At 49.2% G+C, this 286,121-nt stretch overlaps 2 protein-coding genes across 4 annotated transcripts; one reads left to right on the top strand and one right to left on the bottom strand.

Moving 5' to 3' along the window:
- Positions 1-55,900: 55,900 nt before the first annotated feature.
- On the top strand, positions 55,901-234,134 carry Tbl1x (transducin beta like 1 X-linked). 3 transcript variants are annotated; one of them, XM_026414574.2, is made up of 17 exons: positions 55,901-55,974; positions 127,846-127,919; positions 181,729-181,817; positions 188,974-189,081; positions 204,861-205,006; positions 207,155-207,449; positions 210,618-210,750; positions 211,132-211,273; positions 211,507-211,570; positions 211,672-211,769; positions 214,943-215,003; positions 217,486-217,607; positions 219,936-220,010; positions 220,329-220,456; positions 221,939-222,104; positions 223,999-224,100; positions 230,907-234,134. In XM_026414574.2, exons 4-17 carry the CDS (start codon positions 189,024-189,026, stop codon positions 230,931-230,933), a joined length of 1,617 nt encoding a protein of 538 aa, XP_026270359.2. In that variant the 5' UTR covers positions 55,901-55,974; positions 127,846-127,919; positions 181,729-181,817; positions 188,974-189,023; the 3' UTR covers positions 230,934-234,134. The 3 variants fall into 3 exon arrangements, with proteins under 3 accessions (XP_026270359.2, XP_026270360.2, XP_026270361.2); XM_026414575.2 differs by lacking the exons at positions 55,901-55,974; positions 127,846-127,919 and adding an exon at positions 135,058-135,112; XM_026414576.2 differs by lacking the exons at positions 55,901-55,974; positions 127,846-127,919 and adding an exon at positions 135,429-135,448.
- A 2,645-nt stretch (positions 234,135-236,779) lies between these two features.
- On the bottom strand, positions 236,780-275,160 carry Gpr143 (G protein-coupled receptor 143). Its single transcript, XM_077793670.1, is given in 10 exon segments — positions 236,780-236,874; positions 251,832-252,060; positions 253,455-253,572; positions 254,768-254,876; positions 256,781-256,890; positions 259,823-259,915; positions 269,528-269,622; positions 270,445-270,554; positions 274,852-275,112; positions 275,115-275,160. Coding segments are annotated over 10 exon segments (1,266 nt in total).
- Positions 275,161-286,121: the final 10,961 nt, after the last annotated feature.

Genomic DNA, 286,121 nt, shown 5'->3' with positions numbered 1-286,121 from the left:
TCTGCCACTGAGCTACATCCCCAGACCTTTTTACTTTTATCTGGGGACAGGGTCTCACTAAGTGGCCCAGGCTGGCCTTGAACTTGTGTTCCTCCTGCCCAGCCTCCCAAGTAGCTGGGACTGACCGTGACATGCCCACCTAAAGGTGGTATTCGTGGAAAGCCAGTAATCTCATGGTGGAACAAGATACTTTCTAAAGTCTTCCATCTCAGAATCAAGAATCTGGAAGCGAGGCTATAATTGTCATTGTCCCTAAGTGAAGGAAGGAAGGAAGAGACGGAGGAAAGGAGGGAAAGAAGGAGGAGGGTGCTGCTTAGGTAGCGAATCTGGAGTCTTGATTGACAATCAAGCCGTGTGTGCTTTGTCCTCACATGAACAGTAGGCACTTGGCCATAGATTCCTGTACCCTGTATAAATCCGGTCCCCAGGTTTCCCCTTGAAGCATGGATCACTACCTAATCAAAATCCTCACGAGGCACTGAAAAGTTTTGCCAAAATCTTACCTTTTTTCTGTAACATCAACACGGGGGAGAGAGAGATCCCCCCCAGAGGTTGGGATGGGGGTGGAGGAAGAAACCTAACTGCGAACTCCTTCTTGTCCTACAGAAACAAGCCTGCTTTCTATTTTCACACGCAGAAGCGAATTGACAAAGATGGCAGTTGTCACCGATGTCCTGGCTCCGTTAACCTGTGTGTGCTGGCCGAGTAGCAGGGGGTGCTCCAGGCGGGCGCTGATTTCAATAAAAACAATGAAGCCTGTTGGTTTTGTCTGCTGGGCGTTAATGATTCCCTGTTGACAGGGCTGAGCCCTGGGAACTCCTTGAGTTTCAAAGCAAGGTTATTAAATAGAAGTGACTGTCAAGTCTTGCAATTTAGGTAGCTGCCACACAGACCAAAGATGAAAGCAAGAAAAGAGGAAGGAAATGAAGACTGATCACCTGCAACCCTTTGATTCAGGATTGGAAAAATTACCTTTGAGACCCCAAATATTTACCTGTCCCCACCATGAAAGTTCATAGAGAAACAACAGGCCAGCAAACCCAAGGGGGTCCCGACACTTCCTCCTAAGCCTGAGAAGGGGCTTCAAAACAGCCTCCAGGTCTCCAGCCCAGGAGGAAGTTGAGAAAGCAAAATTACAAAGGGCTCTTTAGATCTGAAGGTCTGCAAATCTCCCCGACACCTTCTCAGGCCATTTGGAGATCTGTAGTTGGTTTTGATCATCCCACCAAGGAAAAGACAGCATTTGTTCTAAACTCAAAAGCATTTGAAATCCTGTCCATGAGCCAGAGCCGGCCTCAATCCAAATGATGTTTACCATTGTTTGTTTGTTCATTTCTGACCCTCCACCCCCTCCCCAAGGTTTAACTGTGCTTTCAATACCTAAAAGAGTGCCTTCTCTCTGGTAAACGTGCATCTGAAGAAAAACAATCCCAGTAGGAAAAACGCAAATGAAAGACGCCAAGGGATACATAACAAGGATTGTCCTTTGGTAGACAGGAACCGACACACTCCCATAATTTCCCCTTGCACAACTACTAATGGGACAAATTCATATCTGGTTTGTCGTTGTGGCCTTGAAACTGGCTGATTGCTGAGCCCTGAAAAGATACCAATCCCCAATGTGATTCGCTGGATGTAACAGCCCATAAATCATTGATCGTGTGGTTCGGGGCCGACCCCAGGGCCTGGACCTGGTTAGTACAGAGCTCCCTCACCTCAGCTCTCCTGATTTTCGGGGCCAGAGAGGTCTTGGTTGCTAGAGCTTGTCCTAGGTATTGAAGGATGATCCGTTAGTGACATCCCCAGCCCTGACCCCCATTTCCCTCCCAAAGGCTTTATCTTATGCCTCCTCCTGATTAGATCCAGGCCTTCTCAAGAGCACGACAGGTGGGCACTGGGTTCTCATCACATCCTCCCACATGACACACAATCCGATTTGTTTGGGTTGTTGGTGGCATTAGAGTCACCAGAGAATCCATCAGTCACGACAATGACTTCACGGAGGAAGTGTAGCATCCTACTGAATCTTTCTCGGCAATCATGTGTGATCACCAAGGCAGGTCTGATGGAACTAGAGGACTCCCGCAGTACAATCCAAAGGCTCTCCAATGCATGTCCCGAATCATTGAACAGGCTGAGCATCCCTAATTCTGAATTGGTGAATTCAACTATGATCCTTTTGAAACCTTTCGAACGCCAACATGACATTGCAAGTGAAATTCCCACCCCAACCTCATGTGACAAACTGCAGTCAAAACTCATGTGCAGCTGGGTGTGGCGCACGCCTGTAATCCTAGCCCCTCAGGAGGCTGAGACAGGAGTTCAAAGCCAGCCTCAGCAAAGGTGAAGCTCTAAGCAACTCAGCGAGATTCTGTCTCTAAATAAAATACAGAATAGGGCTGCGGATGGGGCTCAGTGGTTGGGTGCCCCTGAGTTGAGTCCTTAGTACCCCAAAATAAAAAGAACTAAAAAAAAAAATCCTAAAATGTATGCAGCGATTCAGGAGGCAGAAACAGGAGGATTGCAAGTTTGAGGCCAGCCTCAGCAACTTAGTGAGATCTTGTCTCAAAAAAAATTTTTTTAAATAAATAAATAAAGGAATAAAGAGGACTGAGGTTGTATCTTAGAAGTAAAGCACCCCTGGGTTCAAACCCCAATACCCCCCAAACAATCAAGTATATGGCACACATTCAGCATCTGCAAGAGAAAAAAGACCATCCTAGTCCCTTCAGCTGCAAGAGAGAAACTTTGTTTCATGCACAAAACTCTGATAAATATATCACAGGAATTTACCATCAGGCTACGTGTGTAAGGTGTATAGGGAACATAAATGAATTTTGTGTTTGGACTAGGGTCCCATCCCCAGGATTATGGATGTGAAAATATTCCAACAAAGAATCTAAAATCTGGAACACTTTTGGTCGTAAGCTCATCACGTAAGGGATTGTGTTAGCTTTTTGTGGCTGGGACAAATGCCCAAGAAAATGACTGAAAGGAGGGTTTACAGGTTCCAGCCCATTGACAGCTGACTCCATGGCTTTGGGCCTGAGATGGGACAGATTTTAGCAGGAGCAGGGGAACCTGCTCACCTCACGGCAGCCAGGAAACAGAGTGGAAGGAGTCCAGTGGAACAAGACACACCCTTCCAGTACCTTCTACCCCCTCCCAACAGCCCACTCAATGGATTAACCCACTGATGAGGTCAGACCCCTCATCATCCAAACACTTCCCAAAAGACCCACCTCTAACACTGCTTCATTGGGGACCACACCCATGAGCCTCTGGGGGACATTCCAACTTCAACAGGTCTGCTCCACCTTAGTACCGTTATTTGAATGTTTTCAAAGTTCTCATGCCAAAGCTTCCAGTATAGTATATTGCTTCACAAAAAGTGAATTTGGCAAATATACACAGCTAGAGAAGAAAGTAGGGAGGCAGGGCTGGGATATGGCTCAAGCGGTAGCGCGCTCGCCTGGCATGCATGTGGCCCGGGTTCGATCCTCAGCACCACATACCAACAGAGATGTTGTGTCCGCCAAAAACTAAAAAAATATATGAATAAATAAAAAATATTTAAAAAAAAAGAAAGAAAGAAAGTAGGGAGGCAGAGAACTATTCTCCATGCGAGGAAAAGATGATCCGTTCTGTGGAGAAAAATCGAAGGGAATGTAATTTTCCTGCAAAATAATCAGTCGCTTAGAGAGGATATTCAAAAAATCTTTGTGTAGACTTCTTGGTTCAGACACCCATTGGAAATGAAGACCCCTTCAGCCAGGTATCTTGTCTGGTAGTCTATCTTATGTCATTTCCACCTGAAGGAGTATCTGAAATGTAATTGATAGTAAATATTTATTGAATGAGTTCGTTTACTTTCCCAAAACATTAAATCCATCAATATTAACTAAGTGCACTGTAGTTGAGGCAGAAGGAGGCAGGGAGTCAGTCTCTTCCCTGGTGAATTGGTAGGTCTCCAGGGTCCTGAGACCATCATGGTCCTATTAGAAGTTGCAGGAAACAGGAATCTAAGTGAGCCCCCAGCACTCCTGACCCCTGCTACACATGCACCTCTCCAACTTATCCATCCAACCCTGACCTCGGAGTTTCAGGGAAGGAGGATTTTGCAGATGTAATGAAATCCCAGATGGGATGACTTTAAGAAAGGGAGCTCACTCTCTGTGTCTGAGCTAACTAGTGGGTCCTTACGGGACTCCAGGATTCTCCCTGGAAAGAGATGTGAAGCTTGACCAGAATTCCCGGTTAGTGGCTCTGAAGATGGTCATGTGACAAGGGACACAGGTGGCTTCTAGAAGCTAAAAGCATCTGAGTCCTCCCACAACCACATGAGCTGGGAAAAGGACGCGCACTCCAGATAAGAGCCGCGGCCCTGGCCCCAGCCCCAGCTGGACCGCAGCCTGGGGAGGCCCCGCCACCAGACTTCTGACCTGATTCCTGGGAGGGGTTTTGAGGCAATCTGTTTGTGGTAACTGCTGATGTAGCAATAGAAAAACCAGTTCAGAGTTCAAAACAGTGTGATTCAACAGCAGATCCCAGAGCTCATGTTCACATTAATGGAAGAAACGTTCGGATCCCATGGAACCAGGTGCTTTAGAGATGTAGCCAGCCTCCCACCCGAGAGTTACTGGTGTTAGTGTCTGATGTTTTCATAGTCTCCTCTGGACAAATGGAAGGGCCTTTGACTCTGGCCATCAGCCCCGCAATTTCACTGCATTAATAATGGTTAAGAGGCACCGTGGAGGGAAAGTGAGAGGGGGATATGACAGGGAACCACGGAGGCAGGAGAGGGGTAGAGAGGAAACAGAAGACGAGGAAGGGGAACACACCAGGCTTGGGAACACACTGCACACAGCTTGGTGTGGGAGAGACTTGCAGGAATGTGCTATTTGTATGAGACAGAAGAAAATGAGAGGAGAGAGGGAAGTTTGCACAAGATCTACTATGCTGGACTGCAGATAAAACCCACTTGGAGCATTTTCCTGCTGTGACACAGACTTAAGTGATTGGAATTATTTTCAGGGTACCAGGATGTTTGGTTTGGTTTGGTTTGGTAGCGGGGAGTAAATACAAGGGCGCTGAACCACTGAGCCACATCCCCAGCCCTGTTTAGTACTTTATTAAAGACAGGGTCTCACTGAGTGCTGAGAGCCTTGCTAAGTTGCTGAGGCTGGCTTTGAACTCACGATCCTCCTGCCTCAGCCTCCTGAGCCACTGGATGACAGGCGTGCACCACCATGCTCGGTCGGTCTGGTTTTTTTCTAATGTGGCTTTCTAGGAACAAGTCACTTCAGGTGGCCACAAAGGATCCACGTACATGGGACCCACTGGTGTTCTCAGACTCCATGGGGGGAGTGGACACGAGTAAGCTGCTGCTCTCCTTGTCTTCTCTGGGCTCCTCCCTGCTCCCCTCTGGAGGCTCAGGTCTGGGGAAAATTCTCTCTGGATCCATAAACAGAAGTCTACGTGCCAAACGAGGGCCCCTCCTGCAGAATGTTAAATGAGGGCCCCTCTTGCAGAAACCTGTCCTGTGCCCATCTCATCTGGTAGCCTAAGGGTTAGAACAGGGCTCCCCCTCTTTGCAGGTCACTCAGATGAAACTGACTCCCCATTGTAAGAGATTCAGAGGGGGACCAGGTGGGAGCTGATGAGAGCTCTGCCTTGTAAGTGGATTAATCTTTTCCTGTGATTAATGCATTAGTGGATGCGTGGGTTAATGGGTTAATGGCTCTGCTATGAAGCCAGTCTCCGATGGGGGTCTCGCTAAGTTGCCAAGGCTGGCCTCCAACTTGCAAGTCTCCTGCCTCAGCCTCCAGAGTGACTGACCAGGATCTGAGGCAGCACCACCACTCCAGCCCAAATAAACCTTTTGTTCTTTACAATTTATCTAGACTCTGGTATTGTGTGTTAGCAACAGAAAACAGAGTGGAACAGACCTTGCAGGAGAGGCAGATATAGTCAGGCTTTTGTGTAAAGATTTGAGCAGAAAGGAGCCAGGTTCTCCCCTGGCTGGAATTCTGCTCCCTGGGGAACATTTTTGAGGGTCACCCCTAGGGGAGGAGGGATGCTGGTAGCATCCAGTGGATTGAGGACAAGGACTGCTAGCCCTCCCACAGACACACAGGCCCTCCACTACCAAAGAATTATGCAGCCCAGAAAGGCGTGAGCACTAAGGTTGAGAACCTGTGACTGACAGCCATGGCTGGCCAAGGGCTGAGGACCAAAGGCTCAGAGAGCAAGCCACGGGAAGCCAGCACATCAGCTTCTGTGGGCAGGTGGCTGTGTTCTGGGCAAAGGACTTTTTGTTGTTGTTGTTGTTGTTGTTTTGTTTTGTTTTTTTCCTCTATGAAAAGAGAAAGGGAAGAAGAAGAAAAGACACACACTTTGTTTCTCAGATTTAAAAGATTACTGAAATACAAACCACACGAGATTGATCTTATTTCACTGTCCGCAGAGTAAACTGTAAGTGAAAATAGTAGCCACAGAAAGCTGCAGGATCAGTTTGGATCCCCTGGTACTGTGGCCCCGCGGTGAGATGAGTCTTGGTAACTCTCCTGGTTCTGTGGCCTCCACGCACTGCGCGGGCCCCTGAGCACCTAAGTGGTTGGTTTGCGCTTAAGGGAGGGAAAGGTGTGTGGAGAAGGGCGCTCCTTTGCTCATTACTGCCTTACGCCAGCCACAGAAACCAAGAGTTTTGCAAAAGAGGAATTTCATTCTCCAAGCAGCCAAACATGGAGAACGGACAGCGAGGCTCAGATTCCCAAGAAGAGTTTGGAGATAGGTAAGGGCTGAGGCATGGGGAAAGGGGAACAGAGGGAAGGCAGTATGCAGGGGAAGGGGATTGGGGGTTAGGCCATGCGCAGGGGAAGGGGATTGGGGGTTAGGCAGTGCGCAGGGGAAGGGGATTGGAGGGTAGGCCGTGAGCAGGGGAAGGGGATTGGAGGGTAGGCCGTGCGCAGGGGAAGGGGATTGGGGGTTAGGCCGTGCGCAGGGGAAGGGGATTGGGGGTTAGGCAATGCGCAGGGGAAGGGGATTGGAGGGTAGGCCGTGCGCAGGGGAAGGGGATTGGAGGGTAGGCAGTGCGCAGGGGAAGGGGATTGGAGGGTAGGCAGTGCGCAGGGGAAGGGGATTGGGGGTTAGGCCGTGCGCAGGGGAAGGGGATTGGGGGTTAGGCAATGCGCAGGGGAAGGGGATTGGAGGGTAGGCCGTGCGCAGGGGAAGGGGATTGGAGGGTAGGCAGTGCGCAGGGGAAGGGGATTGGGGGTTAGGCAGTGCGCAGGGGAAGGGGATTGGAGGGTAGGCCGTGAGCAGGGGAAGGGGATTGGAGGGTAGGCAGTGCGCAGGGGAAGGGGATTGGAGGGTAGGCAGTGTGCAGGGGAAGGGGATTGGAGGGTTAGGCAGTGCGCAGGGGAAGGGGATTGGAGGGTAGGCAGTGCGCAGGGGAAAGGGATTGGAGGGTAGGCAGTGCGCAGGGGATGGGGATTGGGGGTTAGACAGTGCACCAGGGTCTGCGCATGTGTGATCAAATCTCGTCTCCTGTACCATTATGACGCACACATCAGACATGTTACCTGTACCCCTAAATTTGGTGTTTTTTAAAGCAATAAGCTAAGAGTGGGTGAAGCTGATTAAGTCTAAGGGTTTACACGTTTCTTCTCTGATTTCATTAGGGTGCGTGAATTTAGGTCCTGGAATTGGCACCAAAGCAGACACCCGTGGCTTTCCCTTCTGTGGGAGGGAAGAGAGATGTCATCCATGAGAGACTTGAACAACTGCTTGAAGACAGACGGACGGACGGGGGATTCTGCCATTGCAGGAGGCCCTGACCTAAACCTGTCTACTTCTCCAAGTGGCTTCAGAGTCAGAGAGACTCACCTGGAGATGATGGCTGAGGTCTCTACTGCTTTTTTTGAGAAACCGAAAATAGAAGCCACTGCTGTAATCAAGAAAAACATTCATGGTAGAAAAAAAATCCCCTTTATCAGTCTTTATATTCTGCTTGCTACCTGCACTCTTTGTGAATGCATGATTCGTAAGCTGCCTCGCAATGGGGTGGATGTGAGCATAGAGAGAGGCAGATAAAGAGTCGCTCATTTCTTCTTGTCTCTGCTTTCTGTTGTGACAGAAGCCACCAGCCTTTCAACAGAGCCCCAGAAGCATGGGGGCTCCCAAGATGCTCGTTCATTCTGTATTTGCCTGCTCCAGAGCCTGGAGCCGCAAGCCCTTCTCTGGAAGGCTTTTGCTCAGCCTCACAAAGCTCTGAGTGAAGGAACACTTCCAAAAGTCCAGAACAAGTCCCTTTACTTTTTCCTTAATGTTTGGGCAATGCCTGTAATTTCATAATAACCCTATAATAAAAGCAAACTTAGCATGACCTTTTACAGATGGTTTTGAGCACTCATATGGCCCCCTCTATTTTTTCAATTTATTGACTCAACATTTATTGAGCACCTATGGTACACCAAGATCCATGCTAGGCTCTGGGAATGGGACATAAAGATGAATCAAAGGCGTATTTGGGAAAAAACTGTCTCATTTTTTTTCCCCTAATGCCTTCCAATGAAATCAATGAACCATCTCTTCAGAGAAATGATTGACACCTACTGTAAGCAGAAGCAGTATTCACACCCAGCTAGAAGACAAAAACAGGTGAAGAAATATACCTGTTGAGAACATTAGAGGGGGAAACACAAGGCCCAACCCTGGTGGTCCTTCTGAAAGAACATTCCGTCCCTTTGTTTGCTGACGTCGGCTTCCACAGAGCGTGGAGCTCACGGTGCAGCCAGAACAGAGCCAGGGAGACAAAGTCCCCGTGACCAAGGCCAGTGGTGCTCGAGGAGCACACGCGGAGAGACAGTGACATCTTGGCAAAGGAGCTTTGCCTCTTTGAACCCAGGGCCCTGAAGGTGGGTCTCATTTCCAAAGAGGGAGAAGGAAAGGCATCTCAAGAAGAAGGAACAGCATGGACGAAGACGTAGCGTTAGGAGGAAACAGAGTCTCTTCTGAAGCAGGTGAGTCTGCTGAGGTGGCTGTACACGTTCCTGAAGCCCCACGGAGGAGGCGGGACATTGTTCTGTGTGTTTTGTATCACCTGGGAAGGCCCAGGGAGGTGGGTGACAGAAGCAGCAGCCCTGGGTTGATGGGAAGAGGAGGAGGCCCGAGATCAGACCCAGATCTGCGAGGAACAGCCACAGTCTCTGAGGAGGTGACCTGAGGCGGCAGCGAGGCCAACAAGGAGTGTCGGTGCAAGAGCTTCTGAAAAGGTGGCCTGAGCTGGCTTTGGGGGATGACTCTGTCCCTGGCGGGGCTCCCCGGCTTCAGGAAGTTTGCTCCATGAGTCACTGCCCACTGAGGGTGGGGGAAGGGCTGCAAAATAAGAGGCTTTGGACCTTAGAACTTGAGCAGGGCCGCATGCAGGGAGCATGGAGGAGCAGGGAGGACAGAGCCCACGGGAGCCATTCCCGGGGACACGTCATCGGAACGTGCAGGTGGAGGTTCCGATTGGTGGTTACCTGAAGGTCATTAACTGCAAAGAGGCAGAAGAGGTGATGGAAATATTCTACCTTTGACTGAGACCGTGGGGGCACAGGGAGTAACTTTGTCAAAATCCACCCAAGGGGCCTGGCATGATGGCACACGCCTATAATCCCAGCGGCTCGGGAGGCAGAGGCAGGAGGGTTCCAAGTTAGAGGCCAGCCTCAGTAACTCAGTGAGACTCTGTCTCTAAATAAAAAGGGCTGGGGATATGGCTCAGTGGTTAAGGACCCCTGGGTTCAATCCTTGCACCCCCCCCCAAAAAAAAAAAAAAACAGAGCTGGGCTTGCCAGGTTGGTATTTGATGATAGCTCCTCACAGGCAATGGTATTTGAGCTAAACTTTGAAGAATAGATATATTGGAAATAAATCTCAAAAAGTAAATAAATAAAAGGCAAGAATTTTCCAATGACTCATTGCACTATCAAGTTCAAACACACCTATTGCAATGCATTTTAAGGCATGAAACAAAATTTGTACAAAAGCGACAGTGTCTAGCCATGCAGAAGAATTGGGGCTTTGGAAATGGAGAGTTGTTGGGGCTTTTGGGGGTGGGGATGGTGGGAGGGTGGCATTGGGCAAGTTACGTACTGAGGACACATGCTGATACTTGTGTCATATGGCAATATCTGAATTGTCTGGTATTTCTGAGACCCAAGGGAGTCAAGAATGTGACACTCTTTGTCCATGGTGTCTGTACGTTTAAACTCATGATTTTATTATATAGTGACAGCATTTGTTCAGTATTAAAATGATTGTTCAGGTAACACCCCAAGTGGTTTCTTCATGCTTATGTGTTTGTTTTTAAAAATTTCAGATCTGAATGTCTTCAAGTTGGTTTTCTCACCTGCAAAGCCCTGGAGATCTCCTGAATTTAATTTAGGGCTTTGTAGCGTGTTCTACTAAATCCCAACATGTTAAACATTTATCACGGCAACGCACGGTCACAGCAGAGAGCATTCTAAGCATATGTGTGTGGGGTGTGTATGCACATTGGTGTGCTCATCTCTCTCTCTCTACCATGCCCTTCCGCCATATTGTTTCTGCCTTGGAGCCAGCCAACCATGGACTAAACATCTGAAACCAAGAGCCAAAATAAATCCTTCCTCCTCTGAGCTGTTCTTGTCAGGTATTTTGTTCACAGTGACAAAAAGCTGGCTACCAAAATCCCCAAGAGCTAACAAGGGACACATTTACCTCAATAAAGCAAAGACCAGATTAAAAGGAGAGATGGGACCGGAAAACCCTATTTGAAGGCAACACCAATTAATGGCATCAGGACAAATTCTAAGTGTGGGAACTATGCTTTATAGACCCAAGCAATTTGCCACCTCCCTCATTAGCTAGGGAGGGTGTCTGTGGAAGGGAGGGTTCCAGATGCAGATCACTCTGTTCCCCCGACCCCGAGACTTCTTTGTAGTGGTGTTGCAATCCTACCACTCACCTGGCTTTTAAATCTTCATTTACCTCAAGCTGCGGACAACCTTTTAAGATTCCCTGGCTAGTTCAGATCTCCCATGCCCCATTGCCCAGCGTTCAGTTGTTTCTGCTCTCTCCCGAGTCCTTGTTCTCGTTGCTGTGGAAGGGTGGTAGAGAAACCACTGGACTGGACGGGAGTATTCGAGTTCAAGCCACAGTGCTAGTATTTACTATGGGGTGACGTTTCTCGTCCTGAAGAAAGACTGTGTGTTAGTCCAGTTTTCCAACACTGTGACCAAATGCCTGAGATAATTAACCCATAAGGAGGAGAGGTTTATTTTGGGTCAGGATTATAGACAGGGCACAGGAGAAAGGGCTGGTCCTTGACTCGTGATTCCTGCGGTATCAACTAGAAGACTTAACAGCTAGTGTGAAATAAGGGCTCTGCAATCCCGTGATAGTCCATCTGATAACAGAGGCGGCTACTGGGTGATTAGTGGGCAAGTATCATATACAGCATGAATACAGACACTGGAGAAAGGAATTAGTCATGTCCCAAGCAGGATGGGGCTGGGAGGAAGCCAGAGATCTTATCCCATTACTCAGTGGTGTACGATTTAGAAGTTTGAGTTGTTCGTATCTGGAAATTTCCATTTGATATTTACTCTTTGGTTTCTTAGGTCATTCCCTGTGGGAAAAGCCTTTGCCATATTGTGAGGATGCTCAAGCAGTCCCGTCTGAGGTGGAACGCAGGTAACTGGGACTTTGGAAAGGGAAATCAAGCGGCATGTAATGTGTCTATTCCCAACACCACTTCTTCCCGGCCTTCATCAGTGTTGGGCTTGATAGGATAACTTGCTTTGAACTCCCAGTGGGCAGTATTGAATTCCTGCTCTCTCGATTTGAGAATCAAAAGTGTGCATTCCTTTGGCAAATGTGAGAAGACGTGGCACAAGCAGAAGCCTGGAATGAGTTTGCATAGATTTGCTTGCCCTTTTGCTGGCCTCCCATCAACCATTGGCGTGGGGTGGTGGTGCAGAGATCATGCTCCAGTTAGCCTGCTGATTCAAGGAAAGAGATCACTGAAGCAAACCTGAACCCCACATGCAGTTTGGAACTAAGGCCATATAAACCCAGATGAGATCTGCTGACTCTCAACTGAGCTGGTAGACACATTATGGAGATTACATTATGGGTATGTTAAGACATGGAAAATGTGTGGGGATGCTTGTTACGTAGCATTGCTGAGACACTAGCTGATGGATACAGATTGTGTGGGGATGTTTGTTATATAGCATTATTGAAACACTAGCTTATTAGTGCAGATTGTTTAAGGATGCTCGTTATCTAGCATCATTGAGGCACTAGCTGACTGGTTCAGATTCTTTAGGGATGCTTGTTACACAGCACTATTCAAGCACTAGCTGATTGATTCAGATGATAGTGATAGAACCCATTTCATTGGTTGTGAAGGTGGCATGGGATCATAGATGTAGGGTGCTTTTAAAGCACTTCTGTGCTGGAATTTGCTTACAGAGCCTTGGACCTACTTCCCAGACTAGTTCCCCTGGTCCACACTCTGTGTCCAGCCTTCCCTGTCTTTGCTGAGCTTTATCCTCCCCACCTTCCTGCTCCTGTTGGCTGATGTGACTAATTCATCTGGGCCAGTACAATAGTGAGAGATGTCACCTCACCTCCTCTCCTGCCTCCCTTCCTGGGAAGGAGGACTTGCTAGCCTCAGCAATTCAGCAAGTCCCTGAGCAACTTAGTGAGACTCTGTCTCTACATAAAATGGCTCAGTGGTTAAGTGCCCCTGGTTTCAACCCCCAGTACTGGGGGGAAAATAAGGATCATAAATAATAACAAAAGTGTCACATGGTTATAGTCCAATAGTCAAGTGGCTTGTCTCGCCTAAGAGATTCCTCTAGAATCCCGTGTCCGCTTGACGTCTTTGATTGCACACCTCTGACACCCTAATGATTTTGTATCATCGCGTCCTAGTTGTTGCTTTGGAAGCAATGGCCGGCCCCTCACCAGAAGCAGAAATCACAGTCTTTCGTCTGCACACGGTTCTAACAGGCAGCCGGAGTGTTTCAGAATGCACAGGCCAGTAGTTCTCCAAGCCTGGCCACCAGCCAGACTGCAGCCTCTCCCAGGAACTTGTGAGAAATGCCAATTCCTGGGCCCCACCCGGGGCTGATCAGACATGCCGAGGGTGGAGTCCAGGGATCTCTGAGACTCTGTGCAGGCTCCAGTCTTTGAATTGGGGCTGGGCAGGTTGTTCTTTGGGCTCTGTCAGTGGTGGCAGGCTCTGCTCATGTCAGCCCTGAGCCCAGGCAGAGCTCAATCCTGCACCCGGCCTCTCCATTTCCCAGACCTGGAGCTGACGCATCCCTTGCACACCTAGTTCCTTGAGTGGACGCACCTCACTGTCCTTCTCGTGGTCCGTGGTTCTGCTGGGCTCCCCTGGTGGAGAACTGAGACCTTCCTAGAAGTTTTGCCTTGCTCCTGAACTCGAGGAACAAAAGACCAAGGCCTTCAAAGCAGGTCCTGAGGAATCAGTCTGGAGTCTTTGCTGTAACGATAGGACTTAACTTCAGCGAGTCTCCACAGAAGATGAGCGTAGCAGGATTCCTGACTACGTTCCCAGGATCTCTAAGAGGGCGCACCAGACGCAGGGGCGACTGGACCAGGAATGGCAGAAACATGTCGCAGAACAGCTCCACCAGAGGCCAGACTGCCCACCAACCAGGAGACCAGCACAGCTGACCTTGAATGAGAGAGGAGAGGCTGCCCAGACACGGGCATGGAGAGAATCCACTTTCCAGGCAAGGGAGAGTGTTGGGGTGCGTCTCACTACCCATCCCCGCCCCAGCCCTGCTTCTAAGCCTGGGCGATTTTACCCGCAGTGGACATCTCTCTGGACGCATTGTGGCTTGTCATAAATGGCAGAGAGTGTCTCTGGTACCTATTGGCCGGAGACCAGGGATGCTGCTATACATCCTACAAGGCACAAGATTACATCCCGTAAGAAGGACCTCCTCGTCAAAACGTCAGTAGTGCGCCTCTCATCCCAGCGGCTCGGGAGGCTGAGGCAGGAGCAAGTGGAAACCAGCCTCAGCCACTTAGCGAGGTCCTGAGCAAGTTGAGTGAGACCCTGTTTCAAAATTTTAAAAAATAAAATAACAACAAAGGACCAGAGATGTGGCTCAGTGGTAAAGCACCCTGTGTTCAAAAAAAAGTCAGTCGTGCCCTGTCGTAATAAAACCTGAGATTTTTAGCTGTCCTGGGCCTCCCAGAACAAGGATCACATTCTCCGGCCTCCTTAGCAGTGACGTGTGTCCATGTGACGAAGCTCTCACTTTAGGGATATGGACGAAAATGAGGTGTGCAACCCAGAGGACAGGGTGTGCCCTCCCGTGGCCATCAAGCCAGCTTGCCAGGGGATCCACCACGGGCTGGGGGGGTCTTAAGCAGGAGACATTGACTTGCTGCGGTGACTGGTCAGGGCTTGCTGCCTGGTCCACAGACTGCAGTCTTTCTGTCGTACAGACGCGGAGCAATTCAGGGGGCTACATCCTGGTCAACGCATGGGAACCTGAAAATATCCCAAGTCGAGTGCATCTTGTGCACCGCCCTGCTGACTCCCCAGCTCAGCAACACGGCACAGAGTGTGGCTGGCTGGCTGCCCTCTTGGTGGCAGGAATGGCTGGCAGCTGAGCTCACTGCCACCACCCGGCATCATGAAAGACCACCGATTACCTCTGGTGTAGGGAAAGGTCAGAAGACAGAATACAGACAGCAGCTTCTCTGAAAGCACACCAGCTTCACACCAAACTGTCAATCGAGGAGGGCTGAGCTGCCTCGTGACAGAGAGCAGCCAGAGAAGCAAGACCCCTCCCATCTCTTCTTATAAACGTCCTAATCCCATCGTGAGGAACCACCTCATGGCCTAATCACCTCCTGAAATTTCCACCACCCAATGGCGTCTCATTGTGGGGGGGGGTCAGAGTTTCAACCTCTGAATTTGGGGACAGCACCTACATGCAATCTGCCACACCTCCCCTTTCCCCCGTCTCCTCTGGTCACTACATTAGGATGGACGTGGAAGAGCCTTTTTAGACCACAAGCTGGAAGCAAGTGGATGGAGGGTGGCCGAGTCCCCAGATCTATAGAGCCTGGCTCCCGGCTTCTTGACAAAGCACCGGATCAGGGCTGGCCCCGAGCCCCGGCTTTCCGTGCTGGCCCAGGCCTGGACCCCCGATCTACACCAGTGGTCCCTCCAAGTTGAATACGTGAACAGAAAATGAGCTTCTTCTGCCGGGTTCATGCCACGGTTATCGGGGACTTCTGCGTCTTGCTGCAGACATTAATTAAATTCAATGAGTTTGAGGGAATCCAAAGTCCCTCTCCGGGCCTAAGAAGTCCACTCAGGAGCAGGCAAAGAGAAAGAGGTAGCGCTTGGAGCCAGGGAAAGGGTGGGGTGCTCTAGAGACAGCATTTCACTCGGGTGGTAGAACTGGACCTCAGCAAATGTCAAGCCTCCCGACAGCCTCAGGTTTGCAGAGGCCTCTGCTGTGCTGTGGTGTGCTGTGGTGTGGTGTGGTTGGCCCACCTAGCATCCATGCCCTGCAAGCTTGGTCCTCAGTGTGGCCACATATAGGGGCAGAGGGGCCGTAAAGAGCTGGGGTAAGAGCGCAGTCATCTCTGCCTTCCTGTTGGGGGGGCATCCTATTTAGGAAGAATACACACACCGTTAAGTCCTGAGTCAAGGGGTGCTGGACTGGTACGGCACCCTGCCATGCAACCGGACTTGACCTCCGCTCGGATAAGAAAGGTGCAGCTCTGGGAGGGGGGTGTCACCCGATGAGGTTGAATTACACCCACCTGTTTGTTGTAATCCTACCCTTCTGCCCTTTTTTTGGATAGACTGTTCCATGGATTAGCTCCCCCTATTAATAAAACCCGGGTTCGAGGCGTGCTCCCTCTCATTCTTGCCTGCCTTGCCTCCTTGGTAGGAGCTGGGTCAGAGGGACTGTCACAGAATCCAAAGAAAAAGGTAGTTCTCTGTCTGTGTGTCATTAATTCGTGCCAGTTCTCCTGGAGGGACCCTGAGTGGTGGATCCTCGCAGCACCTTCCTGTGATCTTTCCCTCCAGTCACCCACAAGCACCTCGCTAATGTTCATGCCCTCCCCTGAGCCCACAGAGCTAAAAAAAACAAAAAACCACTTTTCCTTATGAAACGAGTCTGCCTCAGGTATTTCATTATCGCCATGAGAAATGGCCTCAGTCTCCAAAGCAGACTTTTCCCCCCTGTGCAGTACAGGAGTGCACAACTGGGGGGACACATGGCTTTTGTGACAAGAGAAAGATCACCAAGGAAGGTTGCAATCATGACGTCCACGCGCAGCTGGCTTCAGGCAGCAGGGGAGTGACTCACGGCAGCACAGAACCGCAGAGCATCCGCAGCCCAACTCACTGCCTCACCGAATAGCAATTCAGCTACCTGGATCTCGGGGCTGGAATAATTTGGATTTTAAGGCCCCGTGTTAAAGGATCGTTTGCCAGCCCAGGGAAGCCATAGCGCCTTTAAGAGCCAGGGCTCATGGGAGGTATTGAGGTCATTGACGGGTGCCCTCCAGGAGATCCCGGGGCCCGGCCCCTTGCTCTGCCTCTCTCTCTTGCTCCTGAGATGAGTGGTGTTGCTGGGTTGTGCAATCCTGCTCTTGTCCTCTGAGACCCAGGAGCAATGGGTCTGCTTGATTATGAACTGGGATCTCTAAAACGTTGAGCCAAGACAAACCTCTTCTCTTTATAAGTTGATGCCCTCCCCTGAGCTCCGGGATTCCTTATAGTAACACAAAGCTGACGAGCAGAGGGCCACTCCTAATTACCAAGTAGTAAGTTATTTAATCACAAGCACCAGGCTGGGGGCGTCGCTCCGTGGGAGGGTGCTTACCTAACACGTGCAAGGCCCTGGGTTGGATCCTTGGCATGACCATCACCATCATCGTCATCCCAAATCTGCCAACATCCAAGCCCTGATGCATTTACTGCTGGCCCTTGACAGAAGTTTGCCGACCTCTGCTCATAAAAACCTTCCACAGTCATAGGGGCCGGGGATACAGCTCAGTTGGCAGAGAGCTCCCCTCACATGCACAAGGTCTTGGGTTCAGTCCCCAGCATAAGTGTTGGCAGTGGATCCCCCATAAATAGGGCCAACCTCACGGACCAACACAGTGGCACCGCCCCTGGGTACACTGCAAAAAGCTGACTGTCACACACACTGATCTTGTATGTGACGCAAGCCACAGAACTGAAGCATTAGGGCTCCTAGCAACTGCTCGACAAGGGAGCCTGGGGAGTGGATGTGTCAGCGCACCCCTCTTGAACCACGCAGGAGAAACAGCTTTGGGGCGTGGCCTCCGTGGTCTCCCAGAGGTTGCTTGGAAATCAGCCTTCATCTCTGCCTCCATTCTCTGTCTCACTTTCCCAGTACCCTCTGGGTGTCCCCTGGGATTGGATCACACAGAAACGACTTGTGCTCCAACCCTGTCTCAGGTCTGCTTTGGGGAAAACCCAAGTCCAGATGGTTATCTTGGAGCCCAGCTCAGTCACCGAAAAAAACTGCGATCCATTAATATTTTTAAATAACGGCGATTTGTCAAGACAGAGTGATGATTTCTTTGCTGATTGCTGCAGAAGTTAATAGACATTTGTCTGCCGTGGACAAACACAGAGAAGCACGGGTTGGTAAAAAGATACCGAATGACAGATAATTAGGTCCAGTATTTTTTCTACTTGCTTCATCAGTGTAGCATGTGAATGTGAAATCAATTGTTCTCCAAAACAGAAATCTGATCCTTTAAGAAATAATATCTTTGTGGAAGAAAGCATCACAAGAGGAGGGAATTGGCACGACTCCATACATTCCTGTCTCAGCTCCTTGACGAACGGGATCAGAGTTCTCAGGCAGAAAAGATTAAATATTGATCCTCAGCTGGGGGCAGGGAGAGAACCCTCTATTTCTCCTTCCCTTTCTTTGCACCTGCATTTCTCTCCCCTACTTTGGGGCGGCTTTTCCACTCCCCCCCCCCCTGCACATTTGTGACAGAATACATGATTTTTGGAAAAGCCATCTTACAGAGAACACTCGCTGTCATTGTCACTGCAGAAAAAAAACGATGATGGCCCCCCTACAGGGAAAATCTATCTTTCTACGAGCGCAAATGAAATCTGAATGTCAGGATTATTAGCTGTTAGCATTAAAATTTCATGCACGGGCTCAGAGATGGGATGACTCTGTTGCTGCTACCTCTCCGTCTCGGGTGGATTTTTTTTAGGTTTAAGTGAAGGCCATGCTTCCGACCTCTTCGAATGCCTCCTGCAACGCTAACTCCTGGCTCCAACTTCCACGAGGAGACGGCTGTGTGGTTGCAGAAATAGATCCAGCTTGTTTTTCTGCTGATCACAAGCACTGAGAAGGACAAAGCCTCCCCTTGTATTGTCAGGAGAGTTTCCAATCACACATCCTAGCAGAAGCCAAATAGAAAATGGTAGAGTTGAGATCTGTAACCTTCCCCAAAGGCCCACGTGTTGAAGGTTTGGACCCCAGCCCCTGGTGGGGAGCCTTTAAGAGGTGGAGCCTAGTGGAAGGAAGTGAGGTCATAGGGGGCCCCGCCCTGGAGAGGACCCTGGGACCCTAGCCCCTCCTATTCCCGACCTTATATGGTGCCACAGCAATAATGTGCTAGTGGAACATTCAGTCTGCCATCCAAGGAAGAAAGTTAACTGACGATACGTGCCAGAGCCCAACCCAGACCAGAAGAATCATCTGGCTGAGCCCAGCCCAATCTGCTGACCTACTGAACCATAAGCTCAATATATGGAGGTGGCTTTGAGCCATACAGTTCTGGAACCATCCATCAAGACAGCAAAAGGAAACTGATCCAAATACTTTAAAAGAGAGTCTAATTTTCTCTAATGAGTATCCAGAAGTGGCGATCTGAAATTGATTACCCAAGAACCTCAAAAGAAGCATCATTTTTATAATTTAAAAAAAAGTTAATCCTGTCTTGCAATCACACAGTGTGTGCTCTTTGTAATTGGCTCTTCACTAAGGAGTATGCTTTGGAAATCCACCTTTGTATGCTGTTCTAAGGAGGAATAGGTAATTCCTGTTTATCTCCCTTCAATGGCCAGGCCTCTGCTTACGGAACCTGCACCAGGCTCTTGCGGCCATGTATTTTAATTCTTAATAAGTCATTAGTAAGAGTGAGCATAGGATTCCTGTGGCCTAAACGTCCTCCCATACGGCCAGATGGTTCTCCAGTGTGGTGAGCAGCCTTCTGAACTCACACCAGAGCAGTGTAGTAGCATTGTACTGTGGTTTTTCAAATGCCTTCTTTAAGATCTCCTTCACCTGCGAGGGTTGAACGACACCCATTAGTGATGATTTTTGATAAGCAACTCCCATGATGGAGGTGGCCACTTCGACATTTTGGAAAAGCGTAAGGCAAGAGATAGGAATCTACTTACTACAAGAACCCATCTAATATTTAAACAGACTTCTGTGCCCACACAGCGCACCTTGTCTTATTGCAGCATGGCACTATTTCTTTCAATAAATAAACATTTACAAATAAACATTTCTAAACAATGAAGTCACAGATATGGGAATGCAGGAAACACCAGAAGGTAGGAAGCTAACGTCTAGCTGGGTGAATTGTGTGCTCAGCCTCTTAATCATCTCCAACTGTCTTCAGTTGGTGTGGGGCGATGCTCGCCCCGCCCCACGATTTAATTCATTCAAACATCTATGGTGCCCTACTTTGTGCTGAGAATCAGGCATGAGGTGGCCAACAAATCAGATATGGTTCCTGCCTTTGTGGACGTCACCATCGAGTGGGTGAAAGCAGAAAAGCAGTTCCATCAGTTCCATGTTGAAACTCCACAGGACCTGGCAACTCCACTCCAGGGGATCTACCTTAATGGAATGAACACAGGTCTTCAAACCAATGCATGTACACAATCGGCTCCCAGCAGCCTTATTTATAACGGCCCGGAAATGGAAATGACCCGTGTCTAGCAAAAGGTGAAATGGATGAACAACATGGTGTATTATAATGGAACGTTCTTCTGGCATAAAAAGGAAGACAGTATTGATACCTGTTACAATGTGGTTGAACTTCAAAACTACTGTGCTGTGGGCTGGGGTTGTGGCTCAGTGGTAGAGCCCTCAACTGGCATGTCCTCAGGATGGCATAAAAATAAATAAATAAAATATCTGTACTGTGTCCACCTACCACTAAAAAAATGTTTGTAAAAAAAAAAAAATACTATACCTCTAGGCACAGTGGCACACGCCTGGGATCCCAGTGACGCAGGACACTGAGGCAGGAGGATTGCAAGTTCAAAGCAAGCCTCTGCAACTTAGTGAGGTTCTAAAAAATTTAGGCAGATCCTACATCAAAATAAAAAAATAAGCCGGGCCTGGTGGCACACACCTATAATCCCAGCGGCTCCAGAGGCTGACGCAGTGGGATCGCGAGTTCAAAGCCAGCCTCAGCCAAAGTGAGGCATGAAGCAACTCAGTGAGACCCTGTCTCTAATATAAAAAAAGGGCTGGGGATGGGGCTCAGTAGTTAAGAACCCCTGGGTTCAATCCCCAATACTGGGGAGAAAAAAAAAAAAAAACCTATGCTATGTAAAAGAAGCCAGGCACAGAAACATATTGTGTGATTCTGTTTATGGGAAGTAGAGTCAAAAATTCCAGAGGCAGAAAGTAGCCTGGTGTTTGCTGTGATTGGAAGAAGTTGGGGGAACAGGCAGAGGCAGCTTAGTGGGTATGGGGTTTCCTGTGAGGGTGAAGAAAATGTTCTGAAAATCGATAATCGATGGTAACACAACATTGTGAGTGTAATAGATGTCAGCGACAATCGTTTGGTTTGGCTCTTGCAGTGCCAGGCTGTTGGGCATGCGAGGCAGGGGCTCTACACTGAGCTACCCCCTAGTCCTGACAGTCAATTTTATATTATGGGGTTTTACCATCATTTTCTGAAAAAGAGATCAATGCACCGTGGGATTCAAGTGTTAGGCAGACTACTGTCCTGGTGTGGGTGAGAGCCAACCAGACTTAGATTGTGCAGAGAAGATCACTTACTTAGGAGAAAAATGATCGACAGAAGTTCCTAGATGGAAGTTCCACCTGGGACGTAGGGGCTCAGTGACAGAATATCGATAAAGACCAGGAAGAGGGAGAGAAAAGTCCTGGGAGAAGCGGAGATTCCTGTTTGCAGCCCTAAGGTCATCAGAAGCCAAAAACATTTCAGAAGCAATTTTCCACCAATTGCCTGTCTCTTCTCCCTCTTTAAGCTCCAAGGGCCTGGCTCACTATCCTGTAGTATAGATTTCCATTTTATCCCAAAGCACTCCCGGCTTCCTCTGACCAGACAGGAGCTCAGCCTCGTGCAAAAGCAGGCATCAAACATGGCATGGGGCTCTTCCTCGGGGGCCATGCGAATGCAAACTGAGCTTCTCCAAGTTTGGGTTGCAATGTTCTGGTTCAAACTATCAACAAGGTGAAAGCTGCCGTTTATCTGCCAATCCCATCCCCGAAAGAACCGACTCATCTTGGGGAAATAATCATTCTCCTGATAACATCTAGCCAAATGTCCTACTGCTCACTAGGCACTGGGCGCCTTGATAAGTGCTTTACATTAATTAGCACAGCGGGGGGTGTAGCTCTCAGCAGCACGCGCTTGCCTAGAATGCACGGAGGCTGTGGGTTTCAGCACCCTGCGCTGCAAAAAAATTAAAAAATAAAATAGCTGAATGTCAGTGAGGTCATAGGGCCCTCCAAGAACCCGGCAGAGAAGGAAGAGAGATTGCCTTTTATCAGCACAAAAACAGAGGGGTTCCAGGCACACTGCAGCCGATAGGAGCCCCAGGTGACTGTCATTTGTCCCCTCCATTTGTCCCCCAGCTTGCATTTGTCCCCTCCTAGCTCTATTGGGTAGGGGACAGGTGAGACCCCCTGAATAGTTGCATAGGCGGAGGCCTGAGCCCAGCCAGGAATGGCTTAGCTTTTGCTTCTCGCTCTGACCTCTCAGCTCTGCCGCCCCTCCCTAGGGTGAGCATAAAAGGAGAGAAGTGGCCCTGATCCTCTGCGGCACCCACAGTGCGGACCTGGTAGCAAAGTCAATTGAAACTGAAGACTGTGGCGTCCTTTGCTGCTTAAACCAGGGATTCTCTCTGCCAACGTCAGGGATTAAGTTGGCTGTTCCTATGCGGTTTCGCTGTCCCTACAGTCTCTGTCCTTGCAGTTCAAACTGCCATCTTGTGTTGCACAAGGAGATTCAAGTGGGTGCTGATGGTTTTATTTATAAAAAAAACAGGCTGCGGGCCAGGCACAGTGGCACACGCCTATTATCCCAGCAATTTGGGAGGCTGAGGCAGGAGGATCGCAAGTTCAAGGCCAGCCTCAGTGAAAGCAAGGTGCTAAGCAACTCAGTGAGACCCTGTCTCTAAATAAAATACAAAATAGGGCTGGGGATGGGGCTCAGTGGTTGAGTGCCCTGAGTACCAATCCCTGGTACCAAAAAAAAAAAAAAAAAGGTTGTAGGCAGCTTTGGGCCCATGGCCAGGTATCTGCTGGCTTCTGTTGTAAACTGAGAATCTGGGATCACATTTTGATCTATAGGAAGCCTGATCCTCACTACCAGAAATCATCCAAGAGCAGCAGTAGACTGCACAGGAAGAAATCGTGGGAGAGAGTTGAAACCACCATCTCTGTTCTACGCCCACAGCAAGATCATGAGCATCGCCATCCGTCACCATGAACGCGATCCCATGTCCCCGGGGTGTCATCAGGTTGGAGGCCACTCAGCTCTGTTCCCTTCCACAAAGCCCAGCCCTCCCTCCAGGCCGAGAAGAGAGAAAAGGCCTCTGACCAAAGTAATGCTTTGCTCCCCAGCAGTTATACAGGCCAGGACGAGTGAATTATTTAAAACGGAAAATTAATTATTCAATGAAAGTTCTCAGAAAGCCTTTCAGGCAGTCACAGAGCAGGGGTGACCCAGGTGCGACCTTGGAATGCAGGAGAGGATGAGGCTAGCAGGGGCCCAGGTTGGGAGACTGGGCGACTTTCTAATGGGGACGGTGTGCTTCCACAGGAAGCGGGAAGGTGGAAAATGCTTGCACTCTGTGGTTGTCACACCCCTTGCACAAGCAGAGGGAGCCTGTATGCGTCGCTCTGTAATGAGGGAGGGAAACCGGAACTTTTCGACAAGGTGACTTTAGGCCCTTGCTGCCCCCACCATTGCCTGCTAAACCTTTTCCTGGTGAGAAGAATCTGGAAGGGGCCGGCCGGGGAGATGGTGGCTGGGCATGTGAATGAATTCATTCAATGGATGTCTTTAATGATCTCCTTAGGAGTCCAAATATGTTCACCCTTTTAAAAAAATTTTTGGATTTATAAATGTCATAGACCCATGGGAAGTTGCAAAGATGGTACAGAGAAGCCTCTGTCCCTCACGCCACGTCCCCTGGCAGTGGTGCCTTACACAGGGCACACCGCCACCTGCCAGCCAACCTGGGCGTAGTGCAGTTTGCTGGTCTACAGACCCATTCAGACTTCCCATGTGTCATGCACTTATGGAATGGGTGTGTCCTTGTGTCTGAGTCTATGAAATGGTTTTGGCTCCTGATTTCCAAGGCTTCTCTCTGTGGTCAGCTGGCTCTGTTACTTTTGTGGAGAGGCAGAACATCATGGCGGGAACATGGGGTGGAAGGAGATGTTTACCTCACAGTGGCCAGCAAGCACATAGGATAATAATGTCTGATTCATTCTGCTGTCTTTCCTACCCCATACCCCTCCCCTCCCTCACTCCCCTCTAATTCAAAGTACCTCTGTTCTTCCCTAGCCCCCCACCATTTATTGTGAATTAGCATCTGCCTATCAGAAAAAAAACATTTAGCCTTTTGTTCTTTGGGATTCACTTATTTCACTTGGCATGATATTCTCCAGATCCATCCATTTACCAGCAAATGCCGTCATTTCATTCTTCTTCATGGCTGAGTAATATTCCACTGTGTAGATGTACCACGTTTTCTTTATCCATTCATCTGTTGAAGGGCACCTAGGTTGGCTCCACAGTTTGGCCCTCCTAGTGTGTAAATAATGCACGTGCAGGGAGGTTCATTACAGCCGTGTTTGAGTAACCAAAAGCCAAGAAACAAAAGACAAGCCCGCCAGCCCGGCTCTGGGTGAGCTGAGCCCTACCAAGCTGCCATTCTAGAACATGAAGCAGGTTTCTGCGCACGGAGCACAAGGCAAACTTGTTCTGATGGACAGAAAACAGCTATGGGATAAAAATAAGTCGTGCCTAAAATCAGAAGTGCGAGGAGGCTCTTGATAAAGAGGAATAATCAGCAAAGGGACGGAGGAGAAGGTCCCCTTTCACAGTGACACTTCTGCAGTAAAGGTGGCCGGTTCCAAGCTCCTTCCTTGCCGGGCGAGTTTCTAGCCCATTTTCGCCTGAGTGCGATCCGTGCTTCCTGCAAGAGGGATGTTTGCTGGGTTTCATTCCGGTGGATTAAACAATTGCTTCCTCCTCCCACGGTGCCTCCTCCCACGGTACCCGCCACCCAACGTGCCACTTGTTCCAAAGAGCACTCAGGATTCCTTGTGTGTATCTGGACCCTGTGTTCCCGCTTTTCCTATCATCCGTTTCCTTGGGTGCCATCTTGTGTTGTGGTATCTCCAGGGTGAGGACGGAATTGTCCCAGGTAACTGGAGCTTGCAAATGCGGAGAGGAGGGGGAGGGAGGGAGGGAGGGAGGGAGGGAGGGAGGGGGAGAAGGAGGTGGGGAGGGAGGCGTCTTTAATTCCAGCCATGAAAATGGTGAGTCTCAAATCACTAGATTGTCAGCATTGGGCTTTTTCCCCGGGTCCCCATCTACATAGACAAGGCGGGATTTTTCTCCCCTGACCCCCACCCCCAGGGAGGAACCCATGGCAAACGCTGTCAGTTGTGAAATACAGAGATAGGTGAACGCCCTGCGAATGGGTGGCTGCAGGGGTGGAAGCATGATGCAGGCTGAGAAACAGCTGCTTTGAGAAGACGTTTCCTTGAGTTGATGAAATCCTAGGAGAGGGGACCCCAACTCTGCTCATCGGCGGACCTTGATGGATTCCTGCTGAAATTTCATCTTTAACCAATGCTACCCCACGCATTCATTCGTGTCTTCTCCTCTCCCCTCCGTCTAAGATCGCCGGTGACCTCCATGGCTGGAGGACGGCGGAAGGGCGGGAGGATGTGCGTGGAGGGGGGTGACTCCTTGGTAAAGGAGTGGCCTCCGCAGGAGCCTCCAAGCCGCTGAGAGGGCTGAGCGGGGCCACCAAGGTGCGTGGCGGCGGGGGATGCCCCATGCCCTGGCCCAGGGTGCCAGTTGGCAGGGCTGGTAGGTTGGTAAAACTTGCATCTTTATCTTGTTGGAGGAAAAGCATTTGATAAAGCCCCAAGTTCTGGGGAAATGCCATTGAATACCAGGAAGCTCACCTGGAGAGGAATCACTGTCCTATCAAGCTAAAGCACGGGTAGAATTAGATCCTTCTCTCTAGTGCCTGCCGATGCCCTCCCCAGAGGCTGGCCCTAGGACTCCTGACTCCCCTCTCCCCACCCCAGAGCCCACCTCCTGGGAGCTCAGGGGCCCCCTGCCCTAGGACGTGCTGGTTTGATCCTCAAATCCTGCAAAGCTCCTGAGATACCCCACCACCACCACCACCGTGCTCAGCAAGACTGGCTGCTGTTTCCTGGTCCTGTCTGCCTCCTTGGTTCACCACTTTGTCTCACTGAAGTACCTTCTTCCCTGAAGACGCTGTGCCTGGGAGCGACCTGTTTTTAGTCCTAACATGGTTAATGCCGGTCCCTCCGCCCTCCTGCGTGTCCTAGCTGAGTGAGCGCTCTCTGCTGCGGCCTCCTCACAATTTTAACAGTCCTCCTCCTTTCCCGTCTTATCCCCTCTGCTACCGAAAGCTCTGTCCTGGTCCCCGAGGCCAATCCAATAAGGAGGACACGGTTTGGAAAACAAGGGAAAAGAAATTTTATTGCTTTGCTAGCAGAGGACAAGCACAGGGGACTCCCGTCCCAGAGGCTGGGATTCCGCCCATCAGGGGGGACAGGGGCACTGCATCCCACCTGCCCTCTGTGTGCAGCTGTGGTTGACTCGTTGACTCGGGAGAAGGTCGTTTCTGAGACCTTTTGGTGCCCAGTCTGGATGACTTTGTTCCTGTGTGTGTGGGGGGGTGTGCCCAAGGCCAGATAGCTGTGCCCAGGATGGGGAAGAAAGGTGATCCTGTTTCCCCAAGATCAGAGAGCCGGGAGTTTAGGGAGGACAGGGAGAGGGGAGATAAGTCCTTTCCAAGATACGTCGTCGCCGTGGCACAGCCCAAGGGTTCAGTGCAAAGCACGAAGGGAGCAATCTCACACACACACACACACACACACACACACAGGGTTCTGCAAAGCATGAAGGGAGCAATGTTACACACACACACACACACACACACGGGGTTCTGCAAAGCATGAAGAGAGCAATGTTACACACACACACGGGGTTCTGCAAAGCATGAAGGGAGCAATCTCACACACACGGGGTTCTGCAAAGCATGAAGGGAGCAATCTCACACACACACACAGGGTTCTGCAAAGCATGAAGGGAGCAATGTTACACACACACACACACACGGGGTTCTGCAAAGCATGAAGGGAGCAATCTCACACACACACACACACACACACACACGGGGTTCTGCAAAGCATGAAGGGAGCAATGTTACACACACACACACACACACGGGGTTCTGCAAAGCATGAAGGGAGCAATGTTACACACACACACGGGGTTCTGCAAAGCATGAAGGGAGCAATGTTACACACACACACAGGGTTCTGCAAAGCATGAAGGGAGCAATGTTACACACACACACGGGGTTCTGCAAAGCATGAAGGGAGCAATCTCACACACACACACGGGGTTCTGCAAAGCACGAAGGGAGCAATGTTACACACACACACGGGATTCTGCAAAGCATGAAGGGAGCAATCTCACACACACACAGGGTTCTGCAAAGCATGAAGGGAGCAATCTCACACACACACACACACACGGGGTTCTGCAAAGCATGAAGGGAGCAATGTTACACACACACGGGGTTCTGCAAAGCATGAAGGGAGCAATCTCACACACACACACAGGGTTCTGCAAAGCATGAAGGGAGCAATGTTACACACACACGGGGTTCTGCAAAGCACGAAGGGAGCAATCTCACACACACACACGGGGTTCTGCAAAGCATGAAGGGAGCAATGTTACACACACACACGGGGTTCTGCAAAGCATGAAGGGAGCAATGTTACACACACACGGGGTTCTGCAAAGCATGAAGGGAGCAATGTTACACACACACCACACACACACGCGCACACACGCTGCCCAGGAACCTGCTGAGTTCTTCCCAGATAGGACCCGTGCCCCTCCTAGAACCCCTCAGCCTGGCACTGCCAAAGTCCACTGGGGTTTTATAGCAGCCACAATGTCAAAGCTAACAAGAAAGGAGAGAAATCATGGGGCCACCCCAGGCCCCATGCTCAATGGCCACGTGAGGCCCATGGCTGCTCTGGGAGAGGACCGTCAGACTCATCTCCTGTGTTCTGGGTGCCCCACGCGGTCCTCCTTAACGTCCTTATTCCATTCTCTGCGCCCTCCGGAACGTTCCAGAATCATGCCTCCCAGGCCTGCAGTACCAGGGGTTCTCTGGGACCACAGGTCCTCCTGGCCCTGCCCCTGGTTTCCTAGTGCCACGGGCATCTCAGATTCCTGTACCCGCCGTTGCACCTCGAGCTATAAGAGTGTCGTGGACAGGAAGCGTTTGAGGATGGGCAGCTGCCAACCTTCTGCTGTCAGCAGAGGGCTGGCGGTGCAGGTCAGGGGTGGAGCATCTGCCTAACATGCAAGAGGCCCTGGGTTCCGTCCCAGCACCACAAAAAAGAAAAGGGAAAGAAAGCCGGTAGAGCCAGGTGCGGTGGTGCACGCCTGTCATCCCAGCCACTCGGGAGGCTGAGGCAGGAGGATCTCTAGTTCAAGGCCAGCCTCAGCAACATGGAGGCGCGAAGCAACTCAGGGAGACCCTGTCTCTAAATAAATTGCAAAATAGGGCTGGGGACGGGGCTCAGTGGTTTAGCACCCCTAAGCCCAATCCCCAGTACCAAAAAAGGAGAAAGAAAGCAAGTGGACACCGAACTGAATTTTGCAGAGTGGATTTGAATCCAGAGCAAGGAGAATTTGGTCCCCAGAGTCCCAAGCGGTCCCTCCAGCTTCTACCCTGTAGGAGACACCTGCTCCGGTATCCCCCTGGGCCTAGATGTCCTCATTGACTGCCTCTTCCAGGACCCCGAGGGAAACCCAGCCAGAGACCCCAGGGCACGTCTACCCACCCAGTGACACCTCTGACTATGGAACTCACACTTGGCTCTATTCCATCGACACCTGTGCACGCGGGCACGTTGGAATTCCCCGTGTGCCTTCTTCAGCCCGGGGCAGCGTTCTGGGTGGACAGCAAGCTCAAGAATTCCCAGCCCCGAGTGCGTCTCTCGCTAGGAGCCAGCAAGCTCGTGATTAACCAGACCTAATGGGTTTGGACTCTAGTCATCTGCATGACGTGATGGGTGTGACGGAGGCTGGCGAGCGCGAGGCTGGGCTGAACAGAGAAAGCGCTTGCTCGTGGTTCAGATGGTGTGTCTAAGGCAGGGACCTGGGTCAGATGGTGTGTCTAAGGCAGGGACCTGGGTCAGATGGTGTGTCTAAGGCAGGGACCTGGGTAAGTCTATTTTTCTGGTGATGGCTGGTGCAATGTTAGATCCTTTTCCTCCCAACCAACTGGCGGTGGAGGCCCTGCTGGAGGACAGAGGGGATTTTTTGGAATGAATGGGCAGGACCTCCTGTGAGTGTGGTCAAGATGGCTTGCACAGGATAAAGAAAGACTCCCCATGAAGAGACAAAGACATCTGACACACATTCTCTCCTCTAGAGAGGGGCAGGAGCAGAGACGGACACTCTAGTCCAAGAATAGGAAATTGCTCATCTACATAGGCTCTCTGAGGCATCCCATGTCAGGGGAGAGGGGACCGCCATTCCCTTTACATTGTCAGGAAATGAATGAACAAAGGAACACAGCTTCTGAGGTTCAGGGTGATATTTTTAAAAGCCACCTACAAATAACTCATTCAGGATTTTTGTGTCTGTGTGTGGTACTAAGGATTGACCCAGGGTCTTGGGCACGCAAGGCAGCACTCTACCAACCGAGCTATCCCCAGCCCCAGGATAAGTGTTTTCTAAAGTCAACTAAAGAGTAACTCTGAAAAATTAATTAGCCAAAGTTTCTTGAGTTTCCTTTCACAAAATTAATCAATTTATTTTTCATGCACTGAACAGATATTAAATCACTAGGCCCGGCGCAGTGGCACACGCCTGTCATCCCTGCGGCTCAGGAGGCTGAGGCAGGAGGATCACAAGTTCAAAGCCTCAGCAATGTAGCGAGGCCCTAAGCAACTCAGTGAGACCCTGTCTCTAAATAAAATACAAAATAGGGTTGGGGAGTGTCAGTAGTCGAGTATTGCTGAGTTCAATCCCTAGTAACAAAAATACATGTGTGTGTGTGTGTGTGTGTGTGTGTGTGTGTGTGTGTATAAAATAACTAGAAAATGTGTTCTCTCCTCTTGGTTGTGCTGATATTTTCAGCACACATGCAGAAGGGTGGCAATGGATACCCCAGTGTTCTCTGAGATTCTAGCACTATAATGGATGCCTAATTTCACAGGGCGCTTTTCCTCCCAAGCTCTCTCCCCCATCCAAAAAAAAAAGTGCTACGCTGATTCTGAATTATTCTCGTGTGTTCATGAAAGCCAGCTCTCGAAGGACATCCTAAAGATGACAATTGATTAACCTAAACCAAGTTATTATCTGCTTTGAGCTATGATGAAAATATCATAGTCTCAAAGTATTTCAAACTCAAAATTTTTATGAGGATTCACAGCGACGACGGCCCCAGTAACCTGACCTGGGGCCGTTGTACATTTTTTTTCCCTGACCCGTCCTTTGGAAATGCGTCTAGACGGACAGGAGCCGTCCTGTCTGCAGCCACACCGTGCAGAGTGGATGACTTCCTGGAAGAGAGGCAAACTCTAAATTCTGGTGGCTGACGTCACCCCACCTGGACAGCTATGACGGACCACCCTTTGGCACCTGGTCCCCGGCTGAAGCTTGGAGAGAGGCAGGGGGTTGGGATGCCACTCACTCAGCCCTGGATCCCCGAGCAGCCCAGCTCCTGGGACAAGCCTGTCCATCAGGGTCGGCTGCATGGACGCACCTGCGCCCCCTGTCCTGCACCTGCGTGTTGGAGCTGCTTCTCACCGCCTTCCTTCCGTAGTGTGGTTCTCTGGTATCATTCAAACCCAGGTGGTTTCTGGGCAGCGTTTTCTCAAAATAAAAAAATCAGGGTTGGGGATGTAGCCCAGTGATAGAGTGTTCCTGGGTTCAATCCCCAATACCGGAAAACAACAGCCACAAAAACCCTGAAACTGTGCGCCCATTCAGCAACTCCAAATGCCCCTTCCTGTCCCTGGAACCCTTCTTTGACTCCTGTACGTGCCTCAGGTCAGTGGAATGAGATAGAATCTGTGCTTTTGTAACTGGCTTATTCCACGTAGCCACGATGTCCTCGTTCGTTTTGTTGCACAGAACACGACGGACTAGTTTTTGATTCTGACTAATATTCTGTGATACCAATGGGCCCCATTCTTGATCCACCCTCAGGCAGTGGGCGCTGGGCTTGCTCTCACCTCTAGCACGTGCTAAGGCCCTGGGTTCCCCTCTTGGCTACTCTGGACGGCACTGCTGTTAACAGGGGCGTGCAAACACCTCTTCAGGACCCGACTGTGAGGGCCGGGGGGTGTAGCGCAGGGGTCGAGCACCTGCCTAGCCTGTGCAGGTCTCTCCATTCCACCCCGGCACCCAAGACAGAAGAATAAGAGACACGGCTTCCATTTCAAAGTGGGGCTGCTGGATCATCACGGTTGCCCTCTGGGGCTGCAAAACCAACCAAGAGTACAAAGGACGGTTGACAAACTGTCCATGTGCCTTTAGCATATAGACGTGGGCTCCAACTTGGACCTTGAATGTCCCCCCAAGGTCAAAAGCTTGGTGCTATTGGGAGGTGGTGGAATCTTTGAGAGGTGGTCTCTTTCGGAGGTCCTTAGGTGGTTTGAGGGGTATGCCCTCAAAGGGGATTGTGGAACCCCACTCCCCTCCTCTTCCTTTATTTTATTTTTGTATTAGGGACTGAAACCAGGGGTGCTTAGCCACTGAGCCCCATCCCCAGCCCTTTTTTATATTTTATTTAAAGACAGGGTCTCACTGATTTGCTTAGGGCCTCGCTTCGGCTGAGGCTGGCTTTGAACTTGCGATCCTCTGGCCTCAGCCTCCCGAGCCGCTGGGATAACAGGCATGCGCCACTGCGCCTGGCTTCTTAGCGCTGTGGAAGAGCGCTTCATGCATTCTTGGCCAATACAGACCTGTATTGAAAACGCCTTCTCTCACGCCATGAAGTCATTTATGTCTGCTAATGGGGTCTTTTGAAGAACAGAGGTGTTGCTCTTCATAGTACAGAAGCTTTTTTGAAAAGCAACAGAATTTAACTTGGGGTGAGACAAAACTCATAGAGACAGGATAATAGGCAGCAAGACATACAATTCCCACTGCACTCAACTCCCCCAGACTTCCACGTTCCCACCTAAGAGACAAGCACTCTGTGTGTGTGTGTGTATCCTCCCAGAGATATTGAGTGTACCTAACACATGTCTTCAGTTTATCTTTTTATTATTATTATTATTTTTAGTTGTGGGTGGACATGATACCTTTATCTTCTTTATTTCTGTGGTGCTGAGGATGGAACCGAGTGCCTCACATGTGCGAGGCAAGCGCTCTACCCCTGAGCCCCAGCCCCAGCTGCAACCCCAGCCCCCCGTCCTGTTGATCTTTTCATAAAGGCTTGAAGAATGGTCTCTTAGAGCTTGCAGCTGAATGGCTGGAACTACAGGATGTTATGTTAAGTGAACTACGTCAAACCAAGAAAGACAAATCCCGCATGGTCTCTCTCAAAGGTGAGAATGTGTAAGAGTGGGTCCTGGAGGCTGGGGAGGGGCAGGGGACGTGCAGGTAGAGGGTACCCAATGACCAGTGCCTACAGCAGACGTAGGAATTAAAATTGAAATAGCACGCTGTACTCCATAAATATGTACGATTATTGTGTGTTAATAAAAAGGTGGGTTTTTTTTTTTTCAGTTGAAGAGGTGGAAATGTCAACGGCTCTGACTTGCTCATAATGGGTAAAATCTGCAGGAAGTGGGTCCAATGGAAAGAAGTTAGGTCATTCGGGGTGTGCACTAGAAGGGAATATTGGGGCCCCAGCTCCTTCTCCCCTCTCTCTCTGCTTCCTAGCTGTAGGAGGTGAGCAGCTTCCTCTGCTATGTGCTCTCCAAAGGCAACAGGGTGAAGTTACTAGGGATCGAAATCTCTGAAATCAAGAGCCAAAATAAATTTTTCCTCCTTATAATTGATTTCCTCAGGCGTTTTGTCATAGAGATGGAAAACTGACTGAAGGGCAAATTGTGTACCCCCATAAGCAGGAGATACTTCTGGAGACATCCTCCACGTCCAGCCACGCTCTTGCTGTGACCAGGGCGCAGCACTGCTGACTCCCGGAAGCATCTTATCAGTGACAAGTGGTGGGTAACGCTGACACTGTCCCCTTTTGGTGGCACAAAGTTGTCCCCTCCCAGGTCAGGCGTCTTTCCGTTCCTTGAATCTCGAGATTTCCCTTCTCTCTGACAACAACCTGGGAAAGCCATCCACACAAGGGTCATCCTTGAATGACAGATAACAGGTCCCATCCTTCCAAAGAGGATTCGCATTTGCAATCTGGCAGAATCTTGCATTTAAAAAACGAGAGACAAATTTGAAATCATACAAATGCAAAAGTGAAATACAAATTGCTACTGTGTAGCAGGAGGAGAGGGAGGTAATTTCCAGAGACAGGACCTTGCAGACCTTCTGTGCCCATCCTCCTACAGAACGCCCACTGTGCGCCCAGCACATGCTAAATCTTCGCATTAGGATTAACCCCACCGCGGCTGTGCCGTGGAACAGGTTACGGAATGCCCAGAAAGGCTCGCAGTGAACTGGGAAAGTCACAAACATATCTTGCTTCTGTCCCTAGGCAGGGCCCACTCACTACCAGGAGAGGAGACCAGGAGGAGAGGACCAAGAGCAACCACCGCGTGGACCAGACCAGAGAGGACACGGCGCCCAGCACTACTTGGAAGCTGGGCCCATCCTCCTCTCAGACCTTTGACTCTGTACTGTCAGTGTCTCACGCGCTGCCTAGCTACATCACTGTCTTAAAACCTGAGTGACTGGCCAGGCACGGTGGCACGTGCCTGTAATCCAGCAGTCTGGGAGGCTGAGGCAGGAAGACTGCACGTTGGAGGCCAGCCTCAGCAATTTAGCGAGACCTTGTCTCAGAAATGAAACATAAAAAGGGCTGGGAAGCCCAATGTCAAGGACACAGGAGAAGCGAGAGGCCGGTGGTCCAACACATGGCGAGATGTGACGGACACTCCGCAGCAGACAGTTCCCTTTTCGGGGTATAGAGGGTGCTGGCAAAGCTCTGTGTTGGCTAAGAAATGGAATCGTGTTCTCTGAAATGTTCCCTTTCGTAGAAAAGAACACTTCAGTCAGGAATCATATTCAGTGAGCCAGGAACGATGATGTGAACATAAACAGAAATAAAAATAGAACCCACCAAAGTGCCTGAAATGGACACGTCCTCTGTGGATGATGAAGAGCGCGCGCTTTGGCTTTGGCTCTGTGATCCTCAGGCAATCAATCTGATTTTGTAGGGAAAGAAAAATCTCATTATCTCCCTCTCACAGCGAGTCCAGGGAGATTTCAAAATGGCTAATTGACTCGTCTCAAATCCCACCGTCGGTAAGTACCAGTGATCTTTAAAAGGTATCCCGAGTGCTTAAAATTGAAACAAGCCAACACAGTAAGGATCGGTGAGGATGTGGAGGAACCGGAACTTCCCAAGGTGGCTGGTGGGGGTGTAAAAGGGTACACCACTTTGTTGTGCCATTTTATTGTTTGACAGAGTCTGTTTCTTAAAACTTTAAATATACACTGACAGTAGGTAGGATCCAGCGGTTTCAGTTCTAGGTATTTATTCAAGAGAAATGAAAACATAAGCCCATATAAAAACTTGTATACAAATGCACAAAGAATCTTTTTTATTTGTAATGCCCAAACACTATATAACTATAAATCACCCAATGTCCATCTATAGATTAATTAATAAACTGTGGTGCAAACTACAATGGAATATTACTCAGCAAGGAAAAGGAATGGATAATGGATACATGATTCAGCATGGAGTAAAAGAAAGTATATGAAAGATCTAGACCATATGGCTTAATTTTTATAAGCTCAAGAAAATGTGACAGGAGCAAACCAGTGAGTATTTGGGAATAAGACAATGGGATGGGATGGGTGGGAAGAATTAGAAGGGGTGTGAGGAAAGTTTTGGGGGCGGTGACTAGAGGAGTAGACAGAATAACACCCCACCTAATGCCAAGCCTCCAGCAGAGGGGCCTTTGGAGAGCAATTAAGATCCAGCCACTGGGCAGGCTGTCACGGCGGCGTAGAGGGGGGGACACAGAGCTCAGAGTCAGAGAGAGAGGGGCCAACGGAGAAGAGTCAGAGAGCCCCACCTCTGTTGGCTTTGCAGATGGAGGAAGGGGCCTAAACCAGGAATATAGGAGGCCTGTCGGAGGAGCGGGAAAGGGAAAGGGAATGGATCCTCCCCTACAGCTTCCAGAAGAGAGGGCAGCCCTTGGCTTTGACCCTCGGAGGTCCATTCCAGACGCCTGACCTCCAGAACCATAAGGGGACAGAACCGTTGTTTTCCACACTGAGTTTGTGGTCCTTTGTTACAGCAGCCACAAGGAACTCATACGCTCTACCCATGAGTACACACGCGCTGGTGATTTCCCAGTGTGCACGCACACCCAGACTTACCAGATGGTGATTGTCCACCTGTGGGGTTGATCCTATGTCAATGGACGTCTCAACAAAGCTGTTTGTCAACACGCTTTTTACAAAATACGTCTCCCTGTGGTTCCTTTTTTCATTGCGTCCCACGTACTGACTCCTGAGGTTGATCACCCACACCACATCCATCTGATTGTCAACACTGTGCTTTCATATCCATATCATTCAAGTCCATAGGCTCCACAACTTGTACCCTAAGGCTATCGTTAAGTTGGCTCAGCATGCTTCCACCTCGGATTATCGATAATCAATCGGTCTGACTTAATAGTATCAATATCCATTGGCCGTTTCTCTTTTTTGGTATTTTTTAAATAACCAAGTTTTCAAATCGCACCAGAAAGGAACTGGAGATTGTCACGAAGGTTCCAACTGGAATCGAAGATTGTCAACAACACCAAGAGTCTGAGTGTGCTCGTAAGGTACACAAGAGCTCTCCGGGTGACAGAATGAATTTCCGTGTGTGCTGGCTGCAGCTTTGAGTCAAGAGCCAAGGAGCCGGGGACATGCATTCAGGTGGCATTCAACCAGGGGCCAGGCAGGAAACAGGGGGAGTCCACAGAAGGACAAAGTGGAGACAGGTCAATGACGGAGCTGTTTACAGAGAAGTGTGTGTGGGTGACGTTAAGGGACCCCAAGAAGAAGCTGGCACCCTGGGAGCTGGCCGGGGAGCAGGGCTTTGCTGGTGGTGTCATCTATCCCTCTGGGTCGGCACCTGATGCTCCTGTAGGCAGCAGGAGCTCTTGGCTCTTGGGTCTCCTGTGTGACTTGCTCTGGCAGAAATGGATGTGCTCCGTGTCACCGTGAAGCACAAGTTTCCAGTGCTCTGGTCGGTGAGCTCTTGTCCTGGAGCAGAGCAGCTGCCAGAGAGGACCTGGCTCCAAGTGGGGAGGTGCATGCAGCCCAGTGTGGAAGTTGGGGAACCAGAGCTGGGGCACTCGGGCGGCCCGCCTCACCAGCCGCGTCACAGGGCACAGCCCGCGAGCGCCAGTCTCCACTGCGCAGTGGGGCGGGGAAGGACAGAGGTGGGGACAGACAGAGATGCAGAGATGCAGGGTGGCTACGCGAGGGCGATTTATTTTCCTGAAAGGCCAACAGCAGAAGCTGACCGAGGGGAAGGGAAGGAGGAGCCCCCAGCTGAGACAGCTTCATGCTAATGCTGGAATTTGCCTCCCGGCCATGACGGTCACAGAAGCACATTCCAGAGCCGTGAGGAAAGGGATCACATGACAGATACCCGGCAGGCACCCCACACAGTGGCCACCGGTCCCTTCCTTGATTACTCGTAGAAGCCCACCCCAGTGGGGACTTGGAAGGATCCTGTGTGACGGGGCCATCTGACAATCGTCTACCAAAGGAAGGACATTCCCAACGTGTCCCCATTTTTATCCATCTGTATAGAGTGTGTTCTGGTGGCGGGGTGGAAAGAAGAAATGTGGTTTCTCTGCACGACTTCAGTGAAGGGGGCTGGACAAAGCCATCCTGACAGTGTCCTGAGCCCACAACCAACCCGTGACACAGTTTCAAGACTGCTCTAGTCTAAGGGGACCGAGTTCATTAAGCGCAGCCCTTATCTGAACCCCAACCCTGGACTCCCAGCAGGTCCCTCTGAGATGTAGGAGGTGCACGGGCTTCTCATGCCCCACGGATCTCAGATGTCCCCAAAGGCCAACATGCTGAAGGCTTCCTCACCAGCCTGTAGTGCTACTGAGAGGGGCTGGAACCCTCAAGAAGAGGGACCTAGTGGAAGGAAGTGAGGCCACTTGGGGGCATATCTTTGGAAGGGGATATTGGGCCTCCACATGCTGCCCACGCTGCCTTGCCACAGGCCCAGACAAAGGGGCCAAGCAACCACGGAAAGAATAAACCCTTCCTTTTTCAAGTGGATTGCCTCCGGTATTTTGTTACAGTATCAGGAAGCTGACTAACACATGGAAGAATCATTGCCCTAAATCCACGTTTTATATATGGAGGCAATCAGCCCCTTGATCATGCCCAGATCTCTTTTCCTCAATTTTTGTTGTTGTTGTTTTATTTTGAAGTCTGGAAAGTCTTTTTATTCATATTGCATCTGCTCCCGTTGATGGTAATCGCAATGCATGTTTCAGTGGAATCGCAATAAGTTCAGTTTGTTGAGCAGATACTATGTGCTGAGCAAAGTGCTGGAAACAGCATTATCCTACCTCTCATTTGCCCTAGACAAGGGGCTGTGTTGGCCCACCTTTCAGAGGAAGAATTTTAAGTCGCTTGTACATGTTCCCAGAGCTGGTCCCACAGAACCAGCAAGTCAAAGCCAAATGCGTAGGGCGTGGTGCTGGACAAACATTGGCCCAGCATCTCAGGAGGCTGAGGCAGGAGGAACACTGGAGACCGGGAGCTCAAAGCCAACTGGGCAATAGGGTGAGACCCTGTGACAGGAAAAAAAAAAAAATTAGTTGTCAAGGTGTCTCTCCAAATTGGTGCTTGAAACCTCAGACCCAAAAGTCCCAGAACCAGGGAGGTCGCCTTAGGACAGTGCCAAGTTTCAGCAGCAGCAGCAGCTTACAACCCAAAGCAGCTGGACGGAGCTAACGCCGAGAGCCACGGTCAAGGTTGGGAGAGCCTCGGAGGCTTCCTGCCTGCTGCATTGTTGAACACCAGAAGGTTTGTTCTGCAAGCTTAAGAGGAATTCAACCAGACTGCGAGTCCTTTGGGGGCTTAAAACGTGGTGAGCCAAAATAAACCCTTCCCTTTTTACGTTGGTTTTCAGTTGGTCTCGTGCATTTTGTTATAGTAACAGAAACCTGACCCACACACCGAAGAGTCATTGCCCTCACTCACCGTGTTGTCCTCTGGGGCAATCACGGTTGACCTTATTAACTCGTGTTTTCAGGATTCGCCTGTAGAATAGACGAGTATTTGTCTATTTGGTCATCATCTTATTTGCAGAAGAGATGGGTGGCCAGTGGTCATGGATGGGAGGGGGCTGAAGAGCCACAGATGAACTTGGGTGGTGGACAGTAAGCTCAGGTCGAGAGGAAATGAAACACAAATGGCCACAGACGTTCATTTCCTCAGAATCCTAGAGGCTGGAGGTGCGAGGTCCAGGCTGGGCAAGGCCGGCTCCTCCCGAGGCCTCTCCCCTGGGCTGGCAGACGCCGTCTTCTCCCTGTGTCCTCCCGGGGCCGTCCCTCTGTGTGCATCTGTGTCCTCATCTCCTCCTCTACCAGGACCCCAGTCCTGCCGGGTCAGGGCCACCCTGGGGACCTCACTGCGCCTCCGTCACCTCTTTGAAGACCTGTCTCCAAGTGCTGCCCCCTTTGGAGGTACAGACACATGTCCGTTAGTTACAGTGACACATTCTGGGAAAAGTAGTGTCAACCACTCTTGTCACAGTGCAGTCACCGCGCAGGGTACGTCCATAAACTGAGCCAGCGGTGACGTCACGGGTTGATGGAATGCTACGGGACCACTGTCCAGTGTGCAGCGTGTGATCACCTAACGTCCTTGGGTGGCACGTAACCCTACCGGGGTTAGGACTTCAAGCTGTTGATCCGTGGCAGGGACGGAGTGAGTTCAGCCCTAACAGCTACCTGGGGTTGAGTGACCACTGAGCACACACTTAGTGGTTTACACAGCACACACTCAGGATTTCACCCTCTCCATGGGTTAGGAGTTTGAGCTCAGCCATCTGCGTCCCCTGCTCAGCATTTCCCGAGGCACCATTGATGGCGTCAACGGGGCTGTATTCTCACATGGAGGCTAGACTCATAGGTCCTGGCCATACTCAGGGCAGATCATGTCACACAGAGACAGGAATCAGGAAGACCCCTGTAGAGCCTTCTCTGTCCCACGTTCTTAGTCTGTTCTGTGTTACTATAACAAAATGCCTGATGCTGGGTAATGCAAAAAGAGAAGGGGTTTTGGAGGTGAGATTTGCCTCTTCTCCAGTTTCCCTGAGACGGTCCAGTGCTGAGTCAGACCTTTCACCCCTAACACCTGAGGCTGTTTTCTAAGAGCTTTCGATAAAGACTGTCATGAAACGAGATCAAGAGAAATACTGGGTCCAAGTACCATTCGCACATCTTCCCCCACCTGCCATTTGCAGCCCCAGAATTCATGGGAGGGGGGACTGTTCCCAGGGACCTGTGCTTGCTATTTCTAACCACCTTTCTGTTTAAAACACTTGATGTCTTCTGAAGTCCTATTAAAGCCATTTAGACCGTATAGCAAGATGCCCCGTTCACGTTGCCAGCTATTTTCTGCTGTCTGGAGAGCTCTTGTTTCTACCTGGGCTCTCAAGGTCAGAGGGTCTGGCCACACCGACGACTGGTTCCACTGGGGTTTTCATAAACTGTGCTAAATCCAGAGCTGCTTATCCTACGTCTCTTTGTATGGGGCTCGGTTTTTCCATTGCTCGAAGTTCCCAAACAGGCATCAACTCCAATGCACTATTTTTGGTGGAAATGAATGCATTATGCTTTCCCTGGCTGGGGTTTCCACATCACAAGATCATGTCTGGCAGGAGAGAAGAGGAACTTCCCTCTCAAGGCCTGCAGCCACTGGATTTCCCCCGTTTATCTGGAGCTGTGGGAGCGGGGCATGGGGTGGGGAGGGTGTGGAGGGAATTCAGCCAAGAGGAAATGTGCTGGAAGGTTCTGTTTATTTTTTTCTATCTTGGGGGCTGCCAGTGTGGTGGGGGTAGATTTTTTTTTGGGGGGGGAGGGATTGAGGTCTATTTACTTTACAATCACTGAGCTCACATTTTTCAGTGGTTTACATAAAAAAGACATGTTGAGAAGAGCCCAATGACTCCCTAAAACTCTAGAGGACAAGACATGGGGACCTTGGGGGCCATGTCCTCATTGGGACCAAAGGGCCTCATTGAAATCAGAACTGGAACAGGCAAAGCTCAGGACGGCCAGAGAGATCAGATGTGCCAGCCGACTTGGGTGGGAGACTGAACCGAGAGCGTGTGACAGGCAGGTTTCCCTGACTGTAGCCAAACACCTGAGGACCCAAACCACAGCCACAGGAGAGCAGGGTTCTTCTGCAAGTGCGGCCAGGTCTGTGTTTTTATTCCGTGGCTGGCTGGCTTGCTTGCTGGGAATCAAACACAGGGCCTTGAACATGCTACCACGGAGCCACACCCCCAGCCTCTGTACCTTGGTTTTGCCTCCCAGGTACCTGTCACCAGTGACCACCAACCCGAATTCCCACAGATGGTGAAGCCCACGGGTCCAGGGAGTCTTCGGTGTGTTACAAAACAAAATCTGCCTCCGGCGACTGTTTCTCCTGTTAGCTAAACGGCCCTCATTGACTGCTTCTGTGAACAGAGAAGGTGATGTTTTGCCCTAAGAAGCCCAAAGGATCAGCGTTGGAATCTCCGAGTCGGTGGCCAGGGGTCTGTCTGGAAAGCCCACGGGTCCCTTTTCAAACATTCAACTACTTTTATTTGAAACATGGAAAGTTTTCTGTTGTTGTAACTTGAAGGTCATTTCCCTGTGCCTTTTGCTTTAGCTCCGATGAAGTTCCCGTGACATCAAACCAATCACTTTAAAGTCGAGGATTCAGAAGCCTTGAGCAGATTCCCCGGGTCCAAGCATCTCCAGCGGCCCCAGGGGGAAGCCCGTCCCCATTCAAATCAGCTCCACTCCGCGGCCCTCCCTCCTGCCCCTGGAAACCACCACACTGACATCTGTCTCTGGACATCTTATGTATAAATGGAGTCAATGAACACAATGTCAACAGGAATGCAAGATGGCACCTTCCTGCCGGCGTCTTCTCTCCACCAAGCACAATGTTCCTGAGTCTCATCTCCATTGTAGCATGTGGTTAGTAATTCCTCACATTTATTGACTTATTATTTATTGGTATTGGGCATTGAACCCAGGCGTGCTTAACCACTGAGCCACATCCCCAGCCCTTTTTATATATTTTTCTTTTGAGACAGGGTCTCTCCAAGTTACTTAGGGCCTTGCTGAGCTGCTGAGGCTGGCTTTGAACTCGCTGTCCTCCTGCTGAGACGATGCAGCCGCTTGAAAAGGTCGAGCTGTGGGAAATGAAGTCCCTGCTTGGGGTGGGGAGTGCCGGAAGGAAGGGGCATAAGAAGCTGGTGCAGGGGTTTCACTGTTGGAGGTCGCTGGGGAGGAGGATCAGGCGGGTTCCAAGGATCAAGCCAGGTTCCCCAGGGAAACGACAATCTCTCGAAAATTGGAAATCCAGAAGTGAGGACGGCGTTTCCACACTGGGTGCTGGCTCCAGTTATTGGGAGGTGGCAGATACAGCCCCAAGCTCTGAAGGCAGAGTCACCCTCCTGTACTGCGAGGTACAGAGGAATCCTGGTCTTGCTGAGGCTGGTTTTGAACTCGCGATCCTCCTGCCTCAGCCTCCCGAGCCGCTGGGATGACAGGCGTGCGCCACCCCACCCGGCTCAGGTGGATTTTTAAAAAATGAGTATCTCTACATTCCACTGAATGAAATAATAAACAGGGGAATTCCAAACAAAATAGGAATGCAGAACAGCAAGATTTTAAAATGTCCACGAGGTAAAATACAAATTAAGGAAAACAGATTAATGTCTACGAGACAGGACCCTAACCCACCCCACACAGAGTCGTCCCTTCCATTTTTCACTCCCAACTTTCATCAGCGTGAACAGTCTGTCTCCTGAGACCCTCGTGTTTCTAGGAGGTAGGGCTGTGTCTTATTGTCTTGCTCCCCCACCCCTCAGATCCATGAAGTGCACTCAATAAATGTTTGAAGAGAATTCAATTTACATTACTAAAAGGGTTTTTGCTTTGAGCTTGTTTATTTTCGCTCGGGAATCTGCCGCCTGGCCAGTCCAAGAGTAACTGGACCACTGTTTGGGAAGTCAACATTGCACGAGATGAAGCAAGACCTCAAGACCATCAGGAAATCATAACTAATGCAATTTGAAAAGAGTCGGGGGCCGCTCGTGTGTTTCCTACGAGCTTCAGAGTGCAGCGTAAGGAGTTTTTACTCCATCTTTGTGTGGTGCTGGGGACGGAACCCAGCTAAACACATCCTGTCCCACTGAGTTACACCCCAGCCTCATGCTTGCTTTTTCATCCATCCACCCGATGGTGTTATGTGGCTAATGAAATATACAAACTTATGCTTGAAATGTCATTCCCATCATATTGATGTAACTTCTGAAATTGGCACATAGGTTCTGGAAAAGTTTTTTTTTTTTTCATGCCAGCTAAAGTGGTGTTGCAAAGAATCTAAAATTTTGAAGATGTGGATGTTTTTTGAGGTTGTGGCAGAAGAATCTCCTGGAGGGAAAAAAAAAAAAAAAAAAAAACTTTACCTTGTTCTCATGTTTCTCATGTATAATTTCCTTCACAAAGACATCATGTAAGGGGATATGCCTAAGTTACCACATGAATGTATTTTAGCTGAATTAATTTTACATATAACATCTAATGCAATTTTGTTGTGAAAGTAGCAAAGCATTATTATTGCTATCCTGTGTTCGTCAGCTTTCGGTTGCGTAACAAAGTACTTGATGTATTCAACTTAACAAGATGAAAGGTTTCTTTGGGCTCAGGATTTCAGATGTTTCAGCCTGTGACCAGTTGGCCTCGCTCACTGCTTTTGAGCCTGAGGTGATGCAGCTCATCATGGCGGGGAGTGCACGGTAGAGCTAGCTTCTTACTTCATGGTGCCCAGGAAGCAAAGGGGAGAATGTCCCCAGTGACTTAGCTACCTCCCTCTATGCCCCACCTCTTGAAGGTTCCCACTCGTGCCCATAGCATCATGAGCTGAGGCCAAGCCTCCCTCCTACCAGGGGACATTTATCCACATCGAAGCACCTTCCCTGTTTACAAACAGAAACTCTTGAACGCAGAGGGGCAAAGCCAGTCCCTGCATCTCATCTTCCCCATGGAATAGTACAGTCTCTGAACCTGGAGCTTCCGTGAGCCTACAGGTGCTTTATGGGGCATGCTTAAATTTAAATTAAAAAAAAAAAAGATTTCATGACAACTCAGTATAAAAGTAGCCTTTGGAACACACACAGGAAGACGCAGCATGACCTCCGGGGGCAGAGAAGTCTTGCTTTGGTTCTCCAGAGAACCAGATTCCCGGGCCCTGCCCACAAACGGGCTTGGAGGATGACTGTCTTTCTAGAACCAGTTACGTGGCTGGGGGTGAAGTTGACACTTTGGACCGAGGGTTCATCAGATCTGTCCTTCTGTCCTGGACCAACCAGAGGTGGTGTAAAGTCGGCCTCACCCTTAGGGGTTTCATGCAATGCTCTTTCCACGTTTCACCTTCTGGGTGCTTCTTAACCCCAACTTCTCAGCCAGGACCTTCGTTCCTGTTTTCCAGGGGTAGGGGTCAGATGCATGCTCAGTGGGCTCTGGGCTCCTTCACCCAGCCCTGGAGGGGGCCGAGCCCTGTCCCCTCCTGGCAGCCCCTCCCTCTGGCAGGGTCCTCACAGGACTCACCCTCCTTGATTGTCCTCCGTCCATCAAGGAGAGAGAAGGTGTAAGCGGTCACCCTGAGCAGCCCACGCCTGATCTCCTCCCTGTGCATCATTAACTGGGCTCTCCGTGTCAACCAGACCCAGCTCAGGACCATTCAGCCCACAGGAGCCGGGGCCCGCCGGGCCTCCACCCCCAGCCTCCTGGAACCTGACCTTTTACAGCAGACACCTGGCCATGGTCAGGGACAGGAGCAGCCTCTGGGACCCTCGGCCAGCTGACGTGCAGCTCTAGGTTGGCAAACATGCTGTTCAACTCACAGTGAAGCAGCGTGCGAGCGGCTTTGGAATGCCTGTCCGCCATGGCCCTGACCATCTGTTTCCAGCAAGCATGGCTCCCAGAGCAGTATCCATGTCCCTCAAGCAATGGCCAACTATGAGTTTGCTAGAAGAAACCAATGCAGCAAACTCTCCAGGTGAACGTGGTGAACGGCTTCCAAAGAGAAGTGGAGCCTTCCCCAGGTGCCATTCTGTCTCGGGGGGTAGCTTTCAACATGCAGCTGCTGCCAAGTTCTGCCACCAGAAGGAATCAGATTCTTCGGGAACCCACAGGATCCCGGAGGAGGATTTCCCCCATTTGAGCTGGCAGATGAGGACCCAGCCTGGCCCACCCATCCCCCACAGCCCAGGAGACCCAGAGCAAAACCCGGTCACACTGCCCAGACTGCTGACCACCAGAGAGGAAAGAGCAAGAGTCTGGGGTCCCATCATAACCTGTGGGTGTCCATCCCAATGACCCATGACCTCCCAGTAGCACCCTCCTGGGGACTAAACCCTTGACACGTGGACTTGGGGGTCATTCAACCAACAAACCTGAGTGCTCACGGGCTGTGTTAATGGGATCCCTGGTGGGTGGGTGGCTTCTGGCCACGGGTCCTCCCTGCACTCTGACATCCACACTCCCACCCGGTCCCTCGTCTTCTGCCTCTGTGATCCGTCTCTCAAAATCTCGTCAACTTTTTTTCTTTGGAAAGGCTCTAGTTTCTGGCCACAATTGCCAACCCATCCCAACAGCCACTCCCATGCCGGGACAGCTTTTAAAAACCTGGAATAACGACACACGGAGCCAAGCCAGAACCCAAACACTAATTTGCTTTAAAATGGGAGAGATTCAGTGACCCAAACAGAGCAGCCAGCGACATGATTTATGGCATTTGTGAATGCTCTTCATTTTTAAATGTGAGAATGTGTGTGTGTGTGTGTGTGTGTGTGTGTGTGTGTTTGAATTCCTCTTTATACTTGACTTGGTATTTTCATCCACAATATTTTGGATTAGATTCAAGGCACATTGTAAGCATGTTCAAGCCATTTAATTTAAAAATTGAAAAGAAATTCTGCTCTGAGTTCGTGTTTGTGTGTGTGTGTGTATGTATTAAATTCAAGGTGATGATCCAATCTTGATATTTCAGCTGGGCTTTCGAGCAGAGAAACAGAAGCAGAGGAAGATCTATGTGAAGAGATTTATTGCAGGGAATGAGCATGTGCTGTCTGGGTGGGAGACGAGTTAGACCAGCCTCAAATTTCTAGGGCAGACAGGAGGGAAACACAGATTGGGACTTTTTTGAATGCCAACTGTCCCCAGAAAGAACTTCTGCAGGGAAACTTCAGCCCACCCCATTTTACGGGATGACGTCACATTCTCATATCAGAGCCAAGGGATTATGGACCTTAGTTACATCTGCAAAACCTTCAAGCCATACCTACATTCGTGTTTGCAGCGCATTGAATAAGGGCAGGTGCTAACTCCTGGGACTTGTGAATAGGACTGGATTTGGAAAGAGCGACGTTGCAGATGCAGGCAAGTGAAACAGGGGTCATATTGGATCAGGGTGGACCCTGCACCCTGTTCCTGGTGTGATTATAAGAGAAAGTAGGGAGAGATCAAGATGGACGGATGGATGGATGGATAGATAGGTAGGTAGGTAGAGAGATAGAGAGATGGATGCAGAGATACACAGATGATAGAATGTGTGGATAGATGGAGAGATGGACGAATGATGGATGGGGGATAAGGGAGAGATAACAGATGATAGAGAACAGGGCCCCCACTACTTGTGAAGGTTAGTTTGCCTTTAATCATAAAGGAAACGCGTGTCTGTATAGAGCCTCTGAATTTTTCTACAAAAATTTCCCCACTCTCCTCGGTCTCCAGACTACTTTTATCAAGTTGTTTTGATTTCTTAAAAACCAATTGCAGTCTGGGGCAGTGGTGTCTATCTGGAATCTCAGAGGCTTGGGAGGCTGAGGCAGGAGGATTGCAAGTAGTTGGAGGCTAGCCTTACCAACTCAGGGAGATGCTGTCTCAAAATAAAAAAAAAAAATTTAAAAAGGCTGGGGATGTAGTTTTCATGGTCTGATCTTATCCAGTGGTTGTGATGTAGAGAAAATAATAGCATAATAATAATAGCAATATAATATATAGCCTTCCTGACAGACCCTGGAAGACAGCCCCCTGTTCTAAGTGCAGTTGCCCTAGGTTCAATCCCCAGTTCTGGGGAAAAAAAATTTTGCACATGTGCATTTATCTAAAATGGTTTTCTATGTTAAAATAATTCTCTTTCAAAGCAATGGGAGTGAAGCACACTACTTTTTTGTTCTGTTTTGTTTGGCCATGCTGAGGATCTCACCAGGGCTTCAACATGCTGAGTGCATGCCTTACCTCTCCAGCTCTTTTTAAAATTTTATTTTGAGACAAGGTCTTGCAAAATTTCCAAAGCTGGCCTTGAACTTGAGATCTTCCTGCCTCAGCCTCCCAAGTCTCTAGGGTTACAGGCGAGAGCCACTCATGTCCAGCAGATATTAATCTATCTTAAGAAGAGAATCGTATATTTAGTGCTAGAGTTTACATCTCTCCCCATTATATAGAAATACAGAGAGCCGGGGAAGAAGCAACCACGGCTTCGTCGTAGTCTTAGCTGACCATGAAAAGTTGCCATTTTAAACCTTCTCCATTCTTGGAGTAGCTTTGATATTGCAAACTCAAGCCAGTTTGGAATTCCATTGTCATAGGATGAAGTTACTTAGTTCTCCACGGGGGTCTATGAGAAGGAATGCCACTCTTGCTGTAGCGGCCTACTTCCTGTTTCCAGAAGCACTCTCTACTTCTCTGTCCTGACCACGGGGGACCTCATTCTTTCCAGTGTCCCTGTTTTTCTGAAGTCAAGAGGTCTGTCAGCCAGGCAACAGGACAAATGCGTGCAACCACAAGCTTTTGTGGATGAGGTGAGTTTTATTTTAAATAGTTATCTCTGGGTAGGCGCCGTGATGCACGCCCACAATCCTGTGGCTCAGGAGGCCGAGGCAGGAGGATTGCAAGTTCGAGACCAGTCTCAGCAATTTAGCTAAGACCGTAAGCAACTCAGTGAGACCCTGTCTCAAAATAAAATACAAAAAAAGGACTGAGGATATGGCTCGGTGGTAAAGCCCCTCTGGGTTCAATCCTCAGTACCAAAAAAAAAAAAAAAAAAAAGTTATTTTTGGAAACGTGACCTATTCTCATTATTCTCTCCCCTGTCTCCCCACAGCCCAGGGGCATTTTAAGAATTGAACATGACATGTGTCTGATCTTATTCAATGCTTGTGATGCAGGGAAGACAATAGCAAGCGATATATAGAGCCTTCCTTCCTGACAGACGCTGGAAGAGAGCCCTGTTCTAAGTGCCTTTAGTTTCATTGTGCTTTTCTCGAAACTTCTGGGTTTTTTCTCCCCTCTTCCCTACTCTCCTCTCCCTCCCTCTCTCCCTTCCTTCCTTCTCTCCTCCCTTCCTCCCTTTCTTTTTTTCACATTCAAGTTCCTGCAGGTGTCATTCAGTTCTCGCTGAAGCTCAGTCTATGAATTCCAACAAACCTGTGGCCTTGAACCACAACCACCATCAAAATACACTGGGGGGTGGGCCGGAGTGCAGCTGGGCGGTAGGCAGAGCGCTTGGCCAGCGGGTGGGTGTGTGGCGCCCCGTGGGATCCCCAGCACTGCTGTGACAACAGCAAAAGACCCCAAGGTCTCCGTCGGCAAAGCACCCCCAGGACCCCTCACTCCCAACCACCCTGAGCCCTGCGGTCAAGATCTGCTCTCTGTCCCAGTCCCTTTGCCTGTTCAAGAATGCCTTTCAGTGTGGGGGTGCAGAGCAGGGGTAAAGGGGCGTGCTTGGCATGCCTGAGGCCCTGGGTTCAGTCCTTAGCACCAAAAAAAGCAGAGCAAAGCACTTTATAAATAGAGACAGGTGCAGCCAGGAGCAGAGGCAGGGTGCAGGTTGTGGTGAGAAGCTGGGCTTCCTGTGGCCCCGGGGCCTGGGTAGCCGTGAGCTTGTGGGGTCCATGTGCACAGGACCTGGACATGTCATCTTGTCAAATGGCTGTTGACGTCCTCGGAAGAGCAACCACATCTAAGTGGCTTTCTGACAAAGGCCTTGGAGAAAACACCTCTTTGCCTCTTGAAGGATTCTCTCTGTCAGCGTGGTGTCGTGCTGACTGTGTGGGAGATGATTGTGGGGCAGGAACTATTTATAAAGTCATTCTTTCTCCCGAGAGAGCTCATCTCTCCAGAGAGTTACATAGGAGCTGCAGAGTGGAAACAAAGGGAAGACAGCCCTAACTCCTTATCACGAAATTGGGAAAGGCAGGCGGAGAATGGCCTTTTGAAACTTCTCACCCCTCTGTCTCTGTAGGTAACAGCCAGATGTTATTTAGGGGGGGAAACCCTGGAGCTCTTGCCTGTCTTGTGCGTTTTGAGTAAACACAGAGCAGTTTGGTTTTTCTGGGTTTTAGGTTTGTTTCATGGTGAGAGATGGGTCCTGGAGCTTTTAAGAGGCAACACCCACCACACGGTAGGCGTTGCCTATCATGGGTTTTGGAATCAGAAGAGCCAGATCTGTGTCCCTTCTGCTCACATTTAGTGAGTCATTCTGCGGGGCCACTGAGGAAGGCAGAATATGATCCCCTAAACAGATCCGTGCCCTATTCCCTTGAAGCTTCCAAAGATGTCGCTTCTTTTACTTCCCATGGTAAAAGGGACTGTGCAGATGTAGCTAAAAGGAAGAAGTTGGCAACAAATGATCCTGCATTATACAATATATTGGTCAGTTTTCATGACTATGATGCTATTCCTGAGGCAGACTACTTTATCAAGAAAGAAGGTTTATAGAGCTCCTAGTTCTGCAGGCTGGGAGTCCAAACAGCATATCTCTGTCAGTTCCCTTTGGCAGTGTCAGATCATGGTGGGAGTATATTTGTGTGTGTGTGTGTGTGTGTGTGTGTGTGTGTGTGTGTTTCAGCATACAGCTTATATATCCTGAGTTACATAGGATCTTTAAAGGTAGAAGACAGGAGCTGAGAAGGAGGGGGTGAGAATGATGCACTGGAAGAGGGGTGGCCCCCCCATCGCTGGCTTTGAAGATGCAGGAAGAAGCCGGGTGCAGTGGGGCACACCTGTCATCCCAGAGGCTCAGGAGGCTGAGGCAGGAGGATGGCGAGTTCAAAGCCAGCCTCAGCCACTTAGTGAGGCCCTGAGCAACTCAGTGAGACCCTGTCTCTAAATAAAATACAAAAACAGGGCCGGGGATGGGGTTCAGTGGGCATGTGCCCCTGAGTTCAATCCCTGGTACCTCCCCCCAAATAAATGTAATAATTAAAAAAAATTAAAAGTAAAAAAAATGCGTATCCTGCCTGAGGCCGAGTTAATATCCAGTGCAGTGACTGTGGCGCTGTGTGATGTGATGGTTCTGCCCCACACTCTGGTCACTAATGCCCTTCCAGGATCCAGTTCAACTGCCAAACGGAGGCGCTGATTCCTAAGGACACTTGGTCCTTCTTTGGAACTATCATTTTCCCGTCCCTTTTTATTAAATACTTTTAAGATCCCTAATTTAATTCATTTTGAAATTAAAACACACATGCGCGTGCACACACACACACACACGCATGTGTGCACTATCTTAGGAGGAAGTTAACAAGTTACAGGAGGTTATTAAATCATTTAGTCTCCTAGAACAAGGGCCAGCACCCCCCCTTCCTTCCTCCCTCCCTCCCTCCCTCCCTCCCTTCCTTCCTCCCTCCCTCCCTCCCTCCCTTCCTCCCTCCCTCCCTCCCTCCCTTCCTTGGTACTGGGGGGAACCCAGGGCTTCAGGCCAGCTGGGCTGATCTGCACCCTAGTTCTTTCTATATTCTTTTGAGGCAGGGTCTATCTAAGTTGCCTGGTCTGGCCTCAGTCTTGAGATGCTCCTGCCTCAGCCTCCTGAGCAGCTGGGATCACAGGCACGAGCCAATGTGCTCAGCAGCAAACTTTTTCTATATCAGGCCAGAAAGTAAGTATTTAGTGGTGCCCTGGTACCCAGGGGGCATTGCTTTTAGGGGATCTGGGTAAATGTTTGCTGACTCCTAAAACAAAGCTCCCTAAGGGCAGGTAGTCAGTTTCTTGGTGGACGCGTCCTTCACAGAGCCTGGAAGATATCCCCAACAGAACTGGGACTGGGCTAGAGAAGAAAAGCTGGATCAGACCCCGTCTTTGTGACATTTCAATATTTTGTTCACAATGGAGCGTTTTCCTTTCACTTTTATTTTTAAGGTAGGACACTATATGGGCTGGCGTGTAGCTCAGAGACACACTGTTCGACTGGCATGTGGATTCCCTGGGTATCATGGCCAGGACTGGGAAGGAATCATGGTATTGTGGATCTTGATGACTGCATTTTGGGCCCTCCCTGAAACTCAAAGGTAGTGAATTACATTACCTTTTAAAACAATTTTGGACTTGGCTTTGATGTTTCCATTTGCACCTGAGGACCTATTTGGATTCTCTGTTCTCTCTTTGGAGTGGTAAAACAGGTATGTCACAGGATGCACTGGTGAAAGATTCTATCTCTTTTTAAAAATGATGACATGCATCCAACTGATGTCTAGTTGGTAAAATAGAAAAGCAAAGGGGTAAGCACTGAGGTTGTAGTTTAATACAGAGGCAAGTAGATACCCGAAGTTTGGGGTCAATCCTTGGAAGGGCTTTCTGAACAAGACAGTCACAGAAGCAAATATTGGCCCAAGGGTCAGGAGTCTTTCAAAATCAGACGAGCATGGAAGAATTAGACATTAAGTTCAACAAAAATAGGACATTAAGCCAGGCATGATGGCACATTTTAAAGAAATAACTTTAGAGGCTAAGACAGGAGGATTGAAAGTTTGAGGCCAGCCTCAACAACATAGTGAGGCCCTAAGCAACTTAGTGAGACCCTTTCTCAAAATAAAAATTAAAGGTCTGGGGATGTGACTCAGTGGTTGAGTGCCCCTGAGTTCAATTCCTAGTTCAAAAAAAAAAAAAGAGAGGGGGGCCTTAAGCCTCATGAGACATTTAGTACCTCTTTCTTTTGAAAAAAAAAATTGACATACTACATTTTGAAAACTTTTTAAAAAAATTTGACACAGGATCTGGCTCTATCACTCAAGCTTGACTCTATTCCTGGGCTTAAGCAAACTTCCTGTCTCACCTCTTAAATAGCTGGACTATAGGTGTTCACCACTGTACCTGGAATTTCAAGACCAGTTTTAGATTCACAGAGAAACTGAGAATAGAGCGTTCTGATATTATCCCACCTTCAGCTTCTGGTATGATTCACATTAAATTAGGGTGGGACATTTTTTTACAATTACTGAACAAGTATTGATAAATTCTTTTTTTTTTTTTTTTTTTTAAAGAGAGAGAGAGAATTTTTATTATTTATTTTTTAGTTCTCGGCGGACACAACATCTTTGTTGGTATGTGGTGCTGAGGATCGAACCCGGGCCGCACGCATGCCAGGCGAGCGCGCTACCGCTTGAGCCACCTCCCCAGCCCCTGATAAATTCTTATTAACTGCAGTCCATAGTTTATTTTAGGGTTTAGTCTTTGTGTGGAACAGTCTATGGGGTTTTAAATTTTATTCTTCTCTGCCCCCAGATGGGGGTCTTAATCATTCAGAAATGATTCTCTGATTTCAACCTCCTGAGTACTTGGACTGCAGGTACATGCCATATCACCTGGCAATTCTATGAGTTTTAACACATATGTAATGGCATGTCTCTACCAGTAAAATATCATCTGAAATAAGTTAATTGTCCTAAAACCCTCTGTGCTCGACCTAGTCATGCCCCTGGCCCCCAAACACCTGGCTGCCATTCATCTTCTCATTGTTTTAGTCGTTTTTGCCTTTTTTTTTGGGGGGGTGGGGGGTACTAGGGATTGAACACAGGGAGCACTTAATCACTCAGCCATATTCTCAGCCCTTTTTAATATTTTATTTAGAGTCAGGGTCTCACTAAGTTGCTGAAGCTGGCTTTGAATTTGCGATCCTCCCACCTCAGCCTCCTGAGCTGCTGGGATTACAGGTGTGTGCCCCCACGGCCAGCCACTGGTTTTTGCTTTTTACAGTCCTGGTGACGGAACTCAGAGCCTCACCCAGGCCAGGCAAGCTCTTTACTAGGGAGCTACAGTCCCAGCCTTGTCTGTATACTTTTATTGCGTTACAGAATGTCATGCCCTGTGTTTGGAATCATATTGCAGGAGACCGTCTCCTTTCACTTAGCAATACACAGCTGAGGTGCCTCCACGGCTTTTCATGGCTTTGTAATAATGTGTTTTTTCTAATTACACAATAGTATTCCACTGTACAGAAGACCCACCGTTTCTTTCTCTGCTCACTTGCTAAAGGGCATCTGACTTGCATGTAGTCTTTGATAACCATGCATAAAGCTGTTATAGATATTCCTGTGCAAGTTTTGGGTGGATGTGTATTGACCTTCGTTGGATAAATAGTAAGGAACCTGATGGTATGGCAAGACTGTTTAACTTTGCCAGAAACTCCCAAACTGCCTTCTGAAGTAGTTATACAATTTTGCATTTCTATTAGCAATAATACAACTTCCTATTTTTCTGTTCATATTTTGAATACAACCCTTTGTCAGAGATGGATTTTGCAAATATTTTCTCCCAGTTGAGGTTTTTTCATTCTCTTACTACCTTTTGCAGACTTTTAAAGTTTTCATGGGATCCAACTTGTTTTTTGATTATTTTCCTTCATGGATCAAGCTTTTGGTGTTGTTATCTAGAGACTCATTGTGAATCTGAGATCATCTAGATTTTTCTATGTTGTCTTCTGGGAGATTTACACCTTTGCCTTCTGCATTAGGTAGGTCTACAGTCGATTTTGAGTTGATTTTTATGAAGTTGTATGGTCTGTGTCTAGATTCCCTCTCTCCCTCCCTCCTTCCTTTCTAGTTCTTTTGTTTTTATATGGATGTTCAGTCCTTCCAGCATCATTTGTTTAAAAGGTCAAGTGGCCTTTGATCCTTTGTCAAAGAAATAAGGATATGTTTATTGTGGGTTCTCACTGCCTGGTAATTAAATTTTTGGGGTTCTGCTTGGGATGGGGTGGGGGAATGTTAATGGCACTTCTTGCAAGCAAATTCTTGTATTCTGCCTTCCTCCAAGGATAGCAACTAACTGCAAATAAAGTTCAGAAAACACACACACACACACACACACACACACACACACACACGGTGGGCATATGTGGAAATCCTTGTTCCTCACTTCTCCACAAGTGCACCCTGCTCCTTCCCAATCTACTTCATTTCCTTGCTTTTCCCCACCTTATGCACGCACACTTGAAAACATCACTCAAATTAAATGGTCTAACTGACCATCCATTTAGCACTTCAGAAAGGGAAATTTTGGTGATTTTGTGATGCACGTAAGGGGTTCTCTTGTCCCTTTTTTAGGACTTACAAAGTCCCTTGAGGGTGCTATGCATCTTTGATAAAAGCCTTTGACTTTTTAAAATTTATTCTCCGGTGCCAAGGCTCGAACCCAGAGCCTTGGACAGGCCAGGCAAATGCTCTAGGGCCGCACGACACCGCCACCCCGCCCTGCCCTTGTCTTTTAACATCCAATAACCTTTGGGTTTATTGTATATTACCAAAGAGGCAAGATGGATTCTGAACTGTCTCTCTGGCTGTGAGTTACAAAAGACTGAATGCAAGACCTGGCCTTAGTTGGAGGATGAGGATTTCCACCACCTTCCCAAACTTTAAATGATTGGCATCTGCCAAGTCACAGAATCACACAAAGAGGCTCTTGAACCGTAGTTTGGCTTGGCTTTTCCAAGCAGGGCTGGGAGGCTGGGAGTGGTTTGGTGGTGCGCGGCTACTCAGGAGTGTGCGGTAACCGAGGGCCGAGTCCCCGTAAAGCCGAGAGCGGTAATGATGTCAACTTGTTATTTACTTTCCAAATCTGAATGACTGAGCAAGGCGAAAGGAGAATCAATCAACCACAATGTGACCCTACAGGCGGAAAAAACGCAGCGCTCCCACCAGCAGGCGGTGGGGGGAAGGGAAGCACGTGTAACCGGGACAGGGTTGCATCATGAGCTCGCTCGGGTTTGTCTCTTGCACCCTCCGTTTTTCGATTGCATGTAATACCTCAGCCTCAGTCTGCACAAGCCCAGGGAGCCCGGGAGCAACGAAGGGCAGGCTCCAGGGAAGGCCCCACCAAGTCCTTTTGGGGGGTCTCCAATGGCAACTGATACATAATAAGACACAATCTATTCTGCTGATTCACAATTATGGAGACTGTGTAAGTGTGTATTTTTTATTGATGTGCTCTAATAATGGCGTAGCAACAGTCGTTTTACATCATGGACGCTTTACAGCAGTATTTTGCAGGGTGATTTTTTTAGGTCCGCCTTTTTGATGGAGGACCGGCCCCTTAAAAACTCATCTCGGGTCCCCCCCTCCCCCAACAAGCAGAACAACAAATGGTCTAGTGTTCAAGGAAGGAGCAAGTGAGGTTATAGCTTAAATTGCTGAGTGTACTGGGCTCTTAACACGAGGCTCATTATATACCAAAGGGAGGGGCAAACTTACTTAAAAAATATTCAAGGAGGCAGACACCAAAGGTGCTGGGGAGGGGGAGCGGATCTCTGTTTTAACTGAATTAAGGCCGGGAGTGGTGGGGAGTCGGCCCCAACGTGGAGAGGAGGAAGGAGCGCTGGGAGTCTGGCGCACCAGGGCTGGGCCATATAAACCTTGCAACATAAACCACTTTGCAAATGCCCGAGGTCTGAGGCCTGGAGGTGGGGGCATGGGCGTGGAGATCCCAGGGCTCGGGTACCCCCCATCACCCCTTCCTCGCACGCTTCCACCTTAGCTTCTGGCACCCACCCGGGGTGTCTTGAGACTCCCCTCACGTATTTCTGGCTTTTCTCCCAGGGAGGTATTTTGCAAAGGTCCCGGCTCCTCCTGAGCGCCCAATTTGGGGCGTGGGGGGTAAACCATTTTGAGACAGACGGACCCTCGGGCAGGTTGCAGGGGGGTCTGTTGGGGCAGCTGGGCGGCTTCTTTTGGAGGTGGGGGAGGGTAACCCTAGCGTGGCCCAGGTCCCCGTGCCCCAAACTGGGAACCGTGGGGGTGGCCCGGGTGCCCAGCCTCTGAATACAGTAGTAGAATGGCTCGGTTCGCACTGGGTGGGGTCTAGGCCTAGGTTCCCCCCAGTCCTGCTGTCCTCCCCACGGGTGAGGGACAGGGCTCAGAGCAAGAAGAGAGAGGCCTGGGTTTTCCCCACCCTAGGCGTGGGGTGGTAAGGCTTGGGGTGAGAAACTGTGTGGGGGTGCAGGTCCCCCCCAGCCCATCGAGCGATAAGGTGGGGGCGCAGATCCTCCTGGGGAGCCGTGGGGGGAGGGGCAGGCCTGGAGTCCCCACCGTCCGTGGGGGAGGGGCTGCTGGTTTGGGACTCGTCCCCCCCCCCTAGGGTGCAGGGGAGGGGCCGCCTGGGACGCGGGTTCCCCTCCCCCTCCGGCGGGGGAGGGAAAGGCTGGGGGTGCGCCCCCCCAGGCCGTGGGGGAGGGTCGAGCGGAGGCGACCCGCGGCAGTCCTCCCGGCCGGGGTCGGCGCGCTCGCGGCCGCTCCCCCCGGAGGTCACTGCCCGTGCCGGTCCCTCCCGCCGTCCCGCCCTCTGCCGCCGCCGCCGCCGCCGCCGCCGCTCCCGCCCCAGCCCCCCCACTCTCCGCGCTCGGGAGCCAGGAGCCGCCAGCGCCCCCGCCCCGCCGCCGCCGCCGCCGCAGCGCCCTCCGGCCGCCATTCGGCTCCGAAACTTTCCAGCGCCCGCGCCCTCTCGGAGACTCGGCGGCGGCGGGCGGGGGCGGCCCGGGGGCGGCGCTCGGCTGCTCCGGGGCCCGGGCCCTGGTCGGCCGCGGCACGGCCCGGGCTCGGCGACGGCCGGCCGAGGGAGGCGCGGCGCGGCGCGGCCCGGCGCGGCCACAAGTTGCGCTGCGGGCGGCGAGGTGAGTGCGCGGGGCCGGCGGCCGGCGCGGTCCGGGGCGGGGGCGCAAACTTCTCGGGCCGAGGGGCGCGGCGATCGCCCCGCCGGGGGCTGGGGCCCGCCGCCAGGGCGCCCGCACCCTCCCCCCGCGCCGGGGGCCCCCGGGGGGCAGGTCCCCAAGTGTGCCCGGGCCCGGGTCGGGGCGCGGTGCCCTCCCCGGAGGCTGAACAATACCCCGGCGTGGCCGACCCCGGAGTGCGGGCGCGTGGGGCGCGGGCGGAGGCTGGGGGTGCGCCTTTGTTTTGGGAGGGGGAGGTGGCCAGCAAGTTTGGGAAAGCGCAGGATTTCTGCCCCGTGGCCCCTTTGTCTCTGGCTCCTGGGCAACGACGGGGCAGCCCGGTGCCGCCGGGGGGCCGGGGGGCCGGGGGCCGGGGCGGGATTCCCCGTGGGGGAGGGGATCCCCATTCATCCCGGGGCGCTGCCGGCCCTCCCGGAACCGGGTGGAAGCGCGGCGGCGCGCAGAGGAGTGAGTGGCGGGCGAGGCGGCCCGGGCCCCGCGTCCGCTCAGTTTTGGAGGCGCAGGAACTGTCAAGGAAGTCGGGGGGGGGGCTCCCCTCCCCGCCCCCACTCCAGGTCCCAGCGCGGGGACCCGAGGGGCGGCGATCTGGGTGGAAGGGAGCGTCCTGGGACGGGAGAGGGTCTGCAGAGCGCGGCCTGGGAAGGGTGTAGACCTGTTGCTCCCGGGCTGGGGGAGCGGGTGGTGTCCTCTCGTGGGCAGCCCTTCCCTGCTCCCCAGGGGCACCTTCCTTAGGCAGGTGCCGGAGCTCGGAGTGTGTGTGTGTGTGGGTGCACCTTAGGGAGTTGGTGATCACCGCGTTATCACAACTTTGGGTCGCCCGAGGCCCGCCTGCGAGGGGATAGGGCCTGGATTTCACGTGCGTTGCTAGTGGGCGGTCGGGCTGGGGGTGGGGGTGCCCGGCTCGCTCTTTGCAAGGCCTGCAGGAAAAGCAAAGGATGGAACTCATGGAACCCTCAGTTCTCCAAGCCAACTGCATTGGAAATTCCACAAAGTTAAGGTCCGGGGTGTTTCTTTTTGAGTTGGTGGTGTCGTGGAGCAAAACCTAGAACGCCCCTCCCATGCATGTGCAAGTGTTCTGCTTTGCCTTGTCGTGTGGCTTGACGTGACTTCTGCATGTTTTCCTCTCTTGACACGCCGCCCCAGTGCGTCCCTGGTTTAGGCTGGAAGAGAAGGGGGCGGGACTCTAGGAGGGGAGGGGGAGGAGGGGAGCGCCCTGTAAGGTCCCTGGCTCCCCTGTAAGGTCCCTGGCCCCAGTGGCTTGGGGGTAGGAAATGGCTCTTAGAAAAAGGTTACAACTCATTCTTAGAAAAGACACAATTAAAAAAAGAAGAAGAAGAAGAAGAAAAGGAGACTGTTTAGTATGGAACTATTAAGACGCTTTTATTTTAAAGGGTGTTCTTGTCTCACGTGCTGCATATTTTGGGGGGAAGCCACCCAGTCGGGTGATTAATTAAAAAATAAAACTTGAAGTTCATTAGGTACTTGAGCTACGTATTCAAATGGCTCCTAAAGGCAACTCCAGCCTTTCTTTAGTCAAGCACACTCCTGTGGGACCCAAATGGGGAATTGGGGGTGTAGTGAGGTCGTCCTCGGCGCCCCACCGTGCTTGATGGGCTCCGAGGAGATCAGTTTGCCAGTACTGTTTGGAAAGACCAAACAGTGCACTCAGCAGTGTTGTGTGTGCACTCAGAGGTGAAAGTTTCAAAATCTGGAGGTTTTCTTTTTATCGATTGTATCAATATCACTGATTGTACTCTAGGTCATCTTAGTAAGAACATAACTTTCTCTTTTTATGTTGATGGACAGGTGTTCATCCAAAAGTGTATAGACTAGCTGCTGGGGGGATACCAAGGCATGGCAAAGCTGCCATTGGGGTCACTGGGAATAGGAGTGGGTGTGTGCTACCAGCCTCCTCAGGTGCTGGCTCTGACTGTTCTTTGATTGAGGGTTCCATGAGTTCCATCCTTTGCTTTTCATGCATGGGTCCCCAATCCTCCCAGACCCTCACACCACTACTAGAAGTGTTGTAATGGACTGAATCTGGATACCACGTGGAGGGGTGGAGCACTGGGGTGTACTGAGTCCTACTTTATCTAGCACAGCCTCAGTGTGTGAAGTCTGTTGATGGCATCATGAGTCTGCCTTCCTGGGTGGTTAGGAAAGTTTCTTCCATCCCTGTGGCCAACAGAATGCTGAATAGAAGCCCTGAGTTTGTCCTCATCTGGACTGGTGATGTCAGCATGCGGATTATTTCCACTTGGCCTGAAGTCTTGACCGGGCCCACCATGCTGATGGGTTGTTTGACCTTGAACTTCTGCAACTTTCCTGGGAATCATTTTCTAAGTGTCAAAATGAACAGGATTACTAGCAGAGTGGTCCTCTCTGGGTAAGGCAAGGGCCCAAAGAGAATGCTTATGTTAAGTTTTTGAAAGTATAAAGCCTCTTGCAAATTTTAATTGTTCTTGCACAAATAGAACAATTGTCCTTACATAACTCCACTGTCCTGAACTGAGGATTTTGCAGGCACTTGGCTCTCTATGGATAGCAATTATTGTTTCCATTCTGCAGCTGAGGACACTAACCCTCATAGCCATTAAATGACATGCTCACTCATAGCGGAGGGGGAGGGAAGATTGGGTGGTTCCCCTGGCCCAACTCTGAAACTTGGTGTTACTTTGCCTTCCTGTCTAGTGTGGATTTCCATAATGGGAGGCAAAGATCTATAAATGACACACGGGTGAGAATCTATACTGACTGTGGGTAGAAATCTGTGTATACACTCTGACGCTGATTACTTTCTTCTGTAGCCATGCCATTGGATATGGTAGTCACTAAGCCAGACATTTCGGTTTAGACTTAAATTGACTAAAAATAAGCCCTAAGTGTATTTCATGTACTCAGTGATGTGTGGAAAGTGGCCACTGTATTCAGTAGGGCAAAAGTTTTGAAGCAGGTACTGCTGTGTAGTTAATGAAGTGAGTGAAGGTTAAGGAAAGAAAGGAGGTGGGTGTACTTCTTGGGTGGAGGGGAGAGGCATTCGAGTTTAAATAAACTCTTATTAAAAAAAAAAGAGGGCATGTCTTAACCTGAAATTAATAGCGTTAGTTTTAGATTGGGGTGCCAAGGCCAGAAACATGAAACCCCTAGTGAGTGTTTAACTTTGGGCCAGGCAGGGGGTTCTCTGTCTGAAAAGTGGTCCCGCCAGTCCCCACGCGGCCCACCTGAGTGGACTGCAGTGAACACACCACATGGTATAGCTGGAAGGCTCTTGTCCAGCTGCCGTGGGTGAGGGTCCTGCGCAGGGTGACCGAGTGCTGAATTGCATTCGACATTTTCAAGTTTTTGCTGGCTCTGGGTACCTGGGGCTCCTCTAGGTACCCAAAGCCAGTAGCAGAGCAGCTCACCAAACCCTAGGGTCCCCCTTGCCCCTGTCCCATCGGGTCAGGATCCCACAGTAGGCTCTGACTTTGACATTGACCGACAGGAGTGAGGCAAGACCAGCCTACTTTGGTTTCCCGACATTTCCCTCCATTAAGGAGAAAAAAAAGTGTAGTACGCTACATGCAATAAATTGTTAATCTTTCACCAGCAATTATGTTTAAAAAATAGTTCCAATCAGGAAGCACGACTCGAGTCATTCTGTAAACACATTTTTTTTTTTAAACACTGGAAAGATAAACTTTTTTTTTTTCCATAACTATTTTTAGCCTGAAGGAAATAACTGGCCTCTTAGGCCGCGGAGACTGGAGGCGAAGTTTCCCCTCCTCCCTGCCCTCCTTCACCCCTTCCCTCCTTCCCGCCCCTCAATGCCGGCCTTGCCCAGATGGACCCATCTGGCCAGATCAGCACAAGTGAGAACCAGAATCAAAGCTGGAGGTGGGAAGGGACCGGAAAAGGTTGACGTGTGTGCAAAGGTCAGCCAGAGCCTGTGTCTGAGAACAGGAGTTGACCGTCTCAGGGGACAATGTAGCCGTGCAGGAGTCCATAGCCAGGCTGCTGCTGGGCCGGCGAGCCTCCTGCATGGCCCTTCTGTCCATCGTCAGTGCTTTCAGATCTTCATGGAGCTTCCCTGCCTGCTGGAGTGAATTGGAAACCATTAAGAAACAGAATTGGGCCGGGCACAATGACACAACAACTGTAATCCCAGCAGCCTGGGAGGCTGAGGTAGGAGGATGATAAGTTGAAGGCCAGCCTCAGCCACATCTAGGACTAAGCAACTCCGTGAGACCTTGTCTCTAAATAAAGTACAAACTAGGGCTGGGGATGGGGCACCGTGGTCAAGTACCCTGAGTTCAATCTCTGGCACCCATAAAAAACAAAATAACAACAACAACAGAATTGGACCAAATTTAAAATTAAAATGGAAGAGTTTTTTTTTTTTTTAATCCAAGGTAATTGGGTGCCATTTCCTTTGCCTTCTTAAGTTTGTTCCTGGCCATTGAGAATGGAGAGATCAAGATGTGGGGTATGACGTGTGTTCAGGGGAAAAAAAAGGGAAAAATCTTAAAAATGAACGTGGAGAATGTTGATATGGTGTCTTCAACATCGAGGGCTGGGATTTGTGCTCAGTTGGGGCCCTTGTGCCCCCTGCCCAGGGCACAACTTTGCCGGTGTGTGGAGACACGTTGTGTTGTCACGGTGGGCAAGGCGTTCCTGGAGATCAGTGGATGCCGGGACCCGTGAACTATGGTTTGGAAACAACCTAAGTGTGTCCCACAGAGTTTCAGGGACTGGCAGCTGGGTCCCTGGTGAGGTGGTGTTGAGAAGTGGCACCTTTAACAGGTGGGACCTAGTGCAACGTAATTAGGTCAGAGGGCATCGCCTTTGGAAGGCATCCATGCTCCTCCGTCTGGTGCAGTTGAGTGAGAGCAAGCTCTTCTGAAAGAGCAAGCCTGGCCCTGAATCTCCCCGACTTCCTGTCTGGCCGTGGAATCTCTTCCTCCTGGACACCCTCCCATCCTGCCGCCCGAGTCCACTGTCATGTTGTGATGTAGCCACGAGGCCCTCACCACCAGCCAAGCAGAGGGCTGGCAGCCTGACCCGGGACTTGCGGAACTGTGAGCTAAGTAAATCTTTATAAAGTACCCAGCTTTAGGTATTATTTGTTATAGCAACAGAAAAATGGGCTAACTCTCCAGTGGGGGGCACAGGACAGCCCCCATCACAGAGGATGATTCAGCCTTCAATGTTCGTAGTACCAAGAAGTGGTAACCTTGAGTTATGTAATCGACTGCACAGATCTGTTTTGGTCAAGGTTCTGTGGGGGAGGAGGATGCCAAAAGGAGAACTATATCTATCAAGTTGTGTGGTTCTCAAGGTATACAAGTATTGGGGGCGGGTAGCGTATTAGGAAACACGTCTCAGTAGGTGCTGATACAATCAGTTTCAGGTGCTCACAGGAGTAAGGAAGGAGAAGAGGTTGGAGATGAGCTTTGAAGAATGATTGATTAGAAATAAAGCCGCTAAAGCCGCTAGGTGTAGGGGGAAGGGGCTGCTGGTCCCTCCGGCTCTGTCTGGACACAAGTACAGTGAAGCCCCAAGTTCAAGTGCACGGTGGCCAGCGTCTTCCTTTTGGTTTGACTGACATCATCTTAGATTGACTAGGTCTGCTTGTGCCTTTTGGTGTTGATGCAGACCCACTCTGCACTCGGTGAAATGAGTGTCCCCTTGGAATGTCACCCGGCACAGGGTGACTGAGAAACCTCAGAGGGGGCAGCTCAGCAGCAGTTGTCGGAAGTTTTCGCTGCTTGCTGGGCGCGGGGTTGCTGCTTCTGCCCATGTCCTCTGCGACAGCTGGTGGGGTGGTTGAGTGAGCAGGTGTTTTGGACAGCTGGGAGTGGACCTAGGTTTTATAGATGTGCACAGGGAAGGGGTGTCCAGAGTGGGGTTCTGCGGTGGGCTCCAGTCATCCTGAGCCAGCCCCCAACCCAGCCTGATCAAGGGATTTTGCCCTTCTGCTGGATGGGTGATCAGTGTCCCCAGGGCCCGTGCTTTGCAGTCAGAAGTAGTTACTGACAGCACCTGGAGGCAAATTGGTGAACTCCTCCAGCATTCGTTTTCTTAGGGGGAGAAAGGGAGGCAGAGGGAGGGAGAAATTCACTCAGGGTTCTTGGGTTAAAGGAGATGGAATTATTGGATAACGCTTGGAGTTCAAAATGCTTCTGTTTCCCTCGATTTCCAAATTCAGGAACAGGATCTGAGTTTTATCTTCATTGAAAATGATGGTCTCTAGCAATCCCATTTATTTATTTACTTATTTATTTAGGGGGTGCTCCCCAGTACCAAAAAATTATACTGATTGAACCCAGGGGTGCTTAACCATTGAGCTACATTTGCCAAGTTGCTGAGGCTGGCTTTGAACTCGTGATCCTCGTGCCTCAGCCTCCTGGGCTGCTGGAATTACAGGTGTAGGTCACTTATCTTTTCCCTCCCACCCCTAAGTTCCCGGGCTAGTCATATATTTAGAAGTATATTTAAACATACATGTAGGATCCCACCTATGTAATTACAGTCTATGTGAATAGCTTTGGTAATTGCTGTGTGGTAAAGTCGACGGCTTTCCTTTGGGGCTCATGATTTTTATGAGTGTTAGCCTAAGCAAGGTTTTGAGGACTGCCACCGCCGTGGGGATAGAGAAAATCCCAGCACCCCAAAGACGGCATCCCTTCTTCCGCAGTCACCCTTTCTGCAGAACACCTGCCCTTGATGACGTGCCCCAGGGGGAATCCCCCACTCTTCCAGCAGTTTCCGTGACTCTCTTGACGACATGCAAACTTTCTGCTTCAGCATTCTGTGGCCAAAGTACTTTCCCTGGAAAGGCAAGCTGTGAGCCCTGGGTGTGCTCCAAAGCAAGGTTGCGGACAGCTGGCTGCCGCTTGCTGTGTTGGAGAAACCAGAGCGAAACAGCTGCAGGCGTTTAGCTGGGGGTTTGATGAAGATCCCCTCTTTGGCTGGACTTTATTCTTGCCTCCAGGTTGATGGACTTGGGACATCTTTGTACCTACTGCCCAAAACGGCCTCAGGCCTTCAGAGACTGTGCATAGATACAAGGTATCAGAAGGTCAAAATCATGGCTTTGGCTTTGAACATAGGATGCACAGACACTGAAGGGCCCTTGAAGTCTTCCCCCTAGGTTAATCCTGTCAAGATAAACCAGACCCAAGACACCGAGTTGTTCATTTGTCAGAGAAATAAAATGGATCCTTGTGTTTGGTGCGAGTTGTGAACCTCCTTTTGGTGTACCCCAAAGCAAGGTGGAGGAGAGCTGGCTGTGTTTGAGAAACCCTAATCTCACTGCCTCAGCCTGGCGGGAGCCACCTTGATCTTGTGAGAGATGGCGTATTTTCTGGAAGAATCCTGGTCCTGACAGTTTGGAAACTCAAGTCTCGCTTTGGTGTCCTGCCTGGTTGTATGAAGTCATGTAATCTGGGCGTGTCTTCCCGAGTAGAGGCGAGAGGTTGGGCGAGCTCTGCTCAGGTGGGGTGATTTGGCCAGGGTTCGTGGACACTACTTCAACGTTAAATGCACCTTTTTTTAAAAAAAGATTGTGGCCAACGATGATTGTTATGGTTTGCATGTGAGGTGTTCCCCTAAAGCTTCCTTGTAGTAGAAGGTTCAGAGGAGAAATGACTGGAGAGCCTTAACCTAATCAGTGAATTAATCACCTGATAGAGATTAACTGAGTGGTAACTGGAGGCAGATGGGGTGTTGCTGGAGGAGGTGGGCATTGGGGGGCGTGGCTTGGGGGTATATATTTGTGTCCGGCAAGTAGCCTTTCTGTCTGCTTCTGATGGTCCTGTGAGCTGCTTTCCTGCACCGCTGTGATGTCCTGCCTCATCTTGAGCCCGAGGAATGGAGTCTGCCGTCTGTGGGCTGAGACCTCTGAAAGTGTGAGCTCCCACGTAAACTTTTCCTCCTCTACAGTTGTTCTGGTGGGGTCTTTTAGTCCCAGCAGTGAAAAAGCTGACTAAGACAATGAAATGTTGAGATGATGGACAGTTATTTACATTCTGTGCTTAGATTAACTTTTTCCCCATGGTTAAAAGAAGCACTATTTTGGTAAACATTGGTAAGTTATTTATTTTGGTTTTAAAAAAAAGAAGGTTGACTCTCTGGGCTCTAGGATGTTTCTGAGTAATTCTTGAGAGTATTGTAGTGTCTCTGGTCTCCCAGAGGGCGTAAAGTAAGCGCAAACGATGCTCGGGGCACAATTCAACGGTGTTGATTCTTGACCAGGGTGTCTGCCTGTTTTTCCAATCGTGATGTAGCTGCAATGCTTACAAGAGAACAGGAACGATTGCTTGCTTGCTTTCCTGGAGCTGGGAACCTGCCACATGACCCCGGATAGCTGGCACTGACTGCTTCCCTCTCTGGAACCCTCGCCACCGGCTTCTGGCAGGGGGACAGAAGCAGGGAGGAGGGAGACCCTCACCAGCCAAATTGCTTTCCCAGTTCTCCAGGAGGTTGAAAACTTGGTCCAGGTGTGTTGAGAACTGGATTGCTAACACCATCCTCGTAGTAGGAGCAGGAACAGAAGGGCCCTGGTCCCCTTTCAAACAACCTGTCTCTGTACTGCTGAGGATTCGCTCTTGGTCTCGGGCTTTAGCATCTGCAGCTGTGGGGCACGCTTTAATTGTGCAAGCACTTCTAGTTGGATTTCCTGGTGGAAGTTTAGACCAACCGAAGCTCACTGTATGAGCTGCCATTTTATTTCCTTACCTCCTTAATAACAAATACTTCAATGCAGTGAGACCATCTGAAATCCCTTTAAGATCTGGAGGGAACGAGGCACACCTGCCCGCCGGCTTCCGATTCCAGTGCCCTGTGGGCGATTCTGGGTCCCGACGGGCCCTCTGGGTGCCTTCTGTGAGGTGTGCCATCTTGATGTCCGTTTGAAGATGGAAGTGGAGTTGAGTAGATGTCACCAAAGCCATGTGACGTGGAAATCTATACTGCCACTCTGGAAACAGAATTCCTAGGATCTGTAAAAATCCAGGTGGTGCTGTAGTTACAGATGGTACTTCTGAAAACCAACAAGGGAAGGAGGGAATTCACGGTCCCACCATTTGTTTATGTGGGGAATGGATCAAACTTGGGTCTTTGCCATCGATTCTTTCTCCCAGAATTTTATCAGACTTATTTACTTATTTGGTGGTGCTGGGAATTGAACCCTGGGCCTCAGGCATGCTAGGCAAGCCCTCTATTGCTGAACCACAACATCCCCCTCCCCTCTTATCAGACATTTTAATGCCAGGCAGTTTTAACGCCAATTCCACTTTGGTAAAAACTCAAGAACCCCAAGTTAAAAACTTAAATTTTCTTTTTCAGTGCTATTGAAATCAGGGGACCTGATCAGACCTTTCTTTTTTAAAGTTTGAGACGGGGTTTCCATAAGTTGTGGAGGCTGATCTTCGACTTGGATCCTTTTCCCCCAAGTAGCTGGGATTACAGCTGGCTTTAATTCATAATTTGACTATGAAAAAAACTACCTCCTTAGGTTTTGTTTCTGAGATATTGCTGTTGATTCTATGCCAATTTATGGAGCTCATAAATCATGAGATGGGGGCACGGGAGCTGTACTGCTTGAACTGATACAGGTGTGTGCTCTGAAATCATATTTAGGGTCCCGGAAGCTGGGAATATGGGACAAAGCCAAAATTTCTGTGCAGAGACGCACAGGTTGTATGTGTCCAAGTACCAAGGTCTGTGTGTGTGTGTGTGTGTGTGTGTGTGTGTGTGTGTGTGTGTGTCTCGCACACAGGCCAAGTGACTTTGCAGTCTCCCCATTTAAGGTTTAGATAGTGGTCTGGAGGAGTCAAGAGTAGGGATCTTCCTTAGGGAAGGAAACATTCATTGACAGGGTGTACCCTGCACATTTTAGATGAGTGGGTTTTGCTTTGTTTTTAAAGCTGAAAAAATATTTGAGAAGCCAATGACAGTATCTGGTTGCAGGTGCCTGAGGAAACCTTGCAAGAGTGTGGAGCTTTTGAAGCCTTTCTGATTCTGCAGTGTTTTCCTAATTACCTCCTTCTGTTTATAAATCAGCTCCTTTTATTGACGGATGCCTCCAGGGCTCTGGAGAGTCGGGCATTATGTGGAAGAAGTGGCTCAAACTTTAAAAGGAAACGGGAGGAGACAGTGCCAGAATTGGGTGCCCTAAGTCTGGCTGTTGGTTTGATGTTTTTGTCCCCCACCGGCTGCGTTTTATCCATCATGATTGCTATTAAAGTTATTTTTGCATTTATCACATTAGAGTCTCATTTAGATGGCAAAGATCATTTTAATTGATGCTGAATCACGGGTGTTAGAGTGAATGCATATCAAGATTAAATTCCAAAGTCGGACCCCACCGTGGACTGTGGAGGTGAGAGGTGGACCTCTGGGCCTGCTGGCCAGACCCCTTCGCTGAGAAGGGCTGGAGGTGGTTTTCATGAAACCCTTGACTGTCCACCTCCAGTTGCTCTGGGATTTCCAGGCCTGCTCTCTCGTTTATTTAACTGGAAGGGATGGCTGAATTAGCTCTGGTATGTGTGTGCTGGCCGGTGTAGTTTTGGCTGTTTGTGCGTCTCCCCTCTGCAGAGACCGAATTCCCCGTGTAAGTTTGTATATAAAAGGATGCGGGGCGTCCACAGGGAAGAGTGCTTGCAGGCTTCCACGTACCGAGGGGACTCCTCGGGCAGGCGTCATGAAGGCACCTGGGCATCTGCGCAGACATGCATTTTCCCTTATTTATCTCGACTTCAGGAAGCATTGCTTTTCTTTGTAGTAATGTTCAGAAGGCACCCACTGCAAGGAGAGGAGAAAAGGCAAGTGGGTTTTTTTTTTTTAACAGCCTGCATCTGTGCCCTGTCCCAGCTCTCCAGAGATCCTTTAAGCTCCTCTGACAGTCGGTTAAAACCAAGTGTAAGGCAGGTGCAGAGAGTATTCGCCAATAAGCTGCATGTGCCCCCCACCGCCCACCCCCTGGAGGAGGAAGGCGGAATCGCCTGGTGAGCCTCACCTTGCAGGCCGGTGGCTGGACACCCTGGATCTGGATCCTCTCTTGTCTTTGCTAAGTGACGGCAGAGGTCATTCTGCATCCATTTGCCAGCCAGGCCCATGCGCTCCTCGGAGGCCCACACCTGAACTGATTTTGTTTGAGTGGACGTGGGGTGTGGTCGGCGGGGCCGGCGTCTCCCTACACTTTCTGGGAGTTGAGGCTGGACCGTGCAGGGCAGGAACAAGTCAGACCAAGTGGGACCAGCCACAGGGACATGAAATCTGAGCACAGCCACCTCAGGGAGTATAGAACCCAGTGGGCAGAGAGCATTCTTGGGCCATTCCCATCCTGCACACCCCGCCGGCGGCTAACTCCCCGTGGAGAAGCTGGGGGTATAAAAATGAGCTGTCTTTGTCTTTCCGTGGAAATAAAAATCAAATCAATTTTAGTTCCAATAATTGTATGTGAAGCTTTATAATTGGAAATCTGAAGCTAGCAAAATTATATAACCCTAGTTAATTACATTAGTGTACCCAAACTAAATATAGAATGGGATTAGCTCATGGAAACATTTCATTTTTCATCCCAGTCAAGTGCAGCTCCTAGCCACCCAGGAGTCAGCGAGTTCTTCTTTTTGCAGTTGCTGGAGGTGGAACCCTGGGGCCTAATACTTGCTAGGCAATTGCCTGACCCGAGCTACACCCTGCTTCCCCCCACCCCCAGTTAGCTGCCTCCTAGTTGCGTTTTGTAATGCTTTGAACATTCTGTACAAGTTTCCAAGAAAGTTGGGTGAAATAGGAGACTGTTTTTTTTTTTTTAAAGATTCAGGTGCAAGTACAAATGGTAGGATAGGTCGTCCTGTTGGGAGGCAGGCAGGCCTCTGGTTTTTCAGGGTGGCGCTCCCTTTAAGGGAACTTGGGGCTCTGTTCATGGTTTCTATCTACAAGTAAAGTTCACCGTTCTCCAATTTCCCGTTGTGTTTGCTTTTCCATTCCACCTTCTATATTTGGACAACACATGTATTTTTCTGGATGGGTTTCTGGTGGCACAGATGTTCATCAGAGTGGAATTTCTGTGCGCAGGTCGGGGGCTGGGGTTGAGCATGAGTTAACCATCGTCTTGTACAGTGCAACTGGATACATTGTCGATGCAGGCTGGGCACCCATTTCCTTTGCAGGCTGTGTATTTCTTTGTTTCATTTGGGTTAGCCATGAATGTTGGCTTTGCCTTCTGGGGCGCAGAATCTCCCTGAATGTTTCATTTGATAGCAGCCGCCCCCTCTCCCCCCATCTTTCCTTTTTTCTGGTCCTGGGCATGGAACTCGGGACCTGGAGCATGCTAGGCAAGCGCTGTGTCGCTGCGTTACCCCTGGGACTTTTCTTGAACAGTGTTGAGGTGTAAAGGAGATGCCATCATGTCACCTGTCTTAAGTGAATAGTAATGCACAGTAGATTCACCAAGTTGTGGAGACCTACCATTACCTAGCTTGAAACCATTTTAATTCCCCAATAAGGTGGTCCTCCAGTTGCCCTCTGTCTCTGCTCCCCTGTCCCCCTCCTTCAGCCATGGGCAATGGGGGGGGGGCTCTCATCTCTAGATTTCCCTTTCTGGATATTTTAGAGATAAGTCTCCAGGAAGGAGTATCTTTGTGGTGGAGCTTTCTAGATAGTGAGTCTGGATTGACGCATCTCGCCTCCCTCTTCCCACTGCCCAGGAGAGAGAGGGAGGGGGAGCAGAAGGCCGGCGGGGTGGGCTCCCTGCCTCCAGTTCTTCATCTATCTGGAAAGTCGGGATCATGATGCGCTTGTTGCAGGCTCCAAGGTGAAACCACGTGGGAATCATTAGTTCCTCACCTGGCACGTGGCAGGAGGGAGCTCCTGGTCCGCTTGGGGATAGGTGACAGGGAATGGTGTGTCCCAGCCCCAGGGGGCAGGTGAGAATTGCGAAGGGGTGGGGCTGGCCTAAGGAGGGTGGGCTGTCCCTGGAGAGCTGAGAACAGCCACAGGCCTGCCAGGGGAGTGGACCCTTTTCCTAAGGCAAGGGATAAACAAGACTTTGGAGCTCACTTTTTTCCCCTTTGGGCACTGGGGATTGAGTACTAGGGGTCACTGGACCCCTGAGCCACATCCCCAGGCCTATTTTGTATTTAGAGACAGGGCCTCGCCGAGTTGCTTAGGGCCTCACTGTTGCTGATGCTGGCTTGGATCCTCCTGTCTCGGCCTCTGGAGCTGCTGGGATGGCAGGCCCTGGCTGGAGCTCACTTTTGAGGGGGAAGAGTGACATTTGAACTGAAGCAGTCACTTACCTGGGCTTGGATCTGGGGAGCATCTGTCTCTCCCTGGTGGTTGGGTTCCCCGGTACCGGCCTCCTCCTCTCCCTTTGGTCTCTGGAAAGCTGGCCTCTCCCCTGAAAGTGTCTATCCTTTACTTGGGCCTCCTGGACTCGCTGCCTCGGATCTGCCCTTTGGTCTTTGGTTTCTTTTGCCAGTCCCTCTCCCTACACTTTATTCCCCTGAGGGAATAACTGACTCTATGCTAATTTCAAAGAGCCCAAGCCTTTCAGAGTTGATCTCTTCTTCTTCCCCCTCTGGCTGAGAAATCAGGAGACCCAGTCTAGGAACACAGCGTGTAGATCATTTCCTAGCCATTTTGCCTGTCCACAATCAAATATGTAGTGTTTCTCACCACATGGAATCACGTGGTGCTTGTTAAGATCCATCTGCTTGTCTTATTTTTCTTTATTGAGGCAAAATTGAAATTGGCATCAGTAGGCATAAAGTGCAGTTTAATTCCTCACAGATACATAAGTACACATGCCTGTTTGTGAAACCTGCACCACAATCAAACTCGCAAATATTCCATGGCTCCCTGAAGTTTCCTTCTCTGCTTTGGAATCTCGCTGCCTCTCTCCATCCCTGTCCCCAGGCAACCATCCATGGGCTCCAAGTTACTGTGCGTTTTCCTGGAATTGTTTTTTTTTTTTTTTTTGCTTTGTGTTTGGGTTTTGCCTGGCTTTTTTCCCTTGGCGAAATGATTTTTGGGGCTTCCTGGGTGTTGTATGTCATTAATTCTTACTTCACTGCTGGGCGGGATTCTGTTGTCTGGAGGCAGGGAAACTTGGGTATCCGTTCCATAGTTGGACTTTTTTTAATGGGTAATGCTGCTGTCCATGTCCACTGGTTCTCAAACTTCATGTCTCAACCATCCAGAGAGCTTGCTGAGGCAGAGGGCCGAGTCGGTGCCCTGCATCTCTGATTCAGCACGTGTGGGATGCTGGGCCCAGGTCTGTCTGCCTGACGGCTCCCGGCTGCTGGTGGCAGGGGTGGCCTTGGGGTGGAGTGGGAGGCAGCCTGGTGCCAGGCTCTGTGCTAGCTCTGCACGGTGCTCCCTGGAACCTGTGGGGGGGGGGGGCAAGGTCCTCCCCTGCCTTTTCTTTCTTGGGCAGGCCAGATCAGGACCCCTGGATTCTCCCAGGGGACTCCTGAGCTCACCCCTGCACCACCTCCAGGCCCGACTTGCGGCTGACCTCGGCTTGCTCACATCAGCATCGGGAGATCGGGAGATTTGCAGGATCGCAGGCCCTTTTGGAGCCTCTTCTCCATGGGATGGTGGAATTTAAAGTACTCCTTCCATCACTGGCTGAGATTCCCATGGCAGCTGCTTCTGCCCCCTCCTCCCCTCCCCCACTCCCAGTGCCATTTGTAGAAATCCAATCATGGGATCCATAGACCTTTTTTTAACTTTTTTCCTTGTAGTGGTAGATGGATACAGTACTTCTTTATGGGGTGCTGAGGCTCGAATCGGACCTTCACGCACTCTACCGCTGAACCCAACCCCATCCATGGACTTTTATGTCTGGCTTCTTTCTCTTAAAACTTTTGACGTTCGTCGTGTTGTGGCTCCTTCCTCGTGAGCATTTTGTCCCCCCATGGGCAGAGGTGGGGGGGTGGGCCAAGGGACCCCAGGAGTGCGGTGGCTGTGAGGAACGTGCCAACCCGGGATGCAGGCCGGCCCTCCCCTTGACTGCATTGGAAAGGGGAAACCTGTTCACAAACTCCGGGACCATTGGCTTCCAGCCTGACGCCAACAGCCATTTTTCTCCCCATTCTCCCAACTTCTGCACCTAAGGGTCCACGTGAGATCAAGTCCAGGGCTCCTGCTGGTCTCTCCCTGGGTGACGTGTTTTTGGGGTGGGTATCAGCAAGTAGGTAACTAGACTTGGGACACTTGACTTTCCCTGGGCTGGGGGGGTTGTGTGACCTTTCTTCCAGGTCTGGGGTTGTGGGACTCCCCTGCAGCTTGCCGGTGGTCACTGCCAGGGTCTCCGGAAGCCCCAGCCTCGACTGAGAAGACTAACGGAATTCTTTTTTTTGGATCCAAGGCGCTTAACCACTGAGCCACATCCCCAGCCCATTTTCTGTTTGATTTGGAGACACAGGGTCTTGCTAAGTTGCTTCGGGCCTCACTAAGTGGCTGAGGCTGGCTGTGAACTCGTCATCCTCCTGCCTCAGCTTCTCCAGCCTCTGGGATGACAGGCCTGAGCCACTGTGCCCAGCTGAGGTTCTTTTCCAGGTTGAGCACCCTCCTGTCCATGTGTGACCGCAGTTTCTGGTTCAGGGTGGGGTTGCAGAATAAAGCCTGATTTTTCTCTTGTAGTGCTCGGGGGAACTAAGGGCCTTCTGCAGACTGGCAAGCGCTCTGCCACTGAGCTGCACCCCCAGCCCTTTTTCTTTTCTGAGACAGGGTCTCCTTGAGTCGGCTCTCGCTGCCCTCTGACTGGCCATCCCCCTGTCTCCGGGGTTGTGGATTACAGGTGTGCACCATCTCACCTGCACTTCCATGACTTTATCCTTTGCTGTGTACTGTAGTCCTTCTTCAGGCTTTATTAATATTTTTAAATGATGGCTTAGTTTAATAAAGGAATCTTTTATTTGGTGTGCAAAAACTTCTTTTTGAATAAGAGGTTTCATAAGGAGCTAAAAATTTTTTATTTCCTCTCCAAGAGGCCTCTTGCCAATTTATTCTTTTATGCTTGCATTTTCCTAGATTGTAAATACTGTTCTTTTCCTTTTTAAGATTGTAAATTCTGTTTTTTTTCTTTGCTAGGACTTACATATAGAAGTGCACTGTCATTGAGCAACAACCTCAGCCATTTTATTTTCATTTTGAAACCGGGTCTCCTTAAGTTGCCGAGTCTGGCCTCACACGTGTGGTCCTCCTGCCTCAGCCTCCCGAGTAGCTGGGATTACTGGCTTTAAAATGGAAAGTTCTCTGTATTGGTGATTGTGCTTTAAATTTCATTTGTGCCTCTGCCCAGTGGACGCCCAATGGTAATTACCAGCCAGTGGCTAAGGTGTCAATGGCAGTGCAGGTTACGCTCTGGTGAGATTTGTCAGGCATGCTTGGACCAACTTTTTACACCTTGCTCTACATTCTCTATCTTGAGAAAGTAATGGTGTGTTTGCCTGGTGGGTTATGTGGCCTGCTGCTGCATTCAAGTTGTTTTATTTTGGTGAGTGAAAGATTTAAGTGTGAAAACATGAATCAGGGGGGAAGCCCAGGACAATGCAGAGTGGGAAAATATGTGTGTATACACACACACACACACACACACAGTGCTGGGGGTCTGCCCCAGGGCCTTGTGCATGCTAGGCAAGCTCTCTGTCTACCCCCGAGCCCCAGCCCTAGCCCTGCATGAATAGGGCTGCTCTCCTCCCTTGCTCAGCTCAGTTGCACATAGCAAGGAAATACAGCACCCCTTTTAGGAAAGCTGTTGGGGAAACAATTACTGTAGAAGATTCTTGTCACCTCCATTTGCTATAGTCGAGTCAGCCATGCAATACCTTCTGGGGGCTACCAGCAGGTAAGAGAATAGCTTGGTTATAAAAAACCGAATTTCCTTGGTTTAGTAGCAACTCATTGCAATGTACTGCAATGTTAATAGTGATGTGATTGCTTGCAGTGGTAGAGCAAGGCTTCTGTTTTCCCAGGTGGGTGGGGAGACGGTGGTTTGGGAGGTGCAGGGAGGTGGCTCTGGCCTTCCCCAGCTCTTTCAAAACCTGTTAACTTGCCTTGTCTTCCTGGTCATTAGGACACCAAGCTGGAGTGTCTGTCAAGCAGGTGACCTAGAAATTCACATACAGTGAAAGAGGAGATTAAAATAGAAGTATGTGAACTAAATTGGAAGGAGGACTTGGCTTCATTTAAAAAAAAAAAAAAAGCCAGACTGTTCACAATGAAGCTGCCACTTTTCCAAGGACAGGGCCAGCCATTTCAGATGTCCTGATGATACGGTCATGGTCACCTACATGAAAACGAGCCAGCCTCTTGAACGCCAAGATGGAGCGGTTGAAAGCAGCACAGGTTCTGGAAAAGGAGCACTCTGAGCCAGCGTGACCTTTGTCACTTAGCAGGGCCTGGAATGTTCCTTGTGCACAGTGAGCCGGGAGCCACTTGGAAAGAAATGGAACTTTTGCCTGCCTGGCTGTATCGAGATGTTTTGATCATTAATTCATGTCACAGGAATAGAAGGTTCATGAGAGAGTGGCGTGTGTGTGTGTGTGTGTGTGTGTGTGTAGAATGAAACCATTTGAAGCTTAGGGAGTTTGTGAAAACATGCATTTGGGGACAGAAGGGCAGATTGGGGCGTTGGGCTGGGTATCTGCCCTGGAAGTAATCACAACAGGTTTGTGGAACTCGGTGTGAATTGAGAGAGATGGACTAGGCTCTAACCACCGCAGTGCTCTACTCCACTTTCCCAAATGCTTTCTAGAAATTTCTCTGCTTTGCTGGAGGTTATTTTTCAACCTGTTTTACTCTGGCTCCCCCACCCCCTCCTTCCCCCCTTGCTAGGGATCAAATCCAGGACCACCCACATGCTAGGAAAGAGCTCTACCACTGAGATACACCCCCAGCCCAAAGCCTGCGCATATCCATAGTGTTCCTCCCTCAAAGGGCTAATGTTGATCCCAGACAACTCTTGAGTCGCTGGGTTGCACCATATGCAATTTTTACCACCACGAGCAGCAGTGCTGGGGATGGAACCCCAGCCTTGTGCCTGCTGGGCAGTGTCCTCTGCCCCTGAGCTACTCTGTCCAGCTTCTGTGTCTTGAGGAATGAGGAGCTGGTGTTTTTGAATATGCAGTCTTTAAGTCCCTGGGTTCAATCCCCAGCACCACCAAAAATTAGCAAGGCAGGTCTGGCTCGAGAATGCTCATTGGAAATTGGCAGTCTTGCCAACCTAGACAAGTAGGTACTGGTGTCCTGTGGAAGATTCCTTTCCGCCTGGTATTCCCGTTCCTTGAGAAGCTGGGCCGCAACCATGAATCCTCCCCGCGCGCAGCCCTGCTCAGCTCTTTGGTTTGCTGTAGGATCGCCCACATCGCAGGAGGAAGGTCTACCTTGAGTCTTCCTGTTGCTCACTTGCTTTCTTGGAAATGTCTCCACATCTGGTCTCGGGAGTTGTAAAACAGGAAGGAGGCGTTAACAGACGGTGGCGTTGCGTAACCAACGTTTGCTGCTTGCCCTGCGTTCTACATGTCTTCCCACCCAACTCTTAAAAAGATGGGAGACAAATACCAAAGCTCTTCCTGAGAGAAGCTGAGTCATAGAGATCTGGGGACACCTGGTATGGCAGATGGGCTCCAGAGACATCAGCCACAGAGAGAGCCATTCTGTCATGGGCTCCTCTGTGGCTCCAGCTCCTTCCAGCTCTTTCCATTCATGGCTGCCCCTGCTGGTCACTCCAGCCACGCTCTGCCTGTGTGACGGAGCTACGGGCAGGGAGCAGGGGAGTCGGTCCCTCTGACCTGTCAGCCATAGTTGAGGAGGTGTAAGGGGACAGGTGACTGATGGCGGCATGTCCTCCAAGGATGTCCAGAGGATGAGCATACAGCAGGATGGGTTACAGTCTGCTTCCGTCACGTAGCTGTAGGGCAGTTGCATTCTCTGTGGGTGACTTTATAGGAAGCATTGCCTGTGGGCGGACACGGGATTGGGCTCCTTCCAACGTCTGGTCACAGTCTGTCAACCAGTGGGTTCACAGCCTTGCTCTGTGTGCCTGGGTAAGAATGTGTGTGCCTCTGTTGATTGGTTGCCCAACATGGTGGGGATGCACATCCCATCTAGCAAACGGATTTTCTCCAACCTTCTTGTGCTTAGAGACACTAAGGAGCATCTCAGTGCCAGCTTGGGGCCCATTTTGACCAGCAAAGAAAGGACAAGAATTCAAAACAAAACTAAACACGGCAGTGCATAGTGTGCCCAAAGAATCTCCCTCTCGCCTCCTGTGCTGGGAATTGGACTCGGTGCCTTGTGCCGGGGACACTGGTTTGCAGAGGATGTACCTCCTTTTGACCTCTGCGGGGACCACTTGGGTTGCATAATGCTTTTGGCTTCTCTGTGAATGTCCTTGAATGAAAGTGCCGGGGGTATTGATCTTGGAGCTACAAATAACTTTTAGCAAATTGGCAAATCGGGAATCTGAAGACCGCGTGTGGCACTGTTGCTCACCTACAGGTGGTGCGTTGATCCTGTGTGTAGACACGCGTGCACCTTTGTATTTTGAGAGCGCCTGAGAACCTGAAGTCAAGGTTGAGAGAAGTGTGTCCTTTGTCATTGTCGATGGAAATCACACATGAAGGTGGAGTTAGGGCTACAGGTGTATTAATGGGGAGATGGTGTGTGAAGGATAAAAGCCGGGCAGGATTGGATAGGGTAGGCCTCAAGACCTCGGGATGCATAGGTGATAAAGTGCTGGCCCATTAGACAGAGATGGCCTTGGCTGGTGGTTGCCTGGGGAGGCTCAGGAGGAGCCCCGTGGAGTTGGCCTTGCTGGATTTGCAAACCCTTTATTGAAAGGAGAGGGGAGTTTTGTGTTCTTCCCTTTGGATTTCAGTTTTAAATGTTTCACACCTGCAAAAGCCGCTGTGGTGATTGGATCCAAAGTTGGTGTGTCCTGCAGTGTGGTGGGGCTCCATTCGGGACAGTTTGAAATGAGGATGACAAGCTGCGAACTTATGGACCTGAGAAAAATGCACTGTCCCTCATCCAAACTATGGGAGGGAAGGCGAGCCTAGGTATTTAAACAGCCGGATGAGCTGATGAGGCGTCAGTGGTGGGTGCGAGACGGTTTTAATCTGCGAGAAGGAACTTTTGCATGACTTCTGCGTGGTTTGTACAAGCGCTGAAAACTGAAGTCCTGCATTTTAAAACCTCAGGGTTGCGAAACCGCCGCCTGGAGGCGGGATGACAAACATATGACTGATCTCTCCTCGCCGATGGGACTGTTGGAAAGAACATTTGGTTGAACGTGTGACCCACAGTTGCTGTAAAGCAACCCCCTTCCCAGCGTGGCCCGCCTGCCCAGGTCACCTGGAGCGGCTGCACTTCTTGTCCTTGAGAACAGAAGGCTGATGAATGGTGGGTGGTGTCTGGTGGTGGTGGAGTCCATTTTTAAGAACTGAAAAGAAGCTTCCCCATTCTCATTAGGGTTCACGTAGGTCAAGTCCAGAAGCAGTGGGTTTATAACATAGTGAGACGGGCCGCTGCAGTGATTTGGGGAGGGCTGAGGGGTTGGGGCTGTGTCTGAAGGTGGTCTCTGAGGCTGCTCTTGTTCATGGGGAGACCTGCAGAGCCCAGCGGTGAAGGCCAGCCAGGTTCCTGTCCCCAGCGGTATTCCTGTCTGCTTCCGTTCTTCCTGCCTACTGTCATGGAAGCACTCTTTTTTTGGGGGGGTGCTGGGGACTGAATCCAGGGCTTCATGCGTGCCCTGCCACTGAACCGCACCCTCGCCCTTCATGTATTATTTATTTTTGGAGTACTGGGGATTGAACTCGGGGGCACTCAACCACTGAGCCCCATCCCCAGCCCTATTTTTGTATTTTATTTAGAGTCGGGGTCTCACTGAGTTGCTTAGCTCCTTGCTTTTGCTGGGGCTGGCCTCAAACTTGATCCTCCTGCCTCAGCCTCCTGAGCTGTTGGGATTACGGGTGTGCGCCTGCCTCTACCTGGCAGATGTATTCTTTTTAATGCTCTCTTGAATGGTTTTATTTCATTTTCTTACTGTTCATTGCTGATACATCAACACAATCCTCCCCACCTTTTTAAATTTTAAATTTTCTCTTACTCTCTGGTTCTGGGGATTGAACCCAGGGCCTTGCACCTGCTGCACAAGCCAGTAGTATGAACAAAAGCTGGAGATTCCCTGTATCCCCCCTGCCCCTCAGTTTGCACAGCAGCCCCCAACAGAGTGGGGGTGTTGGTGAATCTCTGTACTCTGGCATCATTAACATCGGGGCTCCCGCTTGGTGCCTGTGTTCCTGGGTTTGGACAGTTGAATGATGTGTGCATCTTAGTCTCAGTTCTTTAGAAACCCTCTGTGCTCTGCTGTCCTTGAATCTGTCCGTCCATCACCCTTAGAAATCAAGTGCTCCTTGTTCCACTATTGAAGAAATGGGCACCTGGACAGGTGAAGAGACCATCCGAGGTTCCACAGCTGGTCTCCCCAGGAAGTCGACTGCCCATGGGAAGAAAGAGCCAGGCCTGACTCCAAATCCAGGGCTGTTTCTGGGCGTCTGCCCCCTGCTTTGCTTCTCTCCCTTCTCCTTCCCAGCTGATGGGATTTTTGAAACGTGATTAGATGGAATTTGTTTTTCATCTTTTCTTGGAGTGATGGTTGGATTTCTTTTCTATGACTCAGTCGTTTCAGTAATGTGTACCCCTGCAGATACTTGGGTAAATGATGGTGAGAGCAAAGCTGGGGCTTCCTGTAAGCCCATCTGTGACTTATCTTTGCAGGAGGAGGAGGAGGGGGAGGGGGAGGAAGTGGGACTGGGGTTACATTTTGAGATGGATGCTGAGTGCGTGCACTGGTGGAGTGGTGCCCATGGAATTCTGGCTGGGAAGAGGACTGTGCCTCACTGAGGGGAACATGGGAGCAGAAGAGGCATGTCTAGGACAACGTGCTTCAGCACAGCCTGCTGCTGCTGTCTCGGGCCCTGGGCTCTCTCCAGGGAAGCTGCTGGGGAGTGGTGGGCAGCAGACCGACCGCCCTGAGCTGAGGCCTGAGCGGGGCTGCTCTGCTGGGCCGGGATGTCTGGTAGATCTGGTGCTGTGATGCGAACGTTCTGGGTGGAGGATATTTTCAGTTCGGATGGGTTTATTGGGCTGTCCAAAGTGCCGAGGTGGGCTGGGCACGGTGGCACATGCTTGTCATCTCAGCGGCTCTGGAGGCTGAGGCAGGAGGATCACGAGTTCAAAGCCAGCCTCGGCAATGGTGAGACCCTAAGCAACTCAGTGAGACTCTCTAAATAAAATACAAATAGGGCTGGGGATGGGGCTCAGAGGTCGAGGGCCCCCAAGTTCAATCCCTGGTACTCCCCCAAAATGAAAAGCAAAGGTTAAGAAATCCTGCAAGTCCATGAAAACCCCCAGGTGCCCAAGTAGCCTTTGTCCTTTTTACACCGTAGAGAAGTTTCGCTGAACGACTGGACTTTCTGGGTGATGCTCACAGGCACCCTATGAAGTAAGGGTTAAGTTCACGGACTCCGCAGTCAGACCCACCTGGGTCTCCCTCTGCTCCTCTCCATCCTAATTGAATCTGGGCAATATCTGGACCTCCAGGTCCCGCTCCTTCATCTGCACAGCGGGTGGGCATTGTGCTCTCTGTCCTTGACGGGCCGTGGGAGCTGGACGAGGCCAGTGAGTGCCTCTGTTCCCATGGCAGCTTGCAGTGAGCCTTGCGAGAGGTGGTGTCGTGGGCATGGGGGATAGTCGTCAAGAACGGGGATCCTGTGGTGCAGAGCCGTTGGAGAGTGGCGGGTGCTATCGTGGATGAGTGGATGTGCACCTGGGTCAGATGGCGGGGTTCTCGGGCAGCCTCGATGCTCACCTGTGTGCACCCCCGGGCTGCTTGCTCTGCTGTTGCAGGACAGGGAGTGGATGCCCGGGACCACTGCGAGGGGTTCTTCTCTGGATTGCCCCCGGCCTGGGTGGGAACCTTCAGTGGCAGATTCTTTCTCTGTGTACTGGGGGGGAAAAGGGGAGGAGGGAGCAGGAGGATCCCTGGTTCAAAGCCAGCCTCGGCAACTGTGAGGCCCTGACGGGGAGGGTAGGCCTGGGGGTGGATGGTGCCATTTTATTTACAGAATTGCTTTTACTGTTGTCCCCCCTCCACCCCCACCCCGTTGTGGTGGTGCACATCACCTGGAGTATTGTCGATGCCCCCACAGACTCTCGGCTGTGTTGATCCTACTGTGTTTGTGGGGAGCAGGTAAGAACCTGTTCTTGCGGCGGCCTGTTAGGTTGATTGTTTGGAAGCTGCGTCTTGCAGCGCTGGACACCCTCTGCGTTGGTGCCGGAGCTGGGAGTGTTGCTTCTCCTCATCGCGGTGTAACTTGCTCATGCCCTGAAACGTTCCTGTGGTGTGTGGGGGAGTGGTTGGAGCTGGGGTTGTCCCAGCTGAAGGGAAGGTGCCAGTGCACTCGGTAGAAGGCGGCTAGGAGGCTGTCCTGCGTTGCACACCCCAGGCCCCCACAGATGGGGGACAAGCCCTGGACTGGTGCCCAGAGGGGTGGGGCTGGGGTGCAGAGTCGCACAGAGGGCTCCTGGGGGTCTGCTGGCAGTTCGTCGTGAGCCTGTTGGTAGGTGGCCTTAGGGCCTGGCCAAGCTAAGAAGTGGGGGTGGGGAGCAGACTCTCTCTTAGGCCTGAGAGCCGTTGACGGCCTCCGAGCAGGTGGGTGGAAATCTGCAGGGCTTTAGAGAGTCGAAGCTGGCATCACAGTGCAGGGTGGATTACAGCGGAGTCGGCCAACTGTGGCCTGTGGGGACACATCCAAGTGCTGTCTTCGGCCAGTTTTTGCAACGTTTTTGGGCACATGGCCACACCCATTTATTTATGGATTGTGGCTGCTGTGATTATTATAGTTTTATGTGTCAAACTGGCTGAATCATGGTCCCTACATGGTGTTAAGTATTTTTGACTAACAATGAAATCAGTAAACCTTCAGTAAATCGGATGATCCTGTTATGTGGGTGGGCCTCAACCTAAGTCCTTGGAACAGAAGGGAATGAACCCTTCCAGCGAACTAATCTGCAGACCTTGCTTAGATTTCACCTGTGTTACCACTGAGCTCCATCCTAAGACCTTCTTAAATTTTGAGATGTGGGCTCCCTAAGCTGCCCGGGCTGGCCTCAAACCTGTGATCCTCCTGCCTCAGCCTCACGAGTTGCTGGGATGGCAGGTGTGCGCCAGTGCACCTGGCTCTTCAAGACCTGTTCCTCCATGAATTCACTTGTGACTGATCCTTGAGACCCAGGTGACTACGAGGGCACCTCGGGAAGGCGGGAGTTGTTACCTGCACTTGATGCCTGGCCACTCAGGCTGGGTGTGGGGCCCTCGCTCTGTCTTTGATACAGCCATCGGTTGTAGGCAGACTGATGGCCAGGAAAGAAAGAACAGTGACAAAGCAATAAGAGGAACCCTCGCAGCCCAGCTTATGGTGACCTGAAATCACTTGCCCTGGATTCGCTGACTCGAAAACCTTCATATGTTATTTGCAGATGGATGAAGTGTTTTTCCTGCCCCTTGATGGACAGCCATCCCGTGTTTGGTATGAATCGGCCCCGGTAGACTCCCTTGGGTGTTGGTTTCTTCTGATCTGCATGTCCCTGTGTGCCCCTGGCCTCTGGGAGACTGGACACTCCCACACCGCAGGAAGTGTGGCACGATGAGGCTCTTTCACGCCTCTCTTGCCGTGGTCACAGTAACGAGATCGGAAATGGTGAATGACCCCGGGGTTTTGTCATTCCCAGTGTGGGGCAGAGGTGGCGGACACGTGTCCATCTCCGTCCTGTAGCCAGATGGTCCAGCGTCCGCCAGCCAGGATTTTTGGAGCCACGCTGGCTGAGGGGTACAGTTGCTTTGGGGGCAGGGATTGAGAAATGCAGGTGAGGGAAGTGCCCAGAGGCCAGCGTGACTTCTGACCAAAGCCAGGGTCACTGACCGGCTTGCGCAAGGCAGACGGGATGAGGCTGGGAAAGTGGCTTGTGAGTGCTGTCGCCTGTCCAACATCTACAGAGGCTCTGGAACTAAGTGCCATAAAGGCTTGGGTCTGTCTGGGGACAGAAAGCAGATGGGTTGCGTTGTGCGGGGGTTGGGGGCAGGGACTGCTGGATGGACAGGGTTTGAAATGGCTGTGCTCATGGTACTCGCTGAGCTCTTTAGAGGCACTGAGACCCTGCGGCCGGAGCTCCAGGTGAGGGCATTGAGTGGCACACCGTGGGGTTTACATCCCACAGCAAACCTGCCTGAAGAGAGGTCGGGCTCCGCTTTTGCACACCCTCTGGAAACGCGTGTGGGAGGCAGAGGCCGCGTGGTGTGGCTTGGGGCGATGGCAGTTTCAGATGGATGGGTTCCAGGGAGTGTGTTATCTCACGTCCGCAGTCGGGGACCAGGCGTCCACAGGAACAGCCAGAGCGAGGCTGGTATCGGAGGAAGTGGGGGCAGTGTCTCCTCTCCCTGGTGTCAGACTCCTTCCTTCCCCCAGAGAACAAAACAAACGAAGGCAGCCGACCAAGTGGCCCGCTGGGCATGCTCCAGGATCGAGGCCAGGGTACACGCACACAGGGACACGAGCAAACTCGGCCTCAAGGCCCAACATGAAGATGGGGATTGACACGTGGGCGGGCAGAGCGACAAGAGCGTGTGTCCGACTGCGCCTCAGCTCCTGTGTCCCCTGATGAGGAGGGCTCGGGTGACTTCCTTGCAGAGCGTTTAGGGAGGATGCAGGGGGAATGTCACCGTGCACGTGGTGCACGTGGACAGCGAGTCTTGGTTCTCATAGGTACCTCCTGCTGGCACCGCACGTGGGTTTACACCGAGGGCATGGCTTTCGTTCCAGGAAGCGTGCGTGGTTTCATGGCGTGATGGCACACGTCTGGTCAAAGTGTTGCTTTTTAGGGGAGGAGGAAAAAAAAGAGCTTAGGATGTTCAGGTGGTCCTCGGGTCACTGCAGATACTCGCTGTAGCAGGAGTTGTGTGGAATTGGCCTGGCTGTTTGGAAGTCGGGAAGGAGTTCCCGAGATGGCACGTCAGGTGCCCAGCCCGGCAGCCAGTCTCCCGAGGGTCCTTAGAGGAACAGCTCCCTGTTTCAGCCTGTTGCACGGATCGGGAGGCATCTTTGTCGTGCCGTGAGCTGCAAGTGCTGCACAGTCACCGTCACAAGGGAGAGAAGAGGAAGCCTGCTCGGAGGAGCCTCCCCCAGCGTGGATAAGGACAGAGGTAGTTCAGAGGCTCAGGAAAGCCACAGGAGTGACGGACGGCCCTGTGGAACCGGTCCCCTCCTCGTCTACCTGCCAGCAGGGGAAACCTGAGTGTCCTGCCCTCCCGGTGACCCTCTGTGCTCCTGGAGCCTGCTCCGCCCTCTGCCTCCGTCAGATCCTAGACTGTGACTCCTGAAACCCCACTCTGGGGCATGGGAGAACCGACCCTGGAGGAGGGCAAAGGAGGGCCATCATCGGAATTGCCGCCAGGACCCTCTCTGGGACTTGCTCTCTGGGGGACAGTAGTCGAGGAGCGTTTGGGAGCTCCTTTTGAGCTGGCTCGACATCCTCGGCAACACTGGAGAAACGCCTCCCGTCTTGTAGGTGGGGACTCTGAGGCCAGGCAGTGACAGGACCAGCTCCCACACCTCTGAGCGGTGCCGCTGTGGGCCGAGGGGCCGCAGGAGGGCCCACGTGATCTCAAAGCTGATGAGGTTGAGGTGCTTCTCCAAACTCTAGAAGGTTGTCACCCCCTGATCCATGGCAGGTTTGTTCTTGGAATTCCACGGTAGCCCCAGGCGCCCGAGGGCCAGCAGTGTGAGGGTAAATGTCCCTAGGGACCCTGGGGGAGATACACATGAGCGTCCAGTACCAAAGCCATCTTGCACCACAGCGGGGGAGACACTTCTTTAAGACGGGGCTCTGGTTTGGCCGCCACCTGGTTTCCTGCAGCAGGTGAGCTGCAGATGGCTTCGTCATTTTAAATGATGGAAGAAAGAATACCTGGTGGCAGGTGGAAGCCATGTGGAATTCCGAGGCCAGCGTCCACGCAGAGTTTTGTTGGAGCGAGCCCTGCCCGTCGCCCACCCACCCATCCTGTGTGGCTGCCGCTTGTTAAAGCGCATTGCGACCCACGCAGTGGAGTCCTGCCGCCCAGGGAAGCCCGAACCGTCTCACCTCTGGTTCTCTGCAGAACAAGTGTGCGGTCATCGGGGGCTTTGCCCACTCTGTGGCGTGTGCAGGACCATCCTCCAGGGCCATTTCTTCCTGTCCCCACCTTGCTTGCCTGCCCTAGCCTGGTATCCTACCACTAGAGTCCTTTTTCTGGAGTGGGACTGGTCCCGTTGGAGTGTGGAGAGAGTCCATGAAGCCGCATCCGTTCCTTGTGCCTCAGGATGGGGTGGGATTGTCGCTGGCTTTGCCAGAGCAAAGCTGGGACCAGAGGACCATGCCCGAGGGTTGTGGTGTGAAGTGTCAGAGCTCCTGTTGTGCAGGCTGGGAGGAGGCTGGACCCTCCAAAGGGTGGCCACTGTTGATCGCCTGCTGTTCCTGCACCCTCCCGTTGGACGCCCAGTTGCTGGGGACTGTGGGTGGGCCAAGGCCACAGTGGGGTTGGCTCCCCACAGCCACCTGGGTGGTAGCAGAGACCTGTCGGTGCCGAGGTGCAGGCAGGGCCATGGCTAGGAGGAGGCAGGGCCGGACTTGATGGGGTGTCCCCTCCAGTGCCTGCCTGCCTGCCTGCTGTCCAGTGCTGCCTCGCATACAGAGGCGGCGGCCCACCCTGGGTCCCGTATTCATTGCTCTGGGTGGGTGCTCTCCTGAACCAGCTGGGGAGAGGCCAGGTGAGGGGGTGCCCCTCGGTTTCCACCTTGTCCGTGCTCCGCCTTCGGAAACGCCAGCCAGGGTGGACACGCTCGTACAAAGCCACCATGTACGCCTGCCCCGTAGGGTCTGCCGCTCACCTCTTTCTTGGAGGATTGACAGTGCCGTCGTGCCGTGGGCTTCAAAGGGCCTTCGCAGCCTCGCTGGGAACTCGGCACATTTTCCGGAGGCTGCTTCTGGGAGAAGGGTCCTTTCTGAGAGCAGAGCAGATGGTGGCCTTTGTCCGTTTGGAGATGGCTCTGGTGTCGAGGTCCCTCTTGAAGTCACTTTCTGATGGGCATCTGGGGAGGAGGAGAAGGTTGCTTTCTGCTGCCTCCTGTTCTTCTTGGCTTCTCGGAGCATCTAGCTGGAGCTGAATGCAGACCTCTTAGGGTGGGGGTGTGGCATGGAACCGGGGTGGGAGAAGGAATCAAAACTAGAAATCAAAAGCAGCCGTGACAGCCCTGGCAATTTTTCATGCTAACCTACTTTAAATGCTGTGGAGCAAGAAGTCTCCCGCTTCTCCTGCCCTACTGGGACAGGGACTAAAAATACCTCTGTGCAGATGGGCACATGGCCGTCGGATCTCCAGGCCGGGAATCTGTCTTTGTAGGAGCGGAGTTTACAGGAACGCCGTGTTCTTAATGAGCGAGCTCCCTGGCCGTGCAAATGGATGGGTGGGGCTGGGGCTCGAGTCTTCCTTCACCCAAGAACTATTTAGTCTGGTTTCCATTACCAACCGCTCCAAGTATTCCTCACCCCACACCCTCCTCCTGTGCAGCCACAAACTGGAGCACGTGCATGGACGACCCCAGTCAGACGGCGCTCACTTGCAGACCAAGGACCCCTGGACTGGACTTGGCTGCTTTTTCTTGAAGGTCCCGGTGTTAGAATTCGTAGAAGCAGTCTTCACCCCCAGAGGGGCTGTGGTCTGAGTGGATGGCGCAGTGGTGAAGTTGATCTTGTTCAAGGTGGAGCTGTAAGAGGAGCTCTGGGGTAGGACTTTGAAATATCTGAGATGACCCGGGGTGAAGGGAGCCCTCCCTGGACACGGTGTGTTTTTGAAGGTCCTAAAGAGCCTGGAGGAATGGATCGGGCAGAGCCCAGCAGGGTTGGATTGGGAGGGCCCAGGTGTGGATGGTTCTGGAGATGCATCCTGGTTTCCCAGGTAGGCTGAGGTCTGAGGGTGGTCCCAGGGTACAGAGGATGACCAGGTGGAGTTGGTGGCACAGGCCCTTCCTGGAGGCTGTGGCCCTGCAGGGAAGGGGACTAGACCCCTGACAGGGGGAGGGGCTGTTCTCAGAGTGGGGTTTCAGGAGACTGGGGCAGGGGATGCCTCTGCAGAAGCAGGATCTTGCCGGTGTTGGTTAGCAAAGGGGAGGGCAAAGGAGAGGGCGGGGTCCTCTTTGAGAGAGGAGGAGGGGGCAGCAAGTAGGAATTTTGCAAAGAAGAAAGAGGATTGCTTCGTCTAAAACCTCCCACCAGGAGGTGACCTCATGTGAAGCCTTGGTTTTTCTCTAAGGGAGAATGAATGGTTCTGCTTCAAAGGGAGCCTGCGAGATGGGTGGGAGCCACTGCCTGGGGGTGGGGGGGGGGGAGCCGGGCTTTCAGACTGCCCTGGGGGAGTAGCCCTGATGGACTCTAGATAAGGTCTCTGCGGGGAGCTCCTCTGAACTAGTTTGAACCAGGGGGGAAAGAACAACCCCGAGAGCAGGCAGGCGCTGGAGTATAAACCAGGGCAGGCTAATGAGGACTGCGGGAGGCATGGGCACAGTGAGTGGTGTCCAGTGTGTGGGGGTACAAGGCCCTCGGAATGTGCCCGACACAACTGTTGGTTCTACTGTGGATTTCAGCAGCTGCCGGTGGCCAGTGGGGGTGGGGCGGGGCTATCCAGGGAGAGAGCAGCGGAGCATCACACAGGGAGAGAAGGGGCTTGTCAGGTGGTCAGAGAAGAGTCTGGGCTGTGGCTCTGGTCAGGATGTCATGGTAGGGGGACCCGCGTGCACGTCTCTAAGCAGAGCTGCGCCCCTTCCCCTGGGCAACATCTGGGTCTCTCCACTGGGACTCTGTCTTCTGTGGGCTGCCGGGGTTCTCTCCCAGAACATCAGCTGGTCCCTGCACCATGACCATAAATGTAGACCCGTGTGCCCAAGACTGAACAATCGAGATTCTTTCTCACCCCCTTTCCTGACACTGGGGTCCTTGCACGCATTCTTGGTTGCTGTGGTTTGCCGTGTCTTGTGCATGATCGTCTTGTAGCAGCATAACAAAGCCTGAGTCAGTGAATCTTGTTTTTTGTGTTTCTGTGCGTGTTTTTTTTTTTAAAGTACCAGGGAGCTTGGCCACTGAGCCGCATCCCCAGGCCTGTTTTGGATTTTATTTAGAGACAGGGCCTCACCGTGTTGCTTAGGACCTCATTGAGTTGCTTAGGGCCTCACTAAATTGCAGAGGCTGGCTTTGAACTGTGATCCTCCTGCCTCAGCCTCCTGCGCTGCTGGGATTATACATGTGCACCACTGAGCCTACCCAGGGAGAGAGCAGCGGAGCATCACACAGGGAGAGATGGGGCTTGTCAGGTGGTCAGAGAATCACATTTCCCAGAATCACATTTCCACATGCATTAAAAATAGGAAAGTCTGGTGCCATGGTGCATGTCATCCCAGGGGCTTGGGAGGCTGAGACGGAAGGATTGAAGGTTCAAAGCCAGCCTCGGCAACAGTGAGATGCTAAGCGACTTGGTAAGACCCTGTCTCTAAATTATAAAAAGGGCTGGGGATGGGGCTCCGTGGCCGAGTGCCCCTGAGTTCAATCCCCAGTACCCCCCACAAAAAAAAACCCCAAACCAAAATCTCAGAAGGGTTAAAAGTACGCATAGGAAATAGGAATGTACGTTTTGAGTAGTCCTGTGTTGTTCCCCCGCCCCCTTTTTCTCATTGTGGTAACAGTGTCAAATTTACCACCTCAGCAGCTATTTTCAGTGACCTGTTCCTGGTGGTGGTGCCTTCCTGCCTGGAGCGCCAGCCCTCAGCCCTTGGTGAGCAGCTGTTCCTGCTCCCGTTGCCTGGCAGCCCCTTCTGTCTCTGGACTGGCCTGCTGCAGGGATCTTGTAAAGGTGGAGTTGCACGGGATGATTTATCTTTGTGACTGGCTTATGTCACGCAGCAGAGGTCACCCCGTTAGTAGCAGGTGTCGGGGTTTCTTTTGGAGGCTGAGTGACAGTCGGTGGAATGGACAGACGGCATCGTGTGCCTCCCCTCATCTGCTGATGGACACTTGGGCTGCCTGCAGCCTTGGGCCCTTGTGAACCGGGCTGCCAAGAGTCTGGGCGCTCAGATCCCTCTGCCAGGTCCTGCTTTCAGTTCTCCCTGGTGTGCTTCGTGGCCATTTTAAAGAGCAGCACTTTTCACCCCTACTTGAGTGTCAGCAATATCTTCAAGTGGCTGAAATACCTGGAAAGTGATAGAGGTGGTCTGCGTTTGTATTGTCCAATGTCAAGGGTGTGTAGATTCTGGAGGCTGACTGCCTGCATTGGCCATAGAATCCTGTGAAGGGTTAGTGAAAATCGAGTTGCTCCCTGCACCCCTCCACATTGGATAACCCCGGTAGCTCGGGCACATTCCAGCCAGGAGGGAGGACTGACTTGCCCCGAATGCGGTTGGAGTTCTCTTCCTTCTTCCTTACCTTCACCCCCAGTCCCATAGCTTGTGCAAAGGGCCTGAGGTTGACCTGGAGTGGAAGAGATTCACATGGCTCCTATTTGCATAAATCTGGTCTGTTTTTAGAAGTTAGCCTCTACCTGAGAGATGGGCAACGGAGGTTCAGATGTGTGTGTGTGTGTTGAGGTGCTTGATGGAGAATGAGTTGGAGGGATTCAGCAGGGGAATCGGCCATTGGAGCCTAGTGGAATGTTCTAGAGGGAGGGTTAGTTGGACCAGGGGCGGGCTGGGGCTGCAGAGAGCGGCCCGACACTTTACGTCTATACTGAATGTCTGAATTGGGTGCCAGCTCTCATGCAGCTTGGATCTGGCGTGTCTAGGTGTTGCACAGATCGGGAGAACGGAAAACATCCCCGACTTGCAGCCTGTTGCAGCCCCACTCTCCCGTGATAAGACGGTACCAGGCCTTCCCTGGAGAATCCAGTGGTCCCAGTTGCTTAATAGGGAGATGTATTTGCTGAGATTTACGTGGCAGAGATTTGCTTTTTAGAAAGGAATCGCCCAAACGTGAATGGAAGGAATTTGTCTCCCGAGTGATGTTGAGCTTTTGGTTCTTTGACTGTTGGGGGCAGGGGAGAGCCCTGTTAGGCAGCCACATCACATTTCTGTGGCGGTTAACTCATAGGGCACATGAAACCATACCAGTTGGGCCAGTGCTGAAATTGTCTTGGAAATTTCCACTTCTGTGTCTGCACAGAGAACAGTTTTTTCCCCAGAGATGGTCCGTGTTGCCTTCCCTGATTCTGTTGCAAGCGGACCTTGCCTAAGAAGGTTGACGGAGTGACGTTCATGTTCAGAATATCAGTGTCTTAATTTTGCTTCAGATATAAGATGGATTTAAATGCCGGAGTGTAGTTGGGTCCCCATGAAACTGTACTTGTGGGCGCTGAAATTTGAACTTCAAATAATATTCAGGTCTTGTGAAAGATTTCTCCTTTGGTCTTTTTTCCCACTAACCTCTTAAGAATGGCTTTTAGTTTTATTTTTTTCCTCTCCCCAGTCCTGGACCACATAAACCAGGCTGTGTCATGTGTACAATTGTACATTGTCCAGAGTCGATGTGCATTGGGCTCACGGTTCTTATTCAGAAGTGCTGAATTTGTTAAAATTTTGTGCATCCCTAACATGGAATCTGGAATACTCTAAAATCTAAAACATCTTGAGCACTGCCATAATATTAGAAACGGGAAAATTCCACCCCTGACCTCATGCCGCAGGTTTCAGTTGAAACGCATGCACTCTGAAGCTAAGCTGCGCTTCTATGATCCCAATGACTCGGGAGTCTGAGGCAGGAGGATTGCGAGCTCGAGGCCAACCTGGGCCATTTAGAGGCCTGGTCTCCAAATAAAATACAGAAGGGCTTGGAGGGATGCAAGTCAGTGGTAAAGTGGCCCTGGGTTCAAGTCCTGGTGCCTCAGGCACCCTAGAAATACGGTGTAAAATGATCTCCAGGCTTCGTGTGTAAGGTGTGGGTGAAACAGAAGTCTGAATCATGTCTGGTCTAAGACATTTGGGGTAAGGGACCTTAAAGTCCCTCCTAGAGTTGACAGCCTGATGGCGGAGGAGGCGGATATTGAAAAGGAAGCGGGACACTCCCTAGAGTCCCCAAAGGGAAGTCATGTTCAACAGGGATCCTGATGGGGCCAGCCGCCCACCTTCATCCTGGAAAGTGCAGACGAGGCTTATCTTGGCTGGAGACAGAGGAAGCCGACTCTGTTGGGGTTTGCCTGGAGCCAGGACTCTCCTGGGGGATGGGCCTGTTCCTGCAGCCCTCTGCTCTGCCCCTCTCTACTCAGCCACAGGACTTTGTTTTGGTGGGTGAGAGGGATTATCTGGGGAAAGGGCAGGAGTCCTGGGTATGGCTCAGAGTCCTTTGAGGAAAGTCACTGTTCAGATCTTGCCTCTATTGCTTTAATTGTGTGTGTTTTTGTTTTTTTTTTTTTTTTTGGGCGGGGGGTACCAGGGATTGAACTTGGGGGCATTCGACCCACACCCCCAGCCCTATTTTGTATTTTATTTAAAAATGGTCTCATTAAGTTGATGAGGCTGGCTTTGAACTCGTGATCCTCCTGCCTCAGCCTCCCCACCGTGCCCGGCAATTGCTTTGATTTTAGCGAGACTTTTCCTCTGACATGACTTGACTCTACTGTCCTCGGGTCAGATCTAGGCACTGAAAAGAAATGTGTGTTTTGCAAAAGTTTCTGGGCAGTTTGGTTTCCTTCTTTTTGGTCCAGGGTCAGCAGACCTTCTGGGTAAATGACCAGATGATAAATGTTTTGGGTCTTCTGGGCCATGTGGTCGCTGGGTGCCAGGTGGTCAAAGCAGCTGCCGTGGGCAGTGTGGAAATGCACGGGTGTGGCTGTGTGCCTGCGAGACTCCAGGGCACCAGGGGCTCCCCTCTGGCCTGCTAGGCAGCCACTAACTTTTGTAATTCCAAAAGTTTTCTGTTTTGCCAGCGGAAGCCCTGAGCCCTTGGACGAGCCCTTGGAGGGTAACTCCCCTTTCCCTCCACCCCAGCCCGGGCAGCCCCTGCACTGACCGCTCCAGGGACCTCACAGAAGCAGAGTCACAGTGTTGTCCTGTGCTGCCAGCCTCATTCCCCTAGCCTGACATCCTCGACGGCCTGGGTCGGAACCTCGGTTCTCTTTGATCAAATCCCACCACGTATGTGGCTAAACCACCCAGGACGTTCTTTGATACTGAGAGTCATTTTTGGCTCGCGGTGATTCCCCGGGAATTGTCCTGGCAGAAGAAAGTCTCGGACCCAGGCCCAGCTTCACTTCCTAGTTGAAGAATCGGGTGTCCTTTGGCGGCCCCGGGTCACTTTGTGGGGCTGTGGTGTCTTGAATTCGGGGAGGTGTCTCTGGAGTGGAAGTCTGCCGTCACATGCAGGCGGAGAGCCGGGCATGATGCCCGGGGCTGCCGATTCCTGCATCTCCTGGGCCAGGTGGCCCCTCGGGGGACCCTGAGGAGGTGTCTGTCTGCAGGTGGAGATGAGAGCGCAGGAGGCTCCCGGTCAGGAGGCTGGGGAGGGAGACCCTGGGGTGGAGGAGGCCGCTCTGGGCAGGCTGTGAGGAAGTCACAGGGTTAGCTGACCCCAAGGGGCTTTGAGGCTGACTTGACCTGGGCAAGGCCAGGGGTGTGGCCTTTTGAGCCCCTGCCCCCGTTGACCATTCAAGGGGCCGTGCATCGACTGACACAGTGCCTGCCACCTGGCGGGGAAGACCCCCTAGAGGGGGCCCAGGCTGCAGCATCCCCTGCTCGGCAGGCTGTTGGCTCTTTCTGGGGACACGAACCCAGGAAAATGGTGGCAAGGCTTGCCGATGGCTCATTGATCGGCTTCTCTTGGAGAACGATTTCAAAATCGGCACGTGACCTGTCACGATCGAATCACAGAAGCGCCTGGAGCAAGGTCGTGGTAGCACTCTGTCACCGCCCTGTGTTGGCACGCGAGGAGCATCCGTGGCCCGCACGTCGGCATTGGGGGTTCTGGGGACACAGCCAGGCCTGTCATCTCCACATGGCCTGTGGCGACTTGGATGCCGTGACTCGTGGCAGGGCAGACTGCATGGCTGCGTGGACCGTGAAGTTGAAAACGCTCGTGACGAGGACCTTCACAGAGTTGGTCACCTTGGGTCTGTGTGGTTCCCCTTCAGAAGCCGGAGGCACATCCAGAGAGTGACAGAGGATGGAGGCACATCCAGAGAGGGTGACGGCCTCCCCTGGCACCTGCCTGGTGGTCTGGTTCTGGGTTTGTTGATGGAGGGCCCCTGGCGGGGTGCACCCCATCCCCTTAGGCGTAGGGTGCAGGATGCGGCTGTGCAGCCTGAGGCTGCGAGGCTCCTGGGGCTGAGCCACCTGGACGGCCTGTTTCCTGGGGGTGGCATTTGGGAAGGAGCCTTGGATGGGACCTTCTAGGACACCTCCATCCTAGGTGCTCTGCAGGATGTGGAGGGACGAGGGTCTGTCTAGAGAGGCCGAGGAGTGACACTCTCAAAGTGAGCACGTGTTTCTGAACCACTGAGCCCCATCCCCAGCCCTAGTCTGTATTTAGAGACGGGGTCTCACTTGAGGTGCTTAGGGCCTCGCTTTGGCCGAGGCTGGCTTTGAACTCACGATCCTCCTGCCTCGGCCTCCAGAAGTGCTGGGATGACGGGCGTGTGCCACCGCACCCGGCTCCTTTGCTTTTGAAATGGTGGAGACCCCTGGGTCTGCTTGACCTTGGTGACGACTCAAGGTCCTGGAAACTTTTAGTGCAGAGATTTTTCTTTTTTTCCCTTCTCTATCCCCGTTTGCCTGCTTCTTGCAAACGGCCAGGAAGAACGTCCTTAAATTTCGCCAGCACTGTTGAAAAGCGATTAAAGCGAATTCGGTCATTCAACTTGAAATGATTGTCTGGGTAAATGAGAGTTTAAAATTCAGTTTATCCCAACACTTGCACTTTAGTGAACAGGAGGTCGCATCTCACGTTTTTATGTCCACAATTGATGGGCAGCTTTAAAGCTAGAGAAAGGTGCTCTTTAAACAGTGTTCTGCATTGGTCTCAAAAACACACTTTTTTTTCCTCAAATTTTCGGCGAGGGAACCCTATCGGCTTGTCAAGTTTTTAAGGGATTCTTCCATGGCAATTGTTTATCTGGTTAGTGTCAGCCTGTGCGGTCTTAAAATAGAATAGGGTGAAGATGTTCTGCATTTCCCCACCCCTCTTTGGAGATGGGGTCTTGCTGTGTTGCCTGGGCTTAAGCCATCCTCCTGCCTCAGCCTTCTCAGTAGCTGGGATTGCAGGTATGCACCACCGTGCCTGGCTCTACATGTATTTTTAAATGGCACAATTTACCATTTTTTACCTTAATTCCTACTACTGCCCCCCCCCCCCAATTGCATTTTTAAATGTATTCAACTAGAAGTAGTCTCCTTCCCCCTCCAAATATAAACAGTCTTGGGCTCAGTGGTAGAGCTCGTGTTTATCATGTGCAAAGGTCCTGGGTTCAATCCCGGCACCCCTCCCCCAGATATTTGGAACAAACAGCATAGGTAAAGAGAACACATTCACTGTTGGTGCATTTTGGGGATGGGGGATACCCAGGATTGAACTCGGGGGCACTCGACTACTGAGCCACAACCCCAGCCCTGTTTTGTATTTTATTTAGAGACACGGTCTCACTGAGTTGCTTAGGGCCTTGCTTTTGCTGAGGCTGGCTTTGAATTCACGATCCTCCTGCCTCAGCCTCCTGTGCTGCTGGTATTACAGGTGTGTAGCACTGTGCCTGACCTGTCAGTGCATTCTATCTGTGCTCTTAGTATTTTGCTAACGACCTGGGAGAGCTTTACCAAGAAGGACGGAGTATATATGCCAGGGGTCAAGTTCTGCTGTTAATTTGGGATTGGCTAGCTAGCACTTCACCTTGGGAGCACCCAGGCTCACCTGCTCTTTATTCTTCATGCCTACTGCTCCCTGCCAGCACCTAATCCTAAGTGCTCTGGGCCTGACCACCTCAGGGCCACATCTTCTGTCCAGCAAGCTCCCAGAAGGCTTGAGATTTTTCTGATGCTTAATTCCTACTTGTGGGGAATCTGGTTTCATGCCTTTGGGATGCTTCCTGCATCTGAAGTCCCCCCAGTCTTAGGAACTAGGGTGTTCATCAGGTGCTTGCAATGTGCAGGAAACCTTGCTGGGTCGCTGGGGCTTAATCCTATTAGCAGTACTCTGGCCTCAGTGGGAGTGTGGGAGGGTTCCGGAGGCTGCATGGAGGCCGTAGCTGGACTGAGAGGGCAGGGCAAGCGCTAGATGGCTGTGTGCACAGGTGGGTGGTCGGGGTAAGGGGGAGGTGCAGTTAGTGGGAGCCTGGGGCGCTTCAGTCCCCAAGGGCGGATCCAGGGCAAGTGGGGGAGGGGAGGACTGCAGAGAGCCCCCTTTGACCCATGGATTTACAGTAATTTACATTTCCCATTATTTCTGGGTGCTTTGAACATCCCCTCCCCCCAGGGCTGGGGATGGAACCCAAGGTGCTGCTGAGCTCCTTCCCCAGCCCTCTAGGCGGCTTTCAGAACTCACAAGAACCTGGGGGGGGAGGGGGAGAGATGGTGTTTTTTGCCGATAGGTGATAATCTCGGTTGGTTGATGTTATGCCTATAAACTTTCCATTTCTTGCTAGCAGAGCTGTTGTCCTGTCCTTGGGAATCGGATGCCTTAAGCGACCTCATTTTTAAGAGGACATTTGGGCCTGTCTATAAACATTCCTGGGGGGCTTCTGAGATACTTGGAGGATCTCCGAGTTGAGGCTGACCCAGCCTGGAGCCTTGGGAAGCCCCGGCAGGTTCTGCTTTCAGGATCCACCCCCTGTGGACCAAAGCTTTAGCATTTGAATCTGTGCCCAAACCCAAAATGGGAACCCCTTTCCCCAGAGGCTTGGATTGTATTTGTTCTTCCATGTGTTAACTCATTCTTGCTCCATCCTGGAAATCGGAGCCTTAACTGATTTTTTTTTTTTTCCCTATTACTGGGAGGAGAGCAAAATTGTAATTCTGTGACTTGTACATGAAGAATTAAACTGCAAAGGAATTATATACAAATATATATATATATATATATATTTTTGGTGTTGGAGATTGAACCCAGGACCTCGTGCTATGAAGCTATGAACCCAGACCCCATTTTTTTAAAACTCTGTAAGGGCCAAAGGGTCTGGAACCTCTGAAACATCTCTGCACCTCCTGTGCCTCCACTGGAGCCTCGCAGACGGCGTGACGGAGCAGGTATGAGTCTCGCCACGGCTGTGATAACAAAGCACCCAAGCTGAGGGGCTTGAACATCTGAGTTGGCATCTCCCAGGCGTGGAGGCTGGAGCTCCGGGTGGAGGTGTGGGCACGGGCTTGCAGAAGCTGTCTTCTCCCTGTGTCTTCACGGGGTTGTCCCTCTGTTATCTCACTTCTTTACAAGTGTAAGGGTCCGGCGGAGCGTCGGAGCGAGAGACCACACAAGAGACCAGCCTCATGCAATTGCAGGGGGGGAAGTTTTATTGAACCAGCATGCTGGGGCTCAAGGCTCACTCAGGAAGGGAGAGCAGCCCAGAGCCCAGAGCAGAGGTCAAGCAGAGCTTAAGTACACTTTTTGGAGAGGGTGGGGGGCTTTGCATACATCAGAACAAATCATCTTTAGGCGAGGGAAAATTGAACAACAACCTTGAGCCACCATTAGTGCATACATTGGCGGGAACAGATTGGACAGGGGTGATTGGTGCTCCTAAGTGGGGTACACATTCAAACTGATTGGTTTAGGTCCTGCAATGCCTACGTCTGAGCTATTTGGAGCCCTTAGCTAATAAACAACCAGGGAATCAATGGAAATATTTACTGGGCAGTTCAGGTATTGTTCTAACAGCTACAGAGGTTACAGGTTCCGGGGGTAGCAGAGGAATTTTAACAATACCTGGCCTATTATTATTATTTTTAGCCCAAGCCTTTCAATTTAGAAACTTTACAATGCCCAATCTTTTACACTTTAACTCAGACTCTTGCAGCTTAGAATCAGCTTAGAAATTTTACCTTTACATTCCCCACTCCTTTTTCTGACTACTTTTAATCTTAAAAGTACTGAATCATAATTATTGAAGAGTATTACATTACATGAGTTGTCCTGTGTTTCCTAGAATCATTTTCAGCATGGCCTCCATTTTAGATTTTACTCGATATTAGACCCTGATTTATCTAAGTACCCTGACTACCTAACTTTAAATCTGGCTTTATTTTTTTCTCTAATTTGGGAACTCCTTACTGCTGTGAGGAAGGGGGACGAAGAGAATCTTTCTGGCTTCTTCAGGCTGAGAAGGGACGGCGTGGGGCAAGCAGTTTGGAGTCCCCCTTAAAAATATCGGGTCTATCAAGTGATCCATGATAAAAGTCCAATTGAGGAGTAATAGGCTGGAGGGCCATTCGAGTGATGGGTGGTCTATAAGAGAAACAAGAACTCATTAGTACTGGAACCAGATTGATGCAGCAATAAATGCCACAGCACAGGAATATGCCAATGAGTATAATGGCCTAGACAAAGACTAACAATGTTTTTTTACCAGGAAATACCAAGAACCAGGAGCTAAGATATTGTCTCCACGACAAGGTTGCTGAGGACATGGCTTAAATCTTTAAGGATATTTGCCACATTGTCAGAAATGTCAGGGATGTTAACACAACAACTAACATTTAGGGTTACAGATGTCCTTTTTCTTAAGATATAGTCTAATAATTTAATGTCATCTGATCCTGTAAAATCCTTTTATTAGTGTGACCTCTATGTCTAATAGAGAAATCTTTAATTCTGTTACTTAGGGCTGGATAACCATACTGGCAAACATCAAGCCTACCTGCGTTGGTTAGAAATAAAGGCCTTAGATTAACATTACTCTAGCAGTCCCTTTGACAATTATCAGGCATTTTTACCTAAGAATTTTTTTTTTTTTTGCAACCTCTAGTTTACCTATTTATGGAAGTTATATTTAATTATTATTATCATTTAAGGTGTCCAGGAACAGCTGTGCTTTGGCTCTTCAACTGTCTTTGCTAAGTGTTTAAGATGAAGTAAGTCAAACTGACTTCTGTTACTACCTATTTAACAGTCAGCTGAATCTCTCCTGGGAGTCCTCAGGAACTTCACAGCAGCTTCTCAGTTCTGCTAGTGTCATTTGCGCTAGGATGGGTCCAGGCCTTGCTTGACCACGTGGCTTCCCTTGGAAGCATCAGGGATGTCTCCCTTTTCTGATGACCCTCCTCTTCACAGCAAATGCACTGATTGGCTTTCTGTCCTCCACTGGTCTCATTAATCTCCCTGATCAGGAGGTTATGTGGCCTAGAGTTGCAGAGCCCTTTGAAAAAGTTCCCTATTCCCCAATTCAGACTGACTCAGAGGGCAAGAGCCAAATTTTTAATTTTAAAACTTAATCTTAAACATCCAGCAAATAAACTTTAACAGCCTTGTATTAAGAGTACTGGGCCTTAATGTCTATCTCTTTCCTGTAGGTGCTAACTCATTATCTTAAATTAACCCAAGTTGTGAGTTCTTAAAGCAGTACCTCTTTAAAACATTATCAGGCAATCCTTAGTCCATCTATAAGCAAACTACAAAACAAAACTAACTAGGGCAAAAACATATTTAGTTTATATAATAGCTACCTAGAATTTTGGCAGAGTTATACATTATAATCCCCTGTTTGATATCCTGGCAATCGTGACAAAAACCAACTTTTGGACATAACCTTAAATGTACTGAAATCTGGCCTATATATATATTTTTTTCTCATAGTCACTCTCATATGTGGTGAGATGGGACATAAAGCCTTATCTCAAGTAAGGCGGGGTTCTTCATAAATCTTAAGTACTATTGATCCTTGTTTTTTTAGACATCATTTTACAAAGTCTACATAAATTGTTGCTCAAGTTTACATGAACATTAGTTAACACAACATAATATCACATCTAAAACATGAATTAAGGGAAGGCTGGAAGCTTTTAACCTCTTGTAGGAAAGTAGCAAAGTACTTTTGTGTTTTACTATAAAACCTTTCACCCAGATTAGGCTCTCATTGACTTAAAAATACATTTAAATTGTATTTCAGTGTAGAAAGCAACATAGAACTTTACATATCTTACTGATACCAAGTCCAGTTATAGAACACAAATGATAAAGCTTTTACCTTACAGACTTGCATACCTGGAAGACATGAACACATTAGTAACATCACAATTATATTAACTAAGTTTGACTTTTAAAGAAATGACTAAGGGGGAGATGGCAGGGCTTAGATAAATGGCAGGCAACCCGTCTATTGGCAAGTTTTTCCAGATATCATTTCCAGATATCATCACCAGTCCCTGAAGAAGATCAGAGTGAATAAGAACAGAATGAAGATAAACATTAAGGCAAAGGTTAGTTTGGATTAAGAGGTTCTCTGAACTTGTTATTTCCCACTGTCTGATGTCCGTTGCATTCCATCGTGCCTGGTAGTGAGTGTTGTTTAACCATAGTTGTGTAACTTACTCAAAAACTTATACACATAACCAATTTACATAAACCTTCTTTTGTTCACATTTTGAAACAATACTTGTAAATTTTTGAATTTAAGCAGATTATTTTATAGACATCAACATTTTATTAGGGTCCCTTTGAACTCCTAGAAAAATTTATGAGCTTAATTTTAAAGACATCTTTACTTTTAATCTGTTTACCCAATCTAAATTGAACCATTTGAATCACGTGAATTAAAGATATTTGGATCCATTTTTAATTTTTTTATGAGCGCTCTTCATCTGTCAATTGTCATATCACTGCAGGATATATGGTCATACACACATACAGACATACCGACATACAACACATAACAAGAGTGTGCACACATAACAATAATAAAGGCCTCGTAGCTTTTTGCAGATGAAATCTCCATTGCAATTTTTTTTTTTTTTTTAAAAACTCCACTGATCAGAAAAACATTAACCCAGGTCTGCAGGATCAGAATCATGAGCTCAAAAAAAATACAGAATCTAAGAAAAAGCAAGAGTCCTAAAAAAAAGATGACTGGCCAGTAGTTAGTAAATACCATACAATTTACTTCTTGGTTTGGTCTAGTTTGAGTTCAGGTAAAAAGACACTTTTATTTTTTTTTTTTTTCCTTGGGCCTGAGCTCCAAGCTGCTTCTGTTTGCATATAGCCTAAACCCTGGGAGGACATATCAGAATTTACTGTTCTTATCCTAGTTAATGCATTGGTACACCTAGTGAAATTTTTTTTTTTATCCTAAGTATTTAAGTTTTCTAGCATGAACTATCTGAAATCAAACTAAACAATTGCTTAAACCCAACTTTTAACTGCAAGATAGTGCAATGCTTTAGAAACCCAGGTACACATTCAGCCCAGATCGTTCCCAAGAAACAATCCATAACATCAACACATTATTGCATCCATTGTTCCCTCTTTTTTTTTTTTTTTTTAACTTCTTAGCAGTAAGCTCCCAAAAAGTTCATCCTCTGCTTGTAATTGTTTTGAGTGCCAGGCTTCCCCAAGAAAGCAGAGTGGGGACAGGAGTCCCCTCAGGAGTGTCAAAATTTGTGACTGGAAATTTGGTTCCCATCCCCCAAAGCCAATTAACATCAATTTAATCATGAGAACAGGGCTTTGAGAAAAGTCAACAAGAGCTGTCAAAGTTGTTAAATATTGTTTTTCTAATTTCACTTAACAAAGGAGAGCAAAGTTTTCCACCTGCTTTGGGCTGCATTCCCAAGCAACCCGACTCCAGGAAGACCCGTTCGCTTCTTTGGCCCCGGGATTTGGTGATCACTGCTGGGGAGGGCTGTAACACTCGGGGGGTTTGGGGACCTGGTTCCCTCTGCCCCCACGGGGGGGGGGGAAGAGGGCCGGGTGCCCCCAGCCGCTTTTTCTGCTCACCGGGTGGACGGAGGGGGGGGGCAGTCCCCTGCTGACTCCTCCCCCAACCCCGCCCGCCCTGCTGTGGTGGAAATATGCCCTGTGGCAGCCGGTTGACGGCAGAGGAGGGGGAGGAGGGGCGGTCCTCCGCCGACCTCCCCCCAGATTCCCTCCGCCCGTCCACCGTGCCTGCCGGAGCATCCCCCCATCCTGGGAGGGGAGAGGACAGGTGGGCGGAGGGGCCGGGAGGAACAGGGACAGGGCAAATATGCCATACCACCGGGTGGAATCCTCCGGGCAGACTACGCAGACCCCACCCATGCAGGAGGAAATTCGCAGAGGTCCTGAAAGGTTAAAAGCCATGATCTGGATGGCCATACGGCCCCGGCTGAAAGACAATATCTCTGACTTTGCGGATTAGAGAGATGGAGGGACCCTCCTGGGGGCCATTCTGAAGCGCAGAGAGACAATACAAACGTGACACAAACACGGACACACAGTAAACGTTTAACACAAGTTTAGAAGCAAAGATTAAAGACAGGCAGTAAACTCAACCTGAGAGAAAACAGAATTGCCGGCAAAACCAGACGGGTTGGCAGCACCGATGGGGGCGTTTTCGCCCCCCCAGATGAGGGACCTTTGTCCCTCCCCCGAGTTCCCCAGGGCGTCCCTCTGGGGAACGTGGCTGGCTAAAGACACGTCTGTCCGCCACAGCCAGCCACAGCCAGGGAAAACTCACGTTTTCCACTGGGAACCACACGCTACCAACCCAAACCCAGAAAGGCTCTGAGAGCTCACGCCCTCTGGGGGCTCACGCCCGCCATTGAGCCAAAAACCAAACACCTGGAGAGGCTCCGAGAGCTCACACTCTCCACTGAGCCCAAAACCAAGCCCTGAGCGATCGCAAAAAAGACAAGAGAAGAAGGAGGAGAAAGGAAGAGAGAGAGAGAGAAAGGAAGGAAGGCGCCTTACTACTTACCCCCGAAGCAGTCCATTGGGGTCTCCCTGTCCGGCGATGCGCAGTTCCCGGCCAATGCACCAAATGTAAGGGTCCGGCGGAGCGTCGGAGCGAGAGACCACACAAGAGACCAGCCTCATGCAATTGCAGGGGGGGAAGTTTTATTGAACCAGCATGCTGGGGCTCAAGGCTCACTCAGGAAGGGAGAGCAGCCCAGAGCCCAGAGCAGAGGTCAAGCAGAGCTTAAGTACACTTTTTGGAGAGGGTGGGGGGCTTTGCATACATCAGAACAAATCATCTTTAGGCGAGGGAAAATTGAACAACAACCTTGAGCCACCATTAGTGCATACATTGGCGGGAACAGATTGGACAGGGGTGATTGGTGCTCCTAAGTGGGGTACACATTCAAACTGATTGGTTTAGGTCCTGCAATGCCTACGTCTGAGCTATTTGGAGCCCTTAGCTAATAAACAACCAGGGAATCAATGGAAATATTTACTGGGCAGTTCAGGTATTGTTCTAACAGCTACAGAGGTTACAGGTTCCGGGGGTAGCAGAGGAATTTTAACAATACCTGGCCTATTATTATTATTTTTAGCCCAAGCCTTTCAATTTAGAAACTTTACAATGCCCAATCTTTTACACTTTAACTCAGACTCTTGCAGCTTAGAATCAGCTTAGAAATTTTACCTTTACACAAGGACCTCAGGCTTGTGAGGTCAGGCCACCGTGGGGACCTCATCGCGCCTCTGTCGCCTCTGAAGACCCATCTCCACCCACCACCACCCCCTGAGCTCCTAGGCTTTGGACTTGAGCATGTGGGTTTTGTGGGGAGGCCCTTAAACAAAGGAGAGGTCCCAACCGGCAAATCCCAGGAGACAGAAGAGATGAGCAGTTGCCGGGGTGGGGGGTGGGGAGTGACTGCCCAGGGCCCGGGGTCTTTTTGGAAGATGTTTTGGAATGAGAGTGGCCATACGACTCTGAGAATAGACCCCCTCCCCCGCAAACCCCAGAAACCCATCCCTGAAGAGTGGGAAGAGGTGGACTCCACGGCAGGTTACATAAGGCCGGTTCCATAAGGCCGTTAACATCAATAAGTGTCATCAACCTCAAACTGGTGGCGGAGGCGGAGATTGAAAAGGAAGCGGACACTCCCTGGGGTCCCCAAAGGGAATAATGCAGGCACACGGGAGGGAGCAAGGTAGAACGGGGCGTGGATAGGCACGATCTGGATGCGCTCATCCTAATGCCCCCACTTGGGACAGCCACCTTGGTGGAGGGAGGGAGGGAGTGGCTTCCTCTCTCAGGCCACAGTCGGTTCTTGACAGTTTCTGCTAGTTCTTGGCTGTGTCCTGATAAGATTCTGTTCCGCAGGAGTGCAGGACTGCCGGATCTCCCGCTGGTAGGGAGGTGACTGGAAAACTTCCTCCTTGGGAAGCCGTGGGTGTCCGCCTGGGTGACACCCCAGTGGGAGGAAGGCCGCGTCCCTTTGGTGCTGAGAAAAGGCTCCTTCCAAGCGCTCTTTGGCTTCCTTGGGACATGGAGGAGCAGGGGTGGCTGCTGGGTCTGGCCAGCTCAGGGACAGGCAGGTGAGGAGGGGCTGCAGGTTCCTGTGTCCCTGCTTGGCCATCCCTCCCTCTAGGACTCCACAGAAAGATGTGGGGGAGACAAATGGGAGATGGCCCTTTTTGTCTCTTTCATCGTGACTACAATAAGGATTATGAGAATCGGTCTCACGGAAATGCGGCTTGTTGATGCTCCTATAATCTGAATTTTTTTTTTATCATTGATTTATCTTAGCAACATGCACCTCTTACTCGTCCGCATGGTGTCATCGTGGAGTCCTGCCTTTCTGTACTTTCCATGTATAAAACAAGATGGTTTCAGAGCCAGATCATATCCTGTGTGGCTTGCATGCTGGATTCACTCATTCGGGGCTATCCTGGACTTTTTGTTGTGAAATGACTAATTCAGGTGTGATCCACATACCCGGCATTTCTTGATTTTAATATCCTAATTCAGTTGTTTTTAATATCCTAATTTTGGAGCAGGGGTGCTTGGGAGTGACCCCAGGGCCTCGTGCCTACTAAGTGCCGGCTCTGCCACCGAGTTTTACACCTCTGCCTCCAGCCTGGTATTTTATAAAATGGGCCCAGGGTTGGGTCTTCTCCTTGTCTTCATTTTGCCTTCAGTAGATACAGCATTGGGGCAGAGGCAGCTGTTTTTAGCGTCTCGTGTATTTTTCCTTAACAGCACTTTCTTGGAGCAGATTTTTTAAAAATGGTGTTAAAAATCACTGCTACGATCTGCCCTCTGCACACGTGTCCAGCATGATGCACTGTGTGCATTGTTGTCCAGCAGACTTCTAGAACTGTCCTCATCCTGCAGGACTGAAACCGTGTCCACTGAGCTGCCCTCCCTGTTGCCTCCTCCCCCAGCCTTTGGCCACCTTGCTCCTGCTTTCTGCCTCCTGCAAGCAGAAGAATCTTTTCAAAAGCTGCTTCAGGTTCAAGTGGGTGCCAAAGGACCTGGTCCTGGGTCCAGTATTTCCACTGCTCCCTTCTTAAAAGGCCAGACAGGTGAGCTTCCATCGCCTCCGTTTGGTCTTTCTGTAAACACAGGCTTCCAGAAACCGTCCCACTTCAGTTCTTCCCTTCTTCCCTTCCTCCAAGGAAAGCTGGAAACCCCCGGTTGCCTTGAAGGAGCCTTGAAGGTGGGGGCGGGCACCAAATGCAAATGGCCGTGTTCTGTGAGCTGTGCCTGTGTGAGCCGTGCTATTTCAGGAGATGGAAAAGAACCTTCCACTCCTCCCCTGGGGAAGGAAGCCATCCTGCACAGATGTAGCTAGCTAGCCCTGCTTCCAGAGGGAAGGAAGTGGAGGTGAAGGGGGTGTGTGTAACCTGCATCTCTGCCTGCAGAAATTCTTGCTGGAAAGAAGTCTGAATTCCCCCTCCTGCTCTCACCCTGCACACCTGATCATTATGGCCTTCTGCGTGAATAAACGCACACCCGGGCGTGGGAGACCACACAAACCCACAGAGACGTGATGATCCGCTCTACCCGGGAACTATTTCTGGCTTTGTGAAAATACCCATGCACTCTTTAATGATGCCCCAAGGACAGAACCGAGCTTTGATGGCTTGTCAGGATTCTTAAAGGGGGGTGTGCTTTGTAGTGGACTTGTTTGCACATAAACATCCTGGTGTTTAAAGCTTGGTACCTCTGCTGTCTCTCCTCCTGGATGGCTGTGGAAAGAAGGCAGAGGGAATCTGTCTTTTCTTGGAATGTCTGGGCTTATCTGGCGCCATAGTACCTGTCATATTTAAGAAATGAGCAAGAGTTTTGATGAGACTTGGTGGAACTAGGGGGTGTGGGGTGGATGAGTTAAGAGCATGTGATACATTCCCCTGGCATTTCCTAATGATTCACTCTATATTAGAGAGATTGGAAATGGCTCAGCCCAGACTGGCTCACATTAGCTGTAGCAGGTGGATCCTCCCAAGATTACATAGTTATTGTTTTTTAATATACTGTGACCTCTTGAAGCCAGCAGTAACAGGTGGTCTTCTATTCCATGGTAATGGAAGTACAAATCCTTTGTTTTAAGTACCTAAGAACTACTGTATTTCAGTAATCATTATAGGGCTATCCCATAAACCAGCGAATTTAAGTGTCTCGGAGCATTCTTGTTTGGCCAAGCATTGCAGTTGGGCACTTTTATCATGCCATGTTGGTGTAAAATGAGTTCTTTGCACGGGTGATAATTGCCAGGGATTGTTCAGCCTCCTTAGCCATAAAATCGAAGCAGAGCTAATTCTAATAAGACTGAGACCCAGGAAACCCTTGAAACGGGCTGCCGCAGGCCATCGTCATGCCTGCGCCTAACCCTCACCAGAAAGGGACCAGGCCTGCTGGAGGGAAATTACAGAGGTCAAAGACTGCTAATTGAATGTTCACGCACTGAGATGACGTTTTCCTCTTCTGGATCAAGGCGGAGGCTTTAATTTCTCTTCTGGTGGCAGGACAAGACTTGCAGGGAGAAAGTCTTTTGACCAAAGAGTTCCTCTTATTTGACTGTTCTTGGGAGGGTTTTGAGGCTGTACGTTACTGATCTTTCTTTTTCAGTCTTGCGGCAGTTACTGAAGGGCAGTCTCTGTAATCATCGGCAGTCATTTGCAACTTGGTGCCCTGGTACCGCTTTCCCGAGTCCTTATTTTGAGCAAAGCACAGGGTGGGTGGGGGCGTTTAGGGGATGCTGTGGGGAGCCTCGGTCCTTACCTTTGAGACAGCTGCAATCTTAAATAGTCTGCATGTGAGGGGTGACAGTGCCTTGGAATTCTTGTTTGGGCATATGGAAGAATTAGCTATTACAGCTAGGCTGTTTTTGTTATGCTGTAGCCAAATACGAGGACCAGGACCGTTGAATCTGCCATCTTGACAATTTCCTCCTCCCTTGCCTGGGGCTTGGTGCTTGCTGGGCTCGGCTCCACCAGTGTTGTTGGGTGTAAAGTACGTTCATCACCTAGTATCCACTGCCACCGTCCCTCTCGGCCATCCCTATCAAAGGGCTCCGTGAAGCATCAACTCTGTTCCAGTCTCCAGCCCCTCACCTCTACCATTCTCCTTTCTATCTCTGCCATCTAGACTCTCCTGGAGATCTCATCCAGGTGGAATCGGACAGCATTTGTCCAGGGACCTTTACGTCGTACTGTGTTGATAGCCCGTTTTGTTCACCTGTCCAGCTTTCCCCGGGTGCCCGACTTTGTGGACACCTCTTGGCCGTTAGGAGCGGATGCTGCTGCTGCTGTGGATGGGGGGGTGGGGTGGGGGGCGATCCCTCGTGACGAGTGCCAGTTCACAGAGCCTGTGCAGCTTGGAGTACCAGCCCGCTGAGCTGGTCCGTGATGGCCAGGACCGCCAACAGTCCTGAGCTCCGTGGGCCGGAGCAGGGGCCTGGGTGTGAAGCACGGTGCTCTGACAGCGACCCTCGAGGGAGAGGCGAGTGGCCTGGTGGGGCTCTGGAGGAGGATTGCAGAGGTGAAGGCTCCTGGAGCCAGTTGATCCAAGGAGGGCCTTTTGGAGTGGGTGGGCGCTTCTAAGACCAGGATTTTGGCCACTGCGTCCCATCTCGGGTGTGGCCTCCAGCAGTGCCTCTGCCTAGAGGTTCAGCTAAGAATTTTTAAACGGCCATTATGGGGCCTGGAAATGAAATGGCGTCTGCTTGGGTCTCCCCCTCCCCCACCCTGCCCGGAGGCCCAGGTCTTCCCCACCTCTTAAAATAATATTTTTTGGGTGTAGTTGGACACACACGGTGCCTCTATTATCTTTATGTGGTGCTGAGGATGGAACCCAGGGCCTCGCATTGCTACACGAGCGCTCTACCGCTGAGCCAGGACCCCAGCCCTCTGTGTTTCCCCCTGTAATGATTTCGGCCTGGTTTGTGGCTAACTTAAAGAACCTCTGGTCACATTTGCCTGGGGTCACTGGCCTGTGCTGACACACGACCCCTTCTGGCAGTGACCAGAGAGTCACCCTAGCCCTCCTAGTGCTGACTCTGGATGCCACTTGACCAAAGGTGGACTGGGTTATAGGGACTCTTCTATGCCCCTGTGCTTGTCGCGTGCCTGTGATCGTCCTTGGACATCAAGGCTGCCCACCCAGCCGGCCTCCTTTTGCTGAAGGCTGGAGGGAAGGTACTCGAGCCACCTCGCCTCTGATGGCCTCTTGGCCAGCCGCCTGGCCCCTCCCGTGCCTCCTCCTGGAGAGCTGCTTTCCTTGGCGGGGACAGGGAGCGCCAGCCGCCTCGGTTTCCTGGGTGATCTTATTTTTCATTGTTGGCAGGGTGTCACATGTCCAGAGCCCCAGCATGGCCGTCTGACGTGCTCCAGAGGCTGTGTCTGGCCTTTGGTAGGCGAAGGCAGCTGGGGAGAGGTGCCGCGACGTGTGGCCAAAGGCCACAGCACCTTCTGGGGAGAAGCTGGCCGGCTGCCCCGGCCCTGGGCGGGGGATGAGGAACAGATGGAAGACTGGTCATCCCCGCCAGCAGAGCTGCTGAGATCGTGGTACTCGGCAAAGAGAGGGCTGAGGACTGGCAGATGGAGGTGGAGAGCTAGGGGGACAGAGAAGGGACGACAATTTGGATTTCTGCCTCCTGTGCGAATCTTCTGGTGGCCGAGATGAGGAATGTGGTAGATCGTGCACTGGGGTGACAAGGAACATCTGGGTATATTATCTGCTTGGTTATGGGTAGAGACTTTCTTGTGACCTTCATGTCAATGTCATGGTGCCACGAAGGTCGTGGGCAGGCCAGACATGGCATGGGTCTGGGAGTGACGGGGGTTGGGGTGGATCGCGCCTCCACCTGGAATAGGCGTGGCAGCTGGGCAAGCTGCCTTCTTTCTTCCTTGGTTTTGGAATCGGAATGGAGTTGACGATGTCCACTTGGTATAGTTGTGAAGTGGGCTCTTAGGAGATGGCGTAGTTGGAGATCTTGATGCCGGGCATATTAACTTGGAAAGATTGGTGTCCATTGTAAGTTTGGGGTATTCTATGATGGTCCCTACTCACCTTTTCTCCTCCCTGCCAAGTTCTACTTATTTTCTAAAAGTTGGCTCAAATCGCCTTCAGTTGAACAGGGGAAGACCCGCTTATTGAATCTTCCCACCCCACGTGTCCAATCCCAGGAAAGTCATCAATTGCACACTGTCTCCGTAGATCGTAGGCTGAGGCTTGGAGGCAGCATGACCCAGAGGGCTCAGAAATATGCCAGAGGTCATCTGGCTCTGGAGAGGGCCTTAGAGATATCCTTAGTGGCAGATGAAGCAGAATATCTGGATGATACCCGGAACGTACACAGAATGACCTGTGTACACAACAGGTGGTAGTTAGTTACAGCGTAGGAAGAGTTTGTCACCATAAGGAAGATGGTTTAAGATGGGGTCCGGGGAACTTTCCTCCCCCTCGCTGGCGGTAACAGTAACTAATCTTCAGTACCTCATTCCCATTGGTAACACTTATTGAGCACTTACTGTTGGCCAGCCAGGATTCACGTCCTAAAGGTCTAGTGTACTGGGTGGGCTACCAAGACAAAGCGGCAGTGGTGGTGTGCAAGTTCACAGAAACTGTAGGCTAGCTGCATGGAAGGAGGTGTGCAGGAGCCCGGGTTGTTACAGTCGGAGCCAGACAGGCAGCCTGGGCTTTCCCACGCCCTCGACTGTGTTGGACTTTGCTTTTTGTCCTGGAAAGGCCGAGATGGCTGCAGGTGAGCCCAGGAGAAACTGTCCTAGAAGGGCCTGCCTCTCACGGGGGCTCCTAGGTTGGAGATGGACTGCCCCCGTCCCCCGTGCTTTCTGTCCTGTTGGTAAAGTTAGCCATCGTACAAGGGGAAGTCAAACGGAAAACTTCAGGCTTCTTTGCAGAAGGCTGGAGCGGCGGAGGAAGAGACGCACACCCCAGCGGTAGTTGATCCTCCCTTCAAATGTGTGCCAATTTGGGGATAGCAAAATGTTTTAGGTTCACACTTGACAAGAGGCCTAAGTCTTTCACCACAGACAAGTCTAAATTCAGTGGTTTAGTCGGGACATTTTCCCATATTTTTAAATAAGATACTTATGTACTCCCTAATGCTTTGGGTGTTCTTTGGAAAACCGTCTAATTTAGCAGGGAATCTTAGTGTGAGTTGTTCCAACATCCTTCATTGTTTATGAATCCCCCTCTTATTGTCTTTCAAAGGGTGTGAAATGCGTTTTCTGTCCATGTCATCAAGTAAGAACACAGCGTTAATTTCTCCCTGGTTTCTAACTCTTGTGTCTCGTTTCTAATTGGAAAATAAAAGCAGAATGTACTTTTTGTCCGAGGCGTGTTAAGTAATAAACAACTCAAGGGAGAATTTCGGTCCCCAGGGTAAAGGAGTCTGAGGATCAAACGAGACAGAAACAGAACCCACCAAAAGTACAAATGCTGTTTGGAATCTAATTATAATTAACTCTACTAATTCAATACTGCAGAAGCAAATGGTCACACAGTGTGCTGGCGGGCGGGGGTTCGTAATTGGATACATGTCGAGAGGCTTAGGTGGGAAAGTCGGGACCTTGGGCTGCTGCTGCCAGGACTAGCTTGGGCCCCTTCAGTTCTGTGCCCTCAGTGAGGGGACGCAGCGGCTGCCTTGCTGGGTGGGTGGAGTGAATTTGACAGGTGTGGACCAGGGCATGGGTAGTTGTCCAAGGAGAAAGCCGTAAAAGACACAGGAGCAAATGCAGATGGAGGTGGAGCTTTTCTCACGGGTGAGCTGATTCTCGGGGTTGGGTCCTCCTGTTAGGTGGAATGTGCTCATTTTTCTTTAAAATCCATTAAAGAGTATAGTGAGATGAGAGAAACCTCATTTTCCCTCTTCATTGCAGGTTCCAGAGTTAAGTGCTATTGATACCGACGTATGTTTTCACAGAGGTTTCACCTGAACTGTGAGTGTGGTGTGCGTTTCTGAAGGCACCTAGGAGGTGCTCCACCAACTGAGCTACATCTCCAGCCGCACCTCGAATCATAACTTCTTTAAGAAAGTTGACAGCTAACACAAGCATCACGGGCTGGGAAAATGATACTTATGGATTCATTGTCTGATACTTCCCTATACTTCCCTTCCTTTTCTGAAAAAACTGAAAACCTGAGCCGGTGGCAATGGTGCACCCCTGGAGTCCCAGCTACTCGGGAGGCTGAGACGGGAGGATTGCCGAGTTTGAGGCCAGCCTGAGTAACTTCGTCTCCGTTTTATTGAGGATCCTGATGTTTCAGTGCATGAACCTGGTCGTTGAAGGTCCCTACCAGCCGGGTTTGGTCATTGTTGTTACGCTGGTGGTCCCGACTTGTTCCTGGTCACCGTGTGTGAATGTTCATCCTATTGAATTTTGGGAAATTGCGGTTTTTATTTGGTTAAGGATGAAAGTTGGTAGGTCACTGGATCAGAATTCCAAACAAGCCTTTTCCTTGGACTGGTGTCTGGTGCTCACCATCTCTGCCCGGGTTTCTCTTCCCACCCTTGGGCAGTTGTGTCACCGTATGCTGTCTGACACGTCCCCCTCCTGGCCTGATGTGGGCTCATTTGCCTTCAAAGTGCTCCTAGAAGTCATTTCTGTAGCAGTGCAGCCTCCAAGAGCAGGACTGTAGGGGGGGAGACTTGGGACCGTGTAGGTACAGCCTACTAACCCGGGAGGAACCTCTTCTGTCAGAGTGGGTGACTCTGGGTTGCAGGAGACTGGCTACAACTGATGGCTGTGTCCAGTTGGACGTGTACACTTGCTGTCATCAAGAGCTTGTGGATGCTTTGCTTAGATGTCAGAGGGCTGTACCAGGGTGCGTTCTGTCTGTCCTCGGCTCTTGGTAAGGCAGGAAAGGAAAGGGAATCTGCAGGAGGAACTGGGATGCTGTTGGAGATTGCCCTGGGTGGTGGAAACCTGATAAATGTTGGCCAGTTCAGGCTGTGTCAGACTGTGCTGGAACTCTGATGGGGTTTTTCCTTAACAAATAGTTCTTGTTGCTTAAAAGGGCCCCGAGTCTCAAGGATTTCATGAAGGGGAGTCCTTGGAAGCTGCTGCTTACTGACAGTCCCTACTCCAGCATGGTGGAGGCCCTGATGTTCAGGCCCTGCCACTGCCGAAGGGAAGGAGCCTCCTGGCGGGAGCCACTGTCACACCAAATGTTTGCAAATGCTTTCCTCCTGCTCTGTGAGCGTCCCTGTCTCGACCCCAGCAGGACAGGTGTTATCCCTCTTGGCCAGTGGGTGAGTGCATGTCAGAGTGGCCTATGCCTTCCCCAGAGTTGCAAGGGGTGCAGTCAGTAATGACTTGAGATGAATCCAAGTTGTCTTGAGACTCTGCCTGAACATGCCCGCTAGTTACCTTCATGGCATCCCTGGGCTTGACTTTGACTCTGGATGTGCACGTGAGTCTGTTATGAGAGGAGGGAATGGGACATTGGCTAGCCAGGAGTCGGGCACCAAGACCTTATTTAAGCCCTGTGTGTCTCACTTTCAAGAGTGGTGGGTAATGTCGAACTCAAAAAAGGCGTTTTTCTGTCCTCTCCCTCTTGAGTTTTCTCTTGCTGATTTGTGTACTGGGTGGGACATCTGAGCCCATGTGATTGGTTCTCAGCAGACTGAGGGCTGCCGGAAAGCAACCCTTGCCCTGTGGTCTTGCATGCTCCATGTGTACATCGCAGGAAGATCGATCCAGTTGATTCATTTGCTCACTTACTTATCGTTGAGTTGAACCGGCCGCCAAATGTAGATTGTCCCCAGTTGGACCCGGGTTCTAAGATCATGAGCTGTGTTTGAGGTCGTCTTGGTCTCCTAGGCTCTAGAGAAGTCCTCTAGCCCTCGACCCTGGTGTGCTAACTTTTGCATCCGTCCTGAGGTGGACCACACGTGGATGGCGATTCCTCTTGGGTCACTCGGGAGTTTTTATGGATCTCTCGATGAAGGCGGGCGGATCTATTGGATGGCGCCCTCTTGCCGTTACCACCTCGGGCTGAACCTCATCACGTCTGTCCATCCACTGAGGGCTAGTCCAGGGCCGCCCTCACGCCTCGGTGGCAGTTGGGGTGTTTTAACAGAGACCAGGTGGCCCAGGACTCCAGAAGTGCTGAACCCGCCAGCCGACTCCTGAACCACAAGAGCTTCGGCCACACAGTGGTGTTTCTCATTCTTCTACCCATTTTGCCTTTATTAGCGGGTAATTTTTAAAAGAATTTATTTTTCATTATTTGGAAAAGCCATTTTTTTAAACAGAATGTTGCAATCTATCACTGTCAATTTTTTTTTTTTTTTTTGCCGGGGTGGGGGGTGAGGATACTAGGGGTTGAACCTAGTGGCACTTTACCAATGAGCTATATCCCCAACCCTTTTATTGAAATTTTTTTTTTTAAGACAAGGTCTCACTACATGGCTTAGAGCCTCTTCAAGTTGCTAAGGCTGGCCTCAAACTTGGGATCCTCCCGCTTCAGCCTCCTGAGTAGCTGGGATTACAGGTGTGCACCTCCACACCTTTTCTTTTACACGAATTCACTGCATTAAATTTATCCAGCCCTTTCAGGTTGGGTCCTGAATTCTTTCCCCATGTTGGTCCAGGTTCCTTTAAGCATGTGTTTTCTCTCTGGGAGAGGAGGACGTTCCGGGGGTCCAGTGTGAATTCCCTGTGCCTCACCTGGGATCAACTGTCTGAAGAGCCCCAGAGGGTGATGTTTAGAAGCCAGAATCTGGAATCTGGGTGTGCTCATTGATGTGGAGGTGGCATTGCCTCCAGGATCATGCGGAGGACAGACCTTCAGCAGTAGGAACTTCTTAGAGCGGCAGTGTAGTGACACGTTGTTCTCTCCCATAATACACTCAAAATAACGTGTCTTGGAAATGCCTGCATTGGTGAGGGTGTGCAGTTGATGTCCAGAGGTACTTGCTCTCGTTTTTATTCTGAGGTCTGTGCTATTGATCTGATAGACATAGATCAAATTGTTTTCATACAGAATTTTAAGATATACGTAAGATACACGTATTTTCTTTCCTGAATTAGGTGCAGTTTGGAGTATATATATTAAAAAAAAAAGTTTCTGTAATCCCAAAGTCCCCACACTCTAATAACAGGTGTCGTGAGGTGGCCCATCTGTCTTTATCCCTCCTACCTCATTGGCATTCATCTCTTCACTTACTCTTCATTCCTTTTCTGCTTTTCTGTGTTCTTTTTGCATCGTTCAACTGTCTTTTAAAGCTCCCTCAGGGGTCTGTTGGCAATTCTAAACATGTGTACCAGCAAAAAGGTCATCTTATTAAGTCGGCTTTTGTGGCTGACTAAACTACCCGAGAGAAACAACTTGGAGGAGGAAGGATTTACTTGGGCTCGTGATTTCGGAGGTTCAGTTCACAGTGGGGTGGCCCCCTGGCTCTAGGCCCAAGGTGAGGCAGAATAACATGGCGGAAGGGTGTGAAAAGGGGGGCGTGGCAGGCAGGTCACTTGGAAAAGGGTGCACCCCCAGTGAACTGCCTGCTTCCTCCGATTACCTCCTGATAACCCACTCACCATCAGTGGATTAATCCCTTGATGTCTTGATCCCGTCACCTCCCAAAGGCACACCGGGGAACACGTGAGACTTTGGGGGGACCCTTCCAGATGAACATCGTAACATGACCACACTGGCACCAGTTGTTACTGAAGTATAAAAATTGTGCCAGTCGACCGAGACTGTCCAGAGAGTTTTCCTCATGGTGACTTGAGTTGAAACACAGGGAGGTTGAACAGTGCAGGTCGGTGATCGAGAGAATGGACCAGAAATCATGAGGACTGCCAAGAAGCACCCTTGCGTCAGCCACATGACTGTTGAGAATAATGCCGCACCTCTAGCCTCGGTAACCAACACGTGGGTGCTTCCACTTGGAACGTGATGATGCTTGACTGGAGGGTTCTGGCCCCTCTGGGAGTTGCGTTTATCAAGGAGCGTGGTGGAAAGGGGTGCACCTGGAACCTTTTGATCACTTGACATTTGCCTTTACGTCGGGTGCAGTTGGGATTTGTCAAGAGCCAAGAATGGCAGTCTTGGCTCATATGCCTGCAAGCTACAAGTCAGGCCTAATAAATAGAAGCAGCCTCCTTTTCCCCATGACACTCTCTCATATTGGAAGACATCAGCTGTCCCCGACTTAAGGGGACAGCTTGAGCAGTTCACATCTGGACTTAGTAACAGGAGCGGTTCATTCGCTTTCAGACATGGGGAAAAGGAGCGGTGTTGAGTACTTGGTCCCCTCTGTGCAGATCCTAAAGGCAGCCTGCAGGACCTCCTTTCATAATAGTCACCCTTGAACCAGAGAGGAAGGCCGGAGGTGGTGGGGTGCTGGGGGGGGGGGTGGCCCCAGATCAAAGGGCGTCGGAGACACCAGGGCCCCAGGCGAGGGTATGCTTTGTGCCCACCGGGAACACCCCTTTGATTTCTGAGAGCCCCTGTACTTCTGAACTGAGCCGTCTTCAGAAGTTGCTTGGCGCGTGGCATCCCAGAAACAGCCTCGTGTGATTCTGCAGCCCGGCTCCGAGCCACCATGCAGGTTGGGTGGGGGTTGAGAGTCCCTCTTGGAGTCGTCGTTAACAGGATAAAACGAGAGCTTTGATGCGGACCCTGTTTTCAACAGTCCGTTTGATTCTCTGTCCACAAGCGAAAAGAAAATAATCGGCCATTCAGAAGGAACATTTATGGAACCTACAAAAAAATCTGTCCAAGGAAAAGACGGGCGGGTCTGTCTCCCTGTTCTCTCCCTGATTGCTGCCTGGGGTTGAAAAGCGATTTCCACATCGGCTGGACTCTTCAGATCCTCTTAGTAAAAGAGTGAGTTTTTTCTTTGCGTGAAAAAATGACGTCTGCAGATCTCCCTTGGTGTACGGGGTTACATCTTGGTCACTTCGGTACAATGTGGAAACACACAGGTGTGATGGGAGACCATTGCATCTTGTTTTTTTGGGGGGTACTGGGGATTTAACTCGGGGGCACTTAACCACTGAGCCACGTCCCCAGCCCTACTTTGTATTTAGAGACAGAGCCTCACTGAGTTGCTTAGGGCCTGGCTTTGTCTGAGGCTGGCTTTGAATTTGCAATCCTCCTGCCCCAGCCTCCCAGCCTGTTGGGATGACAGGCGAGTGCCACCAGGCCTGGCTAGACTTGCATTTCTAAGACCTCCCAAGGAAGAGACTTACAATTGGGATTTGTCACAATCTGGGGAGGTGGACCATTCCAGTGCCAGATGGACATGATGGAGATGAACGGAGACTGGCCTCGCACCGCTCTCACTTTCAGCTGCCTCGGGAAGTGGGCAGTGTCTGGAGATAGTTCACTTGTCAGAAAGCAGGTGATGGCTGTGTCTAGTAGCAAAGGTCCAGGCTGCCGCTGGACACCCTCCAGTGCACAGAACAACCTTTGCCACAAAGGATGATTTAGCCTCGGTGATGCCTGGCACCAGGAATTCTAGGTCAGAGGGTGGATGTGAGGCATCTAAACTTGAGGTCCTTGTTGTAGCCGCGGAAGGAGACTGATCCAGTGTGAACCCAGGCGGATGTTAATCACCATCAGTGCTGTGGGAGGAGGAGGTGCAGCTGGTAACCAGCAGAAGGTCAGAGCCCTGGACTTTGCCGGCTGCTTCTCCAGCTTCCTTTCTTGCCCCAGGGAATGGCAGCCTGGCTCTGAGATTTATCACCCTCTGTGGTCATTCTCATTGATCTGATTCCTGTGTTTAATGCTTCAGGCATAAGCAACCATACTTGATCATGTTCTTTTGAAGAATAGGCCTACCAAGTTCCAAGTTGATTCTATTTTGGACTGAGCCATCGTCATCTATTCATAGAAATTAGTTGAAATTAAGGTGTGTGTTTACATGCATCTTCTTAGCTGTGCTGGTTCTGGTGATATGGACAAAGTGGTACAGTTGGGCAGTTGAAGGTCGGGTATATACCTGTGTATGTACATTAAAAATGTTTGGCCATTGTTCCTCATGTTTTGTCATGTGTTGACAGAAAATTGAATTTCTTAATCCACTTGAATTTGAAATGCACTTTAGGAAGCTGGGTCTTGGGGTGTTTAGAATTCTTAGCTGCTTATAAGCAGATATTCTAGTGGTTTCATCTTCGGGATCCTGTTGTGACTCCAATAAAACACATTTTATGCATTTCACTTTTCATCGGCTGAAAACCACGTTAGGTACAAATATGACTTGGTTCAACAAAATGTATTGTTGGTGTCATTTGAATTAGAAAGCCATTCTGTGTGGTTCTTACCAACTTAAATTACGCTTTTGTGCTTTTGACAGTAGAGGAAATGCACGTCTTTAAAAGCGCCTTACATTCTGCAACGGATGAAGAGCTTTTGCTTTTGGGGAATTTGGAAGTGGTCCCCGGTGCTTTGAAAATAAAATGTGGTCTGTGTGGAACATTTGTGCACCGATCATCTCGGCCTCAAAGAGCTCACAACTTTTTTTTTTAAAAACAACCTTATTGAGTTCTAATTTACATCTTAGAGTTCTCCCTTTACAGATGCACGATTCAGTGATTTTTTTTAGTCAATTTATGGAGTTGGCTAGGCATTGATGGACTGTGATTTTTTAGGACATTCTTGTCTCCCCAGAGATGGTCCTGCAGGCCCTCCCTCCCCTGGTCTCCTGGCAGCCATGGACTCATTTTGTGTCTCCTGGATCTTGTGTACTCGGGAGATGTCACGTGGGTGGGCCTGACACCTGTTACTTTTGCTCAGTGGGCTCCTAGGGGGCCTCTGAGGGGCCCTCCTGCCTGGAGTGCTTCCAAAGCCCTGGCCACAAGACTCTGTGATTTTTGAAGGTGGAGGCTGGGGTGTGGCTTTAGGAGTGAAGGGGAGGTTTTCGGGTTGGAGGGAGCAAGAGGGCCCAGAGTGGACGACCTGAGGTGGTGTGTGTGCCACAGGCAACTTGGAGCAAGATTTGAGCCAGCACCGCTCCCCCTGCACTCTCCCTTCCATGTTTAAGGGACTCTGTAGGGGACATGGGTTCACCCCTGCAATCCAGGGTAATTTGTTTTTCATATGAGCTGCTGAGCAGCCTGAATTCCACCTGAAACCCGAATTCCCCCTTGTGATGCAACCTAACGTAGGGCCGGTCACTGGGGACAGGGCTGTGGCCAACTTGGTGGTGGCGGTGGGTACGACACTGTTTGCCTTCCACAGATGGCATCTGGTCCATGTATTATTATGTGTCATTCCTGGACATGTGACTCACCCTGTCCCCTCCTCTCTGGTCATTGGGACCACGTATGCAGGCAGGCAGTGTAGCCTGTGTGGCCTGACTTTCTGGGGCTATGGTGGTGGAATCCATCACACACTGGAATGACGACAGAGGTTCAGATCTCTGCTGTTGGAAGGCTCACTTGGGTCTGTGGATTTGCAGGAGAAAGAATCACGCAGAGGAAAAGTGTCGTCTTGCAGAGGCCAAGCGGGCGTGGCCGTGGTGTGGAGAGATTCTGCGTTGGGGGTGCAGTGGGGTTGCAGTGATGGGACTTGAGATCTGTGCAGGGAACATGGTGGTGTGGGGGGTGGGCAGGAAGCAATGAGTCTAGGAACATCTGGGAATAAAATGGAGCAGTTGGCAAGTCAAGGGGACCAAGAGAATCCAGGGGAGACCAAGTCTGCTTTGGAAATGGTCCCTTGGGTGCTGCCTGGTGATACCCCATGGCCGATGGGGTCGGGAGGCCTACTCCATGGCCCCAGGTCCCTTCCCTGTGGTGAGCGTGGCTGCTCCGTCAGCCAGGGATGGAGGGAGGACGGTTCTGGGGCCAGCTGGCCCTTGAAGAGGGAAGGGTGAGGCACGGTGTGGCTCTTAGGGACCTGGATGAGGTGACTGGTTCAGGACTGTGGTACCGGAAGCTTCCTTTGATCCTCGTGGTCCCAACCTAGGGCCATCTCCTCTGCTTGGCCGTGTTGGGAACATAGTGGTTGAGAACTCCTGGCTTCTGGATCTAGGACACGACACCGGGCCCTGGCTTCCCATTTTACTGCAAGGCAACAACCTAAGGTGGTGGGAATCTTTGTCCCCCACAGGTGGGCACGCCAACAGACGGGTGGCGTGGTGGACAGTGGTCCCAGGACCACAGGGAGCAGTAGCGTCCTCCCGAGCAAGGACGACCTTACCAGTGCCTTCGTGCCACCGCCTCTGGATCGTTCTCTCCAGTTTGATAAAAGTTTTTCAGTAGAGCTGATTGTTTGGGGGTCATGGAGGCAAATTCCCATCGGGGTGGGGAGAAGAGGGTTTCCATCTCGGGGCGTCGATTCTCCCAGCCTGTCGAGTGCCAAGTGCCTTATCAGCCAGACTTGCTCGTTGAGGTTTCAGACGTCCCCACACACGCTGGCCGACTCCTGTCTCCGTGCCAGGCTCTTGAGGGACGATAGAGACCCACAGACCTTTGTCGACTATCAGACAGCATTGCTTAGGGGAAAAGAGCGACAGTCACTATGCTCTCAAGTTAAATTAGTGACCGACTTTGGATTCCTACTTCCAGGGCTCTAAGAGAATAGATGGGCATTTTCTAAGCCAAAAAAGAAATGAGTTAATTCCGTGGAATTCTCTAAAGGGGAACCACGGGAAGTGTGTGTTCAGCGTCTCTTGCTACATTGTGAATGTGCCCGCGCAGAAAGCACGTGTTTACTGTGTTAAGGTGATCGGCTTTTCAGAGCCAAGTAACGGGGTTTATTCAAACGATGGAAAGCAGAGCTCCCACACCCGAGGGGGCCCAGGGGGGTCACCTCTTGGTGTCTGTCACTCTGTGGTTGGATTAGCCTGTGGTTTCCGAAGTCTCTTTTATTTATTTATTTTTTAAAATTTTCTTAATTTTTTTTTATTGTTGGTCGTTCAAAACATTACACAGTTCTTAATATATCATATTTCACAGTTTGATTCAAGTGGGTTATGAACTCCCATTTTTACCCCGAAGTCTCTGTTAGAGGTTTGAAAGCGGGTCATGAAGTCCAGTGGCACCAGGGACCCTGGTGCAGTCAAGGTATTGATCCCGGGGCCACCTCACCTCGGGAAGTGGGCACGTCCTTCAGCCTCCAGTGCAGTTACTGGTCGGCTCCACTTTGAGGTCCTTGGCAGGGATGCAGAAGGAATGTCCACCCCGTGCTGGGGCCCTCCACCCAGCCTGTCCCACACATCTGCTGTCATGCCCCCCTGAGAAGTGCCCTGACTGCCTTTAGGGAAGAGGGGTGATGGCCCCTCTGGCTGCCTCGGGCTGACGAGGGGCCTTGGCTGGGGCCATCGGGAACTCTCTGGAGAGTCTATCTCGTGGGCCCTGTAGAGGTCAGGGGGCACTGACACGGTAGGTCGCATCTCCCTGACCAACTGGAAAGTCAACGGACTGTGGGCATCTCGCACATCGGGGCAGTCCAGAGTCCATGGTGGCGGCTGGTAGGGGGCTGGATGAGGTGTACAAACGGCAGGGATCACGCCTGCTGTGAAGCAGGACTTCCACGGCTTGAGCCTCGAGCTGTGGAGCAATAGGAATGCATCCTCCCTCCAGGGTGCCATCTTGGGTCTGTGTTGAAGGCTCCTGTGGGTCAAGAATCCCAACTTGGCTGGCTTCTCCGCTCTGTCATCTCTCACAAGGCGGCTGGGCTGGGCTCTCGTCGGAAGCTCTGCTGAGGGACAGGTGGCCTCCTGTCCACTTCTGCGGTGGCTTGTAGGGAGTAGTTGCTCTTCGGCTACTGGGCTGAGCTCCTCAGTTCCCTGCTGGTGTAACCGGGCATTAAAGGGGAACTCGGGAGACGGGAGAAGTCGGGCAGAGGAAACGGGGGTGCTGAGACAGGACAGGTGGGCTCTTGAGGAACTGGAACAGGGTAGAACCACAGTGCCTCTGTTTCTTAGGTTTTACTGAGATACAAGTCATAAATAGCTCATGGATTCTTTTTTCCTGAAATTCTCAACCTGCACTTGTGAGAAAGTAGACCTTTTTGTGTCATGAATACATATGCAAATTATTTAAAAGGCAGCATTGAATTTACTGTTGCTGTGTATTTTTTTTTTCTTTGAGTACCAGGGATTGAACTTGGGGGGCCCTCGACCCCTGAGCCCCATCCCCAGCCCTGTTTTGTATTTTATTTACAGACAGGGTCTCACTGAGTTGCTTCGGGCTTCGCTTTGGCGGAGGCTGGCTTTGAACTTGAGATCCTCCTGCCTCAGCCTCCCGAGCCACTGGGGTGACAGACATGCACCACTATGCCCAGCCGTGTTCGTATGTATTCTTGCCATTGGGTATTTTTTTTTTAAAACTATATAAAAAAGCTGAAATTCTTTGACACTGAAGAAATGGTTCCTGCTGTTGGCGGCACTGCTCACGGTGGCAGAGGGGAAGGCGCCGGTGAGAGTAGCTGGTAAAGCGTGAGTTAGGCGTGTGCTGGGTTCCTAGGCAACCGTTAAAAATAATAGTATATTAGAGGTGGTGGATTACTGGCACCAAAATGTGTTTACGGTTTACTGCAGTGTGCATCTGCAACCCCAGGAGACCCGCAGCCCAGCTGGGACTCGGAAGTGCTTCTAAAATGCAGTGAACCAGGCTGCTGGGGTGGGTGGGTGGGTGTGTGTGTGTGTGTGTAATTGCCATATCGTTTCCACTCATAAATTTGATTTTATTCTCTGTACTTGACTATCGCGCACTTATCCAGCATCCAGGGTTATCTAAAGAAGGGTCTCCTTGAAACTGTGTGTGTTTATTGAATAGTCTTGTCCACGGTTCTCTTTCTGGTACCCGTGGGAGAAACTTGACACGTCTCAAGAGCTTCGAAGCTGTGTTCTCCAGGCTTCTTTATTTTTTTAAATGACTTGGAATGAGCATCTTGGTTACATTTCTTTCCCTTTTTTTTTTTGGTACCTGGGATTGAACCCCTGAGCCACATCCCCAGTCCTTTATATTTTTTGAGACAGGGTCTCCCTAAGTTGCTGGGGCTGGCCTCCAACTTGTGATCCTCTCGCCTCGGCCTCCTGTGCACCACCATGCCTGGCTCATCTCTTGGAGTGAATGTCGAGGAAACTCGGAATCAGATGAGTGTTTCCCTTCCAGCTGACCTGAAGTTGTATTCCATGGCAAACTTTACCTAGTACCTTCCCGTCTTAGCTGCATCTCGGTTTCCCTACCTTTTCCTTCTGTGTGCCTCAGTTTACCTCATGGATCATTTTTGCGGTTTCAGTTGTGTTCTTGAAAGCAAGCCTAAGTCTCCTGTCCCCCCTCCTTTTCCTTCCCTGGGTGGGGAATTGCAAGTCTTTCAACGAGAGCGCAGCAATGGGGACCGTGACGGGTCTCGCCGACTTTTGAATCCTGTCGTGGGAGCAGCATCTTATTTTAATCGAGCCTCTTCCTGTGGAAGTGCCTCGGGACAGAGGGCATGTCTAAATTTAGTGAGTGCCGTATCACTGACAGCCACCTGGCAAACGCTAGGAAAAGCCTTCCAGGTTATTTATGCCCGAAAATGAAGGTGGTTTAAAATCGGTTTCTACAGAGGCCTAGTGATGGACAGAGGTCCGGAGTCGCTGAATTTCCCTGGGATTTGAAGACAGTTCGTGGGCGTGCACGTACCTGGGGTAGAGCGGAAGTTCTTCTCTGTCCTGACTTGGAGATGTTTGCTCTAGATGCTGCTGAAATCTCCGCCTGATTGTATCACAGTGTTGGCTGAGAAGCAGGAAATGCAGAGGAGGAGGCATTAGAAACAAATGTGAAGGGTTCGTGCAAAAAGTGCAGTTCTTTGTTCCCAGATGTGTGAGCAGGGCAGGTTTGAAATCCTGCCTGCATCTTTTCCTGGTGGTGCTTTTAAAATCGTGGCTGACAGTAATGACTTCTGCCGGATGGTCTTAGCAGGCCAGGAGGTGAGTGTCCTCCGTCTCTGTTCCTCCCAGTGTCATGCCACATGGGTATCCTTCATCCCATAATATGGGGGAGGGAACGGTGAGGCGTGCCCGTGTTCGTCTGGGGTGACATGTCTATGCATTGACAAGACTGTAAGCTGTTTCAGCCATGCGTGGAGCCCAAAGCCAAAAGCAATCGGGTAGACTTACAATGTTCCCTGCGTGCCCAGGAAGGGCTCCACGTTGTCATGTTGCAGGAAGATGTCCAGGTGAGGAAGGGACGTCCCTGAAGATGCCTGCTCGGGACTCTAAAGAGGATGGCTCTCAACTCTCCTGTGCTGCTCCCAGACGGAACAACAGAAGCTGCACACGTTGCCACCAGAAAAGACGGGCCAGGCTCTCTGAGCGCCCTCACTGGTCATGGTGTCTCTAGGGTGCACCGTAACTGGGGGAAGGCTGGCGTGGACTCCAGACGGGAGTTGGCAGGAGGGGGAGATGGGCTCTCGAGGGAGAGGGTGGTTCACGGCCTTGCTGGTCCCCAGGGCTGGACCCATGGGTTCTGAAAGGGTGCTGGGCTCGGGAGTGTGAAACTGGAGACTTTGCTCATAGCCTGGCAAAACCCAGGAGGAGGTCTAGGGAGACGCTGGTGTTCAGGAAGCTGGTGGAGATGGGTACAGGGTTATTCTGGAGCCAGTTTGTGAAAAGCTTGTTGATGCTGTAAAACATGGCCTGTGTTCACCCCCCTCCTGTGGTCCTCTCGGCTCCATCCACTGCCTACAGTGAAGCATCATTCCCAAGGAATCAGTGGTAGCCCCCTGATCCATGGGGCATAAATTTTGCAGCCCCTGTTACATGCCTGACACCAAGGATACACTGTGATCATTCACATTAGTGACTAATGTGCCTCTAAGTGATGAATGGGAGGTATATAGTATGGATATGTAGGACAAATGGATGACTTATGTCCTGTACAGTACAGAGCTCGACAGTGCAAGAATTCATCACGGTTCTCAGATGCAGGTTTAAAACTTAGGAGTTGTTGAGTTCTGGAATTTCTCTGTTTTCAAATCACAGAAATGGAAACCTTGAAAAGCAAGACTGTGCAAAGCAAAACTTCTGATAAAGGGGAACTATCATATGTCATTCTTATTGAAGTAGCTGTTGTAGGATGTGTAACAGCACCGTGGTCTTTCCAGTCAATGCCAAGAACACCCCTATCTTCAGTGATAGCAACCTTTGTTTCCACACATGGCCAAATATGTCTTGGTAGGGGCAAAGTCGCCCCCAGTTGAATTTCTCATCTAAAGCTTGGGAACAGGGCTGACCTTGGGTGGACGCTGGAACAGATTCCCAATGACCCGTTGCTATCATAACAAGCACCCTCCATCTCTCTATTTTTATTTTCCGTTGGTGCAAAAGGCATTGAAAGCCACTTAAAGGTTCCATTTACAAAAGGGTAAAATCTCAGACCAGTGCATAATTTGGGTTCAACTTTCTTTAGTAAAATGAAAGTGCATTTCTAGGAGTGTTTCTCCCCCCCCACCCTTGGAGGTGGTGAGGGGGAGTCCAGAGGAAGGAGAGAATTGGGAAAGTGTTCCCACTGGATCAAGTTGTTGGGAGGGGCCACAGGGCCAGGGAAGCACCTTGCGCTGAGCAGCAGGAGGTTCCCATGTGCCATCTTGAACGGGAGGGGACAGGATGACCTTCCTGGTTGCTGTTGCTTGCAAAGGGAATTCTCTTGGAGCACTAATTATCTCCACTCTGGTGGGCGTAGGAAAATGGTTGTCTGAGGTTAAAGTGAAGCACTGCAAAAGTATCCATCCAGAATGCCAGAATGAGCTCTCTGACCTTACCGTGGAGGTTGGAGAAAAGGTGTAGTTTGGGAGTAGAAATACATGTGGGTACGTGCGTGTGTGCACTTGCCTCAGTACCCAGTTCTTGAGGTAGCTGGTAACGTGGCATTCTTTCTAGTTTTGGTGTTCTTGGTTTCACAGTATTTATGGAAGGGAGTGGTTGAATCTGGTGATTGACAGAGGGAGATTTCTGAGTGTATTTGTTTTCCAAAAGGGATTTGCTTGCTGTGCTGTTAAATGAAATGGAAGCCGGAACAATTGACCTTTCCAGGTAAAGAGGGCGTTGGGTTGTGTTTTGCAAATGATTGAAACCGAAATATGAACAGCAGGACCATATGGTGTTCAGAAACTTTGATCATACATTCTGTGTGTGATAAACACTGTGCTCGACAATCACATTTAAAATTGTGCTTCATGCTCATTGCAAAATGTGGAGCCGGGGCTTTGGGACGCGAGGAAGACATGCATTAGGATTCTCTTCCACCTCGTGATGCACTAGTTCATCTCTAAATAAAAAAAAAAAAACTGATTAGTGTCATGTGTGGCTTATCTTTATAAAGTTTGGCATAATATCAGCGTGGAGAGATTCCAATTACTGTTGACTGACAGTTTACACAATACAAAAGATCATATTATGCTAATACTTCAATGTATCATCTTTAAACCCGATTCTTTTTCTTTGGCTCCAGATTAGTTTCATGCCTCTAAATAAAATTTAATCTGTCACTGTAATTTAAATAAATGCCTAGAAAGAAATATTGTGCCACTGATAGCTTATTATAATTTCCTGTAGGCTTGTTTGCTGTGTACAAGTATCGATTTTGCCACTTTGACAAGCATGATTTGTTACTAAGCCTCATCAGACACAACAGAGGAAATCAAGTGTGTTTAGCGTCTCTATTTCTCCTTCTTTGAATTGTTTATACTTTTACGCTGAACTTGTAAAACCTACAAGTAATAGATGCACATTTTCCAGGAACTGATGGGTATTAAATGACATATCTTGAGAGAAGGGAAAAGACCTGTGGAAATGTATCTTCTTGTTTGTTGACTCAACAGTAACTTAAGGTTCTGATCCTGCTCCATGTTAGTTTTTTTTTAATAACTTTTTTATAGTTGTATTTTACTCATTTATTTTTTATGTGGTACTAAGGATTGAACCAGGCAAGTGCTCTACCAGTGAGCCACAACCCCAGGGGGTATTCAGAACTTTTGTGGGGTTTCGTGTGTGTGTGTGTGTGTGTGTGTGTGTGTGTGTGTGTGTGTGTGTGTGTGTGTTGGGGATTAAACCCAGGGGTGCTGAACCACTGAGCCATATCCCCAGCCTCTTTTTTTTTGAGACAGGGTCTCACTGAGTTGCTGAGGCTGCCTTTGAACTTCCGATCTCTTGCCTCAGCCTCCCAAGTTGCTGAGATGACAGGCGTGCTCAGCTGTGGCTTGATCTGTTCTTTTCCATGTAGATCATTAGACAGCCTGAGCAACAGTTTGTGTGACATGTATCAAATGAAGGAAAAGATGCATGCTTAGAAAACACCCTGGTGGGGGCTGCGGCTGTGGCTCAGTGGTAGAGCACTTGCCTAGCGTGTGCGAGGCTCTGGGTTCGATCCTCAGCACCCCATAAAAATAAAGGTATTGTCTCCAACCTCAACGAATGCCTTTTTAGTTCCTGTATCTTTTAATCGGAACATTTAGGAAGAAACGTGCAGTCCTCTGCCTGCCCTACAAAGAAGTCACCCGTGTGTTCCTTGTTCTTTTTCCTCCATCTTTCCTTCGATTGGCACGTGTGTGACTGTTCTGGGAGGTACCCAAGGGGTCTCCTTTTCCCTTTTTATACTTGGGGATCATGAGCCGCATCTTTACTCACAAGGACGTTTCTCCTTGAGGAGCGCCCATTCAGGTTCTTGAGCCTCTACCGGAAGGAGGCTGTTGGGAACTAAGTCGTGGAACTTGGGCTTCCAAGTATATTCAACTTTTCCTTCTCGGTTTAAATTGAATGTGGTCTTAGAATTGGGGCCTAAAGGCCTTGCTTCCCCTGATGAGTGTTTTTTCCCTTCCTGACAGTCTGTACATTGGTACCATTGCCATAGGGTAGCCGCTGGCCACAGGAGAGCGTTTCAACTTAGTTAAATTTACATACGATCAAACCGGTGCTCATCCCCAGTACTGGCTATGTGAGTGGTGTTCAGTAGCTGCGTGTGGCTAGTGGGTTCCTCAGTAGACGGGGAACATGGGGCAATAAGTTGAACTGCACAGAGCAGCTGTGGACAGTCGGACATTAGCCTCATAGGAATTCGGGGAAGAGCAAGACAAATTCTTCAATCTGAAGGGGAGAGAAGTTTTCATAGCAAGTAACTAGAGCAAAAATGAACCCTGTCGGTTGGGTTGGTGGTGCACGCCTGTAATCCTATTTACCTGGGAGACTGTATTAAAACAGTAGGGATAAAGGCGGTATTGAAGCACTTTCCTAGGATTTTAAAGTTATATATGTAAAAGATGAGTGACATCAGATTTTTTTAACAGCAATAGTGGAAGTTAGAAAACAGACATACTATAGAATTCTTTGAAAATAATTTGCACCCAGAATTTTGAAGTTTCTCCCCTCCAAATGTATGGAGGATGGACTAAAGATGTTTGTACACATTCATTACGTCAGCCACATTTCACTTTGTCCACTTCTAGAGAAGTGAGATGTCAACCTGTCTCACCAAGGTGAGACGGTCACCAAGGAAGGGGACATGGTGGGACTCTGAGTGTCCAGATAGACGACAAAGAGAAGGAACTCTCGAGGCCTTGGTGGATTCAGGTTGCAGCAGGCCTGACACTGACTAACACAGACTGGACCCAAGAAAATGGAAGAGGACGTTCTGGTACGTGTGTTGTGAAGGTGGCAGCACATGGAACTGACGGACGATCTAAATGTTCTGGTTTTTAATTTTTTCAAGTTGGACATGGATACACTGCCTTAATTTTTATGTGGTGAGGATTGAACCCAGTGCCTCAGGTGGGCCAGGCAGGTCCTCCACCACTAAGCCACAACCCCACCCAGCATAATATCCGAGCATTTTAATCGTGTGGAAAATTGAATGGAAAGAATGTTGCCAGATCTTGGAAGAATTTTGTCAAAGGGAACAAAGAAGAAAATAAAAACCAAGGCAATTAGGGATTCCAGGAAAATGCGAAAGTTGAATAAGAAATGAATCTTAACGCTGCTATATTGCTTGCTCAGCATTACCCACTCCATCATCGAAATCATGTGCAGAGTATAGATGTAACAGAAAACAAGTTATAAAAAGTGGGGAAAATGTGAAAGGGTAGGCACAGCATTGATGGTTGGCATTTAAGGAAACAAATCTGCATTTATGAGAAAATCGGAAAGTTGCATTGAAATGGGGTTTAGTGAAGAAGTATTATAAGCAGATGATTTAGAAACGTGGAAGTCGATACCAAGGAACACGAACATTAACAAAAATAGTTTCAAGGCATTAAAGTGATTGCTCTTGGAAATGGAATTGTAGATCAACGGTGCAAAAAGGCTCGCAATTTTGGAAAAGGAGTCTTTTGACTCGCTTGGCTTTTAGTTTTAAAAGCTGAAGATGGGTTACTTTGAAAAGAATAAAAATGGTGAGGGTATTACCCTCTGTAAAAATTAGAGTTTAATGTAAAGTGGGGATTCTCAAATGGGGCGGCATTGACAGTCAATTCTGTGTTAAGGGGGCCCACCCTGTGTGTGTGTGTGTGTGTGCAAGGGTGTTGGCTAGCATTCCTCTCTGGTCCTGACAGCTAAACAGGTGTGCAGACATTGCCCAGTGCTTCAGGGGGCAACCTCACTGCTTCTTGAAGTACTGATTTAAAGGATTTAAAAACCTGTTATTGAATGAACCATCTAAATAGATTAAAAAAAAAAAATGCTGTCTTTTGTTGGTAAAACAGGAAGCAGCAGCTGCTTCATGACCCAGAACTTGAACCCATAGCAAGAACCCTCTGGCACCCCAGCACCCCAGCTGCTCATGCCAGCCCATCTTGGCGTCTGGCTTCAGGCCCAGTGAGTGCAGGGCTCACTAAAATGAGAAAAGGATTCGGGAGGAAATGGCAGCTTCCCTTTCATGCCTTAGTGGCTTCTGAAAACATGTTTCGGATTTTTCACATTGTTTTCGTGTTGGTACAACTTGGATTTCTCTGGAGTCGCAGTGTTCATCATTGTGGCGAGTCTGGTACAACGTTGCGCCCTTTGGGTATGTTCCAGCGCTCGGTCGGCTGTGAGACGGACGGACGCACGCCCTCCCCGTCTCTGCACTTCTTCCCCGAGTCCTTAGATAAGTTCTCTGCGAGTGTTTCCCCCTAGAATTGCCAGAGGACGTCGATAGGAAAATGGTCCCGCAGATTTTTCTGATGTGGCGGAAACCTCATAAATATTTTAATGCCCTTATTTCACAGCCGAGGAAACTCGAGTCCGGAGAGTCTCTTATCATTAATTAGGAGGAAGATGGGGGTGGGCTCGCCTCCCCAGCACCACAAAAGGAAGAGGGGCGCCTGCAGAGAGTCCCTTTTTCCCCTTTTCCCTTCCCTTTCCGAATGCACAGGGAGGCATGCTCAAGGTGGCTTCGTGGGCAGTGAAGTGCCCAGGCGAGTGGGCTGTCGGGATTTGCACACAGCATCGTGGGCGCCCCCTGCCAGGGGCCCACAGCCCTGGAGTCGCTCAGAGCAAACACCTGGAGAGCGGGAAGGGCAGTCGGGTGTCTCCATGAGGGGCCCCTGTGCCGCGGTTCCTGGTGTCCAGAGCTGGGAAGATGCCGGAGAAAGTCCTACAGAAAGGGCTCCCCACTGTTGTCCCCAGTCCTCATGCCACGATCCTTCTTAGCAAGGACTTGTGCATGGCACCTGCAGCCTTGCCCCCTGTTCAATGATCCCTTCTCAGAGGCAAAGTCCCCCTCCTCCTGCTCAGGGTCTGTTCCTTGTCCCAGACTCACGGTTCATTGTTTCTCATCTGAGATGGCCTTGTGCGTTTGTTCATAGCGAATTGTCCCTGTTCCTTTCTTGCCAAGTTCCACAGCCTTCCCCTCTTCCCCAGGGCTCAACGTGGAGCTCCTGTCGGTGAAAGATTTGACTTGCCTTCTGAAACACCTGTGTGTTCGCTCAGCGAGCTTTAGCATCGCAGGGAAGACGACGTTGTCTAGTTGTTGGAGTCGAGTGGGGTTTTGGGTCCTGACATTCCCTGGCGATGTGCTGAGCATCGTGACGCTTTTTTTGAGCAGTTGGTGTGAACAGCCTCGCAGCATGCTTTCAACAGAGGCTTGAGCCTTAAATCCACCAGTGAGGGAGGCCCACCACCTAACAGTTATTAATACAGCCTCCTAGTGCCACAGTACTGCAGCTGGGTCAACGACATCGGGGTGAATGCGTCCCTAGCTGTCTTACTGGGGCGTCACAGAATGTACAAACTAAGATGGTCACATCATCCCAGGGGATGAAATCTCACGGGACCCCCATCTTATGTGGGGTCTACCCTTGACTGGGGGGACACTGTACGTGCTCACTCAGACGTCTGCTTGGTGAAGGAGCGGGTGGGTGAGACTGTCTCAGGATGTGTTGGCTTACGCTTTGGACTGACTTGGAGTCTTGTTCATTCACAGGTAATACAAGATAGAAGAGAGGTCTCCACATAAGCCCTGGAAAGAAGAAAGGATTGGCCTGCATTTCCTTCTGAGTAAGTGGAATTGTGAAAGATTTTATTATGGAACGAACAACCTGCCAAGCTCTCTGTATTTTCTACGCTTAAAGCCACGCGGTCATGTTTGTTTTCTTTTATGTGCTGGAAATGGGAATTTGAGATTCTTTGCAATAGGTGATTTTGCTGGGGGGAAAAACGTGAAGCTCTCTGTCAGCGCTTCAAACTCCTTTTTTCTTCTTGCAGTGCTGGGGATGGAACTCGGGCAAGCGCCTTACTGCTGGCCTGCATGCATCCCCAGCCCTACTGACTCTATTTAAAACATCTAGCTTCTGGAATTCAGGTTTCCATGAAGTTTAGAAAAGAAAAACGGAGAGAGTCATCAAAATGTGTGTGCCTTGGAGTGACGCATAGCTTCTGATCTTTCCCCCCATTGACGGGTGAGGTATTTGTCTTTGCTCTGGAGTTTGGTTTCGATAAACAAATCGAAGGCTTTTGGCTTTTATGTGGTGGAAGCTCCTCTTACATGTCCCTCTCGATGTATTTGGAAATGACAGGCAGCTGTGACACTCTGTGGGCAGGACATAGTTTTCCATGGAAGCCTTGCTTGGCCCGTCCTGAGCTGGCGTGGACCGTGCGTGGACCCCCGGGAGGCCTGTTCCTTCCGTCTTGGGTCTGTTGGTCTTCAGTGTGGACAGACCCCGACTCCTGTAGAATGAGACCTTCTGATCTGCTCTTACCTGCTGTAGGTTCACCGTGGGGACCATCGAGACCACCTTTTGCAGACCACCTTTTATATGCGGTGTGCCGGGAGGTTCACTGAGGTGCCGCCCATCGTGAGTGCAGGGACACTTGCAAAGCTCTGTGCTAGACATGGTTCTAATTTGGTAGCAGCTTTATGGAGATGGGATTCACACAGCAGACGATTCACCCCTTTGAGTGTTGAGTGCTGTTGGTTTTTTACATCCAGTACTGGGACCAGAGCCCAGGGTCCTGTATGTGACAGACTGGCCACTGAGCTGCAGCCCCAGCCCCTGTTCAGTGTTTTTAGACATTGGGTTCTGCGGCTGTCGCCTTCCTCAACTTGGGAGCATTTCGCCATTCCCAGAAGAACCTCGTAGCCATTAGCAGTCGCTCCCCCTTCCCGCCCTGTAGCTGCCACTAATCCGCCTTCTCTCCACGTGCGTGGCCTCTCCTGGGTACTTTAAATAATGGGAGCCTGTGCCCAGTGGCCTTCTGTCTGCTGTCTTCCACTTAGCATGTGGGTGTCGTATGTCAGTACTTTGTCCCTTTGAGCAGCCAAAGGCTGAGCCGTGATATGCATAGATCACATTTTGTTTACTCGTTCATCCATCAGACACTGTTATTTTTAGAGGCTTCTATTATTTCTCCCCTCGGTGGTGCAGGGGATTGAATCTGGCCTTGTGCATGCTAGGCAAGCCTTCTACCACTGAGCTCTATCTTTTTTTTGAGGGGGATGAGAGGATCCTAGGGATTGAACCCAGTGACGATGAACTATATCCCTGGCCCTTTTTATTTTTTTGAGACGGGGGCTTACTAACTTGCTTAGGGCTCACTAAGTTGCTGCGGCTGACCTTGAACTTGCAATCTTCCTGCCTTCGTCTCCCTTACGTTTTACCTTTTTAAAATTGCATTTTGAGACTGGATCTGGCTATGCTGCCCAAGCTGGCCTTAAACTTGGGGTCCTCTTGCCTCAGCCTGGTGACTAGCTGGCATTGCAGGGGTGTGCCACCCACCTGGCTTGAAGGCTTCTGTTCTGAAACCATGACAGACTCGCAAGTAGTTGCAGAGCTCAGCAAGTTCCAGTGTCCCGCCACTGCCCCCACCACAGTGACCGTGTCTCTCAACAGAACTGTGCCGAGTTGACCCAAGTAGGACATAGGCACTGGCAAGGTGCTTTTGGTGTGAATGCATGCCCTGTCTGGTGACGGGAGCTCCGCCTGTGTGGTTGTGTGAAATGTGATCCCAGGTGTGTGCAGAGTGTTGCTGCTACCATAGTCCAGGGGCAGGATTTGTCCACCTTGGGCTCTGCCTCTCCATCTCGGTCATTTCTTCATTTCATGTGTTATCTGAATAGAATCCTGCAGTATGCAGCTTTTGTTGACTGACTGTGCAGCCGGATGCCCTGGAGATCATCCCTACTTTTCCTGTCCCTCCAGAGCTCATTCTTCCCTAATGCAGAGAGGGATTCTGGGGTGTGGATGAGCCACCGTGCACTGATGCCTTGGCTTGCTGAAGGGCGTTTCCTGCTCCGGGCTGTTCCAGGTCATCCCTTGGGCCTGCTTTCCCCTTGGATGGAGAGAAGGCAGTCACGTTAAGGAGGCAGCTTAGAGACGCTGCGCCCTGGGACGCTAGAAGCCTTGAGGTCCACGCCATACGGTAGGACTCGGGCCCAGGGATCTATCAGGTAGCTGTCACTTTCTTTGCTGTGACAGCCAGCTGGCTGCCCTCACCAGGGGCCAGCTGTCCACTCCTGCTGTGTCCAGGAAGTGCCACTAGAGGACCCGGCTTTTCTGTTTGGGGTTTAGCTCCTTGGGAAGCACTGGAAGCTTCAGGTCCACGTATATCGGCGTCACCGATGCTATCAGTGGTAGGACGGAGGATGGAGATTGCCGGTGGACTTGGAGTGGACCCTCGGAAACCAGAGCAACTTGGAGCCCAGCAGCTGTTCGTTCCCATATGCTTAGTTCAGCTGTGCCCTCTGGAACGTCTGGGAAGTTGGCAAAGTGTCCAACTGTGCAAGGGTGTGGTGGAGCCCCACTTCCAAGTGGGTCCAGCCCACTGAAGTGTGGGCGTCCAGTTGGGGTGGGGTGCGTGCGTGCTCCGTTTCCCCCTTGGCTCTCTTCCCACTCCCTGTTCCCTGTGACCCGTCTGGATGCGATGGGAGGAGCTCACTGGAGTCTCTTAAGAGCCCCAGATAGAAGATGCATTGCTTTGCAGCTGTGTTTGTGTGGCCTGGTGTATGTGTGTGGCTGTGATAAATACTCGAGAGTAACCAGTGGAGATGCAAGAAGATTTATCTTGGCTCGCCATTTGACAAGTTTACTCCGTGGTCAGCTGGCTCCACTGCTTTAGACCTGAGGTGAGGCAGAACATCATGGCGGAAGGAAGTGACAGAGAAGGCTGCTCAGCTCATGTCAGTGAGTAGGAGAGAGGGACAAGATAGAGTCCCCAAGGGTACATGCCCAGAATCCACTTCTTTTAACTAGGACCCACCTCCTAAGTTCCACCACGTCCCAGTGATGTGACGCCATCAAATTGTGAATTCATCAGTGGATTAATCCACTTAGGATCTAAGCACTTCCCAAAGGCTCCAGCCCTAATCGTGGCCGAGTTGGGGACCCAGGCTTCCATGCCTGAGCCTCTGTGGGACATTCCACATACAAACTGGAACCCTGGGATTAGTAACAGAAATGGGTGGTCAAACCAGTTCCTTTTTCATAAAATGTAAGAAGGGCACAGATGACCCCCTTGTCTTTGCGAGGGGCCTTGACTCTGGAGAAGTGTTTCCCACAGAGGCTCCCTCTAAAATGAACTGGAGCTGCAAGTTGTGGGGAGGACAGCAGTCTCTGTGCACCCCGTGGTCACCCAGCCTGGGCATGGGGGTGTTGCATACCAGATTGGTGAAGGGGTTGCTTGGGAAGTGCAGGGCCTCTGTACCGTGTAGGTGGATGGGGGTTGTTGCTGATCCATTTTATGGAAACCTATAAGGTTTCCCAGGCACCCTCTGGGCCCCAGCTTGTTGATTCGGAGGTGTGAATTCACAGATAAGCCAGTGGAGCAATGAAGGGCCCTTTGTGGTCCCCAGCTGATAAAGTGCTGTTGGACAAAACCCTTCCTTTGTTTTTTCCTCCTCCCAACCTGGGGTTCCGATTGACTGGGTATTCTTTTCCTTCAAAAAACACTAGTCTTCCTGGGTTGCAGGTGGGCTGCCTGACCTGGAGACCCTCCTTCTCCACACAAGCCGCCGCCTCCCTTCCAAACTTGGGAATGCAGCGTGTACCCACTTCCCAGGGAGCTGCACCCACTTCCCAGGGAGCTGCACCCACTTCCCAGGGAGCTGCACCCACTTCCCAGGGAGCTGCACCCACTTCCCAGGGAGCTGCACCCACTTCCCAGGGAGCTGCTTCGTGCTTGAATTGGCATCAAGCGGACATAAATCTGTGGTCAGGATGGCATCCTTGAAAAGGACTCGGAAGAGATTCTGATTGTCAACTGGCCTTGAAGGGCCCGAAAATGACCGACTCTTCCGTGCCTGACCTTTTCCACTAGTTCTGGCTCTTAGCCCAAAACCAAGAATCTTGTTGTTCTTTGTGTTTCCTTTCATTTTTCTCTGTAAACATGAGCAGTTCCCACTAGCCCTTTTTTGGAAAGGGGGTGTACTGGGAATTGAACCCAGAGGCACTTTACCACAGAGCTACAGCGCCAGCCTTCTTTATGTATTTTTTATTTTTATTTTTTAGTTTTTTTTCTTAATGTTTTGTTTTTTTATGTGATGCTGGGGATTGAACCCAGTGCCTCGCCAATGCTAGGCGAGCACTCTACCATTGAGCCCCAGCCCCATTTATTTTTTGAGACGGGGTCTCACGAAGTTGCTTAGGGCTTCGCTAAGTGGCTGAGGCTGGCCTTGAACTTATAATCCTCCTGCCTCCGTCTCCTGAGCTGCTGAGATAACGGGCATAGCTCTCTTCAAGTGCAGGACAGTGGCTCTCAACGGTGGGCCATTTCTCTCCCTTAGGGAATGTCCGGAAATGTCTGGAGACATTTTTGACGTCACAGCCGGGGTGTGACACGGGGGTGTTTGACACTGGGGTGGAGAGGGTGGAGACCAGGGATGCTCTCCAACTCTCTGTACTCACCCTAGAGTCCCCACCACAGACTCGCCCAGGCCGCAGTGGCATTGGAGTTGGTTGGTGGGGGCGTAGCATAGGCCCAGCGTGTCCTCCTGTCTTCTTGCCTGGTAGTGTAGCAAAGCATCATGGTGAGAAATCGGACAGTTTCCGCCCTGCTAAAGGGACTCTTGGGTTCAGTAAAACTGTAAATCTGGGAAATAAGGATATTGTATTAGTCTGCTCAGGCTGTGGTAACGAAGAGCCACAGGCAGGGTAGTTTAAACGACAGAAACTTCCAAACGTTCCAGAATATTCCATCTCTGGTCAGCCCTTTCTTCCCATGGCCTTGGCTCTGTGCCTGTGTGGGAAGGGGTGGGATGGTGGGGGTGGGGGGGGATTTATTTGGACCTTTCTCTTTGTGTAAGGCCAACTAGACCTGGCTTTTGTATATCTCCATTGTGGGGGTTTTTGTTTTTTAATGAAAAAACATGGTGGCTCAGTGGTGAAGCATGCCCGAGTTCAATTCCTAGTACCAAACAAGGAAAACAAAACAAAAAACCTGTCTTTGAAGCTGCATACCCTCTGTACCAACCTTAGTCACTTCTCTGGTCAGTCGGAGGTATCTTGAGGGCACTGGCCGCTGCACATCTTGCCCTCTCTCCTGACCTCATGTGCCCTGTCCTACGGGCTACTGACGGAAGTTTATTCAGAGTTTGTAGGGTTGTGCTCTTTAATTAGTCAAATTAAAAAGACTGCAAATTGAGACTTGGTGAGATTTTTGTTTTGTGTAGACCAGAATTGAACCCTGGGCCTTGTGCATGCTAGGCGAGCACTCTTACCACTTATCTGTGTTCCCAGAACTTGTGATCTATCCATCTGTCCATCCGTTCACCCATCAGATTGAACCCAGGGGCGCTTAACCACTTGGTCACATCCCCAGCCCTATTCTATTCAGAGATGGGTCTCCCTGTGTTGCTTATGGTCTTGCTAAGTTGCTGAGGCTGGCTTTGAACTCGAGATCCTCCTGCCTTGGCCTTCCGAGTAGCTGGGCTTGCAGGTGTGCACCATTGAGCCTGAGATGTTTTTGTTAATAGGATCATACATCAAGACATCAACTTAGTTTAACTCCACAGTATTCATAGTCTGTTAAAGAAATAATCTGCATAATTGGATCTTTCTTCATACTGGGTATTAATTCTGAATGTAATGACTTTGAATAATTACGGAATCCTCCTGATTTCCCACCTTAACACATCTGTATGCAGCATTGATTGTCTTTTTTTTTTTAAATGAGAACATAGTTCTGAGACTCTGAAAGTTTGTAGTCTTTATTTGAATCGGTATGCAAGGGAAGATGATCTTATGAAACACACCTCGCATAACAGTCACCTTCTTACCTAGTGTACAGTTCATTGCTTCGAGCGACACCCCCCGCCCCCTGGAACTGTCTGCATTGAACATTAACTGCCTGTTCCTCACTGCCCAAACCCCACCCCCATCTTCCTACCTTCTGTCTCTGTGCCTTTGACTACTCTGGGGCGCTCCTACAGTGCAGTCCATTCATGTGCCCTTCTCTGACCAGTTAGCTCTCTCTCTTAGCATAACTCCTTCAAGGTCTGTCTGTATGGTAGCATTTGATAGGATTTTCTTTTTACCTTTTTTGGTACTGGGGATTAAACTCGGGTGCTCCACCACCGAGCCGCAACTCCAGCCCCATTTATTTAATTTGAGACAGGGTTTCACTAAGTTGCTGAGGCCGGCCTCCTGCCTCAACCTCTCAAGTTTGCTGGAGTTACAGGCTTACACCACTGTGTTCGTGATTTTCATCTTGAGACTAAAAAGTATGTGATGTATACAGAGTACATTTTATTCATCTGTCTGTTCATCAGTGGGTTCTTAAGTTGTTTACCAAGGATTTTAAAATTTATTTTTAACTGGTAGTGCACATGATTTTTGTTCCTGTGTAAGCATATTGATGGGGTGCTATGTAATATATATAAGTATACAATAATGTTTAAGTCGGGCTTAGATGTATGCATTTTCTCAAACATCATTTCTTCATGGTGAAAACTTAAATCCTTCTAGATTTTGGAGATGGGTAGTGTTACTTTTTTGGGGGGGAATAGTACCAGGGATTGAACTCGGGGGCACTCGACCACTGAGTCACATCCCAGTCCTATTTTGTAGGGTCTCACGGAGTTGCTCAGCACCTCACAGTTGCTGAGGCTGTCTGGGAATTCGCAATCCTCCTGCCTCTGCGTCCTGGTTACCGCGAGGGCTTCCTACTGTCCATTTCCAGCAATGGTGTGCAGAGGTTCCCCTTTCTCCACTCCCTGCAAGCTTGTCACCTTTAATCTTCTTGATCACGGACGTACTCGGGTGAGGTGAGATCACTCTGTGGTTTTGATGTGCATCTCCCCTGATGAGCAGATGATATTGAACGTTTTCTCACGGGCTTGTTGGCTGTTCTATGTCGTCTTTGGAGAAGGTCTGTTTAGGTTGACTGCCCATTTTGTTCAGTCGGGTTATTTCAAAGTCGATCCGCGCTGTGACTACTCTTCAGATGTAGAAAGTGATTCCGGGCGGTGGGTAGTCGAATCATCCCGCCACACAGAAAATTCCAGAGCTTTTCTCTTACACTTTTTCATGTACTTTCTCTGTCATAGAAAGTGCTGTCCTGAGAGAGATCCTAAGTTTCCAAGAAGAGTACAAGAAGTAAGTAAAAGCTATGGTGGAAGTGCCGTATGTGCCAGCCTGCTTTCCACCATGGATCTGGTCCTCTCCCCGCCTGAGCCGTTAGCCAGGACCTCTAGAATGAGGACATAAGAGTCCCACTCCCACCTGCCCTCTCTCCATTCTGGAAAGGACTTTGTTTTTTCCATCCCTTCTAACTTTACTTTCCTGCAGAAGCATAAACTTCCCCTCTGTGTGTATAAACTTTGGAGACGCTCTGCAATCAGCCTGATGAAGTCTTTTCTTTCTATGAAAGGGTTCTTGATGATCCTGGAATGTGGTGTCTGTCACTTAAACATCGTCTGCAGAAATCACCGCTCTATATTTGGCTCCGACGTGGTTCCCCATGTGTTCTCGCAACACTCGGTGCCAAAGGAGCTGCTGTTTACCGGCCATGGGGATCTTTCGGCTCAGATTGGTTTATAACTTTATTTACAAGGGATAATCAGAGTGGATTTCCTTGCTATTTTGGTGCAAAGTAGGACAGCAGAATTAATCTCGGGTCATCTGTTCATTTGTTTGGCAGCTGATACCTGCCTTCTGGGTGCGGGGACTGGATCTTAGGCTAGGGCTGACCCTGCACAGATTGGATTTGGTTCTTGGTTGGGGTTGGAAAATGTGTATGGCCCAAGCATGGAGCTGTCTGGGATCATTAGAAGCCAGTTGCAGGAGCTGTTGTCTATGGCTGCTGGTTTCTCGGGTGAGCCGGAGAAGAAATCTTCACCTGTGAGGCATTCATTCACATCGCTGATGAGCCTTTAAGTAGGATTCCCATTTGAATGTACAGTTTCTTTTAAAATTAATAGTGTGACGGGCTGCTTTGAGTTTTCCCCCTTAAAGGCTAACCCCTTAGAAGCTCTGCATTTGACAGGGTTGAAGGGCCTGGTATTGACGAACCTTTCAGAATTTTTACATCCATTTTAAGGGGTGCGCGTCTGTGTGTGTTCCTTCTCTTTCCCGTTTTGATGGGACCACATGGTGTTTGGTTTGTAAAATCCTTATTTCTTCCAAGCACCCAACTTGAGCTGCAGGTCACCGGGCCGGCTCCTGTGCTGGGTGTCTGTTGACACGGAGCGGCGTCCTCCCGCGCTCTGTGGCTATCTGTCTTTGTCGGTGAAGGAGGCGGAATATTAATCTTGCATGCAGTTGGGCTGAGCAGGGCACAGATGGATTTCTAGCTCTGGAAAGCTCTCGGCCCTGCAGCTGCGGCGGGCTGTTGCACTATGAATAAAGAGATTCTGGGCCCCGGCTGGCGAGGGCTGCCGTGACCTAATTGGCCACAGGATCCATCAGCGTGCCGAGGGTGGATTTCTCGCCCTGTGCTTGCTCTGGTTTGGTTCTGCAGCAGAATCCACCCAGCCTCCCTGGGAGGAAAGGGGTGCCCTCCTCCCACGTGAGCATCGGAGGAACCTGCGGGATCGGCGCGGGGTCGTCCGTGTCTCCGATGCTGGCTTTCAAAGCCCGGTGACGGGAGCGAGTTCTCGGTTCTGTCTGGTCTCTGCAGGCTGGGCCTCGTTTTCCTCCAGTCTCCCAACCTGGTGGCAGCCAGGGCTGGGGAGGCCCCGGAAAGGGGGGCATCCACCCTGCGGGCATCTTGGTAAACTCAGCCTGCAGCTGACCACGTGGGCACCGTGGGTTCCCGGGAAGGAACAGGTTGCATGCAGAAGGTGGGGGGTGTGGTGGGCCATGGGGGATTGGGAGATGGCAGTAAATGGATGCACTTGAAGCCCCTAAAGAGAACCCGTGTGGATTTTCTGCCCCGCCGTCTGCCCAGGATGCCCAAGGGGACCACAGAATCTCCAGTTCATGTGGTTGATTGTGTCTCGGGCCTTGGCTGGGGGAGATTGTCAGAAAACGGGTGAGTGTGTGATCCATCAGTACCCACCGTGCCCGGAGTTTGCCAGCAAGAAGGAAGCCGTGCCGATGTGGCCTTCTGAGCCTCCTGGGAGCCTGCAGGGCACCTGGCGCCCTCCCCCGCCACCCCGCTTCTCCTCACCGGGGCGACCTCGTTGTACTCTGTGCCACAGAGCAGCAAGGAGCATTTGCCCTTGGTGCCCAGGGCCATGTGGGGTAGCCATTATAGTCAGAGCCACGGCTTCATTGGATGAAATTCACCTTCCCCAGATGCACCCACTGAGCCTTGTTTTCCCCCAAATCTCACTCGGGTGTCATTCAGGGTTTTGGTGTGTGCACAGAGGAGTGCAGCCGTCCCCACCATCTAATTTCAGAACATCTTCAATACCCCAGAAGGAGACCCCATACTGATGGGCAGTCACCCCCCAGGGACTGCCTCCGTCTCCCACACAACCACCAGTCTCTTTTCTGCTGCTCATCCGTTTGCTTATCCTGGACACTTCCTATCATACTGATAAAAACCACGCACTTCGTGTTACCTGTGCCGGACCATTTTCGGGATAATGGTGTCAGCACGTGTCAGCACTTGGCTCCCTTTCCCAGGTAAATACTGTCCCGTTGTGTGGAGAGACCACGTTTTACCTGATGGAGAGACCTTCATCCATTGGTGGATGTTCGGGTTGTTTCTAGCTTGTGGCTGTTGTGAATAATGCCGCTGTGAACATTCAAGTCCGAGTTTGGGTGTGTTTGGGTGAGGCCGGTGGTGGCACCCTGATGCCACCAGGACCAGCTGAACATGAGTTTTTTCATAACTAATAACATACTCTTGGCCACCTTCCATCACCGAAACTGGTGGTTCAGAGCAGGTTACCTGTGCACTGTTGTAGTTGGGCAGGGCAAGGTGAAGTCTAGATTCTGGTCACAGGAATATCATCATGCTACTGGGAAGCCCTTAAGCTGTCCCTTTTTAGAAGATGACTGAATTTTGTATTTTGTGGAGAAGCCAATCTGAGAAAGTTTGTCAGTGTGAACCTATGTCCCCTTTAAAAGGGGACAGAATACTTTCAAAAAGATGGGTTTAACCACAGTGAATGTATATGATCACAGTGTATTATATGAACCTGGCATAGAGAATCCCAATATCGAGTACAGTTCCATCAATTTTTACGCTGTTCTTCATTGGTGTTATAAATAAAATAAACTGCCGTCGGCATGATCCAATGAAGTGTTGGTATTATGGTTTAGGTAGGAGGTGTCCCTCAAAAGCTCATGTGGAGGGCATTACAAGAAAACTTCAGAGGTGAAATGGTTAGGTGATGACGGTTGTAACCTAGTTAGTGCATTAATCCCCTGATGTGGACTAACTGGGAGGTGACTGTAGGCAGGTGGGGTGTGGCTGGAGGAGGGGGTCCCTGGGCTGTGCCTTGGGGGTCTCTGTCCTGTCCCTGGTGAGCAGAGCTCTCTCTGCCCCCTGGTGCCCTGTCCTGAGCTGCTCTCCTCCTCCAGGCCCTGCCGCCATCTTGTTTTGCCTCCCCTTGGGCCAGAGCCATGGAGTCGGCCACCATGGACTGGACCTCGGACACCATGAGCCCCAAAGAAACATTGCCTCCTCTGATTGTTCTTGTCAGCTTTTCCCCTGCTCCAACCAAAGGACCTGACTGAAGCAGCAGGCTATAAAAATAAGTATGCTTTCATCTCTATTTTTTTATAGCATTGTTTTTTTTAAAGACAAGGATCTTGAGATAACGACACTTTTCAATGATCCGGTCTTTTCCCCTTCCACCTTGTACACCTGTAAACATGACCTTGGAGCGCTTGGTGTTCAGCAGGTCCTGAGTTGGTTCAGAAGACTCTTGGCTTTTGGAAGGTCATGAGGGGGGTGGGAATGAGGAGCTGCATGTGACCATGGCCTGTGTCCTGGGGGAATCGAGCCATGGCTCACGTCTGCATGTTTTGGTTCAGCGCTTTGCGAATGAATGCAGCCACAACTGGGCACAGGCTTCCGGGTGGACCTGGGTCCTCCAGGAGAGCAGCCGGAATCTCATCCACCCCGAGAGTTGGAGTCACATGATGAGATCAAGCAGGTTGTCTACATGGGTCCCACTGCTCTGCGTGGGTGGTTATTTTAGACGGATCTCAGTATTTCCCAGGCTCATACTTTTTCATTAACTGCATATAAATTGGGGGTAAATCCCTTTTTCTTTTTAAAAGATGGCTCTTTAAATTATATACTTGTCCACTACTGAAGAGTTAATTTGAAGAAAACGGTTCTTTGGAAAACACACATGCAAACAAAAGCCCTGCTCCTTTTCCCTAAGTGATCATGGTGTTGACTTAGATCTGCCCCCAGCCGTCTTTTCCTGAGGTCCTACAGAAGTTTGCAGCCATGATGGAAGACGAAGCAGTTTCCTGGTGTTGCAGTGCCACACCTCCAAGAGCTCACTGTGAGCCCCGAACTGCTGTGTATCCATGCCATCCATTCTAGCAGCTGCAGGGGACTCGGGAGCCTTTGAAATGTGGCTAGTATGATTGAGGAGATGAATTTCAAATTTTAGTTAACTTACAACGTGGCCCATGGCTCTCCTCATGGGGGAGAGCTCCACACTGAGCAAGCAAGTACAAGAGCTGTGTTTACCTGGGGCCTTATTTTTGTGGGTGTTGGGGGTGGTATCCAATCACTTTAGGAGAGTGGTTCTCAGAAGGGGTACTTTTTGAATCCCTTTCACGTGCCAGGGAAACTTGGGACAGTGTCTGGAGCTGTTTGGGGTGGCATGATGGGTGAAGTGTGTATTAGTCAGACTTCTTTGACTGTAACATAATACCTGAGGTAATCAACTTACTAAGAGAGAAGGTTGACTTTGACTCATGTTTTCATTTCATGGCCACTTGGTCCAAATCCATAGGCAGCATCTTATGACAGGGAGCCTGTTTTGGAACCAGCTGCCCATCTCATAGTGACTGGGAAGCTGCGTGATTAAGAGGAGGGGCCGGGACCCCAATTCTGCTTTAAGCACATGCCCCCTGTGATCCAACTTCTTCCACCTCCCGCTATTGCCACCCTCAGGACCCAGCCTTCAGCACCTGGTCCAGATCCAAACTAGGTAGCAGGGTGCTCTTGGCCTCTGGTGGGTGGGGCTGGGGGTGCTCCTCAGTATCCTCCAGTGCAAACCCCCAATGTCCTGTGGTTAAGGAACTCTGCTTCCTGTTGATGGGACTGGCCAGGTCCTAAGGCATCCTGTGACACCCTGCAGACCCAGTTCCGTCAGTGAGGGGTGGGGACCTGTCCATGGGTCTACACTCCAAGCAGGCACTGGGCCTGGTAGTACCCAGGTGTGGGCAGGAAGCCGGGCCCCTCCCACCGTGTGGCTTCTCAGCTGTGTCGTCGTCCTCGCTGTTCGTTTGTATCAAGTATAAGATGTTGGTGCTTGGTACGAGTCGGTGACCCAGCACCCGTCCCTCGTGCTTCTCTTTAATGGATCGATGGAAACCCAGCACGCCTGGGCCAAGTCGAGCAGGCAGAGGGCACAGGGAGAGGCAGAGCTGATGGCACCATCAAACGAGCGTCTCCCTGTGCCCGAGCTCAGATTGGGTCGCCTGTGGCAGGACGCGCAGACGCCTCTGGCAGGGAGGACTCCATGCCTGGCAGGATGGCATTGAACGCTCCTTCTTTCTGAGATGCTGTATGTCATCGTCGCATCGATTATCTTAAAGAAGCTGGGGCGGCTGGCCAAACGGGTGATACTGATGATGGCCATCAAAGAAACCCACGGTGCTTCTCGTCCGTGGCTGTCGGTTACCCAGTTTTGCCCATAACATGAATTGAAGGAGGATCGATGTGTCGGCAAGGGAACAAACGAGACAGTTGTTCAAGAGTTAAACTGAAATAATGTGCAAAAATAAGCTCTTCGGCAAACCTGCAGCCCCCAGGGGACTTGGATCTTGTAGAATGTGAAATTCCTTGAAGCACAAACCCGGTGGGCATTAGGATGTTGCTTGGGGTGGCAGGGATTTTTTTCCCCCCTTGTGTTTGCAACTGTGAGGATCCTGGGGTGCCCTCAGAAGAGAACTGAAACAGCTTGTAACAGAGCCTAGCTCCAACAGCTTCCTTAGGGAGGTGCAGTGACCTGGGACATGTGTCCCCATGGCCCCTGCTGGAGCCGCCTCAAAGGCATCATTTCAAGCCCCAATTTTAAATTTGGTAGGATGGGGGGCTTTAACCCTCTGCACTGGGGGATTCCTGGTTCTCCAGGTTCTCCCGGAAGCCCCAGGTATCTACTGAGGCTTTGTTCAAGGTGGCGGGTGGCAGCACTCAAGTGTTGAAGGGAAGGAGATGGGTCAAATGGTTTGTTTTTTTTTGGGGGGGGGGGGTTCGTGCTGATTTACGACTCTGCATGCACTTAGACATGCAGCAAGCGGATCTGGAATAATCTCCAGCCTTTGCGGCAGTCTGGGAATGCAACTGTTAAACACACGGTGAGCTCAGGGGTGCTTCTAATGGTTTGTGAGCGGTGCTGTGGCAGCCTTTGTGTGCGAACCGTCCTCTCTGTCCGTAAGCCTCTGTTACTGTTCGTGTTGGTCATCATTGCTGTTGAAGAATCAAAGACCATGAAAAAGCAATGGCAACTTCTGTGGCTGTTTCTAGAAATTGCACACAACTGAACTAAGACTTTGAAGGCTCCTTTCACAGGTGGCCCGATGCCATAATTATTCATTTATTTTACCTTCCCCAAAGGCCTTCTGAGTGAGCCCGATTAAACTTGCATGCTGCCTATCTATACTTCCCCCCCCTCCTGGGGCTCTGTGGATTAGAAGATTCACAGTTGTTGAAGTGGGAGTTTGGCTCTACTTTCTATTCATCCCAGATAAGAGTATAGCAGTGTTTGGGCTCACCTAGAAGGAATTTCCAGGACTCTGATTCTTGCAAATGGGGATCATGCTCCCCAGGGGGAACGAGGCCATGTCTAGAGGTACATTTTGATTGTCACCCCTGGGGACCGTTTCTGACATCCAGCACGCGGAGTCTCTGGGATGCTACAGGACAAGGCCCCACCACGTGGTGAGGGCCTCCACAGGTCCCAAGTGCCTCCACAGGTCGGCCTCAGGCTTGCCAGGATCCTGCCCTGGCCTGATGTGCGGCCACTCACGTGCTGAGAGCACACTGGAGAAGTGAGGGTCAGGTCAGAGAAGCCTCGGGCATGTGGGATGAGTGGTGGGTTCCTGAGAGACCTGCCCAGCCCAGCCCGACTCGGCCCCGCCAAGCTGGAGGATGCTGACTCAAGGATGCCCACCTTCTTTCTGGTGCCATCTAGGTGACACTGGAGCAGCATGGTCCCCGAGAAGGAATTGTGAAAATCGGGCCCAGACTTTTACTAAAGAAATGAAACCAGAAACATCAGTCTTTGCAAGGAGGAGACTGTTTTGCAGAGCAGGGGCCGGGGAGGGCACCCGATTGCCTTCGGTGTTGCAGGTTTCCCACGATTAAAGTTAATTGCATGGCTTCAAGGGGGATGTTTTCTGGTTTCTGACATACTCCCCTGGGGTTAATATGGAAATAGTCAAAAGGTTCAAAAGTATATAGAATACTTCTGTCTATTCCACATACGGCTATAGTGGCTGAAGCAGAGTATCAAAATCTTCTGTTAATTGCTGTCCGTGTGTGTGTGTGTGTGTGTGTGTGTGTGTTCCTTTATTCTATTTGAGGGAAAAAAAAACAGTCTCAAATAGCACTACATTTCACAAACATTTCAGGTAGCATCTCTAATACAGAAGGATTTGGTGGGGGGCCTACTGGGATTAACCCGGGGCATTTACCCACTTGAGCCACAACCCCAGCCCTTTTTTGTATTTACAGACAGGGTCTCACTGAGTTGCTTAGTGCCTCGCAGAGTTGCTGAGGCTGCCTTTGAACTTGGGATCCTTCTGCCTCGGGCTCCCCAGCCACTGGAACTACCATGTAGAAGGATTGTTTAGAAATATCTAGTGATTCTATTATCCTGTTCTCTAGGATCATGACGGTAGCCACAGACAGGGTGGCTTGTAACGGCAGACACTGATGCCCTCAATTCCAGGGGGTCAGCAGGCCTGGGTCCTGGAGGCTCAGAAGGGCCAGTCTCTTCCATGTCTCTCTCCATCTGTGGGCACTCAGCATCCCTTGGCTTGGGGCTGAATCCCTCCATCTTCCGCCCCTGTCTTCTCATTCCCCCACCACCCCTGCCAGCTCTCCCACCTGTCTCAGGAAGACCCTGCCATTGGATTAAGGACCCACTGAATAATGTAGATTAGAATTAGTGTCATGTACGATGTCTCTGTTCCCCCGGGAGGTCCCATTCTGTCTCTTACCACATGAGGCCTAGTCACTGCTTCCGCCGGCGATCAATGACTGTGAATCTCATCCTAGGGCTGTGGGAGTGTGTGAGGGAAGGGAAAACAGATGGCTATCTTTTGGTCATGGGGTTCTCTTAAGATGCTAATGATTTATTAAGACAGTTTGTGGCATATAAAGAAAAGTGTGACGATAAATATGAAGAGAATGCAAGGCTGTTGGGAAGGGCAATGCTTGTGGAAACTGATTAAGATGATGCAGGAGCCTCGCATCTCTTCTTGGGGGGGCTCAATGAATGGCCTCGTGGAACTTGTAAGGATTAAAGAGAACGCAGTGTGAACCAGTGCTAAGCATTTGGCATGTGCTGCATCTGGTTTATCTGGAGGTTCAGAGGTGGTCATAAATACCAAACCAACACCACCAAGGCACAGACTGCCGCCGCCTGCTTCCTGTCATATAGGCGCTCCTGTCACTGTGACCAAAACACTGGACAAGAACAACTTGGAGGAGGAAGTTCATTGGGGGCTCACAGTTCTGGAGGTCTCGGTCCATAGACGTCTTGGGGAAGCAGAGAAGGGGCTGCAGGGCACATGCACCCTTCCTGGGCATGGCCCTAGGGACCTTCTCCAGCCATGCCCACCTGCCTGCAGTCACCACCCAGCGTGTTTGCTCAAGCCCGAATGGACTACTTAGGTTACAGTTCTTTTAATCTTATCATTTTCCCTCTGTATTAATATTCCTGAATTGACGGGGGCTACGGGGGGACACCCCATATCCAAACCCTAACTTTCCACCCTGGCTGCCAGAACCTCATGTGGATCTCACAGGGCAAAATGCAGTCAGTCCACTTCAGAGTCTCATGGTCTTAAGAGTTCAATTGTCCCAAAGTCCAGTCCAAGCCCAACGTCTTCTCTGAGACTCAAGGCAAACTCTTGCCTGTGAACTTTTATAAAAGTCGAAAGCAAGTGACATTCATCCTACATGCCATGATAAATAAAGACTAAACATTTCCATCCCAAATAGGAGGATCAGGGGCATGGAGAGAGAAGGGACGGAGCAGGACTGAAAGCCAGAGGAGCAGACGGATCCCAACTCCTTCTGTAACTCCACGTGCAGCATTTTGGACCCATGGCCCTGAGATGTGTTCTCCAAAGGGCTTGGGCGGCCCTGCCCGCTTGGCCTTGCCGGCTGCAGTGCCCGCGGGCTCTCCTGGAGCCTGGCTTTCTCTGCAGCCAACAGCTGCTCTTGGCAGACTGTCCATGTTGCTGGCAGCGCTTGGTTCCTGAGCTCTTCATTCTGGCTTTTGCTTCCCCTTCACACATCACTCTCTCCAGGTCAGCTCCCAGGGGCCGTGGCCCTGCTATTCTTAGGCTGGCCCCCCAGGCCTTCCTTTAAAATCTTGGTGGAAGCCTCCATGACCCTTCACCTGACCATTCTGTGTTTTCAGAACCAGACACGGATGATACCAAGGTCATCTGCTAGCTGGCCCCCTGGAGTCTTGGGCAGCGGCCTCTTCGTGCTCACATGGTCAGCGCTAAGTTGTTTCAGCATGATGCAACAACTTCCTGGGCCCACCTGGGCAAGCCAGGTGCTCCCAAATCTCAAAGGGATTCCCCTGCTACATCCTCGAACCTGTAGTGGGTATGGTCTTGCGAGTCTTTGTGATATCCTCAACCATCCTTCCCATTTTCTATGTGCACAGTACTTGGCATCTCTTTAGGAGACATAATCCCTTCAAGTACAACTTCCTTGTCCCCTGGTTTACACGGACTCTTTTAAAGTTAGTATGCAAGTTTTTTTTTTTTTTTTAAATCTTAACTCTGCTTTCTTACCACAGTGAACCTGGCTGATAGCTTCCAGTAATATCCCTGCTGCTGACTGAATGCAAAGCTACCTTGAAATGTCCTCTGCCAGGTGATTACTCCATCACCTTGAAATTCAGCCTCTCAGTGTCTCGGGACATGGGCAGAATGTAGCCATGTTCTCTGCCAGAATATAACACCGTGGCCTCTAGTCCAGTTCACGATGGAGTCCTCGTTTCCCTCGGATCTTTTGAGCACACTCTGCTTTCCTGTGGACATTCTGGTCTTCTGAGGTCCACCACATTCCCTCCTTAACCTCCGCCTACAGCATCCTAAGGCTTTTCCCGTTGGCATCTCTACACCTTTCAAAATTTCTCCCGCCAACCACATTTAAAGACTTGTAAACCACATGTTCATGTGAGTCAGAGCGACAGCCCCACTTCTCGGTACCAATTTCTGTCTTAGCTGGCTTTTTCATTGCTGTGACTAAAACTCCCCACAAGAACAACTTGGAGCAGGAAAGTTTATCTGGAGCTCATGATTTCAGAGGTCTCGGTCCATAGATGGCCAACCCCATTGCTCTCGGCCTAAGATGGGGCAGCACATCTTGGCAGAGGGCTCAGCAGAAGAAAGCTGCTCGCTCCTGACAGCCAAGAAGCAGAGAAATGGGAGGGGAAGGGGCCCCACGGAAGATGCATCCTTGGAAGGCCCACCCCCCACCTCCTTCTAACCCACCTGCCTGCAGTCACCACCCAGGTAACCCATTCAAATCGGGATGGGCTGATGAGGATACTGATCTCGCACTCCCTCCACCTTTGGGGCTGCTGAGGATTGAACTCGAGGCCTTGTGTACACTAGGCAAGCGCTGTACCAGTGAGCTGAACCCACATGACATGCTTGCATGGATAAAAACAAGATGCCTCATACAGTAGCTCTCCATTATCCATGGTTTTGTTTCTGCAGTGTCATTACACATGGTCAACCACAGTCTGAAAAGACAAAACTGAACATAAGAATTAAAATGCATGTTCTGAATATTTTGATGAAATCTCTCGCCATCTCTTTTCTGAGATGAGTTATCCATTTTTTAACGTGTCCACACTGTATATGGTACCCTCCTGGTAGTCCCGTTGTTTATCATATCAATTATATGGTATCAAAATGCTTGTGTCAGGTGACCCCTCTTGTAATTTGTAATGGCCCCCAGATTTAAGAGTAGTGATGCTGACAAATTGAATATGCCAAAGAGAAGTGCTGTGTGCGTCTTCGAAGCTCGGTACTCTGTGGTTTCTTCCAATTCAAGTCTCATGATGTATTCCCATAGGAGGATACATGATCACAAGTTGCACATGAACCAGGAGGAGGCATGTGGTACAGGTGGATGTTGGTAGAGCATGACTGGAAGGAAATCCTAAGATTTGGACCTCCCTAGTCCTTATAGGAGGAGGTTGGTAGCAGAGGAGAGAGACATTTTTCAGTGTGTGTTTGCATTTTCTCTCTGCCTGTATGAGCCAATTTGTTCTCCTTCTCCCTTCCCTTTCTCTCTCCTCCTCTCCCACTCTCCCTCTTCTGTGTATGTGTGTCATTAGAGAAATCTCCCAGCTTTCTTGTTTCCCTCTGAATCATGTGATGAAGCTGTCTGGCACAGAAGGCAGCAGGCTTCTTCTGTAGAAGGCAGAGTCCCTGTCGTGTTTTGGCTTTGTGGACCTTAAGGTCTCTGTCACAGTAGCTCAGCTCTGTGGTGTTAGGGGGAGGGCAGCCATAAATACTAGATAAAAGCATGGCAGGGCTTTGTTCTCTCCAGCTCCATGTGTGCAGGCGACCAGTCTGGGCAGATTTTTGCCTCCCGGGCATAATTTGCTCGCCCTGGTCTAATGGATCTGATGAGTGTTGTGTCTGAACTCTAAAGTGCACACTGTCCGTTGCTCTTGGTATTGCAGAGTGGGCTTTTCCCTGTCCTTGTGATTCTCTGTCCTGATGGCACCACCACACCTACCATTTGTCTCTGGAGTTCTTCCCTGTACGTCGTCGTCTTTCTTCCAATCCTTCGCTTAAAATTTATCCTCTTGAAGAGGACACCTAATTAGCCCCATCTGCCCAGTCAGACTCAATATTCTCTTAATTTTAGAGACACTGTTAACAGGGTTAGCTGGTACAATTAGGGCCAGGGTGTAGGGTGTGGTAGTTGGGCTCCCAGCCAACCAGACAGTATCTAATGCTTCTGTTCTGGCCCCTTTAATTGGTTGCGTGTGTCTGTCTCTCTGTCTCTGTCTGTCTCTAATGAGGATGAAACCCAGGGGTGCTTTCCCACTGAGCTATATTCCCAGCTCCTCTTATTTTTTGAGACGGTCTCACCAAGTTGCCCTGCTGGCCTTGAATTTGGCAATCCTCCTGCCTCGGCTTCCCATGGCACTGGGATTACAGGGGTGCACCATTGTGCCTGGCTCTGTGGACTATGATTTTGAAAATCTCTCTTTCCACGTGACTGCCTTTGCAATTACAATGCAGTTGAGTATTTTTAGAGGAAGTTAAACAGGGAGAGAGAAAACGGGGGCGGGGGGTTTGGCCTGGGTGCCGAAGGAGGGAAGGATGCAGGGTTGACCTTGCTTGGTGGTGGGGCTGCTGGAGATGCAGCCTGGCAGCTGGGCACTGGGATTTGGAGATGTTCCCTTTCTTCCTGAAAAGATTAGAACAGCTCCCTGTGCCCAAACTCTGGGGTTTGCAGAGTACCCGCTTCCCTTCTGCCGGTCAGAAGTCTGGGTCTGTCGTGGGCGCAGGGTCCATTATCAGCAGCTCCCAGCACAAACCCTGGACTCTGAGGCCCTAAGATTTATGGATGTTCTTCATCAAAGCCCTTGATGGGGGCGTTGGAGTTTCCACCCCTTCCTCTTCCTGTCACCCTGGCTGTGAGGTCAGTGGCTTTGCTGCATCAGAGCCGCCCGCCAGGACGTGCTGCCTCACGTCATGGGGCCACCTGGTCATGGACAGAGGCCTCCAAAACTAGGAGCCAAAGCAAACCTTTTGTCTTTGTAAGTTGGCTATCTCGGGGATTTGTCACAGTAACGGAGAGCTGACTTCTGTATCCCTTGGCTGGGTCTACTAGAACGGGATGGATGCACATGCTGACCCGAGTCCTCAAGAACTCTGCACTGGAGTTGGGGGGAGTCCTGGGACCAGCCCACCCTCACATTTCACTTCTCCCCTCAACGGGCTTTGTCTGGCCGCTCATTACCAGCGTCAGTGTTTAATGAGGTCCTACCTGCCTGGCAGGGCTGTTGTGAAATAAGTGGAACCTTGGAAAGCCGGAGAGGAATTGGCCAGAGGAGGTGCCAAAGTCCAGGCCTTTCCTTCCCGTCTTCCTTCATATACAGTGGCTGTGTCCTTGACCCGCATCAAGGGAGCAGGTTCTGCCTCTGTGGCTGCCATGTCATTGGGCCTGCTGTTGGGGTTCCTTCCTGTCCTACCATGTGTCAGACCACACCCCTTTTGATTGCTGCATAGGATTCCACTGTAGGTGTAACTGGATTTTGTTCATCATCCAGAAGCACATTCAGGTTGTTGCCATCTGTATTTTTGGCTAAACAATATTTTAGTGTAATATTAAGGCAGTGGAAATGCTTATAATAAGTTCCATGAGCCACAGAGTGTCAGTTTCGGGTGCCATGGGGCTAGTGTTTCTGAGCCGTCCTTTTGCCTCGGGATCCCGTGTCCCATCACTGACATTTCCATCCCTTGCTCATTGGGGGCCTTTTGCATCCCTTTTGACGTTTTCAAATGTTACCTGATGGCGTTGTTGAATTTGATGGCTGAGACGGTGGGCATCCTGTGAGTTTTGCCCCCAAGGTGAGTGACATTGGCACGTGTGAGATTTGAACGTGGACGTCTGGATGAGCAGGCCTGCACACTCACACGACTGCATCGGTGCCTGTCGTCAGTGCTGTGACCAGACTTTGTAGCGTGCGTTTCCCAGAAGTGCTATAACAAATTCCCACCAGACGGGTGCCTTAGAGCTCCAGAAAGGTATTCTCTTTCAGTTCCAGAGCCCAGAGTTAAGGTGTGGTCAACATTGGCTGCTTGTGCAGGCTCCACTGGAGACCCTTTCCACCTCTGGGTGTCCCTTGGCTTGTGGCCGCATCCCTCTAGCCTCTGCCTGTGTCCTCATGTGGCCTCCTACCTTGCTTGTCTGTGAATCTCTTCCAATAACAAAGCCATCAGACATTGGACTAGGGTCCACCCTACTAGAGTCTGGCTTCATTACATCTACAAAGGCCCTGTTGCCGAACGTGGTCGCATTCGTAGGTACCAGGGGTTAAGAGTTGAACATGGGTTTCTGGGGATCACAGTGCCACCCAGTATGGGAGCCGTGATCTTAGCTATATCATTAGTCAATGACTTACGGGTGTCCAGAAATATCTCCGCTGCAGCAGGGTTGTTTAATTGCACAGATGGTCGCTGTTCTTTGAGAAGTGCTAAAATCCATCCTGGGGGTGTGGGTTGCTTGGGGTCAGGGAGCTTGTGAGCGCCGAGATGGGGAATGAACCCCATCTGCCTCTGTTGGAATCCAGAGAGGCTGTCTGTGCTTTGCAGCTGAGGTTCAGGGGAGGTTGATTTGCCTGTGCTTCCGGATCAGCGACTGTAGGCTGGAGCTGTTTGGGTTTCCTTACGTCTGTCCGTCTCTGTTGATTGTTAAAATGCTCACTATTTTCTTAAATATACTGTGGCTCTATTAGGGTTTTGCCCCTATTTTTAAGCTTTACGATCCGTGCCTTCTTGTAGTTTCTTGTTGGAGTATGCCACCCTGGGCGATCCTTCTCATTTATAGCACCCACTGAGAGCACCCCAGGGGGTGTCTTCTCGGATTGGCCCTGTTTTTCTCCCAGTTGGAGACTGATTCTTGGAGAGATGGGTTTTAGGATGTGTGTGTTCATTAATTCTCGTCATTTTTTATTTTAACAATGCTCATAATAACTCATCAAAAAATTAATGGGCTTTATTATTTTAGGGTAGTTTAGGGTTTATAGGAACCACTTTTTCTGTTTGGTTGTTGCCTGGTAATGAACCTCACCATCAACATATAAGTGCAATATCATTTTGAAATAGACGTTCCAAAAGAACTTTTGCTTACAGTCAGGATAAAAACCCGGCCGAATCCAGTGTTGATTACGAACATCCTTTGCATTCTGGGTGCATCGCTGCCTGGACCAAGGCTTCTTATTGGAATTAGTTCTTTTGCTAATGAGCTTCCTGGAGGCTTCTCACACACAAACCCCTTGACAAATTGTAAGTATTGTGTTTGCTCTTCTTTAACTTTGCATCCGTGATCGGACAAAGGAGTTGCTTTTTTTTCTTAAAGTAGCATTTTAAAAGATCTCCCCTTGGGAAAAGGGTAGGAAGAGAGCTCATCGTGGAAATAATCCCCTGTGGCAATATGTTCATGTTTGTATCTGACATTTCAGAATGGTGACGTAATATTAGCTTAGGCTCCGAGCATCACCTCCATGATGTGCCTTCATTACAGGAGGGACGGGAGTTGTGACTTAGGGTGAAGAAACCCAGCAGAGCCCACCTTGGCCAGGTGGTCGAAGGTCAAATCATGAGAGAGAAGGCTGGTCAACCTCCTGGGGCGGTACTCTGACAAGGACACTGTGTCTGGTGCACTTCCTGCTGGAGTGTATGACTTGGATCTAAACTGGGGACGTTTGAAGGTGGTCTGTGATTTACTGAATCGTCCTGCCCCTGTGTGGATTTCTTCATCTTGCTAATTGCTGTGTCTATGGAGAACATTCACCTAAGTGGACTCCAGGTACCAGTTTGACAGAACTCTTTGCTGATTCTGCAACTTTTTGCAAGCCTTAAAATTATCACAAAACAAATACGAAAGGATTGCTTTGTGTAATTTCTATGGTTTTGTATGAGCACCTAACTTTTTGGTTGGTTCTTAATTCTATACAAAGAATGCAGAACGTCACTGATGCCAATCTTCAAACTAACTATTGACTGAGACCTCATTTCACTTGAAGAGAATATCATGGAGGAAGGACTGGTTTGGCATTTGGATTCTGAACATTTTAAAGGCCTTTAGGAAGTCCATTTTCTTCATCTCCTTAAGAAAGCCTGCGTACAGTTACGCTCCTCATCTGTGGGTTCCACATTGTGGAGTCAACCAAATGCAGATCCAAAATATTCGGGGCGGGGGATTGTTTCTGCACTGAACATGTACAGACTGTTTTGGGGGGCCATTATCCCCCCCACAATTGCAATATAACCACTATTTACATAGCATTTACCTTGTATCTTAAGTAACCTGGAGATGATTGAAAGTATATAGGTGGAAGTGTGTATGTAGGTTGTATGCAAATTCTAGGCTGTTTAAAAGTTAGCAACTTCTGAGAATCTTTGGAATGTGGTCTCCATGGGAGACCTGGAACAGTCTCCTGCAGATACTGAGGGTCAACTGTGTGTTCCAAGTATAACATCTTTTAAGTGCCTTTGAGGAATTAGGGATGTCGTTTCATGGTATAGTGCTATCCTAGTATGCACAAAGTCCTGGATTGGATTCCCGCCACTGCAGTTGGTCAACCAATCAGTAATGTATTGGAGTTTTTAAGTGTTTCTTAGGAGGTGAGCTATTCAAGAGCATTCTGAATTTAATTTTTTAAATCAGTGCTGTGCACCATTTCATTTGATATTTAGACTTCCTCTCGGTCTCACTGGGAGAGGCCCCCCTTTTCCCTCCCATTATCCAGAAATCTTGAAAAGAACCCATGCGAAGCATGAGTCTGGTTGCCGTATCCCACAGGGTGGGATGGTGGTACCTAAGTGTTGCCCAAACTGAGCAAGGGGAGGCCACCATATTCATGGGTCTCTCCATCTTACATGTCACACCATGTGCTTCATGAAAAAGATGTTTCCTCAAGTGAATTTTCTTGGACATTGTTTATTTACATCCAGCTTCTGAAGAGACGGGATTTGGAGCTTTGTGCCTTCATGCGGTGCTGATGGAGTTGCTTCCATCTGGCTCGGTCAGACCGAGTCTGTTCATCTGTTTCCTGTTGCTGTGACAGATTTCTCAGGCCGGGTACTTTATAAAGTCGGGAGGTTATTCTGGAGATCCGGAGCCTGGCGCGAGCATCTGCTCGGCTCTGGTGAGGGCTTGTGGTGGAAGGAGCACAGGTAAGAGGAGATCACGTGAGGTGCGATAGGAAGCCAGAGGGATCTAGGGTCCCAGGAAGGAGTAATTCCTTGCCATCTTTGTAACTGGCCCCTAAGCAGGATTTTTCTGCTTCTCTGCTTTCCCATTGAATAATTGCAATGAAGTCAATGCCGATCCTCTTTCCTTGAGTGGAAAAAAAAAAAAAAATAAGTGTGTATGTTGTGGGAGGCAGATGGGCATTTTGTTGGATTCCTGCAGGTGGGGGGATCCTGTAGGTACCTTATTGTGCTGCATATCAGAAACCTAGGCTGCCTGCAGCATGAGGTCATGAGGAATTGGCTCTCGTTTTCTACGGTCTCTGTTGTAGAGCACTTGGGCATGTTTCCTTGGAGAATAAGTACGAAATAGGAGAGAGCAAAAAAGGAGAAAGCAAAAACCATGGAGACAGGAGGGAATTTTTCATGTCTTGCTGGGGTCTGACTGCCTCCCTACTAACTCTGCACCCCAAGCTGAGAAAACATTTCCAACAATTTTTATGTCGGTGCATAATATTGTAATGACTTTCTCAGTTCTGGGTATCTTTATTTTAAAAGGGAAGTCATTGTATGTAGACGCATTTTTGCGCAGGGAATGTGTAAGTTCTCAGGAATTGGTGAGAATAAACGGGCAGTCATTTTCTAGGGTTGGTAGATGTAGTAGTTGATCTTGGAGAAATCACTTTTATGAAAAACTTCCAAATTGACATGGCTTCCTCCATCCCTGGTTTGATGCTGTTGCTTTGTAAGAATATGATTTATAGGAACTTACCCTCTGGCCATCTCTGTTGCTGGCTTCCTTGCCCAGATAGGGCGAGAATCATTTTGTTAAGCAATTTCTCAAAGAATCCACGAAACAAGTTTTAGCCACTGGGGAGTCTTACCTCATCTTCTGTGAGATCAAAGGTTCTTGAGGGTTAGGGAGAAATCCTAGAATCAGATACAGTTTGGGGAAGATAGGGGGCCCAGAAGTGGAACTGTGGTTTTAAGCCACTTTCATCTCTACTTGTTCCCATTTAGAAAATCTATTTGGAATCCATAGGTTGTAGTACCTTGAATGGGCTTACTTTTGCCAAGATGGAGTTGGAACCCAGGGTCATATGCATGCTGAACTAGCACCACACCACTGAGCTACACTCCAAGCCCTTGTTTTGTTTCTCTTGTAATTATTAGCACAGGCCCAAATCTTTTTTGGATTTCTCTCCCCTGCCTCCCTCCTTCCCTCCATGTGCAAGCGCCACAATTTACATTTAAGCCCTCTGTCCGCAGGGGATTGGTTTCAGGACCTCCTGAAAATGCTCAAGTCCCTTGTATAAAATGGCAGAGTCTTTTCATACAACTCCAGCAATCCTCCCGTGCACTTCAAATCTTCTGACTAATATTAGGTGCATTATGTTGCATTAGATGTATGATACATTGTATTACATGGTATCAGGTGTGATGCATTGTGATGATGTTGTAGCAAATGTGAATTTTTTTTTAATATTTATATTTTTAGTTGTAGTTAGACACAGTACCATTAACTTATCTATATGTGGTGCTGAGGATAGAACCCAGGGCCTCGCATGACCTAGGTGAGCACTTTTACCGCTGAGCCACAACCCCAGCCCAAGAAAAGGTGAATTCTGTGTAGATACTTGTTATATATCACTTAGGGGACAATGACAAAAGTCTGTAGAGATAGTTATTTCCCGGATATTGTCGATCTTGGTGGGTTCCGTCAAAGCTGGGAAACCCACAGATCAAGAGGAACAACAGTAATCGGCTTCATAGCATATCCCTGAAGGTAGTGGATCTTGGGGGTTTTGCCATCTCCCCACTTAATCAGCCACCAATATGGATGCACCAGGGTCTAGAGGTTTCTTCAGTGAAGTCAAAGGAGTGTGGGACTGCCCCTGGCGAAGGGTCTCTAGAAGGCTGCATGGTGGACTCTGTCCTCTGGGACTTCGTGATTCTAAGCCCTGTCCGACAGAGAAAGAAGATACTGTCAAAAATGTGTCTGCATTGCTTGCCCAAGGCCATCTAGAGCTGGTACGTGGGCCAGGGACTCAAATAGGGAGTGTTTGCTACGCGGTAATCTGGTTGAATCAGCAGGTCACACGCTGATTGCATTTGGAAATGGATTAGTGGCTACGGCCCCGCTGATAGGAGGGTACTAATTATTGTGTGTTTGAAGTATAAATACCTCTTTGCCTAAATATTAACCTTGTTTCAGTCTTTTAGCGTAGAGGGTTTATCTACTAAATACTTTTCAGAGTTGTAGAAAAAGGGATCCTTGGCCATGCTTCAACAAATGACCCTCCAAGTAACTAGCGCAGGTTAGACATTAAAGCTGGATTTCTTTTTAAGCAGACCTAAAGAGCTCATCGGCAGCAAAACAATGAGTGCCTGATAGCTGAGATTTTTGGCAACAACATCGTGCGTTCCAAATAGGCAGAATAAAATTGACCATCATATTGTGATACATTTAAATGCCACACTGTCATTCAGTGAGTGCGGAAATGTCATTCCTGAAGTTCTGAGTGTTTGCTGTAAGTTGTTTTTCTTTTTCCTTACTGTCTGTATGAAGGCAATCTAAAGGCCAGGAGACCTAGAAATCTAACAGATAGTAACTGTAAACGTGAGGATCTGTCCTTGCTCAGACTCGGTGACATTTCCCCATTTACGTGGGTTAACATTATCTGTAATGCGTCTCCAGGTATCCTGTAGTTATGTTTTCTCACTTAAGATGAGGTGTGTGTCTCCAAACCCAAGTAGAAGGAGCAGATAGAAATACTCCATGTGTGCATGTAACGCCCACCATCCTTTATAGGGAAGACCGAGGATGAGCTGGAACCAGGCTCTGCAGCTCGGCACCCCCGGTCTCCCGTAACACTAGCCACGTCTGCAGTATCTGGTTATAAATAATGGCACTGAGGTCTCACTGCTTGATGTTGCTTCTCACATAGGCAGGAGAAAGCTGTAGAGGAGAGACTGATCAGTCAGGAAGACTCGGGGAAAACAAATTAGAAAAAAGATCTCATATTCAGAAAAAAGATGGCTTTTATTTTTTATTTTTTGGATATCAGGGATTGAACTCGGGGCACTCGAGCACTGAGCCCCATCCCCAGCCCTGTTTTCTGTTTATAGACGGGGTCTCACTGAGTTACTTAGTGCTTTGCTTTCGCTGAGGCTGGCTTTGAACCCGTGATCCTCCTGCCTCAGCCTCCTGAGTTCCTCCGATTGTAGGTATGAGCCTTTGTGCCGGGCTGATTCAATGCAGTTTTGACTTTACAATATTTTGAGCTGGGACTTACAGGAGTGTGCTACGGCCCCCAGCTGAGCAGGTGGCTTTTAAAAGATTCAGGTTTTAAACATATCTACATAAGTGTCAAAGAGGAAGGAGAGACCAGATGTGGAGGAACAATTTGAGCAGTAGGGAGTAAAGTTGGGAAACGGAAGGACCTGCTAGTGTAGAAAGCCCAGAATGCTTTTTTCTGTTTTTTTTTGTTTTTGTTTTTTTTGCAGTGGTGGGATGAAACCCAGGCAGTACCACTGAGCTCCACCCGGGCCGCTCTGCTCTGTTTTTGAACCTGAGGTTAGCAGGGTGCTTCTGAGACTGAAGTTCTTCCTGACTCTGTAGAATTGCCTTTCGTTTCCTCTATGAAATTCTGTGAGTGTTTTTCCTCCCAAAGATATTAATTTGGAGCAGCAGTGAGCTCCAGCTCCCTCCGTTTTCCATCCCACACACATATCCAGCTTCCCACCGGCCAGAATGTACGCCAAATGCCAAGAGTCAGACGCGGGTAGAATGCCTTTTCAGAGAGAGAAATGTGTGAAATGTCCAGAGCATATGGAAAATGTCTAGATCATGCAGCGCAGCCAAGCCAGAGGGGTCCGCCCGCCTGGAGCTGTAGAGCAGCCCAACGTTGGTGCTCCACTGAAGCGCAAGCCCAAGAAGAGACCTGCGGGCAGCCCTCGTCCTGCGTTTCAGTCATTTACTGAAGATGCCCACCCCCCCCCTTTAATGCTTTTTAAAAAATGATCTTTATTTGGGGCTGGGGTTGTGGCTCAGCGGTAAAGTGCTCACCTAGCATGTGGGGGGTCCTGGGTTCAATCCTCAGCACCATATAAAATAAGAGTATTAAAACAAATAGGGATTGTGTCCAACTACAACAAAATGATCTTTATCCTTTTTAATTATACACGACAGTAGAGTGTTTTGCCATATTTATATGAACATGGAGTACATCTTTAACTTTGATTTCGTTCTTGTGCACGATGTGGGGGTTTCACTGGCAATGTATTCCTATATGAACATAGGAGAGTGTCTAATTCATTCCACTGTCTTTTCCATTCCCATCCCCCCTCCCTTCGATTTATTCCCCTTTCTCTAATCCATTGCATGTCTATCCACCCCACTCCACCTGGTGTGTTAGCATCCACATATCAAGGAGAACATTTAGCCTTTGCTTTATGGGATTGGCTTATTTCACTTAGCATGATCGTCTCCCAGTTCCATCCATTTACCTTCAAATGCCATAATTTCATTCTTTAAGGCTCAGTAATATTCCATTGTGATATATACCCTGTTTTCTTTATCCATTCATCTGTTGAAGGGCACCTAGGTTGGTTCCATATCTTACCTGTTGTGAATTGAGCTGCTATAAACATTGATGTAACTGTGTCACTACAGTGTGCTGATTTTTAAGTCCTTTAGGTATAAACTGAGGAGCGGGATAGCTGGGTCAAATGGTGGATCCATATCCTAGTTTTCCAGAGTGATTGCACCAATTTGCAGTCCCACCAGAATGTATGAGTGTACCTTTGCCCCATATCCTCAGCAACATTTATCGTTGCTTATATTCTTGATAATTGCCATTCTGAGTAGAGATGGAATCTCAGTATAGTTTTTTTTTTTTTTTTTTTTTAATATTTATTTTTTTTTTTAGTTCTCGGCGGACACAACATCTTTGTTGGTATGTGGTGCTGAGGATCGAACCCGGGCCGCACGCATGCCAGGCGAGCGCGCTACCGCTGAGCCACATCTCCAGCCCCAACAGTATAGTTTTTATATTTCTAAAACTACTAGAGAGGTTGAACATTTTTACCATATATTTGTGGATTATCTGTATTTCTTTGAAGATTCCTTTGATTTACGATGGGTCTACATCTGAATAAGCTCAATGTAAGCTCAAAATTTTGTAAAGTCAGAACTTCATTGAATCAGCCTGGCTCAATGGCTCATACCTATAACCCCAGAACCTCGGGAGGCTGAGGCAGGAGGATCATGGGTTGGGTTCAAAGCCAGCCTTAGTAACTTAGCAAGGCCCTAAGCAACTAAGGAGACTCTCTCTGAATAAAATACAAAAAAGGCTGGGGATGTGACTTGGGGATTAAGCACCCCTGGCTGCCAAAAAAAAAAAAAAAAAAAATCATTGAATCTACTTTAACTTTCCCAAGCATCATAGCCGGATGGCTAAGTTTGCTTGGGCTGCTATAACAAAACAAATTGGTAGCTTATAAACAACAGAAACTCATTTGTGGTTCCGAGGGTTGGAACTCTCCGATCAAGGCACAAACAGGTTCAGCGTCTAGCAAAGACCTGTGTTCTCATAGACGGTGCCTTCTCACTGTGTCCTCAAGGGAGAGAGGACTAAGGGAGAGCTCTCTGGGAACCCTTTCATAAAGGCACTGATCCCCATTGTAGGGGCCCCACCTCCCGGGGGTCTAGCCACCTCCCGGGGGTCTAGCCCATAGACCTCATATCCTAATACCATCACCTTAGAAGTTAGGTTTCAACATAGAAATTTGGGAGGGGATGCATGGCATGAACATGATAGCTTGGAAGAGGTACTGCAGAGAATGGTATTTTACCTTTATAACAGAAAAGTGCTCATTCTCAGTCATGTCATTGAGCCCTTTTGACCCCGGTTGGATCAAAGGAAATATGTGTTGTCAACAAACCTAAAATCAAACCAGGCCAATGCTGCCAGCCTGCTGCCGTGTGTCTAGACCTGTGGAAAGCCATGCTGTGTGATAGGGTGTCATTTTAATAATATACCTGAGTTCAAGTCACTGAGCCAACGCTGGCAGAGTCTTTTCTGGAGCAGCAGAGGTACAATGATAAATGAAATGCGTTTTCTTTTTCTTTCTTTTTTTAAATAGCCTGATTGGGTAAGAACCAGCCTGAACACAGACAAGCCCCGGAGCATGAAGGATGCCCAAGGACGGCATCAGCTTTACAGCTTACCCTTTGAGGAAGAGTGGATTTATGCAGAGGAAAAGGCCAAGGGACATCTTGGAACAGGGGAAAAACAGGCGCAGGCATGCATTGCTGATTGCACATGCTCTGGTTGAGTGGTCTCAGGTGATAGCTTGGGTAGCCATGAGGTCCCAGTGAGTCTGGGATGAGCTGATCAGAGCTCACAGCAGAGATGGGGGGTGGGGCACCCAGGCCGCTGCCACCACCACTGTTCTTCAGGAGCTGGTCTCTGTCCTTGTGTGGAACCATCTAGAACAGGTGGGTCATATAAGGAGGGAGTCTCTGGCCACGCCTGGTGTCTCTGACAGTCTTCAGGAAGGGGCGGTGGGAGGGCTGGGTTCTCCTGGTGGAAGCTTGCCCCCTGGGCTTGGATTTTTATTGCAAAGGAATGCTGGTAGGTGTTGAGCTCTGGACATGTTCCCCAAGGGCAGGATGCGCACAGCTGACCTCCAATACTCGTATAACCAGATTCTTCTTCTGGAGATACGCAACGATTTGGGAAAAACACACAATGAACCGTCTAGTTTCTAAAGAGTGATGAGTAAGGAAAAGTTATGTTCTGAATGCATGAGATAAATGTGGATAATATTCTATTTTTTTTACTTACTATAGTATGTTATAAACAGATCTATGAAAAGCTAAAGGGCTGGGGTGTAGCTCAGTGGTAGAGCTCTTGCCTTGCATGCAAGAAGCTCATGATTCCATCCCCAGCACTTCCAAGGGGGGAAAAAAGCTGTTTATCAAAATCTTCCATGGTGTTGTCCACAGTTGAAAGAAATGTAAACCAACATAAAGATGCAGAATTAAACTGAAACTGCATAAAATGAACTGTTAACACTGTAATAATTCTGTAGCACTTCCTGTTGCTATTTCTGGGGTCAAGAATTAATATATGGTAAGTGCCTGCATTGTTCCAGGTTTAATTGTACCATCCATGGTCCCTAGAAATGGGACTTGGGACTGATGTGTGGGCCCCCTTTCCCTGTAGCATGCTCTGGGCTCTCTGCCATCCCTCACCACTCGGGAGGATGAGCCAGGAGGCCAGCAGCAGGCCATCCCAGTGAGCAAGACCCTTGGAACTGCAGTCCAGGCTGTCCCTGGGTGTGTGTGGGGTAGAACACGGAGTCTCTGGGAGGTCCCGGGCATCCTTACCACCCGAGGGACTGGGTTTCCCTTTTCCTTTCATGTACGTGCTGTCTTATTGACTGACATGGCTGTAAGTGCAGTGATGCTCCAGCTGTACGTGGTTATCAAGTGCAGGGCTGGGGACAGTGGCTCAGTCTTACTGTTCAAGCTCAAGGTTTCTGAGAGTCTGGCTCAGAAGGCCTTTTCATGGAGGTTATGAATTAGCATGTGTGAAGCGAATTTGATGGTTATGATTGGTGCTGGATGCAGGGCTCCCATGCCCTGGGAGACTTTGAAGTTGGAAAAAAAGTGTGCTCTGTGTGTGTGTGTGTGTGTGTGTGTGTGTGTGTGTGTGTGTGTGCGCGCGCGCCCGTGCTTGTGGTGCAGCTGGAGCGCCTCACCTTTGTAGCCTCAGGGAAGCTGAGGGAAGGAGCTGAGGGAAGGAGCTGGGTCCCAGTACCCCCCCCCAGGCCACACCCCCCACTGACCTCACTTTCCACTGGCTCCACCTCTTAAAGATCCCACCACCCCCCAGTATCACCACACAGGCTGTTGCCAAGCCTTGTAACACATGGCCTTTAGGAGACATTTAAAATTCAGACCATAACATGTTATTTAATAAATGATGATGGAATGGCTTTTCTCCCTTTTGGAAATGTCAGGAATGTTTTAATGATTTTTAGTACCTTATATTTTCTAATAGTTGGTCCTGTTTGACTTGGACCTGGAGCTGGAGAATCCAGATCTAAAAACAAGCTCAGGACTCAGTTGTTGATTATTACTGAAATGTTTCTCAATCCACACGGAGCTGCCGTTCTTGAGCCAGTTGAGAATGAGCAGCCCCAGGGTTTGAATCCTTGAACAGTCCACGGGAGAAGTCCGGGAGTAGAGGGAATGTTGGTTGGCTTTTCTGGCGTCGTGAGAGGTGGGCATAGAGGCAGGTGGATTTGAGGGAGGTAATTTCAGATTTATTGTTATTACTATGAATTTGCAGTGCTGGGGAAGGAACCCAGGCCCTTGCATATGCTGGGCAAGTGCTCTGCCGCTAAGCTCCACCTCCAGCCCCTCGGAATTAATGAAAGCGTCTAGAAGGCTAATTGCTGGGGATGAAGGAGCTCATCCTACTGATAGTCTCTGATCTGTTTGTGGTTTGGTGTGATGGTCCCTGGGGCCAAGCACAAACCATAGTGTTTGTGTCTCTTATTGATCTGAAATCCATTCACCACCTGTTTTTAGAATAATTATCTAGTGATATCCATGCATTTGCACTGTTTTTATATCTACCCGTGTCGTGAACAAATGTGCTCCCCTTCTGTGTGTGTTCATTTCTGGACAACGTTGTGGAATCACGAAAGAGTTAATCCATAATTTCGGTCTGTGCGTCCTCTGTGTCCACTCTCCCTCCACACAGGACCAGAGCTCACCAGAGTGCCCTTGGCCTGCCTGTGGATTCTCTGCAACAGCGATGCTGAAGCCTAGTGTGTGGGTGGAGTTTGGGATTCCTTGGGCTGCTGGAACGAAGCAGGACCAGCTGGGCAGCTTAGAAATGTATTGTCTCCTGGTTCTGTGGGCCACAGGTTCAGAACCCAGGTGGCAGCAGGGTCTGCTCCCTTCAAAGCCCCTCAGTGGGGGACCCTTCCTTGCATCTTCTAGCTTCTGGTGGCTCTGGCAGCCCTTGGCCTTGACCTTGTAGACGCCTCCCCTCCATCTCTGCTGGTTACCCGGCCTTCTCCCTGCTGGGTGTCTTTCTAGAGCTCTTATTTTCTCTCGACCCAGGGCCTCACCATGGAGCCACATCCCCAGCCCTGTGTGGACTGATAGCTTAAGAGGGTGGTATCATGTTAAATGAGGACCCACCCTCGTCTAACTTGATCCCACCTTAGTTTAACTGTTGACATCTACGTGGATTCTGTGGCAGAATTAGGACCTGTTTGGAGGTCTGCAGATTAGGGGGACCCAGTTAAACCCATAACACCGGCCGTGTCCCACCAACCCACCCCCCTTGCAGATTCTGAGCTGTGGTCTGTGGTAGCTACGTGAGCATGCATTTAAGAGACTTGTTTGTAAAGGGGCCAAAGAAATCCAAGCAGCACATTCCTTGACTTTGATAAAATTAACGTGTAAATAAAACAAAGCGGCAAGTGCAGTGTGTGCAGTGTTCCCTGCCACACAGCGGCCGGCCTGTCGGGGTAGGGAGGCCCCACACAGATCTGGTTGGAAAGGGCCCATCTGGAGTAAATGAAGCCCAGTGGGTGTGTGTGGCCTTCCCCTCAGGAGATTTCCTGTGTGCTCTGGTTCACGGGGAGAGTTTGCTGGTCTGCAGTTTTCACAGTTGCCTGCCCAGGTGAATTTTGGTCCAGGAGCCTGCTCTGGGTCATCCAGGAGCCTGCTCTGGGTCACACCTCTCGGGATCTGGCTGTTCCGCGTGGCTGGACGGCAGGAATTCCACAGATGCAGGCCGAGTGCCCTCTTGCCTCTCCCCTGGTGTTCTCTGATTCAGCCATGAAGCACCAGCTCTGCCGGACCCACGGCCACCAAAGGGTCACCTGAGTCTGGCCACGTGGAGCTTAGCCCTCACCCTGTTCTAGTGCCAGGATCACAGGAGAGAAGCCACTTTGCCCTCGTGGTTTTGAAGCTGGGATCCAAAGCCCTTTGCATGGGGCCTCCTACAGCTTTCTCCTCAAGAAGTAACCCTGCAGAGGAGGCTTGGGGGCCAAGTTGGACCTTGTTCAGGACTCCTGGCTCTTTCCAGGGAACCATGTTAAACAAACAAATGTCCAGTGGGAAATGTTCTGTGTTTGGAAGTCCCGGAGCGGGGCAGGTGAGACCTTGGAGTTTCCTCTCTTGGCAGCAGTGGCCTCGCATGTAAACAGGAGGTAACCTGGCTGTCCTGTTGCTGAGCTCAGCCCTTGGAGACACTCGGGGCCCTGGAGGATCAGCTTCCAGAAGCAATGCTGAGAAGATGTGTTCATCATCATGAGAGCCCTCAAACAGCTCGAGCTTCTTAATATGAGCCCCAAGTCATGAGCACGTGTGTCCGACCTTCCCGCTTTTTCTGGAGATGATGTGGGACTCGTAAGCAAGCTGGCCACACAGAGCCGGGAATGGTGCTTTGGAAGAAGTCTTAGCCCTGTCCCCGAGATAACATAAGTACTTGAAAGTCACAAAGGGACACTTTCTTTCAAGGGAATCTCCTCTGTGACGGTGATGCAAGGTGATGAAAGTTTCTTATGTCTTTGTGTCAAGAATTTGGTAAAATGGATCACATGCGCTTAGGGTTGACCTCAGAGTACATCGAGAACTGGAAGCGGGAACTTTTCTTCTGCTCCCATTTAAAATGGATGTGGAAATGTTTCACGAGGGGAGCAAGTTATTCCCTGGGGATTTGGGGGATGGGATTCAACCGTGTGATCTTTCCAAATCTGGGTGTTAAAGGACTAACCTATGAGACTTGGGAGGTGACCAAAAATGTACTCGTACGTGGTGGTACCTGTTGGCCACGTGTTCTGTGGGTTCTTTTGCATCGTGTGCTTTAAGGGAACAAATAGAATTACGTAATGATGATGGTGTGTGGAGTGGGATGGACTGGGTTGCGCTGTCTCTGCCCCGTTTCCTCCTTTCTGCTAATGCACTTCCAGCTTCCGCCCCTGTTATCTTCACTGTGTAGCAGGTGACCCCAAAGCCCAGCTGGTGGTTGATGGTCTCTCATGAGTCCTGTCACCTGAGGCACCCTCAGCTGGCTGGTTCTGACGGAGTTGTAGGCAAGGTGTCGGCGTGGGGTGAAACCTTGGGAAACCTGCTTGGGCTGCAGGCTCAGTTACATGCCCTTCCACGTGGGGCTGCAGCCCTGCTTTCTCTAACTCGGTCACAGAAGTCATGCACAATAATTCCTACTGTATTTCAGACCAGCAGTGTGGTAAATGTGGGCGGACTGTACCAGAATTTAAGTGTCAGGAGGCAAGGCTCATTGGGTGCCACTGAAAAAATCGCCTACAACTCACAAATTGGCATCCTGATTAAGGAATAACTCTGTGAATGTGTAATCATAAGAAATGGTGGAAAAATTAGTCATCCCTTCTTATCCACATTGGATCCTTATCAAAACCCCCAGTAGGTGCCTGAAACCATGGATAGTACCAAATACTATATGTGCTATTGTTCCCTGTGCCTACCTAACCCATGATAAAGTTTTGTATTTTTTGCTGAAAGAAAACACTAGACGGCTTCTCTTTGTTAGATCCGAGTTGCCAGCCTCACTACTCTTGCACTTTGGGGCCGTTAATATATAAAATAAGGGCTACTTAAACACAGGCATTAGAGTTAACGGCAACCCTTGATCTGACAATTGAGATGCTGCCAAGTGACTAATGAGTGGGTAGTGTATACACTGTGGATACTCTGGACAAAGGATGTTCAAATGCAGGGCAGTATGGAGTCAGACTGCATAAATTTCATGACACCACTGAGAACAGCATGCAATGTAAAACTTGTTTATTTCTGGAAATTTCCTTTGATAATTTTTGAACCACAGTTGACCTCGGGTACTGGTAATTTAGGAGGAGGACTACTGCCGCCCTTGCTTCTTTAACCAAATCTTTGCCCTCACCTGTGGAGCTGAGAGAGCCTACATATAAATGCTTTCCCGTTTATCTTCCAGTTAATTTCAAAATTGGTATCGCATTTCCACATGCCTGTCCTGTCCCAGGACGTTGAGGAAATACTGCCCTTTCATTTCCAAACTAATGAAACAATTGAGTGACCTTTGGAGTGAATGGGCAGAGCTGACTAACGATGAGACTCCTCTCCAAGTGCTCAGTTTACAGAATTTTGTCTTAGTCATGGTGTCAGAGGTGGCTGCGTTTCCTTGGTGCTTTGCAGTACAAGATCCATTCCTTCAGCAGTTACTCGTTGACACCTCTTGGAGGCCGGAGGAAATCTGTGTAAGCAGAACAGGGTCCTGAGGGCGATTTTTAAACAATAAGAATTCTCACCTTCCCTCCTTTTCCAGTCTGAGGTGGGTCACCAAAATTTCTCAAGGGAAAAAACAACCAGTAATAATAATGCCGAAGCGGAGATGGAACATGGAGGCAGGTGGCTGCCTGTCGGTGACAGCTGGGAGATGATAGCCCAGTGTTGGTGTGCATCTGCTAATGAGCCTTAACATGGTGGGTTTTTTTTGGTGGTGGTGCCTTGGTGACAGCCAGGGGTTGGTTCTGGGTGGTCCCACGGGTCATCCATGTGCAGGAAAAGCAGGCACCCCCGTGTCTGCACTGACTCTCGCCACACAGTGCCACCCACGCCTGATCAGATCCCGCCCGGTGCCTCGAGCATGCTGGGCAAGCCCTCTGCCACCCCCCGTTGGACGGTATATTTCAGTTTGGTGACCTGTCTTGGGAAAAGCATTCAAAGTGGTTTTTGTTGAGGGGAATCGGTTTTTTTCCTACTCCCAGTTCATCCATTATGTAATATTTACTTGTGCAGCAAGTCAACAGCCAGGGCTTTAATTTGGTCCCAGGGAACCAGCTTGGGCAGAAGGACTGGGCTTTTGAGAGGGAAGGGTACCGGCCGTCCATGCTGTGGGCAGCTGCCTCCAAAGAGGTGAGGCTCGGCCAGCTCAGCGAGAAGGTGAAGTGCAGGCCTCCTTCAGAGAGTTCCTTTCTCCTCCAAGTATTTTTAGAAGCAGCAAATATCAACCATCAATATTTGATGTTGTGTTTATAGACGTTAGCATGGTGAGCGGTCAGGAAGGGGGCCAGGGGAGCTGGCCTGTGGGGAGGCCTTTCAAAGCTCCTGGAAGAGAAGCGGTAGGTAAACAGCCGCCATTTACTCCAGGAAGACCCCACCCCCCAGAGGAAGCGAGAGTAACTGTTCTCTGCTTGCCAGATTGTCCTCTTTTCTGTTTATTATATATATATATTAAAAGCCAGGTGTTGCAAGCATTTTGAAAGGTAAATAAATATGAGCATGAAACAAGACACCGAAAGGCACCCACAGAAGTTCCCTGTGTTTTCTTCCAAATGTTTACACATGGTGCCTCTGGCCACCTGTCTGCTCAGCTGGGCAGCGTGCACCTTCTACATGACCTTAGAGGGAGAGAGTTTGCCTGCGTCTCTTCCTCCCAAGAGCATGTTCTATAATTCATCTAACACCTGTGTTTGGAGATGGAGATGGCTTCCAGTTTTTGCTTTAGTGTAGGTGGCTGGAAATAGAACTACAGGGCTCCTGAGACCAATGACCAGTGGCTTTCCTGAAAGGTCATAGCAGCTGTCCAGCAGGGAGGAGGGACACGTGGGTGGAGAGTGCTCACGTGACCCAGGAGCCGGGAATGCTTGGCATCCTTGGCTTTGCGTCCAGTCCTCGTCCGCCCCCAGTCTTATATTGGGCAGCCAATAGCATTTCCTTTCCCTGGGGTGGACAGGAGCCACTTGTAAAAGGTATATCGCAGGTTCTTTTGCACGTTATACTTCTTGGGTTTCCCTCATCCTGGTTGTTTTCCGGGATTGTAATGTCACAGATTCAGCCAAATGCAACACTCTTGTCTCTTCTGTGGCTGGGGATAGAACCCAGGGCCTCATGGACTGCTAGGCAAGAGCTCTGCCCCTGAGCTACACCCCAGCCCTGAATGCGTCCCCTCTAATGTTTGCTGGCATGTTTAGTCTGCACTTGAGCCAGACTGCATCCTCATGTTAAAAGCTAAAGCCAGAAGGAACCCGTTGGGAAATGGATGGACTTGGATGTCCACACGCACTGCTGTTGGTACCGCAGCCCTGTCCCTGCAAGGTCGGGTGTCCTGGGGTGAGCACGGCTGGCTCGGGGACTGAGGTGTGTGGATGCTGGCAGGTGTCTGTTCCCAAGTATGCGTACCCAGTGACGGTGTTTCCACGCGGTGACGACGGTGGGAAACGCACAGATTCTTCAACAGAAGATGGTGTTCATCAATAAAAGATGATTTTATAAACGCCATTGTACATTGGCAAGGTTGCCGATGGGTTCCTTCATGTCATTAGCCAGGGTCTAGTGTGTCCTGGGAGTGTGTGTGTGTGTGTGTGCGTGTGCTTGTGTGTGTGTGACGTGTGCTTTACCTTGCAGATGGATTCCTCAGGTGTCTGGAAAGTGGCGTGTCTGTGCCGTCTTTGCAGCTCGGAGCTGTCCTGTATTCTCTCCTTGGTTTTCTGTATTTCTTGGACGTCATTATTCACGCTTCTCTGCCTAGCCCGTCAGCAGGGTCTCTCTTACTATCTTGTGACATCACAGCATCAGAAAGTTGCCAAATACCGACTCCTGTTTCTCCCTTGATTGGGTCTGTTGTAAGCAAAAGTATTTAAAGAAAGCTTCTCAAACTTTGAAATGAAACAGATGATAGAAGAGGTGAGGGATGACTCAGAGATGATTGTTGGAGTGCTGAAAAGCAAATGCTCCAATAATTTGGGGGTAGAGAGTCCGTGTTTCGCAACATAACAGATTTAGATCCTTGATGATGTTTGTGTGGTTTTGTTCCAAAGTGCACTGAATTCGCAAGCCGGGCTTCGAGTGAATCATTTCCTGCCAAACTGAAGAGATTGCGCTCATCCACGAGGAGTGGCTCAATCCCACTTTCTCTCAATAGTCTGCCCCACAAACCAGGGCTGTGCTTGGCAGGACACTGCCCAGGAGGCACAGACACTGCCCATGGAGAGGCCGCGGCTCCATCCCCCGGGTTCCTTTCAGAAGGTGGCTCCGGGTGGCTGGCACCTGGAGACCAGTTGCATAGGTCCTGGGTGTAGCCGCGCACAGGGCCAGTTTCAGCCTGGGAGAAGCGGACCTCCTCGTCTCTCCGTGAACACTAACATAGAAACCAAAAGCTCTCTTCCCATTGCTGCAAAATTCCCATCGTGCAAAATGAGCGGAACCGAGTGTCTCCTTGCTGATGCCCACCCTGTGGATGGTGTTGAATTAATGCTCAACAGAACTTCACGGGGCAGTGATGCTCCTCCAGCTAACCCAGGGGCTGTCGAGTGACTGCTGTGTCCTCATGGATCCCATGGATGTGTTCATCTCTAGGCTTATCAATTTCCCAGTGCCTGTGAGGGCCAGGACTGAGCTCCATGTTAAAATGACTGCTGGAGGTAAGGGACAGGGTATCGGATCTAAAAGGGGGTTTAAGGTGACAACAAGAACCACACAGCAACAAGGGATGTCTTCGGGGCCACCCATATTTCATAGCGTCACACTGGGTTCCGAGCTGGGACTTTGAATGTGGACTCATGGCAGCAGTGATGGCTAGTTAGTGTGCTTGTCTCTGTCCTCGCCTCTGTCCTCCTGTGGCCCCTGTGAGGAAGGTGCAGCTTGTACTAACAAGCATTGCCATTGTCACTTCTCCTGGGTAGGTGAGCGCATCTCAACCAGGCAGGGTCGCTGCCCCGTGAGGATTTATAGCTCTCCACGATGCCCGCTCACCAGGGTCTCCAGGTGCAAGGCTGGGCTCTCGGCTCACTGCCTGCTGATTGCTGGTCATTAGGAGATCCACAGCTCTTTGGGTCAAACCCAAACTTATAAGTCACTCTATTAAAAATAACTTCAAGCAGAGAAAATTCTAGAGCTTTGTCTTAGCTACAACAGTGCATTATTAATCTGTTTCATGATGGTCAAGGGGGAAAAAGAGCTTATGGGCATAGAATTAACAACTGGCAGGTACAGAATCGAGAGTCATGAAAATTTAAAAAAAAAAAAGAAAAGAAAAAAACTGCATATATCTCTTCATCTTGCCAACTGCATTCCACAAACTCCAGAGCCTTCACCACCACAGAAGCCATTTGGTTTCTTCCACCAGCAGGAATAGAACATGAGCCAGAAATGCAATATATCAAGGTCAGAAGAAACGGGCAAAAATTATATTGTAGTATATACTTACCATATTAAATTGACGTTGTAAACCCTATCTTGATATGTAATAATGCTGTGATTTGTTATTTAACTCGGCAGAGCCAAAATAGGATCAGTTCCACAAATGAACCCTGTAGAAATTATTCATGTGATATTTATTTTGATTTTTTTTTTTTTTGATGTGATGTCTGTAAAGTACAACATAATATATTTGGTACAGTTTGGGACAGTCCAAGCTCTAGCGTCTGCATGAAACCACAAAAAAAAATGGACTTACAATACAGAAAAAAATATTTTCCAAGCAGAAAGTGTTATTTTTAGAAACAATAGTGTTAAAATCAGAACAGTTCTAGTTTTAACTAAAAGTCCCCTGTGGGGCTGGGTTGTGGCTCTGGCAGAGTGCTTGCCTGGCATGTGAGTCCCTTGGTTGGATTCTCAGCACCACGTATAAATACATAATGAAAAGTCCATCGACAACTGAAATTTGGGGGCTGGCTTTATGGCTCAGCGGTAGAGCGCTTGCCTGGCACGTGCAAGGCCCTGGGTTCCATCCCCAGCACCACATCTCTCTTCCCTGCAGACCACAATTGAAGAATCTTGGTTTCTGCAGGCTTCTCTGTGTCCCTAGGAGCTATTGAGTGCTCTAAGTGAGCCTAATGTCACTGAGGAATAGGCTACTTTCAAATGAACCTAAATTTAAAAACTTAGCACTGAGGGTGGAACCCAGGGCCCTGTGCATGCTAGGCAGGCCTTGTACCAGTCAGCCCCTTGATACTTCCTACAGTTCCTGAATAGCTTTTGTAGGTACACGGGGAACCACAGGCGTGTGGATCTACATTGTCAAGTGTTCATCTTATGAACTATTCTATAATACCAGTCACACATCTCCAGTGAGCCTTTATCATCCAAATTGAGATCACTAAAGTTGTAAAGTATACCTTGTCAGTTTGGGAGATTGGGGAAAAGAAATGTAAAAGATCTCAAGTCTTCATATGGGATACAAGTTGGAAATGGTAACTACTTTAGATACATGGGACTTGGGTAAAACATATCGTTCAAGTTAAGTTTCCTACATTTTTAATAAATATGGCTCCCTAGCAAATTCAAGTTTGATATTTGTTGATATTTGTGGTGATATTTGTTCATCTACACAGTGGACTTGCTAAGCACCAGGAAGAGTTCGGTTTCTGACCATAGATGTAATGCTTTCTTTCCTTTTCCCATTGATGGATCTGAGTTATAGGATGTTAGCTAGTGGCTTTTAACCTTCCTTAGAAGGTAAATGGAAAGTCAAAGATGAATAATTCGACAGGTAACTAATGGCCTAAAGTGTAACTTTTGTAGCTTGGAGGTGGGGAGAGGGGACCTCTGGTTTCCTCATAATGGGGTCCCCAGCGCTGTCTTTACCTGGGTCCAACACGGCTGTTGCAGCTCCTGCCTTCACATCCACTGTCCACTCCTTCAAGAATAGGGAGGAGCTTCATTGCTTTTAAGGGAACTGTTGCAAAGGTGCATTTCTGACCTCTACTTACAGCTTATTGGCTAGAACTGGGTCACATGGATACCTTCTTGTGGGAAGGGTGTGTGTGGTCACGTCATGTACTCATGTAAAATTCAGATGTCCTATTCCTAAAGGGAAAAATGGGTGATGATAGGCTGGCAGACCCTGCCCTCTCTAGGGGGACCCTGGGCATTTCTTTTGGCATTTGTGTTGTTTATGTTGCTAGCTTTTTGCATAGGAAAGGCCCTCATCTTCTAGCCCTGTGTTTCCTGACATAATATTGGCACCTATTAAGAACTTGAATGGGACTCGTCTCTGTGAGGACGTTTTAACTCGCTGAGCTGTTAAAATCTGGTAGGAGTGGCATGGTGAGGGAGGTGGGATGGCCAGTCCCATGTCTTCAGTTTGAGCAGTTAGCGCTTGGCCTGGTTGGCGGGTCATCCTGAGTTTCGGTAGGTACTATCTCATGTGGTAAGATGTGAGGAAGGTCGTGGTCCAGCCTTGGGCTGCAGACGGGGCTCAGTTCTAGGGCACTGGCCCAGCAGGTGTGAGGCCCTGGGTTCAGTCCCCAGTGCTGGGGAGGGGTGTGAGGTTCCAGTTGACATTGATGCCTTCTAAATCCTGAGCCCCCTTGTGCGTATCCGGTCATTGGGGTCTTTATTTCCTCACCTTCGCCTCCAACTCTCCATGGCATCCTCTATGACTTGACGGGGACCAGGGCTCTGCAGGCCCACGTTCAACCCTGAGTAGGTTGCAAAGTCGGGCTCCTGAAGGTCTGAGATGCAGGTAGTCCCCAGATGAAGAGGACGCTCCCCTGTGTGTTTTTGCCGTAGGAGTCCTGTGCTGACAGCAGTGTTATCTCACCTGTTAATTGCATAGCTCAGAGGTAGAACTGCCGCCATTCAGCCTATTAAAATGTGGCAGGGTGTCTTTGTTTCTCCGTGGAAATCCGTCTGTGAGGACCCTTTGTGCAGACACAAATGTTATCTTTAGTGGGACAGAAGCGTCCGGAGATGAAAACATGAAGACTCTACATAGCCAGCCCGTGAGGTCACACTTCCCACATGACCATAAAGAACCGAGATCGTCAATAACACTCCTAGAAGGTTGGAAAAATAGAAACTCTGCTCCTACCAGGACCCTGCGGGCATCTGGACAACAAACATAGGAGCAAGAAAAAGGTTCCACACGAACAGAATGTGAAACTGACTTCGAGAACAGAAGTCCCCTTGGTCATCGTGGAGTGCAATGTGTTTTCTCAATGATAGATGTCAACAGCACCTACCCACCCACCCCCAGATGGCACCAAAACACAGTAAAATAGGTCAGGCCTCCTACAGCGTCACATTCCTGATACCCAGGGAGACACTAGAAGGATCTGGAGGAGATACATTTTAAACTCCTCCTTGAAGGTGGAGGAGGTAGGGCAGGGAGCTAGATCAGAAGATCAGTCTCATACCGAAATGAATTATTTAGGGTCATACTTAAATGAATTACTATCAGCTAGTTAATATAGTCAATGGAGTGCCGTGTGATTTCCAAAATTTCATTTTTTGTTCCTAGTTGAAGAAGCTGGTTGTAGTGAACATATTCTTGATTTAGCTACATGCATGTTGTAAATGCAGAATTCAGATGCTTGCATTTGGTAAAGGGGTTGAGAGGATGGGGGTGTCGGGTGTATTGTAGTGATTTTAATGCATTCCTTGGGCACTTTCAAGTGATCGCTCTTTAACCTTGGGCTTTATCAGGACTCTGTAAGAGATGCAGATAAACACTTTGAAGTACAGTGTTTAGAATCTCTGAAACTAGGAGCCAAAATATGCTTTTTTTCTGTGACCCCATGTATCTTGTCAGTTACAGAAAGTCGAACAATGTGTTGTACTTCACTGTGTTTCTGTGTTTCCGTTCCTAGATAAGGAAATCTAAATTAGATCCAAATATCTTGTTGTTTTTCTTAGATTTCTAGGCGCGCCTCCCCACCCCCCACCACCACCAAGACACACAGCTACAAGTACCGTCCTGAGCATTCTGTAACAGCACAATGGGTTGTTGTTTTTTTGTTTTGAATGACTGATTAACCTTGATTTACCAAGAACATCCATCCTTATTTCCCAATAAAATGGATGAGTATGAATTTAATTGACAAAAGTATTCCATTCTGCTACTGCATAGCTGAATTCTCCAAGGACGAAGCTAGCCCGAGAATTTCTCAGTTTGATAAACATTCGGGTCTTTCGGAAACCTTCAAGATTCCAAGGCTATTTCTAGGACGTGCCTCTCTACTGGGAACCATGTCAAACGTCGTCGCCTGTGAATTTGAAAATAACCGAGTGCATTTTTTTTTTTTATTTCTGCTAAGGGTATGGATCTGGCTTGTGAAGAGAAAGCAGATACTCGTCCACCCTGGATGAGTTCGTTTGAAAACAAACTGGGCAATGATTCTGTTTTTACTGGGCACAATTTTTTAATATTTTTCTGTAAAACAGAAGGCTCTCTGGAAGAATGACATTGTGCACCAATGCTGCATTGCAGGTTCTTAAAAATGTGGTAAAATATGCATAACGCAGAATTTGCCGCTTTCAGACGGTTCAGTGGTGTGAAGTACATTCTTGGTCTATCTCGAGGAGTCCTTCATTGCCTACATTGGAACTCTGAACCCAGTACACAGTAGCCGTCTATTTCTCCCTGTGCACAGTGCCTGTCCACACTTCGGTGGAATCGTACAACATTTTCCCTGAGGACCCATCATCCTGTGTTCCTGTGGGATTATTTTTTGAGGTCTTCATGAGGAATGGTAGCAGAGGGATCCAACGTGACATGTGCTGTCTCATGGAGTTAGCAAATTGTGGCCTGCAGGTCAAATTCGGATTCCACTGGGCATCACTGCAACCTCACTGGAGCGGAGCTGTGCCCATTGATAGGTTGTCTGTGGCGACTGTGACCAACGGCATCACCACCGAGTGGTAGTATCCAAGGTAGCAGGACCCACGGTGCATCTGCGATGGCCCTCGAAGAATTGGCCAACTTCTTCATCTGCCAAATGACCTACCCATCTGCTTTGGCTTCTCCAAGACTGGACCACAGCCGACTGTCCACCTGACTCACCACACAGGGGCAAACACGAGTTCTGTCCCTTCTCACAGGTGACCATCAATCCTGTGAGTAAGGTCGCGGCCCCCCTGTGGGGGCAGGGGGTCCCTCCATCCCAGTGTAAGACCCCACCCAAGTCTGAGGGCTTGCTCATGTCTGCTACGTTGCATTTTCTGTTCATGACTTCAAAACTCGGCTGCCTATCATGACTTTGAAGGAACTGATTATTCTCAGTGATCAGGAGGTTCATCTCTTTTATCAAAAGAACCAAAGGGAGGCATACTTGTCAAAATTCAGTTATTTTATTCCTATACTTTCCCCCGCCCCCACCAGCTCTGGAAATGGATCCCAGGGCTGCTCTGTCACTGAGCTATGTCCCCAACCTTTTTTTTTTTTAAATTTGAGACAGGGTCTCACTAAGTTACTCAGGCTGCCCTTAAACTTGGGATCCTCCTGCTTTGGTCTTGGAGTCTCTGGGATTATAGGTGTACCCCATCACACCCTGCTGTTCACACACTTTGGGGGACAAGGTTCATAGCTAACTGAAAGGCATGCACCTCCATATTTAATCTGAGATATATGTATCCCTGCCAATTCCACATTTGGGACCATAGGATGACTTGTTTTACAAAGAGATGTTCTTGACACTCGAGTCAGGTGTGACTTGTAGAAAGTTAACATAAAATAGCACCTGTCCCTCTGTGAGCTTATTTCATTTAAATGACACCTGACTTTGTTCGAGTGTTTCATTTGTTTTCGGGAGTATCACCGCCAGGGTTTTGTAGCACACCTACAGGTACCCACAACTCACACTGGGCTTGGTGTTTCACTTAAGCAGTGATCTTAGGCACTGAGAAATGAGAGAAGTCTTGAAGCAAGTCAGACGAAACTTAAAGCGGGAAGCACATTTAAAATGTATTTCTATGATATTTAGTTTTCATAGGAAGTGGGCATGTGTGTGTGTTCTCTTTGCAAAGTTCAGTTGAGAACCGGTGAACATCTTTCCACTTAAGAAAGCCACAGATAAATGTGATCGAGCGCCATTTGCAAGGATAGCTTCGTTCACTTCCGTTTTGCTTGTGTGGCTAAGTTGTTACCCCCAACACACACACACACACACCCCTTTCTTCTTGGCAGTGTTTCCCAGGCAGGGCTCAGACTTCTGGGCTCATGTGATCCTCCTGTCTCGGCCTCCCCAGGAGCTGAGTCGCAGTAATCCTTTGGCATCCACGCCCCCCATCCATACAAATTCACTGTATTTGGTTTGACTTTAGCATCTGGTCCCTCACTATTCGGTCAAAGGAGACCATTGGAATCCCTGAGTATGGTGGAAATTGATTCCTGTTGGCGAAGATATTTGATGCACAGAATACTTTTCTTAAACATGTTTTCTCCTGTTTCGAGATTCATTAGCACTTTCAGTAGGAAACCCGCATCTCTTTGACAGATGGAATGCTCAACCCTGTGCTGACTGTTATTTTTATGATGAGACATTTCCTTGATGTGACCTATGTGGATGATTGATAGAGCTCTTCAATACTCCCTGTCTCACGTGGTCTGTCGGTGCTTCTCCGTGATAAAAGTAGTTTCAAATTAAATGATAGACTTAACCGTTCCCAGCAAAATATTTGGTTATTTCTTTTCCCAATGATCTTGAGGCTGAGGGAGGAGGATCACAAGTTTGAGGCCAGGCTCAGCAATTGAGTGAGACCCTGTTTCAAAAGAAACAGTAAAGGGCTGGAGGTGTGGCTAGGCCAGGAGCGCACAGCTGTGAGTCTGATGTGAAGCCACTGCAAGGCGGAGGTGTGTCCACCCTGCCTGCAGCCTGTTGGTGGGGACACGGCCACCCACCATCTGCCTGTGGTCAGTGGCTCAGGTGGAGGGAGTCGCCCTGCCTCCCGTCCAGGTTGCCCGCCACGTGGCCCTGGGAACGGGAGGCGTGCTCCCGCCAGCTCTAGGTCTGCAGCAGTGCCCTCTCACTTGCCACGCCTGGGTGCGTCCCCACCTGCTGAACTCATTTCATGAAGGGGGAGGAGAGCGCACAGTAGTGCCACGGTTTGGGTCTGAAACGTCTTCCCACGGCCCAGGGGGGGAAGCCAGAGACATGGTTGTGATGACCGCTGTGGAGTGGAAAGAAGCAGCGTGGGGCTGAGCCGCCGCCTCTTTAGACATGGGACAGCAATTTTTATCATTGACCCACGCAGACTTTGGGGAGTGAACCACCGAGCCACATCCCCAGCACTTTTTTTATTTTATTTACAGACGGGGCCTCGCGCTAAGTTGTAAGGCTCTGAACTCTCATCCTCCTGCCTCGGCCTCCTGAGCTCCAGGGATTATAAGCGTGGTCCTGCCAGACCACACAGATTTTTTTTTAAAAGGAAAATCTTTTCCAAAGTGTCTTGAGTTGAGTTTACGGTTTCCTAGACTTATTTTTAAAGAACACTAACCTATCGTGTGCCTTTGTCCCAAATATAGGACACCCCTCTGGGGCGGGGGGGGGGCGGACCTAAAAACGTACAAAGAATACACCACTTAGGGTCACTCCAAGATAAATGTTTCTAGTATTCTGTTCTTTTGAGAAAAGTAACAGGTGAATGATTTTAGCATTTCGAAATGTTTTTCACGTGTGTATATAAAGACGATGTAAACTACATATGTAAATGTAGGAAGAATAGGTAAACTTTATCCAAATGGGTTATTATAAACTCTAGTGTCGCTAAGTGAAGAATACATAACCCTTTTTGTATGCCATACTTAGGACTTCGAAGAAGGCGTGTCCCCCTTTCTGGATAGAGATGGGCATACATTGACCACAGGGGCAGAAAATGGTCCATCTGCACAAAGGGTTTTCTAAATGTGACTCAGAAACGATGTGAGAGAATGATTGATGGGTTGTGATTGAAAAGAGGCAGGGATGGTGTCCTGGTTTTAATTCCCAGTGGGCGGAGGCTGGTGTGGAACTGCCCCACTTCTTGACACTATTATTATGTTAAAAGTAGCATTTGCTTTTGTGTTATCTCCCGGCACACTGATCCATGGTGGCACACTGATCCATGGTGGCCGACCACTGTCATTCTGCATCTCGGGCTCCCAGAGTCTGTTTCCCAAGCCGCCTTGGCTTGTGTATTTCCCTTGGAAAACACGTGAGCCTCTAGCAGTGGGAGCCCCGTTGATCTTGGTGTTTAGTGGCAGGGTCTATTCATCATCCATCAGAAAACCGCCTTGAACGTTTCAGCACGTGCAAAGTGTTCTGTGGAGGCACTGGACGTAGACCGAGTGGACCTTGGAGAATGGTCTGGGCGGTTGCTCAGGTGGAGAATGGTCTGGTTGGTGCTTAGGTGCACAGGGAGCCCAGGAGAGGCATTGCTGGGGGAAGAAGGCATGTCACAGAGTACGTGCTGCCTGCGGCTCCGAGCTGTGAACACATCAAGGCACAGAGGGACAAGGTGTTGTCAGGTGCCCGAGCAGCTCCTGGGCACTGTGGAAGTCCCTGAGCTGACCATAGCCCCGTGAGGATGGGAACCGTTGCTTCTGCAAGACAGAGTACAGGTCATCTGAGCAGATAGCATTCTAAGCACTTGATGCATTTTAAATTATCAGGACTAAGTGAGTTCAGAGCACTTCAGAGCAAGCCAGGCAAACACATGTGCGGGCTGTTTCTCTTTCCATCTCCGTTTAACCCCTCGATGCCGGTCCTTTTGGATTGGGGGACCGTTTTTCATAACAAATGCCTACTAAGTGACCTGGAAAACCTCATTCTATGTCCAGTGCATTGACACAGGCCTGTAATCCCAGCTACTTGGGAGGCTGAGGCAGGCGGGTCACAAGTTTGAGGTCATCTAGACAACAGTGCAAGACTCTAACTCAAAATTTAAAAAATGAAAGGTGGGGGATGTAACTCAGTGGTACGGTGCTTGCTAGCATGTACAAGGCCCTGGTTCAATCCCCAGTACTGGCCCCGTCCAAAAAAAAACATTCCGAAGAACATACTTTGGCTTACTCTCTCTACTTATTTAAAATCTCCAGTGGATGGGCTTCCAAGTTCACTGGTTGTGCATTTTCCAGGCAACAGCCTTGCAAACATGATCTCCGATTTATGAGGCACTTGCTGAGAAGACCCCCTGCCCCAGGCATATTCCCCACCTGGTTTGACAGTGGGTTAGACGCTGAAGGTCAGCAATGTCAGTGTGACCAGGCTGGGTGAATGCTGTGCTTGGGTCCTCTCCTGAGGTTGCAGGCAAGATGTCACCTGGAGTCTCCATAGGGCCCTTGAGGATCCATGTCCCTGGTGGCTCTGTTCCATGGCTGGCAAGTGGCCCCGGGCTGTTGGCAGGAGGCCCCAGACCTGTTCCTTACTGGCCTCTCCGTGGCCAACTAAAGGAATTTTCTTGTACAGACTTGATTATATTTTATCTAGAAAGAGAATCGGTGATTACATTGTTAAACATTTTGATTTACAATCGATCAGAACACATCCTGTCGCGATCCATCAGCTATTTATTTTATAAATTTGGACCACACAGAAAGAAGCATTCTGGCAACCTATGGAAATAACCCTTAGGCAATCCTTTCTGAATCTTCAGACCTGTATTATGTTTATCTTCTACTTTTTTTTTGGTGGGGGGGACCATGGATTGAACCCAGAGGTGCTTGACCACTGAACCACATCCCCAGCCCTTTTTATTTTGAGACAGGGTCTCGCTAACTTGCTTAGGGCCTCACTAAGTTGCTGAGGCTGACCTCCAACTTGGGATCCTCCTGCCTCAGTTTCCTGAACTGTTGGGATTACAGGCACGCTCCACTGCGCCTGGCTACCTTCTAGTATCTTTAAACCCTCTGCAAAATAAAATTATCCAGGCAGCAGCCACAAAGAGATGAACTCGGTGCTTCTGTGACTTATTTTCTTGTAAGAGAGCTCCTTGGCCTCGGTACTTGACTTTTTGGCCTGGATTGATCTTGGTTGGGGGTGGGTGCTGTGTATCCCCTGTAGGAGAGCTCCACCTGTAGTCATGGTATGGAGGAGTGTCTCCCGATGCCTGCTGTCCTGGGGCGGGGGGTGGGAGGGAGGCAGAGACCTGATGATCTCGTGCTTTTATTCGGAAGTGCTTATGCACCCAGTAGCACATGCGTCTGAATGGGAAAGTCATCTTGTTTGCCCCCAACAGAAAAATAGCCCGGTATTCGTGGCCACAGGGCAAGTGGCTCTTATGCTGGCAGACCCTCCTTGTGGGGTTGCTGCCTTTGTTGGCTGCTTGGCTTCTGTAGCCACGTCCTCTTCTCTCCCCCTAGGTCAGGACAGCTCAGCTTCTGTCCACCTCTCCTGCTTTCCTCTTGGGTTCTTAGGAAGGAGTAAACTGATCTCCAGAGAGCAGAGTAGGACAGTGGCACTGCTTGGTAGGTACTCCCCGGGAATGCAAAGTAGATGCCCAAACATACGCTCGTGCATGCACATTCGTAGCAGCACTGTTCCTAGGAGCCAGATGCTCATCACCTGCTGGACCAAATGCAATCCATTGACGTAGCGGAATAGTATTCAGCCATTAAAAGGAATGATGTGTGCTACACCTGATGGAAGTGAACATGCTCCGTGAATGAAGACAGACACAGAAGGTCATAGACCATGCGATGTGGTTTATACTGACAGGACGCATCCTGCATGGGCAAGTCCGGGCAGTCCATCTGCTCATTGCTATAACTCCGAGAAGGGAGTGGGAACAGCCTCCCAGGTAGAGGATTACCTTCTGGAGTGGTGACAATGATTTGGAAATGGGTATAGGTTCTAGTCACATAACACATATAAATGCCACTGAACTGTGCACTTTGAAATGGCTAGTTTGAGCTGGTCATGGTGGTGCATGCCTGTGACCTCAGTGGCTCGGGAGGCTGAGATAGGAGGATTGCAAGTTCAAAGCCAGCCTCAGCTACAGCATGGTACTAAGCAACTCAGACCCTGTCTCTAAATAAAATACAAAATAGGGCTGGGGATGGGCTTTCTGAGGTGGCTCAAGTACCCCTGCGTTCAATCCCTGATGTGGTACATCATTCATTCATTCACCTAGCATTCCTTGTGTATGCACCCCATGACCAGCCTATGCTGAAGAAATCTCACGGCCAGTGGCATATTATTTTCTTTACACATTCTGTTACTGGTGCATTATACTCACATGAAATGGTGGGATTTGTGGTTGCACATTCTCCTATGCAAACAGCAACCATTCCTGGGGCCAATACCTCTCGCCAGCAATGACAGCATTGCAAAGGCAAAACCCACGGTGTACATGTCACTTCTCAAATCTGCTGGTCCACTGTCTGCAGAAGTTGGTCTTGGAGCTGCACACCGGCCTCACAGCAAGCTGTAAGACGTCCATGCGTGACTTAAAGGTCAAGGTGAATGCACCAGGGAAGGAGGGCTGGTGGATCAGGAGTCCGTCAATTATTTTGTCATATTTGATTACAGCCTTAATTGTTTCCAGAACTGTATCAGCCCAAGCTCTGTTTTGACCTACTTTTCTTCGTGGGAAAGCAGGTGCTTTCTGAGTGGCTTGCCCAGAGAGCCCAGGGTGTGTATGTCGGCCACACCAGGAGCCCAGGGCAACAGGACACGGAGACTTCTTTTTATATCTGTCAGGTCTTGCCGTTTGGGAAAAGGAACATGTTGCAGTAATTAACATCATTTGTGTTCTACACAAATTCTTCACATGACATCAACATCTCTTGCTGGTACAGTTTACTGATAATGATTGTACTGAAAATGGAGTCGGTCAGGACCAGATATCAGGGGTTGGATTTCTCGTTTTCCTGTATTGTTTCTATCAGTGAGCTAATTAGTTCTGATGTGTTGCGTAACCACAGAATGTTATGAACCAGAGTCGCCATGCCCAATTTTTTTCTGTGTTGATCACACGTAGGAGATAAGCTAATTACATTTAGAGAGTTTTGCAACATATATAAAAGATAATCTTCAACTTCAAGACTCTAATTTGTGAGTTACCATCTGTTGTGGACCAAAAAAATAGGAATTTCATTTTCTAAAGCTTTTTTTTTCCTCCCTGAACAGCTTGTAATAAGAGCTGTCTGTATATTAATTACTTATTGAATTATTATGGATTGTAATGTTTTAATTTACAGGCAATTTGGAGCTTATTGTGGTAGAATCTGCTCATATTTTGATGCTTGATGACATTTAGTAATTTCATCATAAGGCTTATTCCCTTCCCACTCCCCACCCCTCATAATTTACAGCCCAATCCTGCAAACAGTAATTTGCTTTCTGTTTCCGCTTACTCTAACAAGTATTGCTGTGTTTATCTCCACTAAAGATTTTTCTTTCCATAAATCAATGGGTTTTTAAAAAAACTTTATAAGCAAAATCAATATTCCTTTGTTGCTGCTTCATTCCTAAGCCCTTTAATTTCTAGAGTTGTGGATGTATTCTGTATAAATCTCATTACTCTTCTTGCCTGGTATTACTTTCATCTTGTATAATCTTAGGATTTCTTTTTTTTTATGCATTGTAATGAAACCTGGAGGCTCATGAACCTGCCTGTAGAATCTCTTTAATTTCCTTCCTTTAAACAGTATTACTATAAACACAACTCAGTGGGAATAATTTGCTTGAACTTCCTGAAAACAATTTACGGGGTTCCTTATAAATTCACTAATAAGAAACAGCTTGAGCATGCAGCCTCGTGTGGATCTGAATCGTGTTAAACCTGGTACCTTTTGATTCTGACTGAAAACTGTTGAGTAAGAGTTTAAAGAAAATGACGGTCATTTAATTGTCTTGGTGACTTGGTTTTTAAGATGATTCTGGATAATTTCAAGTCTCTAAGAGACGAGGTTCATTCACAACCCAGGACTAGAAATTTCTTAGGGACAAAGGGGAAATGGCCCATTTGTTTGTAGCAACTGAAAAATAAGAGTTGTGCTTAGTTTATCGTTTGCACTGAGGTATTGTCCGAAAACGAAGATGTTTTGATGGACAGTCATTTGCCAAAAAATAACCAGCAGTAGCAGTATCTGAGCTGAAAGTGGTTTTATCTAATTGGAGGCTCTTTTCTGCCATCATGTTTACATGCCTCACTGGCTATTGTAATTTCTCTTTTGGGTTGTTTTCCTTTTTGCTTTGCATCCAGCACACCTGTCATCTGAGCTCGGGATTAAGACACCTTTGGACACCATGAAGGACGAACCTGAAGGCCTGGGGGTGGGGTGAGGAGCCAGCACACCCCCAGAGATCTTTAAGTCTGCTTCTCCAATCTTGTTTCTCCCCAGGCTCGTGCCTGCAGACGGTCTGCGGAGTCTACGATCGGATGCCGGGCAGCCCACTGGCCCAAAGGCCTCCACATGACGTCACCGTAACGGTAAGCATGTGCCCTCCCTCCATGCTAGTCCTGCTGCCCGAGGTCCGTTTGAGAAGCATTTCACCAAAGCTGAACCCCTGTTTTAAAGTAATCTTCCCCTCCCCAAAAAAGAGAACTTGCAGATATTCCTCTGGGCAGAAATTGAAGGTAGTAAGAACATCATCAAAGGCTTATAACTATGTGGTCAACTCTGCATGAGGAATTAGCCTTGTGCTGCCTTCCAAGAATTTTGGATCCTGGACTGGCTATCGTAAACTTTCCCGAGTCTTGCCATGAGAGGGAGACGCCATCGAAAATCGATCTCTCTTGTCAACATTATGAATTATAATTAAGCTGAAGCATTAATTATAATTGGGCACTTGAGTATAGATTTTACTTGGCTCCTGTACCTTAATTCTATGCTTTATTAGTTTCTTAACATGATTTGTGTCTATCTGCAAATTGACTTGCTGGTTAACCTTGAAACTTATTAGAAAATCATGTAGGTCGCTATGTATAAATCTGCTGACATGCCAGGCTTTCCAAGGTAGCAGAGAAAACGGTTACCTGTGTGCAGGTGTCGAGTTGAAGGCCACACACACAATCAAAATTGACACCCAGAGAAGTTCTGTGAAGTTGTTAGGTTGACACCTGTGAGTACCAGGGAGAGGTGCTGTTTTGATGGGGTATTAATGTGGTGCTTAGGAAACATAAGTGTCAATTCAATAAATTAAGTAGGCGTTGATCAGATTCCTACTGTAAGACGTTTGTAAGTGACTTGGAATTTCTTCTTCTCTCCCATAGTGGGCAACTTGTAGATGGCCCTCTGAGATCATCCTCAGAAATGGGACTGTGTTGTTCCATTTAGTGGGAACTATAGTAGCTGTAGGTCTTCCATGAGGCTGGGAATAATCTGCAAATAACACATTAGGAAGCGAGGGCTTCTGACTGCACCGTTCCAGCGCGCGCCTGCCTGCCTGTCATCTGTAGCATGCTTTGGTGATAGTGTCTTCCTGGATGTCAGTTTTAAAGTGCTTGGTATGCTCATGAGGAAGGTCCACATTTCAGAGTGTCACTGTTGACGTTGTCAGTCGAGATGGATTTCAAACCAGGACAAGACAAGATAATTGCTCTGATGTAGAGGTGGGAAAATGCAGGAAAGACGAAGAGCGGGTATCAGTTTTATGAGTTCTTAGGGTGGTGGTTGGTGTTACTCTAAGGAAATACCTGAGACGGGTTGCTTAGAGGGAAAAAGGGTTTCTATGGCTTGCAGTTTTAGAGGGTGAATGTCTAGGCAGTGCAGGGCCAACCCTAGCAAGGGCTCCCTGAGCTCTGCGACCTCATGACATCACTCTGGTGGAAGTTCACGCACGAGGGATCGTAAGGCAAGACAGGACACAGAAGGAGCTGATCTTGTCACCTTCCACTACGCCTCTGCAGGCCAGATGACATGGGTAGATGACCCCACTTACGATGCTAACACTGGAAAGACTTTCTATGGCCCCGATGAATCCTATATATTTAGGTGGAAAATCAGTGTTTATAGAGGTTTCGTAACCAGCCCATGTGTGTGCCTGAAATCCAAGGGTCTGGTGCACATCATGTGGAGTGTCTCTCTCTCTCTCTCTCTCCCTCCCTCTCTCTCTCTCTCTCTCTCCCTCCCCTCCCCTCCCCTCCCCTCCCCTCCCCTCCCCTCCCCTCCCCTCCCCTCCCTCCCTCCCTCCCTCCCCTCCCCTCCCTCCCTCCCTCCCTCCCTCCCTCCCTCCCTCCCTCCCTCCCTCCCTCTCTCTCTCTCTCTCTCTCTCTCTCTCTCTCTCTCTCTCTCTCTCTCTCCCTCCCTCCCTCCCTCTCTCCCTCTCTCCCTCCCTCTCTCTCTCTCCCTCCCTCCCTCCGAACTGATTTCTGGCTAGAAAATCATTGTAATGATCTGGACATTGGGAATATTACCGCAAACACCCAAGTCATTAGAAAAACAGGACAAAGTACTCCTGTGTGGTAGCAGTAGCTCTCAGTGTTTCCTGAGCAGACCTGCTTGAGAGGCATTCACTTGGAATCCTGAATACAAGAACTTGCATCCAACTGTGGAGAGGTGAATGTTAGAGGGAACATACCCTGTTGGCCATGTCCGTCACCTGGCTCCAGAAACGAGCTTTCTAACAGGTTTGCCTTTACTAGGGGGAGCGCTTTGAAGAAGGTGTGCTTCTGGGCCGGCTTCCAAGCTCTTTTCTATCCCTTAAACATCTGCGAATTGCACAGGGGTTTGCATGAAGTCTCAGCCAGCCATTCATCAACCCACAAGGGCAGCCAGGCCTAGAGAAGACCCTTTCTGAATGCCTCTTTGGGAGGTGTTGTTATCCACCAAAGAGCAGAGTTCTTTTCCCAGCAGAAGACTGGTTGGGGGCTTTCCCAACCCTGTAGTTTCATGTTGCACCGAGTCTCACGCAAAGATACCGACAGGCTTCAATTATTTATTCACTACAAATGAAAACAATTTAGGTTCATAGTAGAAAATACAGACGGCGCGAGTGCACACACACAGATTAAGTCCAACACAGTTCCACCCCTAGAGATAACTGTCAGCACGTTTTGAAGCGTGTATGTGTGTGCAAAACTTAGCCCTGTGCATGGTCCACTCAGAGCCGTTATTTTGCTGACTTGTAAAATGGCAATAATAGGAGGAACGGCCACATTTATGTCAGAGCTGTGGCAGGTCCTGGAAAGCATTGAGCACTTCACGCTTCATACTTAGCAAGCACAGAGTACATGTGTCAGGTTGCTTTTTAAAATCATTTTAATGGCTACGTGGTATTTCCCATGTTTTTACCACCGTTTATTTAACCACGTCGTCTTTGGGTAAAGAGCTTCATCACATAGGAGGAAAAGATGGGCAGGGTGATAGAAGAGAGCTGGTGCCTGTGCAAGGCTTGAGAGGAAGCGGTACATCTGGATTCACAGGAATACGGGAAGGAGACGCGTGTGACTTGAGGCGTCTCCACAAATGCCACTGGCCTGCGCTCGGTTTTCTTTTTGCTGTTGAAGCAGCACAGAGAGAGTGTTGTGGCTTCAACTGCAAGTAGAAGGGGTTCTTCCCCCCCCCCTTTTTGCGTCATCACCGTTCCAAAGCCCTCAAATCAACATAACTGAAGGTGTCTCTCATCCGAAACTGGGTCAGGCAGGAAGATAAACATGAGGTGCTCCTGGCCTTGGCCCTGCTCTGGGGCGAGGCGGATCTGTGAGCGGTGCTAACGCTCCCTTTCGGTTTGGACGCCGGGAGGGGTTGGAAAAGATCCACCCGAGTTCTCAGAAGGGCAGGGCTGGAAGCCTTTCGGGAAACTGCTTCAGAGTTAGAGAGGCTTGGGTTTCCGGCTGCACACTCTAGAAGGATGCCCCAGGCGCAGGCCTCTTTGAGGGAATGTGTAGGCGCGGCCTGGCCTGGCTGACTGTCCTTGGTTAACTGGTAGGGCTGAGGGGACCTGTGGGGACGCCTCATGTTCTGCCCTGGTCCAACGCGAAGGCCCCTTCAGGTGGCTCTGGGACACTTTTCAGAGGTGGCTAAATAAGCCTACTAGCTGACCTGGGCTGGGCGTTTACCGCGCGGTGGGCCCTGCTCTGGGCCTTCACATCAAGGCCTGCATCCTCATGCCCTGCTACCAGGGAGGAAGCTGGCCGCCTAACAGCCTGCAATCCCAGGCTGAAGGTGCAGGGGCTGCAGTTAGGAATCGGGCTGTCTGCTCCTGGTCACAGGCCCCCGAGTCAAGTCCCACATCCCTGGCACTTCTGTGGCTACCAGGACATTGTCTGCCTGCCCTCTGGCCAATACCCTGACAGAGCCAGTGCGTTCAGAACGGGTAGGAGCCCCTCGGCCGGATGAACCTCTAATTAGTCCGTACTGCAACTGGCACGGGCATCTCTGGCCTCATGCCACTTGTCCACAGAGAATCATCCTTGACGGAGAAGATGGAGGTGGTCTCCTCTCTGCAAACATGCTTGATCCTTCACCCCGAGTGCCATCACAGAGGCCGGTCCTCTTGCCCCAAGACAAGGGGGCATAAGGCGTGTCATTAAGGGTGAGATCAGCCAGGTGTGGTGGCATACACCTATAATCTCAGCAACTGAGGACGTTGAGGCAGGACGATCTCAGCCCGGGCAACTTAGGACTGGCTGTGCAGCTCAGTGATAAAACACTTGCCTAGCATGTGTGAGGCTCCAGGTTCAATGCTTGGGACCACTACCACCACCAAAAAAAAAAGGCTATTTTCATAAAACACCCTTTGTATGTGGGCGTGCGCACGTGCACACACACACACCAAAAAAAAAAAAAAAAAATTAACTCCCGAACTTTTTCTGTCTAACCTTGCTTCTTGCGAATTCAGAGGTCTTGTCCCCATCAGTCAAGAATTTAGCTCTTCTATGAACTTTGCTTTCTTGGAAGACTGCCACTTCTTCAGGATACCTTCGGGGACACGTGGGGAACTTTACATGACTCGTACAGGCACCTTGTTAAGCTTAATGAGCTGTATGTCACAGACAAAATCTTTTTTTATACTGGGGATTGAATGCAGGGACACTCAACCACTGATCCCCATCCCCAGCCCTATTTTGTATTTCGTATTAGAGACAGGGTCTCACTGAGTTGCTTAGCGCCTCACTGTTGCTGAGGCTGGCTTTGAACTTGCAATCCTCCCGCCTCAGCCTCCCAAGCCACTGGGATTAGAGGCGTGTGACACTGAGCCTGGCCAAAGACAGAATCTTGGAATTTGTCGTGTTTTTGTTGAGTGTTGCCAATTACCATGGCTTCACTATAGTAGGTGCCCAGTAATTTTTCTATCTCCTTGGATCTCATTTTTTTTTTAGTCACAGAAAAAGTGGGGCAGAATTTTTTTTTTCTCTTTCATCCAGCGTGAGTAAGTAGGAGACTCCACAGGTGCTCGTGTGATAGGAAGAGCTGGTTCCCAAAGTCGTCTCACTCTCTGCAAAAGTGCTTTTTGTCAGGGGACACGAGGCAGGCCCAGGAGCATGTCCTGTGGCCTCGGCCTGCGGTCTCCTCCCTCAGGTTAAACCAGGGGTTGCTCAGGGCTGTTCTGTGTTCCTGGCCCTTAGGGTAGAAATTAAAAGGCAGACTTAGGGGAGGTAGAATAGTCGTCCCCAGAGACCAGTGGGTCGCTGGCACCTGGGAATGCAGGGAGGCATGCGGAGTTAGTCCACGGATGCAGTTTCTCTCTGCTGCGAGATCCTGACTGTGCCTCTGTCTCCTCCTCGTTGGTAGCTTGCAGAAAAGTGAGACCAGGCGCTCTCCAAGGCTGTTCCTCCCAAAGGCTTTGGCCCTTGCAGGCAGGTGGCATCTGCCCTCCCCTGCATGGTGCCAGTTTCTCTTTCCCGACTCAGTCACCTTCCAGGGACTCTGGGTTTGACTGCAGTTGGACTGGTAGGTTTGCTGACCTGGTTCTAGCCCGTCCAGAAGTTCTCGGGCAGGGAGAGGCTGAAAGCCCAGAATTCTACTCCTGTCTCCATCGCTGCCTGTTAAGGGTCTGAAACCACAGAAGCTCCAGTTGTGGAACAAGGAATTGCCAAACTTCAGTTCATGCTGGGAATCAGTAATTTCGGTTTCTTTTATTGTTTATTTGGGGGGAAGGGTCAGAAATTCTGTAGAGGTTCAACTTGTAAAAAAAAAAAAAATTTGCTTTTGTCCGCCTAATGACTCACGTGATGTTGCAGAGGGGTGCAGAGATCAGCTGACAGTCGCACACGATTACTTTCTATATTTTAATAATAGTCTTCAAATGAAATTTGAAAAATTCCTCGTTTACCATCTCTGATGAATGCGTGGCACCCCAGGGGCTGATGGAGACGTCTGTGATACATTTGCGTCGGGATGTGTAGTGGCAAGCTGTTTCTCGCGTTCATCCTTGAGGCCCTACTAAGCCTGAGAGACGCCTGCCTGTTGTCTCCTCATTAGGAGTTGATGATACACCAACCAGAGGGCTGCACCTGGGCAGGATGTAAAAATCCTGAAGGATCAGGTTTGCCTCTGCACCGATTCCTCCTCAGCAGTGTGATGCTCTTGCCGAAGTCTGTACAGAGCTCCCATGTTCTGTTTTTGATGTTTAATTTCTTCCCCTTAAATAATATTTCACTTCTTCATCGGGGTGTGTACTCTGATTTCACAGCTTCTCTTTGAGTGTCTTTACTTGGCTTCCTAAGGCGATGTCTTCGGAGTAAACTCTGCAGACGTCAAGCAGAGATTGGGACGCATTTGTGCTTTGACAGTTTTCTTTACACCCTGTACACAAGTACAGAAATGTCACCAAATGAAATCAAAGGCAATAAGCACTTTTTAATTTTATCTATTTTGCAACTGATACATAAAAACAAACCATATTAATGGGGTACCATGAATTTTGGGGGGGGGAGTACCAAGGATTGAACTAAGGGGCACTCAACCACTGAGCCACATCCCCAACCCTATTTTGTATTTTGAGACAGGGTTTCACTGGGTTGCTTAGGGTCTCGCTTTGCTGAGGCTAGCTTTGAACTCGGGATCCTCCTGCCTCAGCCTCCTGAGTCACTGGGAGTACAGGCGTGCACCACCATGCCTAGCCCATGGAATGTTTTGATACATGTGTTTATTGCATAATGTTTAAAGCAGGTTTAACTTGTGTCTCCTCAAACGTTTATCATTGTTTATGGCGAAACCTTTCAACAGGCTTTCTTGCAGCTTTTTGAAACACACACTGCATTATTATCTGCAGTCAATGCTGCTGTGCGTGAGCACCTCAGAACTTGTCAGTGTAAATTACACCCATTAATCAGCCCTTCCCACCCTGCTGTCCTGGCCTCTGGTCATCACGGCTGTACTCTCGAGTCCCATGCAATCGACTTTTAGATGCGCCTATCGGTGAGACCTGTTGGTTCTTGACTCCCTGTGCCTCCCGGGTTATTTTCATTCAACCTGATGGTCTTCAGTTCAATCCATGTTGAAGCAAATGGCAGGGTTCCGTTGCTAATGGCTGAATAGTATTTTATTTTCTCTTTTTTTCTTTGTCCATTCACCAGTGGAAGGACATTTGGGTCGTTGTGGGTGGTGTTTTCAGTCCTCTCCAAAAGAATGCAGACGTGGAACACGGGCAGCGTCCTGAGAGTTCTGACTGATGGCTTATCGCTTCATTTCTCCCCGCAGAGGGTGGCTCCCGCTTTGTGAAGACCTCATCGCCGCGAGGTGAGGCTAAGATGAGCATTACCAGTGACGAGGTGAACTTTCTGGTGTATCGGTACCTCCAGGAATCAGGTAAGGGGTTTGCTTCTCTGTCCGGAGGAAATTTGCCTTCAAGGTGCTGCGGGTGGATCGCTGGCCATTGGTGGAAGGGTAACAAGGAGGGCTAACGGTGCCCTTTGTGAGAGAGAGAGTGGGGAGGAGAGAAGGTCTTGGGGCTATCTCATTCCCAGGCTGGAAGGCGATGCTATCCCCATGACGTTTCTGTTCAGGTGAAATGAGACCCAAGCGAACCTCGAACTTGTGATCAACATGGAGAGGGTCAGGAGCAGTTTGTGCTCCTGGTCTCCACTGTGGTGGGAGCATTGGCCCACTGGGGTGTTGACTTGAACCTTGTAGATTTGACACCAGAGATTTATGGAGCCAAAGAGGAAGAGCCCAGGGTCCTTCAGGGATGGGATGCACCTCCAAAGACCTAGCTTCCTCCCACTGGGGCCCCCCCTTCTTCAACACCCCACCACCTTACCTAGTATGGGGCCTCTGGAGACATCTTAGATCTAAACCATAGCATGATCCTCTGCTTAACCATGTGGTCCCCTCCCCTCAAATGCACCTTAGTTGAAAAGGCACTTCATACCTGTAGCCTAAGTTACAGAACATCATGGCTTAGCCTAGCCAATCTGAATGCTATAACCTGTTTGCTTACATTATATGGTGGTCGCATCCACTCATCAAAAGTAGAAAACATGCTGATCCGAAACCGCATGGGCTGTACGTGGCCTGCAAGCCCCCAGCTCGGAGCGCTGCATGCTGTAGACATTGCATGTCGACCTACCGATCCTGGGGCTGCCCGGAGGTGCCGCATCTGAGAATCAGAAGTGCAGCAAGAACTCGAGATCCCAGGGCAAAATCTGAAACAGTTTCTACTGAATGTGTAAGGCGCGTGTGCTGTTGTCAAAGTCCAAAGAGAAGTCGGACCATTGTCAGCCCGGAACTGTCTGTGCTAGGTTTGAGGAGGAACCAGCTGATCGGCACCTGGACCCAGGCTGAAAGGGAAAATAGGCAGGCATCGATGCAAAGAACATGGCTCAAACCCTGAGCAAATCACATAGCATCAGTTTCCCCTAGAAAAGAGGTTCTCCCAGGCAAAAGGGATACTTGGTGGGACATGGAGCATGTTTTAAATGAAATCCCTCTCATCCAAGCTTGGGACTTTTTACTTGGAATCCCAGCTAGCACTGTCCATGGGGATACATGTTCTTGGTACGTATTTGAGCGTTTGGCTGGGCTGTTGCCAGAGCATGGAGGACAGGTGTTCTCCTGTCACAGAACTCGGAGACCCCCTGAGCTGCCTGCAGGGGAGCAACCCCACGCACCGGGTCCTGCTTCCCTCGTGGTACTTGAAATAGCTCTGTGTGAGGCCATATTGATGGTAGGGACAGGGAGAGTGTGTCAACAAGCTGTTTGTGAATGTCAGGCAGGAGAGAGAATCTGTTACCTGGGGACAGCAGCTGTGCTGGTGGTTGGCCCCACGTCCGGGGCGTAAGTGCTTCGCGCCGTCTTTCCGTAAACAGAGATCTCCCTCCCCCCCCCCCCCCCCCCCCCCCCCCCCCCGGCAGGAAGGCTGGCCTCCTCGTGTGGTATTTGTTGACACTTCTCCTGTTTGTTTTTATCAAGCTTCTGTGACCAGGCAGCTAGGGAACCGAGACTGGGACAGAGCAGGGTGTCCAGAATCTCCCAAGCGTCACTTCTGTATAATGTCTGTTGAATTCTTTTCCTAATGATTCACCAACATCCAAGTGACTTTCCAGTAGGTGTGGCCCGTGTTTAAGGAGAGATGGCTTGGATGGAGTCCTTGTGTGTATTCTGGAATTTTTTTAAATGCACCACAAGGAGGAAGGGGGGAGAGGAAATGGCTGGTGTTTAAGTATACATGATTGGCTTGGTTTTCTCTTTACCTCAATTCTAAGGTTTATTTAAGCCCATAGTTAATGATCCTCCACCAACTTGAAGAGCACCTTCTCCCCCACCTTTGAGGAGAAAATCATTTCCTTGATCCGCTCCCCCTCAGACACCCGAGCGCTCAGACACCCGAGCGCACGCTCGCCTTCCATACCACCAAACCCGTGAAAAAATCGGTCTCGCCTCCCAGTAGCTGGTCCTCAGAGCCACTGAACTTGGTCAGGTCCTGCTCATCTGCAGGATGAACCAGGGGCCATTTCTGTCCATCCCCCTTCTCCTCCATCTTCTCTTTCCTTCCCATTCCCCAAATATCCACGGTGTCATTCGGGATGATTTAGGCTGCAAGGAAGAGAGGATTCCATGTCATGGAGCACACACTTCCCAGCAAGGAAGCGGGATTATTGAAGGCTGCTTGCTTTCCAGAGGGCCTTGCCTCTCCAGAGCGCTCAGTCCATGTTCTTGGTTTGCAACACCTCCCCGCAGCACACTCCCAGCAGTCTGAAAGGGGAACAAGCTTAAGGAGCAAGACCTTGAGATGAAATAGGAGCAGCATTTGAATGAGCAGCTCCAGCAGCAGAGGCTGCGCTTGGTTTTGCTCCAGTCACGGCACTCGGGCTTGCTGGGTGCGGGTCTCGCTGCCTCTGGGCGCTGTTTGTGACGCCCACGGTGGCACTGTGTCTCGGCCGGAAGCGCTCTCGACCGTCCTGGGAAGAGAGAAGCCAGGGAGCAAGGCTTGTGAGTGTGTGTGTCTGTCCGTGTGCCTGGGCTGGTGTCAATCCTGGGGAAATCACAATTTTTCTTCTCTGGCTTGTTTCTGAAAGTGGAAGTCCTTTTCCAGCTTGGTTACGGAGGGACATTTTAGCAAGGGAGACCCTGTGGACATCGGAAGTGTTTCCTCCAGGGCTTCCTCCCAGCATCCAAATCCTCAAGGAAATGTGTTCTCCTGACCCGTGTTCCTAACACAAGGCAACTTGCACCAACACCAACGGTGATCAGAGCTGCGTGGGCCCAGCCGCAGAGGGGCTCATTGAGCTGGTTGAGGGCCCCGGGGAAGACAGACCTGACCCCTCCTTGGTGGTGGTAATGGCTTCCTCCCTTTTTAATTCCTGAACAGTTAAGCCATGATTGACATGTACCCAGTGTACCATTTTTTTGGAGTGTAGGTCTATAGATTTTTGCAAAATGTAGACGGGTCACATGACCAACCAAGACAGAGATTCTGTGGCTCTTCCCAAATTTTCTCAGGTTCCTGAGTCATCCACGCCAGCCCCTGGCAGCCACCATTGATTTCTGTCCATCAGGTTTTGCTTCTGTAGCAATTCTGCGGACATGGAGTCACAAGGTACATAGTCATAGTCGGCTTCCTTCAGTGCAGGGCCCTTGAGGCTTGTTCATGCGGTTGCATGCATCAGCCGTGTGTGGATTCTTTATGGCTAAGTAATATTCCCTTTTGAAGGCTGTATGGCAGTCTGCTTGTCCATCCCCTGTTGAGGAACATTGAGTTCTTTCTAGGTTTCGGTGATTGCCAAGTGAAGCTACTAGAAACATTTGCATGTAAGGTTTTTGTGGGGACAGAGGTTTTTGTTTACCTTGAGGAAGTGCCTAGGAGTGGGATTGCTGGGTCCTGTGGTAGGTGTAGGTTTAGCCTTATCAGAAGCCACTGGGTGGTTTTTTCATCTCGGGCAGAAGCAAGATGCTTTCTAAACACGGAGGTTTATAGAAGGGGCTGGAGAGGCGCCCTGAAAAGTAGGTAAAAGGACTTTTATCCAGCACACGTATTTGTAGGATATTGATGATGTCTGGTGCTTCCTCTTTGGATTCTGAATCGGGGTCGTAGCTGCCACAGCAGCGACCAGTTGAACTCTCCACATGAAAGAAAAACTGGCTAGGCGTGATGGCGCCCTCCTGTCATCCCAGCTGCTCAGGAGGCTGAGGCGGGAGGACTGCAAGCTTGAGGCCAGCCTCTGCAACCTAGTGAGACCCTGCCTCAAAATAAAAAGGGCCGGGGGTGTGGCTTAGTGTAGAGGGCTTGCCTAGCGTGTGCAAGGCCTGGGTTGGCTGCAGCCGGCCCAGCTGTTGGGATCAGCCAGGACATCAGGCTGGATTCCAGCGCACCACGAGGAACACCCAGGAATAAACCCCGCGAAGGTTCTGGTAACAACGCCAGTGAAAAGACACCAGTGAGAAATGGAGTCTCACTGAGGCTCTGCCCGGTGCAGAGACGTTGCCCACTCACACGCCCCCAACAGCTGTCATTTAAACATTTTGGATCCCGAGTTTGCCACCATGATCATGGAGTTCATTTCTTAGATATCTTATAGCAAGAACGTTAATGTGCAGATTGTTTGAGTTTGGAACACTTGCCTAGAAAGGAAGAGAAAGGGCTCACCTCAATGCCACAGGAGCATTAAGGGTTTAACAGGAACTCTTTTAAGTGCGTGGTATGCACAGGTGGTGTTTGTAAGCTCGATCTGTGTCTGACATTATGAGTATCTTAAACATAGAACAGAAAATGATATTACTTGTAATCGCACTCACCACCAAGGTTGCCACGACCTTTGGTGGGCGATAGATTAACCCAACTGGCACATCCACACCGTGGAGTACTATTCAGCCATGAAAAGGGATGAGCTATATTGACACAGGCAGATAGATGGGTGAGTCTTCCTGGGACTGGTGTCAGGAGATCCCACTGTGCACAGTTCCATTTACACAACATTCCTCACGTGTCTCGGGATGGGGCAGATGCCACATTGGTGTCTGCTGGGGGTCAGGTTTGAGGATAGGTGGGGTAGGGGGCTGTTCTATGTTCTTTTCAGTGACTCTCAAAATGTTCTTGTGTGGCCCTTATGGCCAGCTCCTGGTTTGCATGGAGCCTGACAGAAGTGGGCAGGTTTGTAGGATCTTGTCCCAGGGGTGAGGGCACCAGCTGAAGCACTTACAAGAGGTTTTCAGCCTCAACACTAGTGAGTTTGTGGCGGATTGTTCTCTGTCCTGGGGGACTGTTCTCTTCTTTGTAGACTGTGGAGCCACATCCCGGGTCTTGGCCTGCTGGGTACCAACAGCAGGCTTTTCCCCTCCACTGTGATGACCGAAAACACCTGGTTTTTGTTGAAGGAGGATGGATGGAATTCTCATTTCTTGGTCTTCTCCTGGGCCTCCCTGCACTGCCCTCAGAAGCATCACTCAGATACTGACTTCCCCGTGAGAACCGCAGTGCCTGTCTTGATTAATTTTCCAGAGCGTTCTTCCCCTTGAGGAGGGGGAGGGTCTGCCAACAGCCTTCCCTGGCAGGTAACAAAGTAATTGCAAGTTGCAGACTTTCGATCTGAATTTTTTCCCCCCACCGGGCTCCTGGTGAGTGGGTGAGGAAACCAAGAAGAGAGTGTTTCTCCTAATATTTGCTAATAATGGCGTCTCCAGAAGTGATGAAGCGGCTTTGCCCACCGTAATCCTAGGAGCTGACAGATTACCCCACAGGGCCCGGGGTTTCCTAGGCTGTGAATGTCTCCCACGGTGGCAAGTTCCCATGGATCTGGGAAGTCACTTTAATGGCTCGGCTCTCCTCCTCCAAACACAAGCACAGGGCTTATTGTTCAGCGAAGCTCTAAAAATATTGTTGGACTGCAGCGGCTCATTTCCATGGCAAATGTGTGTCCCTGTCTCATTAAAGGTTCCTTAGGACACTGGGAAGGTCAGGCCTTAGAGTCCTGGTGGCCTTAGCTGTAGACATCAGTAATAAAGGGAAACATTCATTTCATCAAATAATGAGTAAGACCCCAAGAGAGGGGCCACGGAGCTGCAGGGCGAAGGTAGCCTGCACGGTGTGGAAAGCAACCCGCTCCCGTGTCTTCTGGTGGCCTCCCGTGGGCGCAGGCAGTGCCTTGCGGTGGGGTCTTGGGAGAGCAAATGTGCAAGAAAGCATCGCCCTGCTAGCTGGTGGCCTCAATCATTCACACACCCCCAGCAGCAGCCGTCTCGTGTCCCTTGGCAGAATACCATCTTGGCCAGATCGCCGAGCCCAGGTCCAGAACTTGCGTGGAACCTGTACTGGGTGCCAGTGTCTCAGGGGTAAAGCTGCTGGCATCGTTGCGAGTCACGTACAAACTCCTTTCCCTCAACCAGTCTTTTGGTTGGGTTATAACCACCTCCGGGAGCAGAATGCAGAGTCGGTGCCTCGTACCTTCCAGATGTTCGTCAGCCCCCGGCTGCCTGGTTCCAGTGTGCTGCTGGTCTTTTCCAAGTTGACCGTTCTAATTGGTTTCTGTCTTTGCTCCCTCCTCGTCTATCTTAATGAATTCTTTCACCTGTGTCAGGAGAGAGAGCTTTGTTTGCACCAAGCTCGTAAAACGAATATTCTTTTTCCCAAGTAAAAGTAGCTCAATGTTGTGGATTGAGACTTGTCACTCATTGCTGGGCTGGGTATTTGATCAGAGGGTGGGAAACAACTAGAATGAAGGCCAGTTGAGTGTGTTATGAATCACGGTTGATTTAGCACATAACCAGTTGTTTCCCATAGTCATGAACACAGCCCTGGTACAGACGCGTGGAAGACTTGAAGAGTCCCTCCTGCGTTAGAAGTTGGGGTGAGCTGGGAGAGTCTCACTGGCTCAGGTTTCCTGTTTGCGATGAAAGGACGCTGGCCAAGCACTGCCTTCTTCAAAGTTCACGGTTACCTTGAAGACCGGCCTGCTCTGAAATGCTAATGTGACCTTCAGACTGTCCCTCACTGATACATATTTTATTTCCTACCAAATTCCCTATGTTCCTCTTTGCAGACCAGATAGCAAACACGTCACCTGCACTTGGTCCCCTTTCCCTGAAGCCTCTGCACATCCCTTTGCTGCTGCCTTTGTGGCCATTCTTATCAACGTCGGTCCCCTAAGTGCTGTCTGTGTCTGTGGTCAGCGAGCTGCTCTGGGGGCCCTTCTCCAACCTTCCTTCCGAGGCTGGCGTTGGAAGGAAGGTGGGCACCCAGCGTGCAGCCCGGGCACCCAGCATGCAGCCTACAGCGCTGCTTACTATAGAAAATCCAAGGGTGCTCGGGCCTTTCTCTTCCATGGTGTCTGCCCCACTGCCTGTCCCCAGCTCCCTCATCCCCCTCCTCCACCACCACCTCTGTCAGTGTTGCCTCTGTCCCTGTTGTCCCAGTCACACACACTTACGGAGCACTTGCTGTATACAGCCAGGCATGATGCTCAGTACCTGACAGAAGAAGCCATTTATTCCCGCCAGCCCCAAGAAAGAAGACGCAGCGCTGAGTCATCCACCGCGGAGGGCCAAGGTCCTGAGGTCTGAGTGCCCAGAGGTCATAAAGCTAGGATGCAGAACAGGCCATGTGGATCTGCAGATCCACATTTGTGTATAGTTATGTGTGGATAGTGCACAGCACAGTGTTTTTGGAGCATGTATGCAGTGCAGAACGGCTGTTTGGAGCTAATTAACCATGCATTGCTTCACATACTTAGCATTTTTTGGTCACGTGAAGAGCAATTTTCAAAACACAGTTCATTGTTCTTCACCGTCGCAACCGTGCTATCCCCTGGGTCTCTTGAAGTTATTTCTCTTGTCGAATTGGAACTTTGCTTGCTTTGACCTGCGTCTCCCCTGCCCTCACCCCAGCCCCTGGCACCTGCTGTCCTGCTGTTGGGGTTTCACATAGGAGCGATTGCCGTCTTCCTCCGCCTGGCTGGTTGCAGGTAACAGCATTCCTCTCTGTCTTGGTGGTGCAGAAACAGCCCCTGAAATCATGGAAGCACATGGCAAGAGCTGCCACGGCCAGATGTGGTCCTGTGGACTGTCATTGAGCCACTTCTGCCTGAGACTCACCCTCCCGCGAGCCAATGGGTGTGTGCTCACGTTCTCCATTTCCTCCTGCTCGGAAAGCCTCTATCCTCCCGGCTATCTAAACGTACGTCTCCCCGCCTGTCTGCTCTTCACTGATCATCTGAACTTTTGCCGTGTTTGCATATTTTATTACTATTCTCTGATATTTTTCCTTAATTTGAACCCCTCCTCTAAAGCATCCTGGTAGATACTGGTACATGAGTTCCATCTGTCGGTATAGCACACGTGAAGTAAAATTTTAAGCATTTGTCCCTGTGCTACTTAAAATCACTTTGAGTACCCCCAGGGAGTCTGAGGTTCTGGGGTTTCCCCCTTGGTTCTAGTCATGGTACCTGGGACCGAGTGCCTGCCCTGCAGTCTGCCTGCCACTGAGCTGTAGTCTCAGCCCTTTTTATTTTTATTTTGACAGTTTCCAAGGTAGGCCTCAAACTTGAAATCCTCCTGCCTCAGCCTCCCTGGTAGCTGGGATACAGGTGTGTCCCATGTGCCCAGCTGAGAGTTGTTGGTGTTCGGGGATATAGCACTAATCACAATTTCCAGTTCTGCAAATGTCTCTTGGTAAGTCGTTAAGTGGAGGCGCTGCGCTCCCTGCTAGGATGAAGACAGAGCTAGAAATCTTATTTCTTCTCCCTGCCCAGGGAGGATCACAGATATTTAAAGAGTTGACTGTCACAGAGGCAGATAAGTGTGATATTAAACGTGTGCAACAGCTGGATGCAGAGGCGCCTGCCTGTCATCCCCACAGCTCAGGAGACTGAGGCAGGAGGATGGCAACTTAGTGAGACCTAAGCAATTTAGCAAGACCCCCCTCTCAAAACAGAAAGGGCTAGGGGTGTAGCTCAGTGGTAAAGCACCCCTGAGTTCACTAAGTCCTAGAAAGAAGAGGAGGAGGACGGGGAAAGAGGTTAAGAGAAGGGAAAGGAAAGAAAATGTGACAGATTGGAGAAGACTCTGGGAAATGAGACTGGCCGCAGAGATGATCACCATCCAAAACCTTGGAACGTCTCCTCAGAAGGCTTTAGTTTGGTTTTGAAAACTAAACTCGGAGATGGAGTGAGTCCCGTGTCTTCTCCGTGGTGGCTCCCAAGACCCATCGGCCACAGATGAAAACGTTCATATTGTGTCCGATTTATGAAAACGACCCACCAGAAATCCAGTGTTCTGCGACCACGAGGATTGTACCTACACATCCTTCCACATGGACAAGAGACCCCTGAAGCTCCCCAGCGTGAGAACGGGGATTGTGCTGATTGTATGATAATGTAAGTTAGTTCTTCCACCTTGGGGTAACTTTCTGTTGAATTTCTGTCGAGGCTTCTAACCGTGCTGTTCATTATAAACTGGCCGAGTCTCACGTTCCCTAACTGAAGCCGGGGAGTGAGGTCCACTGCCTATGACCCTCGACAGGAAGGCACCTCGGGGTCCACCCACCCACCAGGGCCCCCACAGGCGTCTCGCCCCAAGGCCATCGTGGCTGGGGAGACGGAGGAGGCGACCTTTAGTTGATAACCCGAGCGGGGCTCGTGTTTCCCGGGTTGAGAGGATATTGAAATGATGTTGGCCACATGGTGTGCAGTCCTCTGAGCCCACGCCGTACTTAACCGCCAGCCTTGGGGTCTGGCCAGATGTTATAAGCGAAACCCAACTTTAACGAGATCCTTCTGGCATTTTCTTGGGGCCGCCAGCCAAGGCAGTTCCATTTTACGCTAAATTCCATGTGACGGTGGGCAGGTCATCCAGAACCCATCTGCAGCCCCGAAGAACGTTTCTCCCTGCTTCTGTTCTCGGAGAATCGGGATGGGAGTCGCATTGGGTTTTGTAGGATTTTTTTTTTTTAAACATTTATGTCGTGGTGGTAAAGGTGATGTGGGCATGTTCTGTGATTTCCACGACAAAATCAAAAAGAATTCTCGGCACATTTGTGTGCCTTTCACCACAGATAAAACAAGTGTACATGGGTTCAGAAGTGCTTGTGGGGCCGAAAATGTGATTCTCTGGGGAAACTCATCCATCACTGTTGAAAGAGAAGTGAACCGGGTGCAAGCGAGCCCCAGAGAGCAGGAGGCGACACCCAGCGCTTACTCTTTCTGTGGACTGTTGCTAAGTCGGGGGGAGAGTGCTCCGGGATGGGTCTGCACTGGTCCTGCGTGGCCGCCCTTGGCCTCTCTCCCTTCTTGATTTCATCAGCACCCTCCTTCCACCACCACCTTGACTCGCCTCTGGCAGGGGAGCCGGTGGCTTTCAGGCAGCTGCAGTTCTACAGGAGAAACCTTGACCTTGGAGAGCGCAGTGCTGGGAATAGAGATGTTTTTGTGGAAACAAAAGGACCGTCCCCCACTTGGGTTTCCTGATGGTGCCTTTGTCCTCCTCCATTCCCTTCGACACCCTGGGTTGGACCAGGGTCAGCCAGTGCCTGTTGGGTATCTGTGAATCCCAGGGCCAGACCAGAGTTGCTCACCTGTCTCAGGAGGTGGCTCTTTGTGTTTTAGTCACTGCCTTAAACAACAGTCCCTCGGGTTTCATCGGGATGTAGAGATGATTTTTCTTGGTGCAGAATTTTAGCACTGAAGGGGACCTTGTAGGACATGGAATTCCAGGTCCTCTCGGAGATCTCTTACCTGCCCTGTGACTTGGTTTCCTCACCTGCAGTGTGGGTTTGTTCATTTGTAGGTCTTTGCCAAGGCTCTCTGATTAATTTTAGAAAGCCCTTGGTGTCATTGGCTTCATTGTTGTGGTTATCATTAAACAACATGAACAGTTTGTGACCGAGATCCCTCTTCACAGTTTTGAAACTACCCTCTTTATATGACAGTTATCTTTGGTTTCAGAATTCACTCTTCTTTCTGTTGTGCCAAAATCTGTAATTCTTGTCCTTCTCCTTTAAAGTCCTCTGTTTGGAAATGGTGAAGACGTGGTTTGATTCTTTCTTACCACCGTTCGTTGACACCAGGCACTCTGGTTTCTCCCGGCTGTCCCTCGAGTTCAGCAACACCTTGAGCACCAGCAGCTGCAGCTGGAGGTGGGGGTACTGTGTGCCCCAGACAGTGAACGGGCTCCCTGCCCTCAGATGCTCCTGAATGGGTGGAACACCCCATGTGACCGTGCAAACAGAAGGCTAGGGAGTCATGTTGATGGAGCTCGGACAAGACAGCGACCACTCCTGTTGAAGGGCAAGAGAGGCTGCCACCAGGAAGGGACACTAGGCGGGGGGGAAGAGGGATCTGAAAACGGGGTTTCTTAACCTTGGCACTATTCAAACTGGGGGCCAGATCCTTCTTGGTCATGGGGTGGGGGCTGCTGTGTGCACGGTAGGATGGCCAGCAGCTTCCCTTGAGCTTTGCTGAAGAGTTGCGACAGACACGAGGAAGGTTCAAATCGGCCACAGGCAATTTCGCAACTCATGAACAAGGCTTTGTTCCAATAAAGCTTTATTTAAAAACACAAGCAGTGGGCCAGACTCCCTATGGGCCTCAGTTTGCCAACCTTTCACCCGGACTGTTGAGAAATAAACCTCCTGTGCCCATTGGTTTTGAGTCTGAGTATTCCAAGTAGGTAAATCTGCTAACTGCTTCATGAGAACTCTGCTCTTAATGCCGCACATGGGTGCCCTCGGCGTTGGTTAGAGCCAGAGATGCAAAGCCCACCCCCGCGGCTGCCTGAGTGTTAAGCCTCTGCTCTGCTGAATAAGCACGAGTTCCAAGGGCCAGCATTGCTTGGGCGTAATGGTGCACTGTGTTGACTCCAGCAGCTTGGGAAGCCATTTGTGGACGTGGCTGTGTTGTAGCAGTGTGGCGATCACAAGAAACAAAACGAGCTCTTGGTGTATTTTAAGTCGACTCTTCTAGCCCAGGTAGGTGAGACGGATTCACATAACAGTTTCTTCTCTTGTGAGGCTGGAGGACCTTCTGTTCCAGACAGACAGGACTTGGCCATTCTTTTTAAAATGTGGTCCTTGTTTTAGTCCTTTCTTGGATCATCTCAGTTGTACCTCGGTTTTCTGCCTGGCGATATTTTTTGCTCACCCAGCTGTTCTCTGGCAGGACTGTGAGTTATCTGGTGTCTCTGGGGAATGGCCACAGAGGTGGTGGCTTGGTGTTCCCTGGCAGCAGTCCAGAATCGAGCAGGAATGGCGGTTGAGTAGAGCTGCCGGTAGTGAGGGCATCAAAACCAGCTCACTGTTCTCTACCAGGGTGGGGTCGATTGGACACATCTGGAGACATGTTTGATTGGCAGACTGGGAGGAGGATGCTACTGGCATCTAGAGGGGAGAGCTCAAGGGTAGTGCTGCTGAGCACCCTTCAGTGCACAGAACGCAGCCAAGAATGAAGGCCAAGGTGTCGGGAACCCCCGAGTGGGCTCACTGGGACACTCTTGTAAGTAAGTGGCAAGCCTGCTGGCTTCAGGCTGGCCTAGAGCTTGGCACCAGGGTCACCAACCCCTGGCCCTCACACGACCTTCCATCACGACGCTGCCAAGCCCTCCTTCTCCTCCCTTGTGACCTGCCACCATGGCCCACGCTGGGGTGCTGTCTGTCACTTGCATTCTGATCTTGGACTCGCTACGTATGACTCGCTGGACAGCAGAGCTGTGTCGAACGCCGAGGGAGAGCTAACGGGTGCGGATGGAGAGGTCTCCATTCGGGCACACTGAACGTGTTCATGAGCCTTGGAGTCCGTCTGGGGGAGGGTGAGGTGCTGGCGCTGGTGGAGGACAGGCTCGCCCTGGAAGAGACGCATCTGGAGGTGCCATGTCTTCCAAGATGGCCTCACCCAGCCCCTTGGCACCCGCTCAGTAGCAGTTAATGCTGGTTTCTGGTGCAGGCAGCAGATCATGCTGCTCTGTGGTGGCTCAGTGTTGTCTTGTGACCCTACCCCTACAAGCTGAGTGACGTGGGTTTGTCCCTCCAGTGTTCGTTCCATGGCTTATGGATCCGACCCCTCAAAAGCTCTGGGGGACCGGATCTGTACACAGGTAAGTAGAGCAGAGAGTGGCTGCAGGAGGCCCCCTGGATTCCTGTAGGTTTTTGCAGCAGGGTCAGCGTGAGAGCCAGCCCTGTCGGGGGCCAGTGTGTGCCCAGTCCTTCCCTGGGCCTTTTTGTGAAACCAGGAGGAGGAGAAATGGCCTGTGACCTGCAGTGCTCAGTCCCGTCAGCTAGTCAGGACACAGAAGGGAAGACAGCCAGGGCGATGGCTCCTGTGACCACGAGAATCATGAAGTCTTAGGAGAGCAGCCACCTCCACCTGAACATGCAGCAGGGCATCAAGCCGAGAATCCACCGTGGCCCACTCCCTCTGTCCATTGGAGTTTTTGTAGTCTCTACCTCTCCAGAAACGTGAATGACCAAAACTTGGGGTAATAACAGTCACTGGTTATGCAAGGCCTGGGTGGGGAGGTCATAGGAAATGACGGTGGAGAAAAGGGACTTTTGTTATGTCCTCCAGTGTACTAGTCTGTTTTGCTATAATGAAATACCTGAGGGAGGTTACTTTATAAAGAAAAAAGCAATATTTACTTATTGAGCAGTGCTGGGGGATGGAACCCAGGGCCTTATGCAGGTTGGGCCAGTGCTTGGCCTCTGAGCCTGAGAGTTTCGTTTTAACTGTGGTGTGGAGGTCCAAGGTCGAGGGGCTCCTTCTGTCAATGGCCTTCTTGTTGGTGCGGAGCATCACATGGCAGGAGACGTGGACCTATGGCGGGAGCATAGGGAGGAGGGCCCACTCACCTCGCCACAGGAGACGGGCAGCACACCCTTGTCTCTGGATTCTTTCTCTTCTTGTAAACCACTGGGGATTCAGTCTTGCAGGCTCCACTCCTGGCCTCATCTAGTTCTTACTGCCTCCTAGAGGCCCAGCCTCTATCTAAACAGAGCAGGAGGGAGGGATTCTGAACAGCAACCTAATGAGGTAGTGGTGGTGTTGTAAAGAGAGATGCAAGACTCTGTGCAACTGACTTTAAAATGAATAGCAACCACCATATGACTATTAGATAAATATAAGCTCCGGATTCTGTGTGTAACCAGGCGATGTGGGTTGAGGCGAGAGGGGGAGAGAGGGAAGGAGAACACACAGCAGTCTCCGTGGTGGAGGAACACTCCCCCCTAGTGGGCAGATGGGTTATTGCAACGGCAGCCTAGGTGTGGAGGGGGAGAGGCAGAGGGGCCCAGGCTGGTGGGGCACAGGGACCAAGGCTGACTGCAAGAGGCCAGGGCCGAGTAAGGCTGAGAAGCCCTCGTCTGGCATGGGGAGGTCTGTGGCCTGCAGGCCAGTGATGCCGTCATAGTGAGCAGAACTTCCTAACAGGGGAATTAGGAGTGCTCGCTTCTAACCACAGAGGCCACTTTACAAAGAAAGCAGGAGTGAGCACACCTGCCACAGGCATCTGTCTAGTAGAGTGACACCCCTCTGTCCCCAAGAAAGAGCTGTGGAAGGCTCCTGATCCTCAGTCCCCCAGGCTCACATGCCCTTCCCTACAGAGCCTTGTGTTTCCTAACATCGACTTTCAAGTACCATCATGCAATCCAAAGCTTATCTGAGAACGTCTGGAATTTTTCAGGCGTTTTGCTTATTGGCAGCTGGCGTTTGGAGACGAGGAGAGGAAATCGGGAAAGGGCTGGTGTCGCTCGGCGGTAGAGCACGTGCCTGGCATGTTTGAGGTGCTGGGGAATGAGACGGATCAGACCGTTAAGTACATGGACGGATCCCAGGTTATGCAGAATTGTAATGCGCCAATAAAACAAAAATAGAAAAGGGAGAATCCCCAGCTTCCGGAGAACCGCTGGATGCCATACCCGCTGGCCTGAGCGCCTCTTTCCTGGGGAGTTTGGTGTGTGGTTCCCTGTCCCCGCCTGCCTGTGAGCGTTCTGAGCCAGGCCCCGGCTGCCCTCTTCTTGGGCCGAGGGACGGCTCCTCATGTGCACTGCAGCTGGGGCACAGACCGGCACTGAGCTACGGCAAAGAGCAATTCAAACCAGGAGTCGGTGGAAGCCTGAGGTTGAATTTCTGTAACGGAGACATCCAGCCAGGGCACTCGGGCAAACCGTTCTGCCTCTTAATATAGTCGGTGGCAACTTACAGCTGTTTCAGCTTAGGGTTCTTCAGCTTCACAGTGGTGCAAAGGCAATAGGAATTCAGTGGAAACCTTACTGCAGATTTTGAATTTGGGTCTTTCCCCAGGCAAGCTATAGAAGGGCACACGCCCTCTCTCTAGATAGCAGCCGCAGAGCTGTAGCTCCCTGTCACCCACGTGGTCACGAGATGAAAGCCCATTCCGTACAGTATGCTATATTGTCAGCATTTCTTGGATACTGTGTTTCGTGTCTTTAGATCCCATAATGTACAAGATGCCCATCAGTGTAAGCTTCCCATTACTGTGACAAAATGCCTGAGATAATTGGCTTATAAGGAGGAGAGGTTTGCTTTGACTCATGGATTCAGACTTTTGGTCCATGGTTGCTTGGCCCTGGTGCCTCTGGACCTATGGTGGGAGCCTAGGGAGGAAGGAACCACTCACCTCACCGCAGCCAGGAGACAGACAGGAGAGGGCTGGGGTCCCAATTTCCCCTCCAAGGCCTCACCCCTAGCAAGCCAACTTCCTCCCAGTAGGCCCTACCTGTTCAAGGTTCCACTACCACCTGTTGGCACCCTGGGCAGGGATGAAGCCTTCAACGCAGGGGCCTTGGAGGACACCCAGCCTAAACTGCAGCACCATCTGTGCAGGTCCGGGAGAGACTTCAGCGCTGGGTTGTAGAGCAGGCTTTGTCTTAATGGTTCTGCCCAGCCGCCAGGTGATGAAGGTTCTGAACGCCCTTACGGTTGGCCAGGCGAAGCTCGGGTGCCGGCGGGTCCGGGCTGCTCTGTGCATTTCCAGCTTCCCAGGGGTTAATCGGGGCGTCACCCCACATTAGTCAAGGCACGTCTGTGGGCTGGGAAGGCTGTACTGCCGAGGGCATTTCCCACCTCGCACCCACCCACACAGGGTGACCTTGGCCTCATGTTCCTCCCTCCCACTCCTCTCACCTCCACCCGCTTGGCTTCCTCCCCCGGCAGGTTTTTCCCACTCGGCCTTCACGTTCGGGATCGAGAGCCACATCAGCCAGTCCAACATCAACGGGACACTGGTTCCGCCGGCTGCCCTCATCTCCATCCTGCAGAAGGGACTGCAGTATGTGGAGGCCGAGATCAGCATCAACGAGGTAGGCACACCCCGGGGCCTGCCCCACCGCTGGCCCGCGGAGCCCTGCATCTAGATGTGCATGAGCAGGGTGCAGGACGGAGTCCGGGCTTCCCTGGGCCGTCTCGGGGTGGGCTAAGGCAGCCCTCGCTGCCCGTCTTAGGAGGATCTGTGTTTTCCATGTAAATGTGCAGAATCGCAGGCATGACCGGAAGGAGCGTCAGGAGGAGAGGGGGTGATCCTCCAGTGAGAGGGTGTCGGGATTATTTCTATGATCATACTCGGAGGCTGAGGATGGAGCAGTGAACTGAGTCCTACCAATTCGCTTGTGTCCCCTGGTGCCTTTCAGATTGAGATAGTTGGTGCCAGTTTTACAGCACATTGGAGGATTGGTTGTTCAGGTTCTAAGGGGCTTCCTCGCCCGCCTCTGTACTCGAGATTCTCTAGAGAAGATTCTCTTGGCTTCCTGACATCTGTGGAAACCTCTGGCCATCTTCACCTGGATCCCACCCTTACTGAACTCCACCCTTTTCAGAGATCTGGCCACAGCCTACCCTGCTCTGTCCCGCCCAGCACACCCAGCCTTCCAGGGCTCCCTCCCTCCCGTATTCTGACACTAGTCTGACCCTTATGCCTTTCTTATTCAGAGCATTTTATTCAACTTTATTTCAAAAATAATGTATCTTCTTTTCTGTCTCGTGAATTCTGGTGTCGGCCATTTTCCGCCAGCCTGTGTCTTGGAAACCTCCCAGTCTGCCTGTCTCTTGCTCCTCCTTCCTTGGTAGTGTCCCCCTCCTTTCCTTAACATTGCATGCGTGGGAGTGGTCTGCCTGACTCTTTCGGGCCCCACCTGGTCACCTGGTCTGTGTCTGTAGAACCAGCCATCCTGGGGAGATGAGCACGTGACCCCTGGTCCCCCCACGAGCTCTCAGATCGGGGGATGTACCATCTGATTTTCCTCTGCCTGCCCGTTTCTGTGGCTCTCAAGGCCAAAATCCCTCCGTGATGTCTCAGCCACCCAACGCCAGGGTGTCTAGAGGTCGATGAGAGATCTCACTTGGCAGAAGTTTCCAGTCACTTAAGAAAATGCGACATTGTGCTTTAGAATGTAGATGAGGAGCTTTTTTTCATGGCTGCGGGCAGTGATCATCTAGCACCTTGGCCAGCCGTTTGGAGAGGGACTGCATGAAGGAGGAAGGTCACCTGGGAGCATCAGGACCGCTCAGCCTCGGCCATTGCTTCCACGGCTACAGTCCAGGGGGCAGGGGGCCGGGGAGGCGGTGTATATCGTTTCCTGTAGTTTCTGTGGTTTCAAATAGTGCGTCGTCATCAGAAATCCGGTGGGCTGATAGGCCTCAACTCCTCCTCATTTCTGAGGTCACTCAAGTTCAGCACTCGGCAGACACAGCGTGGAGGCATGTTGCATTTCATGCAACTCAAATATCCGAACGAACTTCCTCCCCTATTTTGAAGTGTGTTTAGAAATTTCTCATGGTTGATACAAACCAGAGAATCAAACGGCGATCGAAAAAAAATGTGACTCAGAACCAAGCTATTTTTGTGGTGGGTTATATCATGGCTTCAGCGTGGCCGTCCTTTGAACCCAGAAAGTCATCCCAAATAGCCCCAAGTGCTTCTTTTATTAAATCAAGTGGACAAATGCACCGGTAATCGAATGCTGAATGGCCGTAGTCATTTCTAAATTGTGCTTAATGCTACCAAAGAGTTCCCCCTCCCACGTAAGTGGCTGGTTATTCACAGAGACTTTCCAGCAGCCCTGAGCACGGGGGTGGATTCCCAGCCTCAAGGTTCTGCGCTGGGGGCCGGGGGGTCTCTTGGGAAAACCCCCTGTGTGCTCTAGAGGACGTGGGGCTGCATTCCTGCTGGCACCCACCTGAGGGCACCCACCTCTCCACCCCACCCCCTCCCTTCACCCGGTGGCTCCAGACGTGGAGAAAGGTAACCCAGGATGCAAAATGTCACGGGATGCAGTGGTTCTGGGCCGGTGTCAATGCCCAGATGTGGCTCGCTGCTTAGGGATGTCAGTGCTGCCACTCAGCTGGGTCTCCAGGACCCTGCACAGAGTCCCTGCAGCCTGCGCCCCTGGGTGCCCGCTGCACCCGGGACCCTGCGTCCTCCTGCGCGGGAGCTGACCAGCTTGCTTCCGCAGGATGGCACGGTGTTCGACGGCCGCCCCATAGAGTCCCTGTCCCTGATCGACGCCGTGATGCCGGACGTGGTGCAGACGCGGCAGCAGGCGTTCCGGGAGAAGCTCGCGCAGCAGCAGCAGGCCAACGCCGCCGCTGCCGCCGCTGCAGCCGCTGCAGCCACCGCCACGGCCACGGCCACAGCCACCGCCACCACCACCGCAGCCACCCCAGCCCCCGCAGCCGTTTCCCAGCAAAACCCACCAAAGAACGGAGAGGCCACCGTGAACGGGGAGGAGAACGGCGCTCACGCCATAAGTAAGTGTGGGTTGGCGGGCTCCCGGCAACTGGGGCCCCGTGCACCAGGACCCCCTCCCAGGGCTTTGCAAACAGCCGGCCTTGGGAGGTCGGCCTGCGCCTTTCTCATCCAAATTCATCTTGGTGGTAGGGGATCTTGCTCTTCTGAGAACCCAAGCCTATCCAGGCCACGTCCAGTATGAGTCCCGTCCAACAAAAGCAAAGGTGCTGGTTCCCAGAGGCCTTGGGTCCAGCTCGAGCCTGGCACTGTGCAGGCTTTAGGCCAAACAGTGGGATGAGAGTTGAGCTCACTGTGACTTCTGGGGCACCCCGCCCAGGCGTGGGGAGTCATCTTATTAGGTCTGCCCCTTGAGGTTAGTCCGTGTTAGGCCATGGCTCAGGAATGTTGAGCAGATAAACCAGAGATCCTTATGGACTCCAGAGGCTCTGCTTGGGCGTCCGAGTTCACATGCATGTGCCTGTTTGTGTGTATATGTGCATATGTGGTGTGGCTGAGTGTGTGCCTGTGTATGTATGTAGGGTGTGTGTGTGTGCTTCCGTAGTTAGAAACTGGCTTCCTTCATGCAGCTGGAGGGTGGAGAATGTGACACTGGCATCTGACCCCATAGTCCCATCGCAGCAGAGAGCTGCCTAATGGCCTCTGAGGCTTCAACCCATGGCCATGCCCTGTGGCTATTTACCATCCACAGGTTACAGTCAGGTGGCACAAAGGCCATCGCCCAACACAAGATAAAGACCCCCAGTCGCATCCCACAGGATCACTGTTCATAAGGCCCAAAATTGCGGAGACGAATGAGAAAATATCTGGCTTGTACAGAAGAGTCACGGTCACTGCAGTGGGGTAGGACCCTCAAGTTTTCAGGAGCAGGAACCATAGATGTAGTTGTTTTTGTCATCTTATGTCACCGAAAAGCATTTATAGTTAGTAAACTTTGAGAAATCATTGTCTGCCAAGGAAGAAATTTTGCCAGTATTTAAACTGCACCCATTTCTTTTAAATCTTTAGAAACTATAAAGTGGTATCCATGTCATTCCCAAGCCTGGAAGGCATGGGTATGTCTTTTCTGTCCCCCGAGTCCCATGCCCTCCCTGGCATCCACAGCCAGCTCTTGTCTCGCAGTAAGGCAGCCTCTCCACTCTACCACTGCAGTGGACACTGTGGGCCGATCTGAAGTTAGACTTAACCCTGACCCACACAATTCTCTGTCCTGCAGTTTGAGAGAGAAACGGCCACTTTCTGGTATGGTTCTCTTGCGGGGCTCTGTTACTATAATGAAATACCTGTGGTGAGCAGCTCATAAAGTGGAAGGGTTTATTTTGGCTCACAGTGCTGGTGATTCCAGTTCAAGATCGGGCAGCTCCGTTGCTTTAGGCCTCTGGCCAGGGCAGGAGCATGTGGCAAAGCAAACCACTTATATCGCCAGCCAGGAGGCAGAGGAACAGGGACAGAGGGGAGGCCCGCCATTGCTTTCAGGGTGACATCTCCAGTGACCTAACTTTGGTACCACAAGTCTGGTCCTCTGAAAGACTCCCCCGCCTCCCATAGTGCCACAAGCCTTCAGCAAATGGGCCTTTCGGGGACTTTTAGCAGCAGCATTAGCCTGGCTTATTTTCACCATCAAGATGACTGACTACTACGTCTGAAGTTATTTAAAACGAGGCCAGAGAGGAGGGAGGCCCCTATCCTGGGACCCATGGTGAGAGCCTGGTGTGTTGAGACAGTGTCCAGCTAGAAGATGCTCTGCTGACCACCTGCCCCAAGGTGTGCTGCTGACTGGTTGGTCTGCCACCCCTGGCCTGCACCTCTGTAGGCTGGCTGCCCACTGTGGGCCCAGGAGCAGGCGCTCTGTGCTCTGTACAGGCCAGGTCTGCACGTAGTCACCCTGGCTGGCCGCTCTGGGTCTGGGTCAGTGTGCAGATTGGAATTGCACAATATCACCACCTCGGTCCACTTCCCAGACCCCGCACCTCACCCACCATCCCCAGACCAGGCTGTTGAGGTGGGGGTTTTCCAAGGGCGTGTTTTCCCAAGTGCAAAGCCGGGCTTCCGCGCCTCCCGGGAGCTTCAAGTCCCCCCGCCCTGCATGGCTACCGAGGACGCCAGCGCTCCTGTTGCCATCAAGAGTGGGGAGTAGGAAAATGCTCTCCAAAGGTGGAAAACGCTTTCCTCGTCTGCTGAAGCATAAAAGAAGTGTCGGCGCCTAACAGCCCTGTGTTGCTCCAGCAGGACTCGAGAACTTTGTATGAGGGGTCTCGGTCTGCGCAGGCCGGCCGGGCATTCTCTTATTTTTACATGTTGAAATAGAAGCAGTACACTCTTAGGTTCACCCAACACTGAAGAGGAAAGCAATCCTCTTATTTCTGGGGTTTTCCAAATACCTTTACAGAAAGGTGCTCAGTTCTTGACCCCATTGTACAGCCAGCTGTTGACTATTGCTGGTTGGTTGATGATCACACTGCTCTGTTGTTGTCTTGTAACCATCTTTTTGACGTCCCTATGTATAAATATAATCACCTCATAAGGTACTGTAGGTTAGGACCTAAACATGTAAATTCTTAGGGGAAGTAATTCAGCTTGACAGGGTAGCCACAGGCAGTGCACAAACATGAATGTGACTGTTCTGGTCACACTTTGTTTATAAAAATTGATGGCAGTGGCTTAGATTTGGCCCATGGGCCATGGTTGAGGGCTTCAGTTATAAATAGCTGTCTTTATCCTTTGTTCAAATTTGAAGACTGTTTTCTGTTGCTATAATAAAATACCTGAGGCCGAATGCTTTATTGAAGAAAAAACATGTATTTAGCTCATAGTATTAGAAGCTAACTGTCCAAACAACGTGGTGCCGACACATCACGGTGGATGGTGTGGTGGGGTGCACATGTGAGAGAGAGATCACATGGCCAGACAGAGGTGCTTTCTTAAAGGTTCCTCCATTGCTTATCTCCCCACCTGGGCACTAAACTTCTGGCACATGAACCACAGCACCATCAAACTAGAAAGAAACGTGAAATACTTTTTAAACCATGTAAAAGCCACAAGTTAGTGATAATCCTCAGATTGGTACTGCCTTTATATGTAAAAGCAAAGTGTTTCTGAGACGAAAGTATCTGAGAACACACCTCTTTTGTATCTTGCTAAGCCACGTGTCTTGATGTGCTTCTTGGCAGATAACCATTCGAAACCAATGGAAATAGATGGGGATGTTGAAATTCCACCCAACAAAGCCACCGTCCTTCGGGGCCATGAGTCTGAGGTGTTCATCTGTGCCTGGAATCCGGTCAGCGATCTCCTAGCTTCTGGGTAAGGCTTTCCGGATGAGGGTGCTCCGGGACAGAGGTCCCAGGTCATTGCTCATCTCCAGTGTCCTGCCTTAGGGTGGTAACATCTTCCTGCTGTGTGCAGGCCAAGCAGTGGGCCTCTCTGGGCCCCTCCTCTGTGGGGGTCTTGTTCTGTGGAGTAGCCATCATCCCAGACCCTTTGTACCTGTGGGGTGGGAAGCGGTACAAAGACATCTAAAACCAGTCCATGCAGAGATGGTGAGGAGGGAAGCTGAGAGGGGTACGAAGAACTGCACGCAGAAGACCACCTGCCGTGTGTGGCTGACCCGGCCAGAGAGTGGGGCCCGTGAGCCTCCCTCCCGTCCAGCTTCGGGCCCAACACTCCTGTGGTTTTGTCCTGCAGATCCGGAGACTCGACGGCCAGGATATGGAACCTCAATGAGAACAGCAACGGGGGCTCCACACAGCTGGTGCTGAGGCACTGTATCCGGGAAGGGGGACACGATGTCCCAAGCAACAAGGATGTGACCTCGCTGGACTGGAACGTAAGCGTCGTCCGCCAGCCGCGGGGAAGCCTGTGCGCTCAGGCGGGCAGTCTCCTGGGGGTCCCCTGGGTGCTGGCCTAGGGTCCTCCCTTCCCAGAGCTGGTGAAGAGGCTGCGTGGGGCCAGCAGCGAGCTGGGTGGGCCAGGAGCCCTGTGGTGGGAAGGCAGGCCTAGGAGCCTGGGGACGTCCCCTGGGGAGATGCCAAGTGTTCTTGTGGATCTTTCTGCCCCCAGAGCGATGGGACACTATTGGCTACAGGTTCCTATGATGGCTTTGCAAGAATATGGACGGAAGATGGTGAGTCCTGCGTCCCTCGCGACAGGGCCAGCGGCGGAAGGTGCTTCCCGGTGTGACCGTGGGGACCTTACGTCATGGTGTTCGTCTTTCCTACCCCACAGGTAACCTGGCCAGCACCTTAGGGCAGCACAAAGGCCCCATCTTTGCCTTGAAGTGGAACAAAAAGGGGAACTATATTCTGAGTGCCGGTGTGGACAAAGTGAGTTCCAACCCCAAGCCCTCCATCCCTTCCACCCGGAAATGCAGACTTGCTCTTTTTGGTACCAGGAATTGAACTTGAGAACTTGCCCACCGAGCCCCCTCCCCAGCCCTATTTTGTGTTTAGAGACAGGGTCCCACTGAGTTGCTCAGCACCTCCCTTTTGCTGAGGCTGCTTTGAACATGAGCTCCTCCTGCCTCAGCCTCCTGAGCCACTGGGATGATCGGCATGCGCCACCGCACCCAGCGAAGATGCACACTTGTTTTTAATCTTGTGGCTTTTGAGTTCTTGGGCTTACTGAAGGACTTACAGGTGCCGATTGTCTCTGTGGGTTTGATCTGACTGTTAATTTCTAACACATCTGCTCCCGGGGCCTTTGGGTAAGAGCTTTTCCCCTCTGGGCCGTCCAGTGATCGACAGGGTAACCCGAGACCCAGCAGGAGGGTGTGGGGGACCCCCCATGGCCCCTGGAGCCAGTTTGGAATTCGGTACTGTGTCCCTGAGGCAGCACTGTGACGGGGAGGTGACGGCATTAGATCCAGGTGCCTAGGAGCCATCTCTGAGGGAAAAGAGCATAGGACACAGGCTTCTTGGCTGCCAAAGTCTGACGCACCTGGCCATCTCCTCCTCCCTGGGGCCCAGTTTCCTCCACAGTCAGGTGACAGGGCTGGCTGGTGTCATGATCTTCCGGTAACCTTGAGTGGGTAGTGATGTCGCACCTAAGAGCCAGCAGGAATTGTGTAAGTCATGGCTTTGGAAAAGAAATACCAAAAACGGGCGTTGGGTGGGTGGGGAATCTATCCACTGGTGTTTTACACACGGGTAGAGGCCTTTCCTGAATTCTGTAGCCATTTGGTCTCCCACAGGCTTGGTTTTCTGTAATGATTGCAGGATAATTTGGAAGCTTTGCTACGTTACTTTGGATTCATTCCAGTTCTAAAATTGCATATGAAATACCAGACGCAGGACTTGCCATCTTCCATCCATATTCTTGCAAAGCCGTCATAGGAACCTGTAGCCAATATAATAGTCGACCTCCACACATGACCACATTCTTGGAGACACGGTATCTGGGCTGGGCAAACTGCAGTCAACACCCCAATCGGGCCCTGTGGCTGTTCTATAAATAGTTTTATCGGTACACAACCACGTCCGTTTGTTAGAAGTGGTCAAGTGATTTGCACACAGAACGCTTGGTTGTATGGGCAGTCGGCCATTGGGAATCGCTGGCCAGATTAATTATTAAAGTAATTCATGGAAATGACAACCATTTATCTGACGTCACACTACATGTGTTAGCCCACCCAGGGCTCCCGAGATAGGTGGCAGACACTAGTGCTGTCCTCCCCCTTGTACAGAGCAGGAGCTGGCCAGAGAGGTTCATGAATTATCCTAGGTATGCACAGCTGCTGTGGGGTCTAGGGGACATGGGAACCCAGGCCCTGGATCACCAGTAACTACTGCCCTTTGACTTTCTTAGAATTCCAAATAGTTGTGATGAACTACACCGTCATTGGAAATGCATAGTTGGAATTAGTTTAGTCTTTGGGTCCGTAATCTGTCACGATGACCTAGTTAACCATGGCAAGAATAAGGATATCAGTGCTCTTGACAATAAAACCCACCGAGGGGGGTGGTATTACTGGTATTAATGATCTTCAGTTTGTGCTTAACAGAAAGTAGTTAAATTATATTTCAGAAATTTTGAAAAATTTAAGGTTTTTTTATTTAAAAATCCTTGTGTAGGTGATGTTTTTTGTCCAGTATATATTAAATATATCAGTAACTGGATTGTTAATACTTATGTGAAACTGTATCCTAGAATGATGAAAGAATTTATATATTCTGTGCAGTGCCAGGTTTGATTGTACATGGATAAATCAAGGGGAATTATACCACAACACACACACACACACACACACACACAAATACACAAATATTAACCCAGTGGGACATGCTCATAATCCCAACGGCTTGGTATGCCAAGGCAGGAGGACTTTAAGTTCAAAGCCAGCCTCAGCAACTCAGCAAGATGAGCCTGCCTCAAAATTAAAAAAAAAAAAAAGTGGGGGGGGGTAGGTGGGTATGGTGCAAAGGTTAAGTGCCCCTCGGTTCACTGCTCAGTACAAAAAAAAAAAGGTACACACTCACATACATAGAAGTTGGTTGAGCTTACCTTTCCCGGGTACGCTGGCACACACCTATAATCCCAGGGGCTCAGGAGGCTGAGGTAGGAGGATCGTGAGTTTAAAGCCAGCCTCGGCAACTTAGGGTCTCACTGTCTCTCATAAAATATTAAAAAGGGCTGGGGATTGTGGCTCAGACCTCTGGGTTCAATCCCTGGTGCCAATAAATAAAAAGAAACCGAGTGTTCTGAGATTTCCCTTTACAATGCACACAAGATACAACTACTTCTTAAAGCTAAGTCTTTATTAAATAAAGTTTCAAATTAAGTTGGAAATTGCTGCTGATGAAAACGTAACCCCAGTGGGACTGGCTGACCTGCCGGAGGCTCACTCCCTAGGTGCCTTTCTTCCCTAGGGGTCTTAATGAGTTGGTGGGATTCGTGGTTTCCTTGGTCTCCTGACATAAAGGTCACCTTCCCCCTTCCTGGTGCCAGCCCCAGAGCAGTGCCGGGATTCTGCTGTATCTCGCACAGGTTTAGCATCGCTTATTCGAAGCACTTGGAACCTCAATTATTTAGATAAGATTTGCTGCTGCCTTTTTTAGTGGTTTTCTAAGCTTTGGGATGAAACGGAATCCCTAACCAGTTGTGGTAGATTTCTCAAGTGTGGGTCAGCAGTCTGTGACCACCGGACACTGCACCTGTAGCGGATGAGCTGCTTCCGTGTGGCCAAGTGTAAAACACCCGCAGTATCAGGCTTAGGATGGGAAAACAGATATCTCATTAGTGTCTTTTTTTCTTTTCCTGATCACATATTAAAACATTTCAGCTACATTGCATAACAGGGATCATGTTATTAAAATTTCACTAATTTCTTTTGGTAATGTTACTGGTGAGTCACGATAACCTTGTGACTCGCCTTCTCTATCGGACACTGCTGATTTAGAGGGACCGTGGCTGGTTATCCTCTCTCACCCGGTCCCTTTTCCTAGAGAAATGGTTGAGAGGAGACTGGTCACTGACTCTTTTCTTTGTTTGCGGAGCACAGACAACCATCATCTGGGACGCCCACACGGGAGAAGCCAAGCAGCAGTTCCCCTTCCACTCGGGTAGGTTTGCTGGTTCCTGGTGCTGGGGGGATGCAGAGGCTGCCCCAGGAATTCGTGATGTGGTCAACAAGAGCAGGAACATGCCTGTCCACACCAGAGGCAGCTGGACTCTCCTCCCAAGCAATGCACGGAGGATGAGGTGCCGCCTTGATACGCGGGTGACTGCTGCCCCCCGAGCCTCCAGCAGACTCTACCCTCTTGTTTCCTTCACGTGCCCGGCTTCAAGTTGGGCCTCTGCTTTGTAGCACGTAACTTCCAAGTGTTCAGGGAAGCAGGTGGGCGGGGCCTGCTCTAGGTGCCCTTGCAGAGTGCCCCTGCCCCACCCCCTCTGCAGGTGGCTCCATGGTGGGCCCTCCTGACCACCAAGCACACCTGCCACGTCCCTGCCTGCCCACCGCCCTGCCCACACCACTCCAGTGCAGGTGGGCTTTCTTCCCCCTGGCAGTGAGCCGTCCCCCACAGGGGGGGAGGACAGGACTGCCTGGCTGGAAGTAAGAAGACGGTGACCCAAGTGGCCTCCAGCAGGCCAAGTTCTCAGAGTAGAGAATGTCCGTTGGTGCCGCCTTCGGCATCTCCCTCTGGAATAAGCTCATCTCTTCTTACAATTGCTTCTATTCTATAAGCGAGCTTTCAAAATGTCACCAAAGCACACATTGGTCCCTAAGTGAAGCTGAGCTAATCTGAAGTCCTTTTTTTAAAAAACAAACAACAACAAAAAAACCTTCATTCCTTCCTTTCTTTCCACCAAAAATAATTTCCACTGGAAATACAATATAGTGAAGCTCTAGAACTCTGCTATCATGAAATAAAAAATACAGCCAGGTGCTGTGGGCCACGCCTGGACTCCCAGCCCCTTAGCAAGACCCTATCTCACAATAAAAAGGGCTGGGGTGTAGCTCAGTGGTGGAGCATCCCAGGTTCGGTCCCAGGTATTGTTTTTTTGGCAGGGTCTGAACAGAAGCACTGGACTGCTGAGTCCCATCCCCAGCCCTTTTTACATTTAGAGACAGGGTCTCACTGAATTGCTGAGAGCCTCACTAAGTTACTGAGGCTGGCTTTGAACTCGTGATCCTCCTGCCTCAGCCTCCCGAGCTGCTGGGATGACAGGCGTGCACCACCACACCCGGCTTGCTAAGGCCCCTCAGTAGGAGAGAAGATCCCATGAGGAGCTACCCTTGTCCTTTGCTGCTCCTCCCGTGGCCGTTTTACCCCCACTTCTCCATCCCTGTCACTGGTGTGTGAAGGACCCTTAGGAGGTACCCCGGTGGGCTGGTACCTCCACTGGAGGCAGGAACCTAGGAGGCCAGCAGCCACCTGGAGTGAGGAGTGACCACTTGAGCCCTGGGTACCCAAGGGGAGGTGGAGAGAGCCATACCCAGACCTCTCTCCAAGGACTCGGGAGAATTAAAGCCACACTGCCTTGGAAACAGGGTGGTGCTGACGACCGTGCTACACCATCCACATCTCTCCCCAGCTTGGCCAGTCACTCGATGCCTCCCCTCGCTCATGCTCACCTGAGGCCCTACACTAATGTGCACAGTTGCATCTGAGACCCGGGCCGTGACAGTCAGGGGCAGAACATGGGTTCAGACCCTGCTGGCTGGGATGTTGGCAGCCTGGTTCCTGCCTGGTCTTCCTGTGCCTCTCGGGTGGAGGCGAGGAGGAAGTACCATGAAGACGGTCGCCATCCTCAAAGCCCAGAGCAGAGCAGAGCTGCTGTTGGAGCTACTTTCATGTGAGGGGGACCCAGGAGTGAAGAAGGCTGTTCTTCACAAGTCCTGATCCATGTCCCAAGGGATTGCTGTTGGCTCCAGTTAAACGCCAGTCAAACCAGGTGTAGTGGTCTACACCTGTGGTCCCAACGACTTGGGAGGCTGAGGCAGGAGGCCCACGCTCATGGCCAGCCTCGGCAGCTTGATGAGCCCCTAAGCCACTTCGCAAGACTGTCGCAGAATAAAAACTAAACAGGGCTGAGGATGTGGCTCAGCAGTAAAGTGCCTCTGGGTTCAATCCCCAGTACCCTCCTGCCCCCCGACCCCGCCCAAAAAGAAAACCAATCAGTGGCGTGATCAATGCATCGCACATTTTTCTAATTGAAGCATTTTGAACAAAGGACAGGATAGAAGGCTTTCTCCTGTCCTTTATCTCCTTCCTGTGTGAACGCAAATCAGTTGAGCCCCACACAGTCACCCTGCTGGAACCCAGCAAGTTGGAGGCACAGGAGATGCTGTTGCCATAGCAAGTACCCTTCCGCTCATGCCCGGGGCGGGACACTGCCTGCCCCGGGCACAGCCAGGGTCTTAGGACTTTTCCAGAGGAACCTTGTCCCTGCAAATGGAGACCGACTTTAAGGTCCTTGCAGGAAAGACACTGTTCACACTGGGAATGGTTTTGTGAAGTCGCTGCTGTGCTTTTGGCTCTTCCCACCTGCCCTAGCCACGTGCACAGCTAACACCCACATCCCGTCTCTTCCCTCCCGCAGCCCCCGCTCTGGACGTGGACTGGCAGAACAACACTACCTTTGCCTCCTGTAGCACGGACATGTGCATCCATGTGTGCAGGCTCGGCTGCGACCGCCCAGTCAAAACCTTCCAAGGGCACACAGTAAGTGGGGGTTCCCATGGTCGGCCCCGCTCACCAGGATGCGAGGTGGGAGTGTTGCCTCTCACCTAGAAGGAGGCGATGTCGCGGCAGACCAGTGGGTCTAGAACCCTTTGCACTGGAGCGGTGGTCGCTACAACCCAGTTGTGGGGAGGGAAGGATGAAAACTCCGTCACGTGACCCGCTGTCAGATTTTGCAATGAAGGCCATTAAGTCGATAGGAGAGTATGTAAAGGCACAAAGAAAAAGATGCTCATAATAAATGAATAGACAGGAAATGTTCACTGAGAATGGAGAACCGTGTTTTTGCGGGAGCAGGGGTACGAAGAATAGTTTCTCTGGGTTAGGCCAAGAGGAGTGAAGAGTGGAGGCGCGTGTGAGTAGGAAGGAGAGTAGAATCAGATGTTACCCTGTGTGCACATGAGTGCGCGGCTAGTGATTCCACATCATAGCACAACCAGAAGGAGAAGTTATACTCCATTTGTGTATCGTGTATCAACGTGCATTCTACTGTCATGTGTAACTAATTAGAACAAACTAAAAAATAAAAACCAGGCTCAGTGATACACAACTCATCCCAGCAACTTGGGAGGCTAAGGCAAGAGGAGGATTGCAAGTTCGAGGCCAGCCTCAACAATTTAGCCAGACCCTGTCTCAATAAACTAAAAAGGGCTGGGAATGTAGCTCAGGGGTTGAGTCCCCAATAAAGCAAAAAGATGGATTCCTTAGCGTGGCCTCGGGGGCTCTACTGGGTCTGTCCTTGGGGTGCCTGGGTACGTCCTCAAAGCAGCTGTGCCCCGATCCTCCTGGAATACCTGTGACTGAGCATCACACGGTGACCCTCTGCCTCTCACAAGCCCTTCCCATCTCCCAAGACGTCACTCAGAAGTCCCGGGCCCCACTGGGAGTGTCGTGGCACTAGCTGGGCATGGTGCCCAGGGCACAGCCTTGCTCCTGGCCTCGGGGTGGCTGGCATTGCTTACTTCTGTGTCCACCTCCTGCAGAACTTGGAGAATCAAAGCCAGGGCCAAGGCTTCTCCATCTTTGTCACCAGTGCCCAGAACGGCATTCAGTGCTGGACCATCCCCAGAGGGCAGTGGGGGAGGTCAAAGCCATCACGCTGCTGCTGTAACTTGAGGCATGAGTGCCACCGTCCCCAGCCTTGCTCACTTCCCTGGTCGGCACCCACCTCTCCCAGCTCCTGGCCCCGCGAGTCCCTCAGAAGGGGCTTCCCGAGCCTGGGCGTCGGTGGTCCTGACAGCGTCTCCCTGGGGCTGTGCCGCGTTTTTCTGGGCTGAGCTGTTCTCTGGCCCTGTTCCGTCCACCACTGTTAAGGGGCTGCCCGGGGTCTGATTCCTAGCGCCCCTGCCTTTGCCTCCGCCGCACCGCTTGGCTCTAGAAGTGGGTCTTGATTGCTGCTGCTCCTTCTAAGCCGAGCTCTGGCTGAACGGGTCGAATGGAGGCTGCTCCTCCCCGAGCAAGACCTGTGAATGAGCTGCTTCTGGACGCTTCCCAGGGATTGTGACTTGGGTGGCAGAGGGAGGAAGTTCCACTCCTGGGAAGGAATCCATTTCTCCCTGGAGGACTGAAGGGGGGGTTCAGCTGGGGATGGACGTCGGTGCTCAGCAGCCCTAAGAGATCTGCCTGTGGGCTCGCTCCTCTCCACAGCTGCAGCAGGGACGGATGCCCAGACTGCCCCAGGGAGGATTTTGTTCCTCCTGCGTGTGTTTTCCTGTCCAAGACAGCCTGGGTCCGTGTCCCTTGCACTTCTGTGTGGCCTGTGGGTGTGGATTTGTGCCTTGGGGTTGCATTGCTGTCTAGCCGGGCACTCCTGTGTCCCGTCTTGACCTCCCTGTCCACCTATCTTGTGTGTGTTTAAGGTACTGGGGACTGAGCCCAGGCTGCTCTACCCAGTGCCTCCCCCCACCTTTATGTTAGAGTCTAAGTTGCTAAGGCTGTCCTGGTATTTGCCATCCTCCTTCCTCAGCCTCCTGGATTGCCGGTGCATACCACCGCGCCTATTTAAAGCGCATAGGAAAATGGTGTCCAAAGTCCAGCTTCAGAAATAGCTGTGGTTTTATTGGTTTTCTTTGCCCTCCTTGTTACATGTGAATTCTTCATTTGGCTTTCATCCTAGTAGAGATTTTTTTCGTGAAGGAAGTATGCCTGGGAAGGCTGAGTGTGGTTCTTACCTCTTGGGCCTGCAGGGTAAATCCCCAGGCCAGGGCAAGGCGGGCAGAGCGCCACCGCCCCCTGGTGGAGGGCCGCCTTACTGCCCTTCCGACACACACAGGCTTCCATTTCTTTCTGAAATCCTTTCCCTTCTTGCAGAATGAGGTCAACGCCATCAAGTGGGATCCTTCAGGAATGCTGCTAGCGTCCTGCTCTGATGACATGACCTTAAAGGTGAGGCCAGCGTCTCGCGGGATGGACCGTTCAATCCTGGACAAGCCCCCATGTTCCCCAGGGTCTCACATTCCGCCCCCCTGTTGGTTTTTGTGGGGATACCTCCTCTGTAAGTTTCCCCCTCACCAAGGCAGCCAATGCCCAAATGTCAGCCAAGGGCTCTGCTGAGGGTCTTCACTTGTCTGAGTCCTTGTCCACTCCCCCACCCTGCTGGGATCCCGCGGGCCGGCAGCCAGAGGAGCACCCCCAGGATGAGAGGTGCTGACCCACCCCAGGTTGGGGATGCGTTGCTCATGTCCTTGGCCATGCCCTCTCCAGATCTGGAGTATGAAGCAAGACACGTGTGTCCATGATCTTCAGGCTCACAGCAAAGAGATCTACACCATCAAGTGGAGTCCCACGGGACCAGCCACCAGCAACCCCAACTCCAACATCATGTTAGCAAGGTAAGGGGATCCAGCCCGCATGCTCCCGTCTCCCCCTTGGGAATGCAGCCTTAATTCACTCTTGATTTTTTTGGTACCAGGGATATGGAACTCAGATATACTCCACCACTGAGCCCCATCCCCAGCCCGATTTTCTATTTTATATAGAGACAGGGCCTTGCTTTTGCTGAGGCTGGCTTTGAACTCACGATCCTCTTGCCTTGGCCTCCTAAGTGGCTGGGGTTACAGGCCTGCACCGCTGTGCCCGGCTTAATTCACTCTTGACCAAAAAAGAGAATTTTGCTGGTGTGTCCCCAGTGTTTTGAAGCCCATCCAGCTAGACAGAAGGCTACTGCATTTTGAAGGTGCCAAGGAGGTAATACCGTTTCCTCTGGGTATCCATAGGGGTTGGTTCCTGGATGAGCTGTGGATACTGAAATCACAGGTGTGGTGCTCAATCCCTCATGTGTTGGCATATAACTTGTGCACGTCGTCTAGAACTTCACATCCTGTATAGCTCACTTGATATCTAAGTGCATGAGCCATTGTTAGACGGCATTGTTGAGGGCCTGTGGCGTATTCAGTACCGGCAGTCTTTTTCCTAGTTGTTTCTGATCTGTGGTTGATGGAATCTGCCGTTGCACCCCCTTGCAGATGTGAAGGGCCAGCTCAATCAGATGAGGCCTGATTGCTTTAGCTGTGAGACCAGTAGGAGGAATCGCATCTGTATCAGGCCTCAGGAATTTGGCTTTAGCAAAAATTTTTTACTATAACAAAACTGAAAGCCTTCAGCTTAGACCTGGGTTTGCTGCATCCCACTCAGAGCTGCTAGCAGCAGGAATTTGGGGTGGAGATCAGAGGTTCCCCAGCTCCAGCCAGATCTGCCTGCCCCAACATTTGACAGTGAATTTTCTAAGATACCAGAACTGGGAAAGCGTGGTCATTGGGAACAAAGGTGACCTTCCCAAAAGGCAGAGCTTCAGGCCACAGAATCACTGCATGCATCCTGATGCACACTGTACCCCAAGGATGTGGCAGTCCACTCTGGGTTTGTTTTCTTGTAGTTCTGAGGATGGAACCCAGTGCCTTGGCACACCAGCCAAGTGCTCTGCCACTAAACTACACCCGCAGCCCTAATGCTTAGAAGAACATTGTTGTGACATATGCATGCAATCCCAGCAATTTGGGAGGCTGAGGCAGGAGGATTGCAAGTTTGAGGCCAACCTGGGCAACTTGGCCAGGAGCTGGATTTGACTCTGAGCAATGCAAAAGAAAAACCGGAAGTAAATGAGTATCCATTTGTTTCCCTTATAACAGCGCCAAAGATAAAGCGCCCTGTAGTGTCTTGAGTTTATATTCCAGAAGAGAAAACGCGCTCTGGTTTGTTGTTCGCTCACGGCAGAGGCTGGAGCGAAAGGCTTCTGAGAGTGCGTGAGGCGTCGTAGAGATCTGTGAGAAGCTGGCCTGCTGACCTGCTCCTGCTTTCTGTGCTTCTCTTCCCAGTGCTTCGTTCGATTCTACGGTGCGACTGTGGGATGTCGAGCGGGGCGTTTGTATCCACACACTAACCAAACATCAGGAACCTGTCTACAGTGTAGCCTTCAGTCCTGATGGCAAATACTTGGCCAGTGGCTCCTTTGACAAGTGTGTCCATATCTGGAATACTCAGGTAATCTCGCCGCCCTGCGGCCCCAACCTTCCCCAAGCTTGCAGCAGTGACTCTGTTAGGACGGCCTAAAGCAGAGAGCAAGGCTGGACTCCCCAGGCCGACCCAGCAAGTGCTGCCTGCCTTGTGCTCCCAAGGGTGTGGGGTCTTCCCCTCCCCGAAGCCTAGAGCAGGTCCCTTCCTCCAGGAGGTGTCCGTCTCTGGTGTCCCCAGAGTTCTGGGCCGATGACCCGGAGCCAAGCTCTGAGCCTGTCCTGTTGGAAGACCTTCTACAAGGAGTTGCCATCTTCAGTGCTCTGGGGAAAGCTGGAAAGGCTGCCCCCTGGTGGAGGGTGGTGGGAGGCGTCCCTTTATCTCAGCAGCCCCAGGGGACCAGCCAACCGGGACCGGGCCAGCGCCACTGTGGTAGCACCATGTCAATACTGGGCTGTCCTTTCACAGGGGACTAAAAACAATCAGGAGAGCTCTTGATTCTCATCTTGATGGCTCGTTGTATGTTTGTTGTGCTGGGGATCCAATGCAGGGCTTCAGGCTTGGGGGCCAGCGCTGTGCCCTGAACTTCCCCCAGAACCCTTTATTCCCATTCTGATGGAAGAGAAGGTGGTGTGATTGAAGCCACTGGAAATAACCAAGGATCTAGGTTTCTTCCAAGTACATTTTGCTGCCATTTCATAGAGATCGAGGGGCTGGGATATGGCTCAGTGGTGGAGCGCTTACCTGGTATGCATGAGACCCTGGGTTCAGTCCCTAGCACTGCAAATAATAAGGCTGATAGTGCTATATATGCACGTGTCTATGTGTGCATAAGTAAATGTGTGTAGGACCAAACCAATATGGGCAAGAAATAAAAACAAAATAGGGTGGACCCCTGGGTAATACCACCCTTTAAAGACTCTGGTTGATGACAGCCCATTGGCCCAGTCTTGGGACATCTCCCACTGTAACCAGTCCAGTGTTGAGGGTTGAGTCTCCCCAGCACCTGCTTCACACCTCTCTGGCGCTTGTCAAGTTAACGCTGTCCGGTTCCCACCAGAAGCTAATAGCCCGTGGTCTTAGCTAGCACCCCGGGAACAGAGGGGCATGCATTTGTTCTTTCAAACTACTTGTCCAGGGAATAACTTCCATGACATGTTTGTTGAGAGACTTACTGATGGTCATTACATAGCTGCCTGATTCTTGGAAGACCTGAAGGCACCCAAGTGGTACCCCTTGACTAGTGACCAGACACCTGGACAGGAGTTGGGGGGTGACACACTTGTGGTGGGAATTGGGAAGGAAAAAGCTGTAGAGGACAGGGAGAACCCGGACCACGAGGTTGGTGTGTCCCCCAGCAAGGGGGTCAGCAAGGAAAGGGCCAAGGTCACAGCTCAGTGTTGGAGCACTAGCCAGGCACGTGGGAGGAGGCCCTGGATTCCATCCCAAGTGCCATTAAAAAGAGAAATCCAGGGGCTGGGGCTCAGCGGTAGAGCACTCGCCTGGCATGTGCAAGGCGCTGGGTTTGGTCCTCAGCACCACATAAAAATAAATAAAAAAGGTATAAAATATCACATCGGTCTTTAATAAGAATTTTTTAATTTTAAGAGCCAGTGGGTAGTCCCTGGGGCACATGCGTGCGGCCCACAGCCCCAGCTGACCTAGGCTCCCCGCACCCCCAGTCTCTCGCTGAGGACAGCCATGGCCAGTGCTCTGGGGGTCGGGGGCAGTCCCATCCTTGAGAGTGGGTGGTCTGAGGGTTACATGTCCACAGCCACCAGTGTCGAGGGGAAGTCCTTTTTGGCACTCCACAGTGGGACATTTTTGTGATGGACAGTGGGGACGCGTGAGGAGGAGTGACCGTTGTACCCCTGCCAGTTGGCGGGCTCCTCGCCTAGCAAGTGACGGTTGCTTTCCTTTGCAGAGTGGAAGTCTCGTCCACAGCTACCGGGGCACAGGTGGCATCTTCGAGGTGTGCTGGAACGCTCGAGGAGACAAAGTGGGCGCCAGTGCGTCCGATGGCTCTGTGAGTGGCACCTCAGGTTGCTGGGGACTGGAGTGGGTGGGGGACACCCAGGGAACTTCCAGGCTCCCCGTCCTGCAGCTCCGGCACTCGGCAGGCGCTCCACCTGCTGTTGCGTGAAGGAATCTCCCATTGGGGTGGGTACCACGTCTGGGCCTGCCCTTCTCTTGGTCCTGTAGTCGGCATCCTTTCGACTGAGTTTGGTTCTCAAACTGGGCGACTGCTGTCTCTCTGAGGGGAGATGGTAGACAGGAGCCTTTGGGGTCAGGGCTGATTTCAGGAAGGGCACTACTGGCCTCTTGTAGGTGGAGACCAAGATGCGGTTAAACCTCCTGCCATGCCCAGAACATCCCTGCAGCACAGAAGTGGCCGACCCAAATGTCCCTAGTGCCAGGGTTCGGAGACTTGCTCAGTCTCAGCTGTGCATTCCTGCCTCAGCCTGGGCCCCGCGGGTGGCAAGAGGTGGCCTTCCATTCGGCAGGTCCCCTGGGTCCCTGTTCTATTTCTGTGGCATGTCCAGATTTTTATTCCCTCCAGGACTTGAGGCTGCCCTGACCGCTGAGGCAGGGGCAGTGTCTGCCTGCTTGGCCAAGTGTCGGCGTGTTCCCCAAGGGCAGGGTTGTGTGGTCTGTGTGCCCACGACTGTGGCTGCTCTGTGGGTTCCTAAGTTGTCCTTGACCCGACTTTCCCCATTGATCTTATTCACTTGATGAGCTGCTCAGAAATCAGCCTATTACTACAGATTGTCCCTTCAGGATTCTGTTCCAATAGAAGGTGATTTTTATTTTTATGGTACAGGGATTGAACTCGGGGGACTTGACCCCTGAGCACATCCCAGCCCTTTTAAAAAGTATTTGAGCCAGGGTTGAAGTTGCTTAGGGCTTTGCTTAAGTTGCTCTCCCGACTTCCAAATTCGGATCCTCCTGCCTCGGCCTTCTGAGCCACTGGGATTACAGGTGTTGGCCACCGTGCCTAGGAAAAAACTTTTTTTTTTTTTTTTTTAAATAAACTAGACTGGCCAGAATTCTCAAGAGCCACACACAGACTTGTGTTCTGGGGGAGAGAAAAAGAATTGCAGGTGTAAGCAGAGGGTTCTGGGAGGAAGATGCGAACAGGATTGTGGAAGATGCAGGGGATTATGGGAGAAATGAGAACTGGATTGTGAGAATCCAGGGAACAGGATTCTGGGAGAAGCCAGGGGTCAGTGGGAGAAATAAGAACAGGAGATACTGGGAGGAGGAGGACTGGCAGGTCGGAGCACAGGATTGTGGGGAAATTAAGAGCCAGAGGATTCTGAGAACCAAGGGGTTCCAGGAGGAATAGAGAAGAGGATTCTGGGTGAAGGAAGTATTTGGGGTCAGCATACAGGGTTCTGGAAGGAAGGGGAGAAATGGGTTGTGGGAGAAGTAAAGGATTGTGAGAAATAAGTGAACATAATTCTGGGAGAGGTAAGGAATTGTGGGAGAATCAAGTGACCCAAGAAGTCAGAGAGGTCTTGACAGAGGAGGTAGGTCTTGACAGAGGATTCTGGGAGGGAGGGAAGAAGGGAATTGGTGAAACAAAGGATCATGGGAGAAGAATTGTGGGAGAAAGGACTCATGGATCAGAGCAACGGATTCTGGGAGGAAGGTGAGAGCAGGATTGTAGGGAAAGCAAGGAATTGTGGGAGAATCAAGCTACTAGAGGATTCTGGGAGAATGAAGGGCTTGTGTGTCACAGCTGATTCTGGGAGGAAGATGTGAACAGGATTGTGGGAAAGTGAGGGCCAGGGGGTTGTGGGAGGAAGGAGGATTAGCCAGTCAGAGCAGGGGATTCTGGGAGGAAGGTGAGAACAGAATTACAGAAAAAGCAAGAAATTGTGGGAGAATTAAGGGACAGGATTCTGGGAGGAAGGAGGACTTGGGGGTCGGGGCAGAGGATTCTGGGATAAAGTAGGACTTGCCAGTCCGTGGCAGAGGATTCTGGGCGAAAGAACAGGATTATAGAAAAAGCAAGGAACTGTGGGAGAATCAAGCTACCGGAGGATTTGGGGAGTAGCACGGGATGATGGGAGGATCAAGCTACCAGAGGATTCTGGGAGAAAGAAGGGCTTGTATGTCACGGTTGATTCTGGGAGGAAGGTGTGAACAAGACTGAGGGATAATTGAGGGCCAGAGGGTTCTGGGAGAAGCAAGGGGTTGTGGGAGGAATGAGAACAGGATTCTGGAAGTAAGGATTAGCTGGTCAGAGCAGGGGATTCTGGGAGGAAGGTGAGAACAGAATTACAGGAAAAGCAAGGAATCGTGGGAGAATTAAGGGACAGGATTCTGGGTAGAAGGAGGACTTGGGGGTCGGCAGAGGATTCTGGGAGGAAGGTCTGAACAGGCTTGTGGGAGAAGTAAGATTGTGAGAGAAATAAGTGAACTGGTTTCTGGGAGAGGCACAAGATTGTAGGAGAACCAAGTGACCAGAGAATTCCTGGAGAAAGGAGGTTTTGTAGGTCGTGACAGGATTCTGGGAGTAAAAAAGAGGATTGTGGTTGAAACAAAGAATTAAGGGAGAAGAGGATTGTGAGAGAAGACTAGTGGGTCAGGGCAGAGGGTTCTGGGAAGGTGGTGAGAAGATTTTAGAAAAAGCAAGGAATTGTGGGAGAATTAAGGGACAGGATTTTGGGCGAAAGGACTTGCGGGTCCAGGCTAAAGGAGAACTTGCAGGTCCCACGGCAGAGGATTCTGGGCGAAAGGTGAAAACAGCATTGTAGGAAAAGCAAGGAATTGTGGGAGAATCAAGCTACCAGAGGATTCAGGGAGAAGCAAGGGATTGTGGGAGAATCAAGCTACCAGAGGATTCTGGGAGAAAGAAGGGCTGTGTGTCAGGCTGATTCTGGGAGGAAGATGTGAACAGGAATGTGGGATAATTGAAGGCCAGGGGGTTGTAGGAGGAAGGAGGATTAGCCGCTCAGAGGAGGGGATTCTGGAAGGAAGGTGAGAACAGAATTATAGGAAAAGCAAGAAATTGTGGGAGAATTAAGGGACAGGCTTCTGGGAGAGAAAAGGATTTGGGGGTCGGGGCAGAGGATTCTGGGAGAAAGGACTTGCAGGTCTGGGGTAGAGGATTCTGGACAAAAGGAGGACTTGTGGGTCCGGGGGCAGAGGATTATGGGCGAAAGGAGAGAGGATTGTAGGAAAAGCAAGGAATTGTGGGAGAATCAAGCTACCACAGGATTTAGGAGAATGAAGGGCTTGTGTGTCACGGCTGATTCTGGGAGGAAGGGGGTCAGGGCAGAGGATTCTGGGAGGAAGGAGGACTTGGGGTGGGGCAGAGGATTCTGGGAGGAAGGAGGACTTGGGGTGGGGCAGAGGATTCTGGGAGGAAGGAGGACTTGGGGTGGGGCAGAGGATTCTGGGAGGAAGGAGGACTTGGGGTGGGGCAGAGGATTCTGGGAGGAAGGAGAATGGGCCAGAGGATTCTGGGAGGAAGGTCTGAATAGGCTTGTGGGAGAAGTAGAAGATTGAGAAATAAGTGAACTGGTTTCTGGGAGAGGCACGAGATTGTAGGAGAATCAAGTGACTAGAGAATTCTGGGAGGAAGTTGAGAACAGAATTATAGGAAAAGTAAGCAATTGTGGGAGAATTAAGGGACAGGATTCTAGGAGGAAGGAGGACTTAATGTCCCAGGGCAGAGGATTCTGGGAGGAAGGAGGACTTGCGGGTTCGGGGCAGAGGATTCTGGGCGAAAAGAGGGAAGAGGATTGTAGGAAAAGCAAAGAATTGTGGGAGAATCAAGCTACCAGAGGATTCTGGGAGAAAGAAGGGCTTGTGTGTCACAGCTGATTCTGGGAGGAAGGTGTGAAGAATGAGGGATAATTAAGGGCCAGAAGGTTTTGGGAGAAGCAAGGAGTTGTGGGAGGAAGGAGAATCAGGATTCTGGGAGTAAGGAGGATTAGCCGGTCAGAGCAGGGAATTCTGGGAGGAAGGTAAGAACAGAATTATAGGAAAAGCAAGGAATTGTGGGAGAATTAAGGGACAGGATTCTGGGAGAAAGGAGGACTTGGGGGTTGGCCCAGAGAATTCTGGGAGAAAAGAGGACTTGTAGGTCCGGGGTAGAGGATTCTGGGAGAAAGAAGGACTTGCAGGTCCGGGGTACAGGCTTCTGGACAAAAGAAGGATTTGTGGGTTCCGCGGGCAGAGGATTCTGGGTGAAAGGAGAGACAGGATTGTAGGAAAAGCAAGGAATTGTGGGAGAATCAAGCTACCAGAGGATTCTGGGAGAATGAAGGGCTTGTGTGTCACGGCTGATTCTGGCAGGAAGGAGGACTTGGGGGTTGGGGCAGAGGATTCTGGGAGGAAGGTCTGAACAGGCTTGTGGGAGAAGTAAAAGATTGTGAGAGAAATAAGTGAACTGGTTTCTGGGAGAGGCAGAGATAGTAGGAGAATCAAGTGACCAGAGAATTGCGGGAGAAAGAAGGTTTTGTGAGTCTTGACAGGATTCTGGGAGTAATAAAGAGGATCATGGTTGAAAAAGAATTATGGGAGAAGAGGATTGTGAGAAAAGACTAGTGGGTCAGGGCAGAGGATTCTGGGAAGAAGGTGAGAAAATTATAAGAAAAGCAAGGAATTGTGGGAGAATTAAGGCCAGGATTGTGGGAGAAGCATGGGATTATGGGACAATCAGCTACCAGAGGATTGTGGGAGAAAGGACTGGTGGGGCAGGGAGAGGATTCTGGGAGGAAGGTAAAAGGATTATAGGGAAAAGCAGAGGATTGTGAGAGGAGCAAGAACAGGATTCTGGGAGGAAGGACTAGTTGGTCAGAGCAGAGAGTTCTGGGAGGAAGGTAAGAATTTAGGAAAAGCAAGGGATTGTTGGAATTAAGGAACAGAGGATACTGGGAGAGACATGGGATTTTGGAAGAATTAAGTTACCAGAGGATTCTGGAAGAAAGGGCTTGTGTGTCATGGCTGATTCTGAGAGGAAGATGTGAACAGGATTGTGGGATAATTGAGAACCATAGGGTTCTGGGAGAAACAAGGAGTTGTGGGAGGAAGGAGAACAGGATTCTGGGATTAAGGAGGATTAACTGGTCAGAGCAGGGGATTCTGGGAGGAAGGTAAGAACAGAATTATAGGAAAAGCAAGGAATTGTGGGAGAACTAAGGGACAGGATTCTGGGAGGAAGGAGGACTTGCGGGTTCGGGGCAGAGGATTCTAGGTGAAAAGAGAACAGGATTGTAGGGAAAGCAAGGAACTGTGGGACAATCAAGCTACCAGAGGGTTCTGGGAGAAGCATGGAATTATGGGAGAATCAAGCTACCAGAGGATTCTGGAAGAAAGAAGGGCTTGTGTGTCACAGCTGATACTGGGAGGAAGGTGTGAAGAAGATTAAGGGATAATTGAGGGCCAGAGGGTTCTGGGAGAAGCAAGGAGTTGTGGGAGGAAGGAGAACCAGGATTCTGGGAGTAAGGAGGATTAGCCGGTCAGAGCAGGGAATTCTGGGAGGAAGGTGAGAACAGAATTATAGGAATTTTGGGAGAATTAAGGGACAGGATTCTGGGAGAAAGGAGGACTTGGGGGTCAGGTCAGAGGATTCTGGGAGGAAGGTCTAAACAGGCTTGTGGGAGAAGTAGAAGATTGTGAGAGAAATAAGTGAACTGGCTTCTGGGAGAGGCGATTGCAGGAGAATCAAGTGACCAGAGAATTCCAGGAGAAAGGTTTTGTGGGTCATGCCAGGATTCTGGGAGTAAAGAAGAGGATTGTGGTTGAAACAAAGAATTATGGGAGAAGAGGATTGTGAAAGAAGACTAGTGGGTCAGGGCAGAGGTTTCTGGGAAGAAGGTGAGAAGATTGTAGAAAAAGCAAGGAATTATGGAAGAGTTAAGGACAGGATTGTGGGAGAAGCATGGGATTATGGGACAATCAGCTACCAGAGGATTGTGGGAGAAAGGACTGGTGGGGCAGGGAGGATTCTGGGAGGAAGGTAAAAGGATTATAGGGAAAAGCAGAGGATTGTGGGAGGAGCAAGAACAGGATTCTGGGAGGAAGGACTAGTTGGTTAGAGCAGAGAGTTCTGGGAGGAAGGTAAGAATTTAGGAAAAGCAAGGGATTGTTGGAATTAAGGAACAGAGGATACTGGGAGAGGCATGGGATTATGGGATAATTAAGCTACCAGAGGATTCTGGGAGAAAGAAGGGCTTTGTGTCACTGCTGATTCTGGGAGCAAAATATGAACAGGATTGTGGTATAATTGAGAGCCTTAGGGTTCTGGGAGAAGCAAGGGGTTGTGGGAGGAAGGAGAACAGAATTCTGGGAGTAAGGAGAACTAGCGGGCCAGAGCAGGGGTTTCTGGGAAGAAGTTGAGAAGAGAATTATAGGGAAAGCAAGGGATTGTGGGGGATTTGAGAGAACCGGATTCTGGGAGGAAGGCAAGAACAGAGTTCTGGGAGGGACAAAGGATTTGGGGGGATTCAAGAGAACAGAGGATTCTGGGGAAAAGGACTTGTGGGCCAGAGCAAAGGATTCTGGGAGGGAGGTGAGAACAGCATCGAGAGAAGCAAGGGATTGTGGGAGATTCAAGAGAACAGGATTCTGGGATCAAGAAGGGCTTGGAGGTTAGTGCAAGGGATTCTGGAAGGAAGGTGAGAACACGTGATGGGGGAAGATGCAAGGGATTATGGGAGAAATGAGAACGCAGGCGAGTGGGAGATAGGAAAGATGGCGGGAGAATCAAGCTGCTAAAGGAGCTGGGGGAAGCCAGGGGTTGTGGTAGAACTTAGGTTTCTGGTGGCGCATGCGTGCTGTTTCTGACGGTCACGGGTGCTTTGTCTTTCCTTCCAGGTGTGTGTGTTAGATCTGCGGAAGTAAACACAGGAAACGCTAGAGAGGAAAGGAACAACCCTCACGGACCCGCAGTGGACGCGTGGGGTCGCCGCTCTCTCCCGCCGTGTTGGAGCTTGACTTGCGTTAGAGTGTACTTTGAAGTCAACTTGTCCCTGGCCACAGGAGTCTCTCTCTTTCTCGTCACCTTCATCCTGAAGTTGAAAAACACAAGCCCGTGGGGAAGGTCCCGCCCAGGCCCCGCCGTCGGAGCCAGGGGCGGCGCAGGCTCGGTTTCCATCCCCCGGAGTGGGCGCTCGCGGCTCAGTGGGAAGGGGACAGTGAAAAAGCTGTGCCAAAAAAAAAAAAAATGCTGTGATCAACCAAAAGGTGGGGGCCGCCTCCTTAGGGCGCCCCCCCCCAGTCGATTTGGACACCACGTGGCTCCCACAAAGGCTGCTCCAAGACCATTGGGACCGATGAAGCGCGCGACTGTCCTCCCAGCTCTGTGTTCTAGAACCTGACTTGTGGGGTGGCTTTTCTGTCCACTGGAATCCTGTGGTCCAGGGCCTTCCACGTGAGATGGAAACTGTCCGGGGTTCGTTGCTTCTTTCCCCCTTGGTCATGTCCTTGCCCCCTGCGCCATTCCCTTTGGTCCCGTGTCCCTTTTCATGCCCCCCCCCCACACACACACACACACAGACGCGGCCAGGGACAGGGTGACGCGATGGGGGAAGCCTGGATGGACAGCTCGCTCCCCACCCGTCCACTGCCCCGCTCCCCTCTGCTCTCCCATAGCTGCTCCACACCTTAGGTCTCAAGGGCACTTTTGGCGCATAAATAAGTGCTTTATGTAAGAAGGCAGGGAGGGGGACTTTTTACAGGAGAAAAAAAAATGACTTATAAGAGAAAGAGCCTGGAGTATTTTTGGAAAAAAAAAAAAAATATTTTTATGTTGAAACGATTTTAAAATCCTAAAATGGCCATCAGACATAGAGAGCTTTGTGATTCATATTTAAAAAGGAAAAAAAAAGTCAAAGATGTCACTGGCAGCCCGAGGTGTCTCGCCCCTTTCCGTCAGCTGTGTGGAAGGCACGAGGAGGACCTTGGGTGGAAGACGGACGGATGGTCCTGCACGTCAGCAGCTGGTGCGAAAGAAGGGAGGGAGGCTTCCAGACCGACAGCCGGCCTCTGCTGTCACCTACGCCTTTTCCCCAGAAACAGCTTCCAGTGTCCACCTCACCAAGAGCACACACTGGGAAAGTACCTGCAAAGTAGACCTGAAGGCTCCCCAGAGCGTACCTCGGTGGAGAGAAGACACAAAATAACCCGCAAGGAGGACTGTCATTCCCGGAGGTGAATCATTACCTAGGTAGAATGTTACTAACCATTTCTACCGGCTTGATCCTTTCTTTCACAAGAGACTAGAAAAAGGGTGGGGACTTTTTGTTGCTTTTGTTTTTAAATGGGTCTTTGCTATTTTTTAAAGAATTAAACCAGTTTTTGTGTTCCTAGCAAGGTTTGCTGTCGTGGGATCAGGTGACTGTAGCACCCTCATCACAACTGAACACTGATTTTAAATTAGCAATGGGGGAACACATGGAAAGACGGGGCCTCTTCTCTCTGATTTTCCTGTGGGCCTAGGGAAGGGCAGGAAGTGTTGGTGAGGCTAGGGAGAAGCCTAGGGGGCTGATTTCAGTCAGCTGTGTGTTCCTGGAGCTGTAGCAGGGTGTAACTCAGACGGATGCATCTCTCCATGGAGCCAAAAGTCACCCATGGTGGAAGAGCAGGGCCTACCTATAGGATTGAGCATGCTCAGAGGCCATCGGCAGATACCAGAGTGCATTAATCCTTCTCAGACCGTGAATTCGCCTCCACTTTGGTATGTGAATTTTGCAAGCCCAAAAAGACCAAGAGGTGCTCCTGTTATTGAGTGTTGTGTTCCAGCTGTGGTACCTAAATACTCAGCAGAGAAAGCCAAAGTTGCATGGGTCATCATTGAACAGAGCAGGGGTCCCCCAGTAGGTTGATAATCTCCTGCCTTGAAGATGCATTAGGTTTGGGGTGCAGATTTTGGGGATCTAGATAAACACTATCTTTACTGTTCCCCAAGTAAAAATGTTTCTCTCTGCAGAATACCAGCTGTCCAAAGTTAGCCCATTCCTGGGATATGGCTCCTTGGACAAGCCCTCTACTGCCATGGGCTGTGTCAGGGACTCGCTAGACAATCTGTACATGGATGTCAGTAGCCAGGGTCTCTTTAGCCCCTCGGTCAATCTGAGCCTCATCAGAATTGTCAGGTTGGAGCTGAGGGCTGCTGGCTCCTGACAAGTTCCTGCCCAGGAGGGAGCCCGAGAAGGACAAAGCAGCCTGCCCACCTTCCTGCTTCACAACTAGCCTCTGGACTCGAGTGGGCATGGGCCACCAGGGGACCAGATGGGGGCATGCATCTTGTGCCCCTGAAGTCCATCCCCCATCCACAGAACACCATGGTCAACAGCAACTTGGGGAACCTCCGTGTCTACAGACCATTGTTGACCCTCCTGCCAGAGCGCCACTAGATTCATCCTTGTAGTCGAGGGGTGGCCCGTGTGTCCTGCAGTTGCTGTTCTACGTTGTTTACAGCTCTTAATAATTGTGAGGAATGCTTAAGTCTTAGTGACCAAATCCAACCTTGAGAGCAGACATAATGCAGTCATCCTCTTTGGAATCTTTGGGGTTCAAAGTGACCAAGAGCCATGTCCAGCATCTACCTGGGAGGCGAGAGCTGCCCCACGGGGGCCTGGAAGGGCCAGATGGACGTGGCAGGGTTTGATGCTCTGACTCCACTCCACACCGTAGGACTTGACTTTTTGTTCTTTCTAAAAATAGATCATGGAGCCAAGTGAAGTGCACTTTGTCCGACGTAAAGATCTGCTTTTTTCCTTGTTATTTTTCTCCTTTTTTTTTTTAACCTCTTGTTCCTGCTCTTTTTTTCTTCATTGTGTTTCTTGTCAAATGCAGAAATGTTTCTTCCACCACTCACTGAAGTTTTAGATTCTGGCTTCTGCAGTTTTTATTGTCTGTGTCAGACGTACAGCCAGACGTGGTTCTCCGTCAGCATTTTCCAGATTCTGTTCAACGATATCTGTCCCCCATTTTCTCTACTCCCCCGCCACTCGCTCCTCACGCTCTTGGGAAAGAAAAAAAATCACCTTGTGTGTCATAGCTCATTTGTTTCAAGAGAGAATCGACATCATATTCAGTGTCTTGAATAAATTGCTCTATTTTGATATTAGAGATCTGGGTGCCTGTGGTTTCTCCGTCTGTCTGGGTAACTCCCACATTGACACTGATCAATGGATACAGAATTCTGCCTTTTATGGAAATAACTGCCTCTTCCCAGGATTGCCCCTTAACTGGGGTGGGGGTGTCTGAAGGCCAGGAGGTAGCAGTGTTCTGGACCAGGCCAGACCTGGTGTCTGAGGACCAGCCCTGAGCTGCCATGGACCCAGATGAGCTGGGCTTGCACAGAGAAGCTGATCGGGGACTGACTGGAGTGGGATGCTGTTTGGCAGCAAGACCGCGTGGATCCCTGTGATCTGGGCTGAAATCCCCAGTATGTGTGGGCTAGAACCCCCCCCCCAATGTCAGTGCCATTGTTAAAAGATGTTTACGGACAGCCTCCGTGATCACAAAGTGTCCCGGGCACCTTTGGATGCCGAATCTAGATTTCTGTAGCTGGGTGTCACTTTGTGGAGTGTGGGAGAAGGGGGAAGAAGGAGTGGAGCTAGTCTTATGCCCCTATATGTAAGAATCCAGATTTGAGTGAACTAATTTTTTTTTTCCCCTTAGTCTGGGTGCTCTGTCTGTGAAGCATCTCATCGACAGTTTGGGTCAGCCAGCCCAGAGCACACCAGCTTGCCTGGAGCATACTGGCAACAGGACGAGGGCCCAGTGCAGACTAGACTGTAGGGAGGGTGGAAATGGAAGAACTCGGGTGCTAAAATTTGAAGTTGGTTCTCTGGAGAATGGGTGGGTGGTCAGGAAGAGAGCTATCCTCAGACACTCAGAGACTGCCCAGGAAAATGGCAGGGTATCTGGATTGTGTTGTAGCTACACAACTGTAGACGTTGATATTGATGCGTTCTGTGGAATTAGGGGAAGGAGCCAACTGCTAATGGTCTTGTTTGTTTTTAACTGGGGATTGAGCCCAGGGGCTGCTCCTCAAGCCCTTTTACCCTTTATTTTGAGACGGGGTCTTGCAAGGTTGACCAGGCTGGCCTGGAATTTGTGATTCTCCTACCTCAGGAATGACAGGTGGGCAGCACTGCACCCAACCTAACTACAAATTTTTTTTCATGGTAGTAAATAAATGGGCTACTAAACTGGCCCGCTTAAAATCCAGTGGACGCTATCTGAGGGGTACCACCTCATCTTCCCCCCCAGTTCCACTCCCAGCTCTGCCTCTGTCATGGTCTCCTCACAGACCACCCAGCCCCTGGGTTCCAGGTCCCAATTCCCTCTCACCCCAAGAACTTCCCTCCTGGGAGTATATCTCCTATCCTCACCAGCATGGCTGTTTCCCTGGATCGTTTCCCCTAGCCTCCCTGCTGTAGCACCTGGCATCTTAAATAACAACAGAACAGCAAAGGGACATGCCCCCAGCCTCATAGGGAAAGGGCTCGACACCAACGCTCTGTTGTTTATCTGCCCGCTGTTGTCTCTGCATTTCCCGTGTTTCCTGAAGTCATATCTCGAGTGTTCTTTCTTCCATCTGGCAAGCAGCCAGGATGGGAGGAAGTCTCCACTTGTCCTCATCTGAGCTCATCAGAACCACCATGCTGGGAGTGTCAGCTAGCTGCCTGACGCACCAGCTAGGAGGAGGACTTGTAACTGGGTAAGCGGGCCAGGCGGGGCTCTTACTTGCAAGCTGCGGAACCTAGTGTACCAACGAGAATGAATGAGAAGGATACTTGGCAGTTCTAAGAACTGGAGCACCAGGTCGGGGGCTGCACAGAGAGAAGCAGCCAAAATCAGTCTGTGGGGCCAATGCCGTGGAGGTAAACACAGTCGACTGACATAACCACACAGTTGCCCCCCAGGAAATACAAACCTTCACACCTCTACCCCTCCGGACTTTTGGTCAAGGTGTGCATGGTCCCTCTCCCCTTAGGAGATGCAACAGAAATGGCCCTGAGATCCCTGAGGTCGCAGTGAACTCTTGAGTCCACCTGCAGCTTTGTGACTCCAAAACCTGGACAGCTTTTCTAGAATGAAAGGGAGTCCTAGATACAAAGGGAGGTCCCATGGGATACATGTCTACAGCATCTTTGGAAAATAGTGTCTTTTCTAGATAAATAATTGATGACATTTTAACTGATGGAAAGGTGGAGATGTAGGCGGTGCTGTAAGTACAGGTCAGGTTCCACGGATTCCTCAGTTTTCAATGAGACACGGGAATTTGGGGATCAAAGCTATGGCGTGCAGCTCTATGGTCTCTACTCTGCTGCTCTTTGGCATCCCTCATACTGGCAGGAAGAGCATCTGTTGGGTATATTGTTTGGATAGAATCCAAGTCAGACTAGGGGCTCGGTCACAATTACTTTATTTTATGTAACTACTTCCCCAAAGACATGGATCTTGCACTTCACATTACAGCCAGCCTCAGAACTAATGCCAACTAGGCAGAGTGGTCTAGAAGGAATCCTTCCATTCCCAAGCCCGTCCATGTGGAATGGCGTCTCCTGGCATGAAGAGGATTCTCAGGAGGAAGCACTAACAGTCATAAGAGTGGGACTTCAGAGATGCCATGCTTTGACCATGCAGTGAGGGGACAGCAAGGACGCACTTCTACAGAACAAGGGACGTGTACAGCCTCGGGACTACGGAGTCCAGACCCAAGTCCCCTCCCTTCACAGGTGTCCTTGAGTTGGGTGAGCCATATCAACGTCATTTTCCTGGCGGGGCCCACTTGCAGTATGGATTTCAACGGTGCTGGCATCAGAACCTGGAGAGGAAAAGAGACAAGATTCTGATGGCACCTGCATCCTTGAAGGTTTTTCCTCCAGCTGCAGAAAATGCACACCAAGAGTGCATAAATGAAATGACTTAGTGTTTGGTCTGGAGGAGGAGGAAAAAACCAAAGCTATGGTACAGTTCATCTTTATATCATCAAATCATTCCCAATGATGGATCAAATCCTGCAGAATCATCTAGTGCAGTTGATAATTAACTGCCACCTGAGTGCTACAGGAAACTGCCTACAGTCAACTTTAAGAAAATTCTGGTACCCAGGTGTGGTGGTGCACACCTGTCATCCCAGCAGCTTGGGAGGCTGAGGCAGGAGGATCGCAAGTTCAAAGCCACTCTCAGCCAAAGCAAGGCCCTAAGCAAACAAAGTTTGACCAGGCATGGACTGTTGCATACTGGGTTCTGATGGCTATTTCTGTTCCCACCATCAAAAGAAAGGAAGTTTCCCATTGGTGGAGGGAGGTGCTGAGGGAGGAGAGTTGCTCACTGAATCCACGTGGAATCTTTGCCCCTCCCCTGCCCAACAATTTAAAGGTCTGTTTCATCATTCCACTAGCACACCTTCCAGGTTTGTGGGGTGGGAGGACCCTTTGCCACAAACAGCACAATTATTCTTTCATCCCATACATACTCCAGGAGTGTCTGCTTCCATACTGATGTGGAAGATGCAGTGTGTGACCTCCTCAACTCTATGTGGAAGTGAGTGCCCTTAATGGAAGCCTTCGGACCCCCATCAATGGGCCTTGCTGATCTCTGCAGCCGCCTCTTGGCTCTCTCCCTCCTCACCCACAAATGAATGCAGGCACAGTGCATTCATTCATTCTCTCTCCCTCCTCCCCCCCTCCCAGCTTGACCCTGCCCCAGTGTCTTTGCATATCCTTCCCCCTCCCCCTCCCTCCCTCTCCCCCTCCCTCCCTCCCTCCCTCCCTCCCTCCCTCTCTCTCTCTCTCTCTCTCTCTCTCTCTGCCTGAAAATCTCTAGTTTACACTAAACTCAAATCTTGGCTCAAATGTTACCTTTTCCTCAGACACACTTCAGGGTCAGCCTATCTGAAACCACTCTCCGGCCCTCTTCCTGCTAGGTCTCTCTTCGTAGGATTAATATTACATACTTATTTGCATTTTTCTCACTCTGTCTTTGCCACTAGAATGGAGTGTCTCTGGACAGGAAATTTGAGTTATCACAATGTCCCTAGTGTCTTAACACCTGGCACACAGAAGGTGCTCAATAAACAGGTTGAATGGATCAATACAGTCAGGTAAGTGCCTCGGCATCACTTGGATACAGCATTCATGTATGGGAGGATTAGTTAAGACTACTCTGAAGAAAAACAGGATCAAGCAGTTTTAAAGGAAGGCAAGTGTGGGCTGGGGGTTGTGGCTCAGTGGAAGAGTCCTTGCCTAGCAGGTGTGAGGCACTGGATTTGATTCTCAGCACCACATATAAATCAAGGTATATTGACAACTAAAAAAAAATATTAAAAAATAAAAAGGCCAGTGTGATTTTCAGCATTCCTCCAATATAAACACGTAAACCTACTGTGGACTGTGAAGGAAACAGCACTCAGATCTTCCTCCCAGGGTCTGATGGAGATGAGTTTAGCAGAATGCAGGTGTGAGAAAGTCGGACCCAGCATGAGCTCAAAGGCAAAGGAATTGACACGGTGGGTGAAAGTAGTGACATCGCAGGGCTACAGCTACAGGCAAATCCTAAGGAGAGTTTGGTTTGCCCCCAGAGATGAGGAGAGTAGACCTGCTGTTGGACTGAGTCACCAAGGACCAGCTGGAAAGACTTCTGAAAGACACGTGTGGTACCAGAAGAGGATTCCCGGTGGAGGGACTGGTGGCACTTGACAAAGAGTGGATTCTTACCAGGGTTGCCCACTTTTTTTATGAGGACAGCTCAGACTTCTGAGGACTTGTGTGGGATTGCTGTGGTCCTTTTCAGGAAGACTCAGCTGCGTGTCACATGGTGACTTGTGATCAAGGTCTAGCTAAGGATAAGCCCTGGTGACCTCACACTGGGACACGCTGTGGGTTATATGGCTTTGAGGTCTTCCTCGTCTTTCATCCCTCCCCTGGGGCTTCAGGGAGGAAGAAGATCTATTCATGACAACTTTCTTGAAGCAAGTATTGCTGGCACAGAGCCACCCGAGCCCATCCCTGTCTGAGTTCCGTGGGTGCTTGCAGCTGTGGGTTTTGAAGCAGTTCTGGATTTCCATGGGTATTCTAGTTTTAAAGATCTCAAAGAGAATACCCTGAGAAGTTAGTTAAACGAGGATGTTGATGAATTCTCTATCGGTGCAAAGTCTGTGAACATCTCAAGTCCCTGTAGGAAATACAACTGATAGTGGCCTCAAGATGCCAAAGGACCAACACCCTGCAAATGGCCCCTTGAATGAGCTTTACAAGTCCAGAAAGTTTCTTGGGAACCTCCCGGCCCCACAGAGACTTAGATTTGGATGTATACTGGATGTTTCATATGCCTTCGTGTCTTGAATTCCTTAGAAGCATTGAAGCTCTGGACACTGGATGAGCCTTGGAAAAGCCTACAAGACCTGGGCCCAGATGCTTCAAGGTGTCAGACTAGACCTGACCTACCCAAGAGAGCCCAAGGCTCTGGGGTGGGTTCTCTTCGATGCTCTCCTAGCGATCACAAGCCAAGGACCACCCCATGTGACTCTCAGGAGGAAGTGAAGGGAAAGCAGGTCGCTATGCAAGGGAAGCTTCCCTGGTTGCCCTGGGAAGTAGCACAATGTCCAGTTCTTGGGCACTCTAAGGCACTTCTTGGAGGACAGGCAGCTGGAAAACTGCAGGGTGCTTCACAAGATGCCTCAAGGGGGAGATGATTGGCCTACCGTGGCTTGAGAGAAGAAATTTGGCAGGTAGCCGAGGAAAAAGGGAAAAGTCCATGCTGACACGATGTTTTTTCAGAAGCAGTGAAAAGAAAGGGCCTTGAAGGCAACCTCTGAGTTCTCCAACATCTCCTGCTGGAAGCTTGGCTCACCTTGTATTAGAAAGGGGTCAAAGTTCTCCCTGCTTTCCTACCACCCTCAAGGCACCCACCTTCACCACTACAGCCTTCCGAGTTGCCAGAAATAAGCCTCAACCAATCTAAAAGCACCTCACTCCCTCACTTATTGCTGTTGTCCTTTGAATGAATCAATGGGCTCCTCTTAAACTGTGAAAGAAAGTCAAAGAGGTGGAAGCGGAAAGGAGAGGGATGTGGGTGTGTGTTCTCTTGAAAGTAGTGGCCTGAGAATATTCATTTAGTTTTGGAAAGCTTTTTCATTTTTTTAAATTCCACGTATCGGCAGGCCTTTGTTGGGATAACATTATTTAAAATCCACATACACACGTAGGAAAGGTTAAATGACATCCATTTGGGCTCTCAGGTTTGTTTTCTCAAAACAGTGGAAAATAATTGTGGGAGAAGATGGAGGGGCGGTTATGTTGAGAAAGATGGAAATTGTGAGGGAGAGAAAAGAGGATGAGAAAAAAATGAAAGAGTTATGAGAAAAATGAGAATTTCAGGGAAATAGAAATTGTGGCAGAGAGGACTGGGATTGTGGCTCAGTGGCAGCGCACTTGCCTAGCACATGTGAGGCCCTACGTTGGACCCTCAGCACCTCATAAAAATAAAAATGTTCAGTTACACCTAAAAATATTAAAAAGAAAAAATGCAAATTTAGGAGAAAAGATTTGAGGAAATGGAATTGGGGGGAGGAATTGTGGAGAAACAATGGGGGAGGCAAAATATTGTTTAAAAAAACTTCAAGAAACAGAATTATGGGATTGTAGGAGAAATAAGGCACTGGGGGGGAGAACAGAGGGTTATGGGAAAACCAAGGAATCAGGAGGGAGCCAAGGACTCTGGGAGAAAGGTGAGCTGACTTATGGGAGTACCAAGTGAACAGAGGGTTCGGGGAGAAAGGACTTGCAGTCACGGAGGATTCTGGGAGGAAGGTGAGAACAGGATTCTGGGAGAAAGGGGTAGAGGCTTCTGGTAGAAGCATGGGATTATGGGAGAATCAAGCTACCAGAGGATTCTGGGAGAAAGACTGGCAGTCATAGCAGAGGATTCTGGGAGGAAGCACAAACAGGATTGTGGGAGAATGAAGGAAACAGGCTTCTGGAACAAGCAAGGGGTTGTGGGAGAAAAAAAGGATTCTGGGAGAAAGAAACACTTGCAGTCAGGTCAGAGGATTCAGTGAGAAAAGTGAGAATAAGATTGTAGGAGAAGCAAAGAGTTGTAGGAGAAGTAAATGAGCAGACAATTCTGGGAGAAGTGTGGGATTATGGGAGAATCAAGCAACCAGAGTAGTCTGGGAGGAAGGACTGGTGGGTTATGGCAGAGGATTTGGGGAGACGCAAGGGATTGTGGGAGATTCAAGAGAACAGAATTCTGGGGGAAAGGATGACTTGCCAGTCAGAGCAGAGGATTCTGGGAGGAAGGTGAGAACTAGATTCTGGAAGACATAAGGAATTGTGGGAGATTCAAGACAACAGAGGGGGGCTAGGGGTGTGGTTCAGTGGTAGAGCACTCGCCTTACACGTGCAAGGTCCTGGGTTTGATTCTCAGCACCACATAAAAATAAAATACAGTGATTGTGTACAACTACAAAAAATAAAAGACTTCTTAATTTAAAAAAAAAAACAGGATTATTGGAGAAAGAAGGATTGCCAATCTGAGCAGAAGATTCTGGGAGGGGGCGCTGAGGTTATAGCTCAGTGGTGGTAGAGCATTCACCTAGCATGTGTGAGGCACTGGGTTTGAGCCTCAGCACCATATACAAATGAGTAAAAAATGTGTTACGTCCATCTACAACTAAAAAAGTTTTAAAAAATATTCTGGGAGGAAGGCGTGAACAAGATTTGTGGAGACGCAAAGGATTGTGGGAGATTTGAGAGAACAGGATTCTGGGAAAAAGAAGGACTTCCGGGTAAGAGCAGAGGATTCTGGGAGGGAGGCAAGAACAGGATTCTGGGAGACACAAAGGATTGTGAGAGATTTGAGAGGACAGAGGATTCTGGGAGAAAGAAGGACCTGCACCTCTGAGCAGAGGATTCTGGGAGGAAGGTGAGAACAGGATTTGAACAGGATTCTGGGAGACACAAGGGATTGTGGGAGATTCTAGAGAACAGAATTCTGGGAGAAAGAAGTACTTGCGGCTCTGAGCAGAGGATTTTGGGAGGAAGGGGGGAACAGGATTCTGGGAGACACAAGGGATTAGGGGAGATTCTAGAGAACACAGAATTCTGGGGGAAAGAAGGACATCCAGATCAGAGTAGAGGATTCTGGGAGGAAGGGGAGAACAGGATTTGAAAAGGATTCTGGGAGACACAAGGGATTGTGGGAGGTTAGAGAACAGAGGATTCTGGGAGAAAGAAGGACTTGTGGCTCTGGGCAGAGGATTCTGGGAGGAAGGGGAGAACAGGATTTGAACAGGATTCTGGGAGACACAAGGGATTGTGGGAGATTCTAGAGAACAGAGAATTCTGGGAGAAAGAAGGACATCTGGGTCAGAGCAGAGGATTCTGGGAGGAAGGTGAGAACAGGATTCTGAAAGGCACAAAGGATTGTGAAAGATTTGAGAGGACAGAGGATTCTGGGAGAAAGAAGGACTTGCGGCTCTGGGCAGAGGATTCTGGGAGGAAGGGGAGAACAGGATTTGAATAGGATTCTGGGAGACACAAGGGATTGTGGGAGATTCTAGAGAACATAGGAATCTGGGAGAAAGAAGGACTTGCGGCACTGGGCAGAGGATTCTGGGAGGAAGGGGAGAACAGGATTTGAACAGGATTCTGGGAGATGCAAGGGATTGTGGGAGGTTTGAGAGAACAGAGGATTCTGGGAGAAAGAAGGACTTGCGGCTCTGGGCAGAGGATTCTGGGAGGAAGGGGAGAACAGGATTTGAACAGGATTCTGGGAGACACAAGGGATTGTGGGAGGTTAGAGAACAGAGGATTCTGGGAGAAAGAAGGACTTGCGGCTCTGGGCAGAGGATTCTGGGAGGAAGGGGAGAACAGGATTTGAACAGGATTCTGGGAGACACAAGGGATTGTGGGAGAAAGAAGGACTTGCGGCTCTGGGCAGAGGATTCTGGGAGGAAGGGGAGAACAGGATTTGAACAGGATTCTGGGAGATGCAAGGGATTGTGGGAGGTTTGAGAGAACAGAGGATTCTGGGAGAAAGAAGGACTTGCGGCTCTGGGCAGAGGATTCTGGGAGGAAGGGGAGAACAGGATTTGAACAGGATTCTGGGAGACACAAGGGATTGTGGGAGGTTAGAGAACAGAGGATTCTGGGAGAAAGAAGGACTTGCGGCTCTGGGCAGAGGATTCTGGGAGGAAGGGGAGAACAGGATTTGAACAGGATTCTGGGAGACACAAGGGATTGTGGGAGATTCTAGAGAACAGAGAATTCTGGGAGAAAGAAGGACTTCCGGGTCAGAGCAGAGGACTCTGGGAGGAAGGCGAGAACAGGATTTGAACAGGATTCTGAAAGGCACAAAGGATTGTGAAAGATTTGAGAGAACAGAGGATTCTGGGAGAAAGAAGGACTTGTGGCTCTGGGCAGAGGATTCTGGGAGGAAGGGGAGAACAGGATTTGAACAGGATTCTGGGAGACACAAGGGATTGTGGGAGGTTAGAGAACAGAGGATTCTGGGAGAAAGAAGGACTTGCGGCTCTGGGCAGAGGATTCTGGGAGGAAGGGGAGAACAGGATTTGAACAGGATTCTGGGAGACACAAGGGATTGTGGGAGAAAGAAGGACTTGCGGCTCTGGGCAGAGGATTCTGGGAGGAAGGGGAGAACAGGATTTGAACAGGATTCTGGGAGATGCAAGGGATTGTGGGAGGTTTGAGAGAACAGAGGATTCTGGGAGAAAGAAGGACTTGCGGCTCTGGGCACAGGATTCTGGGAGGAAGGGGAGAACAGGATTTGAACAGGATTCTGGGAGACACAAGGGATTGTGGGAGGTTAGAGAACAGAGGATTCTTGGAGAAAGAAGGACTTGCGGCTCTGGGCAGAGGATTCTGGGAGGAAGGGGAGAACAGGATTTGAACAGGATTCTGGGAGACACAAGGGATTGTGGGAGATTCTAGAGAACAGAGAATTCTGGGAGAAAGAAGGACTTCCGGGTCAGAGCAGAGGACTCTGGGAGGAAGGCGAGAACAGGATTTGAACAGGATTCTGAAAGGCACAAAGGATTGTGAAAGATTTGAGAGGACAGAGGATTCTGGGAGAAAGAAGGACTAGCGGCTCTGGGCAGAGGATTCTGGGAGGAAGGGGAGAACAGGATTTGAACAGGATTCTGGGAGACACAAGGGATTGTGGAAGATTCTAGAGAACAGAGAATTCTGGGAGAAAGAAGGACTAGCGGCTCTGGGCAGAGGATTCTGGGAGGAAGGGGAGAACAGGATTTGAACAGGATTCTGGGAGACACAAGGGATTGTGGGAGATTCTAGAGAACAGAGAATTCTGGGAGAAAGAAGGACTTGCGGCTCTGGGCAGAGGATTCTGGGAGGAAGGGGAGAATAGGATTTGAACAGGATTCTGGGAGACACAAGGGATTGTGGGAGATTCTAGAGAACAGAGAATTCTGGGAGAAAGAAGGACTTCTGGGTCAGAGCAGAGGATTCTGGGAGGAAGGGGAGAACAGGATTCTGGGAGACACAAGGGACTGTGGGAGATTCAAGAGAACAGGATTCTGGGAGAAAGAAGGACTTCCGGGTCAAAGCAGAGGATTCTGGGAGTAAGATGAGAACAGGATTCTGGGAGAAAGAAGGACCTCTGGGTCAGAGCAGAGGATTCTGGGAGGAAGGCAAGAGCAGGATTCTTGGAGATGCAGAGGATTGTGGGAGATTTGAGAGAACAGAGGATTCTGGGAGAAAGAAGAACTTCCTGGTCAGAGCAGAGGATTCTGGGAGGAAGGGGAGAACAGGAATCTGGGAGATGCAAGGGATTATGGGAGAATCCATTTTACACAGGATTCTGGGAGAAAGAAGGACTGGTAGGTCAGGACAGAGGGTTCTGGGAGGAAGGTATGAAAGGGATTGTGGGAGAATCAAGCTACCAGAGGATTCTGGGAGAAAGGACTCACAGGTCCTAGAGGATTCTGGGAGGAAGGTGAGAATCGGATTGAGAGAGAAGTAAAGGGTTGTGGGAGATTTAAGGAAACAGTTCTGATCAAAGCAAAGAGTTGTGAGAGAAATTATAGAACAGAGAATTCTGGGAGTAAGAACAACTTATGGGTTAGAGCAGAGGATTCTGGGAGGAAGGTGAGAAAAGGATTGTGGGCGAAGCAAAGTTGTTTGAGAAAGAAGGTCTTGAAGGTCAGGGCAGAGGATTCTGGGAGGAAGGTGAGAACAGGATGATGGGAGAAGTGAGGGACTGTAGGAGAATCAAGTGAACAGCATTGTTGAGGAAGAGGGGTTGTGAGAGAAATAAGAACAGGTTGCTGGGAGAAAGAAGGGTTGGTGGTTCATTTCAGAGAATCCTGAGAGGAATGTGAGAACAGGCTTGTGGGAGAATGAGGGAAACAGGATTCTGGGAAAAGCAAGAGGTTGTGAGAAATAGAGAACAGGGATTGTGGGAGAACGAAGGTCTTGCAGGTCAGAGCAGAGAATTCTGGGAGAAAGGTGAGTACAGGGTTGTGGGAGAAGCAAGGGATTGTGGGAAAAACAAGAAAAAAGGATTCTGGGAGAAACAAGGACGGGTGGTTTATGACAGAGAATTCTGGGAGGAAGGTGAGAATAGGATGGTGAGAGAAGTGAGGGATTGTGGGAGAAATAAAAGAACAGAGGATTCTGAGGGAAGAGGCATTGTGGGAGAAATAAGAACAGAGGATTGTGGGAGAAAGGAGTATTGGTGGTTCGTGGCAGAGAATTCTGGGAGGAAGGTGAAAACAGGATTGTGGAAGAAGCAAAAGGATCTAGGACAATCAAGTGTACAGAGGATTCTGGGAGAAAGAAGGACTTTCAGGTCAGAGGATTCTGGGAGGAAGGTGAGAACAGGCTTATGGGAAAAGTAAAGAGTTGCAGGAGAATTAAGGGAACAGTGGATTCTGGGAGAAGGAAAGGGTTGTGGGACAAATAAAAGAACATAGGATTCTGGGGGAAAGAACTACCTGTGGGTCATAACATAAGATTCTGGGAGAAAGGTGAGAACAGGATACTGGTTTAAGTAAGGAGCTGTGGGAGAAATAATAGAACAGAGAATTCTGGAAGAAAAGACACTTATGGGTTAGAGCAGAAGATGCTTGGATGGAAAGTGAAAAAGGACTGTGGGAGAAGCAAAAGATTGTGGGAACAAGGAGGACTGAGGGTCAGGACAGAGGATTCTGGAAGGTATGAAGAGGAATATGGGAGAATAAAAGGGACAGGATTCTGGCAGAAGTAACAGGTTGTGGGAGAAACAGAAAACAGAGGATTCTGGGAAGAAGAAGGACTTGAAGGTCAGAGCAGAGAATTCTGGGAGGAAGGTGAGAACAGGATTATGGGAGAAGCAAAGTGTTGTGGGAGAAATGAGATAAAAGGATTCTGGGAGAAATGAGGACTGGTGGTTTATTACAAGAGGATTCTGGGAGGAAGGTGAGAACAAAACTGTGGGAGAAGCAAAGGGTTCTGGGGGAAATCTAGTTTACAGAGGATTCTGGGAGAAAGAAGGACTAGTGGTTCATGGCAAAGGAGTCTGGGAGGAAGGTGCAGGATTATGGGGAAAGCATTGGGTTCTGGGAGAAACAGAACAGAGGATTCTGGGAGAAAGAAGGACTTGTGAGTCAGGGCAGAGGATTCTAGGAGGAAGGTGACAACAGATTTGTGGGAGAAGCAAGGGATTGCGGGAGAGTCAAGAGAACAGAGGATTCTTGGAGAAATAAGAGAACAGATAATTCTGGGAGAAAGGAGGACTGGTGGGTCAGGTCAGAGAATTCTGAGAGGAAAGTGAGAACAGGATTGTGGGAGCATTGTGGGAGAAATAAGAGAACAGATAATTCTGGGAAAAAGGAGAACTTGAGGGCCAGGGCAAAGGATTCTGGGAGAAAGATGTGAACACAATAGTGGGAGAAGCAAGGGATTGTGGGAGATCAAGGGAACAAAGAATTCCAGGAGAAACAAGGGAGGGGTCGTGGGATAACGAAGACACACAGGATTCTGGGAGAAGGTACTGTGGTCCAGGGCAAATGATTGCTCAATTTCTTTCTCACACAGAGGAAGCAGATTCTTGGAGAAAAGAAACAACAGATGATTGTGGACTAGAGCAGAGACTGTGAGAGAAATTAGGAGAGATCAGAGGATTGTGACAGAAGCAAAGAATTGTGGAACAGAACAAAGGATTGTGGGGAAGATGGGCACTTTGGGTATAACAGAATTATGGAAGAAACTAAGAATTGTGGGAGATAACGGGATTGTGGAGAAGCAAGGAATTGTGGGACAGGACAGAGGATTGTGGGGAAGACGTGGATGTGGGGGCAACAATGAATTGTGTCAGATATGAGGTATTATGGAAAGACAGAATTGTTACAAGCTGAGATGGATGCAAATGCCAAATAGTCCCATGAGAAGGCATAGTCCCTGGGAAATCTATTTGAATGGCACTGGAAGTTCCTCCACCAACAGAGAAGTAAAGCACATTCTCAGATGACAGAGTAGTAACTACCAGAGACATACTGACCAGGGAAGAGTTAGAAGAACTCTTAAAATTGTCCCCAATGGGGCTGGGGATGTGGCTCAAGCGGTAGCGCGCTCGCCTGGCATGCGTGCGGCCGGGTTCGATCCTCAGCACCACATACCAACAAAGATGTTGTGTCTGCCGAAAACTAAAAAATAAATATTAAAAATTCAAAAACAAATTTGTCCCCAATGGGCTGATGACTGCCCAAAGTCACACAGAAATCATTTCCAATGTGCTTAAGTGTCCTAAACAGCAAAACTTTAAAATGATTTAATTTCTGAAAGGGGAAAAAATTATTTTGGAAGGTTTTTGTTTGTTTTTGAGCAACATATGCAAATTTTCTGTAGGGTTACCACACAAAATGGTGGGGACTGTGCCTTAGGGACAATTTGGGTTTCTTTAAATATCAAATGGGGGGCTGGGGTTGTGGCTCAGTGGTAGAGTGCTCACTTTGTATCTGTGAAGCACTGGGTTTGCTCCTCAGCACCACATAAAAATAAATAAATAAACATATTGTGTCCATCTACAACTAAAAATCTATTTAAAATAAATATCAAATAGATTTTCTTAGGGACAACTTTAATTTTAATATTTCAAGGGTGACTAAATGTACACTTAAGAGCCTTAGTGCACCTTCATATCATCTCCACTGCATACTTCTGCAGGAGATGTTGTTGATTTTACAAACTTCTGTGTTTCCAAAAACTGACTTAACAGGCATTAGCTAACAATACATCACCGGGGTGTCTAAAATGACAACTGCCTCTTTTTTGGGGGGGTGCTGGTGGGCAGGACTGGGGATGCAACCCTGGCCTCTTATGTGGTAGGCAAGCAGTCTACTACTGAGCTACATCCCTAGCCTGACAGCTGCCATTGTAAGAGAAATTCTTTCCAAATTAAAAATACAATCAGTATTGTATTTTGTCTTTTTCAAAAGGCTTTTCCTACTTGCTTTCTTCTTCCACCCAGTTCTTTCAAACAAGTATTTACATGGATTATCCTGTTACTAGAATAGAATTATTATTTTTTAAAGCTTGTTTAATTTACCCAGTACACTGTGAGATAATTAAGGGCAAAGTCTATAACCTGTGGCACCTAATTCAGAGCCTGATGGAATCCTTGGCAGTCAGCCAAAGTTGTTTAAAACACAGAGACTGGGTAGATCCATATGATGGATGGAATATTATTCAGCCAAAGAAAGAACAACATACTGATACACGTGTGCCACATGGATGAACCTTGAAAACTTTGCTAATTAGAAGAAATCAGACACAAAGGACAGATCTATGTGAAATGTCCAGAAGAGCCAAATGCATAGGGACAGAAGATTACTGGTTGCCATGGCTGGGAAAGGGGAATGGGAATTAACTGTTAAGGGCCTTGGGGTTTCTTTTTGAGGTTATAAAAAATAATCCAGATTTAGATAGTGGCAGTGGTTACCCATCAGGTAAACATATCAGAAACCACTGAAGAGTACACTTTAAAAGAATGAATTTTATGTTATGTAGGTTATATCTCAACTTTGTGTGTGCATCATGCTGGACTTGAACCCAGGTCCTCTGGCATGCTAGGGAAGCTCTTGCCCAGTGAGCTGCAGCCTACCCCTAGCATCTTCTCAGTTCTGTGTGTGTGTGTGTGTGTGTGTGTGTGTGTGTGTGTGCGCGCGCGCACTGGGGACTGAACCCAGGGCCTTGTGCATGCAAGGCAAGCACTCTACCAACTGAGCTACATCCCCAGCCCAAATCTCAGTTCTCTTAAAAGCAAAGGAAGAGGGGGAAATCAGCATTTCTTTACAGATGAAAAGATAAGAGATCTCTAACTTTCCACGTGCAAGGGAGATACCATTGTGAAATGTCCAACTTCTCCAGTGGGAGCACTATGCAAACTCAAAGTTTGTTGTTGTTGTTGTTGTTTTAGATGTCTCCTTCTTCTATTTGTTTTTCAAGATATAAACTGATGAAACAAATAGAGTTCAAATTTCAAAGAAAAGCTCCTTTTCGGAAATGAAATGTGAAGGATGACACAATGTCAAAGTGAGGAGAAGGGCTGGGGGTGCAGCTCAGTTACAAAGTGCTTGCCTAGCAGGCATGCATGAGGCCCTGGCTTCCATCCCCAGCACCAGGGAAAAAAATATTTTTTTTTAAATAAAAGGAGAAGGTAAGGCAATCCAGGAATTACTGCCCTGTTCATTTTTCTGTTGGCTGTTCGTTCGCGTTGTGTAAAACCTCCATATAAAAATTTCTAACTTGTGAGCACAGACCTAGGCAACAGCTTTCTCAAAAGAATGAATATGATTGATGCTGTTTGCCCATGGTGATTGGAGTGCCCGGGGCAGACTGGGATATAGTTTTTATTGTTATTTCTTTTTAGTGTTTTATTTGACTGTCAAAGATTGACTCAGCCACCTTAATCCACCAGAAAGGGAAAACCAACAAAGCCAAGTAGTTCCAGATGGCAATTTTGGGCTCATAACTCAGGTGGTATCAGTAATAGCATGCTAACAGCAATTCCAACTGGTGGGTCTGTCATCCTTAATGCACTGTGTTTACTAGATAGAAAATCCAGAGGTTGGGAGAGTGGTTCCAGGATAAAGGCTTGCCTAGCCTAGCATCCATGCGGCCCTGGATTCCATGCTCAGCTCCACAAACAAAGAACAGTCTATAAACACAAAGTACATCTGTCATAACTATAGCCTGAAGTATTTCTGTTTCCCTTCAAGGATCCCAATTATGACCGATTCTGTCTCATGGAGTCCATCCATCAATTCATCACCATGTTTCTTTAACTCATCTTGTCACCTAAAAATGAAACTTCCTTCAAAATATTTAAATAGTAGGAATGGAAAAGAAAACAGAGCTCTTGTAGCCATTTCCAGATATCTTTCTTCAAAGTTTTCTGACTTCAAAATTCAACATTATACTTTGGTATAAAAAAGTAGCTTGAACAGCGTATTGTTTCTCTTTGGTCTCCTGTATGTGTGTGCGTGTATGTTTGTGTGCACACACTGATTCATGTTGAGTAGAGGAAAGTTTTAGATTCACACTTTCAGAAAGCCTAATTTTACTTGGACATTACAAATCATTAGTTAAAACTCCATGGCTTAGGCTGGGGATGTGACTCAAGCGTTAGCGTGCTCGCCTGGCATGCGTGCGGCCTGGGTTCCATCCTCAGCACCACATACAAACAAAGATGTTTTGTCTGCCGAAAAACTAAAAAATAAATATTAAAAATTCTCTCTCTCTCAAAAAAAATAAATAAAAAATAAAACTCCATGGCTTTCAGTGTAGTGATTTCCAAACTTAATTCCTTAACCCAAATGTCTTTTTTTTCCCACTAAAACAAAGCTTAACAAGGAAACCCTAAGACAGAGGTGTATGTTAGCAAAAATGTACTTCTTTAGTCATAATTTGAATTTTATGAAAAATAAACGTTGAAATCAATTAGAATTATAAGGACACCTCAGTTAATTCAAAACTTTCAAACTGAAATCTGAGCTGAAAGTTACCATCATGTACCAACTTGAACAATTAACACTTTCTTTGCTTTGACTTGATGGTGTCACATCTAACTTCAATGGCCATAGAGCTGATGTGCAGTAGCCTTTAAGTAATTCTCCTCTGCCATCACTGTACAGTGATCCCTTAAAGATGACAGGAGAAAGTTATTCTGAGCTCCACATTCAAATCAGTTCAGTTATTAGGTTAACTCAAGTTAATATGTGGGCAGGCTAGTATTTGCTAGTCAACACATTTGAAGTATTCAATTTAATCACAGATTCTACTGTGAGTTTTGGAATGGAATTTGAATCATTTATTAGATGCCTGAAGCATCACATCAGGGTTCCACAGAGCAGTTTGACAATCACAGTGCTATGTGAACAGGATAAATTGGAAAAGCTGGTACTGGTTCTTTGGCTTTTTGCCCTACATGCCCCCAGTGAGCTAGACAGAGAAGTGTACCTGTAATCTAAAGAGCTCATGTCATAGCATTCATCACCTCACAGCAAAAGTATCAAAGGGTTTAAAGTGACAATTTATCACTATTCAAAATGCCATTCAGCCCAATTGGGAACAAGTTATAATAAACACAGGCTACAGGGCTTAATAATTAAAGGAATATTAAAAGGATGGGGGGCTGACAAAATGGAAGAGTCATCATGGGCTATTGTAACGTGCCCTCTGCTCCTCAGTGTTTGATAAAGGATTGGCCATGGAGTTCTGGTGTGCCACACCACTGCTGCCCTGGCCTGTGGAGCGTTACCTTCTGACAGCATGCTGAGGGCCTCATCAGAAGTGTGTCCCCCGACTGGAGCCACCTTCCTGCAAGTGAGGTTTTCAGGACGCACGCAAGAGCCCACCACCTCGGCTGCTGAAGTCGTCATGGATTCCCACTGGATCACCATCTTGGGAGACTGGAGACCCATGCAGCATCCTGTCCAGCCATAGAAGGCCAGAGACAAGAGGAAGCCCTGGGCGGGATTCAGTATCCCCTGGGAGAAAAGGCAAAAAGACGCAGCAGTCGGTGAAGCAGGACAGGAAGAGCCTTCAGTTGCCACATGGTGCCAAGCTCCACTCAGGCGCCCACTGGGCTGCCCTCACTCGGAACCAGTGGGTTGTTTGGTTTGGGGCAAGACTAAGATTGGCCATCGTAAGTTCTGTATCTCCAAGGGCTGCCTGAAAATAGAGGAAGTGGGGAGAGTGCGAGGGAGAGAAGAGAAAGGATGGGTGGGGGCCAGAGAAAGGGAAGGAGAGGATGAAGAGGACCAGCAGAAGAGGAGAGGAGAAGAAGGGGAAGGAAAGTGGGGGAGAGGAAATGCAAGCAAGGAAGGTGATAGAACCAGCCATCTTGGACCTCTGCTGCCCTGTGGCTTTCCAGCTGGTGCTGCCAGGTCAGAATTTGATTCAGTCAAGGTTCTTGGGGTAACATTACTCCATAGAGCTAGCCAGAGGAGCCATGTGAAGCTCTCAGCCAAAACACACAGATCAAGAGGGCTCGTGTGGGCTTATGAAAGTCATCTCAAGTGACATTTTTCCAAATTCAGAACAACATAAATAACAATTTTGCATGGCTCAGAGCATACCTCTCTGCCAACAGCTCCTAATACACATGAAATGTGATGAAAATACGGGGGAGGGGGGTGTACAGTATTTTTATACATGTTTTTATGTAATGGTAATTAATCTCAATTTTATAGGCTACATTTTCCAGTTAATACAGAGATTTCATAATCATTGTTTTTAACTTCTGGGTCACATTCAACAAGACAAAAGCCAAGGGCTGGGATATAGCTTGGTGGTAGAGTGTATACTGAGCAGATACCAGGCCCGGAGTTTAATCCCTGGCACCCCAATTTTAATTAAAAATGAAAAAGAAAAAACAAAATATGAAAGACCATAATTTACTTTGACATTTGGGTTTCCAATAATGCTTTAGAATTTTATATAATGCTGGGCCAGGCATGGTGACATGCGCCTATTATCCCAGCTACTAGGGAGGCTGAGGCAGGAGGATCACAAGTTTGAAATCAGCCTGGAAAACTTAGCAAGACCCTGTCTCAAAATTTGAAAAACAGAAAAGACTGTGGATGTGGCTCAGTGGTACAGTGCTTGCCTAGCATGCATTCTGTACTTGATCCCCAGGATTAACAACAACAATAAAAAAGATGATAAAAGTGCTCTACTACTGAGTTATACCCCTGACTCTCTTTTTAATGATAATCACTACAATGAATGAAACTTTCTCAGAAGTTCACTAAGCCAAATGTAGGTAGTCCAAGAACCTACTTGCCTCATTGTATATTTATATAAACATCATACTTCTCAATGTTCTTTTTTTCCTTCCAATTTTTTTTTCAAGAAGAAACTTAAATCTAGATTAGCTTACCATAATAAACCATGTGGTCTTGGCTGCATCTCTGACACGTTTCAAAGAGCCTGCATTGATATCTGGTTGCATTTCAAGGTAGAATAAAAGGCTTTCATTGATTATATTGGACAGCCAACTGTTAAAAAGACAATGGCCCACAGGTGAAGAGAACATGCCACAAAAATTCATTTTAAATGCTAAAGATCAGGGACTGATCTTTGCCACACTGTGTATGTGCCAATTCTAGGTAGAGAGCTGATCACTTGCACAGCAAGCAACTGAACCAGCACACCAAGAATTTATTTAAGGAAATGTAATTCCTTCTCTCAGTCTAACACAGAGATCCACAAATCCTTCCCATGTTAACACTCAACACCACATCAACATGTAAGGTATCAAATAACCCAGAATTCAGTCTTGGTTTGAGGAGCAACCTCAAGATTTTAAGATGAAGAATTTACTTTGACATTTCACGCTGAAATTTTTAAATGTTACTCTTGGGGGTCAGTGAAGTTTGAAACAGTGATCTAAGTGTATTTTTACTGGGAGGTAATTTCTGCCTCTCCTAGGAGCATGTCCAAACAAATCCCTTCATATCAGGTAGATTATTAACACCACAAGGCTTGCTCTGACTGAGAAAGTTATTCACCACATTACAGGGTGTTACCATTCCAATTTTTTTTTTTTTTTTGTGGTGCTGGGGATTGAACCCAGGGCCTTGTACATGCAAAGCTCCAATTTTTTTTTTCATTGGTTATAAGTCTATTTTCAAAGCATCCATCTGAAACATTTGGGTAGGATACCAGACATGGAAAATCTCAGCAAAAGAAATTTGCTAACCCTTTCTATCCAGCTTTGACTGAGCTGAATCTTTACACTGGAGATGTGTCCTCACCCCTCTATTGCACACAGGAATTCTGGTGTCAAAAACAAGACCAATGGGTGCATTTAAAAAGCATGGGGCTGGAGATATAGCTCAGTTGGTAGAATGCTTGCCTCACACGCACATGGCCCAGGATTAAATCCCTAGCACCACAAACAAACAAACAAACAAACAGGACCACCTCCCTCATTTTGGTTAATCCCAGAATCCCAGCAAGGGGTTACGCATAGTTGTTTCAAAATTAAACTCGGAACCTCTTATTCTTAGGGCTTTATGCCTAAATCAAGTAAATATTTTCAGTTTTTGCCACAAATTCAGAATTCCAGACTTGCTCAGAGATGTCCCTTCCAGATGCTTCCCTTAAGAACTCACAGGTCACACATGGAAAAGAAAAATGTCAAGTGGTTTGCAAATCCCATCCCACTGGCAATTAAAAAAATATAGTTACCAAGCGATTAAAACCAGCATTATTTTGAAAAACCGGATCTTGATCACAGCTCCCATTCGCCTCTCGTTCTCTGTGTAAATGCCCTGTCTTCCTTTCAGTAAAGAGGCCACTGTGAAGAGCACAGAGGAATGACATACTTACTGTGTTCATCATTCTTATTTATTTCATAACAGAGAAGGGCATCAAAGTAGGTGTGAGCCCATAAGCAAGGCCAGAAGATCTAAAGCGAAGCAAGTTATTGATGTCACTCTCCCAGCTACCTATGTGAAGTCCTTATAGGATCCAAGGAATATGTATTTTAAATAACTTGAGATTTACTATATGCCCATTCCCTTTAGTCAGCTTCCTCTGATGTTAACATCAAACACAATACAGGATACTTGTCACAACTAAGAAAATAACCCTGATACATTAGGAACTAAACTTCCAATTTTATTGGATTTTACTAGTTCAGGTATTTTCTTTTTTATAAAATAAGGCACTTATTATTTTAAAGTGTTGAAAATTTAACATTTCTTCTTAGAAACAGGTTAGAACACCTACAAAAAATGTTTGGAGAACAATTAAATAGAGCTGGGTGCAGAGGCACAGACCTGAAATCCCAGAGACTCAAGAGGCTGAGGCACGAGGATTGCAAGTTTGAGGCTAGGCTCAGCAACTTACTGAGACAATAAGCAATTTATTAAGAGTCTGCCTCAAAAAAATATAAAAATAAAAAGGACCGGGGATGTGGTTCAGTGACTAAATGCTTCTGGATTCAATCCCTAGTGTAAAGTGTGTGTGTGTGTGTTTAATTAATGGCTGCAGGTTTAGCTTAGGGGTAGAATACTTGCCTAGCATGTGCTAGGCCCTGGGTTCAGTCCGGAAAAAAAAAAAAAAAAAAGAATGGTCAGTGGTCCCTCCCACAAAGACAACCGCTGCTACCACTGCAGTATATTTCGTTTTTGTTCTTGTTCTGCAGGACTGATAGTTGAACCCAGGGTCTCATGCATCCTAGGTAAGCACTCTACCACTGGACTTCCACCTGTAACCCCCTCAGTGTATTTCTTTACAATGTTTTTTAAGTCATTTTTTTGTGTTCCATATAAGCAAGTCATTATACAATTTTGAAAAAAATAAATTCTCTTATTTAATGCACTATATTTAAATGCACATAGGAAAAGACTCTTCCAAAGAATAACAGATGTTATTAAAAAGTTCTATAATCAGGAGCTTCCCCCTTTTGTTAAGGTGGACTTCCTCACTCCAACTCTGCCCTTGAGAGATCCAAGGCAGCCTGAGTAGGTGGGAACTCTCTCCAGGTCACGCTTTCTTGAGGAGACGACAGGGCCGGAATGCAGGTTCCCAGTCCTGGCCCAGAGTCTCTCTGCTGACTCGCTACGTTACGCTTATCTAGTTTTTACCATCCCAAATGACGCATTTCCTGTGCTCCACTTCCTGTTTCCTGCCTGTCTGAGAACTGGCATAGGCCAAGTGCATTATGGGAGGGTCTGGACTAGGCCAAGTGCATTATGGGAGTGTCTGGACTAGGCCAAGGGCATTATGGGAGTGTCTGGACTAGGCCAAGTGCATTATGGGAGTGTCTGGACTAGGCCAAGGGCATTATGGGAGTGTCTGGACCTCTCTGTCCACGCCTCATCCCTTCCCCGATCCACTTCACTCTCCTGCTCCTGTCTCACCTCTGCAGTTTTCCAAGGCCACCTTCAGAGCCTACAAGCGTGCCAAGGGCAGACCCAGGGTGAGCTACACACAAAAGTGAAAAATCAGCTAGTCCTGGCCTTAAGCTAACAAACACTGGCAAACATGTAGTGCTCAACTAAGTATGCTTTCTGCTCAGTTTTACTTAGTAAACCTGTTCACCGTCTCCAACTGATTCTGCTTATGTCTCTGGAGGATGATGAGTGAGGTCCATTGTCCTGGATCATTCCAGAAGGACAACATGTTATCATCTCAGCCCAAGAGATGGAGCTATACCCCATGGCCTTGTACCCAGAGAACTTCCCTGCTACTTACCTGCTGTCACTGTCTTTTGGAACAAGACAGGGTTAGCTACCAGAACGAGCAGCAGTGGCAGGTACGTGGTGATATAGTGTGGGATGGCATGGTCAAGGCCTCTCTCACACCTGAGGGAGGAACAGCAAATCATTCTTCTTGAAAGAAAAGCTTTGGCTGAAATATACCCACTTATCTGCAGGCTGAGATAAGAGGATAAGAACAAAAAAAGAAATGCATAAATCTGCCCAGACTCTAAAGAAATCAGACTCATTTCTCATGTCCAAGAAGAAGCAATAAATTTCAGGAGACTCGGGGAGATTGTTCATGTTTCTGTCCTATAAATAGGAGAGCCTCTGAAGCTTTTCAGTGGGGGCAGCTTTTAAAGATCACTACTGGCCCAGGCATGGTGACTCATGCCTGTAATCCCAGCAACTCAAGAGGCTGGGGCTGGGGGATTGCAAGCTTAAGGCTAGCCTCAGCAACAAACCCTACTGGAAGAGGTAAGAAAGGAAAAGAAATCTGGGATTGTAGATGATTCTTTGCACTAGGTCTCTTCAAAGGGAAAACACACAATTTGGAGACAAAAGCACTAATCAGCTAGTTAGGTTTTGAGTACTTACTACATAATCTCAGCCAATAACATGAAAAAAATCCAGTCCTTGTCCTTGATCTATTCAAATGTATGACCTTCATATGTCAAAGGAAATTCCTTCTCACATTAGGAGTAACAACCAACTCTTCAGTGGTTCTTTTTTTTGGGGGGGAAGGACTAGGATTTCTACTGATGAGTCATAAGCATCATGAGTCACCATAGGACAAGGTGGTAAGAGGAGGTGGCGAAAGCCATTGATATGTTACCAATAGGGACCATCAACTAAGATACACAGAAAGTCAATGAGAGAAAAATGGCACAGAGGAAATGATGAAGAAAGGGGACAGAGGATGCCTGAGGGCCAATCAGAGAGAGGCAGAAGTGTCCCTGTGGCCCTGGAAGGTACCATCATAAAAATGAAAATGCTCTTAATACTTAACATTAATATTTGTGTGGTGGTCAAACACCTTACCAGGCTCCACATGGTCTGGACAGACTCTAGGGAAGTATGGGAAGCAGGAGAGGAGTGGGAGTGGCAGATTCCATTGCAAAGATGGAAATCAAGTGGCCAATGAGAGAGTGAGGATGTGGCTACAAGAATGCCAAGAGGTCTGCACTGCAGGATGTGAGGATTAAGAGATGATGATCTCTTAATGATGATTAAGGTGTCACACACCTGTGATCCCAGCCACTCGGGAGGCTGAGGCAGGAGGATTGCAAGTTCAAGGCTAGCCTCAGCAACATAGCAAGATCTTGCCTCAAAATTTAAAAAATGAAAAGGACTGGGGGTATAGCTCAGTAGTAAAGAACTCCTGGGTTCTATCCCTGGTACTCCCTGGAGCCCCCTAAAAAAAAGAGAGATAGCCAGTTACAGATTAAGACACTTAGATCAGGTGGCCTCCTGGAGCCCATAGGAGCACCTCAGGGTTCCCTATGAGCCAGCCCTGCAGCATGGTGCCCTCAGGCTCCAAGGTAATTTTTCTAGAAATCACCAGGGTCCCACAGGTGAGGGCAAGTAAAAGAAACTCCCTTTCCTATTAAGATCCTTCTGTTAGAACAGCTGTGACACTGTGTCTGTCCTTTTGAAGTTCCCCATGAAAAGTGACCATACCAGACTTCCACACATTCTGGACAGACTCTAGGGGAGTCGGGAAGCAGGAGAGAGCTAGCTAGCTCTCTGTCAATATCCACAGTTGACAAGGCAACACCAATTTGAGATGTCTGAGTAGCTGTGAGAAGTCAAAAAACTGGGGAGGAATGACCAACAAATTTTTTATATAAAGAGAGATAATAAAGCCAGATGGGGTGGCACATGCCTATAATCCCAGCTACTTGGAGGCTGAGGCTGGCAAGTTTGAGGCTACACTCAGCAATGTGGCAAGACCCTGACTCAAAAAATGGCTGGAAATGTAGCTCAGTGGTAGAGTACCCATGGAATCAATCCCCAGTACCACAGGAAAAAAAAATATTTCTTTTTCTTCAGTTTCATAGGGTACACCATGGTCTCTTGCAACTACTCAATTCTGATTATATCACAAAAGCAATCACAGTTGGAACATAAATAAATGGGTGTGGCTGTGTCCCAGTAAAATTTCATTTAAAATAACCAGCCAGACGTGATTGCACAAACCTGTAATCCCAGTGAACCAGGAGGCTGAGATAGGAGGATGGCAAGTTTGAAGCCAGCCTCCTCAATTTAATGAGAGTCTGTCTCGAAATAAAAAAAAATAAAAAGGGCTGGGAAGGTAGTTCCAGGGACAATGCACTATTGGATTCAATCCCCAGTACCCCAAATTAAAATATAATAAAATGAAAACGGGTCAAGGGCCAGATTTGTCCTAAAGGCTATACTATGATGATCTGTGTGTGACCTACACAACCCTCAAATCACAAAAAGACACTGTCCACCTGTTTTCCAGTGGAAGTGAGAGCCTACATCCTTGGTTTGGCTTTGAGACCTTGCAAATGATGGTACTGATGGGATTTTAAATGAAGAAATGCCTGAGACAATTCCAGAACCACATTCCTCTGCATCTGTGTTCAGGGTAGTCAAGAGCATAGGATGGGAGAGGCATAGAGTCAGCTTCCAGGAGCTTTCCTTGCCTCGGCCACATCACTTCTAACTCATCCTCAGAATGTTAAACTTGCCTGATCTTTCAGTGTTAAAGAAAAGGTGTGAGGAAGCTATGGCAAGATGGAAGGGGCCGTCCCTGCATCTTTCTAGCTACGGGAGGGGGTATAATCTGCGCAAGCACGCTGTATGCTCAGGCACCCACCCACCCAAATGAGAAAGACAGACCCAGGGAAAAGATCTGGGGAGCAAGGATGCAGTGAGCACACCGTCTCTCAGCTAGATGGGTCTGTGAGCGTGGCCTCCCTGGGTCAAGAGGATGAGCTGAGCGCCAAGGCACCCACTGTGTGAGTCAGACCCGTTCATTTTCTATAAGAACTGGGCCACTGAGGCTTACCTGGACACAGAGGGGTAGTACAGCATGACAGCTCCCTCTGCACAGAGCAGGAGGGCCAGGCCCCAGGCCATGATGTGGTACAACACGATGGTGCTAGGAGAGAAGCAGAACAGGGTGGCACTGCTCAGAGGAGGACAAAGGGGCCTGGCAAAGAAACTACCAGACCAGCCACCAGGGCAGCTTCTGAACCAGGAAAGGTAGGAGCAAAACCACCCTCCACAGAGGTGTAGTGCTGCCAAGGGCACCAATGTGTGTGCTTATTTTTCAGTTGAGGTGAAATTGACATAATATAACATCAACTATTTAAAGAGAACAACCCAGGGACACAATGTGGTTCAATTGTTCTAGAACATTTTATCTTCCCCAGAAGGGAAGCTCGTACCCATTAGCAGTCACTCCCCATTCCCTCCAGCCCACAGTCCCTGACAGTCACCGATCTGCTTTGCTTTTATGAGTCTGGCTGTTGTAGACATGTCACAGCTTCATTTATTTTTATGACTGAATAATATGAATAGACCACATTTTATTTATCCATTCATCCATCAGTGGACGTTCTGATTGAATACTGCTACTCCGAACATGCACATAAAACTATTTGAGTTCCTATTTTCAATTCTCTGGGGTTGTATACCTAGAAGAGGAATTGCTGAATTATGTGGTATTTTTGTGTTTATGTTTTTCTTTTTTTTTTCCTTTCTTTCTTTCCCAGTGCATGGGATGGATCCCAGGGCTTGCACATGCCAGCCACGTGCTCTACCATTGAGCTACACGCCCAGCCTCTCTCTGCTTAATTTTATCAGAAACCAGAGTCTCTACATCTTTGTCAACAGTTTTTGTTTTCCACTTTTTTTTAAATAGGATCTCACCATTTGCTCTGGCTGGCACCAAACTCTGGGGCTCAAACAGTTCTCCTGCCTCAGACTCCTGAGTAGCTGGAACTACAGATGTACATCACCTTGCCTGGCTTCAAGTTTGGTTGTTGCTATTCTCATGGAAATGGCTGCTATTTTTGAGACTTGACTAAGTAGGCCCCACTCTCCATAAAACCATAGAATAGGTTCATTCCGTCTATAGTACCCTCCAGGGACAGTACTGTTCAGTTCTCATCAGCTCTGGTCTGAATATTTGGATCCCCACAAAATTCCTGTGTTGAAATCCTAACCCCAAAGGTGTAGCATTATAAAGTGGAGTCTTTGGAGAACTAATGAAGTCACAAGAGTAGAGACTTTATGGATAGGATTATTGCCTTTTAAGAAGGAGGCCCAGGAGCTCCCTGCCCCCTCCACCATGTGAGGACAGTGAGAAGTGGCCATCTATGAACCAGGAAGAACACGTACCAAACATTGAATCTGCCATACCTTGACCTTGGACTTCCAGCCTCCAGGACTATAAGAAATATTCTCTGTGTGTGTGTAGGAATACCAGAGATTGAACCCAGGGGCACTCTATCTCTGAGCTACATCCACAGACCTTTTTATTTTTGAGACAGGGTCTTATCTTAAGGTGCCAAAGTTGGCTTCAAACTTATGATTCTCCTGCCTCAGTCTCCTGAGTCACTTGGAGTTATAGATCTGTGCCACCATACCTGGCTTAAGAAATGCATCTCTACTGTTTATAAGTCACTCAATTTATGGCATTTTGTTATAGCAGCCCAGATAGACTGAGACATTATATTGCCCAACCTTCTATTACTATAACAAATATCTGAGATAATGAATTTATAAAGAAGAAAGATTGCATGGCATGGTGGCTTATGCCTGAAATCTTAGATACTGAAGAGGTGAAGGCAGGAATATCTCAATTTTGAGGCCAGCCTGGGTGACTTAGCCAGACCCTGTCTCAAAAGTAAAAATAATAAAAAGGCCTAGGAATGTGGCTCAGTGGTAGAGGACCTCTGGGTTCAATGCCAAGTATTGGACCAAAGAAATTAGAGAGAGGTTTTATTTTGGCTCACAGTTTTAGAGTTTTCAGCCTGTGACTGGTTGTGCTTGTTGCTTTGAGCATATCATGGTAGGATCAGGATAGAGTAAAGCCACTTATTTCTTGGTCAAGAAGCAAAAGAGAGAAAGAGGAAGGTGATAGGATCCCACTGTCTCCTTCAAGGGCATGACCCCAATGACCTAAAGACCTGCCAGTAGGCCCCACCTCTTAAATTTCCACCACCTCCCAATAGCGCCAAGCTGTGGGCCAAGCCTTGGGACACCTGGGCCTTTGGATGACAATTAAGATCCAAGCTATAACATCCACCATCTCAGGGGCATGGTACACAAGCCTTATCCCCCCAATCCTCCATCCCCAACAACCTCCCCTCTTATTCACCCTGTACCCCAACTCCAGGGAGAGACCTGAGGTTGTACAGGTCCCCTGAGGTTGTCCCATCCCTGAATCCAAACATCCAGGTGACTACTAATAGCATTTCCTTAGCAAAACCCACTACTCAGAGCCTTGGGTCGCTTTTCCCGGTCATGTGAACAATATAGCCCTCTGTGGCCTGCCCTTGCCACTGTGGTAAAGGCCAGGTGGACCTCAGGCCATGTTGTTCCCTGCCACTTACACTATTGCCCAAGGCAGGCTGGCCATCCCTGGTCCTCCACCCACTTTTCCCATCAGACTGACCTTGGCCTGCATGCCCACCTGTCTTGAGGCACTGTAAGGGGCACAGTAAGTTTAAGAGCAGTAAGGAGACCCCAGAAATTGACAGCATCCTATTAACAGTGAAACTCAAGAAACACAGCCACTCTTGAATCTTCATTTGACTGCAACTTTTTTTTTTTTATTTTTGGGTACTGGGGATTAAACCCAGGGGTACTTAACCACTGAACCACACCCCAGTCCCTTTTATTGTTTATTTTGAGACAGGGTCTTGCTAAGTTGTTCAGGCTAGCCTCGAACTTAAAATCCTCCTGCCTCAGCCTTCTGCAATGCAATATTCTGTAGAGAACAGGAATGGCCATGATAGCATAAGCTTCGTATACTCTTAAGCTGTATGATGGATATCAGGTATGTGCAAAGGGAAGGTCCACTTAAAAGGAATGAGGTGCTGATATCTGCTACAATATCGATGAACTTTGCATACATTGTATCAAGTGAAATAAGCCAGACACAAAAAGGCCACACAGTGCCTGATTCCCTTTATGTGGGGAATGATGGATAATGGGTACAGAGTTTCTTATGGTGGTGGTAGAAATGTTCTGGAATTAGTAGTTGTACTGATTGATGTATTATTTTGTGAATGTCTTAAAAGCCACTGACCTAGGTGCTGGGGCTGTAGCTCAGTGGCAGAGCGCTTGCCTAGCATGCATGAGGCCCTGGGTTCGATCCTCAGCACCATATAAAAATAAAGGCATTCTGTCTATCTGCAACTACAAAAAAAAAAAAAAAAAAAGAAGAAGAAGAAAAAGAAAAGCCACTGACCTGCACACTTTTAAAGGATAATTATTTTGGTATGACAATTATATGTCAATTATATGTGTCTCGGTGTAGAGTGCTCGCCTAGCATGTGAGAGGCACTGGGTTTGATCCTCAGCACCACATAAAAATAAATAAAGGTATTTTGTCCATCTACAACTAAAAAATATACATTTTTTTTTAAAAGAGTATCTTGGAGTTTCATCAAGCTGATGTCTCGCTCAACATTCACTGGCTAAGTGTTCCCTCAGCGTCTAGAGAGGCACAGAAAGTGCTAAGAATGAAACAAAGTTTCTCCACAGCCCTGACCGGGAAGCTAGGCACAGAGGCTGGGATGCAGAAGAGTTTACATAAAATGAAGGTTGGACCCAAGACACAAAACTATGTTAATAAGTTAAGGTGCCAACACTTATGTTAGCTGGGGCAGGGGTCCTCAAAAATATCTCTATCCTAATCTCCAGCATCTAGGATCGTGTTGCTATATATGGCAAGACACTTTGCAGATGTGATTAAATGAAGGACTTTTGAGATGGGAAGATTATCCTAGATATAGGCGTCCTGGACATATAACCACATGAATCCATAAAGGCAGAGAATCTCGGGCTAGGGGTGCAGCTCAGCAGTAGAGTACTTGCTAGCATGTGTGAGGCCCTGGGTTCCATCCCCAGGATCATAGGAAGAAAAAAAGGCAGATAATCTTTACCAGCTGCAAAGAACTAGAGAGATGGGAGTTTAGAGTCTTACCCACCCTTACTGGCTTTGAAGATGGCAGAAGTGGCCACAGGCTAAGGAAGTGGGGCCACAGACTAAGGAAGCTGGGAGGTCAGAGTGACTGGAGCAGAGACAGTGAATGAGAGAATGGACAGAGGGTGTCCACAGGACTGTGTTAGTTTTATTCTAGGTATGATAAGAATCCACCAGAAGATTATTTTCATTTTTTCTAAAAATATATGTATTGCAACAAGATAAAACTTAAAAAGTGGAATCTTAGAGGCAGGATGTTGCTCAGTGGTAGCAGGCATGAGACAGAGTTTCATTCCCAGCATTGCCAAAAAAAAGTTGAACATGGAAAACAAAACAAGACTCAGTAAAGAATGGAGGGTAGTTTTGGGAAAAAATTATCCAATCCCCGTGACTCCAAAGTTTCTGGGGGAGATGATAGAAAGTGAGGTCAAGGGACTATTCTTGGTTGTGTCTGGTTTCTCTTTACTGAATCTCAGACCTGTGACTGAATCCAACTGGATCTGGAGCAAGCCTGACCTGAATCTGTGGTTCCCCAGATGATGGACATGAATGCCTTGGCTCCCACTCAGCTGGGTTGGCCCCCTTATCTCAACATTGGGAGACCAATGCCTCGTCCAATAAACAAGGACCTTCTCTTCCCATCCTTCTTGAAGGACTTCCTAATATCCAAGGAGACAGGCTGATGCTCAGCCCAGACCAGGAAGGGTATGTGTCCAGCAATTGGTGGTATGAGATATTCCACGAGCCCCCTTTCTTGTCCCACCTCTGCACTCCCCATTCCCTGCATGGTTAGCATTCTTGGACAATCTCTATCATTCATCTTTGTACTTCAACACACCCTGTTCCCCCAGAGGATTTGAGGCTGTGGCCGTCCAGATGCTGTGGGGTAGGCTTCAGTTTGTGTCTTCTCTCTGAGGGGATGGGGAGGGCAGCGAACCCATCAGTCGGGTACACTGGCAGTCCCTCTTAACGCTATTGGGTGCCTGGTAAATTGCATCCCCCGTTTCAGTGGAATTTTCACTCTAAAGATCAGCTGTGTAGACGAAGGGAGTGGTGCTCAGAGATCAGAATGGGAAATGATGCCCTTCTCCAAAGAGATGAGGAGGGAGGGAAACAGAGGCGGCTCACAAAGGGAATGAACTTTGGGAAGAGAGAAAACATTTTGTAGCCAGCTGTCTGGGAGGCCATAAGGAAATGACTCCTTCATAGTTTGCCTCCCACATCGTAACCAGTTCCTGCAGCCGCCCTCCCCTGGCCTCACTGGGAGCATGTGGGGGTGTATCTCAGCAGTGCAGGTTTCGTCTCTGGCTCTCGGGAGATTTAGCGAGCCCGTAGAGACAGCAGCTCTCTGAAAGGGCTGGATTAGTGGATGCAGAATTCCTTCACTCCAGACCCTCTTCTTGGCTGGACAGTGCTGATGGCATCTTCAGAGTGGGGAGTGGGTCTCTGGTCAGACTAAGAAAGTCCAAGGTCAGAGGACATGGGAGACTGGTTAATGACTCTTGCCCATCCTGCAAGACAGCAGTCAGGTCTGGGCCAGCAGGAGCAGGTGGCTCCCACATTAATGGCTGATGCCACTGAAACTCACCCCAGAGTGTGAGTGCCCAACCCAGGGGAGCCCAGGAGCAGCCAGGTCACAGCTGAAGACCCTTGCTCTCTTATCCAACCACTGAATTGTTCCAAGTCCAGGCGAGCGTAAATCCTCCTTGGCCATTAATTCATATCACTCTTTTATTTTCTTAGAGCAAGTAGAGACTTCAGTTCATGGCCATTTTCAAGATCGCAAGTACCACACTGTCTGGTATTATTTAAAACTGGTATGTTTCACACCTGCAGCCAGAATTAGCCACTTAAATTTTGACTTGAAATCTGTCTTAATGATGTTTCTGAGGATTACAATTTAAAAAACTCCCCCAGCCAAAGAAAACAGCTACGTAAGACAGGATCTCCAAGGCAAAGGGCCATACCTGCAAAGTTTGGCCCCTGCCCTGGAATTCAGCAGGACACCCCCCTGCCCAACCAGCTGCAGTCTCCTATTAGCCATCTTCAGGACCAACTCTACCTGCTGCCCTGGAAAACAAGCTGGCTCTTAAAATGGAGCTACCGAAGCTTTGGAAACTAAACCCTCAGCCCTGGTGAAGTCCATCTAGCAGATGTCCCAGGGGACATCTCCCACCAGGCATCAGGTGAGGCTTTGTGTAAGGGCTACGGAGCACCTCTTACTTATTTGCTGTGTGCCCTGCTCCTGACTGATTAGAGAGCTCATTTCACTCCCGACCATCAGTCATCTGAGGACTGGAAACCTGCCCTTGCTCTTGCCCTTGGAAGGCATAGTGTTTCATGTTCTGGGATGTTCACCTTCTGTGTAAAGACGGGTCCTTGGAAGCCTAACCAGCACCCAGAGTCCTGCCTTCTTGAACACTGAGTTCCAAGATGAATTTCCAAACACATGCCTGTGCCAAGGAGGGCTTCTTGATTACCCGCCCTGAGAGTCCAGACAGTTCTCACACTGTTCCTTCTAACCCAGTCCTGTGACCCCCACCTGCCCTACCAGGGGTGGGGTGAAGTAATGCACCCTCTAATGACAGTGGAGGGCATGCTCTTCACCCGGCTTCCTTCCAGAACTCCCAGGCTCCTCTGATCTCTGTTACTGGCTGTCAGTGAGACCTTCAGTTGTGTCATAGCTCTGACTCCCCAAAACTGATGAGAGAGGCTCTCAGACAGGAACACAGCAATTGTACCAATTTTAGGGATTAGGCCTACTCCTGCTGCTAGTTGCCTATAGGTACCCATTCTCCCTCTTTTCCTTATAACATAACCCAGAAGTTAGACAGAGGAGCAGCATAGTAGGCTAACAGACTATTTCCTATGTCCTCTAGCAACTAAGCACAACCAAGAAACTAATTTTGGCTAATACTATGCAAGTGGCATTGTGTGAAACTCCCAGGGAGGCCTTTTAAAGCTGGCTTGGGAGAAAACAGGCCCCTTCTGTTCATTGATACACTTAGTTTGTTGGGGTCAATCCCCAGCACTGAAAACATAATAAATGGATCAACAAAATGTAGTATATACACACACTGGAATATTATTCAGTTATGAAAAGGAATTATCTTAGTCTTTTCTGGCTGTCATGATATTATACCAGAGGCTGGGTGGCTTTATAAAAAACAGACATTGAATGCTCATAGCTCTGGAGACTGCAGCCCAAGGTCTACGTGTGGCAGACGCAGGGTCTACTGAGGGCTGCTTCCTGGTTCAGAGATGACACCTTCTCACTGGGTCCTCACATGGTGGAAGAGGCTGGGAGCTCTCGGGGTCTCTTATAAGGACACTCATCCATTCATGAGTCTCCACCTTCATGACCTCATTGCCTCCCAAGGCCCTACTTCCTAACACCATTAGCTAGGGTTGAGAATTTCAAAATAAAACTTGTTGGATGGGGAGGACATAAGCACTCAGACCACAACAGGAATGAAGTACTAATACAAACTACAACATAGATAAACCTTCAATATGTTATGCTGAACTTAAGAGATCATATAGGAAATGTCCTATATTGCATTATTTCATTGATCTACAATGGCCAGAATAGGCATACCCATAGAGTCTAAAAATTTTGGTTGCCAGGGTGGAGGAAGGTGGGGAGAGATTGGGGAATGACTAATAACTGGTACAGGGATTGGGGGAGATGATTACAAAGTTGTAAAGTGGATGATATCAATGGTGCCCAGTGGTATACAACTGTGATCCCAGCTATTCTGGAGGCTGAGGCAGGGGAATCACAAGTTTAATGCCAGCCTGGACAACTTGGTGAGACCCTGTCTCAAAATAATAAAATAGGGTTGGAGTATATAGCTAAGTGGTAGAGCACCTCTGGTTTCAATCCCCAGTATTACTAAAAAAAAAAAAAAAAATCTATCGACATACTGAAACTACTTGATTTTACTGTTAAATGTGTGGCTTTAGGGGCTGGGGTTGTAGTTCAGTGGCACAGCACTTGCCTAGAATGTGTGAGGCACTGGGTTCTATTCTCAGCATCGCATATAAATAAATAAACAAACAAATAAATAAAGGTCCATTGACAACTAAAAAATATTTTTAAAAACATGTAACTTTATAAACCCATTTTTAAAAAAGACAAAAAGCAAAAGCAAGCAAGGACTTTCTGATTGAAACAGACCAGGAACTGGGCGGGGGAGGGAATAAATGTCTCCTGGACTTAAGAGCTAGGAGACCTGGACACTTGCCCCACTTGGCCACATCCAACGTCTCTTAGTCAATTAGGTTCTGGATGTTGCTGTATGGTCAACATCCCAATGACAGTAACAGCTCAGACCCACTGAGCTCCCACCATGTGCCAGGCTCTATTCTAACCCATTTACATGTGTAATGCAGTGGGTACCAGTTACACAGTGAGTGGGTACCAGTTACACAGTGAGTGCCTGAGCAGGAGCTCAAACCTACTTATGCCCAAGGCACCAACCTCTGTGTGAGTCCTTGCCAGACAAACACCTCCAGCCCCAGCCCTCATCTGTTCCACTTTTAATATAAGATGTCAATATATACAGAAGTAGTTCTTCATACAGTCTTTGATGTGTAGTGAAAAACTGTCATACCTGGGCACAGTGGCACACTGCTGTAATCCCAGCAACTCGGGAGGCTGAAGCAGGAAGATCACAAGTTCAAGGCCAGCTTCAGTAATTTAGGCCCTAAGCAACTTAATGAGGTCCTAAATAACTCAGCAAGACCCTATCTCAAAATGTAAAAATGGCTGAGGATATAGTTCAGTGGTAAAGCACTCCTGTGTTTAATTCCCAGTACCAAAACAAAACTAAAAGAAAATTTTAAAAATTTGTCTAAATTCAGCAGGGCACAGAGACACACACCTATAATCCCTGCCTCTTGGGGAGGCAGGAGGAAGGCAAGTTCAAGGCTAGCCTGGGAATTTTAAGAAACTTAGCAAGACCCTATCTCAAAATAAATAGGCTGAGGGTATAGCTCAGTAGAAATCCCCTGGTTCAATATCCAGTACCTCCCCCCACACAACTTGTTTATAGTCATACCAGTTTTTTCTTTCTCTTCATTTTTAATGCATCCAGTTCCAAATATTTAATTTCTTTTTTGTTTTTGTTTTCTTTTGGTGCTGGGGATTAAACCCAGGGCCTTGCACAAGAGTGTGATCTACCATCAATCATCCCCTCCTCTATCCCTCAAATATTTAATTTCTTGAGTTACTTATTGTCAAGACTTTAAAAACCTCAGCATTTTAGGTGGTTTTTTGTTTGTTTTTTGCATTTCTGGGGACTGAACCATGAGTACATGTTAGGCAAGCACTCTACCATTAAGCCACGTTCCCAGCCCTGAAAACTTCAATATTTTGAATTGGCTTCTGGCCTGAGAATGAGCCACCATAGATGTTTCTGGGTGGGGGAGCCAGCTGCCAGACTGACAGACAGTGTCTGCCACTCTGCAACCCACCTTTGAATACTCAATGGCATCTCCTAATATTGCTCATAAAACACAACCAGGCAGACCTCTGGGCCCAGTGAATACCTCAGTCCTGCCGATCTCCTTATCACAAGATAGGCGTCAACCGCGTAGCAGAAGAGCCACCAAAAACAGGCACTGTACAACAGCTGGATCCACATCTGTAAACAGCAAGAACCAGCATCAAAGATTCTGGAAACACACGAGGCCTCCAGTCCCTCCGTGAAATGAGATGGCAGATGTGGGCTTCTTCTGACATCAAGGAGAAGCCCACGTGAGCTCAGGGACACATGTAGACAGTCTCTAGGACAGGGGTGGGCTGTGGCCCAAGAAGGACTTGTGCATCTGTGCTCTGCTTAGCAGGATCTGACTAAAGCCCCACCCCACCTCGCATTTGGTATGCTTGGAGGCATGAAAGATCAATGGGGGCTTTGAAGTAGAAGCTCTTTGTGGGCACGTGGCACTTGGAAAGTCCCTTGGAGGAGAAGGGGTGAGGAAGAGGCTGGAGGTATTAATTGCAGCAGAGAGGTCTGCGCCTCCCTGCTGTGGGCTGAGAGGAGGCCTCATGGAGGTGCACTTAGGAAGCCCCGGAAGGCAGGGAAGAAAAGAAAAAAAAAGAACTGGGAATTCTGCTGCAGACCCAGTGATTCAACATCTACATTTGCACAATTTAAGCCCTTCTCGTGAGCACCAATAAAATGAGGTGCACCGAGCATAGTGTATTTTGTGTGTGTGTGTGTGTGTGTGTGTGTGTGTGTGGTCTACTTATTTATTTAATGATTTATGGATATAAGCCCTGGAGAGTTTGTGACAATTCAGCGCTGGCCAGGCCCCACCCCAGGCTTCCTCATCTGTAGATTGGTGCACAGCCTGAGAATCTGCATTCCTCACAGGCTCCCAGAGGTTGCTGCTGCTCACTTTGGGGACCACAGCGCAACAGGCACAGAGGTGGGGAGGAGAGCACGCAGAGAGGGGGCACTTACCGCGCTCCCAACACAGAAAGCAGCAGGCCAGATGTCTGTTCCATTGCCATCAGAGATGTTTTCAACGAAATCTGGGAATCCCAGCCACACTGCCGACCGAAGGATGATCCCTAATAGAGAAGTAGATCAGGGTCTGTGGCTTAGCGGCAGAGCGCTCCTCTAGCTCGTGCGAGGCCCTGAGTTCGATCCTCAGCACCACATGAAAATATACAAATAAAATAAAGGTCTTGTGTCCAACTACAACTAAAAAATAAATATTAAAAAAAGAGAGAAGTAGATGACTCTAAGGCATCTGACTCTAATTCACATCTAAAGCTGACTTGTTACTTTGTAAAAATGACAGCTAGTAATACAAATGAGAGAAACAGGAAGAGAGCAAGAGAGTGAGTAGGAAAGAGGAAGGGAAGGAGAGAAGGAGGAGAAAGAAAGGAAAGAAGGGAGAAAGGGAGAGAAAAGAAGGAAGGATGGAGGGAGAGAGGGAAAAACACGTTCACGTGTTCAGAAAAAAGGGAGGAGAAGGAGGAGGAGAAAATGAAGAGGAGGAGGAGGAGGAGGAATGGGAAGGGGAAGGAAGAAGAACTGTTATTCAGAAAACCCATCTTATATTGGCAAAGCGATCCCAGGCACTTCCATTTCAATTGAAAGCAACATCAGCCACAAGCTTGTCCTCCAATTTTTTGTTTGCTTGTTGACTTGGCATTACAAAGTGTTTATGTAAATAGCAATCTGTATTTCTTAGCTATATTTTTAATGTTCATGTCAATTATTCCTTACATAGAGAATTATTTACAAAGCACAGTTCTGAAGCTTAAATGTATAGTTCCTTCATTCTTTTGAAAACTACATGTAAAATTTTCAAAAATTAGATCTCAGTACTTTGCTTTGGACATTTATTATCTGTGAGTTTTCCTTGCTAGTAGGCTCAAATATTTAACATTCTTCGATTAGCACACACACACTTATGGTATACGTTACATCTCTTTTGCAAAGTAATGCAATGCCCTTTGTTTAAATGTATCCTGTTATGATTTAGGTATGAAGTATCCCACAAAACTCATGTGTGAGAGAGTATAAGAAAGTGTAAAGGTGGAATGATTAGGTTATAAGAGCCTTAACCTAATCAGGGCATTAATCCCCTGATATGGATGACCTGGGTGGTGACTGTAGGCAGGTAGGGTGTGACTGGAGGAGGTGGATCACTGGGGTGTGCCTTTGGGGTTTCTATTTTGTCTGTGATGAAGGAAGTCTATCTCTCTCTTTCTCCTTCCTGGTGCCAAGTCCTGAGCAGCCTTCCTCTGCCATACTCTTCTGCCATGATGATGGTCTCACCTCCTGATGTCTCACCTCAGGCCCCAAAGAATGGGGTCAGCCATCTATGGACTAAGACCTCTGAAACCATGAGCCCCCAAATAAACTTTTCCTCCTCTTAAGCTGTTCTTGTCAGGTCTTTTGATCATAGCAATGAAAAGCCTACTAGTACACCACTGAATACATAGGTACTTGTAACACAACGAAGCATACATGTGCTATTTATTATGCTATTAAAGGAGATCTATGAACACTAGAAAGCTTAACATACACCTTCCCACTATCTAGCCACTGCTAACAACAACAAAAACCAAACAAACAAAAAAACACCTTTTCTGTATAGTGCTTTATAATTTAGTGCTTTGAGCTCAGTGTAAGCCCTATGAGGTAGGCACTCGTTTTACTCATTTTCAGAGGAGCACAGTCACCTGGCCTTCTCCTAACTTCTGCTCATTTTCCTACAACATCTTCCACCTCCCTCTTTAAAGGACACGGTGTTCTTCCACCAACTCTGAAAATATATTTGGTTATATCTTTATTTCCAGATATTCAAGTAACAGAAATAAACTACTATTAAGATCTCTTCCTAAAAAAATGACTTAGTGGAATCAGGAAGAAAACAAATGTTTCATTGAATAATCCTGCACCAAAATGATGTTATCCCTAATAGAAAGGAAAAATTCCTTTCCTGTCTTATTCTTCAAGTCTGAGAAAATGACTTGAGGTTACATAATATTTATTTAAAGTCAAGGTTTGGAGAGTCTTCAATCATGTTTTTGTCACTCTGGGCAAAAGGACAGAACACAAATGGGTCCTGGGATACACAACACCTGTGTCCAGGTACCAGCTCAAAGTAGGGTACACCAGGCAGTTAATACAGGCTTCATAGGCTTTGCCTCAAGATAAACATTACAAAAAAAAAAAAAAAAAAGTTCCAACAAGGTCAACACCATCAAGTAATTACAATGTGTGGGCAGAATTTGAGTGTTTACTTGAACAAACCCACTATAAAATAACATTTATGGGACAACTGAACAAACACTGGCAACATTAAGAAATTGCTTTTAATTATTTTAAATTGATAATAACACCAGGGTTAAATATGCTTAAAATTCTTATGTTTAGCTGAGCCCAGTAATACACACCAGTAATCTCAGTGACTCAGGGGTTTGAGGCAGAAGGATCACAAATTTGAGGTCAGCCTGGGCAACTTATCGAGACTCTATATCAAATAACATTTTTTAAAAGGGCTGGATTTTGTTTATTTGTATGAGACAGACCTTGCTAAATTGTTCAGGCTGGCCTTAAATTTCCAAGTCTCCTGTCTCAGTCTCCCAGGCATGCACTGCTATACCAGCAACCTGTTTTAAAAACCCCAATCAGCATTTAGTTTTGTTTTTTGGTGGTACTAAGGATTGAAGATTAAATTTAGGGGCAACCTACCACTGAGCTACATCCCCAGTCCTTTTGATTTTGAGACAAGTTCTCACTAATTGCTCAGGCTGGCCTCAAATTTGTGGTTATTCAGCTTCAGCCTCCCCAGTTGCTGGGATTATAGGCAAGGGTCACTATGCCCAACCCTAGCAGCATTTTTACTCTTGCGGCTTCTCATCTAATCAGGGCTGTGCTGAAACCCACACTCTGGTAGCCCTCCCTTGACAGTGGATTAGAGAGGAGATGATGCTAGGAATGCTGGGACCCAAAATTACCTCCCAGAAATAAAGGACTCTTTTTGTGAACCAAATGAGAGAGAGAGAGAGAGAGAGAGAGAAGCTTTTTAAGTGAAAACTAAGAAAAAGTTACTAAATAAGACCATAAAGGAATTGCCAGTAGAATTGCTTTGTATTTCTTGAAAAAAGTTTTTAAAAGTAGAGAGGGAAAGGCTAGGGATGTAGCTCAGGAATACAGCATTTGCTTAGCATGTGCAAGGCCCTGAGTTTAATCCCCAGGACCACAAAAATAAACAAATAAATAGAGTTCTTATGTTTTAGTGCTCTATACTCAAATCTGAATGGATGAAATGACATGAAGTTTGAAATGTGGTTCAAATTAAGCCAGTAAGGAGGGAGAAGGGCAAGTACAGGGAGTTGGTGGAGAGTACGTGAGGATCCATGGTGGTTGTTTATATGTCATATCTACATTGATGTATGTTGGGAACTTTCCAACAAAAAGTTAAACAAAATGGCAAAACCCAACTTTAGAGTTCTATAAAATGTGTCATGCTATAGTTTAAAGCAGATTCTATAAAATGTGTCATGTTTAAAGCAGAATTTGGCAAAATTGTTCCTTTGAGGGCTGATAGTAAACATCTTTGGCTTTGTGGTGATACTTTCTCTGCCCAATATTCCACCGTGTTCTAGTAGAGCAGATCTGGTCCTAGATGAGGTGAAATGCAGAGCCTAGCCGTGTTCTGTAAAACTTTATTTATGGACACTAACATTTAAATTCATGTATATTCACATGTCAGCAAATCTGCTTTGATTTAAAAAATCATTTTGAAATGTAAAACCGATCCTTGGTGGGGGAAGAAGAGTTACACAAAACGCTCAGCAGAAGGGGTTTGCTCTGCAGCCTACACTTGGCACACCTGGGTAAAAATCAAACCTGGGGCAGCCCAAGGGTGTTGCACAGTGGTAGGGCCTGCCTGAGGCTCTTGGTTCATCCCAGCACTGCAAAAGGAAGGGTTCAGGTAAAAAAAATAACGCACAAAAGAAGATGTGGTACAAAGTAGGTACAAAATAGCAAGGTGCGCACGCCTACCCATGGTCTCTGCTGGATGCACCCTTATTTTCTAGACTTTCCTTTACAACCCTGTCCGAGGTTTTTCTAATAAGTTCGCAATAACAAACACAATGAACGCTTTTCAAAATTCAAGCAATGATCCTTGGACCTGAACTTTTCCCTCTTGCTTTGCAGAATCCCCTAGTCGTCCAGAGTAGTTCCTGGAATGAAAAGGCTCCAGCTCCCGACTTGGTGCTAGAAGCGCTCAGACGCGCGAGCCCTGGCACCGGCCGGACACGGAGCAGATCTCCGTCGCGGGGCCACCGCGCACCCTCCACCCAGCACTAAGTGTGTCCCAGCGGTGGGCCGCGCCCTTACCTAGGCAGCCGAGGACGTCGCAAGCAGCAGCGGCCCTCAGGATGCGGGCCGAGGCAGGCGGGGAGGTGGAAGGGGCCCCGGGAGCGGCGGGTGGGCGCCGGGGCAGCATCTGCAGGAGGCCCAGCACCAGGCGGAGCGCGCCGCTGCCCAGGCACACCGCATGGAACGCCCGCGGCTGGAAGCTCAGCACGAGTTGCGTGGCAGCGTCCCGAGTGGGACAACAGAAGGTCCCCAAGCGCGGGGAGGCCATGGGCCAGCTCCGGGATGCGGCTCGGGTCTGCCTGGACCCTGCTGGCCGGCCTAGGTCATGTGCCGGGAGGGCTGAGGGAGGGGGACATCATGCGCCCTGGGCCTCTCCCCCACTTAACCCCCGGTGCTTGCAGAAAAGGCGCCAGGGTTGGTGGGGGCTGTGCGCCCTCTGCAAAGACCACGAGGACTCACGAGGGTGAGGCTTGATCTGCAGGAGGAGGGGCAGGGGAGAAGAACCAGAGACAGGGGACGTCAGCTTTTCCCCTTCCCCAGCCCTTCCCCGTGGTTTAATTCTCCAGAATTTACAGCCTCAAATCTACCAAGGCGTCTTGGCTGGTCTTGCTAGAAAACTGTGCCTCGGGAGACAGACAGCCGCTGTTTGGACTCTGAGATTCTGATATTGATGCCTTTGAGGCCCCACGCATGTATGCATCAACTGTGGCTCATGTCTATAAAAAGCATCTCTCTCAAGTAACGATGTGGTTAAAACAGTCTTTTGTGCAGTCACTCTCCCCAATTGGAACAACCCCACGGAGGTAGGATTTTCCTTTAAAATTCAGAAAGCCAAGCCCAAAGTTGCACTCCTGTAATTCCAGCTACTTGGGAGGCTGAGGCAGGAGGATCTCGTTTGAGGCTAGCCTCAGCAATTAAACAAAACCTTGTCAAAATAAAAAAGAGCTGGGGATGCAGTTCAGTGATAGAGTGCCACTGGGCTGGGTTCCCAGTGTGTGTATTGGGGGCCAGAAGTGAGGGTGGTGGTGAATTTCATTAAGATAATTCTTTAAGAAACAGCAGAATGGTGATTACCAGAGGCCAGGGATAGTAAGGGTCAGATGAGGAGAGACTGACCAATGATCCTAAGTTATATTGAAGATAGGAGCAAGAAGTTCTGATGTACCATTGCACAGTAGAGTGATGACCTGTACATTTCAAAAACAAGAAGAAAGGATTTTGAAAGTTTGCACTATAAAGAAATGATAAATATTTGAGGTGATAGACATGGTTAACTGGATTTAAACATTAATGCAATGCATATACATGTATCAAAACATTACATGATATCCCATTAATATGTACAATGTTTATATTTTATGTGCCAGTTAAAATAATTTTGAATAAAAAATAAGAGAAAACTAGTTTTTAAAATTATAGCATACTATGGGGCTGGGGCTAGGGCTCAGCGGTAGCTCACTTGCTTGGCATGTGCAAGGCACTGGGTTCGATTCTCAGCACTGCATATAAATAAATAAAATTTGGAGGCTGAGGTTGTGGCTCTGCGGTAGAGCGAGACCCTTGTACAGCGAGACCCTCGGTTAGATCCTCAGCACCACAGAAAAATATACGAAAAAAATAAAGGTATTGTGTCCAACTAAAACTAAAAAATAAACATTTAAAAAATAAATAAATAAAAGAAAATTTAAAAAGTCTATCAACAACCAAAAACAAATTTTTAAAAATTATAGCATACTAATGATAGCAAACAGAATAAAGCTGTTTTCCTCTTAAATTATTTAAGGATGTATAAAAGAGTCCCCTCTAGACTGTGGCTTTTATTAAGAAAAAAAAAAAGGCAGTAAAACACTTGCCTAGCAAGTGTGAGGCCCTGGGTGTTCCATTCCAGCACAGAAAAAGAGAAGGAAAGAATGTAAGAAAGAAAGAAAAAGCCACCAGCTCTGTCATATACCACTTAGCCACTGTATGGTTTAGATGTAGTGTCCCCCAAAAGCTCATGTGCGGACAGTGCAAGAAGGTTCGGAGGAGAAATTATTGGGTTATATCCTTAACCTAATCAGTGAATTATTCCCTGATGGGATTAACTGAGTGGTAACCAGAGGCAGGTGGGGTGTGGCTGGAGGAAGTGGTTCACTGGGGGCAAGGCTACAGGGTATATAGTTTCTATCTGGAGAGTGGAGTTTCTCTCTGTTTTCTGATCATCATGTGAGCGACTGCCCTTTGCCACACTCTTTCACCATGATGTCCTGCCTCAACTTGATCCCCAAGGAATGGAGCCAGCCACTTTTGGACTGAGACCTCTGTAACTGTGAGCCCCTAAATAAACCTATCCTATTCTACAGTTGTTCTGGTCAGGTCTTTCAGCAGCAAAAAAAAGGCTGACCAAAACAGCCATCTCCCCTGCCCTGTGTGTTTATTTTATTTTAAGACAGGGTCTTACTAAGTTGCTCAGGCTGACCTCAGTTTATGAACCTCTTGCCTCAGACTTCCAAGTAACTGAAATAACAGGCCTGCAAGATGGCATCCTGTTTCAATTCTTTTCAACCAACCAATGTGAAGGTGTCCTTTTTGTTTGCAGGGGCTCTTCATTTAGAGGAAAACACTTCTTTTCCCTCCCACCTCAATGGCTCATCTGCTTTGTACAATTGGAGCTCAGATCCTGGGCCTGCTTCCTCTGGGGACCACAGGCCTGCGTTTCCTGTTGGGTCCCCAAGGAAGACAGACAGGGGGCTTGCTCTGCCAGACGGGAAGCAGAGACTTATTTAACAATGGGCTGCAAACGCCACCACTTCAAAAGAATCGAGACCTGGCACGTCTATAAACGCAGTGTGTTCGAGCAGCTGCCCTGCCAGAAGTCAGAGCAGGCTGACGTTTTCAAAAACCTTAGGAGCTCTTCTGAACCACATACTTAGTCATACAAACAGTAGAAAGCACCCTAGAAAGACTCCCCAGACGTTGAGCTGGAGAAGCATAAAATCCTTATATCTGATTTGCACAGTTGAACTCCTCTTTCCTTCTCTCCTGGTAAGCAGAGGTTGCTCCTGGTGGTTAGTGTGTGTGTTTTCCAAGGTCAAAGTGAAAGGAGTGGCTGCATGGGCTTTGTGTGGCCCAGCCATGCAAACCTGTTTGTGCATTTCAATTTGTTTTGAGTCCCTGCTGCACATGGCCTGGCCCTCTGCTTCCCATGTGCAAACCTGGGGAGAGGCCCTTGGTCAGAACTTTCTTGGGGAGGAAATTCTTGTAATTGTATATTCCCAGGCCCAGGTGGTACAGATGACTGCAAAGACGGGCCTCATAACAAAGAGGCAGAAGCCCTGGTTACAAAAGCTGGTTGGGCTGGGAGTGTAACACACTGCTTGCCTAGCACATGCAAGACCTGGGTTCCATCCCTGGCACCAGGAAATTTAAAAATAAATAAAGTAATTTGAAAAATTCTATTACCAAAGTGGAGAACTTGAAATTAGTATAAAAAGTAAAACAGATGACAGAAGTTTTTCATGGAACAGTACAACTACAAGTAAGAAAACATCCATGAAATAAAGCAAATACATGTATACTATGTGCATGCACACACTTGGGAGGTAGAACATCTGAAAGCAGTGTAGAAAAGTGAGATATACAAAGATGATACTGCTAAATATGGATTTAGAGAAATTGGTGTAGTAATAACCAGGACTTTTGAGTACTCGGATGTACATTCTTTTTTTGCATCTTTACTCCATTGTTTTTGGCCTTTCTCCTAATTTAGCACCTGAATTCACTCTCTTTTTTCATGGTCAGGACTTCCTAGGATATTTATCCCCTGGAAATGCTGTCATCTTCTCTTTCCATTCTATCCACAACCTGCAATTAGCCTGCCAGCCCCACTAGATCAGACGCACTAACTGCTAGAAAAGTTTCAGTGGGTCTTTCTCCCAGGCAATTTATTTTTCACAGAGAGACCCTGCCAGCCTCAGTCTCAGCTAGAAGGATTGTGTTCATGATAAACTTGGATATCCTGTAGAATCCAGGGGAGGAAGGAGATGGGACTGATGGATGGTGAGGAGACTGTCTGCAGTAATGTGAATTTAAATTATAAATTAGACTTAAATAAATAATGTATGGAGTGTGGGCAGAGTGTGCTCTGAATTTTATATTAATCATCTCATTTAATATGAAGAATGAGCCTTGCAGGTGGGTCTTACTGATACCTAATCCTATGTAAAGAATACTAGTGTGTGGGGAGAGCTGTATTCCAATAAAATTTTATTTATTTACTGGGGATTAAACTTAGAGGATCTTAACCACTGAGCCACATCTCCAGCCTTTTAATTTTGAGACAGGATCTTGTTAAGTTGCTGAGGCTGGTCTTGAACTTGCCATCCTCCTGTCTCAGCCTCCCAAGCCTCTGGGATTACAGGAGTGCACCACCATGCCCAGCTAAAACCCACTTCTTTAACAAAGATCTCTGACGCAATTTTATTAACTTTAGTCATCATGTTGGATGTCAGATCTCTGAACTTGTTCATTCTTCAGTCTGCTCTTTTGTCTTCTTAGATATGTCGTCCACTTCCTGCAGTACCCCTCCCTGAACATGGCAACACTCTTTCATTCTCTGTCTCTGTGTGCTTGAGCTTTTTCCTTTTTTTTTAAAATTTCACTTATCTGTGAGATCATATGGTCATTTTCTTTCTGTGTCTGGCTTATTTCACTTAACATAATGTCCTCCCAGTTCATTGATGCTGTGAATGGCAGGATCTTCTTTATTTATTGTGTGTGTGTGTGTGTGTGTGTGTGTGTGTGTGTGTGTGTGTTGCTGGGAATTGAACTCTGGGGCCTTGTGCATATGAGGCAAGCACGCTATCAATTGAGCTATATCTCCTGTCCAGGATCTTCTTTTTAAAGGCTGAATACTATTTCACATTATAGATAAACCAGTAGGTAGATATAAAGGAAGTGATTTTACCTCCTTCAGGTATATATCCAGAAGATGATTGCTGAGTCACACGGTAGCTCTCTTTTTAATATCTCTAGGAATCTCCATACTCTTTCTCCATGGTGGCTCTATCAATCTATAGTCACATCAACAGGACACTCAAGGTCCCATTTCTCTGCACCCTTACCATTTATTTTCTCTTTCTCTGAAGACCCCCTCTTTGAGATGGGAGTCTCACTATATTGGTCAGGCTGACCTTCCACTCCTGCAAGTGCCATCCGCAGCCTCCTTTCAGCTCTATTGCAGACTCAACAGCGTCCTTGCTTTTCTATTCAGTTGAAGATAAATTTACCAAGGTACTATATGCAAATTGAGCAAAGATAAAGAGACAACCTGTGTCCAATAAATAGGGAACATTATCAGACCTTAATAAAGAAGAACATGTAAAGAACAAAACCTTTGCTAGCAACAAACAAACTAACCAGTCATAAAGGTAAGAAATACAAAGTGGAGGGCTGGGGTTGTGGCTCAGTGGTAGAGAGCTTGCCTAGCATGTGCGAGACACTGGGTTCGATCTCAGCACTGCATATAAATAAATGAATAAAATAAAGGTCCATCAACATCCAAAAAAAAAAAAAAAGGAAAGAAAAAAAAAGAAAAGGAATACAAAGTGGAGTGGAAAGAGATAGGGATTGAGTGTGGTTTAAAATTATATTGTAGCAAGTGCAGTGGTGCCTGTCTATGATCCCAACAACTAGGGAGGCTGAGGCAGGAGGATCATAAGTTCAAGACCAGCCTCAGCAACTTAGCAAGATCCGGTCTCCAAAAAGGGGGCAGGGGGATTGGGGTGTCAATTCCCAGTACAAATAATAACAATAACAACAATGATAATAACAATAATAAAATAGGATTGAGATGTAGCTCAGTGGTAGAGCACCCCTGGGTCCAATCCCCAGTTACCACCCCAAGCACAATTATATTGTAGCCAATGCAGTGGCACACACCTATAGTCCTAGCTACCCAGGAGGCTGAGGCAGGAAGAAAATTTGAGCCTAGGAGTTTGAGACATGCCTGAGCAAAATACCAAGACCCCCATCTCAAATAAATAAATAAATGGTGCCTTTTTAAATAGGGAGTCATTTGAGATGACATCAGGCCTGAGAACAGTGCTGTACTTGTCAGACTTAATGTGGACTCAGTTGTAGATCTTATTACAAGGCAGACCTAATTTAGGATGTCTGGGGTGGGACTCCAAGCTCTGTATTTCTAGCAAGCTCCCAAGAGATGTGAATGCTACTGGCCTATGGCTCCTGCACCAAATAGCAAGGCTCTAGAGCTTCTGTTTACCCCTTGAAAAACAAAAGGAACTCCTAGGCCATATTTGAAATGGGCAGAGCTTGATTCAGAATAGATGTAGAATAATTGATTAGCATGCAGATAAGTCAAGAAACCTTTTTTTTGGGTGGGGGGGATTGAACCCAGGGATGCTTCCCCACCAAGTCTCACTAAAGTTCTCACTAAACTGTTCAGGGCCTCACTAAGTTGCTGACTCTGGCCTCAAACTTGTGATCCTCCTGCCTTAGCCTCCAAAGATACTGGGATTACATGTGTATTCCACCACGCCTGGCACCAAGGATGAGTCAAGAGTGGAAGTATTGGTCTAGGAATGATGAACAACACCTTTCCTTCCAGATTCTGAAGGCCCCAAGGCATGTTTGATATTAACCCAAGACAGAAGTAGGATGCTGGGAGCAAAAGAGAATAAATAGAAGGGGAAGATGATGAATAAGGACTTAGAGAAAGAAATTGAAGTGATATTATGTTGAGAAACAGAATGCCCTGGCAATTTTCTTTGCAGGAAACTTAAAGATTTTTTACCCCAGTAGAGATAGAAGTGGAGGACAGTAAACTCCTGGAAGAAGCTCTTTGCCGAAGTGGGCTGCTCACTGCCCTCAAATGGATCTTACCCCATTGCTAACAATGCTACCATCTTCTCCACCATCTTAAAGCATTTTTAATGATTTTCTTCATGCACCATCTTAAATGCTTTCTCCATGGAAGTCAACCAGTCAGTTGTTAACTGTGAGAATAAAGCTCTGATGGAAGGCAAATCAGGATTTGCCTCACAGCAATTCAATTTTCAATTCACAGCTCAATTTGCTGGCCCACATCCATTCCAGAAAGAAAGAACCATTGATGACAGCCTGATGACGTAAATTTACCAACAGAAACAGTTTTAGTCTAGCTCAAAAGTTGAAACTGACATTCGTGATGGAATAAACACCAAGTAAAAAGAAGAGGAGACCAGAAATGTTTTGAAAGCTCATTGTGATGTGAGCAGCAAATACTGTCCATTTAAATGTTGAATGACTAAGACTAAGAGCCACAAATAGGCAAGAACCATCAGGGATAGTTCAAAGTTAAGTTAATGTCAAGCAAGGTGTTTTGCATGTAAATCCACATTTTTTCATTTTTGGATATGCATGAAAGCATAGATAACTCTAAATTCCTTCATGGTAAGAAACTATTGGGCTTAAATGTGCAAAGTTATCATTCTTCATAAATGTCAGGGTTTCAGTTCAGTTGACCTTATTCTGTATGCTGACATTTGGACTCTGGTTCTAAAGGGGGAAAAAAAAAAGTTTTGTTTTCAAAGAAAATTTTTAATACCCAAAAAGTAAGGTAATGAGTTTGAGACCTGAGGCTCAACTATGTATTTGAGTTCAGTTGTCTCTCTGACGTAGTTTTGAAAGCGCACACGCACACACACACATTTTTTTGTACCCACATAAGAGAATTAACTTCATGGAATTATAGAAAAAAGTTAGGGGCGGGGGATGTGGCTCAAGCAATTGTTCTGTCATACTAATAGAGTAAAATAAAATGATTATTATTTCAGGGATGACTATATGCCCTGGAGTCCTCATTTACTCAAGACTGTCAGATCTCAGATATCTAACAAAAAAGGACTAAATATAATCACTGACCACAGACTTTGGCTAATGGATGGCTTTATCTATTTATTTTTGGTGCTAGGGATTGAATTTAAGGACTCATAAATGCTAAGCACACGCTGTCATTGGGTTACACCAACAACCCAACTGTAGCTAATTGTGTAATGACTACCTCACTGTCACTCAAGTGGCCCAGGAGCAAGGAATAGGAAATCCACATTAACCTCAGGGACATGGCCTGCGGTTAGAACTAGTGTGTGGGAGGCCAGCACTTCCTGCCCTCACCCCTTCAGAAGCATTGTCTGAGATTCACACTGGAGCCCACATCTCACGATCAGAATCTCTGAAAGACATGAATGTTGAAGATGTGCCTAAGTTAATTCCTCCTAGTGGAACTTGATGGTTTAAATGCAATGACGTTTTTTCTTTTTTGGGGTTGGGTATCTTTCTGCTTTGCCTTTGATTAAACACATAGTGACAGGTATATAACCTAAGGCTCTCTAGCTTGTGACGTTTCTTTTTTATTTTCCCTTCTCTCTCTCTCTCTCTCTCTCTCTCTCTCTCTCTCTCTCTCTCTCTCATGTGTGGCATTGAGGATGGAATCTAGGGCCTTGCATATGCTAGGCAATTGTTCTACCAGTGTGCTACACCCATAGCCCTTTTTAATTTACTGTGAGACAGGGTCTGGCTAAGTTGCCCAGGATGGCTGGAGCTTGCAATCTTCCTACCTGGATGGAAGCCCAGTAATTGGGATTGCTTGGGTGACATTTCTTTAGTGTATCATAGGGGGCCAGAAAACCTTTCCTTGAAGAGCCAAATAGAATATGTTTTAGCTTTTGTGGGTCAAATAGTTTTTTTGTTGCAATTACCAAACTGTGATAGGCAGAGCAGCCATAGGTAGTAGGTAAATGAATGGACATGGCAGTGTGCCAATGAGCTGTGATTTACAAGAACAGGTAGCCAGTCCTCAGTCCATAATTGCCATGCCCCACCCTCCGCCAATATATCAAACTAAGTGAAAAAAACAACAAAGAAACAAGGAGTTTTGCATAGACCTTTGCAATGTATTTGCTGGATTGTTAGGGAATTTGTGCTTTAGAAGATTAGAGAAGCTATGTAAAGAAGCAGCAGCTGCAAGACATGTTAGATGCATAAGTTCAGGAGAAGCATACAGGGATAGAGAGGGATGGGAGAACCAAGAAAGTCTTAAATATTTTTCCTAAATTGGCTACCAATAGTGACCACTGTCCTAGCTACTCTTGTCCTCTACCTGAGAAATGTACCTAACAGCATGGTTGCTTGGCAGGCTGAGTGGTGAGCTCCAGGGCTGACCTAGTGCACTTGCCCAGAGGCCTCCAATTCAGTGGCAGTGTTGACTCCAGGCACCTTCCCTCTGGGGATCCCCCTTGCTCATCCTCAACTGGGGTCCTGCCAGCTGTATGGTCTGCAGGACAGGATGAGAATTTCTTCTTCTCAGTAGAGAAACCTGAGAATTGCTACCTTCCCCACACCCTGAAGGTAGTTATCACCAGTGGTAAGTTCCGTGGATAGCACTGACATGACGAGATGCAGTAGACCCTCTTTCCTAAATCCCACCACCCCAGTCTGTTTATAAGAAAATATCAGGCAAACACAAGTGATGGACATTCTACAAATACCTGACCTAACCATCGATCTTTCAGGGTCAAGAAAAGCAAAGAGATATTGGGGGTGTGTAACTCAGTAGCTCAGGGATAAAGTGTTTGCCCAGCATGTGCAAGGCCCTGGGTTCTATCCCCAGCATTGCAAAGAGCAACAGCAATAACAAAAGATAAACTGTCATGGAATGGAGGCTCAATGGCTAAATCAAATGTGCGCTCCTGGGTAGGAACCTCCGATAGAAAGAGGACAACATGGGCAAACTCAGGAAATCAAATAAAGTCAAGAGTTTTGTTAATCGTAATGAAGTGATATTCATTTCTAGCTTTGGCAAAAGCACCTTAGAAAGACAGTTATAAAAGTGCTGTCATTAATATTCAGGTAAACTAAGAAAAAAGCATGAGATCTCTCTGTACTATCTTTCTAAAATAAAACTTTTTAATTTTCGTGTTGTGGATTGAAGCCAGGGCATCACACCCAGGTAAAACCCCAGCCCCTCAGTTATTTATTTATTGCTACCAGAGATTAAGCCCAGAGGTGCTTAGCCATTGAACCACATCCCCGGCTCCTTTTATTTTGAGACAGGGTCTCGCTAAGTTGCTTGGAACCTCACTAAGTTGCTGAGAATCTTGCTAAATTGCTGAGGGTAGTCTGAAACTTGTGTTCCTCCTGTCTCAGCCTCCCAAGCTGCTGGGATTACAGGCATGGGCAACCTGTAATCGGCCCAAATTTACTTGTTGTTGTTGTTTTTGTTGTTGTTATTATTATTATTCCAGGGATTGAACTCAGGGGCACTTGGCCACTAAGCCACACCCCCAGCCCACTTCAATCCTCCAAAACTGAAGAGGGAGTGACTTAGTTTCCAGGCCTCTTTCCCTCCCTTTGTATTTTATTTAGGGTCTCACTGAGTTGCTTAGTACCTTGCTTTTGCTGAGGCTGGCTTTGAACTTGAGATCCTCCTGCCAAACTGCTGGGATTACAGAGTGCACCACTGTGCCTGGCTCAAATTTACTTTTAATAAGATGAAAATCACAAAATATTTCCTGTGGGGTTTCCATATATATAATTAAGCAAACATAAAGAATTACCACAAATTGGGATGTAACTTAGTGGTAGAGCACTTGCCCAGCATGTTCAAGGCCCTGGGTTCAATCCTCAGTATTGCAGGAAAAACAAACAAAAGAAAATTATCAAAATCAACTAAATTTTTAGAATCTTCCTACATTGGCTTGGAAGAAATTGTCTGTACAAGGAAAAACCCTACTATCTTTTTGAACAGTTGTCCTCCTTTACTTCCTTCCTGTTGTTTTCGTTGCTGGTCAAATAGTTTAGTGACACATTCAATTGAAGCAAATATTTTGGCCAGCAGCCAGTGAAGGAATTTCCCAAATCCCACTTAAGCAGCCTTCCAAAACTGAAGCAGCAGTGGCTTAGTTTCCAGGCCTCTTTCCCTTCCAGCATAGTATCCGAATTATTTCAGTGCTAAGGACATGAAGACTACCTATATGTGTTTGTGGTTGTGGAGTGGGCTGGGAGAGAGGGAGGGAGGGGTCTCCAAAGTGATCATGACACACCTGGACATGTCCAATTGCTTGCAGACCAGAGAGGGGCTTGCATGCCCAGGTGAAGGACAGAAATAAAGTCAGGGTCTTGGTGTCAACAAAGAAAGAGTCTGAGCTCCGGGAAGGCTAACTTCAGTCCCCTTGATGGCTCAGCCACCGTGAATTGGTGCACATGCTTCTAAGCTCTGTGGCGAGACACGTTTGAGTAAATTAACACCA

This window comes from Urocitellus parryii, chromosome X (assembly GCF_045843805.1).
Source record: "Urocitellus parryii isolate mUroPar1 chromosome X, mUroPar1.hap1, whole genome shotgun sequence".
Lineage (NCBI taxonomy): Eukaryota > Metazoa > Chordata > Mammalia > Rodentia > Sciuridae > Urocitellus > Urocitellus parryii.
The sequence above is the reverse complement of the archived record's forward strand: the minus strand, read 5'-3'. Positions and strand labels throughout refer to the sequence as shown.

Excerpts from the sequence above, each read along its gene's own strand:
- Tbl1x (XM_026414574.2), top strand. The coding sequence starts at position 189,024 with ATGAGCATTACCAGTGACGAGGTGAACTTTCTGGTGTATCGGTACCTC. Across the intron at positions 215,004-217,485 it reads GCAGTTCCCCTTCCACTCGG|CCCCCGCTCTGGACGTGGAC; the intron begins GTAGGTTTGCTG and ends TCCCTCCCGCAG. Across the intron at positions 220,011-220,328 it reads CTGATGACATGACCTTAAAG|ATCTGGAGTATGAAGCAAGA; the intron begins GTGAGGCCAGCG and ends TGCCCTCTCCAG.